General features: G+C 36.2%; 5 protein-coding genes and 1 non-coding gene across 16 annotated transcripts; 4 read left to right on the top strand and 2 right to left on the bottom strand.

Annotated features, from left to right (window-relative positions):
* Positions 1 to 10,086: 10,086 nt before the first annotated feature.
* On the bottom strand, positions 10,087 to 12,274 carry LOC144366051 (uncharacterized). The gene is made up of 3 exons (XM_078019234.1): positions 11,714 to 12,274; positions 11,163 to 11,263; positions 10,087 to 10,947 (listed from the first exon to the last, which is right to left on the bottom strand). The coding sequence occupies exons 1-3, from the start codon at positions 11,798 to 11,800 to the stop codon at positions 10,740 to 10,742; spliced, it is 396 nt and encodes a 131-aa protein (XP_077875360.1). The 5' UTR covers positions 11,801 to 12,274; the 3' UTR covers positions 10,087 to 10,739.
* Positions 12,275 to 12,392: 118 nt separating this feature from the next.
* Hey2 (hes related family bHLH transcription factor with YRPW motif 2) lies at positions 12,393 to 21,829 on the top strand. The gene is made up of 5 exons (XM_005335378.4): positions 12,393 to 12,641; positions 14,419 to 14,497; positions 14,627 to 14,710; positions 17,137 to 17,218; positions 21,008 to 21,829. Exons 1-5 carry the CDS (start codon positions 12,559 to 12,561, stop codon positions 21,691 to 21,693), a joined length of 1,014 nt encoding a protein of 337 aa, XP_005335435.1. The 5' UTR covers positions 12,393 to 12,558; the 3' UTR covers positions 21,694 to 21,829.
* Positions 21,830 to 38,482: 16,653 nt separating this feature from the next.
* Positions 38,483 to 38,554, bottom strand: Trnae-cuc (transfer RNA glutamic acid (anticodon CUC)). The gene has a single exon. It is a non-coding gene; the product is annotated as a tRNA-Glu (tRNA).
* Positions 38,555 to 48,619: 10,065 nt separating this feature from the next.
* Positions 48,620 to 187,815, top strand: Ncoa7 (nuclear receptor coactivator 7). Of its 5 annotated transcripts, none has more exons than XM_021733320.3 (16): positions 48,620 to 48,774; positions 71,408 to 71,519; positions 113,237 to 113,457; positions 130,201 to 130,280; positions 134,114 to 134,221; positions 138,334 to 138,447; positions 138,965 to 139,090; positions 140,520 to 140,704; positions 144,874 to 145,910; positions 146,572 to 146,740; positions 173,360 to 173,507; positions 179,415 to 179,540; positions 181,082 to 181,234; positions 184,587 to 184,682; positions 185,056 to 185,129; positions 185,515 to 187,815. In XM_021733320.3, the coding sequence occupies exons 2-16, from the start codon at positions 71,470 to 71,472 to the stop codon at positions 185,648 to 185,650; spliced, it is 2,823 nt and encodes a 940-aa protein (XP_021588995.2). In that variant the 5' UTR covers positions 48,620 to 48,774; positions 71,408 to 71,469; the 3' UTR covers positions 185,651 to 187,815. The 5 variants fall into 5 exon arrangements, with proteins under 5 accessions (XP_021588995.2, XP_077875359.1, XP_005335432.2 ...); XM_078019233.1 differs by lacking the exon at positions 48,620 to 48,774 and adding an exon at positions 48,878 to 49,451; XM_005335375.5 differs by lacking the exon at positions 48,620 to 48,774 and adding an exon at positions 48,878 to 49,455 and having other exon boundaries at positions 144,907 to 145,910.
* A 21,708-nt stretch (positions 187,816 to 209,523) lies between these two features.
* Hint3 (histidine triad nucleotide binding protein 3) lies at positions 209,524 to 226,891 on the top strand. 2 transcript variants are annotated; one of them, XM_078019231.1, is made up of 5 exons: positions 209,524 to 209,951; positions 214,381 to 214,498; positions 218,748 to 218,817; positions 220,621 to 220,747; positions 224,285 to 226,891. In XM_078019231.1, exons 1-5 carry the CDS (start codon positions 209,781 to 209,783, stop codon positions 224,315 to 224,317), a joined length of 519 nt encoding a protein of 172 aa, XP_077875357.1. In that variant the 5' UTR covers positions 209,524 to 209,780; the 3' UTR covers positions 224,318 to 226,891. The 2 variants fall into 2 exon arrangements, with proteins under 2 accessions (XP_077875357.1, XP_077875358.1); XM_078019232.1 differs by lacking the exon at positions 209,524 to 209,951 and adding an exon at positions 212,679 to 212,849.
* Positions 226,892 to 231,694: 4,803 nt separating this feature from the next.
* Positions 231,695 to 285,144, top strand: Trmt11 (tRNA methyltransferase 11). 6 transcript variants are annotated; one of them, XM_040283260.2, is made up of 14 exons: positions 231,713 to 231,849; positions 234,918 to 234,992; positions 240,579 to 240,644; positions 242,252 to 242,325; positions 244,640 to 244,721; positions 244,806 to 244,898; positions 245,137 to 245,271; positions 246,024 to 246,180; positions 255,605 to 255,685; positions 259,749 to 259,913; positions 261,192 to 261,264; positions 261,381 to 261,512; positions 266,214 to 266,334; positions 282,257 to 285,144. In XM_040283260.2, the coding sequence occupies exons 4-14, from the start codon at positions 242,303 to 242,305 to the stop codon at positions 282,386 to 282,388; spliced, it is 1,194 nt and encodes a 397-aa protein (XP_040139194.1). In that variant the 5' UTR covers positions 231,713 to 231,849; positions 234,918 to 234,992; positions 240,579 to 240,644; positions 242,252 to 242,302; the 3' UTR covers positions 282,389 to 285,144. The 6 variants fall into 6 exon arrangements, with proteins under 6 accessions (XP_005343148.3, XP_021588993.2, XP_021588994.2 ...); XM_078019230.1 differs by having other exon boundaries at positions 234,918 to 235,011; XM_005343091.5 differs by lacking the exon at positions 234,918 to 234,992 and having other exon boundaries at positions 231,695 to 231,849.
* The last annotated feature ends 3,214 nt before the right edge of the window (positions 285,145 to 288,358 follow it).

Below are 288,358 nucleotides of genomic sequence, written 5' to 3'. Positions count from 1 at the left end.
AACATGGCCTCTTCAACAAATGGTGCTAGGAAAACTGGAAATCCATATGCAACAAAATGAAATTAAACCCTTATCACTCACCATGCACAAAACCCAACTCAAAGTGGATCAAGGACCTAGGAATAAAACCAGAGACCCTGTGTCTAATAGAAGAAAAAGTAGGCTTTAATCTCCATCACATGGGATTAGGTTCCAACTTCCTTAATAAGACTCCTTTGGTGCAAGAATTAAAATCAAGAATCAATAAATGGGATGGACTCAAACTAAAAAGTTTCTTCTCAGAAAAAGAAACAACCTGTGAGGTGAATATAGAATCTACATCTTGGGAGCAAATCTTTACCCCTCACACATCAGATAGAGCACTAATCTCGAGGGTATATAAAGAACTCAAAAAGCTAAGCTCCAAAAAAAATCAAATAACCCAATCAATAAATGAGCCAATGACCTGAACAGACACTTCTCAGATGATATACAGTCAATCAATAAATATATCAAAAAATGTTAAGCATTTGGTTTTTCATAGGAAAAATCTATTTTAAAATAGTACCCGTTTACATCTACCCACTGCCAATCCCACACACACACCACCTCCCCTTTCCACCATCATTGGGGCCACTAATGTCATTATTACATTACCATAAAGAAATAAAACCAATGGATTTATGAATAAAACCATCGAAAACAGGAAAAACAAACAACAACAACAACAAAAAAAAACAGCAGAAATGCCTTATGACAGCTTGTATTGTTAACTAACACAAGAAGCTGGCCCTTAATTCAAAAATACATTGCCCCTGTGCAGACTAAAATATTCTGTAGAAGTCTAAAGTGCCTTAAAACATAAGTAATGAAATTCACTTTTACCTTACAATTCATTAAAATACATCATTTAAAAAATTTTAACAATTAAAATAGTGACATAATGACATAATATAGAGGTATTAACAAAAAAATGGAATCCAGTAAAAAGTCTATAAATAGACCAAATTATGCTCATAAATTTGGTATGTAATGAAGTAGGCATGGAAGTTAGTGAAAAAGTAATTTCTATTCATCAACAGTTTCTTCTGAGACCACTTAATGAAACCTGTGAAGGAGCAGCAGCTTTCTGAGGACAGGAATTCTCTATGAAAAAGCATGCTACCTAGTACATTGTAGGCATCTATTTAATGTTTTGTTAAATAAATAGACTAAAATTTATTTCTACACACAAAAGCGACCAAAAAAAAAATTCTAGATAAAGTTTTTTAAATGGAAAAAAATTTAAAACTGACAAATAAAAAATATTGCATATGCACATCAAAGAGTACATACATAAGATTTAAAAGAAAATGGCCAAATAAAACAAATATTTACATATATTTGTAATATAAGACAAACATTAAATGCTTTGACTTAAAATAAGCACTTTTAATTCAATAATAAAAATACAACTACTTCAAGGGAAAATTAAATATTTCAATAGTGCAAAAACTACAAATAACCAGTAAGACTTATTTTTTTCTCTAATAACGCAAGTAATTAAAATTAAAATAATGGATGCTATTTCATCTATAAGGTTGGCAATTATCATACTGTCTACCGTTCATGATGATTCAGAAGAATTCTATCATGCATTGCTGGAAGGGATATAAATTGATCTAATGAAAGGTAATTTGACAGGAAATATAAAAAGTGTTTAAACTGTGTATATCACTTGGTCACCAAATTCCACTTCTAAACATTTAGACTAAAAATAATTTAAAGCATGCACTTTTTTAATCTACAAGATTATTTTAGCATAAAAAATCAAATAAACATTTAAATGCCCAATAATAAGAAATAGTTAAGGAAATTTATAGTACAGTCATATCAAAAATTACCACTTCATCAGAAAAAAATGATGTTATAGAAGAACATATAATAAAATGGAGGGATATTCAGGTTGTATATTTAGGCTTAAAATCAAGTTAAAAAGAGTATTTGGTAAAATGATTTCATGGCTTATGAAAAGGAAAAAAACAAAACTAAACTAAAAGCCAGAAGGAAAATTGTCAAGTTATTAAAGGTGTTTATCTTTGTCAGGTTTAAATAAAAAGATAGATGTTCTTATTATTGCTAATGGAATTTAGGGTATTATTGTAGTAATATAAAAGTAATTTTAAAAGCTTTTAATTTTATTTTTAAAAAATCAAGGAACTTGGTTACCTACTTTTAGGAGCCAGGTTTGGTTAATCAGCTGTCTCTGTGACTTTCCATATTTCAAACTATATTAAACCTTTGACATACATCATTTGATCTGTTCTTTTACCTATTGTTAGCTATCAATAACTCCATTGGATGAGGTCCCACTTCAGAAAAAGTGGCATGCTCAAGTCATGCAGCTAGTGGCAGAACTGGGTATAACTGACCCTTTTGCTGTTTATTCCAAAGTTTATGTTCATAATCATAAATTTCCCTGGAGCCTGTTGTGAGAAGATGGGCTTTTTGAGAATAAATCCAAAAACCAAATTTCCAGATAACACATACTTTTTAAGAATATGTTTTGATTTTCCAAATAGCACACTTATAAATAGTCTTTGTGTATCACTTCTACCTGTTTGCCCTGTTTTTGTCTGTGCCACATATATTATTCCTGAAAGCTATGTCCAGCCTGGTAGGAGCAATGGCTCAGAACTAGATTCCTTGGATAGAATCTGACTTTGCTTCTTAAGACCCATAGAACTTTGGACACTTAAATTTCACTGGGTCTTATTCCCTACCAGTAAAATAAAAATATGACTATACCTACCTCAAGGAGTTCCGGGGAGGATTAAATAAACTAATCCACATAGTGTTTTTTTGGATTAAACAAATGCTAAACACATAACATTCATGGGTTTAATAGTACCTACTATTATCATTATTAACATATTCTCTGAATAGAAAATTCCCCAAGGGCAAGAATCACAGATTCCACTGCTTTTGAGTTTCCCAAAGAGCCCACTAAATGATTGATCAGTAGATTAGAGTCGGAAATACAGTAATTTCTAAGGAAAGATTTCAGTACTGCAAATTAATCTCTCTGATTTAACAAGAATCCTACCTTGTTAACCTTTACTGACTAATAGGAGCTTTGTCTTTATCTATCTGCTCTGCAATGGACTACTAGAACAAGTCACACCTTCAAGTCTGTCTTGCACTTCTCTAGTAAGCATTAATGCTGCTTATTTATTGAATATTCAACATTTAAATGCAAGTAACTTTCATTTCAACAAAGCCTTGGGGGAGGAATGTGACCTTATGTAGCTAAAAAAAGTTAAATGACACAGAAGTTCTAAAATCCTTGAATGTTTATTTATGACCTTTCAAAGAAAGGTAATTGTAATCTCTTTTGTCTATTTCAGCAAGAGAGTAGCAGGACAGCATCATGGCTCAATATTTCACTGAAGGTATTTACTCTGGATAAATCCAGAGATAGCTCCCAGAGTTCCTGTACTATATGTTACTTTGAAGTCAATGAGCTGAAAATATCACTTTAGAAAGTTCTCTTAATCATTGAGAGTATAAGTGTATTCTGATTTTAAAAACAACTTGACAATTTCACAAAAAATCCATAAATACTGATGTGCAAGTCCTGGCATCATTACATGAGTACTCCATTGAGCAGGAAGTGAACTTTTTTTTTTCATACAAATTGGGTCATATTAGGCAAACCCAAAGAATCTAATTAAAAGCAATGAGCTTCCCAAGGACTCAGTCCACAGTCCTACCTGACAATATTTCTGTGTTAGTCAGCTTTCCATCGCTATAAAAAATACCTGACATAACTTACAACGGGAAAAGGTTTATTTGGCTCACAATTTTAAAGGTTTTATTCCGTGGTCTCTGTTGTTTTGGGTCTGAGGCTACAGAGTATTATCATGGCAGAACCACATGGTGGAGTTTGTGTCATAGTAACCAGTAAGCAAAAGTTATAAAAAGGGTCTGGCTTCCAATATCCCCTTCAAGAGCATGCTCCCAATGATCTAATTTCTTTCCCCTAGGCCATACCTCTTATGGGTACCTCTACCTTCCAGTAACACCAAAGGCTAGGGACCAACCAAACCTTTAACACCAGGTCCTTGGGGGGACATACAATACCCAAAGTATAGCATCTTCTAATGACAAAATGTCTTGCATTGAGAAACAAAGAATATAAAAATCTCATTTCTCAAGACAAATTATCCTGAAATTTTTCTTCTGCTATAATGTTTTGATTTGAGTTATTGACATCCAGAACAAGAAAGAAACTTGACTAAAATAAATGAATGCATCTAATGAATTATGTTCTAAAGCCTCCTGTGAATCTCTTTTAATTTTTTTTAGTTGTAGATGGACACAATACCTCTATCTGTTTTATTCATTTTTATGTGGTGCTGAGGATGGAACCCACTGCGGCAAAAACATAGGCAAGTGCTCTACCAATGAGCCACAACCCCAGGTCCTCCAGTGAATCTTAACTTTTCTTTAGGTGATTACCCAGATCCTCCACAATTTGCCTGCAGCCTGACTCATTTCCCAAGGCAACTCTCTTCCCTCCACTCACTTTCCTTCCATTTCCCTGATTCCAACTAAGCACCACCCATCTTTGCCTAATGATCATTTGCACTCTTTAGTCTGTAAGTGCAAATGATGATCCCTATGTCTTTGCAAATGCTAATCATGCTCTAAAAAGGTCTATTTAAAGTTGTAGCTATTTTGTTCATCTTTCAAGGACTTGCTCAAATGCCACATTTCCTCTTTACCCCATGATAGCACTAAAGGATAAATAGATGTAGATGTTCACCTCCCATAATGTTTAAGAGCATAATAGATATAATATCTAAGTAAAAATAGTGTGCTTGTTACATAAATGGAGCTTGAAAACAGAAATCCATGGGCCACCCTCCTCCTTCCCACAAGATTACTATCTCTAACCCTACACAAACATTTTAGTGCTGCCACTGCTGAAATCTCCCCTTAAAAATGAATCCTTTCTTTCTTGGGGTCCATAACATGTACTTTTCTGCTTATTTTGGCCTTGAGTACATCCTATTTTATATACCAGTTGTTTGTTTAGACTCCAGTATTATTTTCCCTGCTATTTCCAGAGAGCAGGAATTGAATCCTGTTCATCATATCTCACCCACACTACTTAGCAGGAAACATTGCTCAAAGTAGGTGGTCAGTATCTTAATGGCCTGAAAATGAGAATGAAGAAATTAAGAGAAAAATCAAGCAATGACTAATGGAAGTTAGTCTTATTACTTTCAAGTATACACACTAACAGTTCTGTCAATGATCTCTGCTTATAACCTCTTTGGTTCATTTTTAGATCATTCCCACCCTGCCACATACTACAGAGTTATATCTATTTAGTCTCCACTATAATGTTCTCAAACTCCATTTTTAAATAAGAACAAAGTGTTTCATTGTTAAAGTTAAAGTATGGACATTCTTCTCCAAAGTCACACTCCAAAAAACATGAATATATGGTTAATATCTAAAATTTTTTTCAAATATTTTTATCTCATCTAGAATCTCTACACACAAGTATATAACTAATTATGCAATATGTCATGGTTTCATGCAAAGAGGACATGATTTTTCAAGTGTTCCATCTGAGCAGAAAGAATTACTCTTCCAACTCTCTGTCATAACAATTTTATTCCCATTATCCTAAAAGGTACAAAATACTAATGTGTGGCTTTAAGGGTATACTTTTTAAAACTTCTTAAAAAAACTTCTCTAAAATGTAGACAATAGAATAGACAAAAGATAAGGTATTATTTTATTTTACAGTTTTTTAAGTAAATTAAACTAAAATATAATGAATACAATTCTCAAAAATTAATACCCCCCAAATATTAAAATCAATAAATCCCTTTTGCAAATGGTTTTAACTCCAAAATGCAGCAATTTTCCTAAGTTAAGTTATAGGCCTGGCCTTTTATATACCAAAAACCAAGTCATGTCAATTATAAAACCTTTAATTATTTTGTGCTTTTTTAAAAAAACCTATAGTTACTTCTATTTGTAGACAGAGGTATACATACATGCCTACATCTGTAATTTCTTTGTACTCTATTTTATAATCACATTTTGTCTTTCAGATTTTCTTTAATGTTCCTGTTGAGACTGTTATTCTAGGAAAATCCTGATAGCTAGGCTTAACAACAACAACAACAAAATCCTCCAGCACTGTGAGTACTGATTCATAATTCAATAATCAGATTAAAAGTACTATGGAAACAAGCGTCTACTTTTTTTTACATATTCAAGGCATACTGCACTGACCTTCTTTCTCCATGCTGCAGCTGAGCTTAGTTGCTCTCTGTTAAGGAGCATTACAGTCTGTTTTCAAAGAGTGCATATTGAAATCCCTCAATCAACTGCTATTTTCTTTAGAGTATTTATTTCTTAGAAAAGACATAAGCTATTACTTTAGATCCAAATCTACCTTTAAAAAAATTTAGTTCAATATTCCCAACATATTATTATATTATTAAATCATTTTGAAAGCTAGCACAACAACAACAACAACAAACAGTTGTGCTTTTAACCTTTTAATCAATATATATTAAGAATTAGTTAAATTCTTACCTGGTAGAATAAATTTAGCCCTGTCAAGTGGGGGAGGGGAGCTTGTTATTTTTCTATGATTCTTGGACAGTATACATTTCAATAGGTTGACAAATCACAAAGGTCCAAAAATAGCCTGTATTTTTTTCCACATTAAATCTAAAATTAGCAAGTTCTTATTTCTAATCTATTCTGGTTTTCTTTTTTTTCCAGATAGTTGCCTAACAATTTTAAAATAAGAGGGTATAAAACTGCACATATCTAATAAAAATGTTCCAATAAATGTATTAAGAAAATATAGGGCTGGGATCGTGGCTTAGAGATAGAGCGCTCGCCTAGCACGTATGAGGCACTGGGTTTGATCCTCAGCATCACATAAAAATAAAATAAAGATATTGTGTCCACCTATGACCAAAAAATAAATGTTTTTTAAAAAAGAAAATATAGATGTTTATTTGCATTCTATGGGCAAATATGTTTAGTCTTAAGACTTTCCATAGTACTTGATATTTCAAAAATATCAAGAGTCTCTCTATAATGCCAAACAGATTGAGAAATCTCTCATTGAAATTTCTTTTTCTGTTTGAAACTGAAAGCAGACACTTTCTTACTGAGAATTCACATTTTTTTGGAACACTGTGAGACATTGGTCCTATTAATGTCGATTAATTAATTTTGACAGTTTAGTGGATGGTTTTTTCCAGCTATTAGGAGAAAAACTATTGTTTTCATTTATGCATCAAGTCAATTTTATTTTTCATGTTGTAATTAATAGAGATATTTTCAAGATAATTTTTGACAAAGAAAATAATTATCTTAAATAATTTTAAAAATCTGTGACCAAGACAATCATGAAGTTCTTTTAGTATTCAGTGACTAGATAAAGTTTTTCTTTTGTGAGAAACTATGTGCTTCTAATTATATGAATATAAAAATTGGAAAATTCACTCTTTCTTTTGATTTGGTTTTCAGTAAGCTCAGGGCTGAACTAAGGCCCCATTCTCAATATATACTTTCCTCTTCATATTTAAGTATATTCTCCTCATCTTTTCATGGCCCTTTAATTCATGGTTACTTATATTTTATATCAATAAATCTAAACTCTATAGTAAAAAGCAGAGGGTTCATTAATTTTAACAAAAATATTATTCCAAACCATTTATTATACCCACTATATGCCACTCATTATTCCAGAGGATGAGGATACCATTAGTTAAAAGATCATTTTCATGACAGAAGAGAATGTGTTTTTCTATATCCTTAAAAGAGGGGAAAAATCTGCCAATCAAACAATTTCAAGAATATGGACATTTAAGGCTTTCCTTAAAAGAAAACCCTGCCAACATAAATTTAATCCTCATGAAGAGTTCAGTTAATACAGTGTGTTGATATCTTCTGGCTGCTATTTACTGGAATATGGAAAAATTTACTTGCTACACAACCTCCTTTTCAGGGTCCTACAATAAAACAGTCTTCATCCTTGAACATGTGCTAAGCACTAATAATAGCACTAATAACACCATGAAATAAAAGCTTTTAAATAAATTTTCCCTTAATAGCAGAGATCAATTTAAACATTGTAACTTCCAGGAAAAGATTATTTGGGATCTTAGACATCCTTTCTCAGAATATTGGATATAACAAAAAAAATAGCTCCTAATGGGGAAGAAATAATGCAGGAGTGTAGCTGACTTAGACATGAATATTGTTAAAACAGGTAAATCAGCTCCTTAGAGATGACCAACCTTGAAAATTTGGTGTGCCAAAATTTATCCTTGGTTTTGAGCTTTGTTTTGCTTTACTGGCTTGCAAATTTGTGTCCCACAGTGACCCTAGACTAGCCTGCCTCCTGCCAGCATGATGTTAGGAAAGGTATTGAAATTCACAAGGATCTTACCCTTGGCTTCCACTTCCCTGGCTCAGCATTCTCACTCATTTTAAGGTGTTGCCAGCTCAGCATAGCCTTGTATTCAAGGAAGACCTCCCAGCCAGGCCGCCCACAGATACACTTGTGCTTATCACCTGTCCCAGCAATTGCAAATAGACTAGCACTTGTCAGAGGAACCTGTTTATCCTCCCTATGTGGGAGAGAGCCCTGTAAATTATTACATTTCAAAAGGTGTAAAATATTGGACTTCTCTGCTTGAACTATGTGCATTTAGGTTGTAGAAAGCTCTCTAAATAATAGAGCTGCCCTGACTTCACTTCTCTCAAAACTACCTTCAAACATTTTTAAAGTGATATGCCTTTGATGGCTTTCTGAGCCAAATGCTGGGATACATGACATTTTATAAATAATTTTAAATAGTCTCAAGGATTCAGAAAAGCCTCAAATAACAAAGTGTGAACACGGATCTTAAAAAAATCAGAGGGCTTTAAAGAAGAGAAAAGCAGACCAAAAATAATAAAAAGAGAACCCAATTCATTCCCAAAATGCCAGAAGAGAATTTTTAGAATTACAGTAAAGCAATCACTTCCTTAGTTTGTACAACAAAACACAAACTTTGTGGGACAAGATAAGACTTGGTCAAGATTGTCAAATGTATCAATATAGATGTGAAAACTAACTTCATAATAAATGAGTAGGGGTAAAGTCGTCCGAGAGGAATATCCAAACCATTGAATTGGATATCTTCCGATCAAATTCACTGGACATACCATTCTCAGGCCACTAAGACAGTTGAATCACATAAGCACAAAACACGGGCAAAGGACCAATTTCGCGAAGGCGACAGTCTCCCTTCCTACATTCACTTTAGATCTGTCGTCCTGGACTTTCATTCTCAAGAGCATTTTGTTTCTAGGACAGTCCTCCCCCCATCACTACCACCTTATCCATCAGTCTAATTATCTCGTTATTCAAATCTTTCAAAAAGAAAGAGAGTAACTGCAGGTTACTTTCTCTACTCGCGGGCATCTTTTTTTTTCTAATCTCAGTAAGCCTTCAACTAACTTTCCCTGAAAAGGATGTCACCGAAGGGCAATGAAGCTTAAAATCCCGCCATTCTCTCTATTTCTCTCTCTCTCTTCTTTCTGCCTACGCCACCCAAAACTCCTTACTCCGCCCCCCACCTCCAATCCGCGATTTTTTTTAAGCATGCTGGAGGCTGGGGTCTTTAAGAGAACTTCCTCTGTTTCTCCCTCTAACTCAAGACTAGAGGGACAGAAGAAGGACAAGGCACCTAAGGGGACAGGCAAATGAGTTATTTGAGGGGAATAAAAGATCTAATGGAAAAGTCGCCCTAATTCTGTGTTAAGTATTTTAAAAATAAATGAGTGTACCCTTTCCATAGAGTTCAAAATGTTGCCTTTTGCTCTAAGCATTCTTCTTTACCAGATACAATGCCTACTATATACTGTTCTAAACATTTTAAAAATATGACCTTCTTTGCTTTTATTTATACACACACACACACACACACACACACACACACACACACACTAAATTCGTGTGTGCTTTCGTCCCTGCTGTGTTTTTCTTTATGACACGGTACAGCGGGTAAGTCTTCAAAGACAAATATGGAAAAACTTTAACCAGTTGCTACTTTATTGCAAGCAAACCATTTCCTTCTGCAATTTTTCGCAATCATTATAATTAAATACACTAGTTGAGGGGGGGACTTAGGTTTTTTTTTCCCAATTATGATTTTAGGGTTTCCCTCAGGCGTTTGGAAGCGCCCGCTAATTTGCTCGCGTGGCAAACGTTAATTGCACTTGTAGGCATTCTGAAAAACGTGCAGCCCTCACCCAAAGTTGTGAAGGCTGAGCTCGCGAAGACCAGCCGCCAAATGTTCACCTGTGGCTGGGGCGCACTGACCACTCGCGTGCTCAGTCTGGGGAGCTGGGGCCGGGAACCTGTGTGCACTGGGCTCACCCTCAAAAGGACTGCGGGGACCTGGAGCGGGGGTGGCGTCGGGGTGCTGGCCTACTCTGTAGGGAGCAACCGCTCTCAAGCTGCCTGCGCTACCGCGGACAGAGGCCCGAAGTCCCACGCAGGCCGGGCGCACGCTTGAGGTTGGTAGCGGAGATGGAGAGTGACGGCCACCCGGGGACCCGGGGCCAGGCACTGACCCGGGTCTAGCCCTACCAGGCCCCACCCGCTCCACGCCGATTGTGTGATTAGCCGGGGTTACGTTTCAGAAGGCAGAATGGGACGTTTCGGATTTCTGTTCACACGGTTATTGAAGGCACCGCTGCAGGGACCGCACAAAAGAAACCGAGGCAAGTAGGGAAGGAGTTTTATGTTTTAATCGGAGTTTAACACCCACACTTCGGGTCCTCTGCGTTGATCCTGCTCCTTCCTGCACTCCCTGAGAGCAATTCTTGCCCGGGTTGAGTCTTTTCCTGTCCACATCTTTTCCTCTACTCCTTCCCGACCCTACAGGTCTTGTGTTAGGAGAGAATGGACTGTTAAAAAGATGCCCTAGGCGGAGCCCCCCAAAAATACAAATCCGTAAGTGGTGCAGGCACGTGGTGAGTGCAAAATGCCCTTTCTCAAACGCTTTTTTTTTTTTTTAAACCACCAAGCACAGAACTGTCCCGACGCTAAGCGTGGAGTCTTGGGCTGGACCCCAAACCACACGCCGCCCTCCACCTGGTACCTAAGCGCCACCGAGGGTGAGCGGACCCCGGTGTCCCAAGTTCGGTCCCTCACTTCCTGCCCTCGCGGAGATACTTCGGCGTAGCCGGTCCAAAAATTCCACTAAAGGCAGAAATAGTAGTTTAAAAACATAATTTGAAAGAAGAGGTGGAGTCCTAAACAACCCACGTTGCCCGTGCACCAAGAACTATTGGACATGAACCGGGAATTTAGAAAAGAAATTGAATTTCCAAGCACGAATCTTCACTTCTTGAATCTAATTAATTCGGCGGCTGCGATTGCACACGCCAGGGAGATTGAGGAAGAAGTTATGCACTTATTTGGATTACCCAAGCCCAAGAAACTCGAATTGGAAATCCTAAAGTGTGTCCTGAGATCCCCTCTTCATTACTCGAGTCCTTCCAACCATCTGAGTAGACAAAACTCCAGCCCACGGCTGGAGGTCTGCTAAACAGTCCTTGTGGCCGAAGACAACATGGAAATAACTGAGGGATAGCAAATGGGACCTCAGTCGGGCCCTCTCGAACCCTCCGACTGCCAGCGGTTAAGTACCTGCTCGGGGAAACTTGCGTCTTTATCTGTCCACAGCTCAGAGGCCGCGGAAGTTGCCTCAGGAGTTGTCAGAGAGAAAAGCAACATTGATTTAAGGTTTTCAAAAACCCCACAGGGCAAATGTGACCGCTGGGGTCAGCCAGTCAGCAGTTTTGGTCCAGACCAGGGACAGCCGAGCGGGGCGGTTCGGTTAAGTCACGGCGCCTCCCGACGTCACACACGCTTGTTCACACTCAGCCACGCGCTCGGGGTTATTCTTTAAACACAGAACTAAGACTCCCTGGGCGAGACCGCCGGGAGCTGAGGAGGGCCGAAACCCCAGATCCAGAGCCCGCCCCTCGCCGGCTCGCCTCCGCCTCCGCCGCGCTGGCGTCTGAGACCGCGCGCTCACTAGCTGGAATTAAGCAGCCCGCGCTTACGCTCTCCGCGGTCTCTCCCAGCCCGCGCGCAGCTCAGGGTCCCAGGTGCGCGGCGGCCGCATTCCCACGCCTTTGCCAGAGCATTGAGGCGGGCATTGGCGAACGCGGCCACGCCCTCCTACCCCAGCCAATAGCGGGCCACGCCGGCCCCCGAGGAGGCGGTGCCCGGCAGGCGGAGGGGTGGGCAAGCCTGGGGTGGGAGAGGTGACCCCGCCCGCGCGGGGGGGCGTGGCCGGCGCCGGCTCTTGCTGCGGAGAAGGGTTGCGGCGTGGGAAAGAGCCGCGAGGAGCCGACCGCGCCGCCGCTGAAGCCTCGCCTGCAGAAGTCCCGGGAGGGAGAGAGGGAGGAGGCAGGCGGGGAGGGTGTTGCACCCCGCTCAGCGTCGGTGATTCCGGCAGGGCTGCGCCCGGAACGATCTTTGCCGAGATGAAGCGCCCTTGCGAGGAGACGACCTCCGAGAGCGACATGGACGAGACCATCGACGTGGGGAGCGAGAACAATTACTCCGGGTGAGCGCGCGCTGGGCGCGAGCTGCCAGGGCCCAAGGGTGTCAGGGAGCTTTGGGCACGAGGGTTTCTTGGAAATCCCGAGGCTTCTGTCTGCAGCGTCCTGCTAGAGAGAATAAAGTTTTGCCGGAGAAACTTTAAGTGGTGGGCGCTCGTTTAGCTTAAGTTGGGTGGGGCGAGAGTTGTGGGTTTTCTCTCCAGGGGTGGGGCAGAGGACTGAGGACGCAACTGAACCGGAGAGTGCAGGCGTTGGCGAGGGAGGGTCCCAGGCTGTCAGCTTTGGGCGCGGGGATAGGCACGTCCGGCTACTGGAGATGCCCCCGCCGCCGCTGAAGCTGTATTTGGAGGCAGTTCCAAAATAGCTCAGGAGAAGAGAAGTAATTTAACTTTTTATTTTTGGAGAGATTTGGGTTTTGGAGCAATTAAAACAATCTACGATGTCAAGCCTAAGTAGCTTGAATTGTGCAGGTTAACCGTGAGTGATTTGTCTATCAGGCGAGTGAGTAACAGATGTAAGGTTCGAATCTGGCATTTTTTTGACTGATAGTTCTTAAGCCTGGAAAAGATCGGCATTCTGATCACAGAAGCCAGACCTCTACTTTCCTGTGACAGAGGGAGATTACCAAGGCATTTTAGAGCCAAGGCGGGTCAAATGATAATTGCTTCTAATTGGCATCCCCAGAAGCACCTTAATTATTTATCTGCAGCTGTCACTCAAAGAGTGAAATTATTCCTGCCTTTGGAAAACTTTTTTTTTTTCACATTCTTATTCTAAACGAATCAGAGTCAGGAATCAGCAAAAGCAACCATACTTACATGAAACGTTTACAAAGTGTCTTCTTATTAAAGTGTTATATCATCTTTAAAAATGAGGTCTGAAAAAACGGAAGATGTCACGTGAAAGGTGAAACCAGTAGAGGAGTGAGAATGAAGGGGTTAGTTAATTCAGAAATAAGATCCAGAAGTGAGAAGGTGAGGTAATAGGAACCTGGTGTGTGCAGTATTTCTGAAATGAAAGAGAACAAATAACAGGACCTGGGGAATTTGAGCCATAAGGAAGCATAGTATTCATGAATTATGAAGAGAAAGAGATACAAACTAGAAAGGAGTGTAAAAGTTATGAGACCAAATAATAATTTTAATTTTTAACATAAATATGCCTTTTCATTAGAAAAACTCAAGGTGGATTGCAGCTTCTGGAGATTTAAGCTTAGTTTGAAAGCTGAGTGACAGCTATGGTTTCGTTTTCAAAGTAAAGCCTTTACCTAGTACTAAGCCTAACTTTAATTTCGCTGTCATTACATATGTAATTTAGGTTATTCTTTGGGAATGTTAATGTGCAGAACATCAAATTTGTGGGTTTTTTCCCCCCTGTTTAAGATACTCCTAATTGAAGTTTTGAAATAGTAATAACTTCTCTACATTTTAAAGTTTGCATCTAGGGGCAACAGTTTGATGTGTGATGACTATTTGATAGTGCTGTTTCATATGATCCTTATTTTTGAAAGTGATATTACTTTGTTCAGTGTGTCTGACAGGAGGGAGGACCAATAGAATTGGCATCTGGATTACCAATTAAATATATTTCAAAGGCATAATTCCTGCCTGAAAAGACACAGAAGGGCCCAAAGCAAGGCTATTAGAAGGGAAGTAAAAACTAAGAATAAAATAACACAGGCATGAATTGTACACTTTGAATATTTAATGGGTGCCACAAAGTACCCAGTAGAAACCATTGTTATGTTAATGCAGCACCTGACATACTCTTCCTATTTCTTAGGCAAAGTACTAGTTCTGTGATTAGATCAAATTCTCCAACAACAACATCTCAAATTATGGCAAGAAAGAAAAGGAGAGGGGTATGTGATTTTTTTTCTTTTTATTTCATGTAATCCAGCCTAATATATAACAGTTGTGTTTTTCCATTATGAGTAATTTTATCATTTATGTATTCATAAACTTCTGTTGTTTTGCTTTCTTTGAGATAGATTATAGAGAAAAGGCGCCGGGATCGGATAAATAACAGTTTATCTGAGTTGAGACGACTGGTGCCAACTGCTTTTGAAAAACAAGTAAGCTACTCCCCTCACCCCCAAAACCCAAAGAATCTGATTCTCTCATCTGGGAATGTGAGTTTCTTGTTAAAGCTCATTAAAATAATGGTGTATGTGCCCTGATCTGGCACAGAGCAGCTATTTCAATAAAATGCTTTGTTGTGGCAAAACTATTAAAAACATAATCCATCATGAAGTTGAAAAACATTTCCATTCTTTAGCTTATTTTCCCCTTTAGGGTAACAGTGTTCATGCTTTCTTCTGTTCTTTCTATGAACACCACTAGTGGTTTTGTTTAAAACTGTGCTGTATGTAATATTCTTCAAAACATATATGTGAAATATCATTTTTTCTCAAACTACTAAAAAATCTTTTAAATTAAAAAAATAAATAAAGCCCAGGAAGTAACTTTCTAGTTCTACTTCCTAAATAATACTACTAATACAATTCATTTACCAAGCCTCTTGCTTTCATTTTTAATCGCTGGGTTAATAGAATGATGTTTGATTTGGGGCACATTTTGGAAAGTTGGCAAAAATCAAATTAGTCATAAATGCCTCTTTTCAGGGTTCAAATATTCTTTTACAAAAACCAATTTTACTCAGTTAGAAAAACAGAAAGCCAAATGTTTAAATCTTTCTTTGTGGTTTAGAAAAGTGACGTTTCTCTGGCTGTAGTGGCTAATGGCACGGATTTCTAAGAGCATCTTTCAAAGGATGTGGCATATGTCCTTGTTGAAAATATTTTCAATTGAATTCCAAGTAGGGTACCAGAAAGCAGTTGTTTGTTTATTCCATTTTTTGTTTGTTTGTTTACTTCATGAATCCACAAACATTCTAAAATAAGGCCAGCAAAGTCCTTGGAGATTTTCCAGAAACTACAGTTTTTAGCTATTGGTCACTTTCACAGAAACTCCTTGTACATCTTCATGGAAAAGTTGAACACTGACAGAAGTACAGGATATGATGTGCTATTGATTATGAATCTTTAAGAGAAAGACACCCAATTTATATGCTGAGACTGTTTTTGTTTTAAATACAAAAATTATATGTTTGATTAGTAGCATTTTCAATGACAAGAGCTGCAAATTAAAATGTCAATAGTAAATGTTTTTAAAATTTTGAATATTGAAATGTCTATGGTTATGAGAAACAGTTTGGTGTGCCCCTCCACTCCCTTGATTGGTTGGATTTTTTTTTTCTCCTTAAATGTTGACTTAAAACAAACCTTAAAACAAACCTCAGTTGTTTGGCAGCTAGTTACCATAAACATAAGCTTTCCCATTAGCAGGGTTTGGCTACCAACCCTAGAGAGCTGGCCCTGTCACAATATGATTAGAAGAGTGTTTAAACTTTAGAGTTAAATAATTCTAACACTCTTGCCATGTCCTGGGTGCTGATAATTTTCACAAAACAAATAAAGCATAGAAACCTGGAATAAACTTTAGAATGCTTTGAGAGAGAGAGAGAGAGAGAGAAAGAAAGAAAAAACCACATTGGTTTAATTATTTAGCTCTTCCAGAAAATTAGAAGCCACCCACAGACCCTGAGACAGTTTGAGGTGGTATATTTGTATTTCAATTGATTTCCAGGGGTTGCCTTATTTTAAAAACAGGAACATAAAAATACATTTGCAAGACAAATTTTATTAAGAACTGTTTTTAAAGGTTCAAAAATCCTTAAACATTTATTATGCTTCTTAAATAAGTTGTAAATATTCCTTTTTGTTTGTGATCATGAAATTCACAGTGACACCTGCTGGTAACTATTAAGGGATTAAAAAAAACTAATTTTTTTTCTTGGTTCTGCTTACTGGTGGTTTTTATGAATCGCCTTAAGGCTTTATCAGAATTTTCTGTTTTTTTAAAAAAAATTTTTGTAGTTGTAGATGGACAGAATGCCTTTATTTTATTTGTTTATTTTTACGTGGTACTAAGGATCGAATCTAGTGCCTCATGTATGCTGGGCAAACACTCTTCCACTGAGCTATTTTCTATTTTTGACTCATCTACTTTTAACAATAATTTGCTAAAATCCTGTCCCCTTATATTCCAGAGTTGGTATTCAACTGATCTATACTCCATCATTATATGAATATTGAATGCTTTCTAATAAAATGTAATATTAACCAAGGTAGAAATAAAACACAAAGTTTGACATTTTTGCAATTTTAATACATTTTTGGAGTGATCTTAGGAATATAATTATCATTAAAAATCATTTATTTGATGTCTTCTTTTGGTCTTTAAAAGTTAAAATGGTAAGTGCCTATTATTAGGTGTTTCCCTGTAAAGTTGGAAAGAATTCAGATTTCCCTATGAAGATAATAAATTTAGAATTTTCTAGTGAGAGGGAAAATTGAAACTATAAAACTAAATTCCATCTATAATGTTCCAAGTTAATTGCTGAAAGACTTAGGAGACTGTATTTTTTTTTTTAATGAAGGGATCTGCAAAGTTAGAAAAAGCTGAAATATTGCAAATGACAGTGGATCATTTGAAGATGCTTCAGGCAACAGGGGGTAAAGGTAAGTTGGTGGCTTTGTTTTTTATTCCCTTTCTACCTTTCTCTTTTCATCTTTCCCTCTAATATTGTAAGGAAGTCATAGTTGAACAGTTCTTTAACAAGCTGAGATAGGCGGCCCCAGATTAAAGCCATGGAAATCAATGCTAATGGCAGGATTGAACTCGTGGGAAAGAACTTCTGTAACAAAAGAAGCACTTGACCCTGGGCTTGTGTTTGCTTTCATAATACTGTGGGAGTAAAGCTTCATTCACAGCAGCCTGGTCAGAGATTTGTTTGGGATTTAAGAAGCGCAACCTGGAATCTGTACAGAAAGACAAAACAAACACACAAACATCCAAATATAAACAGGAGGTTAGAAGCAATCCTTCTTTCTTGTTCTTCTTCCTCTTCCTAATTCTTCCTTCTTCCTTTTTCTTTTTACTTCATTAAATCAAGGCTAGAACTCAAAATCGTGTAAGAATTGTAAAAGAAGTAACTAGAATTATTTTTATTATTGCTTTCAGAGTTTAGTTGGTCTTGGCTTTAAACTAAACAAAACATTTGAAGTGCAGTTAGGAAATGTCTATATTAGAAATTATGAACAAAGTCGACTCATTCTTGAGTAGACAGGAGTCTCCTCTGGGCCCAGTTCCCTAGAGACAGATTCTCTGTACTAGACAGTACCTTAGGAAGGAATTTTCAAGGGATCAGAGAAGGATCAGTAGTATCTCAGGCTAAAAATAGTAAAAGCTACAATATCATTCAGATTTCATTATCCCCTTCCCCAAATATCACTTGATGAATGACAGCTTTGATTTTGCTTGTTTGTAGCTTTTTCATTCTTTGGAAGCCTTTGTTATTCATCTCATCCAAGAGTGTTATTCAATATACTTAACCACTGAATAGAGAGAGGGTACTATAAGGAGTTAAGTGTTAAACTAAATACTGGAGGCCTCCTGTGCTCAGCATTAGCCTTCTACTAATAGCTATTATTTCTCAATCAGGACAGAGCAAGTCATTGGACGAAATGACATTTTACCAGTGGGAGAACTGGTAGATTATCTACCCTGCCTTTAACCATCTTTTACCTGTGTGAAGTACAGAGTGATTATTAAGTTCACACATTATAGCTTATCTAGGTTATACCTTCCCAAGAAGCCATCCCAAATGAATAAAGAGTAAGATTGGATACAAACATTTCTTGTAATATAAAGAAGAGAAGTGAGTTAAATCATAGAAAGCCTGTGATCCAGCCTAGCTTGGCCACTGCCTTGCCTTTGACTTCCACAGAAGTAATCTGCTGCTCTTTGAGGCTTCCGTTAGCAAGATGAGCTCCAAAGACCTCTCCAGCATCATGGATGTTTCCACACCTAAGGTCTCAGAACGTTGAGACTGATTGAGCTAGTGATGGTACAGAAGAAGTGTGATTGCTCTCCTTCCCTTGGCATTGAAATGTTATCAGGGTTTCAAATATTTGGCATGAGTTGTACTTCTAAAGAGTAATATTGTTCTTTGGCTTCATAATAAAAGCTGAGTTCCATCTTGGTTGCTATTCTTGGCTACCTGAACAGTCCTAAAATTCATCCCAGAATAGTTTATGAGCAGACATTTCCAAGTAGGCATCATGCAAGTCTCCTGACTGCTGGGTCATTAGAAAGGTTATAGAACAGGAGAATATGTGGGTCTTAAAGAAGGGGACTGGTAGTTTGGTCTTGCATAATTAAAGATTCCCAGCTATCTCAGAATGTCGGGGTAAAGAGCATGGACTCTAACTTGGTTGCCTCTTCCTGACTCCTGGCTTGACCATTTGTTAGCTCTGTGACCTGGGATAAATGACTAACCCTTGCTTAACCCCAGTTTCATCATCTGTAAAATGAAGATGGTTGTTGTGAGTAAATGCACTTCAAGACTTAAAGTCCATAGCATCATGCTGGCACATAGCATGGTTATGGACACGTGTGCTATGTTGGCCCGAGATCCATTCACAAGAGACAGCTACTCATCATTGTTTCTCTCTTGCATTCAACAACAGGATAGGAATTAAATAGTTTGTATTTTGTAGGATGCAACAAAAGACTCAGCCATGTACAGCAATTTAGCTGGCAAACCACAAACGTCACTTACTTCATGACCACAAATAAAATTTCTCAGAAGCTCCTGGAGTTTCAAATCTGTTAGTTTATTCCTTATAGTCCATCTTGATAATGTGGTAGTTCTAGAGAAGATTTGGTAGGGTCACTTAAATTTCTAAATCTTTTTGGGTTTCTAGATTCTAATCATTACCTTCCTCCTCCTCCTCATGGAAATCAAAAGATTGCAAAAGCCCTGCAGAGAACCCTCAGAACTGAAATTTGAAATCATTTCATGGAGACATTAGGAGCTTCTCCTACTAACCCCGGAGGCTTTGTTGATTAGCTGTGCCAAGGTCTTGGGATGATAGCTAGTTTTGCAGCCCATCTTCCACATTCCATGATATTCTCTTGTATCAGCATTGTGCTTTTGTTTCTGTTTTAATGGTGAATACATTTGCCCCAAACATCTTTTTTTAAGACTTCCAGGTTTCTATTGGAATTCTAGCTTTACAATTTTGACTCTATGTGACTACTCTTTTCCAAAATACTTAGGTTCTAACTTAAGTTAGTCTAATTTTTAGTAGATGATAAACAGGTAATACTTTGAGCTGAAAAGCATAAAAAGATAATATAGTAAATGCCTTAGATGAAATTAATCTTATTTGTCATTCATGTATACACACATCCAAAATGTGAGTACAGTAAACTTCTAATTTGAAAATTACTTAAAAAGAAATCGCAAATTAGAAAGAATCAGAAAAGGATATATTTGGACAGACTGGTGATCAAAGAAGGTACCATTCCCCCCCCCCCAAAAAAAATATCTATTATCATGCCCTTAATTGGCACTATAACAATTAGAAATCACTATTTCCTATAATGTATTATCTCTGGATAAAAAAAGACTTATAAAAGGCCCAACTTTAGCTATTTTAATGGTAATAACCTACAGATGTGGGGTGTTGGGGCATATACACAGATACAATTAATACACATTTTTCCTTTGGGAAGATGCCACATAAAAGTCAAATAACCAACAAAGGAGATACATATTTGAACTTCAGAAAAACAAAGATTATACAATAGTAATCTCATTTTACTAGAACACCCTTGCATTATATGACAGAAAAATCAGATCATCAAATTAGCAACCAATTAAAAAAAAACCCACATTTTGTTTTCATTCAATTCATACAAAATAATGACAAGATGTATTCACTTTGTTGATTAAAAAAAGTGAGTCAAAAAGTACTTATGAATTAGTGAAATTTTAGCACATATCTACAGAAAGTCCTCAAACTGCTAATTTGCATTTTACAGATGTTTCAGATAAGCCCTGTAATTTCTAACACTTGGGACAGAGGAGAGAAGCCTTTTCTATTTCCATGAAAAAGTTTGCTGGGGAATGTCAATATCTCACAATGCTAAAGAAGAGACACCTTTTTTCTTTTTTTTCCTGGAAAATTTGAAACAGGGACATTATTAATTCCCCCCCACTTCTGATATTTACTTGCATGAATAACTGTGACACATTACCAGTGCTATCACACATGCAAGTTTGAAAGCATACTTTCTTCTACAGAAATTAAAACTATAAATAACTGACAGTATTTTCAGAAAAGATTATCGTTCTACTTAAATATCCTAAGGGCACAGTAGGACTCACGTAATCTCATTTTGCTCCTCCTTATCTTTCCATCTCCCCACCCCCACCCCACTCTCCTCAAACCGGTTTTTAGGCTACTTTGACGCCCATGCCCTTGCCATGGACTTCATGAGTATTGGATTCCGAGAGTGCCTGACAGAAGTGGCCAGATACCTAAGCTCTGTAGAAGGCCTGGACTCCTCAGATCCACTGCGCGTGCGCCTCGTATCTCATCTCAGCACTTGCGCCTCCCAGCGGGAGGCAGCCGCAATGACATCCTCAATGGCCCATCACCATCACTCCCTTCATCCACATCACTGGGCAGCAGCCTTCCACCATCTTCCTGCGGCCTTGCTCCAACCCAACGGACTCCATGCCTCGGAGTCAACACCTTGTCGCCTCTCTACAACTTCAGAAGTGCCTCCTGCCCATGGCTCTGCCCTCCTCACGGCCACATTTGCCCATGCAGATTCTGCCCTTCGAATGCCATCAACCGGCAGCGTCGCCCCTTGTGTGCCACCTCTCTCCACCTCTCTCTTGTCCCTCTCAGCTACCGTCCATGCTGCGGCTGCAGCAGCCACTGCAGCTGCACACAGCTTCCCTCTGTCCTTCGCGGGAGCATTTCCCATGCTCCCCCCAAATGCAGCTGCAGCAGTGGCAGCAGCAACAGCAATCAGCCCACCCTTATCAGTGTCAGCCACGTCCAGTCCCCAGCAGACAAGCAGCGGAACAAACAGTAAACCTTACCGACCCTGGGGGACAGAAGTTGGAGCTTTTTAAGTTATGCTTGAACTTCTTGCAATTGTAATTGAATGTTCTTCATTTCAGAGTCGGCTTAAAACCTCTGCACCATGAAGGTAGCCATACAGATACCTACAGATCCACAAAGGAACAATAAAGCTATTTGAGACACAAACCTCACGAGTGGAAATGTGGTATTATCTTTTTTTTCTTTTTTTGTTTAAGGCAGCTTGGTAACCGAACCGACATCAGCAACTTTTGAAAACTCAACACTTGTTTCCATTAAAAGTTTTCTGAAAAATACATGGACTGTAACATTCAGTTACATGTGCATCTGCACAACCGAATTGGGGAAGAAAAATGTCATGACTGAATTCTCTGGAACCTAGATGGGGAAAAGAAATCCATCTTTCATAAGTGCCTGAGCTAAGGAAGGTTTTCTTCTGTACATGCAACATTGCACAAGAAGAGTCTAGGCATTAGGTTAAGAAAGGAAAGGAATAGAAGTCTTGCATTAGGCTGCAGACAATGCCAGAATATTCTGTTGAAACCAACAGTTTTTATTGGTCAAAAAGATTGCTGAAAATTATTTTCAAGTTGAAAGACCTAGTTTGATCTTAGTTTGCTTTCTTTGTACAGACTTGCCAAGCAGTAACATTTAGCAGTGAATTGGTAGAAACAATTATTCCATCAGAACAAGCATTTCTGCTCTGCCTACAAGCCCCCAGGCAATTTTTTTAGATGGTTCAAAATACGGTGCTTCTTTATATAAACCTTACATTTATATAGTGCATCTAGAAGCAATTGCCTACTGTGTGCCTACCAGAGGCCAATTCATGCCAACTTGGAAACCCTCCAGTTTGCAAGACTTTGGATTAATTTATTCAGTTTCATTTGGACTATTTTTATATATTTATCCTCTTCATTTTCTCCACATAACATGTAACATCTGATCTTGTCACCTTTTGGGGAGATATATTTCTGGAGGTGATGAGAAAAGGAGAGAACATTGGGAAGAGAAAAACCACAGTTTTAAAATATTCTTGCTCAAGTTAGTGATCACATTTGATCCCAAATCAAGATGAATGTATGCAATGGGATGTACATAAATTATTTTTGCCCATGCCTAGACTAGTACTACATAATGCTGTTTTGTTTTTTAGATTTTTGCTTAATGGCAAAATAATCTCTTAATACATTGAAATTGAGCACGTGAGATTTTTATATTTGAAAGATTAAAAACACAGCATGTATTATTATGCACTTCATTTCTCTGCTGTGTGGAGAAAGCAATAAACATGAAAATGTTAAACATTATGCAAAAATACTTTTAAATATTTGTTTTAAAATTACTGTACCTAGTCTTTTTCGCATTACTTTGTAACCTCTTTCTATGCAAAAGTCTACATTTCACTAATTAAATGAAGTTCTTTTTGACTATTTTTTATGTGGATGATTTGATTTTCAGATGGAAAGTTGATATGAATTTCAAGTGAGGCCTTCCTTTACATGGCTTTTCTATATATATTTCAAAATCATTTGGTATAATTCACAGCTCACTTGAAATAGCATTTATATGAGTTTATAAGTCAATTAAACATAGGCAGAGGAGACATTTGGAGGCAAGAAGTGTTTATTTTCCTTTGCCGTTTAGTATTAACCATAATTCTTGGTAAAGTGCAAATTCAATACTTCCAAATGTGAGAATACCTCATATGGATAATGATCTAGAATATGTAATGCATTTTGTAACTCAAAAATATTTGTAAAGTGTCTATAAACATCACCTAACTGCATAATAGGCATATGCATGCATCCAGAACATTTATTTTGTTGATATGGATCTGTTGTGGGTATTGTCCCCTCTGGTGAAGATATATAAAATAAGATCTTTATATCTAAAATAAGATATAAAGTTCCTGAAGCCATTGGACCAAAAAAGTGAAAAGAAATAAAAAATTCTTCTTATATATATCAATATGCTCAAAGTAAAAAGAGAGTTATTTTTCTGCCAATAAGTGGTTAAAAAGAAGTAGTTGCAAATCATCTTATTCCTCCTGTCTATAACCCTGTGGATCTGATGCCTTCAGATAGTTGTGATGGAAGTAGGTAATTTGGGGCTATTTTTTTTTTTTTTGATACCTAGGGCCTCATGCATGCTAGGCAAGCACTCTACCACTGAGCTACATTCCCAGCTCTGAAGTTTGTTTTTTAATGATTTATGAACAATAGTCATATTAAGTAATTTTTAAGATCTTAAAGTCAGTTCTGTGCTTGGTATAATGACAGCATTTAGAGAACAGTTTTTCCTTTTTTCAAATACAAACTGCTTTAAAGATCAAGAACTTTTTTAAAATTGGAAATAAATATTTTAAGATAATCCCCTTTCCTACTCCTTCCCTCATTTCTTCTGTTACATTGTTTCCTCCCCAGTTATAAAATATGGGTTATTATTTTTCAGTTTAATGGATTAAATGTTTGCAAACCTACTTGCCTCATAGTCGATAAGTCAGTGTTCCTTAAAATAATCTTTGTCAGTAATTTCAGTAGCTTCAAATTTATTGGTCCATGACAAGTGTTTCATGTCATTAGCTTTTAAATCACATTTCATTATTTATATTAACCAGATCATTGAGTTTACCATCTTTCATTCAAGTGTGCTGTGAAGAGGTGTACCACTTTTAAGTATGGTAATTTTCATGTATGTAACCAAAATTAAAAAGGGATTATGTCCTTTCAACTGGTTTCAGGGGAAAAGAAAGAACTTTTATGGTTTGATTTATTGGTGACCTTTATTTGTGTAAAAGTGGATCTCAAAATTAATTCATAGAGATTTTAGTTAGATAAAAAGAAAAGGCAGCAGTTTGGGGAATTTGAGTTATCCTTCTTTTAATAGCTTTATGTATGCCCAACTAGAACACAGTTCTCTATTTCACATCAGTAAGTTAGAAGGTATTTATTGAGTAACTGTTGTTTACCCAGCACTGCACTGTATGTGTCAGGTTTTGAGTAGTGTGTAGTCAGTGTTCCTTAAGATAATCTTTGAGCATATGAAAGTACAATCCTACATTTAACATTGACAGGTAGGTATGTTGCTGCCCTAGATATTTGCAGGGACACTGAAAAGAAGGAGGCACAGTTGAGAGGAAAAAAGGGGTTTCTGGGAATTGGTGGGGAAGGCTTTTTGTTCTTCTTGAGAACTTTTGCTAAAACAAATAAGATATTTCCTAGTATATTTGAAGAAACATAAGGGATTTAAAAAGTAATTTAACAACAAAAAATCCAAGTATTAGCTAAACCTATGGCTCTCATTTCCATGTGTGCAAAGGTATTAGCAATAATGAATGCTTTTGGATTATCTTGTGTATTTGACTTGTTCTTTTTGTTCATCATAAAGTTATAACAAAGTACAAGTAATCACAGAGCAATATGATGTTAGAATTCCATATTCTTGTATGTTTAAGACGTTATCAGTTGCAAGATATCCTACTGGCCTAAGATCAAGTTTTAAGGAAAAGAGCCACAACATAACTTTATACATTGATCATAATGTAAAAATGAAAAAAATGCACCTTAGATTTGCAGCAATATATTAATATACTGATGATGAATGCAATTTTAGAAATCCATGGCTAGAGGTATTCATGGATTAAAATTTGGCTTGTTTAGCTTACCTTTAAAATATATCATTAGGATAGGGTCCTGGTGAAGTTAAAGAATCTACATTGACTTTGTATGCTTAGTAATCTAAGGATAGTTTTGTTTGTTTGGTTTGTTTTAGTTTTTCAGGTTTCAGATGCCCAGTGGGACCACTTTTATTCTGAGTTTTACTGGAGTGGAGTTTGGCTTCCTCTTATAATTCTTTTAAGATCTAAGCAATGACTAGGGTGGTGAATGGTTTAGCAACTACAACAAAGCATTGCAGCAAACATGACCTCATAAACTGTGAATATAGCTGATATTCTTTGGAAAGATAAGTCTTTGAACTTCGATGGCAGATATTAAAAAAAAGAAAAGCCCCTGAGCTTACACAATCTGGTGCGAGGGGCCAGAGCATATGGGAAGTGATTGTGTAGGCACCAAGGTCCCCTCACTTCTTACTTCAAAGGAAAAGAAAATAATAAGGCTGGTCAGATCCTCTGCTGTAACTATAAGGAACCAGCACCCTCTGTAAGACATGGCTAAGACAGAAAATCAGCTGTGGTACTACTACCAATATTATTTGGTGGTTTTCTATGTTAAGCCTCATGCTGAGTGTTTGAAATCTATTTCCTCATTTAAACATGATTTTCCTATGAAGTAGGTAATAATATACTTATTTGTATATTAGGAATTGGAAAACACGATGTTGATTTCTCCATATCCTATCTAACAGGTGGAACTATGACTGAACTTAGGCCTGTTTGACACTTCAGCCCATACTTTTGGCCTGTAGGCTGTGGGTTTTGACCCAAGGTTTGGAACCCTAGGATTCCAACCTGTGTGCAATCCCTTTGGACTGATGGCAAGGGTGAATGTATCTGTAATATTAACATAAACGCCAGCATCTCACCTTTTCAGTATGTGAAAGGATGGAAAAGTAAGAAATTCCAGTTTATTCTATAATACAACACAACAGAAAGATTCTTTGGGCAGTTCTCTAGTTTAAACTCCAAGCAAGTTATACCTATCTTATCTTCATCAGTGAATTTACCAGAGCTCTGTAAAGTCTACCAGATAACATTCTACAGTCTCACTCAATGTGGTTGACAAAGGTGAGGCAAAATGTTGACGAACTAAGACAAAGCAGGAAGAAAAATGAGTTTTGGGGGGGGGGGATTAGTCCCTACTCTTCCACTGAATATAAAAGAGGTTTTTTTTTTGTTTTTGTTTTTAATGATGGATTATTCTGAATTTTAAACATTTCAGGTCTATCATGTCATCAAACAACATTCTTTGTTTGACCTATACTGAGCTGCCCAGTAACCTGCTCACTTTTAAGCAATTCTCAATATTAGGGTTTAAATTAACCTAAACTCTTTAGCCTATAATTAAAAATGTTTTCTATAGCCATTAAGAGTGAGTGTGTGTGAGTGTGTGTGTGTGTGTGTGTATGTGTATGTGTGTGTATTAATCTTAGTCTCAGAGACATTTTTACATGCTTCTCGGGTATCAGCCTTTTATAAACTAAATATTGAGTTTGCTTGACCTCTGTTGTCAGTCTGTCAGTTTGTGAGAGCAACGAGATTATTTCATATCAAATTATACTTGTGAGTAATAAAATGTATTATAAGCTTTTTTAAGGAATGTAAAGAGGTTGAATAAGTTGGGCAGGGGAACTCTTAAAATTTTTTCCATCGTGTTTGCACTGTAATCGTTTTGTGTTTTCCTTATTTTGAAAACAAATTCATTTTTTTCTCATGGGAAAGAAAATGTATTTTTGGAAAGATTGACTATTATTCTGAATGTTTCACTTGTATAAAGGTGATAAATTTATAATTACTCATACACTCCTATGAACAACCGAGTGTCTTGAGTTAACTCCTTTTTTCCTGATTATAAATTATCAAGCAGGATATTATTTACCATACAATAATCCTAGATCTTTCAGCACTTTTTTTTTAAAACTCTTTTCCCTAATTACAGAGAACCTTAAGAGGTTGGTTTGTTTCTTTCTTTTAAACCAAGCAATGTGTCTCATGGGGCCTTTCTGTAGACTTTGTCCGGACCAGGTTGTTAGAGAAGGCCCTTATCCTGGCCAGTCTGTCCTGGCCAGCTACTTTTTTTTTTTTAAGGTACTTATGGGATTAGAACCCAGGGCCTTGTGCATGCTCGGCAAGCGTTCTACCAACTGAGGTATATCCCCAGCCCCTGACCAGCTACTTTTAGTAGACTTCTTTGAGAATCTGGCAGATGGCAGAGATGTATTTACAGTCATTAGAGCAAAACATAGATGCATGCAGACCATGTTTTACTCGCACCAAAATGTGTTTCTCTGTCACAACCACAAACTACCCCTAAATGGGAACTAAGTCAATTAATACTTTTGTCTGACAAGCAACCACTATTAGATTTATTTTATGATGTTGACATCTTTCTGCCAGTCAAAATATAAAACGAATAGTTCAAATGGTCAGGTTTGGTAATATTATCAGAACCTCAGTGCAGCATGGTAATCAAGTTCATGATAGCCTACGGTGACACACATCCTTTACTGTTACTGAAAGAAGGCTTGATGGGCCACACAGCTCAGCAAAAGATATCGTGAGTCCATCAGTGCTGAATCATTGAACAGAATAAAGCCTGTGTGCTACCCCAAGAAAACAGACTTGAAACACAATGTGCCATCTCTCCATGACTGTCATGGGAACAATTCTCAGCACTAAAACCATGACTTATCTGGCCCATGTTGACCAGTTCTCACCCCAGAGCTACTCCTTTGATGTGGCTCTCAAAACCACAAATATTCCCAAGAGGAATCAAAACAACACAGCACCAAAAATTCAGTATAAATGCTTTTAGCCACTCTCAAATGCCAATATTCAGTAGGAAGCTTTATTGCTCTGGGTGTGGATAGTTTGAGAAGAAAGGAGGCGGAAAAAAAATCACAAATTGCCTTCAAGATATGACATGATGACACAAGTGGTGAAAGTTAATTTTTAACTGTTCTTTATAAATATATAGCTGTGGAGTCGAAATTCTGTACATGTAAGCTCTTCTGGTAAGACACATTATGGCAAAGATATGGTGAATTCATGGCCATATCGAGGGAAATGCATGTTTAGTTACTTAAATCAAGTCTATTGAGCAGTTTTGTTTAATATTGAGAGCTTATCAAAATTCTTGGCATTTGAATTCAACAGATTGACTTGAAAAAAATGTGAAATCCATATTATAATTCTAGTAAACTTGTCTCTATTCAGTATTTATGTCATTAAAAAACACTTCTCAAAGAGTGTAGTAACTAGTAAAAAAATTAAAAGATCCTGAAATCAGACAGATCTGAAAACATCTGTAGATACATTAACTGTGTGACTTTGAACAAATTACTGAATGTGTGCATGTAGGCTTTGTTTTACTTTTTAGTAAAATGTGTTTTTTAAATCATCTATCTCATAGGGATTTTCTGAGCATTAAGTGAGATAGGTTCATAAGACCTGGCACATAGTATACTACCAATAAGTAGGATTACAACTTACTCAAATTAAGTTTATTAAATGTCTTAAGATCCAAAGTAAGTCTCCTTAGGTCTTACATACAACCTCTACTTCCCCACTCACAAATATTTATTTAAATACATCCCAAGACAGTCCTCCAACATCTATTCTCTTGACATGAAATATACATATTTTCCATGAAAAAAAATTTGAGATTCACAGAACTCCAGAGTTAACATAAATTACTAGTGCTTCATCTTGCAGATTCAAAAAACTGAAGTCCCCCAAATAGATAATCTTTCCCACAGTCACATGAACCAGTTCTTCTAAATTCCAACTTACGGTTCTTTCTGAGACAGTGTGAGCATAAAATAAACATCTTCTTTCTTATCTTTTATAGTTTATGTTTCCTGTTTTCAAAAGTCATGGTTGTTAGTCTGATTCAAATAAATGCTACCAGGATCGTGTTTGTTCAAAAAAAATCTTTAATGAATATTGCTGATAGTGAAATTATACTGCTATTTTTAAATGATGTACTATCAAAAACTAATCACACACAGGTTAATGCAGTGGTGCTACTATCCATCACTTAGGGCAGAATTGATAGAAACTATTGGCTCCCCTGCCCTTCTGTGTAGCTTTGGGCTGCTCTGCATCCTTCTTTCTGTGGCTGCCCAAGTGCTCTTGGTATAAAGACAAAATTCTCAACCTCATATTACAAAGCCATGAGAAATGGGTTCCCTGCGTCTTCCTCTCTCTGCTATCTCTGACTTGCTATCTAGCCCTCTTTCTATGACATTCCTCATAGAAATAGAAAAAGCCATCATGAAATTCATCTGGAAAAATAAGAGACCCAGAATAGCTAAAGCAATCCTTAGAGAAAGAGTAAAGCAGGTGGCATCACTATACCAGACCTTAAACTATACTACAGAGCAATAGTAACAAAAACAGCATAGTATTGGCACCAAAACAGACTGGTAGACCAATGGTACAGATTAGAGGACATAGAGACTAACCCACAAAATTACAATTATATTAGACAAAAGTGCCAAAAACATGCATTGAAGAAAAGATGGCCTCTTCAACAAATGTTGCTGAGAAAACTGGAAATCCATATGCAACAAAATGAAATTAAACACCTATCTCTCACCATGCACAAACTCAACTCAAAATGGATCAAGGACCTAGGAATAAAACCAGTGACCCTGTGTCTAATAGAAGAAAAAGTAGGCTCTAATCTTCATCACATGGAATTAGGCCCAACTTCCTTAATAAGACTCCTTTGGCACAAGAAATAAAATCAAGAATCAATAAATGGGATGGACTCAAACTAAAAAGTTTCTTCTCAGCAAAAGAAACAATCTGTAAGTTGAATAGAGAGCCTACATCTTGGGAGCAAATCTTTACACCTCACACATCAGATAAAGCACTCTAAGGTATATAAAGAACTCAAAAAGTTAAACACCAATAAACAAATAACCTAATCAATAAATGGGCCAAGGACTTGAACAGACACTTCTCAGAAGATGATATACAATCAATCAACAAATATATGAAAAAATTTTCATCACTGCTAGCAATTAGAGAAACGCAAATCAAAACCACTTTAAGACTTCATCTCACTCCAGTCAGAATGGCAGCTATTATGAAGACAAACAACAATAAGTGTTGGTGAGGATGTGGTCGAAGAGGTACACTCATACACTGCTGGTGGGACTGCAAAATGGTGCAGCCATTGTGGAAAGCTGTATGGAGATTTCTTGGAAAATTGGGAATGGAATCACCATTTGACCCAGTTATCCCTCTCCTTGATCTATACAGAAAGGACTTAAAAACAGCATACTACAGGGACATAGCCACATCAATGTTTATAGCAGCACAATTCACAATAGCTAAACTCTGGGACCAACCTAGATGCCCTTCAGAATATGAATGGATTAAAAAATGTGGCATATATACATAATGGAATATTACTCAGCAATAAAAGAGAATAAAATCATGACATTTGCAAGTAAATGGCGTTGGAGAAGATAATGCTAAGCAAAATTAGCCAATCCCCAAAAAACAAATGCTGAATGTTTTCTTTGATATAAGGAGGCTGATTTATAGTGGAGTAGGGAGAGGGAGCATGGGAGGAATAGATGAACTCTAGTTAGGGCAGAGGAGTTGGAAGGGAAGAGAGGGGGCATGGGCTTAGAAATGATAGTGGAATGTGATAATCATTATTACCCAACATACATGTATGAAGACACGAATTGGTGTGAATGTACTTTGTATACAACCAGGGATATGAACAATTGTGCTCTATGTGTGTAATAAAAATTGTAATGCATTCTGCTGTCATATATAAATTTAAAAAAAGAAAGAATGAAAAAAATGTCAGTTGCAGCTTGAATTTGTGATTCTATGATGACTGTCTCTACCTCTACACTGAAAGCAAATGATAATGACAATGTTTTTGTTTACCATCGAGTCTCAGGACCTCTGTGCTCTTTGTCTGCTACAGGAAAGAAGCTCAACAAATATGTGTGAACATTGGCTAAATGAATAAATACATGAATGCATGACTTACTGAGAGAAAATTGAGGGAATGTCACATACTGGACTAACATACTCATTGCACTGAATTTATTTCAATGGCTTCCCCCAAACCTTAATTTGATAGCACAGTATATCCAAATAAAATAAAGCACAATTAATGAAATGAGAAGAAAAAAAAACCTAAAAGAAAAAAATCTGCTATTTCCTATGGACACAATAAACTCCAGATTGTAACCATAACCAACATATCCCAGGTTACTTAGATTAAGGAATCAGGACAAGACATATGAGAAGAGGTTGCCACCTTGTGGTTTACTTTCAAACTTGCCATTTTCAACCTCCTTGGAACTTTCTGCAGAAAAAGCCGCATTATAAACGATTGTTATATAGGGGAGTGGAACTTTGCTCAATTAAGTATTTCTTATATGATGTTATTCCAAAAAGTTAGCTCAAACATTATAATTTATTCCTTTTTATTTTTATCTTAATTAAATATCAGTTGTTCAGAAGATTAACATATATACAAGGTATAAATACTTAAATGAAAATGAACACATGTGCCTACCACCCAATTTAGCATTGCCAGTACTTTCAAATATCCCTCTGTGCTTTTTCTCAAACCTTTTCTCCATCTTCTCTATTCTTTAGGAATAACCACTGACCTGCTTCTATTTAGTGTATACCTATGTATATACCAATAAACAACATTTGCCATTTAGCATTCTAAAACTTCATATAAATGGGATCATATTTTATTTGACTTGCTTTTTAAATTAAATATTATTTCCCTGTGATTCAGGAGGAATCCATACATTATTTTCTACTTTGCTGTATTTCATTGTATGACGGTATGCAATATATTTAGCCACATTACTCTTGATGGACATTTAGATTGTTTCCATTTGGGACCCTTTATGGATGGAGCTGCTGTGAACAATCTTGACCACATATCCTGGTGCGCACATGTAGGGATTTCCTAAGAACTGAGCTGCAGGTATGGGAACATTTAACTTTATTAGATAATACCAAGTGTTCTCTAAATTTATTTTATTGCACCAATTTATACTCCCACCCTTAGTGTATATGATTTTTAATCATTCTACATTCTTGCCAACCCCTGATATTTTCAGATTTTTCCATTTTTGCCACTTGGAAGGGTATAAACAGAATCTCTTTTGTTATCTTCACCTGCATTTCCTTGGTCAGGAAAGATTGATCCTGTTTTCAAAGATTCTATCAATCACTCTTTTTTTTTTTTTCTGACAAGTTCAAGTTCAAGCTTTTTGCCTCATTCTCTCATTTATTTACTCAGGAGTCATTTGACTCACTCCCATATGCCAAGTACAAACGTAGCCTGAAGGACATAAAGATGAATACAACATAGACAGAGCTCTCTGCTGATGAGCTCTTGCCTTTTCTGTAGTTTTATCACTTTGGGGGAATCATAATAATTATCAAGACAAAAAAATGTGACCACCAATTGTAGGATTATCACTTTGCAACACATAAGTATAAATATGAACTCTAGCCTCAGGAAGCATACAAAAGCACAACTTATACAAAACAGAAGCAGATTATATAAATAGTATATAGTATACATATTATAAAAATTCAGAGAATATGATAATCAGGATAAAAGCTAATTGATCATTTAGGTCCATGGTTTAAATTAAAATTGGTTTCCTAATGTAGAAATATTCTTTCTTTCTTTCTTTCTTTCCTTCCTTCCTTCCTTCCTTCCTTCCTTCCTTCTTTCTTTCTTTCTTTCTTTCTTTCTTTCTGTACTGGGGATCGAACTCAAGGGCACTCCACGACTGAGCCACATCCCCAGCTCTATCTATTTTGTATTTTATTTGTAGATAGGGTCTCACTGAGTCACTTAGCACCTCACCAAATTGCTGAGGCTGGTTTTGAACTCGTGATCCTCCTGCCTCAGCCTCCCAACCCTCTAGGATTATAGGGGTACACCACTATGCCTGGCTAGAAATATTTTTCTATAGCCTTCTCATTATAGTAGGAAGACAAAAATAACGATTTCATTCAAAATAATAATTAACTAGAGATATGGAAATTATATTTTAAAACTAATTAAAAATATGCAAAAGGGATGGAAACATTTTTACAGATCATCATGTCTTCATCATGGATAAAGCACTTAATGGAATGTTCAGCAAATAAAGGAGTTCAATAAGTGTTAGACATCTTTCAGAATGACTAAGTTTAACTCTATTTCCACTTGCTCTTTTCTCGGTGAAAATACAGAGCTGTTATTCACATAAAATAGCATTATGTGGTACTCAAACTAAATATGATTGTTTTCAAGAACAGCCCTAACAATCTTATTTTTTTGGTTTCTTATTTCATTATTAAAAGTCCATGAAAATTACCCACCCCTCAGTATTCTCAGTCATCCTTCAAATTTTTAGTATTTCTCAGCTCAAATCATCATCTAGTTTAGTAAGCCAATTCTGGGTGAATGATGATTTTATATTTAAAATAAAGTAAATGGACAAGTCCAGGAAAGTACTTTTGCTATACAGCAAATTTTTTAGTGCATATTAAATAATTCCTGGGTTTGTTGTTGTTGTTGTTTGTTTGTTTGTTGCCTTTAAAGAACTTCTTCATACCTGGAATATTTCTGCAAACAGTTCTTCAGCATTTCCCCCTTATTTGTAAACACAAAATTGAATGTAATATTCTAGTTCTACAAAGTAGCAAGCTTTAGCTTTGTATAAATGACCTGATTGTACATTGTTGTGTCTAAATGACAACATCATTTAGGAAAAGTACAATTCTTAGACTAAAAATAACAACAGAATAGTAAAAAAAAAAAAAAAAAAACAATGAGAAAGATACTAACTAAAACCTAAAAACAAAAAATAAAAACAAACAACAACAAAAACCCTGGAAACCCCTAATTAAATATTTCCAAGGCAAGAAGCTTCTTTGACTGGATTTTCCTGACTTTCCTCCTTCAAAATCTTCTCCTTTGTCCTCCTTCAGCCAAAGTCAACCCTGCAAACCTTGGCTCTTCTTTTTGCTGCACTCTCTCTTGCCAAGTATTTTCATTCTTCAATCTCAAGTTCTCACCCCAGACCTAAATTGCCTCCAAATCCATCACCATTAATCACAAACATCATATGTACAGCTCAGTTTCACTTGAATGACCTCAGTCCAAATATAAATGCAACACGACTTCCTTCTTTGCCTCCCTCCCAGGCAGCTCTCTTTTGAAATAGGTAGATGATGATGAAAACCTTAATCATTTTCTCCTTTGATTCCCCTTCAACTGTAGTAAAGACAGACTTGTTCATTTTCGTATACCTGAGCCCACAGTAGTGTCCAGCACGGAGTAAGAATTCCTTAAGTGATTGCTAAATTGATAAATGAATGAAGAATGAATAAATAAAAATAACTGTGAAGTGTATACCTCCACTGTGCAGGCAAGAAGGGATCCAGAAGCTCAGAGAGGTTGGATCATTTACTCCAGGTAACTCAGCTAATATTGGCATAGTGAGGACTAATTCACAGTCTCTGACTTTTCAGCAAGAATGTTTTCATTGCCTTCATAAGACTTTTTTTCATCTCCATATTTACTCTTCTTTAACCTCTGGTTTGTGTATAAGTTTATTGTCTCTTTCTTACACTAGTCCAGACTCTTAGCTCTTTGAATTATGTATATAATTCAATGAACTTCTAGACAGATTCCCTTACTCTCATCTGGCTTCTACCAGTCTTCTCTGTATACATCAGCATTGTCTCACCACCTGTCTTTTCTCCTTCGCCTTCTCCTTGGCCTCCTTATAATAACTCATTCTGCCTCCTTCTAGAATCTCTCTTATCCTTTTATCATCTCTCTGAACTTCTGCTGCTTCCTTTGCTAGTTATTCTGCTTCTTGTCATTTTCCTATATCATACTGCCCTGGGTTTAATCCTTCTGTTTAATCTTCTGTTGTTTTTTTTTATAGATTCTCTTTAGGAGAGCTAGAATCTTCTTAAACTTCTAAGCTAATAGCTCAAAATCTATTTCTTCCACCTGAATTTAGAATCAAAGTTTACTCCTGTATTTCCAGCCACTTTGGCTATGCTGACTCTGTAAGGGATCAAACTGCATTTACATTCTCTTCCCATTGTTTCCCCACGTCAGCCTCTCTGTTACCATTTATGCCCCTTAACTTCACTAACCACACAGACCACAAACTATGGGTCATTAATGACTGTTCCCTATTCTTGACCCTGTAGGTCCTATAGTCACCAAATCCTCTTGGATTCCCTTTGTGACATTTTAGCTTGCCTTTGAGTCTCCATAATCTGGCTGCATCTGCCTATCTGACTCATCCTGCACTTTGTCCCAGCACAGATCCATTGCTATATATAGGCCACCTGGTATAGCTGCCTTTATTGCAGATGCCAGGACTTGGTCACAGTAATGGTTCATTTTAGTTATCCACTTGGTTAGATTAAGGATTGCCTGGAGAATTGTAAAGCATTATTTTCTGGTATGTCTGTGAGGGTATTTCCAGAGGAAATGGGTAGTGAGTGTGGATTTGATTGGGAAAATCTTCCCTCAGTGTGGACAGGCACCACCTCATTTCTCATTACTTCCCCTGCCCCACCTCATTACTCTCCTCCTGCTGCCCTTGGACATCAGAACTCTAGGATCTTGGATGTTGGTGAAGCCAGATTTAAAGTTAGGTAGTCAGTGTAGTTAGATTGGGTCTAATACCGAGTGAAATCTAAAATGGAGGCCATGCTGAGAATGATTCCAGGAAATGCAGGACAACTCATGGAATGTTAATGAAGTCCTGAAAAGGCCCTAGGCCAAAGTCCATCCCTAAGATGTGATAATGAAGTCCTTCCTTACCAGATTACTTCTTTGGCCCACCTGTGTGCCACCCCTCGGGCCTTCCAACCTACATTCCATCACCAAAACTATAAAAAGGGGAAACAACCGCACTTCCACGGATTCCACCTCTTGGGTCCCCTTCTTCCTCTGGGAGAAGTCTTTTCTGCTGTCCTTTAATAAACTTCTAATTTCTACTCTGACCTTGCCTCTGCGTGCTTCTTTGGTGTTATTCTTCAACATTGGGGAAACAAGAACTCGTCACCGGTCAACAGCGGTAACATTGGGACTCCAGGACTTATACCAGTGCCTCTGCACCCCATAGCCAACTGAGAATTCCACTATTGGCTTAACCTGGTTCTAGGACTTTCAGACTTGGACTGAGCCACACTACAGGCATCCCATGGTCTCCAGCTTACAGACAACCTGTTGTGGAACTTCTCAGTCTCCATAATCACATAAGTCAATTCCCATAGTAAATCCCTGATTGATTCTTTCTTTCTTTCCCCCTTCCTTCCTTCCTTCCTTCCTTCCTTCCTTCCTTCCTTCTTTCCTTCCTTCCTTCCTTCCTTCCTTCCTTCTTTCCTTCCTTTCTCTCTCCTATTGGTTCTATCTATCTCTCGGGATAATCCTAATATAGTCTTCCTGGATTCCCTAGATGAAATGCCCATTTTTTTTTCCTTCTCTTCCATTCTGCTAAGAGCCATAGCCAAGTATTAATGATGCATGGCATTTTTGGTTGAAAGGTGACGCCAGCAAGCCATTGAGATGATATGATTACCTTAAGATCTGCACTCAAATGGATATTAGACTCCTGCTGTCCACCTCAGCCTGCTACAGGACTCCTGGAGAGTTCCCATTGGTTGGGGAAGTGCAGTAGGAGGGAATTCCGGAAGAGGGATTTCCTGTTGGTGTGTGTGTCCAGGAGAACGCTGGGTATGTGGGTCGCCATATTTCCCGGGAGCATACAGGGCGTTGGCGGGAGTTTCAAAAATAAAGTTTGTTCCTATTTGAGTGGCTCGTGATTTTGTGCCCAGCCAGACTGCAGCACCATTCCAGATACTAATAGCCTTTATTTCCAACTTGGGAATGCGTTTTCAAGTTCTGTTTTCATCTAGCGCCCACTTATTTGTCTCTCCTCCCCCCCACCCTCTCTCTCTCTGCCTTTCCCTCTCCCTCTCTCCAACCGATTAAAGTACCTGACACATAGCATAGCAAATAGCAAAGAATCTATAGATGATGCCTATCACTTTTGTTAATGACAATGATACCAAGTACATTTTTACCTTTATTCCCCCCAGAGAAGTAAAAGTTCCTAAAGCACTAAGGTCACATCGTTTCTGGCTTTTATGCATTTCCTGGACTAATAACAAATACTCAGCTCGGGTAAAAGGAAAGCAAAACATAATCAAGCTCTCAGTCTATGTTTATGCCATTGTGAAATTTCAGATTTAAAAACAAAATGGAACCAAAACAAAACATATTCTCAAGAGCTCAAAAACAAAAGATTAGGATAATTTTGAAATTTTAGGATTAAAAAATTGCCTATATAGCACCATTTTTCCTTCTATAATACTCCAACATTTCCATATTTTCTTTTTGGGAACTCTGAGAGTTCCCCTTTGTCCTGAAAGTAAGAATTCCCAATCATAGATGCTATTTGGGGGGTCTGGGAGTTATATGATTTACATACTTGACATCTGCATGTAAGAAATCTACCATATTCATGTGAATTTCTTGTACAAAAATTAAAACTTAGATAAAATAAAAAAGTAAATGTATAATTAAAAGAAAAGAAGCCAGATTTTACCCAACCACATATCTCAAACAGATATTCTTGGATTTATAAAGGAGAACAATGTAGGAATTACTCCACTTTATACAAATAATACATAATATATACTAAAATAGAAATTAAATCTAAGCATGATGCAAAATAGGATATAATTCTTCCGACAGGTACTCAATCATACTCAAGATTAAATAAAAGATTAAATAACAGGGATTGAATATTCATTCAAATTATTTTTAAAGGCTGGAAACTGCAATTTTGGAATCTGTTGAACAAATTTATGAGTAATACATTCCAAATCTTTATGTTCAATCAATTCTAAATAATATCTATAATTTAGATATAGCGTCTTTAAAATTTTAGTGTAACATTTTTTAAGAAATTGAATTTTTAAAATTGTGTCTCCAAAAACACAACACTAAGTATTAAAAGTAAATAATCAGTAAATATCAAATCAAAAGCAGATAAACAGTCCCTTCTGGTTTTAAAGTTGAAGAGAAAGCAAAATGGTTGCACTTCCCTGACCGGGAATCGAACCCGGGCCGCGGCGGTGAGAGCGCCGAATCCTAACCACTAGACCACCAGGGAGCTGGCTTTGGAGCTTCTTTCACTTTATTTGTTTCCTATCACAACTGTGTTTGTGATTCTTACCAGTAGAGGGCAGATTGTGGGCCCTGGGCCATGCCTATTTGGTTTCTGCTGAGTCTCAGGCCTCAACACCGAGGCCAATTTTCAAAGCTAGGGCGGAGCTCTGACATCATTCTTCAGGAAAAATACTTGGACCCATAAATCCAATCTTCTTCTGATTACTATGTTGGAAAAGACGCCCTGAAACTCTCATTCTGATCACATCTAAATCTTTCTGTATGCCCAGATAAGTGTCAAGCTGCTGTGCAGATGTTGTAATTTGTTTTATTTCCTTTATCCAAATCCAACCTCCGCCTCTCACCGTGTCTCCTGCCTTTTTCTGTCGCAAGGCTCTTGAGTACTGAATCTGACCACAGACTGCAACTGACACTGCACACACACAGAAGCTCGAGCGCTGTAAATGCTGAGTGTCGAAGGGCCGAGTGTGTGTGTGTGTGTGTGTGTGTGTGTGTGTGTGTAATTACTTATAAACAAGAGCTATCACGTGATATATGTGATATATTGCTGAATAACTAGTGAAAACGTGGAATATATTACTAAATGAGTGGTGTGTCACAGACGTATCACGTGAGCGGTGGGTGGCCTGCCCCGCAGAACCAGTGTGTCCTCACGTTTTTCAGACAGTTAGGACCCGGGCAGTGGCTTCTCTTCACTCTAGACACCAGACTCGGCCGCGAACTGATGCAATGAGCAAAGGAGCTCAGGAAAGCCCAGCTTCAGGTCAAAAACCAGAAACGGGAGCGGAAGACCACAGGTTATGACTCAGGTTGGACAGCGCCAGCAGCTACAGTTGAGGAAATGTAGCCCTCGAGATCCCGCTGTGCTGCAAGATGGAAGGAGGCTTGAGTGAGACATCAATTTGTAATGAATTTGCTCACATCAACATCCGGCGCCACTGGCAGTCACAGCCGTCATCCATCACCACAGAATTAGGTGAGCTGCGCTGAAATGCTGTTTGCTGTTTTCGGCAACTCAGAGGTGGAGTTTAAACAACTGACATGATTTACCTAGATTTAGGAGATCTCTGAACTTCGTGACGTCTTAGGCGGCCACCCCTTTTTAGCACCAAGGAATTTCAGGAGCTCAAGACCAGCAGGTGGAGCTCTTCTCTGTCTGGGGTAACCAAACCTAAGCATTAGAGTATCTGGTTTTGAACAAAAACGAGAAAGCAGACACCACCTTCAGATTTGTAGCTTAAAATTTAATAGGTTTAATCACAATATTGTCACAAGGTACAAAAGGGTACAATGGTCCAGTGAAAACCACCCTCCTGCTCCTTTCCCCCCCATCACTCATTTTTGCTTCCCAGAGTAAACGCTGTTAGTAATTTCTTATGTATGCTCCCAGAAAGTCTATACATATACAAATATCTAGTTATTTCTTCCTCTTTCTATTTTGAGATATAGAAAATCTACAGAAAAACTGTAATGTAGGACAATGAGCATGCACCTCCCCTTTCTCTGGAAACATATGACTAGCAACATACGGCTATTGTGCATTGCAATGTGGCTAGTACTAATTTAGGTGTTCTTTTAGCATCGAATACATATTGGATTTTTAAGCCTTAGTAGGCAAATAAAGTGTGAGATACTCAAAACATTTTTGCATTGATTACATTTTAAAATGGTAATAATTGCATTTATTGGGTTACATAACATTAAAAATGATTCTACTTTCATTTTTTTAAAAAAATGTAGCTACTAGAATATGTTAATTATACATGTAACTTGCATTATATTTTTATTTCCAAGTACTGATCTAGAGTCACAATTGTTAATATTTTGCCATGCTTGCTTTCTCTCATTCTATATTTTTTCATGAGTCATTTGAGCTTAGTTGCAGATATTGTTTCACTTCTAAATACATTGCCATACATCTCCAACGAAGAAGCAATATAATTATCACACTCTGAAAGTTTTAGTTTAATATAATATTGTTATTTATTATATAGTCAGTAATCCAAATTTCCAATTATCCTAGTCACATCTTTTATAGTTCTTTTTTTCTTTTTATCCAGGATTCAATGAATGATTATATCTTGCATTTAGTTGTTAGGATGATAGTTTCCTTTCTGTAATCTGGAAGAGTTCCTCCCAATCGTCTTTCTTTTAAAACATTGACCCTTTTGAATGGTGGAGGGTAGTTGTTTCAGAACATCTCTCAACTTCGTTAAATATTTATTTTGGTAGAAAAACTGTCGTAGGTGATATAAGTACATCATATCAGAATACACATACATCATATCTCATTATCTGTAATGGTGTATAGTCAAATAATGCTCCCCCCACCCCCAAGAAATGTCCCCAGAACATGTCACCTAAAATGACAAAAGGAACTTTGCTGATGTAAATAATTCAGGAAACGTGAGATGGATGAAATTATCCTGGACTACTTGGATGGGACCAAAATCATCACAAGGGGCCTTGTAAGTGAAAGAGGCACAAGAGTCAGTTTCAAAGTGATGGGATATACAAAAGGTTCAACTAGCCATTGCTAACTTGGAAAGTGGAAGAAGGGGATCATTCAGGTAGTTTTGAGAAGCTGAAAAGATGGGAGACAGATACTCCTCTAGAGTCTCCAGAATGAAAACAGCCCTACCAAATCTCCACTGAGAACGGTAATATAATAAATTTGTTGCTGTCGGAACTATTTTATAGAAGTTTTGGTTTTTTTTTTTAATAGTGGGGATTGAACCCAGGGGTTCTTTACTACTAAGCCACATCTCTACTCCTTTTTATTTTTTGAGACAGGGGTCTCACTGAGTTGCTCAGGGGCTTATTGAATTACTGAGGCTGGCCTTGAGCTTTTGATCCTCCTGCCTCTGCCTCCTGGGTCACTGGAATTACAGCTTACCATCAGGCCTGGAATGTGGTAATTTTTATATCACTAGCAGGAAACTAATATGGTAAGTTAGATTATTTGGTTAAGGTATCTGCCATACATTAATTTCCAGAACATACGAAGATCTCAAACAAAAACAAACAACAACAACAACAACAAAACCCCCGAATAACCCAATCAATAATGGACAAAGAAACTAAACAGGCACTTTTCAAAAGAAAAAATACAGTCAACAAACATATTTTTAAAAATCTTCATCATCTCTAGCAATCAGAGAAATTCAAATTAAACCTACTCTGAGAATTTACCTCACTCCAACCAGAATGGCAATTATTAGGAATACAAATAATGATAAATGTTCGCAAGGATGTAGGGAAAGGGGCACACTCATATATTATTGGTGGGACTGCAAATGAGTACAACCACTCTGGAAAGCAATATGGAGACTCCTCTAGAAAGTAGGAGTAGAACCACCATTTGACCCTGTTGTCCCACTACTTGGTATATATCCAAAGGAGTTAAAATCAGCATGCTACAGTGATGCAGCGACATCAATGTTTATAGCAGCACAATTCACAATAGCTATGCTATGGAACCACTTAGATGCTCATCAATGAATAGATAAAGTAATTGTGATATATATATATATATATATATATATATACATATATATATATACACATACATATATATAATATTCCATTATATATAATGGAATATTATTCAGCCATAAAGAAGAACAACTTTATGACATTTGCCAGTAAATGGAAGGATCTGGAGACTATCATGGTAAGTAAAAGAAGCCAATTCCCCAAACTAAAGGTTGAATGTTCTGATATGTAGCTGCTAACCCACAACAAGGAAGGGGGATAAAAGTAGATTAGACAAAGGGGAATGAAGAAAAGGGAGGCAGGATAGAAATAGAAAAGACAGTGGAATGAATCTGACATAACTTTTGTATGTACATATATGAATACACCACAGTGAATCTCAACTTCATGTACATCTAAAAGACTGGGATCCTAATTAAAATAAGATATATTCCATGCTTGTATAAATATGTCAAAATAGATATCTACCATTATGTAAAACTAATAAGACTAAATTTAAGGGGCTGGGGTTGTAGTTCAGTGGTGGAGTGCTTATCTAGCATGTGTGAGGCCCTGGGTTCACATCTCAGCACCACATATAAATAAAAATAAAGTTCTATCAACAACTAAAAAAAAGTTTTACAATAATAAACTTTTAAGAATAAATTTTTAAAAATAAAATGTCTGCCATACTTCTCCACCATAAAGGTGCCTTTTACACTTGAAATTAACAATTATTGGAAAAGCAACTATCACTTCAAGTAACACTTTTGAGACTGTAGTATGGTTCTGTTCTTCAATTTTCACTTCCACTGATGATCATTGCCTGAATCAATGATTGCTGTAACATTTGCAAATGGTGATATTTTTAATTTTGTCATCTTCTGTAAAGAACTTTCCACTTTTTATTTACTTTTATGCATCTTTTTAAATCATACATTCTTTCTCTGTTTTATTAGTTATTTTTCAAGGTATAATAATCTATTGCTGGCATTATTCATTTAATGTTCAAATTGCCTCAAATTTTGCCAGAAGACAGTCCCTCCAAGCTAGTTCCTGTACTCTCCCTGTAAGTTTTTGAGCACCTCTTAACTTTCTGGCAAAATATGGTTCAGATATCCTCTGTATTTTATAACTTAGGGAGAATTAACATGTCCATGCAGATATCTATTCTTTTTAATTTCCATTTTATTTTACACAAGTAAAAGTATAATCTACCTACTCTAACTTTTTTTCACAATATCTTTTGAAAGATACCCATTATTATCATGGTATTTCCACATTATTTTTGATGGCTGCCTGGTATTCCGTGGTGTAGATTTTTAAGCAGATCCATATCATTGGGCGCATAGATTGTTTCCAATCTTTTGCTGTCACCAAATTACAACAACAAATAAACTTGGATCAACATAATTAAGCACTTAGTTTTTATTAATTTTCCCATAAGTGATTCACCTTTATAGAGTGCCAATTTCTGATTGAAAATGTTGTTATATACTAGAAGAAAACTGATATTTAGTTCAAATTCAGTTACAATTTATTACAAGTTTATTTTTCAATTTGATGTCCATCTGACTCAGCTATTCTTTTGCTCATTAATTTGTTCATCCATTCGACAATGTTTATTGATTCTAATAAATGCCAGGCAATGGGTAAGGGGCCCCAAATTCACCAAGGTGAACAAAACAGGATCCTGACTTTACAGTTTAATCCAGTGGGACTCAAGTCACCAAGCAATTACAGCATAGAAAAAAAAATACATCACTTACACTTTAGTAAACTTACTTAATAGGTTAAAATACGACTTTCAGCATGCATGAATACCAATAGAACTATGAAATGGTACAGCAAACCTAGAAAATAGTAGGAAAGTTTCTTATTAAAAAAAAAAAACATTCTCTTACCATATGATCCAGCAAATAAACTCTTGGGCTCTTGTCCCAGAGAAATGAAACTTACGTTTGCACAAAACCTGCACATGAATGTTCATAGCAATAGCTTTATTTATAATGCCCCAAACTGGAAACAACAGAAAGGTCCTTTAATGGGTGAATTATTAAACAAAGAACAGTACATCACACCATGGATGTTTACCAATAAAAGGAAGCAACTATTGATACACATAAAAATATGGATGGATATCAAAGGAATCATGTTGAGTTTAAAATAAAAAAGCCAATCCGTGTGGTTATGTACTGTGCGATTCCATTTATATAGCATTCTTGAAATCATAGAGACAGAAACAGATGGTTGCCAGGAATTAGGGATGTGATGAAGAGGAGGTTTGATATGACTGTAAAGGGGTGGTTCATGGGAGTCTTGCAGTGATAGAACAGTCCTGTATCTTATTGTGTTGGTGCAAGATTCAATATGCACAATAAAATTGCACATGATACAAACACACATGCACACGCGCACACACACACACACACACAGAATTTATGTAAAACTGGTGAAATCTAAACAAGCTCTGTGGATTGTACCATTGTCAAATTTCTAGTTTTGATACTGTAATGCAGTTATGTAAGATATTACCATGGGCAGGCTCAGGCAGGTTGGGGGGACCTCAGGTGAAATGTGCAACTTTGTGTGTGTGTGTGTGTGTTTGCTGTTGCTGTTTTCTGGTACTGGGGATGGAACCTTAAAGATACTTTACCACTGAGCTACTTCCCTATCACTTTTTTCCTTTTTATTTGTATTTATTTATTTAATTTTGAGACAGAATCTTCCTAATTTGCCATCCTTCTGCCCCAGGAGTCACTGGGATTACAGGCTTGTGCCAACACACCCAACCCTCCCCTACCTTTTCTGCATAATTTTGTGAATCTAGCATTATTTCCTTTAAAAATTTTACTTTTTAGAATATTCACCATAGATTCCTCTCAGTAAATTCAAATAACCATCATTTTTGTCATATTAAATTTAGAGGAAAAAAGAGAAAAAAAATAAATTTAGGGATTCATTTCAGAATTATAAACTATGTCTTAGCACCAATGACTTGGTGCCAGCTTATCTGAATGTTTTTAAGAGTGTAAAAAAAAAAAACATAAGATGAATTCTCAAGCTATCAAGCAGATTATTTTTAGCAGAAATAAGACAGTAGAAATCTGTTCAAAACCAGATATTTTAAACAATAGTTGTGAATAAAAGAAAAACTAAATTTACTAGGTTTATGGTAAAAAGTTAGCCCTAAGTTCAATGATAGCAATCCACTTGTATATGTATCAAATTTTTTTCTCAGTACAAAATTCTTTCTCGGATTCCTTTCAAGTGATAAAATGATTTCCATCTCCTCTTCAGACTTATAAGACATTGAGAAAAGTATTGAACAGTGGTCCATCCACAGAAGGATCCTTCTACATTCTTCTCAAAACCCAAGATGGTATTTTAATGAATCAATGAACCAGAGATCCCAGTTTGTGAAACTGAGCCACTGCCTTCAACACTATAACATCATGAACTCTTTTCTACCTCCTCAGAGGTGGGTGGCCACTCACATGCCCACACAGATGTCATCAGTGTTTGTGGCCTATTGTCTCAACCAGCCCCGGTCAAGCATATGAAAGGAGGTGTTTCTCTCTGTTCTAGAAAAAGCGGAGATGTCCAATAGCCTAAACTCTTTTCCCAATGCACAAATCTCCACTCCTTTGTAGGGAAAACTTAAGAAGTTTCAATACTTCCAGTGGTTGCAAGTTCACTACTTATCCAGGGAACCTTTTGTTTGGCAAATTGTCAGAGAGGTATTTGTCAATATTCTTGGAATTCCAGTTCTGTGAGAGGTTACCAGTGATGTGTTTGAAAACAACAAAGGAGCTGGGCATGGTGGTGCATGCCTGAAACCTCAGCAGCTCAGGAGGCTGAAGCAGGAAGATTACAGGTTTGAAGCCAGCTTCAGCATCTTACTGAGGCTGTAAGCTACCTAGTGAGACCCTGTTTCAAAATAAAAAATAAAAAAGACTGGGGATGTGGCTCAGTGGTTAAGTGCCCCTGTGTTCAATCCTGATACCAAAACAAACAAACAAATAAACAAACAAAGGTCAGGGCAGATGAAGTGACTTCTCTCATTTTTTTTTCCCCTTTAAGAACTAAAAATATCTCTGCTTCTCTGTATCTATCCTAAAGTCTCATCAAATAAGTGTTGTTTATCACAGAAAAAGTAAGATGACTGTTCAATCTAAATTGTCTTACAATGGTTTCTGTCTTTTATCAAATAAAGAAAGGTCAGTTTTAAATTTAAAAGAGGCCCTCTTATCCATGAAACTAACATAGCATTACATTTCTTTATTAGCTCAGCTTTTACCAAGCATATTTCATTAGCCAGGTATAGAGGTGCTAGAGATATACTTTTAAAAACCTTTATCATAATATCATATATTGTTATAGCAAAAACTAACTTTTATTGATACCACATTCTAGACTTTAGTCTAAGCACCTTTCATGAATTATCTTATTTAGTCCTTGTATATACCCTATGAATTCAGTATTCTTATATCTCCCCTTTAAGGAAAAGGCAACTGAGATTAAGTAATTCACCCAAGGTCAGCACTCCATGGAGGTGTAATCTGAAAACTTAAAGATTACTATGTTCTTAAGAAACAGATTGTCTAATGAGGTTCAGTTTGAAGTGAACTATTTAATGAACTATCATTTCCCATTATTTTATGCATATCTTATCTACCAACTAAAATTTGACCTTCTATTCTAAAATTTTCTGTAATAATGAAAATGTAACATTCTGTACTGTCCAAATGGGTAGTCATGAATTTTGTGTGGCTCTTTAGAACTTGAAATATGACTAATGGGCTGATGATTCAAAATTTAAATTGTATATAATTTAAATGTAAATGGCCCCTCATGTCTAATGGGTACAATATTGAATAACACAGATGTAGATGATATGGAAAAGTCATATCTTGTCTAATTTTTCTATAAAGACAAAGCTTAGATAAGTCAGCAAAGGCTCAGTTAATAGAATGAGTGAAGAATCCTTTAGGAGAAAGATTTCCCCCAAGCTGGGGAGCAGAAATTTTTTATTATATCAGGACTTTCACTGTAATAGAATGTTATAATTAGCATTGACACAGCATGTAATCATAGAGGAGCTCATGAAGATAGTGAAGATAGTAACATTACTTGTAGTGCTTTTGAAAGGTTGACAAATGTTTTATAAGTGACAATCACTACTTTTAAAATAGTTATATATCTTTGTTGGGTTAAGAACACACACACACACACACAAAAAAAAAGGATTACCGCTTGCTTCTTGACAAAACATGAGGTCCATAGAGAGAAAAAGAAGGGTGCTGCTCTTGGTGATGAAAGAATGGAAAACAGTAAAAAGAAATTGTAACTCAATGGACATTTTCTGCAGAGACATCTGGAACTTATAATTTTCTTTTTAAAAAAAGAGTAACTGCCAAATTTTTCTTCCAAGTGACTTCATTCTGTACTTATACATTGCTATATATGCATACATTCTTAATTAGGACACAATATCATGAGTATCATTTGACAATAATGCAGGGCTTTAGATCAGCCAAAGATTCTTAGGAAGTAGCCTAGTCATGGGCCAGTCTTTCCTGACCCAGCGCAGTGCAGCTCTCACACTGCTCCACACCCAACCTCCAATTTGCTTAAAAGAACTCAGCTAAAAACATATCAAAACTATTGTATCACAATTTGAACTTTATATGCAAAATGGTGGTGGCAGGGGTTGTTTGGTCCTATTTTAACTACACTTAGATTTCAAAATCATAGAAGTATTCATCAAAGAATTGTGGAAGCAGCTCCAACTTTCTGGATATATCATGCCATGCTTTTGTGTATTTAGTTATTTTCTGATACATTAAATCAGCTTTGATATTTAAGAAAACTAATTTTCCCTCCTTGTTAAACACTAAATGATTAAAAAAAAAAAACCCACAATGCCTTTACAAAGAGAGAGCAAAATTTCATTCTTCACACTTAGACCAGAAAGATGCAAACCCTATGTCCATATTTATACATGCTCACTGCAGAACTGGGTTATGATTCCATATTTGCAAGACGGTGTAACATCACCACCTGCCACTGAAATCCCAAAGCCCTCGACTGTTAAATGCTTTGCTCCGCCTTCCGGAGAGGCTATTACAGCCTAAGCAGCATCAACAAGGCAAGGAGGAGGCCCATATCTACTTTGTCTAGATGGCCTCTGACACACCAACTTATCAGACCAGCTACACGATCTTCGGGGAGGGTCCGCCCCCGCTTTCCCCAATGCCCAGGCCTAAGGGTGAACTTCACCGCCAGTTCCTCCTAGTCATTTTGCAGTGCTAGTCATGGGACTGTAGAGGGAACAGCATCTAATGCGGATGCAAAACCCCACGGGTATAGGCCCTGCTGCTGATGTAAACCTTTGCACAAAGATTCTCTCGGGTCTCTGCCAAGAGCTGGCTGGACAGCCCAATTGCTACATTCCTATTGCCGTAATGATTGCAATTTGGCAGCATCCAGGATGTTGTACTGGGGACGGGAGGGGGAGGAGATGGTGGGCCCCTTTGCTAAGCGCAAAGCCGGAAAAGACAGAAGGATGAATTTATTGTGGCCAGTCGTCCCTGAACTGGAAGGAAAAGTCAAGGGGCTTTAAGGCTCGAGGAGACGCTCTAACTCCAGCTTGCTCTCAAAGCTTTACATCCCACGAAGAGTGGGACCCAAGGCCGGCCAGCTGTAGAGGCTGCCGCCAGGGGCGAGGTAAGCAAACCCCCCCAGGTTCCGCGGTCAGCTGCCTGGCCAACAATGCGCTCTCGCTCAGGAGGCGTCACAAAAGGCCAAGGCCTGCCGGAGGCCGCGCGCGCAGTTCTCCGGGGCGGAGTCGCCAGGTCCGGGCTGTGGCAGCCAGGCTGCAGCAGCCGGGGGGTGACCCGGCTACCTAGCCTTCAGCTCGGAGGTCACGGTCGCAAGGAGGATGCTGCAGCTACAGCCTGACCCTCGGATCCTGGCCACCGAGCTCCCCGGCCCCCGCCGCAGCGGAGGGGCGCCGAGCGTGCCGCGGGCCGGGCGGAGCTAAAGGCTGGCGTCTGCACCGCGTTGCGCCACCCGCAGCTCCCCGCCTTCGGCCGGGCCCGCAAGCTTGTCGCGGCGGATGCCCTGACCGTGGGCGCAGCTGCAGGGGCGGCGAAGCGCCGCGCGTGGGCGAGGCCTCGCTGCTGCTCGCACCAGCTCCGAAATCCGAGCACCGCGGGCGCGCGCTCCGGGCGCTCCTTCCTTCGGCCTTTGCTCCTCCTCGGCTCCGGGTCCTCCCCTGACCCCTCCTTCCACCCTCCCCGGAGGATGCGCTCCCCCGCGCCCAGCCGCAGAGGCCACCGCTCCCAGAAATGCGTGCGCCCGAACCCCTTCTCCCGGACCCGAGGAGCCGGCGCCCCCGCCCTGTAGGTAGGTGGGTGAGGCGGGGCCCAGCTTTCGCGGCCACCCGCAGCTTATGCTGCTACCGGGGAGAAGCCAGGGCAGGGGCCAGGACCCGCCAAACTTGCCTCCCGCTAGAGCTCGGCGGAGCACTCGGAGGTGTGCTAATGGCGCTCGGCGCAGCCCCCTGTTAACCTGAAACACTCTTTTTCAGCTCGGGAGGCCGATTGGGGGCAAAGGAGAGCGTAACCCTTCCCGCCCACCCCCTGGGGACCGGTGGAGTGAGGGCTGGGCGGAGGTGGGGAGGACAGGTTGGCATGTGGTTTATCTGGGGAGAAGACCGTTGGATTTTCAGCAGCTCAGGTAGAAATATGTCACTGCATTTTTTTTTCAATTAGGTTGGCAGAAGCGTTTTTCTTGTCTTTTTTCGCCCAAACGTGCAGAAGAGCAAAGCGTTATTTTAGCGGCTTATGAGAGTGACTGTGGATTGTTGTGTATTTCACAGTTGGCCGGATGGCATATGAAATTGACGGCGCAAACCCTTATCGTCAACATTTTAGGGCCAGCCTAATTAGAGGTCTTTCTAAAAGTCAGATTATTCAGGAGATGGATGAGGCAGAGATATTCCGGTGTAGCCTCCTTAGATAAAGCCTCCTGCTTACAGGAAGGATGGGTTTAAGAGTAGCAAGTTTGATACAGGTGTCGGGAGTTGAGGTTCTGCTGGAAGGATGCACCAGCTCAGCCAGCAGAGGCAGCCTTGTGCGGAGCCCAACTTGTAACTATGTGTTATGGTTAGCATTTCTGAAAAACTGGCTATGAAGTCTTATTTCCTCGCTAGGTGTAGAGTTCATATAGTAGAATTTTTAGTAAGATTCTTTGTTCACAGGCTGTCGTTTTTTATTACATGTAAAACAACAAGGTTTAGAATTTAAGTGATCATTGTAAACTCAATTATATATTCACATTTTTAAATTTAGAGATTTACAAAACTTAATCATTATAAATAGAAAAAGGACAAAAATCTTCGTGTTTTTTTTCCAACCCTGCGTCTGATGAGTAGTAGATGCTCATTATTTGCTGAGTGTACTGTTTTGAACTTCATCAGAAACCCACAATGTATTTTTTTCCTGTGGTCAGGGAAATTTAACTGGATTTTGTACAAATAGGCAGAATTGGTTATTTCAACATTTATATTTGAATCCTGGCATTTTTAGGATCACGTGCTGTTGTTCTATGTTTTATTAACTGAGGCAATTCTCCCTCTTATTTCATGTCTGAGGCTGTAAACTTTCCAGCCTCATTAGTGATCAAACTTGTGATTTGGTTAATAAGTGACATATTAACTTCATTTTAGAGGTGGGGTGTGGTTTAAAGGTAAAAACCAAACATTTAGATGTGTCTGTGATTCCCAAGTGATTCAGAATATGTGATTTAGATACAATTTACCCCCACCCCCTAGTGCTTGGGGTTTGAACAAGTCCTCAGGCATGCTTCACAAGTGCTCTACCACTGAGCTACACTTCCAGCTCTAGATACAAATTTCTAAATTCTGAGGATTGCCAACCAGGGAATTGAGGAGTTTGAGAGATCCAATGCCTTCCTCCTTTCAAATGCTGTTATTTGGGGGCAAAAAGAAAAAAGAATCAAGGATTACTGCATTACATTTCATTTGCTTTACTCTTGCCCTATGATATTTTGTGTTATGATTTTTGTTTATATTTTCATGTTGCATAAATATATGAGTCAGTAGAAACTTCTTTTTGGTCTCCACTTAACAAAATTATCTGGGGGGGGGAATCTCATTTTCTTTTCTTCCTTTGTCATCTTAGTACATCATTACTCCTCTGGCTACATATTAAAATTTTTTAAAAAACTTATTTTCACCCAATATGGTAAACCATATTTTCTTATTATTATATCTCAAACCAACTTGAGATAGGTGAAGGGAAAATACTTTTAGGTAAAAGGTGGAAAGACTTGGGAAACAAAGTGGAAGGGAACTTATGAAAAAACCTAATTTGTTATCATTTTTAAAACAAAGTAGATGCCCCCATGCAATAAAGATAATTACATTTTACACAATTTATAATCAAGTGTTTTGAGTAGTTAATTTACATTGTTCCTCCTTGCTCACTTTATACATTTCAGAAGAGCCCTCCTCTATGGTTACAATATACTCTTTGTTACTTATAAACATTTGTTCATTTGACATCTGGAAACTGAGCACTTAATGTGGTATAACTCTGGGCCTTGGAATCATAAATAATTGCAGAATGGAAGAGGCATTTCTTTTCTTTGTGTGTGTCCTGCATCCAAATGCGCAATGTTTCTGGGATTGGGTGACTCACTTCTTGGGTCCTGTCTCTAGAGCCCCCTGTAGCCCTGACTCCACAAACACCCAAGGAATGCAATCCTAGAACCTGATTTATTGTCTTATATCTTTCTGAGTCTTCCTCAAAGTTTTATTTTAGAAAACCTCTTCTTTCCTTGCTAAATGTCATTTGCTGTCCTTTTAAAATCAGCCTATAATTCGCTTTTTGTGTAAATTAAACAGAATTCACTCAATTCACAAATATTAGAATGACACGGTTACAATTGCAGTAAAATATACAGGAATACATTTGTATAACTTTGAATTTCAAAGGAAGGAAATATAGATGGTTGAGGAATAATTCTTGTGTGCTTGTCTCCCCTCAACTGGAATAGAAAATGCCTTTGTTTCTGCACATGCCAGAGAATATGTATTGTCTATTTGTAAATTTGATCAGAAGCTTATTTAAGAAAAACGATGTTTACAGAGGTTCAGCTGAACAAAGTTCATAATATCCACCAATTCCCTTCTAATCTTAGTTGTTAGGCCAGGAGTCTAGTCAGATCTTCAGAAACTGTGAACTTGGTTACTGTGTTTTACATCCTTTAAACCTCTGCCCCCATCCTCTATCATGTCCACATTGAGGGATTTTTATCATAAAGACAAGTGAAAAGAGACCCACTGTTGTATCACTATATAAGTGGTTATGATCATGGTCCCTTCTACTGTTCCTGTATGAATACTCTTGCAAGAAATTCCATTTAGCTGTAGATGCCAAAGAAAACCTGTTCTTTCCTAAACAATTAATGTGTTGTCTTGGTTTTTACATTATGCAAAATGAGAATCATATAATTGATTGTTTTCATTTCTTACTTGGCAATTAGAAATAGTAAAATTTGGAACTCAATTGTAATAAAACCACCTGAAAACCTAGAACCTAGAAAAAATAGCAATGTTCTAACTTTCCCCTTTGATCTTGAGTATATCTGTTTTACCTTGTCTCTTTTGATTCTGATTTTTATCTAATTATATTTTCACAAATTATTGAATTATATTAAGCTGACTCACATCCTTTGTGAACAAGGTACAATATAAAACATAAAACCAAATAAATGAAAACATTTGAGTTGATCCCTGGATGCACTGTGTTTTTAATCAACAAGCTTAATCAATAAGTTACTTTAAATGTGTTTTCAATAAGTGTTATAAATTTAGTGTTTGAGTTATATATAGCCAAACAACATTACATGGTTTTGTAAAAATGAATTTCACTTATTTTTTTAGCTGTTAAGTTTATGTCCATTCAATTTAAGTCATCCCGTTTAAGTCAAATACATCTGAAACCACCTGCCTTATACGTTATATGAAACTGGGAGATTCTATATGATTTTTTAAAAGTCATTTTTAGCCAAAGGGCTGGCCCAGACTAGCTCAAAACTCACCAAACCAAATTGGAATCTGACCTTTACATTGGTGATTCATAGGCATTTTGATAAATCAGATATTCTTCTCCGAGTTTCTTTTATTTACCTTGAAATTTAAAAGATTGTGTTTCCTGGGCCAAGTGACCAGACTTTTTTTATCCTGTGTTTTTAAACAACTATTAGGCTGGTTGAATGTTTCTAGTTACCATTATGTGATTCCAGGTTAAGTTTGGTACATACATCAACAGGGAGGTTGCCTCTTATCAGGTGTAGTCTGAGTCATTGACATAAAAATAATCTGATTTCAGACGTGCAACTTCAAACATAGGAGGAAGTTTGAAGAGGGTTTTACATGAGACATCACATTCTGAAAACCTCCATATCTTTTTCTAAAATTTATTTTTTTAAAAAAATAGGTAATACCTTCATGTGGTTTGAAAGGTATAAATGAATATGTATCTGCTTCCCCTCTCCATGAGTAATGGTGATATCAGTTGAGAATATTGTAGTGACATTTTATGCATTTGTGGCAAATATAAATATAAAGCCTGCTAATTTGTCTCTTAACCATTTTTCTGATTGATTTCATTCCTATTACCCTTGTCCGGTGCCTCAGATGTTTTGACTGTGATTTGCATTCTTCTTTCCTTATGTATTTCAGCTACTGTTCTTTCTAAACTTCCCTGTTCAAGCCTTCTAAAGAATCCCTATCATACATCATAGTGTTTTGGGTCCTGAAGAATTATCTTCTGTCCCCTGCCATTCCTGGGATTGTCCTACAGATCATTCTTTGCTGAGATCCCTTCCTGTACTTCTGGAATACTTTAAAATGTCTGATGAAAGTTCAAGGTCACCATGCACCATTACAATACCATTTGCCTTGCTTATGTAAAAACCCCAAGATAATCATGTAGTATTGTAAGACCAATTGTCACTTCCTGCACATGCCTGGGGTCCCTCCATGCCAGTCCCTCTCCATGGAGCACTCTGTCTACCACTTACTGTTAGCAAACCACACTCAGTTCTGGGGTCACCTCCAGGGCCCTTTCTGAGTTGAGATTTCTTAGCTCATGGAAACTTCTACTGTAATTTAGTATGGCAAGTTGACTTCTCTACTGAGAATAAGGATTTCTCATAAGTAGCAAAAGTGCCTTTCTAGTAAAAATTAACTGATTTTGTTAGCATGTAAGATTAGTTTAAAAAGAAAAAAAAACTGAAGCTTTTATTTAACCATTCATTCCTCTTGTCTCCCTACCCTACCACCCCTACTTCAATCTAACACATACCCATATTATTTTTAGCAGCTCTGGCTTGCTTCACTACTTCTCTCTGAAATGTTGTGTTAATGTTCATTAAAGGAAGTTTTTGTATTCGTTAGGGCCCTCGTTTGGGAGAGTGTCTTTTAGGCCTCAGTTTTGAGGTTTCCTCTGTCGTTGGTACCTAAAGGGGCTGAAGGCTTCAAATGGGATGTCACTAAAGATTAAGGATCTAACAGAAAAAATTTTATGCCTGAGAGACTGAAAGTATTAGACATTAACCCTAACAAATGACCTGAACCATCCAGAGAGAATAGCCAATCCTAAAAAGTGACTCCTAAGTATGTAAGTGAAATTTCAAATTCTAATCAAAATAATTAGAAATATTCTAAGTGTTTGGTTTTATTGCAAAGTGCCTGGTTTTATTGCAAAGTGCCTGGTGTGAGGTAATTGCCACCCCCGCACGCATTAGGGACGGAACCCAAGAACAACTCTACCACTGAGCTATATCTATCCCCAGCCTTTTTTGTTTTGAGACAGAGTCTCCGACTGAGCTTCCAAGGATAGCCTGGAACACTCGTGATTCTCCTGCTTCAGCCTCCCAAGTAGCAGGGATCACAGGCGTGCCCACACCCCCATGGTAATTTGCTTTTGATGACTGATTAACAGAGCATTAGACAGCAAGAATAGATTAGAGGAAAAGGGACCAAGGGGAGGGAGGAGGGGAGAGAAAGGGGAAATACTGGGGAATGATATTGGCTAAATTATGTTGTCATAAATGTGTGTGAATATATAACATTATGTATAATTATAATGAACAATAAAATTATGGGGAAAAACAATGGTGAGAAATCAAAATATAGCTGAATCTATAAACAACTGAAAGAAAAAAACCCAAAAGTTTCAGAGAAGAATTGAAAAGCATTTGTTTAGCCCCATTCATGTGAAATTTTTGATTGATGATTATCACTAACCAGATATACCTTGATGAATAGGAATAATTCATGAGACCATTCTTTCGTTGTGAGATCCCTCTGAATCTTCCTGTATTCTTCTGTAATTTTGACCTCACAACATCAGGTTTACTTATTTCTTTTCCCAAACATGTTGATAAGAGTAATAAGAGTGGAAATATTTTAGAATTGGATAAGGATGGCATTTGCTGTATGATATAAGTCACAGTCCAGACTATTCATCCATCTGTTGGAGAGGGGCTGGTCAGTTCTGTGGTCTCAGGTACATATAGGTGATCCTTTTCACTAGCTTCTAGTGATTCCTCCAAGATAATACCTATCTGCTGAATTCCACTGAAACAAATATAGCAATGTTTTGATTTTGTTGCTGTTCTCTTTTGGTACTGGGGTTTGAACCCAGGGGTCTCTACCACTGAGTTATATCTGTAATTCTTTTTATTTTCTATTTTGAGACATGGGCTCATGAAATTGCTGAGGATATCTTGCTAAATTGCTGAGGCTAGCCTCAGACTTGTGATCCTCCTCCCTTGGCCTCCTGAGTTGCTAAGATTACAGTTGTGAGCCTCACTGTGCCTTCGCTGTCTTTGGTATTTTCAATCACAAAATATTTCCAGATAATTTCAGTTTAATATGCCATAGCTTTTATATATATATAAAATAAAAAAATAGAAACAGAAAATTCACGAAACAGGAATTAATGATAGAAGAGACATAAAAAATATTGTCTTCATTGCATCAAAGAAATGCAGATTATTATAATTAGATTTTAAAAGTCAGCCACGTGCTGGCAAGGGTGAGGTGGTTTTATATCTCACAGATGGTGAAAGGGTATGTTGTTATACCTTAGATGGAGGGCAGGTAGGCTCATAATATCACTTGGTCCACGTGATTGTATTCTGAGTATATTCTAAGAAAATAATCAGAGCTGATGTTGATGTTTATTGATGAGCTCATTATCTCTGCAAAGCAGGTGGTATGGTAGAGGGGTTATGAGCAGGGATGCTGGAGTCAGTTACCTAGCATGGAATCCCATTCCACCCTTAACCACCTATGTGCACTTAGGCAAGCTACTTTCTCCCATACCATGATTTTCCTCATCTGTCAGATGAAGATAATAATAGTATCTACCTCCTACATCATACAGGGAATTAGGTAAGTTGGAACTCTGCCTGGCACAGAGTAAGCAATTCTTTATTAATTATTATAAAGGGAATTATGAAAAATTTAAGAAAAATCTAACAATGGAGTAATTTTTAAGGAGATAGTGCTTACATATGATAAAATATTTAGACATTAAAATAATGGTTTTGGACAATATTTAACCACATGGGAGATGTTCCTAATAATTAAGTTAAACATCAAACTGTATGTATAGAAGAAAAGACAAAGTGACCAAATATTAAAGCTCTTTTCCCATTGACTCATCAATTATAGATGATTTATATATTTTTTCACATTGTTATATTACAATGATAATTGTTAAAATTATTACCAATAATGTTTCACATAAGTTTTATATTCCTATTCTTTACCAAATGCATATTCATTTTGACATAATCAAAATTTTACTTTCTCTTCCTCTTTTTGAAGCTGCTAATATTTCACTTCCTCAATCCCTTCACCCACACATCATCTGCTTGGTATTTTCTTACATTTAGCTTGCTTACTTTGTGTATAGATCAGCCCTAAATCCACCCCCTTCTCCCTCCCTCCCTCCCTCCCTCCCTCCCTCCCCCCCCCTCTCTTGCAGTACTGGAGAAATGAACCCAGAGCTTCACAAATGCTAGGCAAGCTCTCTACATCATTTTAACTAGCACCCAACCTTATATCATAGAAGAATAACTAGGCCAAGTGAAATGATTTATGAAATTGTGTTAGTGGTGGCTTTCTCTTGGGAAGTTAAGCCAGAGAATACTGCTTAGGTGATGATGACACCATATCCTTTCCACATTTTACACATTCAGCCATACCTCCCACTCCCACTGGATACTGGGATCTGGATACTCAGTAATTCCACGTGTACAGGAGAGAAATTCCAGCCTCCAAGCTACCTCCTGCCCTCCTTTTCTGAAGTTTCTTTCACATTTCTTTAAAGTCAGTCTTCCACACCAGACTGATATTTAATTTTATGAACACTGTCCAAGCTATCTATTTTAATATAATTTCAATTCTTTTGATAAATATGTTTTTTTTTTTTTTACCACAAATGAACTAACAATTGACTCACATAATTGCTAAGTTCTTCTTGCAGTAAGCTTACAGGAGTTGTGTTTTGCATTATTCTCTGTTCTTTGGTTTTCTAGCACAGCATTATCCACATACTTGTACAGGAAACACAGGAAGATTCGATGCTATTGTGTTGTTGACATTTATAGAAATGATTGATGAGGTTTTGGTTCTGTCTTCCCCTTTGCACACGGTTCTCTTTTCATATTTTCAAGATCAGCATGTTCTGTCATTTCTTTCATTTTTTTTGGTTGAAGATCTGATAAGAGATTTTTACTACAAAAATCTACAGAAATAAAGGGCTCAATTAACAGAGAACACTGCAGTTAGCAAATGCATTTATAATAGGGTCTAGTAGTATACAAATTAATCCTGGTTACAAGGACAACTCTATCATCAACTATAAAACATGGCTTGTTTCATCTCGACAATTTCATGAATCTGTCAGAGAATAGATTTAAAGTTCACAAATGTGAGAATATCATAGATCTTGCATTTCCTAGAAAAGACCAAATCCTGATGTTTTCACAAATCTACTCTGATAATCTAGACCAGTAGTCTAGACTCCATGAGGTGTAGAGAAGCAATTGTTAGGAGATCTATATCAACTTTTCTTTTGCTTCTATTTTTTTTAATATCTTACAATGCATATATGGGTGCAAAAGACATGTTTTTATAAGTAAAAATTTAGGATTTCATGCTCAGATACTTTCGTTGATGTGGAATAGGAATTTTAAGAGTGGAAACCACTAACCTAAGTAAAAGGCAAGAACTTATTGTTCCATAACCTGAAATAAGTTTCTGTTACTTAGCTATAACAAGTAAAACAATGAACTTAACCATGGATTCTGTGTTCAGCCTAAACAAGGAGTTGTGACGTATGTTCGTGAGCACACTTATGCTCTATGTCTTTATAGGGCTTTCAGTCTGGTTGGAAAGAATTAGAAAATGACACAAGGTAGCATAAATGTGCAGGAAGGAACCCAGCAACATGATTTTTGTTAGTGTAAAGTTGCTAAAGAAAGTGTGATATTAGTGGCATACAGGGTAATGCTGCTTTTTTAGAATATTTCAAAACCCATTTTATGTTAAAATATTTCTTTGATAATGAGATCAGTTCTTAGTCTGCCTACTCAGGTAAGTTGTGTTTGAATTATCTCTTGGATATTGATGTCAACTGGATGAGCTTCCTGCTCCAATACTTAAAATACCTTTATAAGAAGAAGTGGCAGAATAGATACAGTATGAAAGTAATCAAATTTTTTGAGTAGTATTCTTTTGGAACAGTGATAGTGTATAAAAGTAATTTAAGCTTCCTCTTCCTGTAAGCAACCTGAAGTGATCTGTGAAAATGGTCCACTACTCTCTTGACCTAAAAAAACACCACAAAATCATGCAGATAAAGAGGTTCAAATCTTCGTATTCACTTTTAAGAACACTCATGAAACTGCACGGGTCATCAAGGGTATGCCCATCTGAAAAGCCACCAAGGAATACAGCCACAAACCGAGGAATACCTGAAAATCAGAAAGATATAACTTTAAAGAAGCAATGTGTGTCATTCTGGCCTTACAGTGGTGGAGTTGGAAGGTGTGCCCAGGCCAAACAGTGGGGCTGGACTCAGGGCTAGTGGACCAAAAAGTGCTGCATTTTTGCTGCACATGCTTAAAAATGCAGGGAGGAATGCTGAACTTAAGGGTTTAGACATAGATTCTTTGGTCATTGAACACACCTGGGTGAACAAAGCACCCAAGATGCTCCACTGTACTGAAAGAGGTCATGGTTGGATTAACCCATACATGAGTTCCCCCTGTCACATTGAGGTGATCCTCACTGAAAAGCAATAAATTGCTTCTAAACCCGAAGAGGAGGTTGCACAGAAGAGGAAGATATCCCAGAAGAAACTAAAGAAACAAAAACTTATGGCACGGGAATAAATTCAGCATAAAGTAAATTCAAATAAAAGTAAAAGGATGTTAAAAATTTAAAATCAGTGTATTAGTTTCCTAGGGCTGCCATGACAGAGAACCACAGACTTGGTGACTTCAAACAGCAGGAATTTTTTTTATAGTTCTGGAAGCTATCTAAAGTTGTCAGCCCTCTATGAAACCTTTAGAGAAATCCCCCTATGCCTCTTTTAGCCTTTGGGTGGTTTTCTGGTATTCCTTGGTTTGTGGCTACATTACTCCAAGTTTGCCTGTCTTCAAGGAGCTGTTTCCCTGTGTGTGTATCATGGCCAATATAAGAGTGTCAGACATATTGGGTAAAGGGTCCATACTACTCCGGTATGACCTCATCTTAATTAATTATACCTGTAATAATCCAATTTCCAAATAAAGTCACATTATGGAGCACTGAGGACCATGACTTTAACTTACCTTTTTCAGTGTGACACAATTCAATCTATAACAATAATATGAGAGTTTCCAGAACAACACATTAGGACAGTGCATAAGGTGTCTAATGATGTTTTCTTAGCTAACACCTGAAAGCCATGCAGGTTGGATATGGGTTAAATGACAAATAGCCTCAGCTATTGGTGTCAGCTAGCTGCTTCTGACTCTGGGCTTTGGTATCTCAGGCCTTAAATAAAATTATTCATGTAGGTGGTGTTATATACTGTGTGGTTTTGATCTTCCTGGTAAAACTCCATAAAGTTGTTTGTGGATCAGGATGTTTACAAGGCTGTATTGGGCCTTTTGTTTTGATAATACTGCATAACAAACTGCAAACCTCAGTGGCTTTGATTCACAAATACTTATCTCACACTCATGGACCTGTAGGTTGACTGCAGTTTGGCTGCTCTTGGCAGGGCTGGACATGGGAGGGCTGAGCTGGACTTCAAAGCTGAGGCTGTTCAGACAGCTTCAGGTCTGTTTCTTATGACTTTTTCCTGGGACTGAAGTGGAAGAAGGAAAATCAGCTACCTGGTGCATACTCTTCTGATAGCAGAAACTTACTAGGTCTCTTCATGTCTTGTGTCTGAATAAATAGCACTGTTAATCCACATACTCTATTGATCCAAACAAGTCACATACCAAACTGAATGGTGATGTATACCTGCTTTCTGTACTAATTTAAAGCACCAAACGTTGCATAGCAAAGTGTATGGATATCTAATTCTAATTCTGTTACTGTGAGGGAAAGGAATACATTGAGAACAACAATCCAGACTATTGAAGAGCCATTTTTCTTTAGAATTCTGCAAGAACTTTTACATCAACTCAACCAACTTGTCAAAGAAAATGTACATAAACCATAGACTTGGTTTCTTAACCTAGTCTCCTGAAAAATTATATCTGAATATTATATGCTTAATTTTTTTTTCCAGGAAAAGTCCAGAGTACTTCACAAAACTGATTCACTTTCACATTGGTCACATTTCCTGCCCCACAGATACTTGTTAGCCTTCTTCCTGAGCCCACATTAGTGCATCTACCACATTCTGTATTGACCGAAGCACATTATTTGCCTTTCCATTGTCACCCCAAACAGATGAGACAGAATCTGGTAGAATTGCTGTCTTCTTGAGTATGCTCTGATAGAGAACATTTTCATTCAGGATAAAACTGTTTGCAATTCACGGAGGTGATAGTTGTATAGCATTACTGACATACAACCATGAATTATAGTTTTGGAGTATGTCCCACTCCTGAGACTTTCCCAAATAATGTTGGGTCCATGTTACCTGGCCCCTTCTTCATCTCCCATTGCACTTCCTCTGTGCATTGTACATTTAACATAAAAATTCCAGACCCTTTTTTTCTTGATTATTTTATGTAACTCATTGCCCTTGTCAAAAATAGGAGTTTTTTTTTTCTTTTTTTTTTTGCTGGGTGCAGTGGTACATGCCTGTAATCCTAGCAGCTTAGGAGGCTAAGGCAAGAGGATTGCAAGTTAAAGGCCAACCTCAGCAACTTAGCAAGGCCCCAAACAACTTAGCAAGATGCTGTCTTGAAATAAAAGATAAAAAGGGATGAGTATGTTGCTCAGTGGTAAAATCCCCAGAACCTTAAAAAAGGGGCAGGAGCTTCTTGAGAGCATATTGAGTTCTTTTTGTGTTCATAGGTTTTAGACCCTATTTATCTAAATACTAGTAGAGTGGCAGGTATAAAGTAGGTTTTTCAATGCTTTCTGTATTAAAACCACTCATAAATATTACACAGCACTACTAACTGAATATTGACACTTAAATCCTCCATGTGAATAAATATGCTGAAAGCAAATTACAAGGAGTGATCATTTTTAATTTTTTATTTTACATTTTTACATGTTTGAGCATATTGTCACTGTATTTTGCAAACATATCCAATCTCATATCTCAACCACAACTGAGACAGATGTGATCTTTTCCTAGGTGAAATGGCATTTCATCTGGTAAAGTAAACCCCTTGTCTCTTATGATAAAGTCTCAGAAGACACATTTAATCCTCAAAACTACTATTTACAGGCCATATGTGTTTTTTGGAAAGACATTTCCTTTATTTTAAAACACCTTTTAACCATTATTTCATTGATTTTGTTTTCATTAACTCTTTGAGATCCATCCACTAGACAACCCCACCAAACAAGGATAACAGCAGCCATAGTAATAGTTGCGGTGGCTGCAGTACTCACTTATTTCTCTCCTGGAAGGAGCTGAAGGAGTTGGGCATGGTGCAAGACCAGGACCCTGGCAGGGCTGGAGGCCTTTGCCGTGAGTACAGGTATAGGCACAGTGATTCACGTGGGGGCCTGTGCTCTGCAGGACTTTGGGGAATAAAACTGAGATCTGCAGCAATAGAGAAGAAAGAAGATTTTATTCCTTGATAAGGCTAAAAAAATGTCTGTGGAAAAGTACAACAAGCTAGAGAACCTATGATATAAGGAATGAGTCTGTCTGGTGATATTAAAATGAATTCCAGAAGTAATTGAAAACAAGACTTTTCTTCCCACATCACCTCTTTCTTTCTTGATGCTTGGAGCTCCTTATGTTTAGATTTATCTTAGAGTCACAATAGTAGAAGGTGCCTCCAAAAATCTGATACGGGCACCAGATTTTCCCCAACTTGTGAGGGGCAATCATATATAAGCAACAAGTACCCAGATTTTTGTTGTTGTTGTTGTTGTTGGGAGATGAGATCAACAGAATAGACTCTATTATGCTTTTGTTGCCTTCAATAACTTTTCATCTAATTTGATGCAGATGTCTTCCTTTAAAATACCTTTTTATGAAAGCAAAAAGCTGTTCAGAACTGACTTTTATATGTTACAAGTATTAATGAAAGAATGAGCTTTAATACATTCAATATCTTTGGTAGAATTTTTACAGAACCACAAGTTTTAGTTCTAGAAAGGAGCTACGATTCTAGTGTTTGCCCAAAAAACAACTTTTGTAATTTAAAATCAATAAAGAAATTAAAAAAAATTAGAATCCTAAATTCTGGTTCTCTGTATTTGTCAATTCTGTTTTCTGTAGGAGAAATAATTAGATTGGCAGAAGATTAACATTTTGAGATAACAGAAACAAAAAAGAATTACCAACTGCTAACAGAAATATTTCTGGCATATCAAACACACTTCTGAAAACTTAAGAGATAATTCACTTAATTCGGGGAATTGAGAGGATGTACTTAACTCTTTAAATTCCAATCAGCAGACAAATATTGATTGAAGGCACTGACAAGGTCATTGCCATACATTTACTAAGTATATCTAACCTGAACTCAAGTTGGTATTTACATCCTGAAGGACAAGTGGCTTGAAAGCTGGTGGTTAAATCCAGAAAGAACCATAAGTTGATGTGAAAATCCTATATGGTGATATTATTAGTGGTTCCTTTTTTGGTATTAGACAAGAACTGATCATTCTGGTAAAACTCTTATGGATTGGACTCAGGTTTGATCTTGAAAAAAATCTTTCTCAACATGAGACTCCTTTATCCGAAAAACATAAGAATATTAACTCCTTTATATAGCCATAAATATTAAATAACACTGGCATTTAACAAAAATTTGGTGTACCTTGTCAATGTTCAAAAAATGTTATTTTTTTAAAAAATGGGGATAAATTTGAATCCAGATTCACTGAAATGCATCAGTCAATAGCTATATTTTCCTGTTCCCTAGGGCATCAGACTTTAAAGACACATTTTAAAACACATTTAATCTCTATAACAGCTCTTTTATAGATAAGGGTTTGAGAAATTAGTTAACTTGTCCAAGCCTACATTTTTTTTTCTTTCTTTTTGTTCTGGGATTGAACACAGGGCACTTTTCCACTGAGCTACATCACAATTCTTTTTAACTGAGTCAGTGTCCAAGTTTCTGAGGTCGCCCTCAAACTTGTAATCCTCCTGCCTCAGCCTCCTAAGTTATTGGGATTATAGACAAGTGCCACTGTGTCCAGCTAAGCTACATATCTTATAGGTGGTAGAGTTTGGATTCTAATCAGGCTTGTGTCTCTCCCAATTTCCCTAGTACCCACCCCTCCCATCATGACTGCTTTTCATCTTCCTGTGCTTCTTGTATGTAGCAAAATAGTTTCTAATCATTCTTCTCCTGTCTCTAAACTTGTCCTACATAAGTTGCAAGCACCTGAGTAGTTCATTATGTCTTTTATGAACTCATGCTTGTGAATGTATTTCTTGAAATTCTTGCTATACATTTATTTTTTGGCATTACATGCATTTTTAAAACCTGAGAATTTATATATTGAAATAGCTGTTACCAGATACTTTCCTTTGGGCATCATACTGATTTCATAAAATCAAGTGTGTAAGTAGGTTATATTATCTGTGAATTTCATTTCAATATTAAAAAGGGCATATAATACAATATTTATCTCTTTATATGAGGGTGTTGGTTTTGATAAGGCTGAATATTGCATTTTATAGCAATCCATAAAGTGGCCACTCAGTTTGTGCTAAATCACTTTTGGTGATTAGGAAGCTATTCAATCTGCAGGCTGCTCTTGGCATCTGTTTGTAAGATAGTTCTTCCTTATGCTGAGCCATGATCTCCCTCCCTCCATAGCTAATGTTTCATCCTGAGTGTAACCCTTGAAGATCTATCAAGCCTAAATCCTATACTGAATAACAGTCTTTCCGATATTTAAAAACAGTTATTTAATCAAAGTTATTCTCTCTAGGCTAAACATGACCAACTCCCTTGACTAATATTTTTTAAAATTAATTTTATGCCATTTAACAATCCTGGTTGCTCTTATTACCCTGTTTTCTTCTGTAAGTGTGAGACTCAGAACTAAATCCAGTAATCCTGATATATTCTAATCCTCAAATATGTGGGACAGACTGACTAATCTTTTTATTTTGATTGCATTAGTGCCTTTGTGGGGGTACTAATGGGCATATGGATCTTACTGTCATCTAAAACCACAAATCACATTTGCTGGTGCTGACACTTAACCCTACCTCTCTCATCCCTTACCACTTCACCAATAGAACAAAAGACCCATATGGGGGTAAATTCTGCCTTATAATAACTGTCTCCCTTATATGAATAGCTGAGATATTTCTGAGTGCAGTTATCCAGGATATCCTTTATCCTTCCAAAAGGCTGATGAGGAGGCCGGCCGCTGTATTTTCGTTTTAGTCAGTGCTAAATTTACTGGCAAGGACAGGGCCTAAGAAAAAATATTACCTTTTGCTATTAACATCTCCTTTTCAGGTTGAAGGTTGAGGTCAGCTTCCAGACCTGAGTCAGTCAGCACATGCCTTGTGGCTCAGTTCTTCAGTGATTTTCTTGATCTGATCATGGGAAAATCCAATCACACATCCAATCCACATTTTTCCATCTTATCCATAAGCAGATCAAGAGAAATTGATCAAATGCCTTTTACACACAGTTCCACTGTGTTTGCTTCATTTCCCCCGATTTCCTGGAATAGTCGCTATATCAAAGAGGGAAATGAGGTCAGTGTATTTGACTAAGCCATCACCCCCTCAACCTCCTCTCCTCCACCAGCCCTGCGCTCCTGCCATACCTGACCAGTCAGAATTCCCTGAGCACCACAGGTTCCCTTCAGTGGTGTGCACATCCTCATTCTGATGCATTCAGTGGGACATTCCTGTGCCTCCTTCATAGCCCAAGACTGACATCACCTAGGAAGGTTTTCCTGACTCTCCTTCCCTTCCAGTTAAGTCAGTGCTTCCCCTCTGTGCTCTGTGCTTCTGTCTACCCACACCAGAGCAATCACTGCTTCTCATTTTACCAGCTGATGATGCCGCTGCCTGTTCTTCCTGAGTTTCATGTCTGAAGAAAGCTGCCTTCCTCTTTGAATCTGCATCAGAGTTCTTGGTTGATGGTGGAAGGTTTCAGTATGGGATCCACCTTGTTCTGCCAAATGGTTTCTTTCTGGGTAACCATTCTGGGTCTGAGAGGTCATGGGTTGCTATTTAATGATCAGTTCTCGAGCTCACCTGAGGATCAATGTGATGTCCCCCACTGTGTAGTTTGTACAGTCCCCTTTCTAACATTGTGTTGAAATTTAAAATGCGTTTTCCAGTTTTTAGGTTTGGAGCGTTTTTCACATCTTTGACAACTTCTGCTTTCTACATTGTAGAAATGTCTTTTGTATGTCCTCTTCTTAGAGGTTGTAGAATGATCGGTCTAGCCCAGAGATGGGTCTTCATTTAGAATAGCTAGGAGCTTTGATGGATTTTCTTCACTCAGCTAAGAAAGCACTGACAATCCCATTTACTTAATTCTTTTCAGGTAAAATTTAAGTTCTCTGGGCAGAGAAAAAATGGACCAAGGGTCGAGTTCTCCATTCATTTTGCCATCCAAAGAAAATTTATACCACTTTCCCAAGTGGCAGATTGGTAGCCCTCCCTCAATCATCACTTTGCTTAAGTCCTAACTTCTTGGCTCTTTCTCACCTTTACTTTGCTTTTTTGTTACTGCTTTGATTTTGTGATACACATTTTCTTATTTGGGGGCATTGCCTCTTGGTTGTTCCCCTGTGGGTTTGTGGCACACATTTGTACCTGGTTCTGTCTTCCTCAGTTTCTTGTTAAAGAAAGTATTCAAATTTCTGACCTTGGTTAACACTGAAATTTGAATATTCTCCTTTTGTTTAGGTGAGTATGTGGCTTTGAGAGAGACTGAATACCCATCATGTATGGGTATAAGTGTAAGTATTTTCTAAGGGGAAATGTCTGCTTGGAAAGTACATTTTGGTCTGTTCCTTCAGTGGAAAAACTCTGTGTGACCAGGCCAGCATGCATGTTCCTATTATTATTTCATTTGTGTATTAGGAAACATGTTGTTGGAAAAACAGTTGATGAGTATCATAGATTAGTTCTGCCTGGTTATGCCTGAGTGTTCAAAAAACTGCAGTGTGTTAGATGTGAATCCAAGAAGCCATGCTGTGCTTGCTGTGCTGTGCAGTTCACATAGATATAGTTACGGAAGTCTCTGTTCTAGAATTCTCTTTAAGCAGTGCCATGTTCTCAAATTGGACATACTTTACTAGTAATACAAAAAAATACTTTGTTTTTAACAAATTTCTTATGAGGTGAATATTTCTGTGTGCCATTGTTTTTGAGTAATGAACTGAATTTGGGTTGAAATGGGCTGTCCTGACTTAAGAGTGCAAAAAGAAAAATTTAGGCTGAAGATCCATCTGTGTTCTCTCGTAAAATTCTTTGTGATCTGCAATACACCATAAATGCAGGAGTCTCTTGTAAGTCAGTGTTTGGATGAGTCTAGAGTGTATTGATGTGTGGAAAAATCAACATTAAGTGAATGAAGGGCTTTTAAGAAGCCTATTATAACCACTTATAATGGAAAATGTAGTTCCCATTAGAGTTTGATTTAAGGAGCTTTGGTTCTTCACTGAAGCATGAAAGCTGCTGTGTGATGCTCTGTGCAAATCATTTTTATAGCATCTACTGCCTACCTCTTTCTGGTTAATCTGCTCCTGTGTTTAGAGTAGAAAGGACTGAATCTGCCTTGTTTAAGGAATTAATTCATAGAAACTTAAAAGAAACCATAGATTATCATATTTTTATTTATCTAATAGAATATTGAAAAATAAAATAAAAGCTTTACTTGGTCTAAGCAGACACAGCAGCACCAGTTGTTGATCCTAGGATCATGTAATCTGTTTCTCTTCTGCTTAGTTTTGTCAGTGTTTTTCTACTGGAATCAAATATTAGTTTCTGGCTCAGCTTGCAATATAAAAATGTACCAATTAGATTGTTATGACTTCATTTTTATTCATGAGGAGAAACTCAATAAACAGATCATTATGTGTTTTTGGCATGTAGGAGAAGAATTTCAAAATAAGCCACCTGGCCCCAGGCATGGTTGGGAGCCCTGGATTCTATTCCTTCAGGAATCTGAAAGAAGCTGGCATGAGTCTATATTCCCCATCCTCAAGTAATTATTAATTTGAGAGGAATTCTTCCATTTTCTTTAGATTTTTATGAACCTTTATTTTATTCATTTATTTATATGTGGTACTTAGAATTGAACCTACTGCCTCACAAATGCCAGGCAAGCACTCTGCCACTGAGTCACCACCCCAGCCCAAATCCTTCCATTTTTATCGATCTGCCATATAGTTGACCTTATCTCCAATTCTGAATTAATTTAGCTCTTATATGGATTTTCTATCTACTTTGGTGCCTGGTTTTTAGGGAAGTACAAGGAAACAGTGAGACTTGGTGGTGATGTTTGACTTCAAGCGAGCTATGGTTTGGAGCTGAGGAGGCTAGGTGAAGTGACCTTGTCACATAGTGTGTGACACGGTGTAAGACACAGTGTGTGTGCCTCATGGGAATTGACAAGTAACATGTGAAGTAACTTCCTGATGAAGAGAGGGAAGAGCACATCAGTGGAATTAGGCCTTCTGATAGATCTGGTTAGGAAAAGGAGGAGAACATGACTACCTCAAGCCTGCAGAAAGAGTAAGATGAAGGTTAAGAGTCAAGGAGGAGCCCAGTGGGTTCACCCCACAGTGAGAGACTCTTCTCCAGAGTCAGACACTCAGCCACCATCTTTCCTTTTTCTTCTTTCTTTCATCATCCAAATTCTTGGATGAGTTTTAATTACCTCAACTAATTGTAGCATGGCTACCACACCCACTGCCTCACAGATTGGAGGTCTTCAAGGACCCCCTCCCACAAAGGCCAGCTCCATTTGTTTTAACCTGCAGAGTCTGTGTTGAGGCACTAGATGTTATAGATTCCACATTACTTTTTCTAGTTCATCTACAGTTGCTTTCTGGCCCCAAAGTTTATTGAAAAACACTGAAATGTACACAAATTTAGATTAAAATCCCTGTTCCACTGAAGCTAGTGTTGTTGAATTAGGAAAATCAAGGCATCTCTCAGCTTTAGCTTAATGGAAATAAAGATATCTGAATCATCACGTGATTAGAAGAATTAATAGAAATAACATGGAGAGTATATTGAAATAAATGACATGGTAAACAGGCATCAGGGGCCCCCTTTCCCCGCCAGGTGACCACTCTGTCTTTCTTGCCTTTTGACTCCCATTCTGTTGATTCCATTCCCTCCTGCTGGAGCTGCTTCTCTCTCTTCTTTAACTATTGAAATATCCTAACCACCTTGAAAGGTTGATTTTTGTCGCCTTAATCAAATTGAGCTTTGCATGTTCTAGATTCCCAGTTTTATTCATTGGCAAGCTCCAGTTTACTACCCTACATTTTAGTTATTTGTCCATGTCTTTTTTTTTCCACTGAGTGATAAGCTCTTTGATGGCAGAGCCATGTCAGGGACATAACGATGGACAGTAAGAGCTGGCACTGTCTCCCATGGTTCCCTAAGGGTCTTGTGCACAACTGTCAAGCTCCCAGGATGATCTCATCTTTGTTTTTTTTTTTTTCCTTTTTTCCTAACTACAACCATATGCTGGTAAATTTTATTTTATTTTTCTCTTGCTCTCATTGCTCTCCTGTGCTTTTGACGTCATCAAATGTCTGGTGAATCATCTTGGGATGGCCATCCATAGGCACCTCAAAGGCAACATGCCAAAAATCGATTTCTCACCTTCTTCTGTCCCCTGATACCACACACAGTCTGCCCTCTTCTTGTGTATTGTATTTTTTCCTCTCCTCTCATAGTCCACCTGGTTCCTGAAGCAGAGAGGTAGAGGGCCTTCTGGAAGTCTTTCCTTTCCTACCTTGTCTGTATGGAATGGGTCACCAAATTCCAACTCATTTGTCCCCAAAGTATTTCATGAATCCATTTCCCCTCTTTCTGGATTAGATACTGCTGCCACATTCCCTCATGAAAACCCCATTGTATGTCATGAGCTGGCTCTGATCAGTTTGGTAATGGCTACTAGAAGTGCTGCTGTGGGGTTCAACATGATCTCTCAGTAAGAGCCGATGGGTGTAGTGAAGAGGCAGGTAGCACATGATATAGAGTTAGGGTTAAAGTCCTCTCTGACCTTGATCCTTCCGTGCCTTTACTTTCAGCTCCCACTGTTACTCCACTTCACAGTGGACCCTGGAGTAGCAGGGAATTATTGTGTTCTTATTCAAGACAGAGCTGGTTCCTCTGACCCTTACCTGGGAAGCCCACACTTACACCCTTAGTGTGTGTGTGACAAGGGCACAGAGTGGACCCTACATGAAGTTCAAGTATTCTTGTTTTAAATATTTGTGTTTTAAATTGTCAAAATGTGTATATTTATAATGTACCACATGATATTTTGAAATGTGTACCTTGTGGCTAAAATGGAGCTAATTGTTTGTCCTATAGCTCTTGCCTGCTTCGAAACCTCATTGTCTTGAAATCCTATGTCTCCCTCATCAGACTGTGATTTCTTTTAGAGGACATATCTTGACTCATTTACCCTTGAACACTGGGACTTACCATAGTACTTTTCATTGATATGTATTGTGGATTAAATGGTGTATTATATTGAAATGAATAAACAAATTTTAATTTTTAACTATAACTTTGCTTTTTTTATATTTGAATTTGATTAGTGAACATATTTTTGCTTCAAGGCAAAAGGAGACATTTTAGGAGTGTTAATGCTCTGCAGGAAATTTCATTTGGGGAAGCTGGTAGTAAGTAGACATTGGAAATTTTTGAGCAGGGGAATAGCATGATGAAAGTGGTATTTAAGGAAGATTGATCTGGAGACAACCTTTCATTATAGGTTTAAACCCTGCTGGCAAGCAGAGGTGAGGGTGTCAGGCAGCGGGGAGAGGCAGGCATAGAAAGCTATTCTGAAGAACAGCTTCTTACGTCTTTGAACTTTCATTTCCACATTTGTTCAAATGGGATGTACTTGCTGGCATGTTACTGAAACTAAAATAGAATGCTGAAGTTATTTTATTTTTAAAGAAAAACATTCTTGTAAACACCTAAGTGAGCCATTTTGCATAATTATCTATGAGACATATTCATTATTAATTACTTGGAAATAGTGATTATGAATTCAATATTAAAAAATAATTTGCATCTGCACCACTAGACTATAATCTTCTACATCAGTGAAGGTTTTCATTTTGGACATTTTGAAATAAATTGTTAACTACGAGAAAAATAGTTTGGTTTTCCATAAGCATTTTGCTATGTGGCTTAACATCGCTCTTCTAATTATACGTGTGTGTGTGTGTGTGTGTGTGTGTGTGTGCACGTTTCCCCCCAATGGGCCTTTTCATTTTACATTTGGCTCATGTGACTCTGTTCCTGGTTAAAGTTTATCCTTCATTTGTTTTGGCCATGTAGCTCTCCTGTGCTTTATTCTTCATATTGGCCATTATAAACTTTTAAATTTATAGTTGCTTTGTTATTTTTTATTACAGGGCTATGACTTATTGATTAAAGCGAAGGATTTTCCAAATATTTTGCACTTTCATTGTGTATTATGGATACCAAGGAAGAGAAGAAGGAACGGAAACAAAGTTACTTTGCTCGGTAAGCATTCTTTTGCAAAATTATATCAGTGCTTTAAAAACAAAATATTCGTGTTCTGAGACTGTTTATAAGCAGAGAAAGTAACTAGTGGAAATTAAAATGCTTACTTTGTCCTTTTTAAATTAATAGTAGAAGAATAACATTTGGTCCTTCTTTTTCTGTCTTCGGTAGTTCTTTCAGGCTAGTGGTGCTCAGGGACTGCAGCTAGCCTGCAGATTGCTCTGAACCCCGTGTTTAGAAACACACCTCGAATTTCAGTCCATCATATGCTCAGTTCTTGCTGTTCTGTAGCTTAATTGGTTGAGCTATAACTAAAAATTATGTCATATTGAAAGCTTACCACCTTGTGGGGAGGTCAGGACTAAAAAAGTATTTTTGTAGGTAAGTTGAATGGCTGAAATGATATCATTAGTGACCAGGTAATTTTTAAGGATTGAGCTTGTCCAGCATACAAACATTTCTTGTTATCCAAATAGTAGTTATCTAGTGTATGACAGGCTATGATTTATAGATTTAAACATCTATATGCAGCCACTCAATAATCAGAATAAAATGAACAAAATATTAAAACATTTAGAAATCATTTTAGTAGTGAGAATGCAAAAGTTTTTTGTTGATGTATTTATCTAGAAATTAAGCTGGATTTTAGATTGTTAATAGGAAAATGAGGAAAACAATTTAAGGATTTGCTATGTATAAGTGTTTTATTTATTATTTTATTTATACTCGAAATAAACCTATGACATAGATTACTTTATCTCCATTTTATCAGTGAGTTAACTAAGATTCAGAAAGTAAGCATTCTTCTATACATTTCATATAGCCTAAGAATCAGTATTCAAACGAGGGCTGTCTCCAATGGGTGTGCCCCAATGAAAAATAAGAAGTGTAGGAATCCAAAAGTCAAACTACTTATTATAGCAAAATGTTTTCCATTATCTGGACTATAGAAAGTAACAAGATTGGAGAAAGAAGAAATCAGGCATGTGATAGATGAGACATTAGGAGAATGGGATATTTAGAATAAAAAGAATTATATAACTTTTTATGTTGAGATAATTGTTCACATGTAATTGTAAGGATTATTAGAGAGATATCCTATATCCTTCATTCAGTTTCACCAGTGAAAAGATCTTGCAATATAATGTGATAATGTGATATAATATCACAACTATAAATTTGATATTAATACAGTCTACCAACTCTATTCAGATTTCACCAGGTTTATAGGCACTCATTGTGTGTCTTTGTACATATTTAGTTCTATGCAGTTTGTGGGGGGAGTGAGTGGTTATAGGGATTGAACTCATGGGTACTCGACCACTGAGCCACATCCCTAACCCTGTTTTGTATTTTATTTAGAGATAAGTCTCAGTGAGTTGCTTAGTGCTTCACTTTTCTAAGGCTGGCTTTGAACTTTCTATCCTCCTGCTTCAGCCTCCAGAGCTGCTGGGATTACAGGCATGCGCCACCATGCCCAGTTATGCATTTCTATCACATGTGTAGACTTGTGTTTTACCATAACAAGTCAAGACACAGAGCAGTTCCAAAAACAGTATCCCATGTACTACCCTTTTGTAGCCATATTCACCTCCCTCCCTCTACCTGACACCCCCTACGACTGCCAATTTGTTCTCAATCTCTTACTTGATAAATCAGGTTACATATTCCGTATTGCATGAATGGACTCATATCATAAATAACCTTTGGTATTAGGCTTTCTCAGTCTATAGTTTCCTTGAGATCCATCCAAGCTGCTGGATGTATCAAGAGTTTGTTCCTTTGTATTGCTAAGTAGTGTTCCATGGTAAGGATGTATTACAGCTTTTTCATCATTCTTCCATTGAAGAACACTGGGTCGTTTCCAGCTTTGTAACAAACAAAGCTGCTTAGGATGAGTGTGCAAGTTTTTGTGTGAATATAACATTTTCATTTCCCAGGAATAAATGCCCAAAGGTATAATTGCTGGATCAAATGATAAGTATATGTTTGATTTTGTAAGAAACTGTCATACTCTTTTCCAGAATAGTTGGACCATTTGATATTCCCTTCAGCAATGTATGAGTTATCTAGTTTCTCTGTTACCAGTATTTGGTAGTAAGACTATTTTAATTTCAGTCATTCTGATGACGTAGTCATATCTTATTATGGTTTTAGTTGTATTTCTGTAATGGCTAATAAAGTTAAATATATATTATCAAGTGTTTACTAGCCATCTGTGTATCTTCTTCAGTAGAAATTTCTTTTCAAGTCCTTTGTAGTTGAAGTTTTTACTGCTGAATTTTGAGAGTTCTTTATAATATTCTAGATATTAGCCCTTTGTCAGCTATGTGGTTTGTAAATATTTCTCCTGGTCTGAAGTTTGTTTTTTCATCTTATTAATTGAGTCTTTTGCAGAACAAAAAGTTTTAATTTGATATGGTTCAATTTATTAATTCCCCCATTTATGATTGTTTTTGGTGTCATATATATTTCTTTGCCTAGCTCCAGGTTCTAAAGATTTTCCCCTAAAAGTTTTTTTTAAATTTTTAAAAAATATTTATTTTTTAGTTGTACTTGGACACAATACCTTTATTTTATTGATTGATTTTTAACTGGTGCTGAGGATTAAACCCAAGACCTGACACATGCTAGGTGAGTGCTCTGCCGCTGAGCCACAACCCCAGCCCCCTAAAAGTTTTATAATATTTTGTTTTATGTCTAAGTTTATAATCCATCTTGAGATAATTTTGGGGTGAATTTAGGTCAAAGTTATTTTCTTCCTATTCTTCTCTCTCTCTCTCTCTTTTTTCCTATAGATGTCCTTCATAGTGATTTTTAAAAACTGTTGTGCTTTCCCAGTTTGAATTGAAAATAAGTTTAAAGCTTCCCATAGTAAGGGTTACTAGTGGTTCACTAATAACCTGCTCTATGTTAAGTTTTTCTTGTCCCTAAAATGTACAATAAGGGAAGAACCTAAATTGAGAATACAAACCAAAACTCTTCTGGAAAAACAGCAGAGTTTTTTTTTTTTTTTTCAGCTCAGGAAAGTCAAATTTATTTGTTGGACTTACTGTGACCTCTTTTGACAAGTATTCTAACAATAAAAAAAAAAAAAACATTTAAAAAATGCTTAAGTGTGACCTTGGGAGTATAGGAACATATCAACAAGGACAAAAATTAGTGCTGAGAGTCAACACAATTTCTCCCGATGAAATAAAAGAGTGAGAGCAAAGGAGAGAGAAAAGGAGAGAGACCAACAAACCCTGGGCTCAATCCCTCAGCAAAGAGGAGGAGCAGAGATGGATGGTTTAGCTGTGGAACGGAAGCCAGAAATGGTCAAACTAGTAAAAGCAAAAACAAACAAAGAAAAACATCATCAAAGAAGAAGCAAAGTTATAAATCTTTTCAAATGCCTTCTGATGAAACTGGAATTATCATAGAATCAATAAAGGAATTATCAATGGAATTTACTTGAGAGCCAGTTTCTTACAACATAAGGCATATTTTTCTAGAGCAGTGTACCTGAGGGCAGTCCAAGGAAGTTCCCTGGAGTGAAATGTTAAGTCAGGCCAAGGGTAATTGATGCAATCAGTTTTCTCTAGACTAAATTGCGCCACCTTACACAAATCTCTCCTGGTGTTCAGAGGAAATCCAAATGAAGATTTGTCCTCATGCTCTGCATGTTACCACAATTATGTATCTGAAATCCTAAAATTGCTTTTAAACTCTTTTCTTTCTTCCCCCTTCCCTATTTTCCTCCTGTTTTAGTCAGTTTTTCATCATTGTGATAAATACCTAAGAAAACTAACTTAGAGGAGGAAAAGTGTATTTTAACTTGTGATTTCAATGGTCTCAGTCCATGGTCAAAAGGCTGCATTGCTCTAGGGCCAAGATGAGGCAGACTATCCTGGAAGAAGGATAGCAGAGGAAAGATGCTCATGGTAACTGGGAAGCAGAAAGACAGACACAGGAAGGGGCCAGGGACAGATCACAGTCCCCAAAGCTATACCCCCAGTGACCTAGTCCTCCAGCCATATCCTACCTGCCTAGAGTTTTCACCACCTTCCAGTAGTCTATTCGGATCGTTAGTCCATCAAACAGATTAACCTACAGATGAGGTTAGAGCCTTCATGCTCCTATCACCCACCAAACCTCACATTGCTGCTTTGGGGACCAAGTCTTCGGTATCATCTTTGCGGGGACTTCCAGATCCAAACTATAACAACTCTGGAGTGGCTAAATAGTCAACATTTTCTTTGTGTGCTATCTTTTATGTGATTTCATCAACATTGTATGATTGTTATTTGATAAATAATTTCTTACCATACTGCCTTCATTGATGTTCCCTCCAATTCAATTTAATATTGAAGTGAGGTGAAGTTTTAAAAGACCTTATTTTGATAATTTCAGATTGGAATTAGTGATTCAAGAGTCTCCTAACCCTCCTTTCTTACAGCACATTTTGAAATATGCCTGTGTAATTCTATATAGAAAGACAAATTAATATTGTCAGTAGGTAGGTTTATTCTGGGTGAGTTCTGCTGAGTGTTCAGAAGTCCCTGACCTTGGCCCATCTAGTTTTTATCAGTTTCAGTGTAGTTTTTTAGTAGTTGTTCGTTCCAGATGAAAAAAATTCAAGTGATCTTTTTTCTATACTTTTTGCAAAGAATTTGTATGAGCAGTATATTATATATGTGGATTTTAATCCTTTGATCCCTGAAAAATCTTGAAAACCAAGTGAAAAACTAAATTATTAAAGTAAATTATACTTCAGAGGACTAATAATTACACTGTCCTCTGGGGTGATCCTTATTTCTTATGTCTCCTGCTTCCTCTTCTCTCCCCTGTGGTTAGAATGTAAGTATCTTCAAAAGTGCCAAACAGGGCTCCCTCATTCCACATTCATTTCTCATTATTTAACTTCTGTGATTTTCGTGTAGGTCCCTCTATGTTGAGGGTTTGAGCCCAGGGCCTCACACATGCTAGGCACACACACACAACTACCAAGCTACAACCCCAACCCTGTGTGTTTGAAATTTTTTTGAAAGTATATTTTTCAGGATCAGGGGTTAATTGAGGACATCAAAATTACATTTGTAGATAACCCAAAGCAGCATTTTGTGGGAGGTTTTACTTTTCCCTTTTGATAAGCTCCGGGAGAGCCTGTGTGTAGAGGTGGTGTGATAGACTCCTCAGCAAATCTTGTGCTGTTCATGTACGTCCCAGACTTGCTGGCTCCCCACCCATCTTGTCCCAGGATTATCAGGAAAAGCAGAACTGCCTCTCCTGCCTAGTCTCTTCTCTGACCTACCCGCTTCAGAGCCTGTGTAGTATGATCTGCCACTACCTTTGTCATCAGCCTCAGTGATCAAGGACGTGGAGTGTGGAACTCCTCTGAGTTCCCATCCCCACTCCTCTGATTCCTCCCACTCCCATACATAGCCTCTGCCCTGGCAATTCTGTAACCTGGACTCCCACCTACTAGCAGAACACTTAATATTTGGAAATCACTCCAGTGTATCCCCTTGGGCAAGTCTTTTAAACTTCCTTTACCCTACATTTTCTCAGTTGTCAAATATGACTAATAATAATCCACCCCTAAGGTGGCTTTGAGGAAGGAAGCATCCCAACCAGAACAGGGAAGACTCCCAAATGAGGCACAATAAGGAGAACCAGAGATGGACAGCTGGTTTTTTATCCCTTCTTCCAGGAGGAGCATCTGGAGACTGATACTTGAACTCACTTTTTATGAAGCATGCCTAGGAAACAATGTAGCTTTCTCATTCAAACCAAATGAAACTAAGATGGTGGTCAGTGTAGATATGATTCCCTAGCAAAGCAACTACTCAATCATTCCTTTAACAAAGTTCATCCTTGACCATACTTCTATGTCTACCTGTACTTTTATCTTCACCTAATCTACATCTTAACACCACACTCACTTCCTATGAGCTGCACCTGTTATTAAGATTAGGGAGGAAGGAGCAATTACAAGGATCCAAAATGGAATCATACAATTTTCCAAAGATACTTTGTTAAGGCAGAATTAGATTCTGGGATACTGTGGAGGGGAAATATATTGTCCAAAAGGGTTTGAGAAATCTAAGGTACCCATTTATTTAACCGTTGGACGGAAAGCCCATGAGGCAAAAATGTCAACAATGTGCTTACTTCATGCCAGGGCATTTTATACATACTAATTGAGCCTCGTCATGGTGTTGCTTGATACACTGTCATGTCTCAGGCATGCCAGAGATAGGGATCAGGTAGGCCCTTAGAGTAGTCCTGCAGAGACGGAGGTGTCCAGAGCTCTGGGATGGTTGCCTGTAGCTGTGATCAGCATCTTATTCCAGGATTCAAGATCAACATTATGTGTGCATGTCTTATTGTGTTAAAGACTTACAAAAACTGATCTAAATTATCTTCATACAAAACATTTGATAAATGAAAATTTCCATCCCCAAATATAATTTGACCATTGTGGAAGTTGAGACTCAAAGGGGTTGATGACTTTACTGAGATGACACAGCTGGTAGGCAGCAAAGCAGGATTTGAGCCAGCTCTATCCTTCCCCATCCAGAGTTGTTGGTCCACAATACTGCCAAAGGCCCTGTGGCATATTTGTGGCAGAACAAGTCCTGTAGAACACAGGTTGCCTGACCTGCTGCTGCTCATGGTATGGGGAGTCCTGACAGCTCAACAACTCATTTACACCACTGTGAAATTATTTGGAGACATGCATCCTGGGTTCCAAAGCTGTAACAAATAGGTAACCTTTTCAAAAATAACTTGTTTCTAATTGGAGTCATCCCATGCTACATGTCAACTTTATCTGCCACAATATTGTTACCATCGTAATATTAACCAACCAAGACAGTCAGAAACATTCAGTCTGGATATTGCACCCGTGTAAGTCCGGGTTTGCATTTCAGTCATGTACTTTTCTAAGATTGGGTCTTATTCTAAAAAGAGTGATAGAAACGAATGGAGATAGTAGATGGGAACACTCCATCTGCCTTCTTGGTGGAACATGGAACCCAAGATCCAGGGAAATGCATTCCTGGACGGGTCTTTCTGGCTGTACAGCAGCACTGGGTGAGACATCTGGGTGTGCTCTCTCCTCAGCCCCACAGAGGCAGTCTTTGAACCTTAGAGAAGAGCCATCTCTTTGTGGTGTGCCTGTGCCAAGAATGAATACAACACATGGTGGAACCATGTGAACTCTTGCCCTTTCTTTAGTTAACAATCTGTAGATTGTTTTTTTTTTTTTTTTTCTGTTGGCCAAGGGCCATTCAGGATCTGCCACCCTTAGTTGGTCTGAAATTTGAGGAGAAACTAATTACCAGTTGTTCAATTCAGATATTTAGCCATATCACAGGTTTTAATTGTGTCAATATATGAAAAGCAAACAGAACAATTTTAAGTACTTGGTTGATGTTAACTCTGTACCTTCTTAATATTTGCTCATTTTTTTTCTAACAGTTTCACCATGCTTACTGATTCCAATGAGAGGGGATCATGATAGCATTTGTTGGTATTTCACAAAGTGTTTTCACAAACTAACTCTTTCTTCATCCTCACAGTGATCTTATACTCATAAGGGTATATTCATCATGTGGGTGATGAATCTGTTTTTTTAGCAGGTTAAATAACTTGTCCTAAATCATTTAGCATTTAAATAGAGTTTGAGTCCTGCACCCTTTTCTGCTATGTCTATATCTCTGATTGGTTTATTTTTTTTGGGGGGGGGTCAGGGATTGAACCCAGGGTGCTTAACCACTAAGCCACATCCCCTGCCCTTTAAATTTGTTTATTTTTTATTTTGAGACAGGGTCTTGCTGAGTTGCAAGGGCCTTGCTAGCTTGCTGAAGCTGGCTTTGAATTTGTGATTCTTCCTCCTCAGCCTCCCAAGCTGCTGGGCTTACAGGGCACCATGCCCTTCCTGATAGTTTTTTCTTTACTTCATGTTGCCTCAGTTTACCTTGCTGTAGTATTATTAATTTTTACTTTGTCCAAAAGGTGGATTGGAACATACTATTAGCATCATAATGTACAAAATAGGAAAAATAGTTGTCTTTACAGAAAACTGTTTTTTCATCTCAGTTTCAAAGAACCTGTCTAGATACCTGTTGTGTAGTGTGCCTGTAGTGATCCACAGCCCTGATCTAGAATACTCTCTAGCATGGTCTCACAGCTCCTTTTTGTTTTTGTTTGTGATCATATTCAATCTCCTCTCAGTGGCCACCTGGCAGGTGGGGGACTGACTCTGTAATGCTTCAGTGCTTTTTCTGTGTGCCTGTTAAATCGTGGTTGGGGTATAACAACTGTCAAATATTTGGTGACCAAATGAAAGAGAATATTTACAACACTGTCGTCAATGTAGAATATAAAGATATTGTGAGTCTTACACTACAGAATTTTCAGTACTCAGTAATTTATTAATCTTATAATAAGTAAGGGTTTTTCAAATCATTTTCTGTGAAAAAGCAGCTAGTGCCTTGACATTATTGCTAATTTACAATTAAACTCTTGCATGAGCTTCAATGTTGTGTTAGACTTATGTTTCTTATTTTCTTGATTGAATTCAGATCAGAAGGCTCTTAAGGGAACATTTACATATGCTTATCATTCACTACTGGGAAAAACATTCATGGTCAATTTTGATCTGCTAATGTTTCCAGGAAATCATTAACTTTTTTCTAGAGATTAAAAGAAGGGCTTGTAAACACTTAGCCATTAATAGTTAGACTTTTTGCTTCCTTTTTAAGGAATAGGCTGAGTTACTTGATTTAATTCTATGTGAACTACTGCTTTTTAAGTTGTAAGTTACAACCCACTGGGTGATCATGAAATCAATATAGTAGATTGAACTAGCATTTTTAATTGATGATAATAATTGTATGTATTTATGGGCTACTTTGTGATAGTTCAATACATGTATATAATGTGCAATGATCAGATCAGGGTAATTGGTATATGCCATCACATCAAACATTTATTATTCATACAAAATCTTCTCTACTAGCTATTTTGAAATATGCAAGTCATTGTTGTGAACCATAGCTCTTCTACTGTGCTGTGGAACACTAGAAGTTACTCCTCCTGTCTAGTTGTAGCCCTGTACCTGTTAACCATCCCTTCTGTATCCCACATTTCTCAGCCTCTAGTACCCAGTATTGTACTTTCTTCTTTAACAGGATCAACTTTTTTAACTTGTACATAAAGTGAGAATATGTGGAATTTGTTTCTCTGTTCTCAACTTTTTTCACTTAACATAATAATTGTGCAGACTCATCCATTTTACTACAAATGACAAGATTTCATTATATTCATTTTTTTAGTTGTCAATGGACCTTTATTTATTTATCTATCTATCTATTTATTTAAATGCAGTGCTGAGAATCGAACTCAGTGTCTCACAGATGCTAAGCAAGCGCTCTATCACTGAGACACAACCTGAGTCCCCATTATTTTCATTTTTGTGTCCGTCAGTAGACACCTTGGCTGATTCTTTGCCTTAGCTATTGTGAATAGTTCTGCAATAAGCTTGAGAGTGGAGAGATCTCTAATATTTTTTTATGGATATATGTAAGTAGTGGGATAGCTGGATCATGTGAGGGTTCTCCACCTAGATTTTTGAGATCCCTCCATATTGTTTTCCACAGTGGCTATATTAATTCATATTTCCACCAATGGCATATGAGACTTCCCCTTTCTCTACATTCTCACTGGGACTTGATATTTTTTGTCTTTTTGATAATAGTAATTCAGACTGGGGTGAAATGATGTTTCATTGTGTTTTATAATAGGCATTTCTCAGATGACTAATGATGTTGGATGTTTTCATATACTTGTTGACCATTTGTACATCATCTTTTGAGAAATGTTTATTTATCATTTTCATGTTCTTAATCATATTAATGAAATGGGGCATATTTGTCTGATTTAGTGAGACAGAAGTAGAAAATATCAGTGTGTTCTATGCAGTCAGAATAAATAATGATTCTTGACAGTTTCATTGTAAATATTGATAAGTGTGCACACATTGGATTATATCTTTTAAATGATTTTTTTAAATGAGTACCATGATCAAAAACTGACTCATCATTTTACAAGACTCTTTGGTAGTTACTGTACCAGGAGTGAGGTTATTATTCATGATTGAAAACTGAATTTTCTTGAAAAATATTCATCTAATACCCAGCGACCAGTTATTCAAAAGGTGGGCATGCAAAAGAGTACTTATTCTATAAATATGCTTTCCCACTGCACAGTAGCATAGGTTCCTGTTAAACTAATTTAAAAGGATTAATGACTAGTATGTTTCTGTTTAACCTGAAATCCCAGACTGGATGTCCCAAATACTGGAACAAGACCAAATAAAGTGACCTAACAAACTACTTACAAGCTGCAGGTCTTGGGTACAGTTTTTTTTTTTCCTTTTTGTCTTTCTCTAAAATGGGCATAATAGTACTTACTTATAAGATAGCTTAGAGGTTTAAATGAACTAAAATTTGTAGTCTTCAGAAAAATGCGTTTAAAAATAAGTACTAATGAGCCTGGCAGTATACACCTGTATTTCCAGCTGCTCACAGAGACAGAAGGATTACAAGTTCAAGGCTGGCCTGGGCAACATAGTGAGACCTTATTTCTTATAAAAAGAGTAAATAAATAAGGGGTTCACAGGGTTTTTTAGTGATAAAGAGTATGTTCCAGGCCCTGGGTTTGATCCCCAGAACCACAAAACAAATTAAAAAAAAAAAAAAAAACATCCTAGTGAATTTTTAAATAAAACCATGTTTTCTAAGTGAGGAATATATAAATAAATATATAGATACACATTATGTGTGAATTTCAGGGAGTTTATATATCACCTGAAACTTATCCAGAGTCATGGTCTAGTTTAAGTCCCTTAGTGAAAGACAAAAGAACAAAAAGTTCTAGATTCCAAGTAAAGAAAAATGATTTCAGCTGCTTACCCCCAACATACTTCTTTTTAACTGCTTCTGAAAGTTGAGTAGGAATTCAGCTGAACCGCCCTTGAATTTGGAGTTAAATGTGGCACTGTAGGTTTGAGATAACTTTTGTCAGATTGCTGTGGACAGAGTGTTTTTGCCATCCACACACCCCCCCACTCCAATTCATGTATCAACACCTTAAATCTCCAGTATGAAGGTATTTGGAGGTAGAGTCTTTGAGAGGTAATTAGTCACAGGGATGAGCCCTCATGATAGGATTAGTGCCTTTATAAAGAGACAGAGAAATGATTTCTCTCACTCTGCTATGGCATGACACAGCAAGGAAGTATCCATCTGTAAACCAGGAAGAGGCCCTCTGCAAGAACCAAATTAGTCAGCACTTACACCCTGGACTTCCTAGCCTCTGGAACTGTGACAAATACTGTTTGTTGTTCAGGCCACCCAACCTGTGGAATTTTTGCTTTTAAGCAGCACAAACTGAACCAAGACATAAATGCACTTGACACCTTTCATTGTGCTGGTGGAATGACTCTCCAGCAACAGAAAACTGAGCTCTAGACTGGAAAATGCTTCCTGCTCCCATCTCCAAAGCTTCACAGCTCCCACTAGCAATTCAGCTGTTGATTTTAGTAGAAATTTTCCTCTTATTCCCCAAAACTTGCATCTGAAAATTCTACCAAGCAACCTTCACCTCCTCTATCCTAATTGCACATCCATCCCCACAATTCGCCAGGCTAGTTAGTATTCCTGGGCAAAGCTCAGATATATCATTTCTGTGCCTGCCCCAACTTCTTTTTTTTTTTTTTTTTCCTGACATTTGAGGTTTGGTACAATCTGACTCATTGCTACCCTTCTGTCTTTGTCTTACTTTGATTTTTCTCTGTCTCGTATCTTGTCCCCTCAAAGCTTTGCCTTTTACAAAGATCTTTTACAAAGATCTCTCCTTTCCATTCTCTCCTTATATACAATAATGTGAGCATCACTCTGTCAAACTTATCTGTATGGCACTGTAACTTGAGGCTTTTCCAGTTTCATTTATCCTCCATCCCATAACTAGATGTACCCTCCCCTGCCAACAAACATAGAGGACATTGCTGGTTTTTCTTATGTCTTCTCTTGGAACCCTGAACACAATCTGTCTTGGATTACACCCAGGAAAACACACATTTTCTGCCTTATTTGTTTGTCACTGTTGTTGGCTATTTTTTATTTTTATATTCCTTCTGGAGTCTAGCCTTATTCCCTGAACCTGCCCGTTACCAGTCATTTGCTATGAATGATAGTTAACATTTATTGAATATTTACAATGTAACAGAGACTGATTTGCATTCTCATGTAGTCTTCTAATTACTCCCATGAAGTAGTTCCTGTTATCATTGTAATTACTGATAAAGATGCCAGGCCTCATAGATGTTGTGTAACTTGTCCAAGGTCACATAACTATGTCGTGGCAGATCCAAGTCTCAACCCAGGTATAGCTCACCTCCCTGCTTACACTCTTAATCATAACCTGTATTCTTCATTAAGGTATGTTGAATTGAATTTTATAGAACCTTATGAGTTCTCAGTACAAGAATAAGTGGAAATTACTGATCTAAATAATAAAGTGATTATTGTAATAATTAAATGTATTGAAGTACTAAACTAGTAGCTTCTGTGTAAGTACAAAGGTATTCTGAGGAACTTTGGAACAAACTAGGGGATCTGTGGTCTACCCAGGAAACTTTATACATGCCTGTATACCAACTAAAAAAAGGTCAACAGTCTCCTGATCTTACATTTTTGAAATGTGACAAGAATTCCCCTAGTATTTATTTTGTCTCTAGATTCAGGGTCAAATGCTGAAATCCCCCAGCTTGGGCACTTCTGTTGTAAAAGTAGTGATCTGGTGCTTTAGCCACACAAGATTGGATCACACATTTTTACTTCTCTTTTCCTTTGTTTACCATTCCATATATTATCTGCATTAAAAAAAAAAAACAGGGTTCCATTTTCTTTCCTGTTCTTGTTTTGTGATATATTATATCAGGGAACATGCTGAAGCCTTCCCTACTTGTTTGAATTTTTTTGCTTCTCACACATAAATAAAAATAGTATTGAAATGGACAGTCGGGCCAGGTTTAAGGAGACCTACCAAGATCCAAGTTGGTCTATGGTTTGCAAACATCATTCAGCACCAAACAAAGCTAAGTCAGACTTCTCAACAAAGTAGAGTCTGCATCTGAGTGTTCTAGGAGCAAGAAGGGAGGGCAAGTGAGCTTGATTGAGTGATCTCTTGGGTCTCTTCCCAGAGTAAGATAGGATCTAGCAGCTTCAGAAGCAGAAGGTAGCAGAGAACAAGAAGAAGGTTCTAGGAGTAACTGTGCTCCTAGAACCATTCACCTCATTTCATTTGAGGAAAAAGTCAAAGATAGCATCAAGTGGGGATATCATGGACTGAAGTGGGAAATGTAAGCTTGATGGCTATGTAGGAGACAAGAATTGTTTAGGTGTGGAGAATGGTGAGCATGATATAAGTTTAAATGTAGAAGAAAAAGAAAATGAGAATATGGATTATGTCAATAAAACTAACAATGTTTTTAGTAGTGTATTTATGGAATATCTGATAAATGAGGCGGCCAAAATATGATCATTTGAACTTATAAAGTAGTTAAGTTAAAGGCCAATTACTCATGATTTAAATATTTTTTTCCCTAAGCCAAAGAATGAAAACAAGCTCTAACTGTATTTCTAAATCACTATATGGCTTTTGAAAATACCATTTGCACATACATTTTCAAGAACACATCTGTTACACAAAGCATAATAGAATCAAAATTGATTGTTCCCCTTTTGTAGGTGGGGCGATTTAAATTCAATCACGGTTGTGGCTGATTTGAGCTAAGTCATTAATCATTTCATTAATTTTTCCTATTTATGTGAGAATTTTATGTTGATTATAACAACCAGGGTGGGTGTACTTTACAATTTAGAGCTAGAAAGAGATTTGTTTTAGAAATTGTATAATGTATAACATAAGGCAGATGAATTTTTATATTTCAGACTAATTTTGTTAGCACAGCAGAGAGCTGAATGGTAATTTGGTTATTTCATTTTCAGAAGGTAATTGAAGCAGATGCTGGTGAGGTCATTGGAGTTGGAGCAATCTCTGTTTCCATTTTTTTTTTTCTTTTTAAGGGAAGGGTATTTACTTTTAAAATGCTAAATCAACTTTTTAATTAGCTAATGATAAAAACTTAAATTTTTAATCCAAAATTTCCAGCATATAGAATCGGGACATTTTTGTTTTTTAAGAGTAGAAATATTTTAAGTGTAAAAACGTGAGTTACACACACATATACATACATATATGCAAATATTAATATTGGTTTTCTTTTATAAGAATATTTAAGGATTTTTAAATATAAAAATTACTTGTAAACTCATACATATTATATTATGTTTAAGTGCAGTTCATAAGGAATGCCATTGTCTTAATGGATCACTGGAAATGTAAAATGATAAAATTGATTGGGCTATGAACCTATATATGCAATCTTTACCTTCCTCATCCTGTTATTTTTTTTTTAAGACACTGGAAATTTTTTCTCTAAGTTTGAATAAATGACTATTTTGGATACAACTGATTACTTAAAACTCTTCCCAATTCTTTGACTGAAACAAGTGAAAAAGTCTCATGAATAGAAAGGAGACCCAGAGAGTAGAGGAAGAGGATCAAGAAGGAGGGAGGAGGGAAGGGTATGGGGAAGTACCGGGGAATGAAATCTGTCAATTACTTTATGTCCGTGTATGAATAAACCACAAATGCATCCTGTTTATCTGTATAATTATAATGCATTAATTGAAATAATAATAGAGAGATCAAATAGAATAGAGCTAATGGATGGGGAAGAGAGAAGGGAAGGAAAAAGGAAGTTACTGAGGGAAGGAGATTGATCAGATTATGTGCAGTACAAATATGATAGAAATGAATCCTACTATTATGTATAATTATAATGCACCAATAAAAAAATTTTAAAGAGAGTTTATTGGAGTCATACAATATTTATCTTTGGATTTGAAAGATGGTGGTGTTTGTTTTATGGGAAGAAAGGTATGCATTGCTTGCATCTCAGAGAGACCTTGTGTGCCTGCACCTGTTATACCCAGGAGGTAGAGTGAACAAAACAAATGTGGTCCTTGCTGGAGAGTACATTTCACAGGGACATTAAACAAAGAAAAACAAATGCAGACCTATTCAAATTGCAGTGTTTGCTATGAGGGGAAAATAACAGGATGTTATAAATGCAAATTGCAAGAGCAGTAGCTACATCACAGGAGTGATGTTCAAGGCAGACCTCTGGAGAACAATGATATTTAAATGCCATACAATGCCCATACCCAGGTCATCAAATGTCATCTGAGGTCATTGATGTTATTTAATGACCCTGGGTATGAGCAGGAGTTCACTAGATAACCTAGGTGTTTAGAATTGCTGGGGAAAGGAAGCGGACTATTCTTAGTAGGGGAAACAGATGCAAAGACCTTAAGGTGAACAAAAGCTTAGCAGGTTCCTGGATCTGCAAGGCCACCAGTATGTCTTAAAAAGAACACTTCTAAGGGAGAAATGCACAAGAAGGGTGATGAGGCAGTCTAGGGTAGCTCATTCAGGACCTCGTTGGCCATGTTTTAGAATTAAGATTGACTTTTACCATTAACTGAATGGTAAAACTAGAAAAATAACAGTTTTGAGAGAGAATCTCAAGGATTAAAGTCTGGATGTATGTGGGGAGCCACTCTGAATGATTTGTGACTTCCATCCTGAAGCAAGAGACTGGACCGGTCACTACATTTCATAGTGACCTGGATGTTGCCTCCATCCAGGAAGTTGAGGGCATGTTTTCAGATGGAGGAGTGTCACCCATGGAACTGAGCTCTACTCACCTATTCTTTTGTAATGCTACCTCTTTGCTCTGTTTTGGATAGAACGTTTCATGGAAATGCCCTTTGTGTGTCCCCTTCTCTTGTTCTGCCTTTGGGTGTGGCCTTCCTAGATGTCAGTCAACCTAATGGCAGCAGACATCAGGAAGCTAGACTTAACCCCCTGAAACCTGACCCCTTGCCTCATTTGAATGGCTTCTCCTCAATTAAAGGATTCAAGCGCCTGCTCGCCGTCTCTCTTTCTATGGACCCTTAAGGTCAAAGAAGCCATCACAGGACCCCAAAGAAAAAGGTATCTCTGTCTCTTGTGTGATTATTTCGTGCAGCCCAGATCACATGGGTGTTTTTAGTTGTGAGGAACACGACAGATGTGTTAAATTTGAGAGCTTGCAGGACATGGCAGTGGAACCATAAATGTACAGTTGGGTATGTGAATCTGGAGTGAAAAACAGAGTGGGTCTAGGCTGAGATGGACATTTAAGAAACTGAACTCAACCACGGGAGATAATCTGATCTTTCAGGGAAAGAGTGTGCAGTGAAAAGAGACTAGAACTAAGGAATGAGGCACAGAGTTGGGAAACTACAGAATTCAGTGGTCTAGTACAGAAAGGGAAAATAAGATGAAATCCTCAAGAGGACATATCATAGCCGTCAAAGGAAAAGAGCATTTCAAGAAGGAAAGAACAGAGAATGTAGCTGACAACTAAGATGAGGACCGAGGGCTTCCTCATGTGCCTGAGGCCCTGGGCTTAATACTCAGAACCTTAAAAAAATAATAAAGAGGATGTGAAAATATTTGTTATGATTAAGATTAACCACTTGGAAGTTGGGTGTGGTGACATATACCTGTAATTTCAGTGACTCAGGAGGCTGAGGCAGGAAGATCACAAGTTCAAAGTTAGCCTCAGCAACTTAGAGAGGCCCTAAACAATTTGATGAGACCCTGACTCAAAATATAAAAAAAATAAAAAATGGCTGGGGATGTGACTCAGTGGTTAAGCATCCCTGTGTTCAACCTCCCAGTACCAAAAAAAAAAAAAAAAAAAAAAAAGATGGACCACTTGGAGGTCACTGAGGATTGATTGAATCAAAGCAATTTTAGTGAACTCATGGTAGAAGCTATTTTGATGTGAGTGAAATGGGAAATAAGGGAGTGGAGCCCAACCTTCTAGGCAATTCTCTTGGAACTTGGCTGGAGAGAGAAGCCAAAAATATAGGCTGTAGCAGGAGGGAGATGATGGTGGTCAAAGAAGGGCGTGTTTAAAGATGGAGGGGAAGAAGGAGATATTAGAGCATGCTTCTTGGTTAATGAGGATGATCATCAGAGAAGGATCCCTCAGGAGGTCCGCTGGAAGGCAGACTCCTATGTAATGTCACACGGACATCAGCAAAGCTGGGAAGCAGGAGAAGAGCCACACTGGATTGTTTACAGCCTGGTCATCTCGGGCCTATAACATTTTACAAAGTTTTACCTGTGTATACTAGTGGTACTATGGGTTTTCTTTTGCTGTTTGCTCATTCTGTGCCAGGAGCTTTATAAGCTGAGTCCTCAGAACAACCCCATGAGGTAGTTGAAATTACTTTCCTTGTTTCTACAGGCAAGGAAACAGACTTAGAGAGGTTTAGTTCCTCCCTACGTTACACAACTAGCTAGCAAGTAATGGAGCTGAGATTTCTTCCTGCTGTGTCCAACTCCAAAGCCTTTATTTTTAAATACTTCCATAGTCCCCTCCAAATATAATGGAACAATAATTATAATGTTTATATTTCATAATAAAACTTTCAATTATAGTATCTTAAATGAAAATGTTTTAGAAAATTTAGGATTTAAATTTATAATTCTCAATTTACAATTTCAATTCTAAAATTTTAACTTTTCGTCCATAAAAATTTTTATAGCAATTAATAAAATTATTAAATTATGACCTCTTTGTAATGTATGTCCAAAGGTATTTAGAGAATTCCTAAGTGTTTCAGTTTACTGAGTAGAACTTTCATCAGTCATTTTAAGGAACAGATGTATAATTAATGCTAGGAATTAGAGTGCCCTGATGATTAACATTTTTTCTTACTGATAGGAATTTTTAAAATACATTATGAGTGACTGGATTTTAACATATTAGTGTTTTATTATCATTATGCTGTTATAAGTGAGCATCAATCATTTGTGTCTGTTTTAAATGCAGGATGTTAATCTCAATGCTGTAGGCAGTGACATCTGTGTAAGAACATGACTTAGGATATGTTTGTGGAGAGCAGCTTGATGGATATGTTGTGACACCCTCTCCTGTGAACAGAAAGCAAGTCACCAGCAAGTATGTTCCTGTATCATCATGTAAACAACACGCAGTGAAGTGGTTAGGTCTGCATAGCTCTGATAACAACCTGTACATTTCTATTCATGCATACAGAATTCTGAGCATCCCACCATTTTCTTATAGTGCACTTCTTCACAATGGTTTAGTTTTGTAGGCACATTCTAAGAGGATCTTTAGTTTTATAGGTCCAGATTATAGAAGCACCAGGTAATGTGATAACTAGATAATGCTCTGGGGGACTGGAAGAAGTTATTGAGAGACTTGAAAGAAAAGACAGTATTTTTCAAGTGTCAGATTTATATTAATTTCATCTTATTTTTGTTTTTGTCTCAACACAGGCTCTATGCCTAACTTCAGAATCATAAAATCTTTTAGTTGATATACAGAAGTCATCTGAACTACCCTTCAGGAGCTGAAATTTCCACAGCACCTCACAAAAAGGCCTTTTCTAACCTGAACTTGAACTTTTCCAGCTCTAAGGATGAACCAAGTACTTCTGAAGCCTCTGATTTCTTGAAAAAATTATCAAGAGGAGAAAGTTGTTTTCAATTTTTTAGTTAAAAGTTATGGCTTTTCAACTTATTCTACCTATTCCTAGTTACTTGGAATCCACACATAAGGCAAATATCTCTTTCACATGTTACCATCACATTTGTTTAAGATGATGTCAGGATCTCCATGAACCTTCTCTCTCTCTCTCTCTCTCTCTCACTCTCTCTCTCTTTTAATATTTATTTTTTTAGTTTTAGGAGGACACAATATTTTATTTTTATGTGGTGCTGAAGATTGAACCCAGTACCTCTCTTGCATGCTAGGCTCTACCACTGAGCCACAACCCCAGCCCCTGAACCTTCTCTTTTACAGGCTGAATAGCTCAGGTTTTAGAATCTTTTCATCTAAGATAGAGTTTTAAGATTCTTCACCATCTTGGAATAACCTGATCCATGTGTTTATAGAAAGATTACTTATTACCCTTTATTTTGGTAATAAGTAATATTATATATATATATATTATATATATCAATAAAACTAAAATTTTTAATTATTTATTGACAACAGTTATGCCCACTCTGAGGGAAAAAGGAATTTTTAAGCCTGATTTTTAATATTGAAATATTTTCTGTCCTTCCTAGTTTGGTTGAAATATAAAACCTGAACACGCCTTCTCTGTTCTTATCCAAGCTGCTGGTAAAAGGCTGAATTAGAAGGCTTATGCTTCATGGCATATTAGTACCACTGATATAGTAAATGATTATATTTTAGTATTTCAACTTACTATAAATGAATTTGCTGTAAGTTCACTTAAACCAAATTCTCTAACCCAGCTGTTTCCATCTTATTCTCTTTTTAAAATTTATTTATTTATTTTTATTACTTTTTTTTATTGGTTGTTCAAAACATTACAAAGATTGCAGAATCACATCGGTTACACATCCACATTTTTACATAATGCCATATTAGTAACTGTTGTATTCTGCTACCTTTCCTATCCTCTATTATCCCCCCTCCCCTCCTCTCCCATCTTCTCTCTCTACCCCATCTACTGTAATTCATTTCTCTCCTTGTTTTTTTTCCCATTCCCCTCACAACCTCTTATATGTAATTTTGTATAACAATGAGGGTCTCCTTCCATTTCCATGCAATATTCCTTTTCTCTCCCTTTCCCTCCCACCTCATGTCTCTGTTTAATGTTAATCTTTTCCTCCTGCTCTTCCTCCCTGCTCTGTTCTTAGATGCTCTCATTATATCAAAGAAGACATTTGGCATTTGTTTTTTAGGGACTGGCTAGCTTCACTTAGCATAATCTGCTCTAATACCATCCATTTCCCTGCAAATTCCATGATTTTGTCATTTTTTAGTGCTTCGTAGTACTCCATTGTGTGTAAGTGCCACATTTTTTTTTTATCCATTCATCTATTGAAGGGCATCTGGGTTGGTTCCACAGTCTAGCTATTGTGAATTGTGCTGCTATGAACATCAATGTGGCAGTATCCCTGTAGTACGCTCTTTTAAGGTCTTCAGGGAATAGTCCTGGAAGGGCAATAGCTGGGTCAAATGGTGGTTCCATTCCCAGCTTTCCCAGGAATCTCCATACTGCTTTCCAAATTGGCCGCACCAATTTGCAGTCCCACCAGCAATGTACAAGAGTACTCTTTTCCCCACATCATTTGGGTCAGTTTACTATCTACTATATACTTCCAGACCTATCTTTTGAATTACAATCAAAATATTCTGCTAGAAGATAAGAGGAAAATATCATGGACGATCCACAATATTCAAACCCAGAACTTCAAAGACACTAGGGAATCATTCCCAGTTTCCTCTGCTGGGAATCCATATCAACCATGTGTCTGACACTTTCCTCTGTAATGATGGTTTTGACCATTCGCACTTTGCTATGTTAAACCTATCTAACCTCAGTCCTCACAACAACAAACAAACCTAACTTACCTTCCCAGGTCAAATTTAGATTGCTTTCATTCCCCCTGATAGGGAATCCCAAAATACATTTCTCTCTCTCTCTCTCTCTCTCTCTCTCTCTCTCTCTCGTTATTTTAGACATCCAGAGAACAAGCTCTGAATTTATTTATTCCTTGCAAGTAAGAGAACATAACACTGATTCCTTGGTTATGCTACTAAGGATTGAAGTTTGCAGCCTGGATGGGGAGAATGAGTCCGAAAGACCCACAGACCATTGGCTTTAACTAGTCCAGTTTGTTATTGGTCATTTAAGAGCCTTCAATTAGGGTCCATGAGGGCTTAGCTTACAAGGACACTTGAAGATCACAGTTTTAGTAGCTTTGACTGGTAGGCCACTTGGAAATTCCCTTCCAATTAGAGTGAAGCTCATCCCCAAGTTCACCTCTTGGGGAAACACTGCCACAGGTGGGAAGTTCTTTGACAGGACTCGTGATGGACAGCTAAAGTCTCTTCACCTCTCTGGTTTTAAACAGCCTCAGCTGGTCCACCTTTCAGGTCTGTGGGGCATCATCACTTTGTTGTATCACAGTATAACCTGGCCTCTAGGCCTTCTTTCTCCTCTGCCATGTATTTTGTCTACCAAAATTCTGTAACTGGTTTCAGTGTTTCTCTGGAACTTCAAATCACTTTCTTCCTTGTATCTTATGTAAATTATTTTCTCTAATTTCGAGGCATTGTGCCTAACAAAGGTATTATGTCCATCTACAACAACAACAAAAAAATTAAAATAATAACAGATCTTTTAAAAAGCGTTGTCATGCTAAGCTGTAAAGTTTTTTGCTGTTATTTAAAAAGTATAATAATGTGAGCATAAAAACTTGGTCTGAATATTAAAGAATGATTAAGAATCCTGAAAAGCAAAATGTTCTTTAATAGTAGAAGAAATGCAAGTGACTTAAAACACACACACACACACACACACACACACACACACACACACAAATATTTGGTTTTAACCATGAAAAATTCTCATGAAAGACTTATATGTGTGTCTGAAATCATCACATTGAAAACTAAAGTGACTTAAAAACATAAATAATGAGTAAGTACCTGTGGACATAACACAGTTTATCCTTTACAGTGTAAGGAAAGTCTAAGAGTCGGGACCATGGTTCAGTTGTAGGGTGCCTAGCATGTGCAAGGCCCTGGGTTTGAACCCCAAGGACTAAAAAAAAAAAGAAGAAGAAGAAAGAAAAACAACCTCAGAATTTTCATGAAGAATGACGGAAGATTTTCTGCGAACAATCAATTTCTACATGACTTATGTTTATTTATTTACTTGGTTGTTTATTTTTAATAGGCTTTTTTATTGTTGCTTGTATTTTTGACAATTGCCATTGCGACTGGAGTAAGATGAAATCCTACTTTTGATTTGCATTTTGGGGCAGGAGAGTGCCTTAGAAATTACCCAGGTTAACATCTTGGTGGAGTCCTGCAAGGTAGCTATTTAACCCAGATCACCACACTCAGCTGTTGCAAGTTACGGGCAAAGATTTTCTGTTAGCAGTGTGTATTTCCATCATGCTGTACTTTCCAGGGACAAGTACAGCCCAAGCGTCTCTGTCTCTTAGAAGACATAACTGGAACGCTAAAGGAAGTAGACAACTTACTCCAGAATTCTAAAAATCCCTCTAAGTCCCCAGTAATGTGGCCTTCATAAGCTCACAATTAAGTCTTTTTTAAAAAGGTTTTTATTTGTTCTGATTAATTATACATGACAGTAGAATGTATTTTGACACATCACACATAAATGGAGTATAACTTCTCATTCTTCTGGTTGTACATGATGTAGAATTACACTGGTCATGTAATGTTATATGCACATAGGGTCATAATGTCCAGTTCATTCTACTATCTGTCCTACCCCAAAACCACTTCCCCTGCCTTCACGCCCCTCTGTCTAATGCAAAGTTCCACTATTCTTCCCTAGCCCATTCCCCTCTCATTGTGAATTAACATCCACTATCAGAAAAAACATGCGGCCTTGGTTCTTCAGAAGTGGCTTATTTCAACTAGCATGATATTCTGTAGCTACATCCATTTACCAGCAAATGCCATAATTTCATTTTTCTTAAGGCTAAGTAATATTCCATTGCACATATATATATACCACATTTCTTTATCCATTCATCTATTGAGGACATCTAGGTTGATTCCATAGTTTAGCTATTGTGAATTGAACTGCTATAAACATTGATGTGGCTGCGTCACTGTAGAATGCTGATTTTAAGTCCTTTGGGTATAAACTGAAAGCAGGGATAGCTGGGTCAAACGGTGGTTCCATGCCAAGTTTTCTGAAGAATCCTCATTCTGTTTTCCATAGTGGTTGCACCAATTTTCAATCCTACCAGCAAAGTATGAGTGGACCTTTTCCTCCACATCCTTGCCAACATTTATTGTTGCTTGTATTTTTGATAATTGCCATTGTGACTGGAGTAAGATGAAATCCTATTTTGATTTGCATTTCTCTAATTGTTAGAGATGTTGAACATTTTTTTCATATATTTGTTGATTGATTGTATTTCTTCCTTTGTGAAGTGTCTGTTCAGTTCCTTTGCCTATTTATTGATTGGGTTATTTGTTTTTTGGTGTTGAGTTTTTTGAGTTCTTTATATATCCTGGAGATTAATGCTGAGGTATATGTGGTAAAGATTTTATCCTATTCTATAGACTCTCTCTTCACATTATTGACTGTTTCTTTTGCTGAGAAGAAGCTTTTTTAGTTTGAATTCATCCCATTTATTGATTCTTGATTTTACTTCTTGCACCTTAGGAGTCTTGTTAAGAAAGTAGTTCCTAAGCCAGTGTGGTAAAAATTTGGGCCTACTTTTTTTTTCTATTAGGTGCAATGTCTCTGTTCTATTGCCTAAGTCTTTGATCCACTTTGAGTCAAGTTTTGTGCAGGGTGAGAGATAAGGGTTTAATTTCATTTTGCTACATATGAATTTCCAGTTTTTCCAACATCACCAATGTGTGTTTTGGGTATTTCGTCTAGTATGAGATAACTTTGTTTATGTGGGTTTATCTCTGTGTCTTCTATTCTATACCATCAGTCTATATGTCTCTTTTGGTGCCAATACCATGCTGTTTTTGTTATTATGGCTCTGTAGGATAATATCAGATTTAGTATTATGGGGCCTCTTGTTTCACTCTTGCTAAAAATTACTTTGGCTATTCTAGGTCTCTTATTTTTCCAAATGAATTTCATGATTGCTTTTTCTAATTTTATGAAGATGTCATTGGGACTTTAATAGGAATTGTATTAACTCTGTATAGTGCTTTTGGTAGTATGACCATTTTGGTAATGTTAATTCTGTCTATCCAAGAGCATGGGAGATCTTTCCATCTTCTAAGTTCTTTATCAATTTCTTTCTTTAATGTTCTGTAGTGTTCATTATAGAGGTCTTTCACCTCTTTTGTTAGATTGAATCCCAAGTATTTTTATTCATTTATTTATTTATTTTTAAGGCTATTGTGAATGGGGTAGTTTTCCTAATTTCTCTTTCAGTGGATTCATCACAGATGTATGGTAATGCATTTGATTTACAAGTGTTGGCTTTATAACCTGCTACTTTGCTGCATTCATTTATGAGTTCTAGAAGCTTTCTGGTGGAATTTTTTGGCTCTTCTAAATATAGAATCATGTCATTGGTGAATAGTGATAGTTTGAGTTCATCTTTTCCTATTTCTATCCCTTAATTTCTTCTAATTGCTCTAGCTAGAGTTTCAAGGATGATGTTGAATAGAAGTGGTGAAAGAGGGCATCTTGGGCTAGGGTTGTGGCTCAGTGGTAGAGCACTCACCTAGCAGGTATAAGGCCCTGAGTTCTATCCTCAACACCACATAAAAATAAATAAAGATATTGTGTCCAAACACAACTAAAAAAATAAATATTAAAAAAGAGGGCATTCTTGTCTTCTGGAAGTTTTTAGAGGGAATACTTTCAAATTTCCTTCATTTAGAATGATCTTGACCTTGGGTTTAACATATATAGAAAAGTTCATCTAATTGAGCTCATTCGTTATAAGAACAGAAAGTCACCAAATGAATGACCTAACATTATATTTCAAAGCCCTAGAAAAAGAAGGACAAGTCAACACTAAAAGTAGTAGAAAACAAGAAATAATCAAAATCAGAGCTGAAATAATGAAAGTGAAACAAAAGAAACAATTCAAAAACTTGGACAAAACAAAAAGTTGGTTCTTTGAAAAAATTAAGTAGAATTGATAAATGCTTAGCCACACTAATGAAAAGAAAGAGAAAACTCAAATTATTAAAATTCATGATGAAAAAAAAATATCACGACAGACACTACTGAAATACAGAAGATAATCAGAAACTGTGTTGAAAACTTATACTCCAATAAAATAGAAAATCTTAATGTCATTTATGAATTTCTAGAGACATATGACCTACCCAAAATGAATCAGAAGGATTTACACAATGTAAACAGGTCCATTTCAAACAATGAAATAGAAGACATCATCAAAAGCCAACCAATCAAGAAAAACCCAGGATCAGACGGATTCTATAAGACATTTTCCTCAAATTATTCCATGTAAGACAATAAGAGGCAACTCTTCCAATCTCATTCTATAAGACTTAGTATCACCCTGATACCAAAACTAGACAAAGACACCTCAAGACAAGAAAACTTCAGACCAATATCCCTGATGAACATAAATGCAAAAATTCTGGCAAATTGCATACCAAAACATAAGCGTGGTTCATCCCAGGGATGCAAGGTTGGTTCAACATATGGAAATCAATAAACATAATTCATCACACCAGTAGACTTAGAGATAAGAATCTTATGATTATCTCAGTAGATGCAGAAAAAGCATTTGACGAAATATAGCACCCCTTTATGTTCAAAACACTGGGAAAACTAAGGATAGTAGGAACATACCTCAACATTGTAAAAGCTATCTATATATGCTAAACCCAAGGCCAAAAATCAAGTGTTAAGATACATCAGACATCTATTTTGTTGTCACCTGATAATGACCACCAACTTCCCAGCTACCAGCCATCCCCAACTCCTGGACCCACATTTGGGGGTCATTCATATGGAACAACTTACCTCTTATGTAAATTTCCTTAATAGGACCCTCTTCCCCCTTTCTAGGGAATAAAACAGTAGATAAAAGTAGCTTAAGAAGAAAGGAAGGCATTTGAGGATTACTGGTTCACATTAAGTTAAAAGTCTGGGGTTAGCCAGGCCAGTGGCACATACCCGAAATCCTAGAATTTGGAGGCTGAAATAGGAGGACTGCAAGTTCAAATCCAGCCTCAACAGTTTAGCAACTTAGTGAGAACCTGTCTTAAGGGTATGCTGTCCATCTACAACTACAAAAAAAAAAAAGGTTTGAGAATGTGGCTCATTGGTAAAAAGTGTCCCTGGGTTTAATCCCTGGTACAAAAAAAGAAAAAAAGTCTGAGATTAGATTTATCTTTTGGAGTGCTTAGATTAGGGGTCTCAAATAATGGCATCATGACTCAGCTTGTCAGTATCTAAGTCCTTTCATTCTTTTGGCTTATTTTCTCAGACTTTACTTGATAAATGCTACCAACTCAGAATCTTCTTGTGCAATAGCAGACAATAGAATTATGCTTGCCAGTAGGTCACACAAGTCCTGAGATGTGTTTTAATTGATCTGGCTTAGATCATGTGCCAGTTCTTGGAGTGAGCACAGCAGCTGGGGCTCCATGCTTTGATTGGACAGAAGTCTGTCAAGTTTTTAATTCCTGGGGCTAGGGTGGAACCCTATCGAGATCTGGTATTAGAGTGAAGTGTGTATTTATTGAAAAATTGGGCCATAGTGCCATAACAAGGAGAAATAGTTTGCAGGGAGGTCAGTGAAAATCTACTACCATTTCTTATAGTGTCTCAGGCAATGTACTAGGCACTGAAGTTAAAAAGTATATTGATACACATTAAGTCTTGCTGGATTTTTAGACACTGGAATTCTAAGGCACTTTCCATCTGTGATCCTATTATTTAGATAATGCTGCTCGGAAAATAGGTGGAAGAAATAATTTACTAGTTGAGGTAATTATTTTATCATTTAAAATCATTTAACTCTTTTAAAATTTTAAATATTATGACAGTTTTATGAACAATTTAGAAAACTTAATTCAGTGTTTACCACTCCAATCCTCCCTAAAACAATATCTAAATATAGACTTAATATATTTATACAAAGTACCTTTTGTATGTATAGTAGTTATACCAGGGGTATAATAATTGACAAATGCTGGATTTTGGCTTATGCCCATGTCATCATGAAATTGTAATGGATACATGAATTAAATATAGAGCCCTTCTTTTTAAGGGATCAGGATGATTGGAATTTTTTTTTTTTTGGAGGGTAGGGGTCTCATCTGAACAAACAGCAAAGAAATATTCCTTCATTTGACTTTTATTTGTAGGATATTTGATTTATTTCCTGCAAAGCGTTTTAGTAATAGTATAAGACAGCTAGGCATGATGGTGCATACCTATAATTCCAGCAACTCAGAAAGCTGAAGCAGAGGCTTGCAAGTTTGAGGCTAGTCTCAGCAATTTAGCCAGACTCTGTCTCAAAATAAAATGAAAAGGTCTGGAGATATAACTCAGTGGCAGGGGGGCTCTGGGTTCATCCAAAAACAATCAAACACAAACTTAAAAACATATTTCTATTTCCCCAGTTGATGGAATATTATCATTACATTTTTTGTTTTCTTTGGAAATCTTTAGTCTCACCCAAAATAAAGTCCAAAGGAGTGTTTTCGTGGCTTAATCCATGCAAAATTTAGAAATGCACTTGAAATCTGGATGACTGTTATTCCCATATTATAGATGTTTGAGATTTAGAATGTGTTATTAAAATTAAAAGGAATTTCCAAGAGCAAATCTATCAGAAATCCCCTTGCCTTTTATCAACAGCTATCAAAGAAGACTAAAAAGACTGCCACAGGTGTTATCAATGGTACAGCATTTGTGTTGTAGTTCAATTCCAGGTACCAGCCCCCCAATAAATAAATAAAGCAAAGTAAAATCCAAATTCTCTAGTAAAGACTGCTGCTGAAGAGGGTGGTTGATTCATGGTATGTAATGAAGTTGGTTTCACTTGTGTGCACAATGTGACATGTTATATATAATGTAGACTTCATAATAGGAAATACCAATTCTTTTTATTTGGGGGAAATAAAACAAGTGTTCAGGTGTAGAATATCGTTCATTCCCAGGGTAGTGTTCTGTCCCCCTCAAAAGCACCTTGTATTCATTCTTTATGTTAAATGATCTGATATCAGGTGGATTCTGTTCCTCTCGTGGTAAGGTTGTAGGGCAACTTCACTTGAGATGTCAGTTCCTTTTAATCTAAGTGGCAAAGGTTCTATCAACTCATGGAATTTGACATAAATAACATAATTAGCACGCTTTATCTTTCTGGTGCTGAAGGTTATTTATTTTCTCATTCATTTATTGATTCGTTCATGCCCCACCTTTAAGATACCCTAGAAAAATAGCACATATACAACCCACGTGATGCACAACTAGCTTTGTCTTGTTCCGGTTCCAGCATCATCACATGCAAAGAAGTAAGTATAATAGAGAAAATAATTCAAATATTTAATTCCCCTCCCAGATAACATCCAAGCCCAAGCATAGGAATAAATGCATTATAGTCAATAAGACATTTAAAAGTCCTCTTTTCCCATGTCTCTGACCTTTTACATGGTTCTCAACTGCTTCCCCAAACTCTCTCCTTCTTAAAATGTACCCAACAACAACTCTCCCCAAATCCAGTCACTACATCTCATGTCCCCTTTTCTCCCTTTGGGTCTTCTTCTATTTCTTCTGCCCTTCTATGTCCTTTTGCATTTCTGTCCTCCTCCTAATTCATTTCTCACATCCACACAGAAGCCCAGAACCAGGAAAAGGGGAAAAAAAACCTAAGCCACAGTTATCCTTAAGAGCAGCACAGGGAATGGGGCCAAGGTCATCCCTATTATTATTTCCTCTTTGTTCCCCTTAAAAATAATTTTATAAAATACTATTTAAAAATTGAAGGTCCAGACCAGAGAACATAGACAATGGCATGGAAAAACAGGATACCACATTGCATGCTATCTGCTGTCTGGCTGACTCCAGACAACTTCATGATTCCCGTTACAAAGGGATTCCTTTCATATTTCTCTCTATTCCTCAGTGGAACACGCAGCAGCCCCTCCAATGACAAAACCTTTCCTACCCCTGGACTCTAAAATTATATAGGACTTCACATGGCAACATAGAAAAATGTCGTGGTCTTGAGCAACACCCATAGAAGCAATTTATTGAAGCGATTTATTGCAGCAATGCCACGTGAAATGAGAGGGCACGAAGCCAGCGTATGACTCAGTGAAAACTCTGCTGCAGCGGGTCAGTACCATATGTCTGAGACTGCAGCCTTCTCGTGATCTGAATTGATCCGAGAATAGAAGTTCATGCTGCATGGAGCAGAGACTATAAACAGTACCATAGGGCCCAGAGCAAGGAGGCACGAGTGGATGAAAGGAAAGGAAGAAACTGGATGTGACAAGGTGGCACACATGTTTTTGAAGGAGAAAAACTGCTGCCACCTCCTGTTTTACAGGTTGGGACTGTAGGTCAGTGCTATTCCATCTTCTAATTCCTCAAGGTGAACCTGACATTGAGATTTTTATGTAGAATGTTTCCACTTTCATGATCATCATTCCGTCATTTGGATCTTTAAATGATCATTTGCTCCTGGGCTAAGGGAACATGCCTGCACGTATTCAGTCACATATCTCTGATCAGAGAAAAGAGTTGACTCGATGTTTTTCTGGATCAGTCTCAATTTCCATCTTCTCTTCTGTGTTCCAGATTGGTTCTTTGACAAAATTTACCGTTGAATGTTTTCTGATTCTCAGACACCAGCTGTGTGTCCAACAATTCAGTTCAATTTTAAGAGCACAATCCTACAAGATGGCCTTTTTTTTCTCTTCAGATGCCAGTCAAAAGCCCCCAATCCCCAGTCTACAGGTACTTTTGTTCATCTCATCTCCAAATTTGGGGGTTAATTCTCATGATCCCTAACTGAGATTCTACCTTTCCTAGAAGGATTTGTAGTACTCAGGAAAATAACTTACACTGAACCAGTTTGTTATAAAAGACACAACTCAGGGACAGCCCACTAGAAGAGATTCTTAGTCTAAGGTATGGGTCATGCACCAAGGTATGGGAGGTGCATCAAGCTTCCATGCCTTTTCAGGTATACCACCCTTCTAGCACCATAATATGTTCATCACCTCAGAAGCTCTGGAACTGGAGCCTGTAAGAGTTTTAAGGGAGGTTGCATTATGTAGGCATCATCAACTAAATCATTGATGATTGATGGTTTGATTCAATCTTCATCCCCTCTCTTCTCCAGAGGGGGTGGTGTGCGGGGTGGGTGCTAAAAATTCCAACACTGGTCTTTCTGGTGACCACTCTCCATCCTAAAGGTCTCCAGGCACCTTCCCCTCACAGCCTTGAGTCATCCATTAGAATACAAAGATACTTATCACTTAGGATTCCAGGTGTTTTCAGAGACCATGTGCCTGATAGAAGAAAAAGTAGGCCCAAATCTCCATCATGTCGGATTAGGCCTGGCTTCCTTCAAAAAACTCCTATAGCATGAGAATTAAAATCAAGAATCAATAAATGGGATGGATTCAAACTAAAAAGCTTCTTCTCAGCAAAAGAAACAATCCGTGAAGTAAATAGAGAGCCTACTGAGTGGCTTGGGGCCTCCCTAAGCTGCTGAGGCTGGCTTTGAAATTGCAATCCTTCTATCTTAGCTGCCCAGAGCCACTGTGCCTGGCCAGAAAGTTTCTCAGAGTAGGTTTTACTAGTCACTCACTCCATGAATCCTGCTTCTGATCAGTATCACTTCCCATGGTAACAACTAGTGTGTGTGTGTGTGTGTGTGTGTGTGTGTGTACATATACATACAATTTTTTCCAGTTGATATATATATATATAAAAATTGGAAAAAAACACCTCCAAGACATTAAATGGACATTTTGGATACAAACCAACTAAATGTAGGGTATCTGCCAAACTGAGTTTAAAAATTTTATACCTGATATTAGATTATTCTTTCTGAAAGTATCTAAAAGTCAGGATGAGTTATGAGGCCATTTCTAGTTTATAACTTTGAAAGCATATTATTATAAAAAGATAAGCATACACATCTAAGGTTGTGAAAAAATAAATTAATGGGATATATTTTTAAAAGTCGGGGGAAGGCAAGAAGTTGAGCTAGAGCACATTCTAATTTTATGCCACTCCCAGTAGTTTTCTGTCAGCAGGTCATATCTACTGATCATAAACTTTATGATTAGTACTTTAGCATAGTACTAATTTGTATACTAAAGTGATTGTTTTTCAGATTGTATCTTTTTGGTCTCTATTTGCCTCCATGTTTTCACAGTTTAAGCAGTTAATAGGAAGGTAGGCTAAAATTAGAGACCAGAATCCCTGACATCATTGTATTTCTGCATGAGAATTTTCAAGGGAGCTATGCTTTAATTGCATGGATTGACTAAAGAGAATATAGGAAAATAAACTTTCTCTGAAAGAATTATGTCACCAAAACACATTGCTGTTGAAACGGACCATACATCTTTCTCCATACCTTTGCTGTGGGGGACAGATTTTATCATCAGATAGAGCACTAATCTCTAGGGGATATAAAGAACTCAAAAAGCTAAGCACCAAAAAACCAAATAACCCAATCAATAAATGGGCCAAGAAACTGAACAGATACTTCTCAGAAGGTAATACACAATCAATCAACAAATATATGAAAAAATGTTCAACATCTCTAGCAATGCAAATCAAAACTACTATAAGATTTCATCTCACTCCAGTCAGAATGGCAGCTATTATGAAGACAAACAACAATAAGTGTTGGCAAGGATATGGGGGAAAAGGCACACTTATACATTGCTAGTGGGACTGCAAAATGGTGCAGCCAATATGGAAAGCAGTATGGAGATTCCTTGGAAAACTGGGAATGAAACCACCTTTTGACCCAGCTATCCCACTCTTTGTTCTATGCCCAAAGGACTTTAAAACAGCATACTACAGGGACACAGCCACATCAATGTTTATTTCAGCACAATTCACAATAGCTAAACTGTGGAACCAACCTGGATGCCCTTCAGTAGATGAATGGATAAAGAAAATGTGGTATATATACACAATGGAATATTTCTCAGGAAAAAAAGGGAATAAAATTATAGCATTTGCAGGTAAATGGATAGAGTTGGAGAATATATGCTAAGTGAACTTAGCCAATCCCCCAAACCAAATACTGAATGTCTTCTCAGATATAAGGAGGTTGATTCATGGTGGGGTTGGGAAGGGGAGCATGGGAAGGTTCAACAAACTCTAGATAGGGCAGAGGGGTGGGAGGGGAAGCGAGGGGGGCAAGGAGGTAAAAAAGGTGGTAGAATGAGATGGACATCATTACCCTAAGTACATATGTGAAGACACAAATTGGTGTGAATACACTTTGTACACAACCAGAGATATGAAAAATTGTGCTCTATATGTGCAAGATGAATTGTAATGCATTCTGCTGTCATATATAACAAATTAGAACAACAACAACAAAAACATTGCTGCAGGTGGAAAGGGGCCTGGAGAAAAACCTGGGCATCAGCAAAGTCTCTTCTTTGGATGGTGAAAATGATCACAGAGGCCATTCCTGAGCTGAAAACTTCCATCAAGAAAGGAGAAGACTTTGTCAGGAACATGAAATGAAGCATTGATCCATGGGCAGTTTCCTTATTTCCTTAAATAAGTTTCCTCCTTATTTCCTTATCAAGGCATTAAGTCACTGAAAGCCATTTCAGATCCATCTGTATTTTCTCTCGGTTTGAAGATGGTATTATATCAACACTATCATTCCTTCCAAATGGTGGCTGTGCTATAGGGGCAATAATAAAAGCAGAAGGAAACAAGGAAGGAAGAAAAAAATTGCCGTTTTATATAATGTGTGTTATTGAAATACATCCTCTCTTTTGTATAAAACTTGTTAAATTGTCAGAGCAAGAGATTCTAAGTTAAAAAAAATTTTTTTCTATAAAATGACACCCTCCCCCACACAAATAGAATTTTTTTTTTAGGGGGGGATACCAGGGATTGAATCCAGGGGTGCCAAATCCCCAACCTTTTTAATGTTTTATTTAGAGACAGGGTCTCTCTAAGTTGCTAAGTCTGGTGTTGAACTCTTGTTCCTTCTGCCCCAACCTCCGAAGTCACTGGGATCACAGGCCTGTGCTACCATGCCCAACTTTTATTTCTTTACATGCTAAGGAACTCTCATAGAAGAAAAAAAATTGGAATTGTTTTTTGGCTCTGTTAGTAATCATAACAGTGAATAACTGATTTCAGTGCACATTAAAGTGATTAGATGTGGAAATGAGATGGAACCCTTTAAAACACTGGTAAATTTTTCTGCTACCATCCCCACCTTCAAAAGGCTATTTGGAGACACTCAACATAAAATGAAAGCAAGCAGTGAACTCCTTAAAGGAGTGTGCACAACATGTTGCACAGATGTGGTAATGATTTGGGTATGGAAACTGGGACAGGGATAGGATACTCATTTTATAGTTGTTTATAACTCAAATGTTCAGTTATCCAGTATGTTAGGCTGAGTAATAACCACTGAAGATGCTTCGGTCCTAATCCTCAGGACCTGAGAATGTTCCTGTTTTGGACAAAAAAAAAAAAAAAAAAGAACTTTTAGATGTAACTAAGTTATGGATCCTGAGACAGGGAGATTATCTTGGACCACCTGGGTGGGTCTTTACCCAATCATAAGTGTCCAAGTAAGAGGGAGGTAGAGGGAGTTTTGACTACCAGGAAGTGAGGGTGTCATTGAGGACAGAGGCTGTGCTGCTGACTGAAGATTTAAGAGAGAGCTACAGGAAATGCAGCTCTAGAAGAAAGGCAAGGGAAAATACTCCAGAGGAAATAAGCCCTGCCTTGACTTCAGCCAGGTGTAGATGATTTCAGACCTCTGACTTCCAAGACATTAAAAGAGTAAAAATGTGTTATTTTAAGTCATCAGTTACATCAGCCATAGGGAATTAATACAGCCAGTTAGTTTAAGTTAAATATGCCATATGCGTAATGCCATTATAAAGCAAAAAAGAAATCAGCTACTTCTCTTGGCATTTCTACTTGCAGATTTTTATTAACTTCTGCATTACTGGATTTGTCACCTTATTCTTGGTTGATAAACAGCAAAATTCCTAATATTTAAGTATTATATTTATAGGACTTTGCTCATTACTCTAACACAATTATTTTACTACCTTGACTAAATTCCCTGATCTGGTTCCCATCCTCAGTTTATAGCTGAGATAAATAAAACTTGTAGTGATTCGACTTAATGATTTTTCAACTTCAAGATGGTTTTATTGCAGAATTAAATCTAGTTTGACTTAAATATTTTTGACTTTTGGTAAGTTTTTCAGGATATAACTCTGTCTTAGGTCAAGGAGTTACCATTGTCTGTATAAACATTGTCTATACTAGTGATTTCCTTAGAATGTTTTCAGGTCCCTGACCCAGGCTGACTTAGAAGAGAGAACTGTGCGCTCACATGGGGTAACCTATATATGCAACAAAAGCATGTCTTGTTTCGTAAATACAAGGCAAACATTCTGCACAGTGTGCACCATTCTGTAGCATTGTCATTGTAATCCTGGTACTGGGGAGTACTTGTCAGGTTTCTGAATGTTCCATATCCCAGCCCAACACTTCTTGGAATGAGAATTTGCCACTGCTTCTTGGTCAGGTTACTGAAGACCCCTAAGATCTGCTGAGGCCTGCTGTTTTAGTAGCATAAAGAAGTCCTAGGAAAGAGAAATTGGATTTTTGTGGCTTGCCTTTGATTGGCATTGCATTCATTGCTTTTTGTTAGAATGTGGTTTGTTTCTTGAGGCCCAGCATACATTTAGGTGTATGTGCACTACATAAGAATATATCAATAGTTATTGAACTCAAAAGCAAAAGGATCTCTTTTCTAACTGTAGTGGTTCTTTGAAACCAGAATTATTTTCATTTCAATTGGTGAATTTCATTGGGAGAAGGCGGGACATCTCATCATAATTAGACATAATGAAAAAAAAGGGACACATCTCAAAGTGGATGTGTACTTTTCACTAGGATCAGGTACATCTGTGGATTTTTTTTTTTTTTTTTTTGGTACTAGGGATTGAACCCAGGGTGCTTAATCACTGAGTCACATCCCCAGCCCTTTTTGTATGTTTTATTTAGAGACAAGGTTTCACTAAGTTGCTTAGGGCCTCACTATGCTGCTGAGGCTAGCTTTGAATTCCTGATCCTCCTGTCTCAGCTTCCAGAGCTGCTACCACGCCCAGCAAATCTATGGATTTTTCCAGTGATTCTTAAATTTTAAAATTTTCTTTGATCATAAGTCCATGAGAATTTCTGTCAAGTGAGGTTTTTCTCTTTTTTTCTTCTTTTTTTTTAAAACTATTTTTCTTCCTCTACCTTTAAGTTTGATTTTCTTTAGCATATATCACAATTAAGAATTTGCAGTTGAAATTAAAAACTAGTCCTCCATTTTTGAAGTCACATGGTGAAATGAAATATAAGGAATAAAATTTTTCGGAATTAATAAATAACTTTGTACTGGTGACTAAGTTCATAGTGGAGTGAAATAAATTATTTATGTATAGTTAGGAAAAGAATGTGAACATATATGAACATTTGGGATTTGTCAAATGGCTTCTTTGTTGATATGTGTGTGTGTATACATATATATATATATATATATGTATGTATGTATATATATGAAATTTTTATGTGTTCTCTCTTTTACTTGGATCCACAGAATCCCCAAGTAAGAATAATGCCACTCACAACAAATAAGCAATTTGTGGAGCTTTTATTGTGACCCTAATAGAAGTTGTAAAGTAAACCCTTTGTATACAGTTTGTTTTAATCAGCAAAAAAAAAAAAATTTTTGAGGCTATTATTTTTATTTCAAGATGAGGGAACGTGAGGCTTAAATTTGATAACTTGCCTAGGATGTGCACCCAAGGAATAAGAGAAGATTAAAACACAATGTGGGGCTGGGGTTGTGACTCAGCAGTAGATCGCTCACCTAGCATGTGTGAGGTCCTGGGTTCAATCCTCAGCACCACATAAAAATAAATAAATAAAATAAAGGTATTTTGTCCAACCACATCTAAAAAATATTTTAAAAAAGAAAAAAACACAAACATGTCTACCCGGATGCTGAATTCATTCCATTGTAGCACTGTTTCCCCAATCTCTGAAAGTAGTAAATTCCGGGTTGGACAACCAGGAAAAAACAACCTAGATCCTGAAGGTCAGAACAGTATAGTGACAGGGTTACAGCCAGAATAGCCAAGAGCAAGAACCAGGGGAAGGGCACAGAGGGAGTTCAATCAGCTCTGTCTGATTAAAAACAGGGAACAGGGTGGTGCTGCCATACAGAAATTGAGTGCAATAGCTTGACTCAGGGGAAAGAATAAATCACCAACTGAGATTTTAACAAAACATTGCCATAGCTGCTGACATTTATTTCTTTTTCTTTGTTGGCCTTATAATTACAAAAGTAAAATATGCTTGCTGTGTCAAAACATTCAGTAACACCAAATTATATAAATGTAAAGTTTCTCTTTCTTTACCCATTGACCAAAAATTTTCCTGTGCACCTACCCAACCTATAAAAATATATATACCTCCACAACTATATAGTTATTGGTTTGAGGACATTTTGCTATATTTTTAATTTTTTACCCTCCCCCAAATAAAGTGATATTATAATAGCATTCTGCAACTCTTTTCGTGCAGTGATGGTATATCTGCATCTTTTATGTTAGTACTCTATTTCCCTATAGTAGCAATTTTATAAGAAGACATTATGTGTTAAAGAGGTCTATAAGGTCTTCATGGTTGATCAATTTTTACACGTTCTACTTTCTATAGCTATCAGACCCAAATTGTAGGGCAGTGTGTTTTTTGTTGGGTTGGCTTTTTAGGTGGTTAGCATTGTTTTTGTTTTTTGATAACCCTTATGTGTGGATGGTGTTTTATCTTGACCTCTGTACTTTCCCAGGTCGGGGGCTCTCTAGTGGAAGGAAAATGCAATCAGATATGAGATACAGAGGAGAACAGGGATGTGCATGACTCCTGGAAAGGTTTAGCTTGGATTTTTAAAAATATTTTTTAAAACGTCAAAACAACTTTTGCATGTTTCCTAATCTTCTCAGCCAAATATAAACTTCTAGAGCCAGGCTGGACCTTGAAAAATCATTTCATCCTCTTGCTTTTGTTTACTTAGAAGCCCCAGAGAGCTAATCATATTTCCAAAGAAGGTCACAAAGCTGATTTCTAAGAGGGCCAAGGCCAAAACCCAAATCTGGGTTTCAGACTTCCTGGAAGTATGCTTTCTGTTGAAGTCCACAAGATTGTTAGGCCATTCTGCCCCACGTGGTTCATAGAATTTTCAAGGTCCAGTGGATTTTATTTTAAAGTCAAAATAGACATGTATGCCATAAACAGTTCTAAAAGAGGTAGTCCCCGGGGGCTCCTTGGCAGCTGGTTCTGACTTCTTCTGCCCTGTGACCTTGGGAAATGGCCCTAGTTTCTCTCAGCCTTCCTTTTCTTATCAGTGGAACAGAGATAAAACTTGCCTACCTCAAAGGATTTTTGTGAGACGGTGAACATTTATAACTGCATGCCAGGGTTCCTGTTTCCTTAGTCAGCTATAGTTGTTGTTAGAAGAAAGCTTTCAAGCTTTTTATAATTATCTTTTTGAAAATGTTAACTCAGTTTTTTGACAAAAGTGTTAAATTAGTTTTACATTAAAAAAAAAAAATTCTTTAGCTGATGCGGTGGCACATTTCAGTAATCCCAGCAGCTCAGGAAGTTGAGGCAAGAGAATTGTGAGTACAAAGCCAGCCTTAGCAACGACGAGACCCTAAGCAACTCAGTGAGACCCTGTCTCAAAATTTAATAAAACGATAAAACACGAGTTGGGAGAAAATGAGGTCTGGTTGTATCCTCTAGTGCCTTCACTATTTTAATGTAAAAAATGCTGGCAGATTCAAGAATAATGATAATAAAAAAAGCTCTTCAATATTCCATTATGGGAAGGCACATATAGAAAGTTCAGAATCATGGCTTCATTCTTCTGTACTGGGGGAAGGTCTGAGTGGTACTATTTCCCTTCTCTTCTGGCTTTCATTTATCTCCCTCAAACCATGATTGCTTCTTAGATTCTGCACTGCACTTAAGTTTTATCCACTGTATTTTCCTATATTTTGAAAAAATTCTAGTGGGAACAAGTGTTATTTTTGTAATGACGAGTAATAAATAATATTGTAAAAAGGAGACAGGCAGGGAGAGAATGAAAGACTGACATGATCGGTGGCAGCAGAGATCAAGAAGAGAAGAATAAATTTGATGAGGAGTGATTTAGGAGCTAGAACTGACAGGGCTTGGGTACAATAGTGGGAGGGGGTTGAATTTAAAACACTTGTTTTATGTAATTGTGATTTTATTTTAAAGAAAGACAAGTGCAAGGTTTGGGGCGTTCTGTTTTTTTTTTGTTTGTTTTTTTTTTTAGTTTTTTAACATGTGCTCACCACAATCAAATCTTAAATGTCCATTAAATAGTTTTTTCAGTCACTAATCTGTAAGATGATTTGCCAAGTAGTGTTTTTAGTTCACAATATAAATAAATGTATATCTGATGTCATTTTAAAAGCTTACATGAAACATGAAATAAGTGGAGTTTATTTTTCTGCAAGACCATTTTTCCTCCAGTTTACCATAGTGATGACCAATTAGTGATTTACCCATTTAGTGATACAAATCCATATTGTGAGGATTAATTACCACAGTAGATATTGGCTTGAAAAAACAAAAGAGAAGGGCTAGAGAACAAGCACTCTAAAGACGAATGTTTGAAGATCATCAGCCATACCACATTTCTAGGTTGGCAGTTATTTATCCTTAGAAAAGTTGTCAAAAATACATTTCTACGCTGAGAATGAGGGTTTTTACAGGTTTCCATAAATCCATCTGATTTCTAGTTGAGTTGCAAGATCAGAATTTTCTAGTTATATTGACAGCCTCCATAAAAATAAATTCTCCCGCAGTACTCCAGATAATAGACGTAGATGATAATAGAATTTCTCAGATATTAAATCATGCTCTCTTTTCTGTTAAACAAGTTTGGAATTGCTGTTTTTCTGGTCTTTTTTTTTTTTTTCCTGAAGAAACAACTCTGTTTGGCTATATGTGTTGACAATAATGTTCCATGTGGAAAAGGGAGAAAAATGAATAAAACAATGTATCCCATTTTGTTATTTCTCTGTGTGAAAATCAGTCTCTAATGAGATGTCCCCAAACAGTGCTCTGTTCATCGAAACACATGCCCTAGATCTGAGTGACTCTAATTATCATGAAGGCAGTGAAATGAGGACAATTCAATGAACCTAAAGTGGAAAAACTCAGAAGATTAAAAGGCAGCATATCTCAGGCTGCATAAAACTAATTTTCAACATCTATTTTCTCTCCTGGAAAAATCATTTTAGAATGGTGAAAAAAGGTTCATTTCAAGCATTTTTTTTTTCAGCGAATGCATTGGAAAATAATATCAGCCCATCCGTAGCGATGATTTTGGAGAGAGACCAGCTCTCTGCAGAGACAAACCTCTCTGTATAAAAAAATTATGTCTGTATATTAACTAGGCTCATGTGCTTCAATTGAGTCTCATATAGTAATCCTGATCAGGAGAAAAATTGTTTTTTTAGAGGCATTATCAGACCAAACTTTTATGAAGATCTACCTACTCTTTATCCAGAAAAAGAGTTTAAAATCAGATGATACAAAATGAAACCATATTTACTGAAACGGTCCCTCTTTATGAGTCTCCAATTTGTTTGGTTTGTGATTTTATTTAACAAGCAAACATAAAGAGATAGCTAATAACAAGCAAACATAAAAAATGTATTTATCTGTGACTTTTTTCCAACTGTCTTATCTCTTGAGCCATGTACTGATTTATTAGTCGGTGAAAAATATAAGAACTGCTTCTCAGTGTTCGTGTGTAACAGCCTACTTGAAATATCTTATTGGAATCGGGGGCCTTTGTCCCCAAAGCACCTTACCATGCTTCATTTTCATGTTAACATGTGATTGAGTTAGGGGATATTTTACTACTTTGGGTCTTATTTGTTTTCCATCATATATTGAGATATATTTTCTCAGCTAATCGTAAAAAACTCAGAGTTTTAAAAAACTCTGCTGATACATAAGGAAATAATTGTTGTTTCTTTTAAAATATTTTTTTAGTTGTTGATGGACCTTTATTTTATTCATTTATTTATATGTGGTGCTGAGTATTGAACCCAGTGCCTCACACATGTGAGGCAAGTGCTCTGCCACTGAGCCCCAGCCCCAGCCCAATTGTCACTTTTAATATGAGAAGACTGAGGCTAGAGGAGTTTGGTTTCTAGACTGAGTGTAGAGCTCTCTAATGGGCCCAGGCCTTAAGGAGAGACCTTTCTTGACTGTTGGAGGTATTTGTCTAGTGTCACAGAGCAAAGCAGCAGAAGACCAAATATTACCTCTGTATTATCCTTCAGTTATGTCAGTTTTCTACCCATACTTTCCTCGTCCATTGTCCAGATGCATAAAAAGACAAAGGATTGAAATAAGAGAAAGCAAATTGTGCCTAGATAATTTCTATCTACATGAAGAAATGTCCTCATTTTTTTTAAAAAGAAAAGTTGCGTGTAAGCAGAGTGCCACAGGTATGAGAGTCCAAGGCCCTTGTTCTAGAACAAAGAGTTTACACTTTGCTAAAGCATAGACGTTCTCAAAAAGGACCAGAAGCATAGAAGTGACACATGAAATAATTACAGACTAATGCACCAACTGGAAATTATTTTTGAGTTATTGGATTTCAGTGAATTGTGACAAACTTTCTCTCATCTGTCTTGGACTCAGAGGTAAAAAATTGAAAGCATCAAATATGTTTACTAAGGTATCAGCTATCAGTAGTAATTATCAGCTATTATTAGTAATCACAATGATAATTATATATTGTTATTATGGCATTTTCTATCTCAGGAAATTCTGTTCTCTCTTTAATACTCCTGTAATAACATGTGTAAAGGAAAAGAATTATTTAATTCTGAACCATTTCACATCTTGCCAAAACTTAATAGTGAACACGTGAGCCAATTATAAAGGACTTGTTTTACTTATGTGCTTGCCCAATAGTCCAAAGTATCATGGAACACCAGAAGTGCTTTTTAAAACACATAACACACCAAATATGGCATTATAGTAAGGGTACTATATATCTTGTTTAAAAAAAGATTACTCAACATTTAGTAGCCTATAGAGAATCTCATTTTCCCTAAGGCCTAGGACGTTATTGATACTCTTTTTAAAAATATCTTTATTAGTTGTTGATGGAGCTTTTTATTTTATTTGTGTATTTACATGTGATGTTGAGAATCAAACCCAGTGCCTCACACATGCTAGGTATATGCTCTGCTACTAAGCTACAACCCCAGCCCTGACACTTTTATCATATTTTGTGGATATAATTGAGGAAAGTCTATAGGCCTCCACATAAGACGAATAAATGATGAGAAAATTTTAAAACCAAGAAAATGCAATTAAGAATATTACAGGCTGGGGATGTGGCTCAAGCGGTAATACGCTCGCCTGGCATCACGGGGCGCTAGGTTCTATCCTCAGCACCATATAAAAAAATAAAGATGTTGTATCCACCGAAAACTAAAAAAATAAATATTAAAAAATTCTCTCTTTAAAAAAAAGAATATTATAAGGAATGTGTTTTCTGCATCAGTTAATTAGTTTTCAAAGCTTGACAATATGAAATTAATAGGATTCCTTCTAGCAAATCATGTCTCCATTGTTTTCCCCTTATTTCCCCCTTATTCTTAGATTGAAAAAGAAAAAGCAAGCCAAACAAAATGCGGAGACAGCCTCAGCTGTAGCCACAAGGACACATCCTGGGAAAGAAGATGCTAATGCAGTCATTTTGGAACCAGACAAGTGCAACATTGCTGTAGAAGAAGAATATGTTACTGATGAGAAGAAAAAAAGAAAAAATAACCAGTTAAAGGAAATCAGACGTACAGAACTGAAGAGATATTATAGTATTGGTAAGTATTGGTAGCTCTATGGCAGTATTTTCATTTTAAAAATCTGTAATTATTTTTAGAAGACTAATTTATAAGTGAATCATCATAACAATAATATCCATTTATGAGCAGCTACCACATGCCTCAAGCTCTTCTTTATATATGTAACATCTTATATAAATGAATAATAATGAAATAATGTCATGTTTCATTCAACTTTGCATTCCTAGCTTCTAGCATAGTGCGTAATACATATCGTATGCTAATAAACATTTATCTAATGAGTGGTTTTTCTCCCTGTAGAAGAAATGTTTATTATTTTTCTTAATGTGTATAGGCATATCCATGAAAGAAGCACCTGCAATTTTTGACATCAGTTAAACAAGAGAATAGGGAGGAGATATGACTTAATATTTGTCAATTGAAAAAAATGCTTGGGCATTTTAGTTAAAGGGAAGCTTAGAAAAAGTCCACAGTGTTATATAGTTTCTCAGAATAGCTGTTACATTTGAAACTGCATAAGCAATGATGGCATATTTATCTTTACTCAAATCATTCAGCTTCCTCTATTGTTTTGTCATATGTAAGCATGGAATAGTTTCCAAAGAGAATGCAAAGAAAGAGTACCCAGAGTCAGAACTTGTTATGGCATACAGGTTACAGCATGCTCAAATTACTAGGTAAAGGGGAAAAAAACTGAAGGAGGCATCTGGGAACACATTACAAATGCAGCATATAAGACATGTCTTATAGAAGAGTAAGGGAGCTTATTCCAGAGGGCCGTCCACTTGGTCCCCATTAATACCAGAATAACAGTCTCTATGCTTCATGTGACTTTATTACTGTGCTCCTCAAAGATAAAATGTACTGCTATCAAGGTAGTAATAAGTGCTGCATTGCTGGCTTTGTTCTGATAGGGATAGATGAAAAATTTGCAGCTAAGAGCATGTGGTTTGCAGCATTACAGTAGGCCAGGATGATTATGTGAAACAAAACTCAGCTAAATGGGTGCTTTTAATCTCAACCTGTGAGTATACTATATAAACTGTCAACATATTGAAGGAGACTCCTATAGAATTAATAAACTTCCTCTTAAAATTAAAAGTGTTGATATTATCCCTTATATCCAACAAGAGGAAAAGAATGAATAAAAATTGCCTTCTACATCTTGTTTTGCCCATGATTTCTTGCTGTGATAGAATAGTTTTTTAATGTGGTATACTGTTATAGTATCACTGAGACTTAAACAATACCTTTGTCTTTGCCTGACTAACTCTACCTGACTGACAGAATCATGGCTCAGTCACCTGTTCATCTGGGAAGCCCTCTCTGTCCCTGTCCAGCTTAGATTTCCACTTTTTCCCCATGGATTTGTCTGATTCTGTGTTTGCAGGCTAGAGTGACTCTTTAAATGTGCATTGAATAGAAGAATAAATTCATAGAAGAGCAATACCTGTTTCTATTTGTTTATGTTTCATGAACATTCTGAAAGATATAGGTAACAATGTAGTCATCAGTCAAAGTGGTGTGATTTTATTTGGCAGCAATAAATAAGGAGATGCCATTAGAGCATGTCCTCTTCTCTATAAATTGCAGGTGTTAGGTGAGTTCATATCTGTAAATAAAGTGCTCCATGGAACACACAGAGAGTCAAAACAAGAAGTTCATGGACAGCAAATGATAATGTGTATACTTAAAAAGAGTAGGATATATAACAAAACATTGATAGCAGTTTTCTCTGAGTACAGAAGTTCCAAGGGGGTTTGTTTTCTTTTTGCATATTAAATATTGTATAATTATTTTAAATGTTAATAATCATAAAATACAGAAACTGAATAATATAATAGAGTAAAAGCAAGGACTTTGCAAAAAAGAACATTAGAGAAAGTTCTGTCAGTGAGATATAAGAGGGTGATTATGTTTTGTAGGTATCCAGTCTACCTCTATGGTATTACCTGCCTGATCTAAAGAAGTCTGTCTTGACAAAAGCTATGTTTTAACTTGTTGAATTAGATTTATCTGTGCCTCACTTAAGCCTCAGGCCATAACTCATTGCTTTCTCTTGACACTAGAACACAGCAGTTAAGATACTGATAAAGAATGGTGTGGAAAGATTGAGTCACTGGAATCGCCTCATTATAACAACATGATGCTGATGCCATAAATGCTTTGTTTCAGTTTTGAGAGCGGACTAGGGAAAGGGAAGTGAAGTAATTACACTGAGGCAGATGGCATCAGATCAATCTAGATCCAGCACCTTTCATAGTGCTTGACACACAGTAGGCATCAAAAAAAAAGCTTGTGGAACAAGTGAACTCAGCACTTCCATGCTTTCATTTGTATTTGTTCATGTATAGGACTCCTTTTTTCATTTATTCAACAATTCTTAAGGAATAAGAATTGTTCAGTAACAACTTATCATAATAAATTTTTCAAAAGTAGCTATTAAGTTGAATGTGATACAAGTATATTGGAATATTCCTAAATGTATCAAAAGATAACTCAACTCTTACAACAACAGAACATATGGAAGTAGCATGAAAATAATATGTCAAGAAACTTTTATATTCAACAAATGCTTATTCCTGAATCTTAGAATAGTATACTTCTGTGCTTCTAAGAACATGGAGATAAGAATAGAATATTACAAATGCATATGATATTTCATTGTATGGAAGTTCTTCATCTGAAACATAGTTATAAAGGTGTAAGATTGGAAAGAGATGGAGGAATTTTATAAATGAGGGAAGCAAGCTCTATTGGAATAAAATATATTATGATTATGTAATATTTTAATATAAAAAGTGTAATGCCAAGAATCCTGGAGAGTATAGTAGGAATTTTAGGAGAATTGTACTTGGGAAGTCATTATATCCAACACAAAGGACTTAGATTATTGCCAGTTTTGTGATTAACACGGTCAAATATTTGTTTAAGGAGAAGTTTGCAGGATGCACAATGAATTTAGCTTGTTGATAACTAATCTGTATTGTCTGTATTAATCATCTCAAGTCTGCTTTTCTTCCTGAATTCAAAAGAACCTTGACAAGAAAAACAAAGACAGTAAAAAACAAATGGAATCTTCTATTTTCCCTCTATAGATTTTTTGGTGTCCATGACAAAATGAACGCAAACAACTACTAAGTTATCTTCCACAGTGGCAACCTTGACACATTTCCATACACAAACTACCTTTTTCTAGGGATTTTAAAAATCCATACATGTGAAAATTTTACATCCATCCTTTGCCTTTTGTTTCACATATCAAGTTAAGAAAGCCAAGATTATGTTATTTGGATAAATTAATTTCTAAACACAAATAGGTCAAGCCATAAATGTAGAATGATATTGCTCTTCTATTCAGAAGTAATGATTATTCTGGGACTTCAGAACTCAAAGAATCAAAGAATGCAGGATTAAAAAGAACTATCATGTGAAAAGAACCTAACGAGGAGGCCGAGTGTGGCTCCGTGGTAGAATTGTGCTTGCCATCCGGAGGTCCTGGGTTCAGTCTCCAGGACCAAAACCAAAAATAAAACAAAAACACCAATCCTAACTAAATATTTTTCTATTCAAGCAAGATGGGTTTAAGGGATTTGGGTTTAAAATAAGTTGAAATTATTTGGATGGAAATAATCAGCCCTGTGCTTCGTGGGGCCATCAAGGAAATCATATTAAAGTTTTGGTGACATATTAATTAAAGTTTTGTGTGAGACAAGGAGAATGCTTTCAGGAGCTGCAATTTATGCCTGAGTATAGGAATTAAAAGAGCTCACCATATTTAGGGTAGAATTAAAACTCAGTGCTTGGATACACAGTAGCAAATATTTATAGATCATAGGTAAGTAGTAAAAAATAAATAAAAATAAGTCTTGAAAAAGTTACTTATAGAGGAGTAAAGGAGGAGTTAGGCAGAGAACACAAGGGTCATCACATCTAGTTCAAAGCTGTAAGTGAAAGTTGTTTTTCAGGCTTAAAGAGAAGACGTTCTTAGATAAATGAAACCCCAGGAAATGTACCTATTGTGTCATAGATTTCCCGAAACAGATTTACTGGGAGAGAGAGATATTATCTATGACATGTCAAAACCTAGGCATTAAGAATGAAAAAGTCATGAATTAGTGATTAGCTTTGCATTTAATTAAATGTATAATTAAAAATACATGAATAAAATTAAATACATAAAATTTAACATACATAACCATTGTAATATGCTTATGTGCATGAATGTAAAAAGGCATCATAATTCTTAAAACCCAAGATCTAACACCTCCCATTTATGTGGCAGCTTACTTTACTTTTTTTTTATAATTCTCAGATTGATAATTAGAAAATTTTAAGAAATAAGAGTGGAAATAAAGCAAAAAGTAAGAATCTTGAATACGAGGAAATTGGGTTTTCCATATCCCATTACCACATGGCATACTCACCTGCTCCACAGTCTTTATAAATATGTTGTAACCAATTTCTTCATTCCATATTCCAAGCAGTTAATGAGCAGACCCAGGGAGAAAAGTAAAGTTTCTATTCCATGATATGTATACGCTACTAAAGTCTTCAGCAGGGGATTCTGGACCTCTCCTGGGCTTCAGTGGTCTATTGTTGCTTTTTCTTCTTGCAAGTACTGTTTTCAACATCATCACTCTTGGTGTTTCCATCTATCTGTTTTCAAAAACTGCCCTATGTTAAAAAGTTCAAAATATCATGCTGGGTCTGGGGCTCAGTGGCAGAGCACTTGCCTAGCATGTTTGAGGCAGTGGGTTCGTTCGATCCTTAGCACCACATAAAAAGCTAAAGAAATAAAGGCATACTGTCCATCTACAACTATAAAAAAAATAAATTTAAAAAAAAGCTCAAAATATCAACAGTGTGTGGTAATCTTTGTTCTACAGAAAAATTGTTCTGAAGGGAAAAAGGGATTTAGAGGCTAAAGTCACATTTTTATACAAACAAGGAGGTATAGATGCCTACAAGGAGGTAGCTGTGAAAAAGGCATCCCTGAGCAAACCTAGCTGTGATCATGCTGACTTTGGCTCAAGGAAACTCCTTCGCAGTCCCTACCCCTGTGGTTTCACAGTCCCAGGACTCCCATTAACACAGTATATTGTAACCTGTTCTTGTCATTGTTGGAACAGGAGTGTGATGACTGAATGTCTTAAAAGCCCTGCTCCACTCTGAATGGTCTTAAGCTGGGATTAGTCCCATTATAAGCAAAATGGTCTGCATCATGCAAGTGTCATTCCCTGATAATGTATTGTGCTTACCATAACTTGTATTATGGAAAATTTCACTGCAACCCCAAAATGTTGGGCAACAGCTTATGACCAGTGATTTTTAAGTGTTGTAAAACCAAATTAGAAATGAACTGAGCAGAGTCCATGGAAAAATAAAATACCCTGACTCTGTCTTAGTCTGTTTGGGCAAAATATCAAAGACTGGGTGGCTTATAAACCCCAGATAGATCTCATTCTGGAGGCTAGAAATTTCAAGATCAGGGTACTGGCAAATTCAGAGCCTGGTGTGGGCCCATTTCCTCATAGTCTGCCATTTTAGTCTTATTGTCACCTCACATGGGGAAGTGGCAAGAGGTCTGTCTCTCTTGGGGTTCTCTGATAAGGACACTAATCTCATTCATGAGAGTTCTGTCACCCACAAACTTTCCATCTCCTATCACCATGTCCTTGACCAGGAAGATTTGAACATGTGAATTTGAGGAACATAAATATTCAAACTACAAAGATATTGACAATGGGAGAATAATGTGGTTGAATCTTTTTGGAGGGCAGTTTGGTCATTTTTATCAAGAGTGGTACTTTTTGCATATGCTTTGACCCTACAATTTTGCCTGCACAAGTTCACCCTAAGGAAACAATTTTTTGTTTCCTTATTGTTGAGCATATTAGAAGATTTAACTACAATGATGGACATTACATTAAAAAAAAGTAGCAGGATTATAAAAATAACAAATGACAGAGAAGATTACAATGTGTCATCTTAAAATGATGTAGGAAAATACTTAATGCACAAAACATTATTGTAGTAGAAAAGTAGGTTGGCCATATTTATAGATCATAATTACAATTTTATTTTAAAAACTTACCTACCTACATTTACAATGGAGTCTGGAGAGCTGCTGGAAGTATATTTACCAGAAAATAAACACTGGTTCTCTGAATGGAGGTATTTTTTTCTTTTTGTTCATCTGTATTTAAAAATGATTGCTATGGTCTGAATTTGTATACCACCCCCAATTCATCTACTGAAATCATCATCCCCAAGGTAATGATATTAGGTGGTGAGGTTTTTGGGGAGGTCATTATATCCTGAAAGTGAAACCCTTATGAATAAGACCCCATTGCCCCTTCCACCATGCGAGGACACAGTGAGCATGTGCTGTCTCTGAACCAGGAGAGGACTTTTACCAGACTCTAAATTTGTCAGCACCTTAATCTTGGACTTCCCAGTCTCCAAAACTAGAGGAAATAAATATGTGTTGTTTCTGATATTTTATGATTTTTTTTTTACCAGTTTCTGATATGCTTATAGCAGCCCAAATGAACTAAGACCGTGATTCTGCATAGTTTTGATTTAGGTAGAATTGGCTTTTTATATTTCCTATATTTTCTTCTAAAGTATAAATTTACAAATTAAGCCCTTGTTTCATTTATAAAAAAGAAATGAGCTTTTAAAAGGTGGAAAAGAGTAGGAAAGTGGAGAGAAGCAACCTTATGGGGAAGAGCAGAAAGAACCTATTTTGGAGGAGTATTCCCTATGGACCAGATGCCCTATTTCATTATTTAACTTACGACTCACCGTGGTCTACTACAGGAAGTAGTAGCCTGTTTTTACAAGTGCTGAGAAGCTCAGTTGTTTGCCAAAGTCCACGATGGGTCAGCATGGAGCAGGGATTCGTAGCTACTCTCTTGTGCATGAAAATCCCAGATCAACTCTGGGAGTAAAATAAAGTCAAAGTTAAATAAAACTTTAGTGTCTCCTCAATTTTCCCAGGAACACTGTTATTTCTTAATACAGAAGAACAAAGTAATTATAGAGTTTCCTTTACCCCTGAGCTATAATTTGAATGAATAGACTGAAACTTCCGGGGATTAACGACCACCCTTACTACTGCTGGGATTGATTATTAGACCTGGGCACATATGTAGTTATACTCCAAATGCCCACTGATTTTTATGGCGGATATAAACTGAATGCTGACCAAACAATCGAAAGTCACCTGTGTCTTCCTTTACTCAGTTGACAGTCACCTGGATTAGTCATTCACTGCACATGTACGTGAGGCCTACTCCGTGCAGGTCCTATTAAATTCTGAGGTGAAGCATTTCCTGAAGTAGACAACTTCCCTGCCCTTGAGGCACATGCATTATAGAGTTTTGGTTATGACATACTCATGTTAGTAAAATATTAACAATATTAAATAACATCAAATACTACTAACAATTTTAAAAAAACATATTTCTTGTGACATGCTTGGAGGAAGGGAAGCGTCACATACTCCCTGACATCTGTCAGAGGATAAAATAAAGAATTATTTCTTCCTTGACACATTTTTTTTCCCCACTGTAACAGTTTGTGACTTAGATTTTCCAGAAGGTACTCTTAAGATGCTAAACAACAGCTTTGAACATTTTAATTGTGCTTTTTACATTCAAGCCAGTAATTAAGAAGTGTGTGTCACCAATAAAGACCAAATTATTTCTTTAAGCAAGTAAGTTTTCTTCAAAGTTATTTGTAACTTTTTATTTTTAAATCTTTTAAAGGAAACAGAATCTCATTCTGTTGCCCAGGCTGACCCCAATCTCCTAGGCTCAAGTGATCCTCCTGCCTCAGTAGAGTAGCTGGGACTACAGGCTGTGTGCCACCATTCTCAACTTTATTAAATCCTGAATCTATCTGCATAGATTCAAGAGTGATAGAAATTTTCTCAAATCTCAGCCAATGTTCACCCAACCCTATTTAATAATAATCTTTAATGTTCTTTGAATCCTTGCTTTTCTCAGTACAAATTCCTTTTCCTGAATTGGCTCATCTATTTCTTATGGTAACTCGGTGGGAGTCCAATACCATCCCCATTTTACACATTAGGAAATTGTCTTCAGTGAAGTAAAGTCACTTACACAAATTTGCATGGTAATTAAGGGGCAGGCTTCAACTCATTTGCTATTTGCCCAATAACCAGCCAGCCCACTAACCTGAAGTTGCAGGATATTTATGGGAAAAGCCAACTTTTTCTCACTGATTTATAATGGTTCTTTTGTTTTACCCTTAATTCCTGTTTTTTAGTCATGTTGCTGCAATGTTTTTCTTGTTGTGGCTTTTACATCAGTAGAATGTTCCTACCATCATTTCTCGTTTAAACATAATTTTGGAGAGTCTTAATGTATATATGCTTCTAGATAAACCTGGTTGTCAATTTGGCAAGTGTACCTTCTCCAAAACAATTTTATTTTTTAAATGATATTTAATTTAAACGTTGATTTGAAGAGAAAATGAAATTTTGTAAGTGTGAGATTTCCTGTATAAGAGCATTATGTCTCTGCCTTTAACCACTATATACCTCAATATACCTCAATAAAGCTGTTTATTTTTATTTTTGGTACTGGGATTGAACCAGGGGAGCTCAACTACTAAAGCACATCCCCAGCCCAATATTTTTGTTGTTGTTGTTTTGAGACAGGGTCTCACCAAATTGCATAGGGCCTAGCAAGTTTCTGAGATTGGCTTTGAACTTGCAATCCTCCTGTCTCAGCCTCTGGTGCTGCTGGGATTACAGGTATGCACCACTGTAACCAGCTGGCTTTTTAATTTTATACATATACATGATGTGTGTGTGTGTGTGTATATAGAGAGAAAGTTAATTGTATTTATTCCTTGATATCTTATAGATATCAATACCTACTATGCATGAGACTTCCATCACATTAAAAAGAATTATATCTGACCCCTTTAATGAGCAAATTTTATGAATTTTTGACATTTTTACAATGATATTGGTTCTTCTGGTAGACAATTCATCTACTAATAATCAAATTTTTATTTCTTTCTTTTCAGTATTTAAAACTCTTTTATATGTTGCTTTAGCTGGATATTTCAGGGCAAAGCCAAGTATAAACTATGAAAGTACAAATTCTTGATACTGGTTAGTGTTTTACTTTTTTTTTTTTTTTTTTTTTGCAGTGCTAGGGATAGAACTCAGGGCCATGAGCATGCTAGGCTGGCATTCTCCTACTGAGTCACACCCATGGCTTGTTATTTTATTATTATTATTTTTTAAATATTTGTTTTTGGTTTTTGATATAAGAACTTTAGGAGGGCTTCATTTCTTAAGAGACCATTTACAAACACTCAGGTCCCTGAAATGTTTTTCTCCAAATTGTAGCCCATGTTCACCAAACCTCATTTAATAATTAGTAATTTCATAATCAACGGTTCCAGTTGTCGCCTGACAATGTTGTGAAAAGTGCCCTTCCTATGAGGGGCGGGGATTGCCTCTTTCTCTTTGGGGTTTCCAAGCTGTTTCCATGGTGTTTAAATGTCTCTGAATTGATCTCCATTACGGATTTTGCTTTATGACTTTAAATACTTCTGACTTGACCTCACATGATGTTGGGCTAGCCTCTATATTGAATTTGGTGGGATTTTAGATATCATGTCCGGAAGCCTTAAGAGCTTCACAGGAATCGCTCTTAGGCCTTTGTCTTCCACAGCACAACCCAAGAGCAAAAGGAGTGAGGTGGAGCTTACCAGTGCTGGTGGAGAGCTCTCCCCCTGCACCCGTGGAATCTCTTCTATAGAGCTGGAGGGCAGGGACCTCACAGAGATTTCGTTTAGGCAGAATTTGGTAATCAGACAGCTACTGAAGACCTGGAGGTGTTGTCATAGAGTCATTCAGCTTTCATTCCTGTGAAGAAATTGCTTTTTTTTTTTTTTTGTATTGAAGATTGAACTTGGGTTCTCGACCACTGAGCCACATCCTCAGACCTATTTTGTATTTTATTTAGAGACAGGGTCTCACTGAGTTGTTTAATGCCTCACCTTTGTTGAGGCTGGTTTTGAACTCACCATCCTCCTGCCTCAGCCTCCCAAGCCACTGGGATTACAGGCACCGGCCACTGTGCCCAGCTAGGAAATTGCTTTTGATATCCTTTCTTTAGGGTTTCATTGCTTTCTGAGAAGGATATTTCTAATGAATATCAAGGAATAACTAAAAATTCATCATTGTGTTAAAGAAGTTCATTCTATTTTTCGTTTTCTAGTACTTGGAGTTTTTTTATTGTTGTTCATTCTGCTCATTTAAAAATATGATGTAGTGGTTTAATTTTATCAAATGCTTTTTTGGCATGTATGATCAGATAAGGTTTTTCTCCTTTAAGAAAATTACAATAATCTATATCAATAGTCTATTACTGCTGCATTTCTGGAATAAAACCTTTTTGCTGATATGTCATAATTCTTTCAATACACAAGTGTTCAAGTAGATATTTACAATGAGGGAATTGTTATTAATGATAATAATGTTTATGAAGCACTTACTCTCCACCAGGCTCTGAGATTTTCACTGTGTTCATCTTCTAATTTTCTCAACAGTATAAGATAGTTCTGCATTTTACAATGAGGAAACTGAGGCACAAAGATTCCAAATAACTTGCTTAATATCACACAACTACAGAAATACCTAGATTCACACATTGAACTCAGCTCATTTGGACCCCTAAGCCAAAGAATAATCAGAAAGATGTTTGGTGGCATAAAGGAGATGGCAGATGAGCTGATTTTCCGGTTAATGCCACCAAACTATCTTAGCTGAAAGCATCAATTTCCAGTATAGGTAGAGGCCTGTCATTGGAAACAGATTCTCCTGTTCATAAATGAAAAGGACAGGAAAAGACAATTTTGCCTAACTTTTCCTTATTTGGATGTCATGGAAACCATCTTCCCTCTGTAGACAATGAGGTGTGGAGGGTCCTGTGCTGTGAGCCTCCTGAACCCTGGTCAGATGGTTCTGTGATAGAGAAAGATGGTAGGGAGAGATGGATTATGAAAAGAGAAAAGGTTCACACAAATACACACACACACACTAAGTAAGTATAAGATCAGTGCAGAACGATTCCTAATAAATTGGAAGACCTAACAATTTTCCAAAGTTCTTTTTTTGATTGTTCAAATAACTGATTAAAAACAGAAAAAAAAATTAAAAAGCTACATACTTTTTGTCTACCCTTTCTTCCTATGTCTCTGTAGAAATTATGGAATCGAGAACCAAGAAAGAAATTCACAGCTATCTCTCTTGCTTGTTTTCAAATACAATAATAAGTAATGTCCACTGTCCTGACTTCACCTGGTCCCAGTGGCGGTGATACAGATGCTTAGGTTGGATGTACGTTGTATTGACTCATTGCCTGTTTTTCTCAAAACCAGAACCTCTACCCAGTACCACATCCTTTAATGCTCCCACCTTTCCCTCTAGTGTATGCATTGGCCACATCTGAAAAACTATGAATCCTCAAAAATCCCCTTTATGAAGTTCAACTTCCTTTCTTGTGTTTTTCCATAATCTGTTCTCCATCTGTGGTAGGCAGAAAAACAGCCCTTAAGATATCTATATCCTGTTACCCAAAATCTGTTAGATTATATGACAATGGTAAATTAAGGTTATAGGTGGAATTAAGGTTAATCAACTGGTCTTAAGTAGATCTGCCTGGATTAATGAAGTTGCCTTGGAGTCATCACAAGTGATCTTAATACTGATAGGAGGAGGCAGAGGAGAGTTAACTAGAGAAATGGCAGCATAAGTATAACTCAGCCAGTGCTGCCGGCTTTGCAGATGGAGAAAAGGACCTTGATTAAAATAGTAATAATAATTTTTTTAAAAATCACTTACAGAAGTTAGAGAACATAAGAAAGCTCATCCTCCCCTAGAAACTCCAGAAGGAAAACAGTGAGACCCATGTCAAATGTCTAACCTGTGAAACTGTAAGACAGTACCTTTGATTTTATTTTTAATTTTGAACCACTAAATTTGTGGTATTTTGTTACAGCAGCAATAGGAAACTCATTCATCTTGCCGTTCTCCTAACTCCTCCAGCCTCCCACTAACCCTCCCCTGCCACTGGTTGAGTCTCAGCTGCCCTCCTCTTTGCATCCATCAAAAACTCTACTGGTGACCATTTCAGCAGTTTATCTACTTACCTCTCACATGGCCTGTCACCTGATGAGACCCCACCCTGGGGGGAACCCTTATTGTTGTATTCCTTCTCCATATTCACGTGATCACAACCTTATCCTTGCCATAATAGCTCTCCCAACTTCCACTTCCTTTTGCTCCCCAATCCTGTCTTTACCCCATTACATTTTAGCAGATGACCTTACCCCTGCTGTTGTCCCTCTCAGGGGTTTTCTCCACTTTCAGCAGCTCTGTGTGACCTCCAGTTATTTGTTCCCAGATTTCCACCTCTCGGCCTCTGTGCAACATTTGACAGTGTAGAGAACACCTCCCTTCCCTCCCTCTCTTCACCCATGGCCTATGTGATACTGTACTCACTCTCCCATCCCCAAAATTGCTTTTCTCTTTTATTAGTCTCACTTTTTAAATATATATATATATATATATATATATATATATATATATTTTACTTTAGTTGTAGATGGACACAATAACTTTCTTTTATTTATGTTTAAGTGGTGCTAGGATCGAACCCAGTTCCTCACATGTACTAGGCCAGTGCTCTACTGCTGAGCCACAGTCCAGCCCCAGTTTTACTTCTTTTTATTCACCAAATCTAAGCTTTCTTTAGATGCTATTCTCAAGCCTCAGAGCTTCTCCAAAAAAAATGCATTCTCTTTGTAGTCATAGTATCATCCGAGACTCCACAGGTCACGACTACAAATGATCTCTCCTGAACCTGTCTCTGTGCCCCTGCCCCAGATGTGCCAATGGATCTCCTTCCTTTCTTTAGCCCCACTGCCCAGAGAGAAAGAGTTTCCTTTCAGTAAACTTTTATCTGACATCTTCTCAAATGCAGGAGCCAACAGCCTCATGTTCTGGACATTCCGGGCTCTCTTACAGGGTGGGAAGGGAAGTGGCAGGACACCAAGGCCCACATGGTTTGTGGTCAAGGCAGAGAGCCTGTTCCTACTCCCCACTCCAGATCCCACCTCTAGGATGTATGCAGAAAAAGACGGACTAGGCTGAAGATCCTGTGTTTTGTTCCTCGAGGGTTTTCGTCAATTTTGTCACAAGTACTTCCTTATTAGAAATACTGAGGGCAAAACCAGCTTTGAGGACTTCGTTTCACAGGTGTGGCAGGTGAGAGGTTTAGTTGCTTTACTTAGAATAATCCCTAAGGAGCACCTGGCCAACTTTCCCCTCAGGCAGTAGATACTTTGACATCATTTGACTCAGAATTCCTGAAAGCAAGGGAAAGTGTCAGAATTTAGTAAGTATAAAGGGCTATGAGGAAGCCTGGGGCTAGAAGTGCAGGTGTCAGGGTCACTGAGGGACATTGTGTCTTCGGTCCTCACTTAACTAAAACACTGGAGTTGAAGCCCCATCTTGAAGCACAGCAAAGCCGTCGTTCCTGTGACGGTTCATGCCTCGTCCTTGGTAAGACACACAGGGTTGCCTTCATCGAGACACCTAGTTGGATATCTTTATAACTCACTGCAAAAAAAAAAAAAAAAAAAAAGCAATATAAATCTTACCTTGTGTTATAATAACATGTAGATAATTAAATTTAATCTTTAGATTTGCCAATTACTCCTGTTTTTTTTTCTTTTGAGCCAACTGTAAAACATAGTGTTTGGTTTATGGCTTTGACAGGTGCATATGATTTGTCCAGTGTGACATTATTTCAGTGACAAGTATTAACCTGCAATCAAACATGTCAGGCTCATTGACTGTATTGAAAAGTTCATTTAACCATGTATGTCAAGGCTCAAGACATTCAAAAATGGGTGTATCACAGTCTATACACCTCAAGGATTTCAGAATCTTAGACTCAATAGGGACGTTTGTTTGTTTTGTTATTTGTAATGTTGTATTTTTGAAATTTTTCTCTTCCTATCCACCTGTGCCAGTGGAAGGTAATTAATTTTTGTACTAATTCAAGTGTACATATTTAAGTTCATCCTGAAAAGTTCAACTAGCATGCATTTTTAAAAAATATTCTTTAGTTGTCAATTGGCCTATATTTCATTTATTTTTATGTGGTGCTGAGAATCAAAACCAGTGCCTCACACATGCTAGGCAAGGGCTCTACCACTGAGCCAAACCTCAGCCCCCTAGCACACATTTTTATTTTGCAGCTGGGCATAGGTAAATGCTCCTGAATTGGTAGCTTCTGAGAGTGCTCCCCACTGGGACCAAAGATAGCTATATGCAGCTTATGGAAAGGCATGGACCAGGAGCTGCCGCAGATAAGAAGGAAGCCTAGCTTGGGATCTAGAAATAGGAAGCACCTACCAAAGAATATAAAAAGCTTGTTCTGATGGCAGGAGGACGTCAGGTGACAGCTGATTATGATGTTGTGAGAAGGACAGAGTGTGCCACAGAGAAAATGGGGATATGATGTGAAAAGGAATGAATTGGTGAACTGCCAAAGGAAGCTTTGGAAGAATTCATCTTGGAATCTTAGCCTGGGGTATCCACCTTCTGATTCTGTAGAAGGAGATAAAGGAAGAATGTTGTTAACATTATATTGTTTACCTTCCAGGAACAAGGCAACCCAGTTTTTTACATTTTCATAAAATTTATAAAATATTGTAATTGGGTTTTTTGAAGTGAAGCTGTGTAGAATCTTCTTATCTAGAGATATAGAAGCCACAATCCTGAGTCCCATCTTCCTGAAGCAATTTAGATATGGCCACTTAAAAGAAGGGAGTTTTTTTTTTTTTTTTTAATTAGTCTAGAGGAATTTTCAGGGTCTCTGGTTCTCTGAATGGGTCTGATTTGAATGTATAAATGACTGGAACAGGATTCTTATGGCAGCATCTTTATTTTTTTCTCTTGGCTTTTAATTTTAAACAGTATAAAGGAGATAGTTAAAAGCCAGGTAAATCCTATGTGAATGAACTGTTCTCCAAATTCTTTGTTACCTTCAGTTCTCACCCAGTAGCCCTATATTTATTATATAGATGAAATGGTATTGTTGATTGATTGTGTGTGTGTGTGTGTGTGTGTGTGTGTGTTTTTGTGGAACCTCAGATGTAGTGGCTGAGTTAATTCCACTTCTCATCATGGCTCAGAGCTGGGCTCCTTCTTACTTCTTTATTCATTTCCCCTTTATCCTCATTTCCCCTCCCTACTCCATGTCATTCTGTTATGATCAGTGTGACAGGCTTTTATTTTTACACATCCTTGAAAAATGTTTGTGGTTGTTTTACATCCATCTGTTTTAGATGTACATAAATAATACTGTTTTATACCCACCATTCTGTTTCTCTTGATGTAAACTTGCTGCTATGTGTACGCCTGGCTTGTTGTTTCTAATTATTGACTGGAATCCCAGATCATAGCTATAAATTTTACTTATACTGCCCCCATCCCTGCAGTTTCCCACTGCCTCAGAGGACATTGGGATGAAACAGATCATTATGGCACGTATAAAATGAATTGCTCGTGGAAAGGATGTGTATCTGTTGGGATAGGCTACTCGCAGGCAGACTGTGTATGCTTAATTTGCTGGAATGACTGAAACAATTTACATTCTTCGTAGCAGTTCATGTTTCTGCCAGCATAAGAATATCCAGCTTTCTGATTTTTTTCAGCCTAATAAGTAGAAAATGATACCTGGTTTTAATTTGCATTCTGCTCATAGGCAAGTTGGTTAATTCAGTTTTACCTTCTTGCTGTCCTTAAATTTTTTATCCATGGCAATATCTGTATGTTTTATGATATCTGGATTAATGTACTGAGATGTATTTAACCGTAACAATTAATTTAAGTCATATGCAGTTGCTAGTGGTTAAACATTTTTAAAAACAGCAAAATCTATTATCCAACTTAATGTTGTTAGATGTGTAGGTCTTTCTAAATTTTTATCTTTATAAATATTTTTTAATAACCTATACTTGACATACACTGTGCTTTTTCTTTTGACTCTGTCTTTAGGATGATTTTTAAAAATTATTTATTTGTTTGTTGTTCTGGGAATTGAACCACCCAAGGCACTTTGCCACTGATCTACATTCCCAGCCCTTTTTATGTTTCATTCTGAGACAGGATCTTGCTGAGTTACTGAGGCTGGCCTCAAACTTACAACTTTACTCAGTCTCACAAGTTATTGAGACTGTAGGCATGTGTCACAGCGCCCAGCCGTTGGGATATATTAAGGAAGGATTATGGGTTGAGAGAAGGAACGTTTTTATAACTGTGGCTACATATTGCCAAATCACTTTCTAAAAGGACTGAACTGATTTATGCACTATTTATATAGTGATTATATTGGTTTTGCTCTAAGTTCGACATTGTTATTCATTACTATTTAGACTATTAATATTGTAAAGCATGACCTTATTGTTTATATTTGTATTATTTAAACATATTTAACATTAATCATTTATTCAGGAGTTCCAGTGATGAATAATATGTTTTTGGAGTGTGGTCTTTTTTGCCCTTAGTCCATTTTTCTATTAGTATCATTTTTGGGGTTTTATTCAATTTAATAGTAGATTTTCATATAATGTAGATTTAGTCCATCTTCAATCCTGACAATGAAATTATTCATTTACATATAATTTGTTCTTTAGATGACAATCAAAATAAAACACATGATAAAAAAGAGAAGAAGATGGTGGTTCAGAAGCCCCACGGCACCATGGAATACACTGTAAGTATAAACAGGGGAATATGAATGTTTCTTTTTTTTAAATTCTAATTTGTTGTATATGACAGCAGAATGCATTATAATTCATATTACACATATGGAGCACAATTTTTCGTATCTCTGGTTGTATGGAAAATGTATTCACACCATTCATATCTTCATACATGTACTTAGAGTAATGATGCCCATCTCATTCAATAACCTTTCCTACCCTCTTGCCTCCTCCCTTCCTCTCCCACCCCTTTGCTCTATCTAGAGTTCATCTAACTTTCCCATGCTCCCCCTCCTAACCCCACTATGAATCAGCCTCCTTATATCAAAGAAAACATTTGGCATTTGGTTTTTTGGAATTAACTAACTTCTCTTAGCATTATTTTCTCTAACTCTATTCATTTATCTGCAAATGCCATGATTTGATTCTCTTTTATTGCTGAGTAATATTTCATTGTGTATATATACTACATTTTTTTATCCATTCATCTACTGAAGGGCATCTAGGTTAGTTCCACAGTTTAGCTATTGTGAATTGTGCTGCAATATACATTGATGTGACTGTGACCCTGTAGTATGGTATTTTTAAGTCCTTTGCCTATAATCCAAGAAGTGAGATAGCTGGGTCAAAAAGTGGTTCCATTCCCAGTTTTCCAAGGAGTATCCATACTGCTTTCCATATTGGCTGCACCATTTTGCAGTCCTACCAGCAATGTATGAGTATACCTTTTTCCCCACATCCTCGCCAACACTTAGTTATTTGTCTTTATAACAGTTACCATTCTGACTGGAGTGAGATGAAACCTTAGAGTAGTTTTGATTTGCATTTCTCTCATTGTTAGAGAGGTTGAACATTTTTTTCATATATTTGTTGATTGATTGTATATCACCTTCTGAGAAGTGTCTATGAACGTTTCTTAATACTACTAGATTTACATGTTTCTCTCTGAAGATTTCTATTTTGCCCCTTAGCTATATTCTTCTTGTATACCCGTAAAATAATGAAGCTTCTTAGGACCTATTTTCGTTCAATTCTTTTCCCTCCATATTTTCTCCTTGAGCAAATTTATGTAAACCAATGATTTGAGGGTACATAATGGCCAGTAGTGCTTAGGCTGAACTGGCTGCTAGTCAGGTGTCCCCTTCCCTCCCCATTCCAAGTTACCTACCTGAAAGTGGGTTAATAAAGACAACATTTCCCAATAGAAGAAGACTACTTTAAGTTAAAGGCATAATTGTAGCTGTGTCCTCTGCTAGAACCACCAAACTGATGACTTGAATTATCTGTAAATATGACAATGCCTACCAAGTGTAGGTCTCTATTCTAGGCACCCTTTCTGAGAGCCAAAGCCATATATGCAGTTGCCTACTCAAGATACTCACTTATTCTTCCATGCTTGATCCTTTTTCCAGAAGCAATGGCTCCATTGTGCATATATTTGTACAAGCCAGACCCTTATCCTTGATATTTTGTTCCCCTAACTCTATATTTATTCCTCCCTCCTGTGGCCATCCAGCAATCTAGGCCAGATCCCTTCATTTAATTCTCTCATAGAATCACATTCTTTACATAAATTATGCCACTTTAACATTGTTCCTAACTGTGATTGTTATTTTAATACCTATTTCATGCCTTAATTTTTATATCCATGAAGTGAGACTAGACCCCTTTTTGTATGGTATTCTTTGGCACCTTGCAGGGTGTAGGCTCCCATATTGTTGAATCAATAGGTGAATGATGTTAGGCATGTATCCATTACCACAGCCCCACACTATGTGTGACGTACTCATCTCTCACTGCACCATGAGCTCCTGGAAACCAGGAGCTGAATCTTATTAATCCAAGGCTTGGTGTAAAGGGGTTACTCAGTAATAGGTCTATTTTAATTCATTATGAACTAGCACTGTTGAACATTATTACATTATTTGTCATTGAGAACATTAATTCTAAAGCCATAGTTTTTAAGACCTGTGTGTATCCAACAATATGATTCACAAGCCTATCCAAAGAACTAAGAAGTACTATTTATTAGGAGTTGCTCTATGTAGTGCATACTAAACAATAAAATAAAAGTAAAAGTCAACCTCCAAATTAGTTAACAAATATAAAGAAATGATCAAATTAGTAATGCAGATATGCATTATGTATGTTATGGAGATTAATTTTTAGCAAGTTATTTTTATCTTTGTCATTGGAAATAAAAGATGACTTTATGCTAGCATTTACTGAATTGTTTATATTGATACCGAGAAATGGATGTTCAAGCATTTTGGTTTAGTTTTAAGCATCCCTATCAGTGTCTTTGTGGTCTAATTCTATATGCACATTTAATCTTTATGTGATAGTTGCAGATAATTAAAGATTTTCTCTTTCCTTGAACCCTCTGCATACAGGATCTTTTACAGGTTTTACTCATAAAAATATGAAACAATTGTATTGATCACTTATCATGAAGCTGGTGCTATAAAGCAGATATTATGATTATCTCTATTTGATGGATTGAGAAGCAGACACAGAGTGGTCCAAAAGTTGTACAACCAGCAAATTACTGATCTAAAACTCAAATCCAGCCATCTGATTCTAGAGTCAGCATTTGCAATCTGTATCTTCTACCTGCTCTAAGCCTTGAAAACCTCTGTGCTGAGTATATTAGATCAATATCCAGTATTGGGAAAATATTTTTAAAACTACTTTAGTTTTAGTAGAGATTATTATGCCCAGGGTTGATGTAGGGCATGTTGCTTAGATTTTCAGTTTTTCACACCAAAAATTAAAAACTTATTAAAAAGATTTGACACAATTTTCAGTGTGATTTATAACTATAACCTTTTATTAGTCTGAGACGGTCCGTTGTGTTGGTCCTTTTGATTCTGAGGGCAATGGAGTTTAATTTGAATTTTGCATCTTTACCTTCTTGCCAGTCCATACTCTCCTTAGACACCTCAAATTCACCCATAATTTATAACCCACCCGATAGATTCAATGTTGCTTATAGAGTTGCCACCCATCTTAACCCTGGGCTATCAATGGGAACTATTCAGTGACAGTCATAAAATTCACCTCCCACAAATTCGTCTAGTGTCTCTGGATGGGGAGGCCATTCCTGGAGACTGGCATAACTGCAGAAAACCAACTTTTTTTTGAGTGGTGCATTTTTACTATGTTGTTTCTTGTCTTTTCACTACTCTCTATTACTATCCCTCCTCTGTTATGAAAGGCATGAAAAGTATCCACCTGGAACATAGGTCACAAGTTTCATAGACTGAAAGACTAACACTAATTTCATTGACCATGGAAAATTGTCCTTTTAATGACAGTGAAAAACTCTTGGTAGCTTTTCATTATTTCTTGCCATCTTTAGTACTCATTTGTCAGTAGAGTGCCGTCTGTGTGTCTCAGGTACTGTGCTGAACATGGGGCCAACAGCCACTAGCAGGTCACTAGTAGTACAATGGAGAGACAAGTAAATGGACAGAAAACCACAAGAGAAAGTAGCCCCACTTCCCCTGTGGGTGGGTACTACATATGTGTTTTTTTTTTCTTTTCTCCTTACATAAGTTAAGTTTCCTACATATTAGATCTCATTATGCCAATGTAAAATTAGAAGTCTATTAGTAGACAGTGAAATCTGGAGGAAAGAGAGCTCAGAAATGAATTGTACTTAAGATTGCTTTTGCATGGTTTTAGTAAGAATTGAGAATATCGTCACTGTTTACCTAGTACCTCTGGATAGAACTTTTGCTTGTTTATTTACTCATATCATGAACAGATGTAATACTGTTTATCACAGGATTTTTTTTTTTTTTGGTTTATATATTGAATCTTGTTTGTTTGGTTATTCTAGGCTGGAAGCCAGGACACCTTAAACTCCATAGCACTGAAGTTTAACATCACTCCCAATAAATTAGTGGAACTGAATAAACTTTTCACACATACTATTGTTCCAGGCCAGGTAATTACTTTCCTGTTGAGTATCACTTCAGAAATTTTGCATTTATCTTTTATTGCAATATTTAATGCTTTACTATTAGTGTCAGTCTATTATCATCAATGATAATGTTCATTTCAATCTTTCATCTTCCTTAGATCCAAGAATTCTGAAAGCATCCTAATACTTATGAACTGTTCAGAGGCTAATACTTTGAAAATGACCAGCACACTTATCACTATCATTAATTAAGTTCATCAGGAGAAGTTCTAAATTCATATAACTTTTTTTCCTCTTAAATATTAGATAGCTATCCTTAATTCAGAATTTCAATTTAGTGAATTTCAATTTATTCTCCTTCTTTGAGGTACATTGTACATCAAAGAAAAAATGTAATGTTTGAGGTACATGAGCTGTTGTTTTATTTTCAGTAAGACAACATTTTTGTCATCTTTTTCTCAATTTGATACCATAACAAGAATGGTCAATGCGACTAAAGACAAAGACTTAGGCAGAACCATCAAAAATAAATCACCCCAACTTTTCCCCCAAGTTTTAGTATTTTATTCATTAAATTGATGGAAATTGATAAATGCATGATCTTGTCACTTTAGGTTAATGTAGTAAATTTTTTATGGTGCCTTCTACATGATAAGATATCCTGGTATTTGTACTCTAAAACTACAGTCAGCCAATAGATTCAATTGACTTAGTCATTGAAAGCACTTAACTAAGGTCAAGTATCCAGTCTCATTCATAGTAGAGCTCAATTGCCATAAACACATTTGGGTTCCATTGCTGACTTTTTAGAGCATCTTGTGTATCTTTATATCATAGTGCATTTAATTCTTTCAAGGTAAATAACATTATTTATAAGTAAAACATCATTCAGGCAATGTTCTTCAAGGTAGCACATGAAACTAGCAGACTACAATTTGGCTAGTTAGTGTTTAAGGTATTTATATTCTTATGAATAGGAGAAATTAGTATACTGCCAGTACCAGTAATTGGAGGATGGGAGATCTGCATTAAAACTTTTCAGAAATTAATAAATTTTCATCTCTAGGAAAATAGATACTAGTTTCTTCATTGTTGGGTTTATTTTATAATCTGTGGTATGCTACATAATATATAGCTAACCCATAGCAGAGAATCTAGACATGTATTTACCAGTCCAAGGCCAAAGATTATAGCTCCTAGAACTTAGTAAAGTAATTTAGGGTGATTCTTTATGCAATGTCCATAAACAAAATAATCAATTCATATTAAATGAAGTTCCAGTAGCAAAATAATTGATTGGTACTAAATGAAGCTCCAGTAGCCAATAGAAATTCAAGGACTGTTTTAATATGCCTATAACTGGTAAAAATATCAGAAATGGGATCCCCAAAGCTTTGTTTCCATTTGGCCTTATATTGGCAATTGAACCTAGGCAAGTCACTTCCCTTTTTGGATCTCAGTCTCGTAATCTCTGAAGTTAGGTATTGGACCACTAATCTCGGATACCATTTTTTAAAATTATTTATTTATTATTTTTAGTTGTAGTTGGACACAATACCTCTAATTAGTTTTTATTTTTATGTTGTGCTGAGGATCAAACCCAGTGCCTCATACATAGTAGGTGAGCACTCTACCACTGAGCCACAACCCAAGCCCTTCGAAGCCCTTTTTAGTCTTTACTATAGTGGCCAGTCCTTATAGAACTAAACAGTTATGTGCTATTAGTTGTCCTGAGTCTTATCTCATAATTTTTTTTCCTGACAAAGATAAGGAATTGAGGAAAAGTTAGAAAGATTGAGGAACTTTAACACTTTTGCTTTCAAGGATTTTAAAATATTCTATCTTGGTGCCTGGAGGGATAGGCATCTCTCACCTCAGTAGATCTTATAAATCAAAACCAGTTTGATCTGTTCTGGTTACAGAAAATTTGAGACTTTTCCTTCTAAACACTATGATCACCTTGAGGTAGGAAGAAACTAGTCTAACTAGGTCAGTGACCATGACCTCAAAGGAGGTTACCTGGAACTAAAATCTTACTCTAGAATTTTTGTGGCTTTCATGATAAAAAAACAGATGAGACAAACTTAAGAACAAAATCTGAGACATAAAATATTTTTCAAAATATTCTTAAGTTTATTCTGATACTTATATCAAATTTGAGGACATGTATAAAGAATGTACTTTACCAAGTAGTTTATCTTGAGAACACTCAAAATTTACCTTATGGATATGTATTTTAAGATGTTTTAACATTCACAGGACACCTTGGCTGCACACACATAAAAATTTTTCCAAGTTAAAATGGCAGCTTTACTTTATGGTAATGGACTTTAGGACCTCGAGTCCCCATAGGCCTATGTGTTGGAGCAAACAGTTATTTTCTGGAGGCAGTAGGAAAACGTCACCTCTGTCTGTCATCCAGGCCCATTTTCATGTTGAGATAGCATGTGCTCTGGGTAAGCTTCCCAACTTTCACAGGACACCTCTATATACAGTGTTGTTAGCTGTTCAGGCTAGGCCTTATCCCATTGAGAATGTGTCAGACAACAGAATCTCAATATATGTTACCTGATACTTTTCAAGCATTCAGGTGCAAAATAATAAACATTTTAGTATTAATAGAGAATTGCTTAAGAAAAATCCCATCCATTCATCCTCTACTTTTGCTATGAAAGATAAATAAGAAATTGTATACTAAGATCACATATGTTTAGTCCTTTGTCAACCACTTTCAAGAACTCTGAACTTTGTCATTTGACATTGACCTATATATGGAAGGTGTTATAAAAAACAGCCCTCTGGTATTAGTCATTGTGTTTCTTGTTAGTGGATGAGTAGATTATTGAGTACAAATAGTTCAATGTAGAATATTCTTTTATTAATGAGACTGAATGGGAGAATACTTGTACTTCTAAAAAACTGTTTTTTGGGATTTTTTTATCTTATGGAAATTGAATTCTGCTAATTCCTGATGCCTTCCTCTGCATTGATTGTATAGAAATTCACAAGCTGGTTTTATGGCCCACATATCAATGAATGTTCAGTAATTTTGAAGCATACAGTTTTCATAGTAATCAATCTTCATCTTACATCACCTTGATTTAAATATTCTGATCTTTATATTGATGTGTTTTTTGTTTTGGCCTCAAGTTATTCTGGATTGAAGTGAGATTTGAATAACTAAAGTGATTGGAAGAATGGGAGTCACTAAATAACAGTATTGATCTGAGATCAATTGTTACAAGATTAGCTCTGAACTCTGTTTTATAACATTGAAGGTCACCATTTTAAGATTATATTTGATATATGCAGAAAAGATGAATCATAATAGCATTTCATAAAACAAACTATTTTACAGGAGGTGGGTATTTCATACTACTTGTTGTGGGATTTTAATTTTTACAAAACCCAGACACCAATGGAAGAGAAAGTGTTGAGATTATCTATAGATTACTTTGTACAGTTTATCATATAAGGACCTCACCGCTTTGCCACTCAGTCCTGCTTGGAGTCATCTAGCCTGGACTTGTTTCATTTCTACCTGTCACGGATGTTCTTTTTAGAAACATGCCATGCTTCTCTCTCCTCTATTCCCTTATACTATAGGTTGAACAGCCCTAATCCAAATACCAAAATCCAGAATGCTTCAAAGTCAGAAACTGTTTGAGTACATTTGAAACATTTTGGATTTCAGATTAGGGATTCCTAACAGGTAAAGTCTATACAAATATTCCAAAATCTGGGGGGAAAAAAACAACCTGAATCAGAAACACTTGTGACCCCAGGCATTTCTGTGTTAGTTCCCTTTCTGGAAGGCTTTCCCCTCCCTTCCATCTAATCCCTGATTGTTCGAGACCTCACTTGCTTCACATGGCTTGCTTGGAAAACCTTACTCCACCTTTTTTTTTAATCTCCTGCAGTACCTACTATATGCCTTTGGCACCGTGCACATTCTTATTGCTAAGTATCACATATGGATCTGTCTAGAAGACCCCATGATATTTATGAGTTCCATGAAAGCTACCCAGGTATTCGACACGTACTAAGCACACTCCTATGAAGAGTGATGTCTCTAAATACTAGCTAGGGATTTACAAGTTGTTGGTGTTTACTCAGTTCTTTTTTCTCATTCTCAGGTCCTTTTTGTGCCAGATGCCAACTTCCCGTCTAGTACTTTAAGGCTATCATCATCTAGTCCTGGTGCTACTGTCTCTCCTTCATCATCAGATGCAGAATATGATAAACTGCCTGTATGTATGTTCTATCTGTCACACATTGAAGTTCATTTTTATCAGAAAGAATTTTTTTGTGAGTCGTAGAATCCAATGTTATTTTTCACAAGATTACATTAGCTCAGAGAATGCATCTTCTCCAAGACAGACCAGTTCACATATAAGGTCTCAAAGGTAAAATTGCATGCCTTGTGTGAAAGTATAAAGTTAAACTCCCAACAAGGTGGACAGATTATTTATACTCCTCCTTTTTCTAGGGAATTTAAATCAGGAATCTATAAATTCTTCCATTCAGGTTATTTTGTAAGACACTTAATGAGCCAGTTTAGGGGTTCATATATTTTTAAAAATCTTCATTTGATTCAGATACCTATTGTTATATTTGTGATATTTTTGAAAGACAATGAACATTTGCCTTTTTATGTTCAAGTTAAACAGAAACAGTTTATTTATAGGGAAACTTATGTGCTGTTTTATACATGTAATTTGTTTTAAAATACTTTTATTTGATTTTGAAAATTTTTGCATTCATGAGGATGCTGACTTAGCAAGAAAGGCCTTAAAACCCATTGAAAGAGTCTTATCGTCTACTTCTGAAGAAGATGAGCCAGGTGTGGTGAAATTTCTAAAAATGAATTGTCGATACTTCACTGATGGAAAGGTATATGGCAATGTTATTTATTTATTTTTCTTGGAATCTATGGAAAATCAAACAAGGTTACAAATTACTGGAAAGAAGGGGATATTAAAATATTTTATGCAAAGTTTAAGGTTAAGATTTGACAAACATATGTTTTCCTCTGTTGGGTGCCTAGCATTTTATTGAGAGAAATATGATCATTGAGTTAAAATGTGATTCCATATGACCTTGAACTGATTTATCTTTCAGTTCTTGACCTATAAATTGCCAGGAAGATAGTATACTATATGTTTAACAGCAAACAGGGGCATCAGACTCACTGAATTTGAATTTCACTCCCACAATCCAGTAGCTCTGAGACCACAGGCAAGGTATTTAAAATTCCTAAGCTCCCATTTTTCTTATCTATAAAAAGGAACAATAATAAAATTTAACCAACAGAATGTTGCACAATTAAAAGAGATAATCCCTGTACAGAACTTATTACCTAATCTCAAAAATGAGAAACTTTCAGTTTGTGTTTCTGCTGGAAATGCTAATGTTAAAAATACTGTCTGCTATGTCATGCTTTTGGTTTTTGGTTGTTGGTCTTTAACTAGCCTCTGAAGAAGGGGCTATGTTAATACCCTGTGCTCATAGGACAGAACTTATATCAGGTTTCAAATAGTCAGAAAATATGTCATTAGTGTGCATTTCTAACTTTTACAAGTAAGAATTAATAATGTCCAAAGTGTAAAAATTTTCACAAAGATGATTACTAGATACATTAAGAATATCAAAAAATTATTTACCTACAGGGAGTTACTTGTATCCCCTATTCCTAGCAAATACTGTCTCACTAGCCAGTATGGTCTATTATAATGATATCTGGCCAAGTGTCAGACTTTTAGGATTCACCAAGCTGTTGCTTTTGGCTTTTAATTTCCATAACGCAGTTATTTTAATATTCCTATTTAAGTTGAATCTTGCTGGATGTGGGCTTTCTAAACATTTTAGAGAAAAATATTGGTATTGTTTTTTGGCACCATGATCCTGATTCTCCTGCTGTAACACTGGACATACAGTAAAGACTTGCTGAGTGGATTGTAAAACTCCATGTTCATGATCAAGAAAGCTCTTGGGACAACCCCTCTCATTTTTCAGACATGGAACTCTGGAATCTGAGACATGCATGTCTGAACGAGAATCACACCACATTTGTTCTGTTGCAGCTATTCTAAAACCAGGCCTTGGTTCATTGCCACAGTGAGGCAAGTCTGTTTTCTCTGCCTCCCCACCCAGCACCCAACATTGCATTTCTTTAGCCTGTTTGTCTAGAGGGGATGTGATTGTCACATGGGAAACTGTGGTCCACAGAGTTAATGGAGTGGCAGGGTAAGTTAATTAAAGTGTCTAGAATGGTTGTGGGAAACATTTCTGCCCAAAGTAATTCTGTCTTTTTCTCCTACAGGGTGTGGTTGGAGGTGTCATGATTGTAACTCCTAACAACATCATGTTTGACCCTCATAAGTCTGATCCCCTGGTCATTGAAAATGGGTGTGAGGAATACGGCCTCATCTGCCCCATGGAAGAGGTGGTTTCTATTGCCCTCTATAATGACATTTCCCACATGAAGATCAAAGATGCCTTGCCATCGTAAGAGCCATTTCTTTCCTTTCCAGAAAAAAAAAAAAAGGAAGTGTTGAAAGAATTATGTACAATTCTGAAGGGAGGGCATTTGCAGAAGTGAGAGGGTTCATAGAAGCAAGGGGTTGTGCCAAGGTGAATTGAAAGGTAGAAAATGTGTACACTACATAGAATAAAGAGAACTGGAAGGGATTAAGCTAATTATATAAGAAAAAATGAACATAGAAGGGCTACAGGAGAAAAGCAAAAAGTCAGCAATTGCTAATGCCAGTAAAAATTATATTTGTTTGGCTTTTTCTGAAAAGCAATGCATGTTCTTAATAAATTTATTGAAGAAATGAAATTTCTCTGAATGAATTTTAGTTTGATTACCAGTAAGACAACAATGTTTTCTTCTGGGTTGGATTGCTAAGAGGTATGTCCATCATCAGTTAAGTTCTCAGACAGCTAGTCTTCCTAGCTCTTTTCTGCTCTGGATCCTGCACGAAGAAGGGTTTGAGTGGACAGGTTGGAGCCACCTGCACTGTGGCTAGACTGTCTTAGGTGGTGTGAAGAAACAGGGATACTCTTGCTTTTTCTATGAAATGTAGATGAATATTATTTTAGTCCTGATTACTTTTGCCTTATAACACTGAGTTTATTATTTTTAAAAAATTAGAAAGAGGGGAAGCTCCCCAGGAAGAAAGAAGATGAGTTAAGAAAGCCCTAAGAATTGATTACAGTAATAATGTGATTTCAACAGTCCTGTCTCCAATGAGTCTGTTTCTCTATAAATGTCACCATAAAAGTCTTTAGAAACCCTCTGTGATAAGAAGGTAGAGGCCCTCAGCAGCAGGTCCTAACAGTACAAAGGGAATTAGTCCTTGAGATTCATAGGCAAAGAAGGGAGGTAACTAGGGAACGAACCTAGACATAAGGTCCCTAGGGGTTTAGACCAGCTGTTTCCCTGGGACTCCTACAGTTCTTATCATCTGACCTTTTCAGCCCCATTTAAGCCTAAACCACTGAAGACTCTCTAAGAATGTGAGCACTGAGGGAGTTTCTAAATTCTCTGGCCAGAAATGTTCATTGAGGAGTTTAGGAGGTATAGCAGATAAGGCAAACTGCATGATAAGTAAGCCTAGGACCACATTGGATTCCCCTGGCTCAGCCACTTATGGCTCTTCCACGTGCTCACATGAATCAGTCTCATGCCTCAGTTTCCTCATCTGTAAATCAAAGTGAATAGTATTCTTCAGCTTATAGAACTAAATGCATTGAAATACCCAAACTCTTAGTAAATTACCTTGATAAGTGTGGAGTGTTATTACTGGAACTCGTAGTTTATATCTGAAGTTCTGCTTATTCTTCCATGGGGATCTTGTTATCTATCCATAAGTATTGAGGCTTTCAATGTGCCTTATTGTGTCAGTCTTTTGTGCCAAGGATATGAAGACAAGTGTGTCAGGGCCCTAGAGGGGCCTGCATTCTACTGGTGTCACAGACACATGGACAAGAATTAATGGTTAAATGGCACTACAAACAACTGTGCATGCAGCATTCCACAAGAAACCATGTGAGTGAATGTCCAGCTGCCTTGGAATCTTAGATGAGGAGGAAAGGAAGTGAAGGAGCTGGTTCTGGAAAGAAGGAGTATATACTGGGCTCTCGGCAATAAGAGGAGATAAGAAATAGGTAAAAATATAGTTTAGTTTGGAAGTTGATGGCCATCAAAAGAAACATTTCTTGCCAGATGAGAGCTCCTAATAGAGTAATACTATTGTTCTTCAGCCAAGGATATTAAATTCTGCTTAATAATACAAAGGAAAGGTATATTTTTACAGAAAGATTTTCTCACTGTGAGATAATGCTTAATGATCTAGAATATAGAGATAATGCTGAGAGTGGGGGAAGAAAGGAAAGTCAGGAATTGGCTCCTAATTTGTTAAAGGTATGTCAGGGTTGTCCATTAATTTCTGCCACAGATGTAGGTATATACAGAAGGTGTTTAGTCTAATGAGCAACATCTGCACAAATGAAGAAAACAGAATGTGTGCGTGCAATCAATATGAAATGAGCTTTTTATTATCTTCAGAATTGCATCAATTATTTAAAAATTTAAAATATCATTATTCCTACAAGTTTAACTGTAAAATGAGTACAAACTGTCTAGCTGCAGCATGTGATTTTTAAGAGGGAGTGTGTAAAGTCTTCCTAGTCTTACTTTCAGGTTTTGTATTAATATTTTTGAGGTGTGGGGGACATTTTGTAACTCCAGCTGCCACAGAGACGAGGAAGAGAACAACTGAAGGGATCGTCGATCATCATTAGATGCCTGGCTGAGTCTAGAAAAACATTAATTAACAACTGAGCCAGTTGACACCATTGTACACTGTGCCCCAGCAGTGCCTGGCAGCTGCAGTGCAGAAAAAGCAGATGGTTAAATTAATCCCAAGTAGGGAATTGGCAGTTTGGATTAGGTAGAAGAACAAGCAGAGGGGGTGGACAAGGTAATTTAGGAGGCTAATCAAAGTGCATTTGAATGTGCTGTCATGTTCCATAGGGAAGGAAGAGGTGGGAAAGGGGCTTGAATGTTTGTGGAAGAAAAATTTGCTTATTAGTCAAGTCTGTGAAGAGCTGGGTTTCTTTCTTGTAGGACTTCTTACAATCTTTAATATGCCAAATTAAATTTTGAGTTCCAACCTGGAGATCATGCTATGCACTAACTTATTTGATTCTAGAACTGAAGCGTCTTTAATATCTCCTGGGATGGTAGTGTTGATCAGAACATTTTGAGTCACTTCCTGTAGCACAGAGACTCTGTTGCAATCATATTTTAGAATGTGACACTTAGGGGTTCAATGAATGCTTATTGAGTTAAAACAAATAATGAAATAAGGATACTTTCTAAGGCATTTATCGTAGCTTAACAAATACATAGACCTTTATTTTGTATTAGAAAAAGCCTGGACATTCCCTGCCAGCGATTTATAAAATAACTTTGGGGAAACAATCTTCATGTAATTTGAGAACTGCCTGGTACTTTGTTGTTTTATTGTCATGATTCTTTACCTCAGAGCCAGAATAATAAAGTGTTACTTGAAAATGATCTGGCCTTTTAGGAAAATAAAATGATTTCTGAAATTGAGAACATTACTTTTATAAAGGGTTTTTATATCTCTCTTTGAACCCAGCAGCAGCACTACTGATAGTGGTAAGTTGAAATGTGGGGCTACTCAAGACATTTTTAGTCATAATTTTAAAAGTGTATGTTTCCTGCCACTTATTTTGAACTTAGGAGAACACATTTAAAAAATTTTTATGTGTAATTCAAATCTAGGTTGTAAAGCATCTGTTATTAAGGAAATTAATAGCATCAGCCAGGCATCTAATGATAATAAGATCCCAGGACTATACGTTACAGCTGATCAATCAGTTACCCCATCACCATAACGTAAACTGTTATTATTATAAAAGAGATGTTTAAGAAACTTAAAGTGTTATAAATAAGAGCTTTTATGAAACTTACTTTTTGTAATATTCTTAAACTATAAAATGGATCTACTGCCATATTCACAGTTATACTATATATTATTTTTCACAGTAACAACGGAAGTTTCTTTTTGTGTCTCCTTTGGGAGTAATAGGTTGGGGTTTTTTGTTTCTTATTGGAAGCATCTGGTTATGAAACCTAAAGTTGTAGTTGAAGGTCAGTCACTTAAATAAGCAGCTTTCAGAAATAAATAGGCACCTTTCAGAATTCATGTAGTTGTTGTCTACATTATTGTATAAAAAGGCTAAGCTTTGAATGTTTAAGGAATTATCATTCTTGGTACCAAAATATTTCCTCTCCTTCATCTTTTCCTTCATGAAAACCAGAAATGTTATTGTTTCATGTTTTAAAATCATATGCATAACATCTACATGTTCACATATAACTTCCAAAACCATTCATGTGCTTCTAGTACAGTATGCAAATCACTTGATTCATTCTTTTGTCATTTTCTTTAGTTGACTTACATTTCATTTTGAAATCAGTCTCTCGATTTCCTTTTCCTATTCTGAAATCATTTTAATGTAAGTTTAATTTATGGTATGTTTGTGTTTTTATTTTTTGTTGAATTTTTTCCTTTCCTCCATTTTGTTTTTCGGTTTTATTTTTAACATTCCATGTGCACCCGCCATTTTTCCCCCAACAGTGACCTACCTCAGGATCTTTGTCCTCTGTACAGGCCTGGAGAATGGGAAGACCTGGCTTCAGAAAAGGATATCAACCCCTTCAGTAAGTTCAAGTCCGTCAATAGGGAAAAAAGACAGCAAAATGGAGAAAGAACGATGACTTCGGATTTCAAATCAACAGGACCTCTGGAGAAGTCAACAGAACTCACACATACAAAGCCCTCAGGTAGCTCAGTGTCAGGGAAATTAAAGAAACTGGAACCCACTAAGGAGACAACCCTGAGTCAATCTCCCGTAGTCACTAAGCTCAGCAAGGAACCTTCTGACATGCGCACTGCATTTGAATCTACAGCCAAAGAAAATTCCCTTTTAGGGGAAGATGATGACTTTGTTGACTTGGAAGAACTTTCATCTCAAACGGAGAGTGGAATGGACAAAAGAGACCCGTCGAAGGAATGCCTTTCGATTGACCCCGAGAAACGAAAGAAGGCTAAGTCACAAATAATCACTTCTGCTATGGACACTCAGGGGCAGTCAGCCCTCAACTTTTCAAAAGTAGAGAGTGATGCTGAGCTAAAGGGAGCCCTAGACTTAGAAGCCTGTGAGAAACAAGATGTAATGCCAGAAATGGACAAGCAGTCGGGTTCCCCAGAAAGCCAGGTGGAACACACACTGAACATTCATGAAGATCTAGATAAAGTTAAACTCATTGAGTACTACCTAAATAAGAATAAAGAAGGGTCACAGTTATCTGAAAATTTGCAGAAGAAGGAATTAAGTGACCACAAAAATACTGAGCCAGTGGGAATAGACATCACCCTTAGTAGTTCTCTTCCCCAGACTGGTGACCCCACAACTGAGAGCAATAAAGAGCCAGATAAAACATGGGTAAAGGAGAAAGAGCCCCTTCCACTGAAACTAGACACCAATACTGAAGAAAATATGGTAAAAGAATCCTTGGACTCTACTCTGGACAATATCTGTCAAGGTGCACAAATGGATAATAAATCTGAAATTCAATTATGGCTTTTAAAGAGAATTCAGGTACCTATTGAAGGTGAGCTGTTTTCCCTAATATTTTTATGCTCTGTTGTATAACTTGCCTTTCTAAAACTTGCCCCTGTAATAGCAAATGTATACAATTATTTGAGAGTAGTGTTTTTTTTCAATCGAGTACTTCCTTACTATTAGCATCAATGATTAGGGAAAAATCACAAAATATGGTATGTTTTGGAACTTGAACTATAATATATTTCTATTTCAAAAGCAGTTTATTTTGTAAAATATATTTCAAGTTGTTTTCCTTTTTATGTTAGATTTGTGAATCTAAAAGGGTTTAAAATGATTTTGAAGAGATTTCAATTCTAAACTGAATTGCACAGTGGCAAAATTGGGTCCTGATATCATTTATTAATACATACAATTGTGGATTGTCACAATTCTACATTATTTGCTGTTGTGCTGGTTTTTATGCTTATTTCTGGTATGTAGCACCTATTTGTTATATACCAATTTGAAACATTTCAAGTTTTTTTCCTCTGTGCTTAAGCAGGTCTGGAAAATTTATTAGTTCTAATATGAAGTAGCCAAATGGTGTTCATGCCATATGCTATGACTTTCCATCACTAAGAGAATTGTATGCTATTCTTTGAATGATGAAGTTTACTGTCACCAATTTTGTCAGTATTGAGGGAGGTTTTTTTTCATCTATGATTCAGATATTCTTCCTTCAAAAGAAGAAAAGAGCAAGACCCCACCCATGTTTCTGTGTATCAAAGTGGGAAAACCAATGAGAAAATCCTTTGCCACTCACACTGCCGCCATGGTCCAGCAGTACGGCAAACGAAGAAAGCAGCCAGAGTACTGGTTTGCTGTTCCGCGGGAAAGGTGAGTATGAGTGAGACGAGAAAATTTGCTGGTTAGATTCCAATTGCATTTGGATATTCCTTATTCTTACTTTTTATTCTTCAATAAGAACCTTGTCTTAAGGATTGTGGAGTTTCTAGAAGGGTATTGGGTGGCTTTCTGCTAAAGGGTGGTTTGACATAGCTAACATGAGGTCATCATAGGTGCTGTGCACATTAACTTCCCATGCAGTTGATTTTTAAATGAAGGAAGATATAGATCGTCTCCAGTGCCAGGGTTTGGAAGTGCTCTTCTGTGAGAATAAAAGACACCATGGAGCAGATCCAAACCTGTCTAAGTGCAGTAAAGAGGCAGGATTTATTCTAATTTTTCAAGTGCTTTAATGGTAGGGAAGTAAATAAATATTCTTTGGCCTTATGGAGGGTGCATCTGTGACTCAGCACTTGAAACTCAGTACATGAAACGTGGCACCTACGTAGATCAAGGGGCTATACCTTCAGAGGGATTGGTATTTTTTATTTTTTAACATTTATTTGTTGTGGGTTTGTTTAAGGGATAGAGCTGGTATTTCTGTGCAAGTTTATAAAATGTGATGATCAAGTCAGATAATCAGCATGTCCATCACCTCAAACATTTATCATTTCTTGGGATTGGGAACATACAAATTCCTCTCTTCTAGCAGCATATGTCTGTGAACTGTCATCACTCTACTCTGCTATAGGACACTAGAACTTATTGCTCCTACCTAACTATAATTTTGTTCCCATTTGCAAACCTTTCCCTATCCCCCCCCACCCCACTCACACCCTGCCCAGCCTCCAGCAACCACAGTTCTACTCTTCTAGAATCTACCATTTTAGCTTCCACATATATGAGAACATTTGATACTTACCTTTTTGTGCCTGACTTATCACTTAACATAATGCCCTCCAGGCTCATTTGCACTGCTGCAAATGACAAGATTTAATTCTCTTTATAGCTAAGTAATATTGCATGGTGTGTGTGTGTGTGTGTGTGTGTGTGTGTGTGTGTGTGTAACACAATTTCTTTACACTGATTCATTGATGGGCATTCAGGTTGACTCTGCATCTTGGTCACTATGAATAGTGCTCCAGTGAACAAGGAGTGCTGAGTGATTTATATTTTTAAATTACCAAAGATACTTTCTTGATTTTGTGACACCCTAAGATAGCAGAAATGGTGTCCTAGAAATTCTTCCACAGTATATCACTGAGGATATGCTTATGATTAAAAAAAAAAAAGAAAGAAAGAAACTCTTTTCTTCAGAAAAACATGTTTTCCTTTTGTTATGTGTTAGAGTAAAACTGTCTTTACAAAGGACATGCAGTCACTTTTGACTGTGAATCCCACATATCTTTGCTTTTCTTGACTAGTCATCAGACATCTTCATCTGGGCGGATCTTTCAACTAACACATCTGCCAAGAAAAAAAAATCACTCAGCCAGCTCCCTTAGCATGAATTTCCATAAAGCAAAATTAATTCCAAGTGAGGGCACGTCTTCTGGATGATTATTACCCAGGATGATAATTCTTATCAGGGGAGTTGGCTCATTTTGAATAAATTATAGTTCAATGCAAAAAAAAAAAAGGATTTTTATTAATGAATTTTCAAATAAGTTTTTTTCTTAGACATAAAAGCACATTAATATGGACATTAAGCATAATTTATTTTGCATTAATGTAATATAGTCTTCTACTTGTGTCTGCAGCCTCCGCTGTACCTTGTTTTAGCTTTTAAACTAGTAATACTACTGAAAACTGTTTCAACACAAACAATGTGAATTTCTCAAGCCCTCTTAACATTGGAGTACTAAATTTAGAATTTCAAAATTAAACAGTATCTTTGAGATTTAGGCCAATTTTTGATTTTATAGGTGAGAAAAACATCATCAAAACTTTCAGCTACCTTGTGGTTTGTGGGGACTTTCATTCTTTATCAGAAAAATCATCTCTACATAATATTTTTCTCTGGGAAAATGCATTGTTCATAGTATTAGAAAATGTTTTCCGTTGTATTTTCTTTAACAGGACTGTGTGTACCAAGAACTCTTGTAGAATAATTATAGCAATCCTACCCATGTGATTGTTGGGCTGTCACTTTTTAACCCAGAAGAAATTCTAAGTACTCAGAAGTGCTTCTCTTTGACCTCCTATACAAGTGACTTCTGTGAGTTTTTTAAAGTAGGTCACTTGCTGCATTCTGTTATACTGTAATTTATAGTTTCTGTGACTTACTTTTCTTTTGAATTTGATTTTATACTTAAAAGAATAGTTTTCTTTCTTGAGTGAATTATTAATTAACAAAACTTTTTTTGGGAATTTTTATGCTGCCTCCATTATATTTTTAAATGATAATAGGTTTTTTGTGGGGTTTTGGGGGTTGTCTTTGTTTTTTTTTTTTGTTTTGTTTCCATGTAGATATTAGGAAATTTTGTTGTAATTGTCTCCTTTTGTATTTCCTTATCTTTTTGCTTTAAAGAAACCCACGTTTTAGGTTAAAAGGGTACAGATGGAGCAGTCCTATAGTAAATTCCCACTTACACTTCCAAATGCACAGTAGGAAATAAGTTCATTTTTTATTCCAATTTCTTAAAATTCTTCAGAATTTAAACCTCAACAGAAGTCCTTAAGGAGGAGCTAGAAAGAGGCATGCAATATTTTTCTCAAACAGATGGTAATTTCTGGATTTCTTTTCTACATCAAACTGAATATTTCATCTTGCTTTCTATTTAATGCACTGATGCATCTGTTGGAATTTCAGCAGCAGAGTGAATTCACCCTAACAGTAGCTCCCTTCCTAGGGTACAGTGTCTTCTCACAGACCTTATAGATGTGGCAACTTATTCTCAAGAGGCTGGTCTTTTTAGCTCATACAATACACTAAAGCTCCCTGTCACAGGAAAATAATATTCTGATGTTGACAAAACTCAAAAAATCTTTGTTTTACTCTTCTTTTCTGTTGTTCCTGATACCTTTGTAAAAATGTTTGCTTTTTTTCTTGGTTATTTTTACTAAAAAATTAACTCTACCTAATCTTGCCTTCCTTTACAATGTACAGAATCAGGGTACTTCTCTTGAATCAGCTGAGGATAATAGTAGTGTGCTTGTGATGTTTATAAAATTTTCAGAATTTGACATATATACCTGGATGATCCTGGATTTTTCTGTTTTCTCTCTCATTTAACCCTGAGGGTAGTAGATAATTCCTTTCTATTTTAATTGTCTACTTTTCAGATTCAGAAGCCTTTTTATGAAATGTTCAAAATTAGAAGTATTTCAGATTTTAGTTTTTTAAAATTTTGGAATATTTGCATAGGTTTTACCAGATAAGAATCCCTATTCCAAAAATCTGAAATCTACACATTTGAAATCTGGAACTTTCAAATGCCAACATAAATGGCATTCAAAAATTTTCAGATTCTAATTTTTGGATTAGAGATGCTTAGCCTATACGCTTGTATAGGATTTTTCAACCTCGGTGCTATTGATATTTTCAGCTGCATGATTCTTAGTTGTTGTAGTGTTAGTGGGGTTGGAGGTAGCTTATGAATTATAGGATAATTAGCAACATCCATTGCCTTTACCCACTAGTTACCAGTAGCTTCTGGCAGTTGTGACAAGCAAAAATGTCTCCAGACTTTGCCAAATATCCTCTGGATGACAAAATTGCTTTACACTGAATAGCTCCATAATATAGGAATTTGATTTTGTACTTAAAACTTTATTATACTTGATTATACTCATAGAATTTGCTCATCCACATATACTATTTCCTTTAGTAATTCCTAATATTTTAAAACACTTTTTGCAAGGAATTTTATTAAAAATTTTGGTTTATTTATTGATGTATAGCTTTTTATCTATAAAAATGAAACATTCCTTTGGGAGCAGTGGTGTTATTTGGAAGTAATCCTCAATGGATAGAGTACTGTAAGCAGTAAGGTTGTTGGTATTAACAAGAATTTATTTTTGCACTTTCACTTTGTGTAAGCCTCTGCTAGAAACTATCTAAGATATAAGAAGACAATATCCTCTGGTCTGAAAAAGTTATGGAGTCATGGGCTGCCCCATTACCTAATGGTCCCCAGAATCAGGCAGACATGAATGAGAATCACTAGGAAATGAATGAAATGCTTTATCCCTGCAAAACATAATTTCTTACTTTGAAAAATTGGTCATTTTGAGGACTAAGCAATTAGGTCGTATTTGAACAAACAATTGTTGAGTGCAGACTTCCTGACAAGCATTGGGCTAGTTCTAGATAAATAAGCCTGAGACCTTACCTGAATACCTTATAAAAAGCTATTGAAAATTGTTCCAGGAGATTCAAGATGTCAGATTAGAGAGCACTTGCAGGAGTACTTTTTTCTCAGCAAAGTGAGTGAAAGAGGGAATTCACTGAAATTCAGTATCAGACAGTCTCTTTAGAGACTCAGAAATGCAGGTGCATTGAGCAAAGAACAAGAAGCCTAGTCAACAGCATACCCCATGGGTTCACCACAAAGGGGAATGATAATACAAACAGAGAGAAACACAACAGACAAATGTGGCACAGAAGAACCCTTTAGATCTGAAAAGCAGCCTGAACTTAGTAGATTCAAAGACTGTTCTTTGAAAAGTGCTATTTCTCTACTGGCAAACAGAGAACTGAGATGAGAGCTGCTGCAGGAGCCAAGATATTATAGCAAATATTGCCATACTTTCTCAGAAAGTGCCTGCCCTGTGGCCTAGGGTGTACCTAGCAGACCTCAGGTGGAGCTAAAGAGGGTCAGGAAACTAACAGGTGAGTATGAATACACTCAGGGACAAAGCCTGGGAAGGCAGTGTGCTTGGTCAGCAGAGTATGTAAGACTTGTGAAAGGTTGGTTCTTCTGCTCTGTAAGGAGAACTCTTGGGAAGTTCCTGAGATCTAGACTCCTAGCAGAGATCAGCATCTGCCTGGTCATAGGAGTATATTGATCTAATCTCTCCAGAGCAGACACTAGCCAACAAAGTCACTAACGCTTGATTCTACTCAAGCCCCAGCCACCAGAACTCCCCTCATAGAATTCTGCAGCAGCTCCATCCTGGGAGTGCGTCCATCTTTATAAAACACACACACACACACACACACACACACACACACACACACAAATTGGTTTGTGGCTCTTTCTCTCTCTCTCTGTTTTTTTTCTCATTTTTATGTTGGTTATTTTTCCTGGTCTTTTGAATGTTAGGGGGTTTTGTTTATTTTTAGGTTTTGTGTTTGTTTGCTTATTTCTCATTTCTCTTTCTCTTCCCACTAACATCCACATTTTCATGTTCTCTCTTTCTTCCTTTACTTGTCTTTTTTTAATTCTAATTTTCCTCCTCCTCCTTTATAGGCACCACTTGCTACATCTCTTCTGCAATTTCTCTGTTCACATTTTCAACATTCTAAACTTTCTTTTACTTCTCTGTCACATTTCCTTTTCCATTAAGGAACTGTCTAACTCCACGTCATGTACAACCACAAGAGTGGGATTCCAATTAGTATAAGTTATACTCCAAGTATGTATAATATGCCAAAATACACTCTACTGACATGTATACCTAAAAAAAATTAAAAAGAAAATAACTATCAACCAAGATTGTTACATCCCGCAAAGCTATGCTTCAGAATGGAAGTAAATTAAAACCTTCCAAGATAGGCAGAAACTAAAAGATTTCATAACTATTAAGCCAGCCCTACAGAAAGTACATAAAGAAATACTTCATACAGAAAAAAAAAAAAACCACAAAGCTCACAATTGGACAGTTCTCATTTGAAGAGTAACTAAGCAAATAAGAAATAGGACAGAATTAAACATTATAAATTAATTAAAATGGCAGGAAATAACAAACATCTCTATATAATAAAATTGAATATAAATGGTCTCAAATAGAGTTAATAGACATCTATAAAATGTTTCTTCCAACAACAGCCAGACACACTTCCTTTTTAGCTGCTCTTGAAAACTTCTGCAAAAAATATAATTTAGGTCACAAAGCAATTCTTAGAAAATACAAAAAAATAAAAAATAAAAAAGGAAAGAAAGAAAGAAAAAGAAAAAAATAATTCCTTGCATCTTAGCTGATCATAATTGAATGAAATTAGAAGTCAACACTAAAAAACCCTACAGAAGTTATATGAACACCCGGATATTGAATAGTTCACTTCTGAAAGAGGTATGAAATCAGGGTAGAATGTAAAAAAAAAAAAAATTAGAATCAAGAATAGTGATAAAACCAGCCAGAAACTCTGGGATACAACGAAGGCTGTTTTAAGAGGGAAAAATCTATAGCTATGAGTGCCTACATAAGAAAATCAGAAAAATACCAAAAAATGGCCTAATGATGTATCTCAAAGCCTTTGAAAAACATGAACCAACTTCAAAACCGATAGAAGAAAGGAAAAATTAAGATCAGAGACAAATCAAATTATCACTGTTTGTACATGATACGATCCTATACTCTAGCCAAGGATGTGAAAAATATCTAACAATGAAAATTATAGAACTAAAGAAAGAAATTGAAGAAAACCCAAGAAGATGAAAAGAACTCCCGTGTTAATGGATAGGCAGAATTAATACTACTAAATAATCATATTACCAAAAGCAATATGGAGATTCAGTGCAATCCTCATCAAAATACCAATGGCATTCTTTTTTTAATATTTATTTTTTAGTTATAGTTGGACACAATATCTTTATTTATTTATTTATTTTATGTGGTGTTGGGAATTGAACCCAGGGCCTCGCCAGTGCTAGGCTAGCGCTCTACCACTGAGCCACAACCCCAGCCAACCAATGGCATTCTTAACAGAGCTAGAAAAAGAAGTTCTAAAATTCACTTAGAATAATAAAAACCTAGAATAGCCAAACCAATTCTAAGCCAAAAAGCCATGCAGGAGATAACACAATGTCTGACTTCAAATTACATTACAGAACTACGGCAACAAAACCAAATGATTGCTGGTATAAACACAGACATTTAGACAATTGGTACGGAATAGAAGACATGAACCAGGGTCTAGTTTCATTCTTCTACATATGGCTAACCAGTTTCCCTATATAGCAAAATGTATACAAAATGTACACATTTTGTGTAAATATATAACCAATAATAAATTCTAGAGAGGATGTGGAGAGAATGTTTTATACTGTTGGTGGGATTGTAAATCAGTACAACCACTATAGAATTTAGTGTGGAGGTTTTTTAAAAGACTAGGAATGGAACCATGATATGACCCAGCTATACCACTCTTTGGTATTTATCCTAAAGAATTAAAGTCATTGTACTACAGTGACACATACATACCCATGTTTAGAGTAATACAATTCATAATAGCCAAACTATGAAATAAGCCTAGGTGTCTGTCAACAGAAAATGTATATATATATATATATATATATATATATATATATATATATATATATATATATATATATATGCTATGGAGTTTTATTCTGCCATAATGGGGAAGGATTTGTCATTTGCAGGAAAATGGAAGGAACTTGAAACATTATGTTAAGCAAACATTGTAAGTTTTCTCTCATATGTGGAAGCTAAAGAGGAAAAAGGTATATGGGGAGAAATCTTATGAAAAGTGAGGGGAGATCAATAGAATACAGAAAAGGTATCGGGGGAGGGAAGAGGAGAGGGAAAGGGGAAAAACTGGGGAATGATATTGGCCAAATTATATTATTATGTTGTGTGCATGTACAAGTATATAACAACAACCCCGCCATGTACAACAATAATTCACCAATAAAAATAAAGAAAAGAAAAAAGTAGTTTCTAACACTTTCTGGATACTTAATATCTGATTGTATTTCTTAGGTTTGGATTCTGTTTTACATTTAAAAAATAATGTGATTATCTCCTTTTCTCTTTTCTTTCTTAATACTAAGAGGTTATTTCCTTTGTAGAAAGGACCAATGATTCCTGTTCAAATTAAAACTATTCTCCTTTTTATCCAATTATTTATGGCTTCTTAATCTCCAAAATGCTTTATAATAACTTGATTTTTTATAAATCAGCTTTTAAAATAAGTAAGATGGAAGCAGTATTAAACACCAGGAATTAGATAGAATTGCCAAGTGATGCATAAATGTTTAATCCAAACTGAATTAGTTAAGTGTGATTTGTATAATAAGTAAAATAATAAAAGAGAAAGAGGAGAAGAAATAGGGAGAGCCATGAACATATTTTTTCCACTTAATAATTGTGCTAAATGATTTTGGCAACACTTGAATATATAGGTAAGCTGAATGTAGATGGGTAGAGAACCTGTTTTACATTCAGTTATTTTTCTATATAGTATGTTGTGTGCATTTTATTCATCATATATAATTATGTATATGTAAACAGTATAATTAACACCATCTTTGTAATTTATGATTGATTTAATCATTTATCTACTTTAGATGTTAGGATGATTTGAATTTTTTGTCATTAAAAACAGTGTTACAAAAAAAAGTGGTACATTAAACATCTTAGTAATATCCTTCAGGTAGTCCTACCAAGTCAAAGAACACGTTACATGCTTACAATGTATTTAACACGTGAAAGTAGTAGCAATTTATACCACAATGAAGTGTCCTCCCCATGAGTTGAAAAACCTAAGTATTATGATCCTTTATCAACACCAGTTTGGTGATTTAAAAAAGAAAATATGTAGCTTTAAAATCTTAAAGTCGATTTGGAACTTTTTTGTAACTTTTGTTTAATGTAAGGTAACACATTGAACTGAGAGTTTTTGTCTTCTGTGACTCCTTTAATATTAGAAAATGTACTTTACCTTGATATGCAAGTTTATAATACATTTATTAAAAATATTCTGACATGCTGTTTCTCTATTTAACATCTAATATCAAAAAACCCTTGAATTTATACAAGATATATAGTTATGCTTTATGCCTGTACACGCATTTAATAAACTCACCATGTATGAGTTGATTCTGTTTTAAAAAGCATGATATTTTCTTACATAATGTTGAACATAATGGAAATTCCCAACTATAGTTGGGATTTTTAGACTCTCAAAATAAAAATGCGTGATGTACGCAGGAGTGCACAGGTATGTAATTCTAAATGGTGCTATCCATGTTGTATGTATACATTTCAGATTTCAATTTTTGACCAATAGTAGTACTACTTCTTGTAGAATATGTCATCTCTCCAGAATTCCCTATGGTTGCCTAGCTCAAAGAATAGAACAGTCAAAGCCTTATTTTTAGGAAAAAGTTATATATATATATATATATATATATATATATATATATAAACTTTATTTATTCATTTTTATGTGGTGCTGTTGAGGATCAAACCCAGTGCCTCACATGTGCTATGCAAATGCTCTACCACTGAGCAACAGCCCCAGCCCAAAGTGCCTATTCTTTAGGTCAGCACTTTCCTAAAGATTTTCAATGGAAAGCTTGTCCCAAGGACAATTTATAGGTGTTTATAATGAAGTATGTTCCATTGTTTAGTTTTTAGCTCTATCTAGAGTAGAGCTTTATGCTCATAATAGCCACTACTTGTGCCTCTTGTTTTATCCATGGTAAATGGTATCATGAGCCATTCATTCCCTGAAGCCAGAATGAAGACATAATCCTACTTCTCAGTCACCTCCCCACAAGGGTCAGTCACCACCATATCCAGCTTATTCTATTCACTTAACATCTCTTGGATCTATTGCTTCTACTTGGATCTCTTGCTTCTATTTTGATCCTTCTGTGGACAGATGGCCATGTTTCTACTTTGAGAAATGTAAATTTGAATTCTTGGATTGCATTCTTGAGATGTCTCCCTTCCTGCCCCATCCCACCTCACCTAAATTCATATATTAGTTTAAACTTGTCCTCTATGAAACTTGCCCTGTGTGATTTAGGTGCCCTTCACTATCTTCTCACCTCTATCCCAGCACTTACTAAACTCTTCTACAAATATGGATTCTCTGTGGCTTTTTCCTATTAGACTGTAAGCTTCCTGAGGGCAAGGATCAAGTGTTTGACATTGTGTCTTAGAAAAAGCATAGCGTCTAGTATGTTGTAAATATTTCTTAATGTTAATTGGATGGGTACATGGATAAATGGGTCTATAGTTTAATAGATTCAAAGTTACTAGTTATTCCTTATAATTAAAAGATATATACTTTTATAATATTTTGGAAAAACAAAAAAGAAAAATTTTGTTCCACAAAGTGAAATCCAATTCATTTTAATTGTGTAACTTTTTGGTCTTTTTTCTATGTATTGATTAATGTAATAATGTTATATGACGATATATATACAGTATTATGTAAACTGCTTTTACTTAAGGGTGTCTTTATTTCCTATTAAATATTCCAGGTGCATGCCTTTAGTAAGCATGTATAACTTTTATAATGAAAAGCAAAAATCAAAACAAAAAGAAATTTGATTTTTGTATTAAGTTCATTTTAAAATAGGAAGATGTCCAAATCCTAAGAATCCCATTGGAAACTGAGAAATATGCCTTTAACAGCACTATTCTTAGAGAACAAAGTATGAATTAAAGGAATTACTAGCTGACCTAGTTTTCTAGCATGAAATCTTTTAACTATAGTTAATGTGGAATTTTCTGATCAAAAGTCACCTTACTTTTAGTGGGATCAGGGCTAAACTGGAATCTTTAATCACTGTCTGTTCTAAGACGACCTCAGGTTTGAACATTCTTTAATGTACTTTCTGGAACAACTTAGATTATACTCAGCCAAACCAGGTATATTTCAGAGTATGAATACAAATCCTGTGATTTTTAAGTACCACATATCATTCTGTCATACTGTAATCTATCTCCATCTCTTTCCTTCTCCTTCTCCTTCTCCTTCTCCTTCTCCTTCTCCTTCTCCTTCTCCTCCCTGGTGATTGAACCCAGGCTCCATACATTCCACATTGAGCTATACTCCCAGCCTAGACTGTAATCCTTTTTTCTTTTCTCTGCATTTTTTTTTAATTGGGGCATTATAGTTGTACATAAGAATGGAATTTGTTGTTCTATACTAGTACCATGCACACAATATAACAATATTATTTGGCCATTATCCCTCCCCAGTACTCCCCTCACCAACTCTCTGGTTCCTTTCATCTATTCTACTGATCTCCCTTTGCTTTTCATGCAGTCACACATCCACACCACCAACAACTTTCTTTTCTCTTTTACACTCTAGCTTGCACATATGAGAGAAAACATAATGGCCCTTGACCTTCTCAGTTTGGCTTATTTCCCTTAACATGTTTTTGAGTTCCATCCATTTCCCTGCAGATAACCTAATTTCATTCTTCACTATGGCTGAATAAAACTCTATTGTGTATATATACCACATTTTCTTTATATCTACTCACCTGCTGATGGACATCTATACGGGTTCCATAGTTTGACTATTGTGAATTGTGCTGCTATAAACATGGGTATGCACATATCACGATAGTATGCTGATCTTAATTCTTTAGGATAAATACTGAAGAGTGGTATAGCTGGGTCATATCATGGTTCCATTCCTAGTCTTTTGAAAAACCTCCACACTGAATTCTATAGTGGTTGCACTAAGTTACAGTCCCACTAACAGTATAAAAATTTTCTTTATTTTTCCATGTCCTCTCCAGCATTTATTATTGTTTCTATTCTCAATGACTGCCATTCTGACTGGTATGCAATGAAGTCTCAATGTAGTTTTAATTTGTATTTCCCTAATTGCTAATGATGTTGAACATTTTTTCATATATTTGCTGGCCATTTGTATTTATTCTTTTGAAAAATGTCTAATTCATTTGCCTGTTTATTAATTGGGTTATTTTTTTGGTGTAAAATTTTATGAGTTTTTTACATATTCTGGATATTAAACCTCTTCACTTTCCTAATTGTTTCCTTTGTTGTGCAGAAGCATTTTAATTTGATGCCATGATGGCATGTTTTTCTGAGCTTTAGGGATCCTATGAAGAGAGTTATCACCTAGACCCACGTGTTGGAGTGTTGACTTTATGTTTATCAATTTCTTTTTTCAATGTTCTGTAGTTTTCATTATAGAGGGCTTTCACATCCTTGGTTAGATTTATTCCAGTTTTTTTAAATGTTATTATGAATGGAATTGTTTTCTAATTTCTTTCTCAGCAGATTCATTGTTGGTATTTAGAAAAGCTATTGATATCTGTATGTTGATTTTGTAACCTACTACTTTGCTAAATTTATTTATTAGCTCTAGCAGTATTTTGGTGGAGTTTTTAAAAATATTCTGAGTATAAGATCATATCACCTGTAAACAGTGATAAGTTGACTTCTTTCTTTCCTATTTTTAATCCTCTATATACGGGTAATTTTACTGTGATGTTTTAAGCTGAGAATGTTGCTAATAAAAAGAAATTCCTGCAGGGCATGGTGGCATGTGAGTGACTGTAATCCCAGCAGCTCAGCAGGCCTAGGCAAGTGGATAGTGAGTTCAGACAATCTCAGCAATTTAAGGATGCCCTAGGCAATTTAGCAAGACCCTATCATTAAATAAAATATTTTTTAAAGTGTTGGAGTATAGCTCAGGGGTTAAGAACCCCTGGGTTCAATCTCTGGTACCAAAAAAAGAAAGAAAGGAAGAAAAATTACCAAATTATTTCCAAATCAATCTGACATGAATTGTCCTTCTTCTCCCCCATTTAATAGCAATTTTGGAAACCTATTGAAGATGTCACCCGATTTTTAATCACTGACATGAATACTTTCTCTTCTGTTTTGAAAAATACCTTAAAGGTTTTGAAGTGATTGCTTACTCTTTAGTCCTTTCCCCAATATTGTACCTTTTATTTCACCAACTCAGAGTTCTAGAAATTTATTACCTTCCAGAAATATCTTATCAAGCAGCTGCCTTTCAGTAGCTTCAGAAACCAGCCTTGGCCAATGTCTTGAGTTAATTATTGGCTCTACATCAGACTTGTGGTCCTGGAATCATAACCTCCTTTCTAAGGAAGCTCTTCACAGTGGTGGTTGTGCTTTTTGGTGGAGGAGCGAGTGCCAGCACTCTGAGGAGTAATTTTAGTCCTCTTTTCACTGCACGCTAATTATTCTCTGCCTGTCAGTGCTGCACACAGTATTTCGGAGTAAGTATGCAGAAACAGGAATTGCAGCAATCCCCTTATCCACGGGTTTTGCTTTCCATGAGTTCAGTTATCTGTAACTACAATCTTAAAATACACAGTAGTGCAATAGATATTTTGAGAGAGACCACATTCACACAACTTTTATTCTAGTATATAAGTATTACATTTTACTTATTTTTGTCTAATTTATGAATTAAACTATATCATAGATATGTGTGTATGGAAAAAAAAGGTTTATGTAGTTTGGGTACTATTTGGGGTTTAAGACATCTGTTGGGGTCTTGCAGCTAAGTGGGAGGAGGGTTTCTCTATTGCAAATCTAAATGCCTGCAGGGAATGGAGGTGAGGGAGGCTGGGGAACAGGGTCATTTGCAGAGCCCTATGCTAGGAACACCTGCTGTGAACCTCTGCAGCTGTGTGGGCATATGGTCCTGGTGGTGTTTGCCCTCTGTATCTTTTTCCAATAAGATAAAAAGTGGATTGTGTGTGTAAGGTCTCCCAATTTTTGAGTATTGACTATTGTTTAATTTTTTAAAAAGTAAGAAGATCAAAATGAATGCTATCACTGCTGAGTCTAAGCTATGGGATGCCATCCGAAGACCTCCAGCATTGATGTTAACATAAACTTTTAGTTTTTACTTATTTTTAAGTGATTGTTTTTGGGGGGTTTTTTTGTGTGTGTTTTGTTTGTTGGAAAACCAGAAAAAAAGAAGGTTTTTTTTTTCCAGCTTTATTGAGGTAGATTGACAAAAACTATACATCTTTAAGGGCTATAACATGGTGATTTCATATTTATGGACATTGTGGAATATATATGACAATCAATAACATGTCTGTCACCTGACATGGTAACTATTTTTTTTCATTCTTTTTTTTTTAATGTTGTCTATTCTGATAAGAACACCTTTTAACAAATTTCAAGTACAATAGTCCCCCCTTTATCTGCATTTTTACTTTTTAAGGTTTGTTACATGTGATGAACTGTGGTTCTAAGATATTAAATGGAAAATTCCAAAAATAAACAATTCATACATTTTAAATTGCACACAGTTCTGAATAATGTGATGAAATCTACTGCTACTTTGTGCCATCCTGTAGAGGGATGTGAACCGTACCTTTGTCCACTGTATCCATACACTACCCCGCTATGGTCACATAGTAGTTACCTGGGATATCAGATTGCCTATTGCAGTATCTCAGTGCTTGCATTCAAGAAAACCTTATGTAGTAGTTTACCACAAAGTCACAATGCCTATGTCATCACATCATCTTATGATGTAGGCATGATTTCATCTCACATCAGCCCAAGAATAAAGGTGAGTACAATAACTATGTTGAGACAGGAAGAGAGGAAGAGAAAGAGAACATTTCACACAATATTTATTACAACATATTGTTATAATTATTTTATTATTATTGTGGTTCATCATTTACTATGCTTATCATAGTTAATTTGCAAAGGGGGAAATGTAGTATATATAAGGTATGGTACTCTCCAGTTTTAGTCGTCTCCTGGGGTCTTAGAACATAACCACTGGGGATAAGAGGACACTACTGTATACAATACAATATCATCAACTGCAGTCACATTGTGAAATAGACATGAAAAATTGATAGGTTGTAAATAAAATGCCAAAACATTTGATGCTGTAAATAAAATTTTCTTTTGATAGATACCCTGAGACCCTTTAAAAACGAACACAATACCAGGGCATTACTAAGCACTGGTTTAATTTGGAGTTGTAGAATATTGACACTGGAAGAGACCTTGAAAGTATCATTTCATGGAAAGTCCTTCAACCAGGCCACTGAGACTGGATTTTGAAAGGTGGTGCTTTTCCAGCTCTGACTTCTATTCATTTCTGAGGCTCTATTGGGTTTCTGAGGCTGTATTCAGAAATGGAACCTCCGGAGGTTTTAGACTAAAGTATATCTGAATAATTTATAATCAACAAAGCAGGTGGCCTCTGGGGCTACATGCATATGTACTTCAGTCCTTTCTAGGCCACATTCTTTATTTCAGTTTTTCCCATTCTCTGGGTTACATCACAGTCTGAAGTATGTTTTTAATGTAATAGCAATTAAGTTATTTAACGGTTCCTGCTTATCGTGTGTGTGTGTGTGTGTGTGTGTGTGTGTGTGTGTGTACACTTGTGTGTGGTGTTGGGGGTTGAGTCCTGGGTCTTGTGCATTCTGAGCACTTGCTTTGTCATTGAGCTATACTCTCAGCACATCTGTTTATAATATTTGAGTCAAGTGTCTAGTTTCTAGGTTATATTTTGTTGTATGCAGTCCTATTTTCCCACAAGTCAAGTAGCCTTTGATAGGAAAATAATGTTCCAATGACCTCTGGATCATTTTGGTCATTTCTTGATTTATATGGTAGCATTTCAGTTCACCACATAGAAGGGAGTTTCTAAAAATATGTCTGAAAGTAGAACAAACTTCCTTGCACCCTTAGTGCTCTTGTTACCACTAGAAGAGAAGCTTTCTTATTTTCCTTTTAAGAAGCTGAGAGATTAACAAACCCTCCCAAAGCCTCCAGCTCATGACAGGTGGAACCAGTTTGGGAACTCAGGCCTTTTTCTTTACTCACAGCTATTTTTTTTTTTTAAAGTGGGAAAACTGGGCATGGTGGCACACGCCTGTTTTCCCAGCTACTTGTAAGATTGAATTAGAAGGATCACTTGATCCCAGGACCTGGAAAAAAATGAGACTCCATCTAAAAATAATAATAATAGTAATAATAATAAGAGTGTGAAGGGAAGCAATAGGGAATCCTACCATAACTACTAATGAATCTTGTTCAATGAAATAAGATGGTAATCATACCTAAAGTCCACACACCTAAGGTATGAATGGTAGTAGAATAATGTTTCACCCCAAGTGTCAACTCTTAGTTCCCCATCAGGTTTTCTGTCTCCCAGCCGTGCAACTGTGTCAGGGACAGGTGCTCATAAAGTGGTAAAAGTAGGGCAGTCAGGCTGATCATCAAGGAAATGGCAAAGCATACTGCTGAAGACCATAAACCACCCTGAGGTTTATCATTTATTGTCCAGCCCTGTTGTGCTGTGTGACCTTGGGCCAGTTAGTCTGTGTATAACAATCTGTCTCTTTATTCACTAAATAGGAATAATAGTCATGGTGGCTACCTCCTGGGGTCACAGTGAGAATAAATGAGCTCATCCAAACACAAAAGGAAATTTTGTTGCTGCGGCTGCTATTACTTCTCCTTCAGTCTGCAATGCTTTGTTGCCTCTGAGGTCAAGCACTGCTTTCCAAGAGCTTGTATCATTCACCCTCTTTTAATCTCTTCTTCAGAGAGGACAACATTATCTGCTAAATAGGGATTTGTATCATAAATGTGGTGTCTCCTTTGGGGTGAATAAAGCCCTGAAAGAGCCTTGTTGAAGGTGAAGACTTTCCCCCCTTTTTATTCTTTTTTCTTATTAGTTCCTTATATATATATATATAAAATAGGGTTCATTTTGACATAATTATACAAGCATAGAATATAATTTGCTCTAATTCACTCCCCAACACTTTCCCTTTCCCTTCCCTCCTCCCTTCCCCTGTTCCCTTCTCTATTCTACTGATCTTTCTGTAATTCATTTATAGTTTTGTTTTTGTTTTTAAGTTAGTGCCTTGTAGATTGCATGCAGTTGAGATTCACTGTGATCCATTCATATACGTACATAGGAATGTTAGGGTCAGATTCATTCCATTACTCTTCCTTTGTCCTGTCCTTTCTCTCGCCCCCTTCAATCCCCTTCCTCTACTTGAAGAGGAAGACGTTTTTAAAGTTTATGAAGAAATGTGATTAAGCCCAAGTCTGAGATTAAACAGAAAGCCTAAACAATGCCTGAGTGCCAGAGTGAATACCATTGCTAGATGGGCTCATTTGGTGCCCAGAGTGTACATGGTGGGTGTCTTTCTAAGCTTACCACCACACTTGAAGTCTAGCTCTGAGCATCTCTTTACCTGGATCACTGTTGTGACCACAGCACGAAGTCTTTGTTTCTGGTCAGTCCTGTCTCCTCCTGGCCTTCCCTTCTTGATACCCTACAGTCCTAGAAAACTCCAGATCTGGTCATGCATCTTCCCTGCTACCTGTGTGCAGGTATGGCCCATGGAGACATCTAGGCTTCAGCTGCTGACACAAATTCTTCCCTTTGCAAAGGTCCCTGTATCCCCACGCTGTCTTTACTTAATAGTTGTCTTTAAATTACTTAAATCAAATCATCACATATTTTAAAAATGTTTTTACTTAACCTCTTCTTGAGCAGTCATATCTGCTTATTGTGTTTATTATAAATGGCCTTTATAGAAGCTCATAACTATTAAAATGTGTTCTTCTGTGTACCTTCTGAAGAGACTGGGGCCCCCCGTGCCACACTTTGGAAGGTAGTGGCCTCAGGATATGGTCCATGCATTTTATCTTATGCCTAAGACTCAATGACCCACCAGCTCCATCTTCTATCTTATCTCCTGCCATTCCATAAAGGGTGAGTCTCGCACCTTCCTTCTTTCCTCAGTGATTCCACCCCTGCCAGTTGAGTTTTTACTCCCCACAAATGCCTCAGCTGGGACACTGGCTGGCTTGCCTCATTGTCTTGACCCTATATTAGGGTAGTTTGTTTCCCTCCCACCACCAGGCCGTCCAATGTAGAACCTAGATCTCTTGCCTCTCAACAGTCCTGACTCCATTATGGAGGCCTCTGTTAGACCTGACTGCACTGTCCTTTCTCTCTGCCTTGTATAATTTGTCTTTATTACAGGGACCCTGCTCCTTAAAAGACACATCTTTGTACATGTCCTTCCAGAGGTTGCCATCTCCCCTTCCTCCAGCAATAGACTTTTCAGCCTCTCCCAACACCTAGTTCTTCCCTGGTCTCCCCAACCTGAGATGCTACTCCAGATGGCTAACTTTTTTCATTGCTCTAAGAAAGAAAAAGAGAGAGAGTGAGATGGAGAGAGGGGACGGAAAGAGAAAGGAAGAACAGCATGAGCACAGAGCCAGAGTAGATGCTAGAGCAAAGATGCTGGAGCATGTGGCTGGGGCAGAGTGCATTTTGGAGAATGGCATGGAACAAAGCTTCCAGGAAACCCCCGTGGAGTTTGAATTCATCCTAAAATCCATGGAGAGACAATAAGCTCACTTCCACCTCTTTGTTCTTTCTTGGCCTCCTTCCAGAACAACTTCAGCTTCCTCTTTTCCTAGGACCCAGTCCTTGACCTAGTTTTCTGCCTATAGGTTTTACACCCACCGTTTCAGGACCAGTTAGCAGCCAGAGCAGCTGTAATTAGTGATGATGGTGTTAGGTCAGCCAGAGGCCCTGGACAGTGTCCTGGGGCAGCTGATTCATGGGAAACCACAGAGTGAGTCACTGAGGGAGTATCAAAAAAGCCATCAATAGCCATTTTCTGAGGTCAAGAAGATGATGACTGAGATAGTGTTGATTTGCATAGTTGGTGACTTGGAAAAAATCAGTTTCACTGGTGGTGAGAAAAGGAACAAGATTTTTAAAACTGTCTCGTTCCAGAAAGTTTGGCCCATAAAAACAGAGCCAAACTGTTTGAACCAGGTTTAATTTAACAAGGGCATATGCTAAAAGGTTAATAAAATCAAAGTAGGGAAATTCAGAAATGAAAAGGAGTTGGAAAATATGCTAACCCACTTTTTTTCTGAAGGGAGAGTGAAGCATAGGAAGGGGCTTTAGGAAGAAAGAAACTTCCAGAAACATTTTTTTAAGGACGGGGAATACAAGTAAGCTTCTGGATCAAGATGAAGGAAATAGAGGGATCGAAAGGATGGGAGGGCAGGGATGGAAATGATGGAGGAAATGCCCACTCTGTTGTGCGACCAGCACGCTAGCTTCATACTAGAGGTTCTAAACATAGAAGTTAACTAGAGATATCAAATTAAAGACACTCAATTTACCTTTTTTTCTTGCCCAGCTAAGAGACGGCTTCTCCGGCTCCTGCCTCTAGCCACCTGGCGGTAGCGAGGTTTACACAAGAGACCAGCAGGAGAGAAAGAGGCACGCCAGAGAGTGGGCTTTTATTGGGGAACAAAAAATTCAGGGGAAAATTCCATCCAATGAAGGTCAAGGAGGACAGCATTCCAAGGTCAGGGTCAGTGATTGGTTTCCAGGTCAGTGGTCAGTCACACCCCCACACGGACAAGCCCTGGCACCTGGGAAGGGTGGGGAAGAAGCTCCGACACAGCTGGTCTGAGCACCTCACACCCAGCCAGGGAGGTAGCTTAATCACGTGCGAGAACGGCTTCCCACACTCCACAAGTGGGACTATCAGAAAAGTCAGAGAAGAGGCTTCTGGGCTGGAGATGCAGTGTGCTTGCCTGACAGGTGCAAGGTCCTGGGTTCAATCCCCAGCACCCAGAAAACAAAGAAACGGAAGTACTTCTTCTGAAGAAATAGATCACTATGGGAGATGGTGGGGGACACATTCTAATAGTTCAGTAGACCATCCTCTGCTCAGAAAGGAGGCAGGGAGGAGAAGAAGAGAGGGCATGAGCGGGTTAAGAGGAGTAGCAACTGGATGGTGTAGACAAGGAAGAGAACCACAGTGAGTGTGGGGATTCACTTAGGGAGGGCTTTTCCTCACCGAGGTTGGGTGCCTCTGATTAGTACTGGATCCATTGCACATGAAGGAGCCAAACCAGCAGTGTTCATCAACCCAAAGAGGATTTAGATCAGTGAGTGTGGCTGTTTCTATAGGAGGTGGCTTGGAAGGGCAGGCACAGAGGAAGTAGGTTATCAGGGGCACTAGTGAGAGCAAGGGGAAAAGATTGGGCTGGAAGTATAAATCCAGGAGGACCTAAATGGGAAGTGGAGGAGGAGGAGAGGGCAAAGGGAGAGCAAGGCAAGTACTGTCAGCAGGAAGGCATGGGCAAGGCAGAAGGCAAAGGGACAAGGAGGGGAATTTTGGGACTTGAGGTCTGTAGACAGACCTCTGTAAAAAGGGGTCAAGGTTTAGTTTGGAAACTATTAGGAAACTCCCGTTAGTCAAAAAGAACCATTCCAAGAATTAGACTAAGTAAACTTAAGGTAACTGTAATCCAGTTTAAAAAACTAAATAAAGATGAAGTCATATCCTGTCCTTCCCCAATTAAATAGTGTAAATAGCATAAACAAAGGACATTAAGCAGAAGTAGAGCTAGAATTAGGGATATTTTTTTCCTTCCATTTGGTCTCCAAGGGCAGTTGAACTTAAGTAAGCAAATTGATTCTAAATGGATTTGAATTTTCTCTTGTGGAGCAGATGACTTCAATTCTTCATTCCTTCTCCTTTTCCCTCATGGGCATAATAGCATGAGGGCCCTTTTTGTACAAGACAATGAGGGCCTATTATGCCGAGAACTAACACTGAATGAAATTTGGGTGCACTAGTGCCCAGAATGTCTGAGGGAAAAGACTGAAGGTTTCCCATCAGGGTGCCCCACCAAAGAATGAGCATTTGAGGTTTCCTGTCTCTTTTTACCTGAGACTTCCCACGCAAGAAGCAACTATTGGCTGCAGAGACAGAGCCCATTGCCTGGACAGAGGAAGGAGGCCATTCAGTGGCTGCTGACCCACTTCCCCAAGAAAGGAGCTAAGTACTGACTGGTGGTCCTTGGGCCTGAAAGCTAGTCCTGTGATCTTACTGGTAAAAGGGGCAGGGGCAGGAATGGGGCCTGGGAAGCATGTGCCCTTAGAACCACCCAGAATCTACTTTGGCTTCACTGATAAAACCAAAAGCCAAAGAAGAAACTGACCAATGACTCCTGGCTATAGACAGATTTAAAAAATGCACCTTACTTCCTTGGAGTTCAGCATTTATTAAATAGGCAGCCATCTTAGACTGACTGGAACGTATCTAGGGATGAGGTATTTGGACGCTTTGTCAATCACACAATCTTAGTTTCCTTATCTTTATGTCATACACAGTAATTCTTGCCTCATAGAGTTACTGGGCAATGTAAGGTCCTTGAGGCAGAGAATCACAGCTTTTCTTTATAGGTAGCATTATATTCATCAGCTCTGGCTGCACCATAAGATTGTTTCTCTATTTTATTACTAACATTTTTATGACTGAGTCTTTATTGTATGGTATTTTGAGAATATTCTTTTACCATCTCTAGAGACCTTCCTCCTGTGGAAATTGCAAGAAGCCCAGTGATCAACCAATGTAAAGGCCTGCCCCTGGCTGCTCTTGAACTTGACCCACCATTGGCTGCTTCAGAATAGACCACTCTGGGAAAAAACAAAACAGAGTTTTGATTTATCATTCATTGAAAAGCCAGCATTCCTGAAAGAAAAGGCTTGGGATGAGCCCCCTCCCCTGGTTCCCATAGATTGTTGTCCCAGGCTGTGCTATTTTTTCTAGGAAGAATGACACTAGCAGGCAAGAATGCTATATGCCAGAATTGACCACATCACCCACCCCTACTTGCTACACACATATATACCTATGCAGCCTTTCCTTTCATAGCATGCCCAAGTGGCAGGGGCTTGGTCTAAACTTCAGAATTAGAAGTACACTATGCCCAAATCTGTCTGCTCCCAAAGTAATCCTAGCAAGAATGGAGTACCTCCTTCCCTCTTGGAGAGTTTCCCCTTAAGAATGTTTGGGTAGAGAAGGGAGTGTTATCCTTAGCTATGGGCTTACCTCTGTTAGCCCACCTTAATTCATCTGAGAAACTCAAATAATATTGAATTTTAAAAGAGAAAACATTGGGCATTATGCTTTTCCTTGTGAAATCCTTTGAGCCTCATACAAATCTTCCCTCTCTCTGAGCTTCCCAATGGTTTATGGGAATGAGATGTATTGATCAAGCAGGGAATGTCCCATTGTATCCTAACCCTGGAGTAGTAAATTCTACATATCTTGTTTTGGTATAAATAAATGGAACAGTTGAAATATTCACCCTGAGCAATTTAATGTCTTTGTCACCTGAAATGGAACTGACTGGCAATTGCTGACATAGATTCTCTCCTTAAAATCTTTATAGACTTGCACTTTTCACAACATTTTCTTCTTACATCTAGGAAGGAATACTATCTTAACTGCAAATCTGTGACTCATCTCTCATTCACTTGTTCTCTTGCACAAGAATACATGACAGCACAAGCTCTAAGGCTTTTCAGAATGTTTGCTTCTTCACTCGGTGTTCAACGATAACATCACAATGAGGATTCAGTGTTAGTGGATGAATATGCAAATCTTCATGTAAAGTGGGTCCAGGAAGTAATAAAAATGTCTTGTGTCATAACTAGGAAATGAACTGGGAAGTGGTTCAGAAGTCAATGTGGAATAAGTAGAGGCTCCATAATGTGGTAGAAAGAACCCTGATTGCCACCTCAAGAGGTTTAGGCCTGGTTGTGATACTGATGGTTGACTTTAGGCCCTCATTCCTTATGTCTAAGGGAAGATAGTTGAATTAAGTGACAACCAATAACCCCACAGGCTCTAATATTTAAAAAAAAATAATAAGCTTCACCAAGACAAAGACACTGACAGTTGGGTGTGCAGAAAATGTCAGGAATTGATGTGGTCCATCCAGAGTCATCCAGGAACACACCGGTGGTTTAACAAGTCAGGTTCATTCTGTGTGATAAAATACATCGTAGGGAAGTATGGGTCACCCAGTAAAAACGTGTTAGAGGGCTGAGGGTATGATTCAGTGGTAGAGTGCTTGCCTAGCATGTGTGGGGTCCTGGGTTTCATCCTCAGCACTGTAAAAATAAAAGGGTAGTGCTAGAAAGGATTTACAGAATTTGGGATTGAATTAGGTGATTTGAAGGGAGGATTTAAGGAAGCAGGGATAATTCCATGATTGGGTATCTTTTATCTTTAAATGAGAAAGACTATTACTGGCAGCCAAGCCAAGGGAACCTGTCTGGATCCCAGCTGGCCGGATTTGGCCACCTGCCTGCAATAAGAAATTAGCAAATTATGGAGAAAAGGAATCTTACTCAGTTTGATTAAACCATGAAGAAGCAGCTAGATTGCTTCTCCACAGGTCCTTCAGAAACCATCACAATTTATAGAAACAAAAGCTTTGTGTTGTGATGTACATATATAGATTTAGCCAGGCTGTGCTAGTCAGAGAACCTGTCACCCCAACATGGGCCAGTGGTAAGTTTTTTTGGGGGTTGTTTTTTTTTAGTTTTTTTTTCATTCTCATCAGAAGGAAGTTTGGGAGTTTCAAGACTAGCAAGACTAATGCTGTAATTGGTAAAGAAGCATAGTCATTTATAGTACTCAGATTAAGGGGTGTTTGTTCTGTGGCTGCATAGTGTCTTGTTTTTCTCTGTATTCAGAAATGATTACAGAGCGGTCTTGTTTTTATCTCGATTCGTCACTGTCATAGGGTGTCCTCACCTGATACTAAAGTTCTATGAAGTGGTTTATGCCCAACAGGAAGACACCAGAGCCTCACTTCCAGCAACCTGAAGACCTAGCAGATAGTAATAGTAATGGGCTAGATCCCAGGTGGGAAAGGCAGCTTTTGTCTTTCTCACAAGTAAGTTAGCAACAGTCGTAAGTTGTGTTTTTTATATTTGAATATTTTGTCATGTGAACAGATACAAAATAAATGTCTCCTTTTCCAAAAGTTAGAGTGAAGTATACTTAATTCTCAGCTCTACTCCAGAATATATTTAAGATGGACTCAACTTGTTAAGGATTGAGAAAACTAGAAGAATTAGAATTTCACATTCTCAAGCCTTTCTGCAGTAGTGATTCATTTCATGTTTTCTTAGTTAATTTCTCATCTGAAAACTATTAATAAGGTGATCCCTATAAAGGACAACATGGTATTATAAAATTACATGATTTATATGATTACATAATTAAAATTGACTCAGATTGTTTGTTTGACAAAGCAAACCTATTTCTGGGAAGATATCTAATAGCTTTATCTGTACTTGTATGAAATGAGGTACGTTCAAAGTTAATTCATCATAGCATATTTATTGTAGCACAATCTTGGAAACAACCCAATTATTCAAGTATAGAGAAAGGCTACATAAAGTACATTAAATTCATGTGGCAAAATACTATATAAAAGACAGAATGAGGAAGCTGTCAGTATATTGATGTGGAGAGATAACTAGCATATGATGTCAACTGAAAAAAATAAGAAAATACTAAAAACAAAGTGAAGACAAAAATGTATTCATATCTACATATATGACACTACAAAGACACAAAATAAGTGAATAAAGTAGTCACTTTTTTTGTGATGTAGACAGGAATGTGAGAAGGAAGCTTCTCATTGGATGCCTTGTTAAATATATATTAAAATTGAATCATATATACTGCCTATTGCAAAAATTAAAATAATTTAAAGATATATATGATAGAGAATATGTCTTTTTCCTACCACATTCCAATTTCTAGCAGTTAACATTTTAAGTAATTGGTTCATGTAACTGTGGGGTTGACAAGGTGCCCTCAAAATCTCCACCTTGTCAACCTCACAGTTACATGAACCAATTACTTAAAATGTTAACTGCTAGAAATTGGAATGTGGTAGGAAAAAGACATATTCTCTATCATATATTCCCCTGGGAATAGTTGATGCTACAGTCTCATGTCTAAAGAAAATCTAGAGGAAGAATTCTAGTATCTGCTTTATTATAGTCTAGTGATTAAATGTTAATTACATCTCTAAATTTATCTTCATAGCAACATGGAGGCTAGTATTTGACCAAAAATTGGATACCATGATCTAGCCAAAGTGAATCATAACAATCATATGCCTGCTCAATCATAACATGTATCAATATCCATATTTATTTTTATTAGAAATGTGAGCATAACACTGATAACACATCTAGTCTTGGGTAATAACTTTCCATGTTTAGATGGAGAACTCAGAAAGGAAATACTCCTTTAAAATATGTGAAAATTTGTAATTCCATACCATGGGAAAAAAGACATAATTCCTCTAAAAACAGAAGCAACTGCTTAGGAAACACTTTGGGTAGTGGTTAATGTTTACTTTACATAAAGCTTCCATAAATTGAAAAGAAAAATTGACACCACAAATCACAAGGAGTCAATTCACAAAAGAATGACTCCAATTAGGAAGAAAACACTAAGAATTGTTTAATCTCAAAAGAAATCCAAAGTGAGTTGATCAAACTTAAATAAGTGAACTTCTTTAAATGAAAAGGTCCAGCAAGGTTTTTATGAAACTTAGATACAAGCTACCGCTCTCATGTTGAATAAACAAGTCAGCCTTTCAAAATTGATTTGGCAATATCAGTAGTGAGCTATAAAATCATGCCCTTTGGCCAACATTAATCCCTTTTCTGGGAACTAATCTTGAGGAAATGATTCAAAAGATGGTAAAAGGTATAGCCTGCAGATATTCATTGAAACACATTCATTCAATCAAATAAATCTACAAGCTAAATATCCTAACAGAAATGCAGGCTAAATGTGGTTTATTGATTTCATGAAATGTAGCTGTTAAAGAGGAAGACAGCAATGAGGTAAAATGAATATGATATAATGTTACATATAACAGTTACACCTTGTCTCTGGTTACAATGAGAATTGTGTGTTAGCTGTATTTACTTGTGGACAAGAGCACCGAGGAACATGGAAACCTAAAACCAGTTTTATCTCTTGGGATATCAGATTTGGGGGTGACACTTGTTTTTACTTTAGTCCTATTAGTAGTATGATAATACTTTGACGTGATTATAAGTTCCTTAAAATTAATCCTAAAGTAGCATTATCCCAAACAATACCCTCAAGTTGGAATTATTTTGTAGTCACAGACTTGAAGAATTCTGTGATGCTGTTGTCCTCTCCCATGCTGTGATAGACATAGGTACCCAGGCACTGATACCAAAAACCCCCAGCCTCTGCTCAAAAACAGCCATCTGTCTGTTGATTAAGCCTGGAGAGATGCTTTAGAACTCCATATTCTAAACATGTAAGAGACCAGAGAAAGCAGAAGCAAAGTACATTTCTATGCTAATATAACTGGGTCTCTAATTCTAAAATGATATCTAATGTCATTCCCAACACTTTCTAGTTATCAGAGATGTTTTATTAAAATTATAATAGTACATGAAGACCCACAGGAATATTGTTTATCTTTGTTCCCAATTTAGGTTTTAGATCAATATTTTTTTCTCAGTGAATACAAGTATCCAATGAAATGAAAAATCAATGAGGAAGAAATATTTGGTGTAAATATCAAGTTCTTCTTTTTTTCAGTTTTATATCCCATCTATCTTGATCTTTCCCATAGATTAAAAGACAGATTTAATAGTTCTCAGTGCTTGTGGACTTTTGCTTTCATTTCTTGGTTCTTATTTTCCGAGCTTAGAAGCCACTTGTAGAGATAATCTTAACAGCAGGAAATTTCCCAATTAGCAAAACAGAATTGCCTAGCAGATAAATGATGGTTTTATGTACCCAAGTCCCTACTAGTACCTGCTAGAAAAGAGGACTTGGTGTTAACCTATATCACAAACATGTTTTACAGGGTGGATCATTTGTACACATTCTTTGTTCAGTGGTCTCCTGATGTCTATGGGAAAGATGCCAAAGAGCAAGGCTTTGTGGTGGTGGAAAAGGAGGAACTGAATATGATCGACAACTTCTTCAGTGAGCCAACAACCAAGAGCTGGGAGGTGAGCACGTGGGAAGGGACTAGGCTATCGTCGTCCCTAAAATGCAGGACACAGTCAAAATGGCCTTCCATTGGGATTCTAATTACTGGCTAGCAAGAAGGTAGAGCTCTTGCAATCTGGAGAAGTAAGCAATAGTTAGGCCTTTTCCAAGGTCCCATCACCCTCACCAATGCTTGTGACAGTGGAAAAGAAAAGATAGCTAGAAAGAAGGAACCAGATTAGTCCAGCTACTTATCTCTACTTTCTTTCCACGTGGAAGACAAAAGTCCAAAATTACTATGAGGAAAATAATACTGGCCAGGATTCCCCTGCCCAATGCAGATTCAAGTTCTACCCACTGGCATTACCTGGAACCAATCCATTGTTACAGTCTTCTTCCACCTTTATGGGTGGAGAAGGAGAATCCTGGCTTCCCTAGAAGCTAACAGGTATTGATTCTCAGCACGTCCAAAGTAAAAGTCATTCTTCTCTAAAACTTGTTTCCTCTCATGTATTTCCATTTTACTTAGCAATGCCAGAGTCTGAAGTCTAAGTATACCACATTATCTCCTTCATGTCGGACCTAGTCTAGTCACCTCTAGTTGGAATCTTGTTGATTCTTACCTTAAGTGGTGTGGGACTTCTGTTCCCCTCCATCACCACTCCCTAGGCAGGTTCCCCTGACTCTAGTCTGGATTTCTGCACCTTCCCTTGAACTTGGAACAGCCCTGCAGTCCCAATCTGCCCATCAGTCCATCCCCCGATACTCAAGATCTCAAAACAAGCTTTATCTCTCCATTCTATAAAGCAAGGCCTGCTTGTTGGAGGAAGATTAGAACTTTTGGAAAATATACTGTAGAAAAATTTAAAATAATATCTAACAACACTAGGCACTTTTATATGTTTCCTTTGACTTTTTTTTTTTCCTATTTTGCTTTCGCCTTTTTTCTAGATGTGGCAGGGAATGAGTCATGTTTTGTTGTTGTTGTTGTTGTTGTTTGTTTTTGCAAGATGAATTGTGCTTTATATACTATTAAGTGTCTGGATTTTCTCACCTGACATTGTAAGAATTGTAGTAGTAAAGACTTTTAAGAGCTTCAATTTTAAGGGTTACATAGTATTTTGGAACTCTGTTATAGTTTATTTAACAATTCCCCACTTGAAAACTTATGTTGGTTCAAACTTCATAAGGATACGATGATCTGCAAATGTTTTTATTCCTTAGTTGCCTAGAATTAGAAGGTATAAAGGCACTAATTTTTTAACACTCCTGATTTTTAATATAATACTAGCTTAACTTGCCAACAAAGTAAGAGATAAACTCCTCACTGTGCTTTTGCTATTATTGCTATTATTCTTTCTGAAAATTTTTGCTACTTTGGAAATGATATAATTTAATATTTATTTTCTTGATTACTAAGGATAGAATGAATTTGAATGTATATTAGCCATTTTTTTTTCCTTGTGATGTCCTCTTATTCTCCCTTTTTCCTAAAGGAGTCTTAACAGTGCCATTACACTGTTTGAACTCTTTATGATTAAGAATTTAAATTCGAGCTGGGACTATAACTCAGTGGCAAAGTATCTGAAGGACTGCAATAGAAAGCAAAACCCCTTTAGGATGTTATTATACTTGTTATCAAGCATGAATGTTTATCCTTATTGTGATATGAAATAATAATAACTAATATTTTATTTATTTATTATTATTTCATATCACTATATATATGTGTATATATATAATTTAAAAATTAACTGTAGATTGAGGTGAAGAGTTTAAATGTATGGTAAATGATATTCTTTTTTTAAAAATGATATTCTTAATAGCCATTTTCCCAGCAGTTGTTTTCTTCATCATATTAAAAGATCTTTTTTTGTTCTGAAAGGTCTTTTATATATATATATATATATATATATATATATATATATATACGTGTGTGTGTGTGTGTGTGTGTGTGTGTATGCACATTTTTATATGCCTGCTACCTATTTAACTTCTTATTTAAATACAAAGCACGGCCAGGCACAGTGATACATGCCTGTAATCCCAGTGGCTTGGGAGGCCGAGGCAGGAGGATAACAAGTTCAATGCCAGACTCAGCAATTTAGCAAGGCCCTAAGCAATTTAGGGAGACCCTGTCTCAAAATAAAAAGGGCTGGGTGGGGCTGGGACTGTGGCTCAGTGGCAGAGTACCTGCCTAGCATGTGTCTGGCACTGGGTTTGATTCTCAGCATCATATAAAAATGAACAAATAAAATAAAGGCATGCTGTCTATCTACACCTACCAAAGATAATAAAATAAAAAGGGTTGGTGATGTGGCTCAGTGATTTAGCACCTCTGTGTTCAATCCCTAGTACCCAAAAAATAAATAAATACACAAGCATGCTCATATATTGCCATGCTTAAAGCTTTCAGTAATTAATTCCCCATTGCATAGAGCAATTGTTACCCACCTGGCAGATCATTAGAATAACACCTGGGAATTTTTTTTTTTTTTAATTAAATCCTAGACCCTTCCTAGATGGTTTCGAAGAATAGCTTAGTTTTAGAAATGCTAACCTATAGGATCAGTGCTAGGCCCTTCAAGGCTTAAAGGTTCTTCATTTTTTCTGCTCTTGCTCTTTCACCAGACCTCATCCACCTCCTTTATCTCTGCTTCCCTTGCTCTCTAGTCTCCAGCCACAGTGAACCTAGAAGCCATCTCCGTATTCTCGCTGTACCCTCCACCCGGCATATTTCCCCGTCTACTCACAAACCAAAGTACCATCTCCTTTGTGAACTAAGGCATCTCAGAACACCCAAGTGACCCCCACTTCCTTTGAGGCTCTATAGCTTTTAGCATACGTATCATGTGGATTTATTTATTCATTAATTTACAGTTGTCTCTCAACTATCTCTTCATTCACCAGAGCCTGTGGACTGCACTGTGTCCCTATGCCTGGCAAAGCACCTTTTATGGTGAATGTCACACAGAAAGCACTTCACAAATGTCAGCTGTCATAAAGTGCCAGGGACTGAAGAAAGTGCTGTCATGTTAACAACGAATCTGAGGGATTCTGCCCCAGTTTGTGTTTAGACTCCTACCTCGAGGGTCAGTTCTGGCTGACCTGGGACTGGGTATTGACCTGCCAGACTCCATTTTATAACCGGCCCCGGGATGGCTGTGCAATGGCACCCTGATCCCCATAGTAGGTCCACAAGAGTGAAAGGCCACTGAGATCTGGCAGGGTTGATAGCACCAGTTATCAGTGACCAGTTCTGCTCCCTCACCTGTTGAAGTTTGAACATTAGAGAAGCACTACGAAGAAAGCATATAAAGCAGGATTTATTTTTAAAAGGGTGACATAGACTTCTGGGAGGAGGAGGGGGCTATAGCTTGTATCCTGGTATCCCAAGAAGTGAGATGTTCTGCCTTTTAATACTTTAGGCTTCCTTTGTTCTCCTGCCCTCTTCCCCTTATCTTTCTCCTTCCTGCATGTGTGACTAGGCCCAGGAAATGCTTAGTGGGATGGCCAAAAGGTGGGAACCAGGTGGACTGAAGGGGAAAGGGCAGGATGGAGCAGGCCAGGACACATTAGTTAACAACTTTATAGCTCTCTGTAGGGGGGGACAATTCCTGGGACAGGTTACCTTGCAACAGGTTGGAGCAGGAGCAGTTATCTTGATAGGGTAGAGGAAGGAAGGGTTCTGAAGGCATTTCAATCCCTCAGGGGGCAGTTTCCAACTTCCGGGACTCCCCCAAATTGGCCTCCTCTGACCTGATTTGATTTACCTATACTGACTGTCTATTTAATTCTGGCTTCAGTGTCACTGAAAATTGAACCAGGGGTGATCTACATTTCTTTCCAAGTCCTTGCTATCTGATCTTTAGAGGAGGACTCATTATGGTTTTTGTTCATGAAGACTAATTCTTAAATATAGAAAGGTAAATATTACTTTGCCAGTAGTTTTGTAAATCTGAATTTAATTTGACCTCTTTCACAGCCTCATATAAACCAGATGTTCTCCCATTCTTTTAAATCCCTCATACCCCATGAACATGACTTGAGATTAAAATTGTTCTAACTGTAATAAACCGACCTCAATTGAAGGCTCCCTTTTGGCCCTCCTTTGAGATTAAAACTGATGCCCGGGAACAGATGTACCATTTAAAATCAGAGGTTGAACCTAAAAGAAGGGGCAGAAAGAGAACTCTGAAAAAAGTCAGGGTGAGAAAAGCAAAGTTAGCCAGAGGACAATTAAGCAAAAAAGGACAAGATGAAGGAAGGAAAAAAAAAAAAACACCCTCAAACAATAGGGTTTTATTGCACTGTTAGGAAACCACCATTTCAAAGGTGAAAGTGTCATTTTACAGTCTCACGCTCTGCCTGGCAGGAAGTCTGTTTTCTGTAAATCCTAATTTGGGCGTGTTCCTGTAGAAATGTTGAACCTCCTCCTAAGGGAAACAGAAACTTAATCAGGAAGCTAGATACTGAAAAACAGTTGTAGCTCAGCGTGCCTGCCAGTGTCTGGTGTGGAAGCAGAGAGCAAAAACCTGTTCCTCGTTAGACGGGCTACACTTCTCCACGGTCACAATGAGAGACCCACGATTGCCCTTGGACATTCAGATTTTCTATTGTGCCAAACCTGACCAGGAGCCTTTTGTGAAGGTAGGTTGGAGTGTGTCCTTGAGGGATAATGAGGTGCTGAATTCTCACTGATCTGCCACTCCAGTATGTTTTCACATTCATTCTAAGGAGAGAGGATTATGCTAGCATTTCAACCAGAGCTGGTGAATTTATTTGTTGTGAATATGGATATACTGTGGTTGCCTCTTTCACTGTGAATCAGAAATCCATATTTGGGGTTTTTTTTTTTTCATTCCACAGCCTTATTTTGTAGCTATGATATATAAGTTTCACCAAAAACATGCTGCTTTATTTAATACATTTAAAATGCTGGTTGTGCTTCTTTGGAAGTGTTCTCTCTACATAAATTCTCTTCCAGAAGATGGTAAAATTTATAAGCTAATTTCCCTACCAGAAATCTGGCCCAGATGGCCGTATATGTCACTGTGTGGTTTGGAAATTGAGTAATGCATTATCTAACAACTTTCACTAGATGACATTTAAATGCTTTTTCTCTATAATACAAAAGTCATTAATACTTGTAATTAGGCATTTGGATGAATTAGCTGTCTGATATAATTTAATTTTAAAAGAATTTAGTGTTTTATCCAGAATTTAAAAGGGACCAAAAAAAATGTATTTTAAAGCAAGAAGGACTATAGTAGTTTATAAAGATGACTATAATTATACAATAAGTGTTGTATACAATATAATGTTTTTCAGTTTAGAAGGGAAAAATACTTTGGCCATTTCTGAACTGTATGTAATATTTGTAACCTGATTGTAATTTAGAGCAAAGCTTCATGCTTCTCCTGTTGCTGTTCCTGGTAGCTGTTATTTCTATCTGGCTTAGTTGCTATGTGCACAACCTTGAGAGAAAACACCAAGAACCTTGATTAAAAACTGTCCTTATTGTTCCAAACTCCCTATTTATAGAAGACTTACTCACTGAGTGATTTCTGATTATTTCCTTGACAATTTAAATTTAGATGCAGGCTAAAGAAGAATAATTTTGACCATTTTCAAGGGTATAAATTGCTCGTGGAGTTATAAACAGCTCTCACGCAAGGAATGAGCAATCAGCAGCAATAGCAAAACTGGAAAATGGGTGATTTTAATTCATACATATGAAGTGCCTCAGCTGAACTAAGTTATGCATTTGATCTGGAATCAAAAAATTAACCACTTCCCCAAATGCCTGTTTAACTTATGTCCTACCACCAAAACTCTCCCTTTTCAGTCAGTCAGGTATCCAAGATAGCTTTGTTCTCAGTTGAGGAAAAGTCATCTTTGTCTTGGGTTGTTTTTCTTTGCCTTAGATCATTACCGTTGAGGAGGCAAAGCGCAGGAAGAGCACGTGCAGCTACTATGAGGACGAAGAGGAGGAGGGGCTCCCAATCCTGCAGCCCCAAAGTGCGCTGCTGGAGAACATGCACATAGAGCAGGTGGGTCCTCCCTGGGAACTTGGGATGAGGGTCTGCTAGGCCTTCAGAGATACTCCCCATCTCTAACTGCATTCGCTCTTTTCACTTCGGCTGAGGGATGAGCCAGGGCTGAAGGGAGGAATGTGAAGTCCTAACCAAGGCCAGCCTGAGCTTCTCTGCTTCTGAAAAATTGTAACAGTCTTTTCCACTGCCTTTATGGGAGTATAAGCAACTGATCAGACATGAATACCCTTCTCTCATATCTAAAGGAAAAGTTACTTCTTATCTTACAAAGAAACATAAGTGTCCTACCAAGGTTCTAATGCATTTTAAAAGGATCCAAATTTATCCCAGTGATTATTGCAGAGTTCTAATGGCTATTATTTATAGTGCTCAATAAAATTAATATAGCAAGTATACTTTCTTGCTTTTATGAAAACACCTGACTCTAGAAAGAATTTTTCTTTTTCTGTCATTTTCTTTGCAATTTTGTTTTCTGAAAAATCTGGTAATTGTATTTTATGAGATGTTATTATGTGCTTATATCTGAACTTTGGTAGGAAATCACTTGTACTTCTTTTATCAGTTAGCTTAGAAACCTGAATTTCACAGAACTTAAAGAGTCATCAAGTTCAATTCCTCAGTTTACAAATGAGCCAGTGAAGGCCCAGGAAAATCAAGACAATTTACCAAGGAGCTAAATATAGGTAGGGTTCATGCTGACAGTGTCTGGAACTGATTTGAAACATTCTGAAGACAGCACGTCATCACTTCCTTTCATGATATTTTCGAAGACATATACATCATTGGTATTTATGGCAGCTAAGTTTAAGCTAAATATTGATGTGGGTGAAAGGTGCAGGTACAAGGTGGACAGATAACCTCTGACATCTAACATAAGGCACCTGTGTTTTGTTGCTATCAGATCTGTGGGAAGCCATAATTGTCACGAGCTGTTCTGAATCTGTGAAAGTTTAGAAAGAACCATTGGAAAAGTATGAACTATTTGTTAAAAGTCACATTGTGATATTAAAAAAAAAAGAGTATGTGTCTAGTTCATACTTCCTTACCTGCCTTGATCAGTGTCTTCGAAAGTTTGTCACATACCACATGACAAAGTTTCAGTCAATGACGAATTGCAGGTGTGACGTGGTACCCTAAGATTATATCACCTAGTGAATGGCAGGCATCTTAGTTTGTGTAAGTACACTTGATGATACTCACATCACCACAAAATTTCCTAACAACACATTTCTCAGAACATATACCTATTATTAAACAGCATACCTCAGTAGTATAGGAACCCACAGTCAGGCCCCGAGGGGAGAAGCATCCTCTGAACAGCCTCCCTGCCAAAGTAAATGCTTTAAAGCAATGATTTTTTTTTTCCATTCTCTCTCTTGGTTTATGGTGGCAAATATTTACCACCATAAACCAAGCAATGCATAAGTAAATATAAAACTTTGAGTTTGAACCACAGGCATATATTTTATGCCTCAGGTTTGCAAGTCATTTGCTGATTTGTGGTTGAATTGTGTGTTTGCATCTTCTTGTACTGGCAGCTGGCCCGACGCCTTCCAGCAAGGGTGCAAGGGTATCCATGGAGACTTGCCTACAGTACCATAGAGCATGGAACCAGCTTGAAAACTCTCTATCGGAAATCAGCATCACTAGATAGTCCAGTCTTATTGGTCATCAAAGATATGGATAATCAGGTGAGTCCTGCTTCTCTCAGAGAGAACACTTTTTAGTGTCAATTTTCAAATCTACCCAACAGAAGAGAGATGAGTACAACGAGTTCTCCTCACCCACATTTCACAGTTAGCCTGATTTTGCCATGTGTGCTGCTTCTCTTTCTTTTATCTTTGTTTTTTCTTTCCCGAGGTATTTTGACGTAAATTCCAATCATGATGTCATTGCACCCCTATGTACTTCAGAATCATTTCTAAAAAGAATATGGAACATAATCTCTAAGTATAGTCACATTCTAAGGAATTTTTTTTTCCTATGCTGACCATAGAGTAGGAAAATATAATGGTATTCAATAACCTAAAGTTGAAAAGTTGAGAAAAGTCAGATCTGGATTTGGGGACAATTTCAGAAATAAGTTCCAGTGTCACACCAGAGTTTTTTCCAAGTGACTGAAGTAGCACCCACAAAACTTGCCTGCTGTGGCTGTGATGGGAGCTTGTCAAAGCCTCAGTGTGTCATGCCCAGGGGCCCAACTGTTAAAGAAGCATCAGGGAATCCTCTGTGCCATTCCTAACTGCATGGTCACCAGTTACAGCTGACCTTTCTAGGAGGCACTGGTTAAATCTAAGTATTACCACCCCCATCCACTCTTCAGTGTGCTCTTCCCTCAAATCAACTTGGAGTATGTGGCTTCCTTCATTTACTACCCGGTCAGTCTCTTATGTCTCAAAAGAAAGACAAGTCGAGCCTGATCTTCATTTATTTCAGTTTGATCTGTGTGGTATTCAGGTGTTTTGCCACTTGTGACACAGCCTACTTCCTGCCCCCATAATCCCCAGTGCAGATTGTTGGAAGCTTACTCTAGGCACACATGGCCAAAAAAAGACAGGACTCCCTCTTCTCCCAGCCGTGGTGTATCCCCTCTAAGTGTAGGTTCCCAGCACTTCTTATTCCCTACCTGAGATCTGTGTATCGGACACTTAAATCCAGGCAAGTGTGGCCTAAAGGCAGGGAGAAGGCTCTCTTCCTCCATCCAGCCGCTGCTCACAGGGCTGTTGGATGGCATGGCAGGCTGAATTTAGAGATTTCCGGTCCTGTTGTTTCAGATCATGGGGCAGAAGTTGCACCATAGGCGAGGCAAGCCAAGACCACAGCCTACTGCCTCTGCCCAGCGCCTTGCTCATAAAGCAGGATTATTCCTCTGAGAAAAGCAGGCTATTGTCTAGTCTGAGCTCCAGAGCAGTCACTTGGAGATTTTTCACAGGGGAAGAGTCAGGCTATAAAACAGAGCTCTGAAGTTATCTCCAAGAAACTTATTTAAATAAGTATAGGGAAGTTCAAGTCCCACTCTAGAAAACAATGAAAAATTTGGTGGTAAACAATGAAAAGGAAGCTGGTAGTCCTGTGAGGGCAACATCCTGAACTAGACAGTCTGGTTTACTAGAGAGAACCTGGAAAAAAGACAGCTAAGGAGAATCTTCTTAGAATCAGGATAAACTCCATAGACTGGCCGAAGAAACTGCCCCTGCAAAGGCACCTAAATGTAACTGAATTGGACTGTGGAGTAATTTATAGCACAAATCACTGTTGAAAACAAGAAAACAATCGTCAGACAAGTAACATGGCACCTAATTTTTACTAATCTAATTTTATTGAGGTGTAGAAATGTTACTCCTTTAGTTCTCTGTTACACCTCTCCACTTACTGTAGTGCTGTTTGTTAGACATTGATATAGTAGATCCAAACCCAAAAATAAATTGCTGATTACTAATTTACATTTTATAGTTGAGGAAAAAAGAATAAATATACGTTTATAGGTTTTGTTATATTAACCTTCATTTTAGCATTTTTGATTGTCTTCATATATTTCTGTAGATGAGTTTATTCTATTATTGCTAAAAATGTTACATTTTTATATGATGTAGATCCATACCATTATTTACTTGTTTGATGGAGTTTCTTCCTAAATAAATGAACAGGAAAAAAGACAATAGACATTTCCTATATAGCCACAGTGCTATAGATATTACAAAAAAAAATCACAGTGATTTCCTAGTATTATCCAATGGATAATAATATCCAAGTCCTTAAATGAATTTGCATGTTGGCTAAAAAAAATTATAGTTAAGAAAGAATATAATTATTTAGAATCCTGCAGAGGTCAGAGAGTAAGGATATCTTTTAATGTTGATTTGTTTGAAAGGAACCCATTTTCTACTTATGGCTATTGCCCATCTTATCATATTTTAGCACCATGTCTTTAAAAAGAGATACCTCATGTTATTTTTTTAGTACTATTACTGAAAGATCTCTGAAGAAAGTGAAATAGAATTTTAATGTTTTTTTTCTTTGTTCTTAGAAAAATTTGGTAATAGGAAGTATGAATAACATTGGTTAGAAAGTTTCTAGACTTTTGTTCTACCCAATATTTAGTATTTCAAGTGTAATTGGTAAAGAAGAGAGCATACTATGGTTATGATCACATTAAAAAAAATTTTTTTAGATTTTTTAGAAATTTTTCAGATAACCTTCATTAAAGCAATGTTTCTACACAGGGATTTGAAACAGAAGGTATACATGAATCACCTAGAGACATTTTTAAAATAGATATGCTCTCCACTGCCAGCCCACATCCCTGCAAGTACTGAGGCTGTGGCCATACATTTTCTGAAAATACTGTTCCTCATGTAACTTACCTATCCTTCCAGCCTCCCAGTATGAAAAAGCAGAAGAATCATTGATTTAAACACATCTAGTTTCACCTTTAAAGCCCATAGGATTATGAAGTTACTTTTTCATTAAAAGTTATCTCAAATTAAGATATATTGATCATCATGTTTAGGTGGTAGTTTTATTAAGCATATCAATAAGCATATTAATTACTTGTTTTTACAAATCAAGGGGAAGGAAATTTATTTCTGCTGGGGAATGTCTGGCCATAATTCCACTTATAAAACACATGAGAGATGTGAACATTTTCTCCCAAGCAGGCATTTCTGTGTGCAAGACACATCATCATCTTGTTCAATGTTCCCAATATGTTGTAAAGGAAATTTGTCTCTGTAGTAGACTTTGGCAGTCTTTTAAGATTGAAGCAACTTGTGGTCCTTGAACAAACAAGTTCTCTGACTTCTCTGATGGCTCTCCCATACACCAGGAAGCCTGGCCACTTGGGTTCCAATCAAAAATGGGGACATTTGGTGGATTCTTTTGTTTGGTTGTCTTTTTTACTCAAGAGCTCCAATTTAGTAAAATCTTTGCTGGAAGAGGTACAATTACATCTTAAAACAAGATTTTAAAAAAATATATATATTTCAGAAAGCCTTTCTAAGGGAGGCTTAGGTATGAAAGTACCCATTTGTTTTCTTTTGACAGATTTTTGGAGCATATGCAACTCATCCCTTCAAGTTCAGTGACCACTATTATGGCACAGGCGAAACTTTTCTCTACACATTTAGCCCTAATTTCAAGGTACCTGATGGGGGAAATGTTTGATTCCTCAGTAGTGGGAGTGGCAAGGACTGTCCTATGAACTTATGAACTCACTTCAGCCTGGGTCAGCACTTCATGACTGTAGCACACAAACTGCTCAGGGTCCCTGGCCTTGGGAGTTTGGGAACCAGGGAGGGGATGCAGATTATACCAGCATGTAACTGAAAGGTCCTTCCTACTTTGTTTCACTTTGGAGATCTCCTTCTGTATGGGCCAGGTCTGATAATCAGGAGCCTTCTCCATCAAAGGGAGGTGGGTGGCTCCCTTCCACATAATAGTTCTATTTAAGATTCTGTCTTTGCTATTTCTCCCGATTAAAATGTCTGTTCTTTGTTTTGTTTTCTACCCCAAGGTCTTTAAGTGGAGTGGAGAAAACTCATATTTTATCAATGGAGACATAAGTTCTTTAGAACTTGGTGGTGGAGGGTAAGGTTTTTCTTTTTCATTGTTTTACCACTTGACCTCTGAGAGTCTGTTTTGAACCAGTTAACCAAAACCTCGGTGTCGGCAGATTTTTTTGCTAGTTCATGTGCTTTAATTAATTAGGATAGTGGACTAACACATGACACTATCCTAATTAATCAAAGATAAAAATCATTTGTTCATGTACCTAGTTGAGAAATGACTACCCATGTCTTTTAGGAAAGACAGGTCATTTAAACAAAATAAAGGAATGAGGGCCTTTATTTTGCAAGCAACTTAGAGTTTTTACTGTCTGTGGCATAAAGGAAAGAAGAGGCAAGGGAGAACAGAAAATATGCCATGTAAGATCTAAGTGTATTTCCCTTTTTTTCCTTTAACTTGTTTTCAGGGGAAGATTTGGTTTATGGCTAGATGCTGATTTATACCATGGACGAAGCAACTCATGCAGCACCTTCAATAATGACATTCTTTCCAAAAAGGAAGACTTCATTGTGCAGGACCTAGAAGTATGGACATTTGAGTGAAATTTGGACTGCCTTAAAATATAACATTAAAAAGACTGGGTTGGATCAGCCCTCCTAAAGCTGGCTGGAAAATGAAGCCCCAGCCCAGGCTGCCTCATCCCACAATGCTTTCTTTCTGCCATCATCTCAGAGCATGGTCACTTTGCAAAAAGATCCTGAAAGGTACGTGTGGAGGGCAGACACTGAAGAAAGAAATTTGAAGTCCAGATTGTTCAAAGACTTTGTTCTTCCACTTCTTTCAAATCCATACAGTGAGGAATTGGAGTGTTTATATGAGTTGAATGCAATTTTTATTTTTGGTAACTGTGAAAAAAAAGATACTGTGGAAATATATCCATGCCTTGTGTATTTATCAGCATAAATTTTCATTGCAAAATGTACAGCTATTGTTTGCCATGGAAAAGGTTAGTTTCATTTAGAAAAATTAAAAGGACACAGCACTTAAAGGGAATATATGATTTTTTAAAAAAAACAGTTCTATTTATTATTTCTAGTGTATTGTCTAAAATATGTTGGCAGTTTTTTTTTCTTTTAATATGTCAAATCTTGAAATAAATAAATGTATACATATTGTGCTATGTTTTGGGAACAAGTCTGTTTGATTTATATAATTTTATATTGATTTTTTTTTGCCCTGATTGTTTAGGGTGATAGGTCTTAAGCAGTATATATGTTTCTAAATTTTTAAAAGCCCATTACCAATGTTTATTATTTGACTATAGAAATAGTCAGGTTTTTTTGTTTTGTTTTGTTTGTTTTTTTTGTTTTGTTTTGTTTTGTTTGTTTGTTTTTGGTACCAGGGATTGAACTCAGGGGCACTTAACCACTGAGCCACATCCCCAACCCTTTTTTTTTGTTTTTTATTTCGAGACAGGGTCTTGCCAAGTTGCTTAGGGCCTCGCTAAGTTGCTGAGGTTGGCTTTGAACTAGCTATCCCCATGCCTCAGCCTCATGAGTCACCGGGATTACCGGCATGTGCCACCCTAGGCCAGCTTTCTATTTGATGATTACAAAGGTACATTTTAAATTACCCAAACATATTCATGTAAAGCAGAATATACCATCTCTTGACATTTATAGAAATGGAAACCTTTATGAACCCAGACTTAAAACAAAACTTGCTTCTGAAAAAAAAATTATGTTTCTTATAAAACCATATGTGTTGATAACAAAAACTTTATTTTCATAGTGTTCTTTTGCACAATTTCTCCCCCAAACGTTTACATTAATGAGCAGGCCTCTATTTTAAAAGGGAGTGTTTTAATTTCTGCTTTTTTAAAAATCAGATGAAAAAATGTCAAATTGGACCAATTGTATTGGGTTTTAGACTCTTATTTGAGAAAAAAATGCAAAGAAATGCATTTATACCAAAATTGGAATAAAAAGGAAAACCTATTTTTTAATGTGAACTCATTTTCACATCAAAGAACCTCTTTTATTAAAAATAATAATAAAGCCTTATAAAAAAACTTAATATTATTAATTGCTAGACTTTTATGAAAACCAAAGACTACTAATGGAAAAAAATTAAATAATAGCCAAAGCTGAGAAGAGGTATGTCACAAATTATTTCCACAGTGATGTTTGAAAGAAAAAATTTATAACAAGCAGTATTTACATATTTGCATTTAAAAAAAAAAGCAGTTCTTAGAATATTTCTCTTATTTTAGTTCCCCATTTTAGGCTATTTGTAAGAGAACAAACTGTCCAATGGCCTCTTATCAGATCAACAATTATTGTGCTATGTTCTCATTCCATGCAAATTTAAAGGAATACTATAAAATTTTAAATCCATAGCCCAGGCATACTTTTTATCCAGTTTTCATACTGAGAACTCTTGATAAACATTGGCGGTTTAATCTTAATCTGCTTATTAAAAATAAGTTGGTGTGAGATATCAGGAATGTCTCATGATGATCATGTTTACCATGTATGCCATTTGCAACCATATGCTATTAATAAACAAAATGCTCATTTTGCATATAGTTCACTCTTACCTAGTTTAGTCCATGATACTATACTTGTGAGAGCATATCCAAATGTTGTGTTCTCTATTTAAAACAGTATTGTCCAATCAGAAATGTGTGGCCCTTCATTTATGGATATTGACTATATGTAATGCAGTGCTATCCCAATATTTTCAATAAAGGAATTTATGCATTCAGTGTGATTTTCTTTCCTGAACTTTCATTTACCAAGTATTTATTGGGCAAAGTCCTACCTCCAAGATATTGCAAGTACGCTTCCAGACCAGTGTAGTAAGGCAAGTCACAAGAATTTTTTGATTTCCCAGTGTATGTAAGATTTATGTTTGCAGAATTGGGTAGACTTTTAAGTGTGCGGTAGCAATATGTTTAAAATAATGTATATACTTAATTAAAAGTTCTTTATTGCTGAAAATACCAATGATTAACTGAGCTGTCCGGAAAATGGCACTAACAGACTTTGCTTGATGGAGGGTTGCCACAAACCTTCAATTTGTAAAAAGTGCAGTATCTACAAAGTTGATGCATTGTACACAACTTGATGAAGCATGACTGTACTCGAGTTTTTCATATTGTGAGAGGTGATGAAATATCCAAGACTAAACAAAGTTCAGAGCTTATGTTTTCATTGCTGCCCTGGAAATTCCCTCTTAATTTCTGGTAGCCACCCTCTCCTTGTTCTCCCATCAGTTCATGGAAACTGCTCTTATTATAGGTACTAAAAACAACTCTGGGCTTCCTCTATCAAGTTTCTTCTCTGTTCTTAATCCTTTCAGCTATTCTGTGAATAATGACCTTCTTTTAACATCTGACTCAGCCTGATTCCTAATTTCTACAAGAGTCACCTTACCCTCTGAAAAATTTTCTGCCATCTAGCTCCTAGAGATGAAGACCCCCAAGCAATCTTGTTCATGAATCCATATCTAAGAACTGGGGTGGGAGGAGGCAACCAAAGGTTTCTTTAGAATCTGTTGGAAATTATTTAAATGCATCCTGATCTACACACCACCAGGGACACCTGAACTTGTGACAACCACCCTTGATTTAAGTTCCCTTTCCTTGGTTCCTTTTAAAGTTTTAGAGACAAATGAAACAAGACTAACGAGAACTACACTCCTTCTGAAGAAGGCATTAGAATTTCTTAAAGTAAAAAAAGGGTGCTAAGATTTTGATGTTCTTCTTAGGATGTCTAATCTATTTTTTTTACTGATTTAATCAAGCAGAGAAAGGTAAAGAGGTCAGAAGTCAAAGGAAGTTCCAGAAGCTTTAAAATAAGGGCAACCACACTTGCCCCTCTGGAAGTTGAAGAAGTGTCTCTGACCACTTCTGTCTGCCCAATCATGACAAGTTCTGCCTCATTCAGGGGAAACCTTAACCTCGGGGCATCACATCTCTGCTCTCACCTCCTTGCCTATACACTTTATCCAAAGTGACCCACTAACAGAAGGTGTGTTAGCTTAGAAAATCAGGCTTCACCAGTCACTCCAAACTCGAAGGTGCTTATTCTCTTCTATCTCAAAATTTCTAGTAGTATTTAGGGACTTCACAATCTGGTCCATCAATACATCCAAAATGGGGTTTCTTGATAGAATATCTTTGGGACTTTTGTTTTTCTTTTGTATTAGCACTACCCAGTAGAACATCCAATGACAGAAATGATCCACAGATTTTCACTGTCCTTTATTACAGACACTAGGTACCATACTTAGGTTGAACACTTGAAATGTGCCTTGTGTGGCTGAAGGGCTGAGTTTTCTAAATTTTTTTTAAATTTTAATTTATTTAAATTTAAATAGATGCCTATGTATTGAACAACACAGCCTTTTTTTTTTCTGTTGATCAAACCCAGGGCTTAGTGCATGTTAGGCAAGTACTCTACTATTGAGCCCCAACTCTTAGCACAGCTCTAGATCAGCTGTTAACGGAGTTCTTATTTCACAAGACAACAAATCCCTCACCAAAAGAGAACTTTAGTTCCAAACACTTGGATTTAGTTCCATTACAGATCTTCATGTAGCTTGGTCCCACCTAAGGTATTAATATGTGTCTCTTACTATTTAGGAGCTCCATTTGTAAAGAAATCAGGGATCTGTGTACTTTGGGAGTCTTTCCATATTGCAAGATTGAATCTCCATAGGACTATTGGTCCCCATCTCTAATCTCTAGAAAATTTCTCCTAGTGCCTAGACCTTGTTTCATGTAAAGTCTTCCTGGTGTGGCCATCACACATGTTCTGTGCCTGTATAGGACATTCCACTGCTCAAGGCACTCACCACAATGCATGCATGATGGAGCACAAGAAAGAAAGACAGTGCTTACAGTATTTTTCAGTTGGTCTCAAAGTGATGGAACTACTGAGAATGCCTCTCACAGGGCCATTCAGTGACCAATTGTCCTTACCAAGTGTGCCAGCTGGTATGCCCACTGGCCACATGTACACTTAGAGAACTTAAGTGTACATGTAGAAAGGTTTTATATCAACCTGTTAGAATGAAGGGTAATCAAGAACCATAGAAGAGAGACTATTAGATAGCCTCAGTTGTGTCTTATTTACCCATTGACCAGGGCCCACGTTTGATCGAGCCCTTCACTTCTAGGGTTACAAAAGGTAACCCTGCTCTAGTTTAACCTAACCGAGAGGAAAACAAGAAACACATTCACTTTCAACAAGCTTTGATGATATAATTGTCGGCTTCCCATTTTCCAACAAATACCTGTGATAACCAACTTAAAAAAAAATTTATTTTGGCTCACAGTTTTGGAGGTTTCCACTCATGATTAAGTGACCCTGTAGCTTTGGCAACTATGGTGAGGCAGTATACCAGAGAAGAGAATGTGTAGCACAGGAATCCCACTCACCTCAAGGCCCAAAACAAAAGAGAAAGAGGAAGAGTCCATAGTTTCAAAGTCCCCTACAAGGGCCTACATTCAATGATCTACAACTTTCTGTTAGGGCCCACCTCTTAATGTTTCTACCACCTCTCAGTAACACCAAGTTGAGAACTAAGCCTTTAATACTTGGGCCTTCGGGGGGCCTTTCTAGATTCAAACTATAGCTGATGATATGGCAGATCTAATTGTGTCTTTTCAGCAAAAAAAAAAAAAAAAAATCACCGTAAATATTTATTTAAGTACCAGGGGGTGATCCCAGGGGTGCTGGACTAGTAAGCCACAATCCAGCCATTTTTAATTTTATATTGAGTCAGGGTTTAAGTTGCTTAGGGCCTGACTAAATTGATGAGGCTAGCTTTGAACATGTAATCCTCCTGCCTCACCCTCCTGATTTGCTGGGATTATAGGCATGCACTACTATGCCTGGTTCATTCTGTAGATATTGGAATTCACCTAATCAGTTTGAGCTTCAATTTACATGGTAGTGCTGGGCACCTAACTCCTCCATGCCTGATGGATCGTAACTGAAATAAGCCCTTTCATCTTTGAAAACTAAATTTAAAAAAATAATTACATTTCTACAAAGATATGTTGTATTGACCTTGAGAGCTATTAAAAGGTCTCATTATTACTCCATACCTAACAAGGCCCAGTATTATTCCTTATAGCATCTTGTTTCTTTATTAGATTCTATAAAGGATTAGAAAAGTAAATAGGTTTGACCTGGAAGTATGCCAGAGAATTGTGGATATATGACATGGGTCTCTTTTGGCAGATCCTATAGTTAGGTCACACAGGTAAAGTTAAAAAAAATTCTGAAGACTTCAAGAGGCAGCAAAGCAGTTAAGGTATGGATTCTCTATATAGCCAGATGTCCTAGGTTTGAATGTGAGCTCTAGATCTTCCTAGCTAGTAGCTAGCTTACTAACCTCCTGTTAACCTTACTTAACCTCCCTGTGCTTCATTTTCCTTATCTGTAATATAATAATAATAAGCACTCCATGATTGTATGATGATCAAAGCACTTAAAATAGTATAATGTCACCAATACTAGGTTTTAAATTTACAAATTATTCAATTACTCCTTCTAAAGCAGGGATCACCTAATGATATGACAATTATAAAGGAGACTTCATCTTCTAAGATAACAACTTATTTAATGCTGAAAACTATTTTCAGATATATTGCAATGGCTCTCATTTGCTCTTTAGATATTTTAACTAAGGCTTTGTCTCATCTTTTTTCTTATAAAAATAACACATGTTCATGGAAATATTTTCAAATAGCATAGAAGAGAATTCAGTAAAAGGCAAATGTTTCCCTCCCTATGTTCTCAGAGGTAATAATCACAGAAGTTCTTTATGTTTCTTTCTAGAGAATTTCTGTGCATAATAAGCTGATATATATATTCTTCATATAAACAGAAGCATACTACACACACTGTTCTCCAGTTTGCCTTTTTAATTTAATAAAACACTGTCAACATTTTTTATCAGTATATGTAGACTTCATTCTTCATTGCACTAGTCTATCCTGGTTTAAATAGTCCTTCATTAATGGACTTTTTTGTTGTTATTGGCTATTACATTATTTCTTAGTGAATATCCTCGTCCAGAGCTTTGTCCATTAATATGCTATATATTTGTAGGATAATTGTGATCACTGAGTCAAAGAATGTATGCACTTTTTATTTTAAAAGATATTGTCAATTGTTCCTCCTCAAAAAAATTATAGCCCAGAGCTATGAGCAAGGTAAGCAGTTGTCTCACTGTATGAGTAAGGTAAGCAGTTATCTCACAGCCTCAACAATACTGATTATGTCAATCTCTTTATTCTTTGCTCAAATGGTAACTTGTTTTAATTTTCATTCTTTAGTCATGAATTAGGTTGAACCTATTCCCGTTCGTACTACATATGATTATGCCTTTTTAAAAAATTGACTATCAATGTCCTTAATCCAATTTTCTACTGAGCTGTTCATCATCATTTTACTGATTTATAACTGTTCTTATAGTCACAGGTAGCCCTTTGTCATCTATATTGCAAAGATTTTTCTCAACTTATATTTTTAAAATACATGTTTTTTTCACAAATGAAGAGGTTTTTTAAAATATATATTATTATTACCATTTATTCACAGTCAGATTTATCAAACACTTCCTTTATAACTTCTGGGCAAAAATTTTTTAGATCAAGTTAAATTTATTCAGCATTATTTTTATTTCTCACTTAAATACCTTCCAAATTAATAATGCATTAATAGCATCTCCCACCTTATCTAAACAGTGTTTTCTCTTGCTAAAATTATGCTGAATTACTTTCCCCTCATACTTCAGAATATCTCAAAATAGCCTCCTCAAAATCAGTTTCACTTTGCATGGGTCTCTAGTCATCCCTTCAAGATACGTCAACATCTTCAAGAAATGTCTTAAGGCAAGAACTGAATGTTTAAATTTACCCTAAGTTAACATCCTCTTATAGCAAGCTAGGGGTAGGCAAAGCAGATGGGTAGAACCCTGCCTGGTCTTGAGACCCTGTCATAATGCCTTGCTGAGGAACAATTTACATATTAATAATGAAGATGAAGAGGAGCAGGAGAAGGACAGGCAACATTTACTTAGCATTAACTTTGCTTCTTCCCTTTTTTATGCATTATCCTGTTAGATCCTCAGAAGGAAAATGGGAAAATTGTGATCTCTGTTCAGAGAAGAAGAAACTGAATCTTCAGGAGTTAGGAAACTTGCCTGAAAACACAGAACTAGGAGGGTTTGAGCCCAGTTATCTTTAGTTATGACTAACCCCAGAGCTGCCCTCTTAACCACAATAGTGTGCTAGCATTACCCACTCTTTACAACATCTCCTCTGCCTCATTCCCACAGTCTGCTTCAATGCTACCTCAGGCATCATGATCCCCAATCCTCCACTCTAGAAAAAAGGCACCAGAGTGGTCAGGAGCTCCTCTGTGGTTAACCATGTCTTACTCATCCTCATATCCCCAAAGCCTGGCTGGGTGTATAGCCTCTAAGAGGCATTCGATAAATGCTTATCATGTTGAACAGAACTGATGTGCATTACTGAAGGGAATGAGTCCCAGAGCAATTAAAGGATGCGTCCAATGTTCCAAGCTAAGTGGAGAGCTGGGATAAAATACAGGTTAGGTATTCCCAGATCTCTTCTCCTGGCCCCTACACAATGCTATAGCATAGGTTCATAAGCATCAGTCTTGAATTATCTGATTCAAGAAGGAATTATCTTCTCTCTAGATTCTGGAATTCTTCTCTTTGAATTTTAGGGAGTATGGTCAAAGAACTCTGGGAAAGGCATTTCTGGGGAATGACTGCCCATGGGAGAAGAATTCCTTCATTTTCAAGTCTCTTAGTTGTTAGAATTCTAAAAAATGTAGACTGAGAAATAGTTCTAGGGCCTCGGGGTTTTAGGGCATTGGCAATGAATCACATTATGAGTTTCTAAAAGTGATTCCTGCAAGAAAAGTGTTCAACCCAGAAGACTGCTTGAACAAAGATCAAACTATCAACTGATTTTGCACTTTGGTGATGGGGTTCCGAGAAGAGTGCAAGAATATGTGATTAACTGGATTCTCCAGGTCTAACACATTGGTGATGTAGAGCAGAAGATTTATTTAGGGGGAAAAGTCAAGAATATTTTATAAATAACTTTATTTATGAAACAGGTAATGGAGGCAAAGTAGTACAGTGTATGGTACTGTGCAAGCATAGAATAATCGTTATCTAGATTCTGACACCTCCACTTATTATTAGCACAAGTTCCTTAAACTCTCTAACTCAGTTTCTTTAACTATAAAAGAAAAGCAATAATACTTACCTCATATAGATGTTATGAAAATTAAATGGATTAATACATATAAAGGCATGTACCACATAACAACATTTCAGTTAATGATTGACCACATATATGATGACTGTCCTATAAGATTATATCTCCTAGTGTTGTAGTAGTCATCTTGGTTTGTGTAAGTGCATGCTATAATATTCTTACAACCCAAATTGCCTAACTGCCTATTTCAGAAAGTATATCTGGTATTAAGCAACCCATATCTGTACTGCATACATTTCTCCTTTTTTCCCATACCATATCTAAGATTAATTCATGCAGTTATTGAAGATATATTTCACTTACGTGTGAATATGTGAACTACTGCTCTGTTTAGCCATTCTCCTATCTGTAGACGGAGGTGCTTGCAGTTTTATTTTTTTGGAGTATGTGAATGTTTGACTTTATAAAAGAACACCACAATATTTTGCAAAGTGATTGCACCATTTGCATGCCTATCAGAGTTTAACATCCAAATTTTGATACTGTTAGACTTAGTTTCTATCAATCTCAAGGGTGTGTGATGTTATTTCACTGGTTTTAATTTTAATTCCTCTGATTATTAATGAAGGTGAGCATTATTTAATGTTTCTTAGCCATCCTTGATTTCTCTTTGGTGAGATGTCTCTTCGTGTTTACTACATATTTTTTAAAGCCTGTCTTCTTGAAACAGGCCACATGACATCCTTGCTATTTCTGCTTTAAGGATAAAAGATATTAGTCTGTTAACTTTATTTTATTCTGATAATGAGAACAGATAGTTAATATGATACTATCATGGAGTCTCAGGCCCTATAAGGTTATTTTTCTCTAATCTCCAACTGATAATATGTAGGGAAAGGAATGAAAAGGAGAATATTTTTTAAAATTTTTTTTATACTTGTAGATGGGAAAAATGTCTTTGTTTAGTTTTTTATCCAGTACTAAGGATCGAACCCAGGGCCTAACACATGCTAGGCAAGTGCTCTAGCACTGAGCTACATCTCAGCCCCAAAGTGGGGATTTTTGTCAGTGTATTTTGATTTTTAGATTTGGGCATGTATTTGTACAGTTAATTAGGTTACATGATTTTTTTATGAAGCAGCATCAAGCACTTTAATTGGAATTAGAGTAAATATGTATTGAGCACTTATAGGCTAGATACTTGTCTAAGAAAATAACATATATTATTTCAATAATTATAATAACTTGTGATGATTATAAGATAGGCACCAATAATATTTTCCAAATGAGGAAATAGAAGCCCTGAAAAACTAAATTACTTGTTTAAAGATGAAATCACTGTTAAGTGTTAGAAATGGGCTTCGAGTTGAGGAAGTCTGCCTCCCCAGTCCATGCTGTTAACTTAACCCATCAGCATAATCACAGGAAATAGCAAGTCACATGGGAGCATTGCAATAAGATAGAGTTAATGATGGACCACACATATGATGACTGTCCTATAAGATTATATCTTATAGGTAGGTGCCCAGAAACAATTTAGGGACTGGATATGCCTTTGGGGTATGCTGGGTAGGGAAGGAAGTGAATATGGGAGGGGAGCTGAAAGAGTTGAACGAAAGATTAAGAAGTGAAATTGCTAACAGATGCTGGCAGAGGTGTGAGGATCACTGAAGTTCAAGTTTTTGGAGAAACTAGGTGAATATTACATTAGGTTTGCCATGGGAGTTGTGTCAGACAGGATTGGAAGCAAAGGGCATTGGAACCCAGGAGTTTGAGGGTTTGAAGCTGTGTCATGGGCGCAGAAGTTATCTCAACTTATGGTAGGCAGGGTATATGCAGCATTCATGAGCCAGGGGCTGAAGTTCTATATGAATCTGTAGGAGAGATTTAGAAGCTGGTAGATGTGGTGATCGTGCTTCCCATTGTATCATGAAACTTAAAAAGAGGGCAGTATGTTGGGGGTTATACAGGTAGGAATGGAATCTCCTGGAACTGGCAGATGCTAGGAGAATTCCAACCCTGCTTCCAAATCTCTCAGCCTATTGGGAGGTGGGGAAATCCAGCAGCTTTTTGCTTGTCAAACATCAAGGGACATGATGTCTTAGAGGAAAAGCAGCTTTCAGCTAAGGCAAGAAGTTGAAGATATGACTCTATGAGGAAGTTGAGGATGTATAGGAGAGTATTTAAAATGAAACTGTGGTTTTTACAATGGAAATGTTTTAGTTCTTGTACCAGTTCAGCTTTGTTTTGTTTTTGTTTTTGTTATTGTTTTTCTGCTCAATTTGAGATAGAAATCACGAAGCAACAAGCAATTCCATCCAAACGAGGCTATATTGGAGCTTATACTCCAGCAAAGGGAGAGAGTGCATGGGTAAGAATTCCTGGCTCCTAGAGGAAGAAAGAGATAAAGCTTGTATAGTTAGACAAGCAGCTCACACAGGGGTACTGGTGGCAATTGTGCACCACCCAGGATTTCTGCATACATCTCATCTGATGTTTGCACTGGAGACCAGAGTTTGTGTTCAGGTCAGAAATCTGACATGCACATTGAGTCCATTTGAGCTCCGCTTGTGGAGGTACTCACTAACACCACCCTGGCCATGCTGCACATGCAGAGGCTGCAATAAAAGTCCCTTTAAAGGGCTAACCTGCCAAAATCTGCTTCTTGTTAAAATTGGAAAACATGGTTGATAAATCTGACTTTTCTTATTCTAAGAAAAAGTTTCAAAAGAGGTCAGTAGCAGAAAGCAGGCGAAAAGAAGCATAGGACAATTTGGATATGGATAAAGATATTATGTTTACTTTGAGGGTAACCTGTGAGAACCAGGATGAGTCAGGCAGATGATTGTATTGGCTTTGAGATTTTGAGGAAATACATACAGGTATGAGATTGACAAGAAATTTGACATTAACTTCAAGATGTTGGAAGTGGGCTGATTCACATAATAGCCATTTCCTGTTGCTCTTGGATGGAAAGTGCCTTCAGTGCTACTAAAAAGGGCTTTAAGACCCCTCTAACATCAACCAAGTGAATTATCCTGATTGGCTGATTTCTAAAACAGGGGTAACAATATCCTCCAAATAGTTATGAGAATCAAATTAATTTCGGTGTATGAAAGTGCCTAGGAAAATTATAAAATGTCAAAGGTGAATTACAATTATTAATGATATTAATTACATCAAATTTTGTTTATGCTGAATTTGTTTTTTATCAGGAACACCAAGTTCAAGTATAACCTTGTTCTTGATTTTTTTTTAAAGGAATTACTTTTAATGTTTTCTTCAAGGACATGCCTTTTTATAAAGCATTGTGCAAAAAAAAAACAAACCAGAAGTATCTGCATTATATTCTGGAGACAAGTAAACAAAACAATTTATCAGGGAAATAGCAGGGATGGGGAAATTGTTATAAGGAGAAGGGATGTTTTCTTTTGTTGTTCTCTCCATTACAACTGATTTATTCAGCTTTCACTTATGAACAACAGACCAGGACTTCCTTAATGTCCTTTCACAAAGCTCAAGAGCCACAAGTTGGAACTTTGGACCACCTGCTAATATTTATTCAAAGAGAGCTCTAAGTAAGGCAATTTAATAATCAAAAACTATAAATTGCTCTCTCTCCTCCACCCCCCAGAATCTTTGCTTCCCTTTCTTTGCTGAAATATTTCACACTAATTCTGACAAATGCGACCAATATACATATCAGACAACAGCATAGCCTGAGTATTTTCCTTTTTTATTGTATTTCTTAAGCAGGGAGCAACATGTTCATGCTTGTTTTTCTTTATCTTTGGAAAAATTCAAATATTCTTGAGACACTGGTGAAATAACATAAAATTATCCCTCTTTATTAAATAAAATCCAGGAAGGTTTTAGTATTCATGTTCAGGTAATTTCTATCTGGAGTATGGAAAAGAGAATGCCTATTGTTGAGATTATATTTTATCAGATTAAGACAAACCCACCAACACACTTTCTATATTCTCAGTGTAAAATAGACATAAACACAAAACTATGTCACACATATGGTTGTAGTAGCTCAATGGTCTATATCTGCCAAATACCAAGAGATTTGCTTGAAAAGGCCTTTTATCTTTCAACATTAGGGTTGAGCAGTTCAAAGGTTTCTGGAATGAGATTATTTATAAAGCAAAGCATTATTAAAGGAAATGAAGTTTATAATGGAATTCTGAATTTAAAAAATCTATTAGGATGCTTTCCTTATGACAAAAGTAATATATTTTCAGTGATGAAGATATAAAATATAAAATATATAAAACATGGGCCATAATTTATCTGTTCAGAGATCACAGTGCTAATATATCCTTTCAGGTATTTTCTTACAAATCCTTATGTATATTTAGCAAATGTGGAATCACACTAAATATGCTACCTTGTAAGCTGTTTAACATAAGCATGTATCTTAGCTCAGTGATTAAGAACCAAGGCTTCTGTAAGACTGCTTGGGTTTGAGTTCCAGTTGTGAATGACTAATGGGAATGACATCAGGTAAGTTACATAAATCACTCTGCTGTTGGGAATGGAAACTTGGAACAGGGAGTGACAGGATTCTAGAGCTGCAATGATTGAGTTGTGGAGATTAGGTTGCCATCAGCCAAGGTTGGATCTTTGTGAATAGGAGATTTATAGTAAGGATCAGCAGTTCCATCTATTGGACATCTAAATGGAAATACTTAGTATGCAGTTAGATGCTTTTTGATGTAGAGAAAGATATGAGTAGAGCCCCGAAGTGTAGAAGTCACGGGCATACAGATATTTGGAGATTTGAGACTGGAGAAAATCAAGGAAGTAAATGTAGACAGAAAAGATCAAGGAAAAAGCCCTAAGGCTCTCCAACACTGAGAGCTTAGAGGGGAAGTGCAAAGAAAAGGGAAAACAAGCTTAAGGGGAAGGAAAAAAAAAACACACACACACACAAGAGAATTCAGTGAGCTCAAATTTAAGAAGGTACATTAAGGAGAGAGGGGGGAATAAAATATGTGAAAACCTGCTGACAAGTCAGGAAAGGACTGAAAATTGACCACTGAATTTGGTAACATGGTCATTTACCATCTCCATGAGTAGTTTGGATGGAATAAAAGTTTGAAAGAAGATTGGATTGAAGAGAGAACTGGAGGAAAAAAATTGGAGAAGTAGCACACTGAGTAATCCCAGCAATTAGGGAGACTGAAGCAGGAGGATTGCAAGTTCAAAGCCAGCTTCAGCATATTAGCAAGGCCCTAAGCAACTTAGTGAGACCCTGTTTCAAAATAAAAAATAAAAAGGGCTGTGGAGGTGGCTCGGTGTTTAAACACCCCTGAGTTCAATTTCCTGTAACAACAACAACAACAAACACAAGAGGGGCTGGGGTTGTGGCTCAGCAGTAGAGCATTCACCTAGCATGTGCAAGGTGCTGGGTTCAATCCTCAGCACCACATAAAAATAAATAAATGAAATAAAGGTATTGTGTTGAACTACAAATTATATATATAATATATTTAAATAAATAAATAAATTATGTATATATATATATTATATTTAAAACAACAACAACAAAAAAAACAGAAGAAGTTTGAAAGAGGTAGCAGGGACACTTTCAAGATTTTCTGCAAAGCACTAAGAAACGACAAAATCATAGAATTTGCAGGGAAATGGATGGCATTAGAGCAGATTATGCTAAGTGAAGCTAGCCAAGCCCTAAAAAACAAATGTCAAATGTTTTCTTTGATATAAAGAGAGCCACTAAGAACAGAACAGGAGGGAAGAGCATGAGGAAAAGACTACCAGTAAACTAAGACGAATGGGGGGAGAGAAAGGAAGAGAGAAGGGAAAACATATGGAAATGGTAGGAGACCTTCAGTGATACACAAAATTATAAGAGGTTATGAGGGGCAAGGGGGTGGGGGGGGGAAAAGGGGAGAGAATTGAACAACAGCAGAGGAGGTAGAGAGGGAAGATGGGAGGGGAGGGGAGGGGAGGGGGGATAGTAGGGGATAGGAAAGGTAGCAGAATACAACAGTCACTAATATGCCATTATGTAAAAATGTGAGTATGTAACAGAAGTGAGTCTGCATTATGTATTTGGGGAGTTCAAAACCCAATTGAGTCGAATGTATGAAAGATGATATGTCTTGAGCTCTGTAATGTTTTGAACAATCAATAAAAAAAAAAAAAAGATTTTCTGCAAAGAGCAACAAATACTTGAGATAGGTGCTGGTGGGGAAAGTAAGCTCAAAAATAAAAATAAAAAACTTTCATTTTTTTTAAAGGTGGGGGAAATGACATCAGATTTACAGGTGAATGGTAATGATCCAGTAAGGAGAACAAAATTGATGGCATAGGACTTATCAAGGGAATTTCAGAAGTTGTACTATTGAGTGGGCAGGAGGAGACAGGACTTAGCGTGTGAGTGGAAGATTTAGTTTAATGTCAGCACAGGCTGTTTATGTTTGGTAATAGTCAGGGAGGCCAAGTATATGAGTCATCATTTTGGAGGGAGTCTGTTCTCTTTTGATTGCTTCAGTTTTCTCATTATGTCCCTTATCCTTGTTCGTGTCAGCTACATAGGAAGCATCCGAGTCCCAGGATGCTCCTCATTTCCAGCTCATAAAGCTCTGTACTTCCCCAAAACCTATCTTCTCCCATCCTCACTCCTGAAATTCCTCATGACATCATCAGGAATGTACAATGCATCATTTCAGTTGTGTATGTGAGTTTATTTACTTATGCCATGACAATAAAGATGTTGTTATGTAAAGGAATTTCTGCCAGTTTGAGAGTGAAGAAAAATGGCATTTTATTGTTATTTAAGTTGGACATCTTTGGTTTGTAATGATTGAATGCATTTTCCATATGTTTATTGACTATACTTTTAATGAATTACTTTCATATCAGCTTCTTATTTCCTTTTCTGGTGTTTTCAACTCATTCTAATTGTTTTGTGAAAAACTCTTCCTACATTAGAATATCAATCCTATTTTTCATGAGTGCTGCAAATATTTTTATATGTTTATGGACCTTTATTTTATTCATTTATTTATATGTGGTGCTGAGAATTGAACCCAGTGCCTCACATGCTAGGCAAATGCTCTACCACTGAGCCGCAACCCCAGCCCAACTGCAAATATTTTTACCCAAACTGTCATTTGTCTTCCAATGAAGTTTTTGGCATTTATAAGTACTTTTACAAAATGTTATTTTATACCAATCAGTAATTTATTTTATGGAATAAATTTTTAGCAATTAGCTCTTTCTTTCCTCCCCCAAGACAAAATTAATACTACCCACATTTCTTTAAAAATCCATCACATGAGGCAGGAGAGTCACAAGTTCTAGGTGAACATCAGCAACTTGGCATGATACTTAGCAATTTAATGAGACCCTGTCTCAAAATCAAAAATAAAAAAAAAACTGGATGTAGCTCAGTGGTAAAATGTCCCTGGGTTCACTCCCCAATGTAAAAAAAAAATCCTTAACAGTTTCTCATTTAAATACTTAATGTTATTAGAAATGCATTTGGATGTCTGGTATAAAGGAGAGATCTAATTTTTTTTTTTTTTGCCTGTAATGGTAGCCAGATATTACAACTCTTTTTTTTTCTTTTTAATAGTAATAAATCCCTTTTACTAGAGGGGTCCACTGTCCCCTTCTTAGGGTATCACAACCAGTAGCTTCTTTCTGATAGAAGAGCTCTTGAGAAAAGATTTGGTTGTCAGTTGGGTCAGGCCCCCAATCCTCTTCAGTTCATGGCAGTTTCCAGCAATGGCGTTACCTCAGAAGACTGACATTAGTTCATATCGGAAGCAGCAATAACTAAATTTTTTTAAAAAAAAAAAAGAGAGAGAGAACTATTCATTTGGTGTCCAACAGGAGAAATGAGAATCCAGAAAAAGAAAAGTTTAGCTTAAAAGAACAATAACAGCAGCTATTTAGCTATGTTATCAGTGATGCCATTGAGAAAATTTTCATTTCCTAAATGTGTGAAATCCATCCACCCATTCATTCATGCCTACTGTGTACCAGATGCTGGACTGGATGTTACAATAAAGAAGGCCATGTCCCACCTGCAGTGAATTTGCATTCTAATGGAAATAAGTACAGGGAACATTTAGGAAGCATCTGTCCCTGGTATAAGATGTAAATAGAATGTAACAATGAAATAACTTAAGAGTGCATGAATGGATGATTGAAGGCATTGGAATATAAAGATTGGAAACTGAAGCAAGTGTGTAAGAATCTAAAATGTGATAAAGATGGAATCAGAAAATTGGTGGGAAAAGGTTGGTGAGTTACTTTACATTCCTCAGGGTACAAGGGATAGAGACATCTGAGTAAGTGAATTTGAATAACAAGTATTTGAGTTGGCAACAGTCATTCTACTCAGCTGTCAACATCTCTGCCTCTCCTGCTCCTTACTATTATAGCTCATGGTCTCTGATATCTTTGTGGACCTTCTCCCTCCTTCCCCCGCCCCTTTCTCTCTTGCTTTCCTGTGAATAATCTGTTCATACTTGCTGCCTCAAATTTCTTATCCAAAGAAGAAAACTAGGAACCTGGTTGCTGCCTGCTCAAGACTATGACTCTTGCTGTGTTTTCTTTCTTTCCTTCTTTGGGTTTGTGGTCTGGGAACTGAATACAATGCCTCACAGTTGCTAGGTAAGCATACTACTGCTGAATTACAATCCCTTAAATTTCTTTACTACCATTCTCTCTTAAGCTGATTGACTCAGGCTTTCTCTCTAAGCCCAACCCTAAAACTACTTTTTATCATCCTTCCCAAAGTCCTCCACTCTTCCCAACCTTACTCTCTCTTAGCCTATTAACAATCTTTGATATACTTGATCACTCCCTCCTACTTGAAACTTTTCTTGCTTTGCCTCCAGGATACCATTTTCTCTTGATCCTCCTATTTCATGAGACACTTTTTCTTGTTCACATTTGACCATTTCTTATTTCTTTGATTTCAAATGCTTGAGTGCTCCCAGTTAGTTGTTGGAATTTTCCTCTTTTCTACTTCCATTTATTCCATTGATGATCTCTTCTAATTTCATGAATGTAAATACTATATGCTGAAGATTCTAAAATTTATATCTCCAGTCTGGACTTATTTCTTGAACTTCACGCTCCCACACCTAACCACTAATGACCTTGCTGCTTAGATGTCATAGGTATCTGAAGGACTCAATTATTGCTCAAAATATTTGTTTCCTTTTTTCAGTACTGGAATTCTATTTACCTTATTCTGTTGATGGTGGGGATGGTCATGCAACTTGTAGTAGTCTGCAAGTAAACATAATCTGAGCCATTTCTGAGAATTGTACTATTCCATTTTCTGTTACCACAGCAAAATACATGAGGATGGATATTTTATAAAGAAAAGAAGTTTTTTTATTTAGCTCACAATTTCGGAGGTCCAGGAACATGACACTAGCATCTGCTCAGCTCTGGGGAGCAGATGCTAGTGTCATGTGATGCTAATAGACAGCATCACAATGATGGAAACATGTGTGAAAGGGATCACATGGGGAGACAGGAAGTGAAAGAGATTTAGGGACTCGGCTTGCTTTTTGTAGAACAACCCATTCTCAGGAACTAACAGCAGCCCTTTGAGAACTACATTAATCTCTTCCATTTTTGATGCCTTACAATGACCTACTGCTAGGTTTCACCTCTCAAAGATCCCACCACTTCTCAATGTTATTAACACTGATGAATAAGGCTCCTTCAAAATGAATCTGTGGTAGATACCCTCAAACTGGATCCAAAGTAGAGCAAAACTTTAATTATCAACAAGTGACTCTATTGTGCTCTTTCTTCACTCTGTCCCAACACCAGGACTTTCCAGAAAGAGGCTGCTTCTTCAGCCTGGATTATGAGAGGAAGACTGCAAAGCCACAGCTGACCTGCAATGGACACAAATGTGAGCAAGAAATAGACCTTCTTGCTTGAAGGCAGTAAGACTTTTAGAGTTATTTGCTGCAACCAACTTAGCCTAAATATAGCAGCTCAACTGATACAGGATCTCAAATTAATACACCCAGAACTGAATGCCAAATCTCCAACCCACCCTGCAAACCTGCTAGACGAAGATTCCCCAATTCTGATGAAAGGCAGTTTCAGATTTTTGATTTTCAGAATAAGAACTTGGGACTTTCTCTTGATTATTCTCTGAATCTCATACTCCACATAAAGGAAATGGGGATAGATCAACGAACAAAATAGACCCCAAAGATAATACCTGTTGTAGAGATTACATTCAATGGGAATAAAGCAGATATTAATGACTATGAAATGAATATGCATGCTAAGTTAAATAGGTAGTATTCCAATACATATAATACATATTACTATATAATATTAAGTATTTATATATAAATATGTAGACAGTAATACATGCAATAGAAAAAATAGAACAAGGTAAAAAGGAAGCAAGTACTGGGGGTGAATGAGAGGGGGTAACTTACACTGAGAGTTGAATTTATTGAACAAGTACCATTTCTGAAGAGATCTGAACTGCAGAACTCTTTGTATAGAATGACCCTGTCCAAGTATGTATACTAAGAAACAACCAAACTCTAATATGGCAGCATAGAGACATGTCCCTACATGAACCCAGAACCTGCATCTCCCACCTCCAAATGTCTGCCTGCTTTAGAATTCCCAGGACTTCCAAGAGAATTTATTGTTTGTTTCTGCCAACCATTGTTGATAGGCTTTTGACCTTCATTTCCTAGAGCATTTACTTTTTAAAAAGTAATTCCAATTATGAATCTGTATCTCCTATAACTTCAAGTTATTTTTCCTAAGAATCTGAAAATCATTCCTTCAAAATGTAATCATCAGGAGGATACAACTTTGTCTCCAAGTCTCAGTGTGAGGATGGAGCCTAACTTTGATAATTGCTAGCTAGTGAAAACAGCTAGCCTCATCACATTTATGGTGAACAATGTAATGATTCACTTCTCTGACTCTACTTGAGCCATATCTCTTGGTGTCCAACCCATTCTTCCTATAAGAGACAGTCACTTCTGCACAAATCAGAACAGAACTATCTGTATGGAATAAAAATCTGTTTGTATAACTTTCACTAGTTTCCAGGTGTGTTTATCTTTGGCAGATTTGAAAAAAGAAGAACAATCCACATGACTAGTAGAACAATCCTACATGTCCCAAGTAGAGGGACAGCCAGGAAGGGGTGAAAATACAAGAGCATTTAGCCTGTACGAGTAAAAAGGAGTCCAGTGTGGCAAGAGCAGAGGAAGTAATAAAAATATGGTGTGGTAGCTAATGTCAGAGGGTAAATGGAAAGGCAGATGGAATAGCATGTAGGCATTTATAAACTACTTGAAGGTAAGTATTTTCGCTTTTACGCTCACTGGAATGGGGGGACCACTAGAGGATAGAATAGAATATAGGAACTTATAAACTACTTAAAAGTAAGTACTTTAGCTTTTACTCTCACTGGGGTGGGGAAACCAGTGGAGGATGCGGAGTAGAGGAGGGACATGATTTTGCTTGCATTTTGCAAGGATTGTTCTGCTATGTTGAGACCAGATGTACTGGTATTGGAAGACAGGGTTTGAAGTAGAAAGTTCAATTAAGAGGTTACTGAAATGAATCATGTGAGATATGATGGTGGCTCAGTCAAGGATGACAGCAGTGATAACATCAGATTCTGGATATACTTTAGTTCCTGATGGATTAGATAAGAGAAGTTAAAGGAAGTGTCAGGTATGATTTCAAAGTTTTTGTCTGGATTAGCTGACAGAACAGAGTGTCTTTCAACTGAGATGTTAGCAGGCTTTGGAGGGGGCAGTGGAGAGGAGAGCTTCATAGGAGTTCAGTTTCAGACATGTTTATAACATCTGTTAGATATTTATGGGGTGACTGAGTAAGCAGTTGGGTATTCAAGTCTGGAGTTCCGGGAAGCATCTATAACACAGATTCAAATCTGGGATTCATTGGGAAATATATTATGTTGAAAGCCATAGAATGCACGAGGAGACCAAGGAAGTGAGTGCAGCTAAAAAGAAGAGAACCTAGAATCAAAGCCCACCAATGATGGTAGAAGTTTGGAAGAAGAGGAAGCAGCAAAAGAGAATAAGAAGGAAGTGCCAACCAGGTAGGTGGAAAGCCAAGAAAGTTTAGTAACCTGGAAACCCAGAGAAGAAAGGTTTATCAAGGAAGAGCAAATGACCAACTGTTGCTGCAAAATTAGGACTGAGAAGTGACCATCAGATGTGAAGGTTATTGGTTATCTTTGACAGTAGTAGTCTGAACGTAGTGGGGGTAGTGAAAGCCTAAGAGGAAGCAGCGTGAGAAAGAATAAGAGGCAGGAATTGGGAAGAGTATGGACAATTTTTTTAGGAGTTTCCTTGCAAAGAGAAGCAGACAAATGTATCAGTCAGCAGTGAAAAAAATGAAGTTCAGAGTTGGCTCTTAACAGGTGTGTATTACTGACAACAGTAATGATACTTGCATTCACATCCTAAATTACTTTCAAACAAGGTATTTTGATGGGCCTTTCTACATGCAAAACAGTCATACAATCATCATTGTTGTCCTCAATTGATAGATGAAGAAACAAAAAGCGTGAACAGAGAAAGGTAAGTAACTTTCACACTTCAGTCCAGAAAGAGAAATGACCTATTTCCACAAATAAAAGTGTACATTATAAAATAGCACTATCTCTCAAGTAGAGTTAAAGTTAGTACATTGTCCAACAACCTGAATGGCTATATCCAAGGGAATTATTGAGAACCCAGCCATGACTGTGTACAACACAAGTGCCTACATTTCCCACACCAAGATACATCATCTACATAATTTTCAAATATGTTGTGTTGTTCTCCCAGTTTCATGGTAAGTAACTTTATCAGTTAAAATATAGGGAACTGGAAGAAAGCTTTTTAAAGGGCTAGGAAAGTGAGAGAAGCAATCTCAGGTGTCACTAGGAGTGCAGTCAGAACAGAAGCAACTGGGGCAGGGGTGTGTGTCAGTATGCAGGCGAGTGGTCTAAGTTGCATGTGTGGCCATATGTAATCAATATAGGTTTGTAGGAGGATTTTCTTCACTGCTTTAGAACTTGACTAGGGTGCTTGGAATCTCCAGGTTGGTCTATGATTTTATAAAATATAGATGGATGATATGAATTAGCATACTTTATACACTGCAAAATCTGGACACTCTCATGCACTGATCTTGCTCATAATCATTTTGTTCATCAACTATTAAGCAAAATATTGTATTATGTACTATGGGATTTTCAAAGACAACTGTTCCTGTTGTCAAAAAACCTAATTTCTACTAGGGAAAAATATATATACATAAATAGCTATAGGATACAAAGTTCTACAAGAGAAGTATTAAAATTCTACTAGATTAATTCACAAGAGGAAGTGCTTATTTTGCTTTGGTTAATCAAAGAAAATTTCATGAAAAAGACATTTGAGGAGTGGCTTGGAATTTGTGTGAAATTTGAATGTGAAGAGACAGAAACAAGGTTATTTCAGTGGGAACAGTGCAAATAAAAGTGATGTGAAAGTGTAGTAGATATGGAAAATGTAAATCCTTAAATTTGGCAAAGTATGATGCTCTGATTCCGAACTCTGCCTTGACTGCTGAGGGGCTGTGAAAGGGCCATTCAACTGGCCCCTGAAAGAGAAATAAAAAATATCTTGAATGCTTACAACTACTTTATATACATTTGTTTTTTTGATGACAACATGAATTCAACTAAAAAACATTACTGAATTATTCATTTATTATATATTTCTTTTTTAAAATACATTTTTTAGTTGTGATCGGACACAATACCTTTATTTAATTATTTATATATGGTTGGGTGGTGCTGAGGATCAAACCCAGCGCTTCACATGTGCTAGGCAAGTGCTCTACCGCTGAGCCACAACCCCAGCCCCTATTATGTATTGGAGTTGTGTGTTCAAAAAGGCTGATGGGTTCTGGAGTGAAGACAAACTGTAAGGGACTCCCCCTGAAATTAATGGCAATTTCCTGATGGCTTGTTTTTCTCTAGGACTTGAAACAGTTCCTTTTCAAATTAAAGTTTTAAATCTCTGAACTTCCTCATAATGAGAATAACAACTTTCTCCTGCTGAGGACTGACATCACGGAAATTCTGGCAAAGTACAGCCTAGCTAAAATCTACATGTGTGCATAACCTGGCTTTTGTGTCTATCAATTGCAACTGCTTCAGTGGGAAAGACAAAGAAGCAAGCAAACTAGGTGCTTCTCCCCATTTTAATCAAACTACATCACAATTCATTTTTCCTTTTTACCATCATTCGCCTATATTTTTATGTGGGTGCCTGGGATCCAAGCAGGGTCCTGGGGTAGGCTAGCTGAGAATAACAAAACCTTTACGTGAACTCAATTGTGTGTGTTGTGCTGTAGAAGTCTTGAGTTTGTTTCCTTATCCCTGGAGTGTGGACTATAAAAACCAACCATGTTTTGACGATTAGGAAAACAACTGGCACATTTTAGGTGCACAGCAAATGAGAAGCATAAAAAGAAAAGATGAGGCGAAATTATAATCCACCTTGAATACCGAATTAAAGAACTAGTGCTTTTACTTTAGGCATGGTTGATACTGAAAGGTTGTTTGAACGGCAAGTAGTCAAGAAGTCACACAAGGTATTGCAGCGGCGTTGGCAGTGCTCTCAACGTGGCATAACGAGGCATTAGCAGTGAAATTCTGGAGTATTTTGGGGTATCAAACAACAGGACTTCGCCTTTATTGTATAAGGACTGTAAAGTAACAAAGACCGATATTTCGATCTAGGGTGCTGTTAACAACAAAAAGTAAACAGAGACATTAAGTTCACTTTGAGCTTAAATCCTGAAATTATTGTCAACTGAACAAGGAAGGGTACAAAAACCGCTGAACATGATTTGTGCTAAAACAAGGATCCAGAAAATTTGCCTATTCTCCTAAAACCTACGAATTCTTAAAATCAAGCCTTTAGACCTTTCTTTTTTTAATTAAAAAAGAAAATACAAGAAAAACAAAACAAACACCACCACAAAAACCCGGCGGCGTAATCCGTTATTAGGACACCATACAACAGGCTGCTATCAAGGACGCGACACACTCCTTCTGGCCCAAAGATTCCGCGCCCGGTGATGTCACCACGACGCGCGGCGCGCTCCTGCGTCTCGGCAGACGTGGTACGTCATTACCAACGAGGGGCAGCAGGCGGGGCGACCCTCTAACGTCCTCGCTCGCTCCCTCGTGGCAACTGGTTTCGAGGCCCAATACTGATCGCTTAGTCCTCATTCTTCCGTCAGTCTGGATCAGCGCATGCGTCCCACTTCTCGCCTGACCCAAAGCCGGTCGAAGGGCGACGCCTTGAGATTAAACCGAGGAGGTGCGGGAGGCGGACCGCGCCGGCGCAGTATTCTTGGAGAAGGCGGGGTTCTTGGCGGCCGAAACAGGTACCATGGCGGAGGGGCAGGTGATCGGCGACTTGTCTTCGGCCTCTGACTGTAAATCAGATAAAACCTCCAAGGTCGCCGCAGAGTCCCTAGACTCCGGGGACTACGACAGCAACTGCTTGTTCTGTCGGATTGCGAGGCAGCAGGAGACCAGCACCGAACTCCTGCCCTGCGAGGTGGGTGGACGTCCGACCGCCCCTCGGAGCTCCGGGAGGGAGGCCTAGCCAGTGTGGACCGGGTGGGGAGGATCCGGATCGCCGTGCAAAGCTCGGGAGGCAGAGCGGCTGTGTGGACCGGCTGGGGAAGGCCGGGTACTGTGTGAAGGACCCTGACTTCTCTCGGGAGACCCCCGGAGTGTCTCCAACGAGACACAGTTCCCCGGGGAGAAAAAGTCATGATAGAGCTGCAGGTAGCGAGATTCTTGGCATAAAAGAGCATTTGGGGGCCTTTTATTCCAGGAATAATTCCTTTTACTACAGAAATTCTTTTTTCCTCCTTTCTAATTAGAGATCTTAAATTCTGAGCACTCTTCATAACCAACACCGACGAGAAATCTAGTAGAAAATACATAATGCCAAAATGTTAGATTAGCTGAAAATCGGCTGGGGTTGAGGGCAGTGGGTCTGAAGTCCAACTTAATACTTAATAGCCTCTGATTTCTACTGAAGTGATATCAGTTGGGATATGTGGCAATTTTCAGACTGACTTTGCTCAGATATTTTCTGAGATATGTGATACACACCGTATTCAACCTGTTCTACTTGTTAAAAAAAAATCTTTTTGAGGAATATAAGCTCCCAAGATTGTGTAGTAATCATTCTTTAATTCGCTGCACTGAGAGGTGGTTTTGGAGTCAGTGGTGGACAAGATAAAAGGACAGTCTGCCTGTAGGTTTTATAATTTAAAGGGTGGAATGCATACAGAGGTGGCAGCCAATTAGAGTGCCCTGTGGCGTGGTCAGGTGGTTTTACAGTATTTTGTAAGCTTGTGGGAGGGGCATCTAACCCAGGTTTGAGAGCTAAGGGAGGAATTTCCAGAGAAATTGAGACATAGGTAGGAGAGCAACTGAAGTGCAGTGGTGAGTCAGAAGACAGTTTCATTTGATTGAGAAGAATCTGAGGGGAGTGTGAATATCAAATATAGTCAGCTTTCACAGAAATTTGGCAAACAGGAGGAGTTGGGGCTTAGGAGAAAGGCCCTGATTTCACTTCCCAGTGCCCTGTCCCAACCCACAAAGGAACTAATAATCTAGTATTTAATTTGTATGTTTTTCATTATATGTGTATAATATATTTACAGTGTATTCATGTTATATTCATTATAAACATCTAGAAGTTATTGGGTTCATATGAAGTGGGGTATACTAATAATTTATATATACAGAGATCACTTGATTTGTTGGTAAGTTACCAACATCATGTACACTTTAGTCTGGGAAACTATTCAGCAGAAGCTAAAGAAGATTCCTTACCACATAGACTTCTGTACGATGTTTTCTTACCATGTTCTGCAAAATTGGACTAATCAAAGGTTAAATCATGCATTCTCATCAGGGAGTTTATCTATTCCCAAGGGGGTAAAAATTGTTTTTTGTTGTGGTGGGGGAAATATGTTACTCTTCTTATATAGGAAAATCCTATGCACAGAATCTATGCACAGATTTGCATAGAATGCATAAACAGATAAATAACATATCTATGGTATTAAAATCCTATGAATGTCTTAAAAGGATCCTAGAGTGGCAATAATGGGAAAATGGCTAAACAGTACTGGATTAGATTTCATCATGTTTGAGCTCATACTGAGGAAATTTTAGTATTAATATAACTCCTCCATCTTTGATAATCAAAGTTGTTCTAAAACCTTAGATGACATGATATTCAAATGTTCTTCCAAATGTTATTACTTTTTATTTGTTTTAGGTATCAGGGCATAGTTTGTGGAAAGAAAAGCTATTCTAGCTATTTTAAACAGAAATCGACTTAATGTATGGAATTACTGCTAGAAAAAAATCATTGGAAGGTCTAGAGGAGTGGATTCTAGTAGAATAGTGTCCAAAAATAACATCCAGAACATCACTGCAGAATCTTTCACAAGATAATTTACCTATGCTTCTTGCTAGTTTTATTTTTGTTATTTGTTCTTTTTAGTTTTAGATGACAATAGAATATATTTTCACATGTCATACATTCATGGTATATAATTTCCCATTCCCGTGGTTGCACATGATGTGGAGTTTACTCCAGTTGTGTATTCATATGTTAACATAGGAAATTTATGTCGATTCATTATACTGTTTTTCTCATCCCCACCCCCCTCCCTTCCTCTCACTACCCCCCTGTCTAGTCCAGTAAACAACCCCGCCTTATTGTGAGTTGCACCAATTTGCAAATTTGCAGTCCCACCAGCAGTGTATGAGTGTACCTTTCCCCCCACATCCTCGCCAACATTTATTGTTACTTGTATTCTTGAAAATTGCCATTCTGACTGGGGTGAGATGAAATCTCAGTGTAGTTTTTTTAAGAGAGAGAGAGAGAGAGAATTTTTTAATATTATTTTTTAGTTTTTGGCGGACACAACATCTTTGTTTGTATGTGGTGCTGAGGATCGAACCTGGGCGGCATGTATGCCAGGCAAGCGCACTACCGCTTGAGCCATATCCCCAACCCCTCAATGTAGTTTTAATTTGCATTTCTCTAATTGCTAAAGATGTTGAACCTTTTTTCATCTACTTATTGACCATTCAAATTTCTTCACTTCTTCTGTGAAGTGTCTCTTCAGTTCCTTTGCCTGTTTATTGATTTGTTATTTGGTTTTTGGTATTAATTTTTTTTAATTCTTTATATATCCTGGCGATCAATGCTGTATCTGAGGTGTAGGTGGCAAAGATTTTCTTTCATTCTGTAGGCTCTCTCTTCATGTTCTTGATTGTTACCTTTGCTAGGAAGAAGCTTTTTAGTTTGATACAATCCCAGTTATTTATTCTTGATTTTACTTTTTGTGCTTTCAGAATCTTGTTGAGGAATTTGGTTCCTGAGCCAAATGATGGAGATTTGGGCCTGCATTTTCTTCTAGTAGGTGTAGGGGTCTCTGGTCTAATGCAAATGGCAAAAATTTTCTCCGGTCCTTGCTAGTTTTAAAATATTAGGAATATATCATAGAAATAGTTGCATGAGTATATAGAGATTATTATTGTTCCTTTTTATAACCAAATAATACTTCATTATATGGATTTATCACAATTTATTCAGCCACTGTTCTAGTTGAATTATGGATCTTCGTGTTATTTTCATTCTCTCATCATAAATCTCACTGCAAAGAATAATTTTTTACTTATATAATTTCATATTTTTGGCAGCATATCTTTGGAATAGAAGTATAGTCTTAAAATAGAGATCCAAATAATGGCTCGACCAATAGTAGCAATGAGAGTGAGTATGACATCAGAGAGCCAATTTCAATATGTTTGAAATTTTGGTGGAAATCTAATTTAATCACTAATGTCATTAAGTTTCTTTGCTTTTGATAGGACTTTTTTCTATTCCTGGTGCTGATCACAGATATGTTGATGGTAGTAGTTGTTTTTTTAAAATTAGAATTAGGAAAACAAATTATACGTAATAATACATAACATATTTCAAAATAGAGGTTTGGGAGATAGACAAAGAACTGAGTATTCTGGTCATATAGCATAGTCATGGAGTGTGAAACAGCAGGTATATATAGGAATGTGTTTTTCTGCTGATATCCTTTAGATTGACATTTTCTAGTTTTATTAATCCAGAAAATGTTACTCCTGCTTTGAGGCAGAATTCATTTTTATCATCTCAAACTAATTCTAATCAGGATGTATTCTGAACCAGAAGGAATTGCCTCTGAATTTTTAAAAATCAATATCATAATTGAGGGGAAATAAAAATATGAAATTGTGTTATCAACTATGATCAACTAATCTGGGCTATGTTGGTATAGCAATTTTGTGTTGCAAGATTTGATGGCCAGTACTACTTGTTTCTTAGCTGAAAGAAAAAATGGAAAACTTTAAACAAGAACATTGTGATCCTTTACCTTATCCCTTTATAAAATAATCCATGTATATCAATATTTAAATTTATCACTAGATAGCAAAACCATAATAAAAAAATAGATAAACTGGTATAATTATAGTGTTTGCCATATAATAATGAGATTACTGACATGAATTTGAGGCCCTCATTCAAATTGAATTTTTTCAATGAATTTGTGCTTTTGGAATGGAGAATAATGAGCAACTGTGCATTTGGGAAATTTTACTGAGGAAACTCTGCTTATTGATACTGATTTTTTTTAAATCTAAGATTGATTAAAGTTCTGTAAGAAAGGTTTTTCTCTTGTAAAAGCTGAAATTTTAAGGCTTTTTATTTGGAATAAATGATCATCTCATGTCAGAAGTTATGCTTGTTTTTATATACTTAGTACATAATCATAAAACTGCTCAGTATGGCTTTTTTTTGTAGCATGCATACCATTTTCCTTCCAGAGGTTTATGATGTTTAAGTTATGCCACAATAGTGTTAGGAAATTATTTTCTAAATTTCACTAACAAGTACTTTTTTTTCACTTTAGAATGAAGACCTTGTTTGCTTCAAAGATATAAAACCAGCAGCACCTCATCATTATCTTGTAGTGCCAAAGAAGCATATTAGAAATTGCAATGATCTAAAGAGAGAACAAATAGAATTGGGTAAGATGATGGCACTGTTATTCATAGGTTTATCATCTTGAATTGGTATCAGCAATGGTAGTGACCATTAAAATATCTAACTAGGATGAAAAGGGTCCATTATGACTGGAACTTTTTATTATAAAAAATTTCAAATGTATATAAAAATAGAGAGAACTGTATAATTCCCATGTATTCATCACTTAGCTTCAGTATTTATTAACTTGTGGTCATTTTTTCAAGTATTAACATCCCAGAGGTGACTTGAAGCAAACACCAGACATCATGTTATTTAATATTTAAATTTTTTCAAAGATAATGTTTCTCTTTGAATTTTTAAAAATGTTGGCATTTCTTGACTCTGCAAATGGAAAGTGCTATGAAAAAATTTAAACAAGTTACAATATGGCATATTGTTTCATAGTAAGATCATGTTTATACTCCATTAAGATCAATCACTAATGTAGATGAATTAGCAATAATTTAATTATGAGATTTGAGTGATGAACTTAGTTTCTGAAAAGGAGATTCTGAATTTTGCTTCTTACAGAATTATTCTGTATTTTCCAACTTGTACCTTCTGTGACTCATCAGCTATCATTTCCTAAAACATTCCTAAGTTCACTTCAAAATGTAATTTGTAGATTTTGTCATCAGGGTTTGGGATTAGTTTGGTTAATACTGTAAGGTACCCTACAAGATAGATAAATAAATGGAAATTTTGATGTGGATATAGTTAATTTAGGCTAGACTTGCCAGTTTTTAAATTGTTGTTTCTGGATACTACAAAGATTTTTAGTATTTGAAGTTCTTTTAGTACTTTTGAGAAACATATAGGTTTATACCAGAAGATAGCAATTGAGCTTATAAAGATCAGATTTAACTTCATTTATTTATTTATTTGGTACTGGGAATTGAACCCAGGGGTGCTTGGTGCTTTGCTACTGAGCTGAGCTACATCCCCAGTCCCCTGCCTGTTTTTTTTTTTTTTGTTTTGTTTTTTTGGTACTGGGGATTGAATTTGGGGCACTTAACCACTGATCCACATCCCCAGCCCTTTTTTATTTTTTTGTTTTTTGAGACAGGGTCTTTTGTTAAATTACTCAAGGCCTCACTAAGTTGTTGAGACTGGCTTTGAATTTGAGATCCTCTTGCCTCAGCCTCCCTAGCTGCTGGGATTACACTTGTGTGCCACTGTGCCTGCCAGTCCTTTTTTATTTTATTTTTTTAGAATTTGAGACAAGGTCTCTGTAATTTGTACTTGTGATCCTTCTCCCTCACCGTCACAAGTCGCTGGGATTAGAGGCATGTGCCTTTGTACCCTGCAGATTTAACCTAAATTTACCTGAAATTGAAACATTCTCGTATTTTCCATTTCATTCTTGTGATAGTTTCTTAGACATTATATTTTCTTTAGAATTTTTGGAACTTTTCTATTTATTTTTAAGGTAGAGGTAGGTTTGGGAAAATAGAAGCTGCTGTTGTAACTAGTTTTATAACTATTGCATATCAAATGTTACCAATTTTTAAGCAGCTGGGGGGTATTTGGGATTTCACTATGTTTTTCTCTCTACTTTTATATATATTTGAATATTTCCATATTGAAATCTTAACAGTAGTGATTATTTTTTTATATAATCTGTAAAGGTAGAGAAGTATTAAGCATATGGAGGAGCTCAGTAATACTATCAAGTCTAGTGACCATTACTGACATTTATAGAATACCACTTAGCTGCAGAATACACATTTCTTGAAGAGCACATATTCACATTCACCAAAGTACAGTATATTCTAATCAGTAAAATATTTTCATATTGCAAATGCTTGAAGTTTAATAAAATGTCATCTGAAGATAATAAAATAAAATAAAATTAAATTGTAGAAATAACAAAACCTGGACTAAATATTTATAAATTAAAGAACATATTTCTAAATATTTCATATATATATATATATATATATATACACACACACTTATATTGCACACTTCTAAGTAATTCCTAAATAGGTCAAAGAAGAAAATAATTTTGAGTGGACTGGTCATAAAAATACAACATGTTAGAATTTGTGGGGTGCTAGTAAAGTGGTACCTAGGAGAAAATTTATGCTTTAAATGCTCATATTAGAAAAGGAAGTTTAAAACCAATGACTTCAGTTACCACTTTCAGATGTTAGAAAGAGGCAAGCAAATCAACCCAAAATAAGTATAAAAAATGAAATAATAAAGAGTATATAGCAATGAAATACAGATAGCAGATTTTATTTCATGTATTTTGGAGAATTTGATTTTATGTAAATATATGATTAGGATTGTCATATCTTCTCAATAAGTTGATTATTTAAATTATAAAATATCTCTTTATGGAAATATTCTTTGAGTCTATTTTGTGTGATAATTTAGCTGTTTCTACTTTATTATTTACTATTTGCATTGCATATTATTTTCTACTTTCAACCAAATGCATATTTATATTTAAATACTTGAAAACAAATATGGTTGAATCTTGTATTTTGTTAAAATATAAAATCTCTTAATTGGAATGTTTAGCCCATTGACTTTTAGTGTAACCATTATATCATTGGGTTTAGGCCTACTATTGTGCCATTTTTCTCATTTGTTATATGTTGCTTTATATCTTATTTTTCACTTTTGTTTTTTCATATTTCTCTTTAATTTATCTGTTGTCATATTCACTGCTTTTTAAAAAATATTCATTTTTTAGATGTTGATGGACTTTTATTTTATTCTTTTATTTATATGTGGTGCTGAGAATTAAACCCAGTTCCTTACACATGCTAGGCAAGTGCTCTACTACTGAGCCATAACCCCAGTCGCCCCCCCCCCCAATATTTACTACTTTTTATATTTCTTTATTTAGTGGTTGCTTTAGAGAGGTTATAATACTCATCCTTTAATTACCAGGCCTTGCTTAATACAGGCATTATATCAATTCTTTAAAATGTAAGAAACTGGTAGTCTCCCAGTGCAAGCCTAATTTAGAGAAGTAAATATTAGCAGTTTAGTAAGCCTCAATATAACAGCTGTCCTTTGTTGAATCTCTTACTTCTTCCCCTTTTAGATGCATGGTTATAGTATGTATAGGCTTAAGGTTTCCCATTATACTTTGAAGACCCAGGCTACCAACATTTTTCTAATAGGGAGACTTCTTTTTCCCACTTTAGGCCATTAAAAAAAAAAAAAAAAAACAAAGATGAAAAATGATATGACATAGAAATTGGAAGTCAAAATCATTATATAAATGTTTAACTAGTAAAGACTAGGATCACTTGAAGGGATATCTTATTTCTAATTTGGGCTTAAAGACAAATTTGGTTTTTCTGTCTTTTAAAAAATTTGTTTTTGAATTGACAAAAATGTACATGTTTATTTTATATAAGATGATGTCTTGAAATATGTATACATTATGAAATGAGTAAATTGAGCTAATTAACATATACATTAACTCATATGCCTTTTTTGGTGATGAGAAAACTTAAAATCTACTATCATTTTTAAGGATAACAGTACATTCTCATCATGTTGTATGAACTTACTCCTTTTAATTGAGGTTTTGTGTTGTTTGACCAACATCTCCCAACTCTACCCCGCCTCCAGCCCCTGCTAACCGCCATTCTACTCTGTTTCTATGAGTTTAGCTTTTTTAGGTTTGATATTTAAGTGAGATCATACACTATTCAGCTTTCTGTACCTTGCTTATTTTACTGAGCATGATGTCCTCTAAGCTCATCCATGTTGTCACACGCCAGAATTTCTTTCTTTTTAAAGCTCAATATCATTTTATTGTGTGTGTATATATACATATGTACGTATATGTGATATTTTCTTTATCCATTCATCTGATGGTAGACACTTAGGTTAATTCTATATTTTGCATATTGTGGATAATGCTGTGGTGAACATGCTATCTTTTTTCTTAATTCAATTTCTGTATAATTACCTATTCTCTTTATTAAAATAGGCATCACTATAATGTTCTAAATAGCCACTTGATAATGTCTCTCAACTGCTTTCCAAAGCCAACTTATGTGTGTAATATTTTGTGATAATGATAATGCACTAGAGCTCAATTTGAATATTCATTTCAGTTGTCGATGAACAGATTTCTTGGTGACTTAAAGCTATTGAATGTGTCCCTAAATGTTTCCCCATTTGACGTGACTTTTGACCAGAACCCCAAAACTTAAGATTAATAACAATTTAGTGAACTTAACATCTCCTATAGTCTAATGTTTCTTTCCTATTTTATAGTGGAAAACATGGTAACTGTTGGAAAGACCATTCTTAAAAATAACAATTTCACTGACTTTTCAAATATGAGGTATGTATACATCAGATAGAAACTAACATTTTGCATTATTGATTTTTCTGACATGTTATTTTTCATGAAAAAGGGAATAGCAGTTACAGAATTTTGGTTTAAATACATTTTTTCCTGAAAGTGAGAATATAGTTCATATGATAAAAATTTGATAAAACTTCTTCCTCTCATTTCTTAATATCTTCCAAAAATATCCACTTAATAGTTTAGACAGACAAATATATATAAACAATGGGTAGTTAAAATAGTTATGAGTCCTTTTTTTCTTTATTCTGTTTGGGATTTCTATAAAATTGTGTATAAAATGAATTTTATTAGACCAATCTTTATTTTTTGTGATTTAAAAAGACATTATTAACTCTGCACAACCAGAGATATGAAAAATTGTACTCTATATGTGTAATATGAATTGTAATGCATTCTATTATCATATATAACAAATTAAAATAAAAAAATGATAAGGAATACATTGTTAGACTTCTGGCATGAAATTAAATTGGATTTATTGCCTGCTAATTTGAACTCTGGCATTTGCCAATCTGAGTAAAAACACATAATGTTCAATTAACTGTTTTAATTAATTTAAATGATAGTATTCTTTTTAAAAAGATTTCTGACTTTGTCCTGTGTGATGTAGGCAGTACCAAGGCAAGTTATAGTAAAGATACTTTTCTAACACTTCTGAACCAGAATTCAGAATTCTAATACTATCCATATCATTTGTGTACTGTACTTGTACTAGCTGTGTCATTTTAGACAAGTCATTTTAGTTATCCACAATAATACTGCTCTACCTACTTGTATACTAATGAGATTGTGTGTATGAAGATCCTCTGAAAACTGTTAAGCATTATCCTAATGTGGTAATGACAAGTAACATATGGTATTTAAGATCTTCTGGCCTGAAGAAACATGTTCCTTTCTCAGTTTTGGAGCTGCTTATTAGAAAAAAGAATACTGGATAAGGAGTCAAGATCCCTGAAATTTACTCCTAGCTCCACCATATTTTAATTTTGTGGCCTTGGGAAGAGTCTTTTTTTTTTTTTTTTTTTGAGAAAGAGTCTGGCTGTGTTGCCCAGGCTGGTCTCAAACTCCTGGGATGACGTGATCCTTCTTCCTCTGCCTCTCAACTAGCTGGGGCTACAGGCATGAACCATTGTGCTCAGCTCTTAAACTTTTAATCTTTGCTTACCCATCTTTAAAGTGAAATTGAAAATGGATTTTTAAGAGGTTAAATCATACTTATGAATAATTATCATCTGACTTATTTTTAGTATTAAATTTAGGTGATCAAAGGTTTTTTTTTTTAACAAGATGATATGATTGATATCACTTTTGAAATATTGGTTCGCAAAGAAATGCCTGAGTACTTTATTACAGGAGAAAGCATGCCATCTACTGGTTATACCTTGAAATAAAGTAACACTACTACTTGTGTGCCCCAAAACTTTATTAGATTCATTACAGGAACATATCTTAGAATTCAAACTTAATGTTATAAGAACTGAACTGATAAGGAGTAATATCAGCTCAGAATTTATAAAGGTTATTCTGAGATATAATGTGCTATTAAGCCCTTCCTTGTTAAAGAGTTTATTACTATGAACTTGAACATGAAAAGAAGAGGAACTGTGTGAATACTATGAAGTGTGTAAAGAAATATACTAAAAGAGATATGTGAGTGGTATTCTTTCTACTTTAGGTAACATATTTTGTATATCTTTTATATGTCATTTAACCTATAAATTGTTTTTAACTATTGTAGAGCTGATTTGTCAATCATTTCTTTCTTCTCTGTTTTAGGATGGGTTTCCATGTGCCACCATTCTGTTCCATTTCCCACTTGCACCTTCATGTTCTGGCACCAGTCAGTCAGTTGGGCTTCTTATCCAAGTTGGTTTATAGAATAAATTCCTATTGGTTTATCACAGTAAGTGTTATTGTATCAAGAAAATGCAAGCATATTTAAAATATTTGTCCTTTTGTTGAAGCTTCTTTTCTTGCAAGATTAGGCACTTATAGCTTGCAGTAGCTTGAACACCTATTTTAACAAACTTCTTTGTATATATTCAAAGTAGCTTTGGGGGATTTTGTAGTCATCAGGTCTATAGGGAGAGAAGCTATGGCCAATCTCTCCATTGCAATTGGGGTATATGATATAGAAAAGCAAGACATTAAGAATTTAGACTTTGGAGTCAGATTTGAATACAAATTCTGGCTCCATTGCTTACTTGAGGAATCAGGTACAGATTACTTTTTTTTTTTTTTTTTTTTTTGCTGATGTTGAACCTAGGGCCTGGTGCACGCTATATAAGTATTATATCACTGAGTAACGTCCGCAGCCCAGGTTTAAGTTCTGTATTACCTGTCCTTAGGGTTAATAAAAGAGATGATGAGATGATTTCTGTATAAAGCACTTAAATCAGTACTTTGTAAGGCTGAGAGTAAGGTCATTGGTAGAATGTTTGCCTAGCATTTGTTAGGCTCTGGATTCAATTGCTAGTATTGCCAATAAATAAATAGTACCTTGCAGATATTACTCAGTAACTAAGTTAGGTACTGTTTCTACTATAATCAACATCAATATAGAAACTGATTTTTTTGTAGTTTTGTGTGCTATTGGATGTGGTTACTGGAGATCAAACCCAGGGCTTTGTGCATGCTAGGCAAGCAGTGTTTCACTGAGTTATGTCCCCAGCCCTTTTTATTTTTTTATTTTGAGACAAGGTCTTGTTAAGTTGCCTAGGCTGATCTTGAATTTGGAATTTTCCTATCTCAGGTTCCCAAGTAGCTTGAATGAAAAGCATGTGCCACCACCATGCTGGGCAAGTTTTTATAATATTTGTAAAGATTTTTTAACTTTATTTTATTCATTTATTTTATTATTTTTAGAAGTACCGTGTGCTAACTGATTGCGCCATTGGAGCTCCTATTTTATTATTTTTAAAACAGGTCAAAGATTATACATATTTAATAGTAATGTCTACTTTACAATTACAAAATCATGTCCATTGTAGAAATTTTTTTATTATTAATTTTTTAAATTTATAAATGACAGTGGAATGCATTACAATACATATTACACATATAGAGCACAAATTTTTCATTATCTCTGGTTGTATACAAAGTATATTCACACCAATTCCTGTCTTGTACATGTACTTTAGATTATGTCCATCACATTCCAACATCATTTCTAACCCTATGTCCCCTCCCTTTCCCTTCCACCCCTTTGCCCTATCTAAAATTTGTCTATTCCTCCCATGCTCCCCACTCCCTACCCTACTATGAATCCTTATATCAGAGAATCTTTATATCAGAAAACATTTGGCATTTGTTGATTGATTGTATATCATCTTCTGTGATTGGATATCATCTTCTGTAAGGTAACTGTTTTTTTTATGTGGTGCTAAGGATTGAACCTAGTGCCTCGCACTTGCTAGGCAACTGTTTTACCACTGAGCTACAACACCAGCCCCAGTTTTTGTAATTTTTGATTTTCAGTTTAAACTCCATAGAAAACTACTAAGAAAAGGACTTTAGTACTAGTGTTAACTACCTGATCTGTGGTTGAAGCTTGCAGCCTAAAATATTTGCAGAATCATGTTTGCTGAGTCAATAAGTAAAAGTTTTTTTAAAAATTCAGTTATTTATAGGCTGGTGGTCTGACAGTTTCCTTAGACTCTGGTCTCTCTGGGATACTTGACCAGTAGACTCTGATCTCTCTGGGATATTTGACCAGTAATTTACCAGGCTCTTGTTTTTTGTGTCCATTATCATAACTGACAGTTACTGTATCTGAATAATCAAATAGTATTTATTTGCCATTAGTCAGTGAATGATAGTATTCTAATAATGCAGAAGAAATTAAAAAGCCTCAGATTTCTAGAAACTTCAAATTTCAAACATCTCCCTCTTCAACATATCCAGATGATTTTATTTAGTATATATAAGATTGTGTGTGTGTGTGTGTGTGTGTGTGTGTGTGTATACTTGAAATAAAGTTGGGTGTTCAACAGGGCAGCACTTGTGGTCTCTAAAAATCATATAGCTTTTAAAAAATTTTACAAATGGATTCCCTCCTTCCCTCTCTTCTTTCCTCCCTTCCTCCTTCCCCCTTCCTTCCTTCCTTCCTTCCTTCCTTCCTTCCTTCCTTCCTTCCTATCTCTGTTTCTACTTGTCTATAAGATTTTGATTTGTGGTAAAAATTTAATTAAACCACATTTTGGGAGTGGGGAATATAGCTTAATAATAGAATGCCAACTAAAAACTTTCATGAAAGAAAATACAAACATGAATAAACAAAATTTTAAGATCTGTTAATGGTTTATCCTGGAAATCTAAATTCTTTAATCTATATTCTCAGTAGTATATTATGAGACTTAAAAAAAGATAAATATATTAAAGTTTATTCTAAAATATCTTATATAAAGTGTACCAGATTTTGAAGGAAGATTGAGAAAGGCTCTCTGAAATGATGTAACTTTAGTTTACTTTCAAAAATAGACTTTATTTTTTAGAGCAGATTTAGGTTGTCAGTAAAATTGAATGCAAAATACAGAGTTCCCATATACCCTGTGCTTGCACATATGCGCAATTTTCCCCATTATCACATTCCCATCACAGTGGTTCATTTATTATAATGAGTGAACCAACATGACCTATCATTATTACTCAAAGTTTACTTTAGGGTTCACTCTTGATGTTCTACATTCTGTGGGTTTTGACAAATGTATGACATATTCTCACTAATGTAATATCATTCAGAATTTTCTATTCTCTGCCTATTCATCCCCTTGATTCACTGACAACCATTGATTTTTTTTAATATTACCATAGTTTTGCCTTTTCATAAGGTCTTATAGTTGGAATCATACAGTACATAGCCTTTTCAGATTGACTTCTTTCTCTTAGTAATAACATTTAAATTTCTTTCATATCCACATTATTTATTAAAACTTTATTTTCCATTTCTTATTGATGCTTTTTAATGAATATATAATATAGTTTATAAAATCTGCCTATTTGTATATAATGAAGAATATCTTTACTATAGTTTATAACATTATTATTATTATTTTTTTTGAGAGACATTTTTAGAAAGAGACTATATAGTACCTTGCTTTTCTGGTATGGCTTTTTTTTTTTTTTTTTTTTTTGATACCAGGGATTGAACCAGTGGCACTTAACCATATCACTAGCCGTTTAATATGTTTTATTTAGAGACAAGGTCTTGCTGAATTGCTCAGGGCCTTACTAAGTTGCTGAGGCTGGCATTGAACTGTTGATCCTCCTACCTCAGCCTCCTGAGCCATTGGGATTACAAGTGTTTCTGGGTGGTATGGCTTATTATAATAGGATTGTCAAGAAAATTATCTGATAGATAATTATCTGATAATTATCAAAATTATCTAATATGATATCTGGAATAAAAACATGTTTATGTGTTTTTTTTTTTCAATTACAGACTGATTATTTGATTGAAAAACTAAGAATATGAAAATACCAACAATGGAAGACTTTCCTAATCTTGGCTCAGTATGAACTAATATTTTGATTTCTAATTGCAATTTTAAGGTTTGTTGGGTTTTACCAGAGGCTGTTGCTGAGTAGCCTTAAAATCTTTTCTGAATGTCTGTTTTCTAAGGTCTATGATATAGTTATGTGAATACTTTTGTCACTGACTTTTTCTGTTGTAATGGTTGTCTAAGGATTTTGTGCATCAAATACTATAGATAAAATTCGTTTAAAATCAAATTATTAATCAAGGGCTCTGTATTTTTTAAAAAGCTCAAGTAATTTCATTTCTCAGTAGTCTTAATAGTGATTTATTTATGAAGATTAAACTGATATAGAAAGTAATTTATTGGAACGTTTATTAGTATGAGGGAGAAAAAGAAATTAGCTATTTCTTAATCATTCTGCGTAAATTTTCAAAATAAAGAATACCATACTACACAGTAATCTCTGCTTGAGGAGGAAACACTTATGTATATGTTACTTTTTACTCAAATTTTAAATAATATGTTCCAAAACCCTCACTGGGTACCTGAAACCCAAGGTAGAACCAAACCATATATATATTGTTATTATTTTCCTATACATACATATCTGTGATAAAGTGTAAATTATTAAGCAAATTAAGAGTTAACATAATAATAAAATAGAATAATTGTAACAATATGTTTTAATATAATCACAGAATCACTATTGTTATTAAGTAAAATAAAGATTACTTGAATTCTGTAAAACTAGGAGAGTCTGATAACTGAGATTGTTATTAAGTGACTAACAGTGACTAATCATCCATGCATTGTGTACTGTATGGATGATTTGCATCCCAGGTTGGATGGAGCAGGACAGTATGAGATTTTATTATGCTACTCAAAATGTCTGACAATTTAAAATGTATGAGGTATGTATTTCTGGAATTTTTATTTAAAAACTTCAGACTACTGTTGGCAGTGGGTGACTGAAACTGTGGGAAGTAAAACCTCAGATGGGGGGGCTAATATAATGTGATTTCTAACAGGGATTTACAATAATAATTAATTTGGTTATATAACAATCCACTATAGTAGAATACCTATAAGAACATAAAAGAGGAAGAAGCATAAAATATTGTATTAAAACTGGCAGAAACTGTTGCTTTTTATGTCATGCTTTTTGTACCAAAGGAGAATTAGAACAAAAAGTGGTTAGACCTACTTGTATTATAAAAAGGACCTGATTTGAAAACAGACAGAGAAAGGCTTATATGAGAAATTTTATTTGAATAATGATGTTAATATTATTGTGTATCATTTCACAAAGCATGTTTCCTTAGGAATGGTCTTTGGTGCTAATCTATGGTCACATTAGTGAATGTGAATGAAAAAATGAAATAGGCACTGAAAGATAATCCCTAGTGGCTATTGATACCATGCACATGAAAATAAATGAATATAAAGATTAATGTATTGCTGGATTACTAGTTTTCACTCCTTGTTTTGGCATATTAAACATAGTTTTAAGTAATAAAATACCTATTACAATGCTTAGTTATAACATCTGGAGTCAATTTTGTTAAGTTTGTTCATTAATTTATTTAGCAAACATTTATTGGGCATTTTCCATGTATCAGACACTGCCAGGATCAGGGAATAAAGAAACGAGAAAGGACAGTCTGCCTTTAATTGCTTATATAGGAGCCTGACAAAAATCAGTCAATAGAATTTAGTGTGTCGGGTGTCATGAGGTTTAGAGAAGAGGCTGTGGAGGGGCATCCACTTCTGAGAACAGGTAGTAGTAAAAATGAGTATTCAAGACTCATTCTTTGGGAGGTAGACAGTGGATTTTAGACTGAGAAAACCACATTGTTTTTCATGACGTTTACATTCACTATTAATTTACAATTGGCATGAATGTTCTAATTTCAGCTTATTTGCTGAAGGTGGAAAGTGGGATTTGCAGGGATTATGGGTTCCCAAAATTGTATGTTTGTCAGTATTGTTTTGTGAAATAGCTGAGCATTAGTATTTATAATAATAGTTACAAGCTTCTATAAATCAGCTATAAAATATGATTAGCTTCAGGGAAGAAATTTTAACATGTGCAGGCTTTGAATGTTTTATTATGTGAACTGGCAATGATATATATGAGATTATTATGACAATGACATGACAGATATTTAAGGAATTCTAAAATGCTTTATGGATCTCCAGAAATGTGAATAGCCAAGTGACTCCATTTATATAGCTTTACAACCTTGCATAAATTTTCTTTGTTGGAAAACCTTTGGAAATTCTCTTTACTTGGTAAAATTAATAATCAAATCACTACAAATAAAATTAACTTAGCCTTTTTTGAGGGGGAGAGGGTAGTCTGAGCATTTAACTCCTTACTTGTCTATAAACATGAATTCAAAGCAACGTTAAGTCAGAACCTGTCTTAAAAATGTTTAGTATAGAGAATATGTATATGCATGTTGTGATGTTATTCATACAGTTATGGAATAATAAAATTATAATGAACTACTTCAAACTGTGCTTACTTACAAGAAAATGAAATAAAAAATAGAAAAATACTGTGTCAAGTTTTGCCTCTGTAGACTCTTTTTTAAAATATATTTTCTTTAGTTATAGGTGGACACAATTTTTATTTTACTTTATGTGGTGCTGAGGATCAAACCCGTGCTAGGTGGCGCTCTACTTTTCAGCCACAACCCCAGTCCCTCTGTGGACTCTTAATAATACTAAAAACATGTTCAAATGGTGTTTGATAAATTGGCTGATAACAGTGCACAAAAGGTTCACTCTTGTTTCATACAAAGAATTGAAGGTCAGAGCACAATCTTTGTTATTGCAACACTCAAATATTTCTAGGTTTTGATGTCAAAAAGTCTCTACAAAACACAAGTTTCATTAAATTTTCAGTATGTACTAGGTACAGGTACTCCCAAGTTACCAAAATGAAGCTGGTACCTGTTTATTCTACTAAAATAAATGCAATAACCATATCTCTAATTCAACTTAAGTTAATTTAATGAAAATGTCTTATCCACTTCTAATTAAGGAGAATCAGATGTATGATTAGTTATTTAAAATCTCATAGGGAGAGATGGAACACAACCAACAATCATGCACTGATTAAACTGAATATGACTCAACTAAGTTGGTATTAAAATATGTACCTCAAGCTTCAAATTTCCCCCACCCCCAACACATTCATCTGTTCTATCTTTATCAATGGCAACTCCAGTCTTTTGAGTTGCTGAAGTCAAAATCTTGGATCCATATTTTACTTGTCTTTCACATTCATATCTAACATTAGCAAATCTATTGGCAATATCTTCAAATTATATTCATAATTTTACCACTTCTTACCACTTGTACTATTTTCATCTTGGCCAAGTTATCCTTTCTTTAGATTCAGCAGAAACTTCTTTATTATGATCTCCCTACTTTTATCCTTGCCCAACTCTGCAGTCTATTCTTAATTCATTGCTCTACTAAATAGAACACACATGCCATGTTTCCTCAGGCTCTTAAACACTTTACCTTGAGATTTATACCAAAAGTTTTAGAACCAGGGTGTAACCTTGAAGAAGTCCTAAAGCAAAAATCATTTCAATCCTCTTAATGCCCAGTGTCTGTCTTCAGATATTCATACTTTCTTGTCTTTACTATTGCTAGAATTTCCTGACTGGGCTCCCTGCCTCTAGTCACTGTCTGCCTAACAGAGTTCTTTCTAAATTACCGCCTAAATTACTAAACTGGGGCTGGGGGATATAGCTCATTGGTACTGCACTTGCCTAATATGCATGAGGCCCTAGGTTCAATCACAAGCACCAAGTAAAAAATTTTAAATCACTAAATTACACTCATCATCTACCCTCAAGATAATGTTTCAGCTTTTTTATCTGTATTTCTCACACTTGTATCCTAGTGTACCATCCATTTTTAGTGACAACAGTTGTTATAACAACCAACAGTTTTAACATTTTTAGTTGTAACAGTATATTACTAAACTGATCACATCTTTGTAAATATGTTCATCTGGCTCACATATTACTTTCTCTGTGAAGTCTTCTCTGGTGTCTCCCATCCCCAACTGTAGCAATATTGTTTCTTCTGCTTCAACCCTAGCTTGGACATTTTATGCAATCTAGTCAAGATAGAATGGGCTGTCTCTTATCACTGGATTTTGAGCTCTTGGAGTTGGGGGCTTATTTTATTTTTTAACCTTATCTTTGTAACTGCATTGCCTTATTCTAGTGAATGATTGATGTGACTTGTCAGTAAATGTAATTTAATCTCTGAATGCCTTCACATATTACCATAACAAACCAAAGTGACTGAAGACCATAATTTTAGGCAAATTTCAATCCAGAAGATTATAATCTAGATGTCAGCTGATCTTTCTGGACTGATATCTTTAAGGGCAGTATCATTATCAATATAACTTAAGTGTGAAATTTCTTTTGAGTTTCCAAAGAATTAATTCATATCAGAGATTTTATTTAAAGAGTTTAATATTGAAACTTACAGGGCTATGGGAAAGTATCATATAGTTCTTGACATTATTAGATTTGTTCTTTCTCTAAGGGCTTAGGTTCTATACAACATTCCTGGCCCACAGGAAATCACCTATTAAGTGATTATTCTAGATATTTTCATAGCTAAGGAGATTCAAGACTAATTCTCAATTTAGTTGGCCAAAGAGGAATACTTCCTTCTTGATACATTTTCCTCTGAGAAAAATATTTGTGATGGTGACAATTTTGCAAATTTATCATATGAATTGTCTCCCCAGAGGTGGATAAGGAAACAACAAAACATTAGTCTTTGATGCCTGGGCCTCTAGAGACTCAAAGCCCATCCATTCATCTCCTCCCCCAAGAAGTTATCCTTAAACCTTAGCATTATTCAGCACCTTTTGGTGGATTTTTTAAAAAACAAACTGCTAGGTCCCACCTCCAAAATTTCCGATTCATTTTTTTGGGGAGTGGGACAGCATTTCTAAATGGTTTCCAGGTGATACTGATGCTGCCTGTCCTAGAACCACACTTTGAGAACTACTGCTGTAAGTGATTTTCCAATTTGATTGCACATTAAAATCAACTCAGGAACTTTAAAACTTTATTTCCAGACTGCACTCTAATCAAATTAAATTTGAATCTTGAGTTAGATTCCAGGCCTCAGTATTTAAAAAAACTCTTTAGGTAATCACAATATGCAGCCAATTTTGAGAACCTGTGCTCTATAGGATTGAGTAAAACACTACTTGACTCTGCTGTTATATAGTAGACTGTCCAAGAAAATCCCTAAAAGGGATTAGGGATGATCTACAGACTACTATAGGATAAAAGGAAAGGCTTCATGAAGAGTTACTGAAAGGGACTGACAGTGGGTGCTTAATAGAAAAATTGATGCAGATTGGTTTAATCATAACTTTTAAGTGACAAGAGCCTTAAGAATGAAGACTCAAAGATCCATAGAGCCCTTGGGTTCTATGAAGAGAAAGCAGCCATGGAGTAATAGGATTAGACAAGAAAGGTGTGATTTAATAGAGACAGTGGGGGAACACAGGAAGGCCTATTTAACTGTCCTGGCCCCTGTGCAGCACTCCTTCCACCCTGATGGGGCGGGCAAGACCCCTTCTGAAATGGAAGTCTTATGATCTGTCAGACAAGGTAGGCCGAAGAATTTCTTTATGGTCCACTCAAAGACAGGTGGGGGAAGATTAGTATTTTTTGGCTTTATGGGCTTGCTTTGGAGTGAAAGAGTTCTAGTTTCTATTATTCCCCATAGGGAAGAGGAATTCTAGTTTTTATGGCTTGTCTTGTAGGGAAAAAGAGGAGCAGAAGATAGAGTAAGAAATTTTGTTCCGAGGCCTTCATTTTGGTGTATTCTCATCTGAGTCCAACACTATATAATTTTTCTACTCCTGGGAAGCAGTTAGGATTAAAAGATGGAGAGTACTGGGAATTATGCTTAAAACAATATGTGCTTAAAAAGCATCTAGAAGGTGAGCTGCATACCTACCTTAAGCAAGAATGTAATGTTTGCGAATTACTTGCCAAAAGGCCTTTTAATTCAGAAATCAAACTTGGTTGTATTTTAGGAAGGAAGGAAAGGGGAAGGAAGAAGAGAGAATGGGGAAATGAAAGACCTGGCTCATATGAGGCAAATGCGCTGTGATGTTGTACTACTACTGGTTTACAAGTTATGCCCAAAGGAAATAACAAATGGGGTCCATTTCAAAGATTAAATCTATTAATCTATTTAAAATCATGAAAAGTCCACCTAAGCTGCAAAGCTGAAGCTTCTTGAGCAGTGGAGTTAATAATCATTGTCTTGCTTTGCCCTTTGTTTGGAGAGGAGTAAAAAAAGAGTGAAAACTTAAAATAATTAAACAAAGGAGTGGCCCAGAGAGGAAATTCCAGTAGGCCTTGGGTTAGGCTTCTTTGGGGAGAACTTGGTATTTCAGTCACCTAATAAGATATGGAGAGAGTTGTCTTCCAGCTTAGTTCAATTAGGCAGCTATCATATTTATGAATGTATAGCCCTTGATGACCGTGTTTGAATTGTGACAGCATTAGGGTTTATGATGACCAGGAAAGAAGGCTGAATCCCCAGTTTTCCTTCACACATTTTTCTATGCGCATAATCTGCTTCCTAGCAAATTAGAGGACATAGTTTGCAAACTAGGGCTTCATGTTTTTTCTGGGGAGTCTTTAGACCATAGAACAGGATTTACTTTTGTCCACCTCTGGAGATTTTGCTTGTTGGAAATTTGACTTCCAGGAGTTGAGTCATTCTTAAATCAAAAAACTCCATTCCTGGGAAGCTCCCAGGTGCATCAGAAAAAAAAAAAAAAAAAAAAAAAAAAAAAAAAAAACTCCAGTTGCTCAAGTCTGAATTGGTGCCTCAGAATTTCAACTTGCATTCTTGTTTCTACGGAGCAACCACTGTTATTTCTCTCCTTTCATGAACCATATTCATTAACGAATGATACCAGAGACCCCTCTGGCACATCAAGAAATTTGACATTCCCATAATTCCTATATAAGTTGGTACAAAATACTTTTATTTTTTTCTAATTGCAAAAATCTTAACAGATTAACTTTTCTCCTTCCCATTGGATCTCTGATACCCAATCCCTTTTCAAGTGTTAGATGCTCAGCCTGGCAGAGATGCATGGATGTTTTGGACTTATGACCTCGGCCTCGATTTATCAGAATCTGTTCCAGGAAACAACGCTTCTCCTTGCACCAGCTACTTGTACTTGGGCCCCCACCCAGACTTAAGGCGCTCCAACAGTGGAGAGTGCGGACGCCAGGCGTGAAAACTGTCAGCACAGCGCGCGCCCTGTTGAACTTCCGCTTCCGGCCGCCCAGGCTCCGCCTAGGGGAAACGCTCTATGAGGGGTAGGGGGCGGGGCCAAGCGGGCCGCGCAGGCGCATGGAGAGCAGCCGCAATGGCGCTGCGGTGCACCCTGAACAGGTATCTGCTGCTTATGGCTCAGGAGCACCTGGAATTCCGCCTCCCGGTGAGCCCGCAGCGCCCTTCACAATTCCCGACGGGAGAGGACTGAGCGGTGGGGTCTCGTTGTGGGTGGAGGCTCCCCGCACCTTCGACGCACGCACCGATTCAGGGGACTGCTGGTCCCCAATCCTTGGGTCCCTGGGCTGGGGGCTGAGCTTTGCGAAGGGTGAAAGAAGTTCTGTTAGTCCTTGGAGGAGGGTACGTGAGAGAGAAGTCCTCTCGGTGTTGCTGAGCCTTTTCATTCATTCTGCACGTGCTCCAGGTACCAGAATTAGGCAGGCGAAAATGATGGGGCCTCTTCCTCCGGGAGCTTATTTGAGTAGCGGAGGATAGAGATATCCAAGAGGAGTGCTCGGTGTGTGTTTTACGTACAGAATATGAGGTTCAAGCGTGGTGAAGGGGTTAGTAGTTGCTGTTAGATGATGGAGAAGTTGGGGAGTTTTTTTTTTTTTTTTAATGTATTCAAGAAACCTTTTTGGAATGGCTGCTATCCAGTATGCTGGACACTGAGGATATCATTGCCACAGGAAAGCAGAGAGCTGAAACTCCAAACCTCCGTCCTTGTGTTTGGAAGAAAGAAAATTTAAAACCAGACACCAAAAGTCATGCAGGAGAACTTATTATTATAAGTGAAAGTGAGGTCAAAGTAAAGTAAAAGTAAAATGAGGTTCAGGTAAAGAACCCTCTCAAGAGAGCGAGTGTTCCGACTCTGAGCAGAGAATGACAGAGACAATGCTCTCCCTAAATTTATTGCTGTTTTGTGGTTACTTGAAAAGTGGGGTCCTCCTTCAGCAACCTTCGCCAATCAGATGTTCGATTCCTTCCACTTGGGTGGTGGAGTTTTTAACCTTAGTTGGTCCTCACCAGAATTGTCATGTGGCTGTCATATTTAGGGGGCCTTCAATCTATAAGTCAATTCTTTGTTAATGTGGGCACTGGGATCAATAGCTGGTCAGAAGTTGCCTTAGTGCACTTGCGTTGCTAAAGGAATCTTCCTTCCCAGACAATTGGACGCTTGTAGCCATAATGCCTAACTTCACATCAACCTAGGTGAACCCTGTAAAGGGTCCTATTAATCCTTTCTCTTGACATGTTTTACAAATAGTTCTCTTGTTTTTGTTTGTTTTCTACAGATTAACTGTCACCATTTGATTTCTTAAGATAGTTTAAAGAAGGACCCTAAAGTAAAAAGAACACTTTATGACCTCACCATTGCAATTTCACTGTTCATTGCTAGCTACTTCCTACCTAATATCTTGATAACAGCCTCTGCTCTCAAGGGGCTTACTTTTTAGGCTAAGGGCTGAGCAGACACATAAGCATAGAATTAGGTTAGCAGGTGCAGTGAGAGGGATGCACAGGGAAATATGAGAGAATATAGAAGGGGAATCTCATCTACCTGAGGGATGGGGGTCGGGGAGATCTTGGCTTTTAAGAGGACGTCCATGGGAATAACACTTGATCTATAGGGCTACTAGTAGTTAGCTGGACCAGGGAAAGAAATAAATACATTAGTATTACAAACTGTTAGCTACTACTAGATCACCAAATATTTGGCAGAGAGTGATAAGTGACCAGAAGAGGTAGAGAGGGATCAGAAAATACAAAGCCTTGAATATGTTGGGGGTTGGAAGAATAGTTTATTGAAGGGCAGAATTAGTTTTTTAAAAAATAACTTTGACAGCAAAATGGAGAATGGATTTGAGGGAAGTAAGGGAATCAGAGATTAGTTAAGAGTTACTTGGAGTAGTCTTGTAAATCAAGAAGGCCTGGGGCTGGGGTTGTGGCTCAATGGTAGAGTGTTTGCCTCAAATGTGTGAGGCACTGGGTTCAATTCTCAGCACCACATATAGATAAAAAAATAAAGGTCCATCAATAACTAAAATGAATAAAATAAGTAAAATTAAAAAAAAAAGAAAGTCTGACCTAGTAAGAGTGTTAAGAAGATGGGATAGACTGGTAAAGCATTTAGGTGATAAGATCATCAGAGCTAGATTGTTAGGGGGAGGAGGGAAAGTTGAGGATGACTCCTGGGATGGATGTAGGCATGTCTCCATTTAAAGTAAGTACACAGACAGATGGTAAGATTTAAGTTTCAGTTACACTGAATTTGCTTCACTAGTATACAGTAGGTTGGTCAGTAGGTAGTGGATATGAGTATGCATAGAGCATAATAGGGATCTCCAGACTGATGATAAATATTTGAGAGTCTTCTGCATATGTGAACTAGAAGAGAGGATAAAATTACTACAAGCATAGGGTCAAAAGAGTGGTGAGCCAAGTACAGATTCTTGGACCCATTGCTATTGAGATGTATTGCAAATGTCAGATAAGAAGGGTGTGAGACCACAGACATCTAGAGGGTAAAGTTTTAGAAAGCAGGAATAAATTTAATAGTGTCAATGAATGTGTTTTTTGATTAGAAAGTAATGAAAAATGTTCAGTTACACTCTCAGAAGGTTAGAGGTGAATATTCTAAAGCTGTTTAGATTTTTAGTGGGAAAAGCCAATTGCTTGATTTAGAAATCACTGGAAAATAAGAAAGGAAAATAGGCTGGACTGCTCTTAAGTAGAGCGTAAGAAAGGAAAGTTAAGAGATTGGTTGACTCTGGTCAAAGGAAGACTCCCTTTAAAGAGAGATTGAGTTTGAGCATAATTATAGGCTGAAGGGAAGGGGAGAATGGATATAAGGACACAGTGGGAGAAAAATTCACCTTTCAGTAGAAAGGGAGGTTGAGCAAAGGAGAGTTGGGGTGGAAATTGCCTGGAGGTCTGTTTTCTAGGAAGTGAATAAATCTGAGTTATTTTCTCAAGACATAAGGCATCATCAGTTGAATGGGAAAAATGAAAAATAGTGAAATTGTAAATAGTCTTTGAGGGAGGTAACAAGGACAAAGTTTAGTAGAGAAGATCACAGGTGTTGCAGCAAGGCTGAAAAATCAGCAAGCCACTGAAGGTGTAGATGGTGTATTTTTGTTTTCTATCATTTTCTTTTCTGGTCCTGGGGATTGAACCCAGAAGTTTTCTACCTGAACTAAATCTTCAACCCTTTTGTTGTTGTTTTTGAGACAGGGTCTTCTTAAGTTGCTGAGGCTGGCCTGGAACTTGATACTTCTGCCTCAGCTTCCCAAGTAGCTAGGATAACAGGTGTGTGCCACCATGCCTGGTAAGATTGTGTGTTTTCAATTGTGCCAAGATTCTTTGATTTTCTCAATTAGTGTTCAACTTATTGTCCTTGGGAATTATGCAGGAAGATTATAGCACTGATTCAGTATTAGGAAATACTGAATTCCTTTAGGAAACTTGAAAATGCACATTTATATTTAAAAGGAAGGTCTTAAATTATAAAGGAGATACTGTGTTAGTGAAGAGGATTGGAAAGCCCATTTCCCTGAAAAAGAGAAGCACATGCAAGGTATAGAAACGTAGTTGGTTATTGGAGAGAGGATGAAGGTAGGGGGCATTGAAGCTAGAGAGGTGGGGTAGCGTCCAGATTTTGGAGTGTTTGAAACTATTCCAGGGTGTTTGAATTTTTATTTTAGATTGAGGGGGACATTGACTTTTTTTTTCTTTTTGAGAGGATATGACAAGATCATTTTTGTTTTATTAGAGATAATTCTGTAATACCAGACAAAAATACCATTTAGAGGATACTAGAGAGGAACTAGAATAAGTACCTAAAGTAAGGCAGTGTGGTGGGAATGGAGGGGTCAGGCTGTGGTGTTAAGAATAGCATCCCTAGTACTTGCTGAATTTACTTGTTTCTTCCCTTTATCTTCTTATTAGTAACTGTCTTACCCTGGTGCCAGTTTAACGTTTCATAAGCTCAGTTCTGTTTTATGCCCCCTTTTTCTTAAGGTTAAAGTTCCAATGGTCTGACAGGCCTAGCTTTCTTGTTGGCTTTCTCACATTGTTCCCAGTCCTTAATCCCACCCAAACTGACTCCCTGTCATTCCCTGAAGGATATCCTCCATTTTCCTGCTTTGGTTTTTGCTCTCTGTGTTCCTTCTGTCTGGTTTGGGTCTTTCCTCTCCTATAATTTAATCTCTGGATTTTATATAATCAGTACTCATTTAGATTTACCTGCATATTTACTTATTTTAGGTTTATATTTTTTACTTGATTATTAACATCTACAACATCCTCTGCCAGGGGATGACTCTTCTCTGCCAGGGGATGACTCTTCTTTATCCCCTTCAATATAGAATGCCGAGTAGTTAAAGTATGTGACTCATAAAGGGGCACTGTGGGTCTGTTTCTATTGTTTATAAAGTTTCTGTTTCTTCTTCAGATATATGTGCTAGATTATTTTTTAAATATGTGCCAGATGCTATCCTTGAAAATTTATTCAAAGAAATACTTTGAGAACTAGGATGATAATACAGTCTCTCTCTTTCTTTTTAAAATATTTTTTAGTTGTAGATGGATACAATACCTTTATTTTATACATATAAGAGGAAAGGAGGGGTAAGACAAGATAATACAAGTGGAAGAAATGATTTACAGTAGAGGGGGTAGAGAGAGAAAAGGGAAGGGGAGGGGAGGGGAGGGGAGGGGGGATAGTAGAGAATAGGACAGACAGCAGAATACATCAGACACTAGAATGGCAATATGTAAATCAATGGAAGGGTAACTGATGTGATATAGCAATCTGTATACGGGGTAAAACTGGGAGTTCATAACCCACTTGAATCAAACTGTGAAATATGATATATTAAGAACTATGTAATGTTTTGAACGACCAACAATAAAAAAAAAATACCTTTATTTTAATTTATTTATTTTTATGTGGTGCTGAGGATCGAACCCAGGGCCTCCCATATGCTAGATAAGTGCTCTACCACTGAGCCACAACCCAGTCCATAGTACATTCTCTTAAAAAAGGATGGAACACATAGAAAAAAGCATTAGGAGTCCAGAGTCACTTTAACTAATTTTCAGATATTGTTTTAGTGAGCTTTGTGTCACTGTGACCAAAATACATGACAGGAACAACTTAGGGGAGGAAAAGTTTATTTTGGCTCATGGTTTCAGAAGTCTCAATCCACAGATGACCTACTGTGTAGCTGGACCCCTACTGAGGCAGAACACAAAGGCAGAAAGGCATGGGAGAGGAAAACAGCTCAGGGCATGAGAACCAATAAGCAGAGAGAGCTCTGTTTACCAGGGAAAAAATATAAACCCCAAAGTCACGGCCCCCAGTGACTTATTCCCCATCCACACCCTACCTGCCTACAGTTACTGCCTAGATAATCCATGTCAGTGGATTAAACCACTAATTAGATTACAACTTTCATAATCTAATTTCATCTCTGAACATTCTTGCATTGTCTCACATGAACTTTTAGGTAGGAGGATGACCATATCTAAACCATAATAGATATTAAGCTCTCTTTATATTCTGCTTCATTCATGCTCCTAGAGTATGGGATCCTAGTAAAAATCGGGTGGTTTGTTTGTCAAATCTCCTTTCTTCCCCATGGGCAGCCCTGTACTCCTTTTTTCCTTCTAGCTCCATTAGGTTATCAGAGGGATTTTTGCCTTGACAGTTGTTTTTGAAGTTGGTAAATGTTTTAGGGAAAAGTGGTTCTTCCTTGAAATCCCTGTCTTTGTTCTTTCTTGAAATTTCTCTTCAGTCTTGGTTTGGTGATTCTGGTTCGCTCTCTGGGCCTTCAGTAGATATTCAGCTTTTTCAGTTTTTCATATCAAGAGACTTAATCTGAATTATCTAGTTTACCTTTCCTGGAAGAGGTTGTCCTCTGCCATTGATTTAGCCTTGCTTTTGCTGAGGCTGGCTTTGAACTGTTGATGCTCCTGCATCAGCTTCCTGAGCCACTGAGATTATAAGTGCGCACCACCACACACGGCCTTGCTTTTACTTCTTTAAGAACACTTCACACTTCAATTGTGGGGTTAAATGTTTCATTAATTCCATTAAATCCTAAACTCCTTTAGGATAAATAGATATTTATCTTACCTAGTGCCTTACACATACAATTTGCTCTATAATGTTGAATTAAATGAAATAAGGTACCTTCTAGGGAAGGTAATAAAGGGACATTCTACACTTGTGGACCTCATTCTACACTTGTGGACCTATCTACTTCATTAGAATTGCTAAACAAGAAGCTACAAGAAGTAGCTGCCTTTATGAATTAAAATGAGAAATTAGGAATCTAAGTGTAGTCCAGTTTTACATCTCATATAGAGTTAGGGCCAATTGTAATTTTTTTGCTGCCTTATATACTAAAAGTTAAGTTCAAGCGACTTGGATTTTATTGCTGGTTCTGAAACAAACCTGAATGGATGAAAAAGTAAGCAACTTAAATAAATGATCTGGTTTGAGTGGAAAAAGGGATGGGGATGTGGCTTAGTGGTAAATTGACTCTGGATTCAATCCCTAGTACCCAAAAAAAAAAAAAAAAAAAAAAAAAAAAAAGAGAGAGAGAGAGAACTTCAAGATTTGATTGGAAAACAAACACAGACCATCAGGTTGCCAGTATTTGGCATGCTGGTATCATACCATTAAGGAAAAAACAGGATTTGAGATGAGACCTTATCCTTATCTATATTCTCATCCAAAGGAAAATAATACAGAAAAAAAATACAATGAGAGTTATATTTGGAAACAATGAGACAGAAGGTATAAATAAAAGAACTTAGTTCCATAAAATTAAGGATTCTGAAAAGGTATAGGCCTGAGAATTAAAAAATACCACAACACAGATGGCTCTGTTCACAGTTCATAGGACATAGATTGTAAATATTGTATTAGAATCATATTTGCAATGGCAGAAGTAGGAAGCATAAAACTGATGTGTCATGCTACAATATAAGGAGCATGTAAACAAAATCCATTAGATGTCCCTTCAGAAGAAAGAATCGTACCTGAAGCTAATCATGTGAATCTCACCTGTCTTGATCATGCCAAATTCAGTTTTAAGTGGTTATTTAAGTTTTGGGTATTAGAGCTAATGCTATGCTATAAAACTTCTGATAATTCTTCACTTTCTTTTTTGCATCTCTCGTTCTATCTCTCTTTTTTTGGTACTGGGAATTGAATCCAGAGTCAATTTACCACTGAGCCACATCCCCATCCCTTTTTTAAAGTTTTTTATTCTGAGACAGTATCTCACTAAGTTGCTCATGACCTTGTTAAGTTGCTGAGACTAGCCTTGAATTTGTGATCCTCCTGTCTCAGCCTCAAGTTAGTGGGATTACAGGTGTGTGCCACTGCATCCATTTTGTTTCCAACTCTTAAGACCTTTATATTTTAGCCTATCACTGTTTTTTAGCAATGATTCTAGGAGCAGCAAATTTTGACTTGGTTGTATTTAGATGTTTTAATTGTAAAGCTGATTCCCAAAATACTTTAATACAGAAGGAACAACAATCATGTAAGACCAAGTAACCTAATGTATAAGTTCATTTTTTTTCTTCTGATTGTTATAATTCTGTTAGACTTGCTTAACTTCCTGAGCTGCTGAATTTCAGTAATAGTGTTGAGGTCATCATTATCTAGAGTCCCTTAATATACCCTAAGAGTCTGTGCTTCTCTCTATATAGATCTTCTAACTTCATGAGATAACTCTGATTCCTATTTTTACACCCAAGGGAACTGGATGTAAAAGAAGTTTAATTTCATATATAAAACCACATAGCTAGTATGTGGAAGATCTGAAATCAGATTGTAGTCTGTCTTAGTCCTGAGTCTCATAATGTCTACTATTCCAATTTGTGTTACTCATGTTGCTAAATAACCTTTGGGCTTCCTTTACTGATTTACTGGTAGTTTGTTTTAGGTTGTGCTCTATCCATATTTTTGTACTGAATTCACCTCCTTCTAATATAAGAAATTATTTGATGCAGAGACAAAAGAAAAATACAAATGGCATTAGTTGCTTAAACCTCCCATTCTTTTGGATCTTGGAATGAGGAACTTGGTGATGTGGGTATGCATTCCCTGGTGATGGCTGACGCTCACTGAAGGCTTGGTGTTAAAGGTTCTTTCTTCTGGTTGGGAGGAAAGGGGATTGTCAGCAACCAGTAGTGGGGACGTTTCTCCTTCTTTAGGTTACCTGCTCCATAGGACCTATACAAGATTTTACCTGCTTTCAGTAAGTAGAATTTGTAGATAGTAGTTGTTAGTGGTACAGGTCATAAAATTTGTATAGTCGTCGTTTATCAATATAAAGTGTATGCTTCACAGAATTCACAAACTATTGGAAGTGATTTCAACTTTGTACGCATGATGCTTTTAACATGCCTATTATGTTAGTTCTCTTTCTAGTGCTATAATTTAATCCAGGTAGAAGAGGTTAATTTAATGTGCTTAATGAATCCATGTTGATGCTCTGTAGTTATTTTCCAAATATCCTCAAATCATGTTTTTAATTATTCATTTTATTTTTATGAGGTATTTTATTTTATGAGGTATTGTTAAATTTACCAATCTATAGTGTCTGTAATTTGTTTTTGCCTCCCCACCCCCTTTTAAAATCGGGACATTCTCTGGCAATTCTGTTGTCTAAAATTCTCTGAAATTACTTAACCATGGTTGTGACTATAAAATTTCAGAACCCTGAGTTGGAATTGTCTGATATTGAAACTTAAATGCCTTGGGTAGATATCACTCCATTCTTTTTCTTTTTAAATCATATTAGGTTTGTTTCTCTTAGAAGACTTTGAGTTTCCTGTTTGAAATATATTCTCTCTATAATATTTTCAATGCAGGAAATAAAATCTTTGCTTTCACTTTTTGGAGGTCAGTTCATCAGCAGTCAAGAAACTTATGGGAAGGTAAGGTGAATTTTCATTAGACCATATGTAATGTATATATAAATAGAATCTTGGGTTTGAAGAGAACTACAAAGCTTAAATTTATATTTTTGTGGTTATTTGTATCTGTTCCTAGAGAAAATGAAATAAAAAGGATATTTAGGGGAAGATTATGGCTTTGGAAAGTAACAGATGTACTTACAGTTTTAAATTTTTATTTTTTATTTTCATTTTTTGGTGCTGGGGATTGAACCCAGCGTATCATACATGTTAGGCAAGTCATCTACCACTGAACTACATTCCCAGTGCCAAATTTAATTTTAATTCAACACTTGCACCATAATGTATATCTGTTCTTTCATTTAAGAAAGGACTATATTCTGTTGATGAAATGTATTCAGAATTACAATTTAAATGAACTGTAGGTTTATATTGGGCATAATTTTAAAATTTGAAATTTTATACTATATATGATTGTGAATTTATAAGCTTTTATTTTGTATTTATAGTTTATCAGTGTTTTAAAGAGGTTTGGAAAAACAAAAAAAGAAAAGAAAAATCATTTACAGTTCTTTCACTTTGTCATGACTTATAATTGGGGATAGGATATGACCTTCCAGTCTTTTTCATATCCTTTATCCTTCTCAGTTGTAATATTGCTTACCATGAACTTCTATAACCTGTTTTTTTTATTTGACAATATTAATATAGGTATGTGTTGTTCTTAGCCTTTATCACCAATGTAATTGCACTATACCATAATTTATATAACCATTTAATTTAACTTAGATTGCTTTAAAAATTTTTTAATAGAATTAATACTAATGATCTGTTTTTCTATTTGGATTATTTTGAATTTTTCTGTAGGATAGTGTAAATACTGGAAGAAGATAGACTGCTAATGTCAGGGAGGATTTCTTGCAAAAGATGAGAGAACTTAAATTAAAAGTTCCATAGTATTAGAGTTATATTCCTTATTTACTTTCAGTTATTGAGACAAAGTGAAAGGAGAGTGATGAATGAGGTCAGGACACTGCTGTGTTTGGCAGTATTCTGGCAAGGGACTGTTTGAGAAGATATTTCCTGTAATCTTGGGTATTGAGATAGGGGATTGAGAAACTCCTGATTGACTCGGACCTTTTTTTTTTTCCTCCTAGACAATATAATAAAACAGTACAACTTAATGGTAATAATAATGTTCCCCATGATTATCTATCATAGTTGTTTCACAGGGCTCTCATCTACCTCTCAGATAACCATAGCTACTTAGAAAAAGAGATCATTTAGTATTAAGAAATACATTACTTATAAGTTAAAAATAAAATAGCTGTACTATAAGAAATGATAAGCAAAGATAAAAATTTCCAAGACTGTATTCTGTAGTATAATGTGCATTGTTTCTTTTAGTCAAGCTACATTAAGGCAAACACAAAATTAATCTTAAAGTTAAATAAGTTTAAATTTAATTTGATATTTTCATTCATTGGATCATTTTTTCTATAGAGTCAGATCAGGTATTCTTAAGTGAAAGCAGCAAATAGAAATTTCTCCTGTTGACTTCTTGAATAAAAGCGAACCAGGTGTTGGTAGCTACTTAGAAATAACTTGCGTATTATTATTTATTTCAGTCACCATTTTGGATTCTTAGTCTTCCCTCTGAAGATATTGCAAGAAACTTAATGAAACGGACAGTGTGTGCCAAGTAAGAAAAACTTACCATGTTATCCTGCATGAGTGTACCCTATACTTAACTGCCCTCTTCTATTTTGGTAGAAAGTAGGACTGGTTGTGGCAGGAGCTTGGTTTATCTTGTAGTTAACATGCATTTACCACTGGGTGGCGGTGTGGGAACAGAATTACCTGCTGAAATTAAAAGTTGGAAGATTCTCAATGGAGAAAAGTAGAAACTCTTGCTTAGAACCATTTTTCTTTAAAGTGCTGTATTAACTGGGAGTATAGTATGGGGTATAAATGCTACATTCTTATGTAGGATAGATGCCACATTTAAGTATAACCAGAGTATTAAAATTTCAGAAAGTGATTTTTTTTTTTCTCCCCTGTATTTGGAGATTGAACCCAGAGGTCTCTATCACTCAGCTACATCTACATCCTTGATCCTCCTGCCTCAACCTCTCCAAATAGCTGGGATTATAGGCATGCACCAACACTCCTGGCCAAAAAATGCTTTTCATACAGGTGATTTTTAGTTGGATTGAGCAGACTGGTAAAGTGTAATGTAACAAAATGTGGGGACTGCCCTGAAACATGTTTTACTGTTTTCTTTGTTAAAGAAAAAGCAGTTTAATGATCATATATTGATATAAATTAATGAAGTATATTGGTATAAATTAATAAATTATCCTGAGTTTCTATATTTTATCATTGACATCTACTCTTTCCTTTTCTTGCTTTTTTTCTTTAAAAGTATTTTTTTATTTAACACTTTTTAGTTTTTCTCAGTTTTTTTTTCTTGAATATTTTGACAGGTTGTTGAAAACCTTTCTCTTAGAAATTATGTTTATTAATGTAATACAATTAAGATTATTCATATATCATTTTATTAACATCGTTAGCAATGCTTCATAGTGTGATATGTAATTTCTGTTGTCATTGAATTGGCTATAACCCCTTATTTAGTGAACTTCCTCCTGTTGAGAACTACCTGCAGCCCTAAAAGTCTAATCCCTTAAGTTGAAATTTGTTAGTGAGTCTTATTTATTAAATAAAAATGACTCAAAAATGAGAACATAACTAAAAAATACTCTTTGAATAACTTATTATTTTACCTGATGATCTCAAAATTTTTGGCTGAAGTGTTTGAATTCCAAATATGAAGCTTATTCAATTTAAAACAAATACCTGGGTACTAAGAATTTGTGCACTTCTTTTAAAACTGATATCATCTGATGCTTATATTTGATGATTGGTAAAATTAATAATTGTAATATTAAATAATATTACTTAATACTTTTTCAGTTTATTTCTTCTACAATTTGCATGGCTGAAATTAAAGAGATTATTAAGTAAGAGTAGTAAGAATAGAGTTTTTTTTCTGTATAAATTCAATAGAATGAAAAGGAGGAATTCATTTGTAAAGGATAGTATTTACAATCTCATAGCAGAATGAAAATAGACTTACAAGCATAAATTGAAAACTAACTTAAGCCAGGTGCAGTGGTGCATGCCTGTAATCCAGCGGTTCTTAGGAGGATTGGGAGTTCAAAGCCAGCCTCAGCAAAAGCAAGGCACTAAGCAATTCGGTGAGACCTTGTCTTTAAATAAAATACAAAACAGGACTGAGGGTGTGGTTCATTGTTGAGTGCCCCTGAGTTCAATCCCCGGTACCAAAAAACTCAAAAAACTAAATTAAATTCAGAATTTTCTGTAGTAGAAAAGTGATTGGAAATGGGTTTTAATTATTTATTTTTAGCTTAGACTATATTGATCACACAAAATAAGATAAAAACTGTAGCAAACCTACATTGTTAAATCTTAACATTTTGAGTAGCTTTGTTAATAGATATTACCAAATCATAGCCAAATGCTAATAGCAACATTTGTATATAGTCCTTTTTGTTTTATGGAGAAGACATTGGGAAAACTTGGATTTTCTGCAACTTCTCATCCATTTGACCAAAATATCTTAAATGATTTTACTGCATCATTTGATCTAGAATAAAAATAAAATGATGGGGTGTCAGGGATGTAGTTCAGTTGGTAGAGTCAATGCTAACATGCGCAAAGCCCTGGGTTCAATCCTAGCATATAAAAAGATGAAAACTTGGACAAATCCTAAATTATATTAAACTTCCACCCAACTCTATTAGGTTCAACTTTTTTGTGTGATTTGGACTTATGCTATATTTGTTTCCAGAACATGTATTTGTTGTTTGTAGCTTAGAACACACAGACAATAATTGTTAAAGAGTGAGTGTAAAGAACTAGTAAAATAGCTTAAATATTACTGTGTGAACTAAATTCTTTACTGAGGTTAGTACCAATCATTTATTCCCTAGGTCTATATTTGAACTATGGGGTCATGGAAGATCTCCTGAGGAGCTGTATAATTCTCTTAAAAATTACCCTTTGGAGAAGATGGTGAGTAGTGAAATGTGATTTTTATATAAGCATATATATACATTTTGTATTACTAATGTCTTAAAAATTATCTGCTTATTTTAGGTTCCATTTCTGCATTCAGACTCTACGTATAAAATAAAGATTCACACATTTAATAAAACATTGACACAAGAAGAAAAAGTCAAACGAATAGATGTAAGTGAATTTAGCAAAATAAAACCCCTAGAGTATTAACCTAATCTAGTCATTGTTGATATATAGGAACAGCTAATGTCAAGTGTTTTGTTTGTTTTGTACCACAATTTTGCTAAGGATTTTCACATTTTATCTTATTTAATTGCTGACATCAGACTTACATGGTAGATATTATTAGTTAAGTACTATTTTCCCTTGGAAAATTTTATAGAACATTACAGTTGCTTATATTTTTTAGGCACTTGAATTTCTGCCCTTTGAAGGAAAAGTGAACTTAAAGAAACCACAACATATATTCTCTATTTTGGAGGATTATGGTTTGGACCCTAATTGCATCCCTGAGAATCCATATAATATTTATTTTGGTAGATGGGTAAGCAAGTATTCTTTCTGCCTATCTTATTTTGTTTCTTTTAAAAGCTGAATATGGGATGGGGTTATAGGTCAGTGGCAGAGTGACTTGTTTAGCATGCATAAGGACTTGAATTTGATCTCCAGCTCCACCAAAAAAAAAAAAAAAAAAAAAAAAGGTAATGCCTTTATACAAAAAATGCAATGCATTTCTCCAGAGATTTCTGAGGTTCAATAGGCTTATTAGATATGTGACCTAGGATGACAGTGGTGTACCTAGTGACATTAAAACAAAATTTACCAGAAAATTTGGACAACTGCTTTTTTACTAATATAGAAGGAAGGCAGAGTACTGTAATAGTTGTGGATCTCATTTATGGAACTCTTAAATCCAGGCCTTAATTCTTAAGAGAAATGGATTACTTAGAACACTTCAGCTCACTTCCCTGGGGCTGTACGTGGGTAAGTGGAAGCTGAGACTCATGTTATATAGATTATTGTTATTTAGGAGAAAAAGAAATCGGGAAAGCTTATCAGCACCAATTCTTGGAATAATTAGGTTCAAATTCAATTCATATTTAGTTTGAAAAGACATAGTAAAGGGAAAGATATTTGTCCAGAACTACCTCAAAAACATTATTTTAAAAGAATGAATTTAGAGCAGTAGTTAAGTGGAAAGTTCTCATCAACAGGATGCTGTGGTTTTTGTGATTATCTTAAATCTTAAATCTCTTCTCTATAGTTTTACTAATTTGAAAAATATCTCTGATTTAGATTGCAGATGGACAGAGAGAGCTAATTGAGTCATATAGTGTCAAAAAGAGACACTTTATTGGAAATACAAGCATGGATGCTGGTTTATCATTCATCATGGCAAACCATGGAAAAGTGAAAGAAAATGATATTGTCTTTGATCCATTTGTTGGAACAGGTATTTTTATTTAACTGTTAAGCTAATGTAGAGATACTGCTTATTTGTAGTAGTAAAGGTCATAGTAGTATTTTTGATGAGAGATTAAATGGACAGAATAACACTTTTTCATTGGGTAGTAGCTAAAAGACAACTTTATATTTGTAATAGTATTTAATACCTTTGCTACTTCAGAGTTGGTGCTGATAGAATTTTATGGGTTTTATTCCAAGTAAGCCACTAGAGGGGAGCATTATCTAATTTTTTTACAGCAGAAAATTTGTACTACTTTATGTTGTACAAAGACAGTCTTTTTCTTTTTTTCCTTTAAAAACAGGAAAGCTCTTGGAGGAAAAAGACTTGAATGACACAATTAAAAAAAAAAAAGTTCATGTTCTAAAAGAGAACCATATATTTGTTTTTTTTGTTTTGTTTTTTGTTTTGGGTACCAGAGATTTGTGCCCAGCCCTATTTTGTATTTGATTTAGAGATTCGGTCTCACTGAGTTGCTTAGTGTCTTGCTTTTGCTGAGGCTGTCTTTAAACATGATCCTCCTGCCTCAGCCTTCCAAGCTGCTGGGATTACAGGTGTGCGCCACCGTGCCTGGTGAGAACCATATATTTGGTTGGAGAAAAATAGTTAATGAATTTTGTCTTTAATTTGGTTTTGAAGAATTTATAAATGTGAATAAAAAAGTGATTAAATATCAGCAGACTAGAGACTGGCTGCTATGCCGATGACCTGGGTTCTGCCTGTACTTGATTAGGGTACCTCTAATTAATTTTGTGTGGAAGTTCTAAAACTAAGTGTGTACTTCATCTGACTCAGAAGGGTTTTTCTTGCTTCAGATTGTTTTTGATTAATGTTGCCTATACCCAGGGAGTACTCGTATTTAATTTTGTCTGGCTTACCCCATTGTGGTTCAGTTTGTAGTTGGAGTCTCTCCACGTAGCCAGTTTTTCATATGAGTGGTAATGATGCAAAGTTAACATTGTTGAATAGTATATGTGTCGGGTATGTATGATACCCTGCACTCTAATGTTAATGTTTTACTTCTTACAAAAACATGGAGACACTTTAAAAGTCTTTTTCAGGAATTTATGGCACAGATAGATTAAATGACTTGGCCAAGGTTATACAGTGTGTAAGTTTGACAGGATTCAAACTCAAGCACTCCGATTCTAGAACTCATTCTCTGAACCACTACCATAGACTTGCCTCTTTGTGCATTAGGTTCCCAGTCAGTTCTTATTATATACCAACTTAAGGAGTGTGACCATATGTGTTAGAAATAGTATCTGGTCAAGATATTCTATCTGATGGGAAGATTTTTGAGGTGTGCTGGTGCATACCTGTAATCCCAGTGACTCAGGAGGTTGAGTCAGGGGGATTGTAAGTTCAAGGCCAGTCTTGGCAACCTAGCAAAACTCTGTCTCAATAAAAATAAAAAAGACTGGGGATGTAGCTTAGTGGCAAAGCTCCTGTGGGTTTAGTCCGCACTACCAAAATAAACAAAAAGATTTTTAATGTTTTTTGTTGTTGCTGAATTAATTTGCTAGTGAATTCTCTTCTAGTCTGCCATTGTCTCCCTGTATTCTACCCTCAACATTACAATATACATATATATATATATATATATATATATATATATATATATATATATATATATATATTAGAAAGGTCACAAGAATAAGAATGGAACAAAGAATCCTCACATATTCTAACCCAGCTTAAGTCATTGTTAACATTCAACCTCTTTTGCTTTATCACTTGTTCTGTTTATGTATATATACAGAATATTTTTTCTGCATCATTTCAAAATTGCGTATGACACATTCTTCCTCACCACATACTTTAAGTTGTATTTCTTAAGAATAAAGAATATATTTACTTACATAACCACCATTGTTTTTGATATTATTAAATATAGTATTAATACAATAACATTCATTTTCCACTTTTGTCAGTTGATCTAACAATGTTTCTTAGGGCATCCTTTTTCCCTTTCCAGTCTAGAATCAGGTATTGTATTTTATTATCAATATTTCTTTTATCTCTTTGATTTGGAACATAGCTAGACTTTTTTTTTTTTTTTTTTTTTGTGGTGTGGGAATGGATCCACGGCCTTGTACATGCTAGACAAATGTTTTAACACTGAGCTATGTCCTCAATCCTCCAAGCCTTTCTTTTTGTATTATTATAAATTCACACCTTTGAAGAATGGTATTCCTCCTCCCTTGGTTATTTTCCTCTAGAACATTCCTCATTTTGAGTTGATTGATGCTTCTTCATGATTAGATTCAGGTTATACATTCCCAGTGGGATTACTACATCAGTGGTTTGTGTCCTCCTCAGGGTATATACATGATGGCTTTCTGTCTCTCATTAGTAATGTTAATTTTGATCAGTATGGTGTTTGTTTTTTCCACTGCATGATGATTATGTTTTTTTTTTCCCCTTGAAGCTAATAAGCAATCTGTAGGGAGACACATTAAGACCCTGTAACTGTTCTCCTTATGAAAATGTCCTCTCACATCTATAAGGTTGTCAGGTTTGGTGTCTGTTGATATGATTCTTGTCAAAACAGTCTGTGCTCTGATGGTTGCAAAGGGATGAACCAGCACTCCTTCAGCTCCACCAATCCTTCGATAGCCACTAGTCAACTCTTATTATTCTGCTGTAAGCAGCAACCCTTTCTTCTTTTCTTTCTATTTACTTACCTATTAATAATGTGAACGAATAGGTCCCCCACACCTTTTTTTGTTTGTTTGTTTGCCTCTGGTGGTCTATAATACATGGCAGTCCTTAATTATTTTGTTGTTGTTGTTCAAATTGTCCCATATTTGCCTAGCCTTTTCACATTGAATGCTTGTAACATGTTCATATGTTTCTAATTTTTTTCCTCCTCCTTTGAAGCCCTTTATTAATTTTTGGCTTATATTATGGCCATTCTGACCTTCTTTGAGTGAGGAGATGGTATTAGAGACCAAGATCTGAGTTCTAGACCTATTCAGAGGACAAATTAGGAAACATATTATGCATTTAAGTGCATATGCAAAAAGACACACATATACTTCCCCATAGTGTGTGCACATATGTACACCTACACACAGATATGTCTTAGAAATTGTGATTTATACTTGTGTTTATACTATCATATTCCAGTTGATCCTCACGGGTTTCTCTTTTCCTACCCCATTTCATTTTTTTATGTGTACCTTCTTCCACATTGAGAAACTTTATTTTTATCAAGATCAACACATTTGCTCTTTTGCTCATTTCTGTAATTAAAATAGTTTTGAAATTGCTTCATTCAGGTCACTAAAAAAAAAAAAAAAAAAGGAAAGAAAGAAAAAGAAAGAAAGGGAATCTTACTTAAAGGACTTCAAGATATGTTTTCAGTTCTCCACCTTGTCTGTTGAACAATAAACTCAAATACTATGCTTGCTTAATTTTCTCCTTCATTTAAAATTCACTTGCATTCATTTGTTCTAGTTTGCCTTCAGTTTTAGATTTTTATCCCCACCCTCTACTTCCTTAAAGTCAGAACTACACAATAAAATATACCCAGAAAAGTGTCAAATCTCTTTCATATCCATTCCTTCCATCCTGCTCCCTGAATCCCGCATTAGTAACCAACTTAATTTGTACCACATTTGGTATAGGAGACTAAACCACTGAGCTACATATATCAGTTCCCAGAATATTTCTGTTTTGAGCAGGTTCTCACCAAGTTGCTGAGGCTGACCTCACACTTGAAATTCTCCTGCCTCAGCTTTGTAAATAGCTGGGATCATAGGCATGTGCCATCATGTTCCAACTTCATTGTTTCCTAGTTCATTCTTTCTGTTTTTTCTTTTTCTAGTGCTAACTTGATATATGGACATTTTCTCATTCTGCTTTCTTCCACAAAAGGTAGCATACTGTATATGTTGTTTCTAACTTTGCTTTCGTCACTAACAGTATTTCCTGGAAATTACTTCCTGTCAGTTCATAGAGATTGTCTTCATTCTTTTTTATAGTTGTATTCCATAGATGTATGTACTATGATAATTTCTTATTCTTGGATGTTGGTATTTTTTAGTGTTTTGTTTAAAACTAATGTTTTCAATGAATAACCTTTGCAATGTTGACCTAATGGAGCTAGGACAAATTCCTAGACATAAGATTGCTGGGTTGAAGAGTGGAAGCCTAGGTAGTTTTGTTAGACGTTGCTAAATTCCTCTCCATTATACAGTCTGGATTCCTGTCAACAACATAAGAGAGTCCTTGTTCTCCCACAGTCTCACCAGTTGAATATATTGTCAAACTTGAAGGTTTGCCAGCTGGTTAGGTAAAAATGGTATCTTAGTGTAGCATTAATTTATTTCTTTTATTAGAGAGAAATCTAACAACTTTTCCATTTACAGAGCCATTTGCATTACTTTTTTGGGAATTGGCTTCATGTCTTTTGCCTCTTTTTGTACAGAATTTTGGGTTGTTTTTGCCATTCTTCTTTTTTTGGTACTGGGAATTGAACCCGGAGTACATAACCACTGAGCCATATCCCCAGCCCGTTTTTTGTATTTTATTAGAGACAGGGTCTCACTGAGGTGCTTAGGGCCTTGCTAAGTTGCTGAAGTTGGCTTTGAACTCACCATCCTTCTGCCTTAGCCTCCGCTACTGGAATTACAGGCATGCACTTCCATGCCTGACCTTGCCCTTTATTTTTAAAGGTCCTTTGTTAGACATTAGTGCAACACACACCCAGCCCCCACCCCATTATCCATGGTATATGTTGCAAATGTTTTCTCCCAACTTCTAATTTACTTGTGAGTTTGCTTGTAAATGCTATTTACCATGAAAACACTTTCCCCATGTTCATATTTCAGGGACATTTCTCTGTTTTCCTCTAGTACTTTTGTAGTTTTATTTTTTTTCTTTTATATCTTTGGTTCTTTAGAGTTTATTCCCTTGTATGATCTGAGGAATTGATCTGCTTTATCTTTTTTTTTCCAAATATTAAACTCTTTATTAACCCTTAATCTTGGACTTTAAAAATGTTTGTGAAGAATTTTTTGAAATTTCCTTCTCTTGATATAGGTGAAGCTGGGTATATTATAGTGTGCTAATATCACTGTGGTCAAGATTTTGACTGCCTTTAGTGTAGTGAGGAGCAAGGACATGTGCTGTGTTTGCTTTAGAGCAGCTCCTTACAGTGAATAGTGTATCTATATCCCTAGTATATCCTCTGACTATTCATCTAGAAGAATTAATATAAAATGAAAAGAGGTGCTTTACAAAGATGCTGCTAAAATATAATTTCATAGCTTGTGTTTGTAGTTTGAATATAGTTTTAGGAAATAAGTCAGTTTTGGTACTTTTGTTTTGAAATTGATCATAACCAAAAATTGTGACCAGAGAGTTCTTAAGCACATTTTGTCCTCTCTCTTGGGCCTTTTGCCTCATTGATGGGTAGTACCTTCTGAAGGATTAGAATAATAAATACCTCTGTGCCCTCCTCTGTAGCCTTAGCTTTCATAAAATATTTGATGATGTTTCTACCTTTGGTTTTCTTTAACTTTTTTTTATACAGTTAAGTTTACTTAATCTGTTTTCTATTTTAAAGGAACATAATTGAAATTTATATAGTTTCCCAAATGGATTTTTCAAAAACTGCTCCTAACTTGTGATTTTCTTAAGATTATAGAGTAAAGTAAAAATCTTTTTCCTGCCTAAATGCCTTTTTCTTTTAGACAGTTTGCTACTGTTGTTTAGAATTGCATTAAAAGCTGCAGAAATATACTTTCCTTTCTATTTTAGCAAACACGTCAATTCTTGTTTTAGTAATTTTTCTTACATTGTGTAAGAATTGTCCAAATGAAGACACATGCCACTGGGTTAGTTCTCAGTAGTTAGGATATAATCTGATATGAATGAGTATAGCTAACAGAGTGATTAGCAAAGCCCTGCCTGTGATATGCTACAAGGCTTATAAATGGTATGCAATTTTTACTGAGTATGCAGATTTTCTTATGTAATTTAATTTGTTTAGTGATAAATTTTGCTTTTGTTTTAACTGGTAAGTGTGTTAGTAAGCTTTTATCACTGAAATAAACTACCTGAGATAATTAACTTATGAAGAAAAAAGATTTATTTTGGCTCATAGTTTTAGAGATTTCATTCCATGATTGAACAAACCCATTGCTATTAGACTTCTGGTGGAAGTATTGGATGGTAATGGCAGGGAGCACATGGCAGAGCAAACTGCTCTTCTCACAGCCTGGAGCAGAAGAGGAAGGGGCCTAGGTTCTAGCCCCAGAGACTTTAAATCACTAAGACTTTAAGGACTTTAAATCACTAAGCTTCACCTCCTAAAAGTTACACTACTTCTCAGTAGCACTATCCTTGGGACCAAGACTTTAACATATGGGCCTTTAGGGGTGTTTCACATGCAAATGATAGCAATAAGTTAATGTAATATAAACCAATATATACTTACTCTAATTGGTGTTGACCTCAAAGGAGGTAGTATGGTATATATATATATATATATATATATATATATATATATATTTTATATATATATATATATAATATTTATATATATATTATATATATATATATATTTTTTTTTAAAGAGCATGTAAAGTGAGCTTTAATATATTTACCAATTACTGGATGACTTTGAGCAAGAATCTTGTCTGAGTTGCAGCTCATTATTTGTATAAATTGATAATAGTAATATATTGTGATGATTAAGTATATACAATATTCTTAGGTTGTTGACCTGACACATGGTAGACATTGAGTGAATTGTAATGTTTATCATTGTTATTTTGTTAAGAACTTAGATGCCTTTTTGGTGAAAGATGTTACATATAGCTAATAGTAAATGGTGATGATGAGTAACTTGACCATGAATTCACTTTCTCTTTGACTAATTTTCAAAATATTTATAGTTTACAATGATTGCAGCGAGCTAAGGAATTGGGGTTTAAAAATAATAAATGTTAATTCTTTATTCATAATTATAATAGTTGGAGCAAGTGTCTGCTGATTGCTGAAGGTACCATAGAGCTCTGAATCCATAACTATGATTCTTTCTCATCCTCTCTTCTCAAATGAGTCAGTTCTTCTAGTTATGATTGAGCATCCTTGGCCTTGTCTACTCTTCAGATGACTGCTAGGTGTAAGGATAGCTCTGTTAGAAATTTTGTCACTGGAAAAGAAAGGCGTGGGTTCTAGGTGTTAGGAAACTGACTCTTTCAGTCCTGGGAGGAGACTATGGGGAGGAAAAGAGAAGTTTGGAGAGTGAGAGAATGGATCTTCATACATCTTTGTAATATTCTCTATTTCCCATTTTCCCATAATTCTTGTAGTCCCCTTTTTCTGAGTCTTATAGATTTTTGTCTAGTAGAATTTCTGTTTTTAGCAGTATTCTTTTGCAAGTATATTTAAGTAGTTTTTTTTTTTTTAAGGTAAAATAGATGCAGTATTACCAGCTTTTCTCTTTTTCTCTTAGCAAAAGCAAAGCCCAGCAAAGCTTTCCATTTAGCTCTCTAAAAATGCCAATCTTGAATTAGTTTCTTTATCATGGAATAAATTCTACTTATTTTATTTTTTTACTTGTAAGATATTACCCTAACCTTAAAGGGGCTACTGTTTTGAGAAATTGAAATTACAGTGGTTATTGTAATGAGAAATTAAAACACCAAGTTGCTATTCTAGACTAATTATGCAGTAATTTTATTTCAAATAGCATAAAAAGAAGTTGGTGAGTCATGTTACCTATATTCTCAACACTTCACCCTCCTTTTTAAGTGCCTCTTTTTCCACCAAAAAGCCTCCAAGAAAATTCCAACCAAGGTATAACTAAATGCAAAAATGCTTCAAGTTAAGGAAAGAACCACTAGAACTAGATGATTAGCAGTGAATGAAGAGTAACAATTCAGAGAAACCATTTTATTATGATTTTATTTTTAAAAACTAAAAGCTTAAAAGGCACAGAGTTAACTAACAGATGTAGTCTAACAGATTATTCATCTCCTTTCAGCAGTGTACTGTAAATTGAGTCTTCTCAAAACTCATTCTAACCAAATGGATAAGGTTCTGTTAAGGAAGCACAGGAAAGCTTTTCTGTTCCCCTTGACAACTAGTTCTTCTAGGTGAGTATCTGCCTTAATTGGCAGAATTGTAGTAATTCCTCATGATTTGGGTGAAGTGACTTTGTGAGTATTCCAGGTCATCACATACAGTACCTTTCTAAGTATGGCCTGCTCCATTTCTAGACTAAGAATTATGAGCTCCTTTTTGCCTTACCTCTTACACAAATGCTTTCAGCAGTTAGTGTGAGAAGCCATAGGTTTTGCCGTACTTTTAATCCCTTCCACTTCTCTTCTTCAAAGGCTCCAATAGGGATTAGTCAGGTATAATATTTTCCTGAGCAGAATATTTTTAAGTAATGTTATCAGACTGTGTTTTAAATGGATATGGGAGGAACACTATTACTTTGTAGATCTTGACCCTCTGGAGGCACTACCCATCTTAATTTTAAAGATTGATTTCAAAAGGATATAAGAACCCTAGCTTTTTTCTCTGCCACGTCTGTGCATATTTTTTAGTCTAAGAATATATTTCTGATTTCAGCTTGACTGACAGAACTTTCTATATTATAGCTAATTAGGACTTGAATAAGAACTAAAAGCATTTTAATTTGAATAAAAATGTGAAGCTTAATGAAAATATAATTATAAATATTTAATTTTTTTTTCAAGGATTCCAAAATACTATCATTCTCTCTTTTTTTAAAGTTTCACTTGAAAAAAAATCATTATTAGGATTTTTCTTTTTTGAGCTGATAACATCTGTCAAAATGTAGTCTTTCAAATTGTATTAGGGCATTTGTTCTTACTTTGGTCATAACTTTAACTAAACAGAAAAATAATTGTATTAATTGTTTTATGTTTGATTATAGTTACCTAGAAATTAATAGTTTAAACCAAGAGCTAATTACTTGATTAGTTGCAGGTGTAACAATATTTTAAAATAGGATATAGATTACATTTTGTAGGAATGAATGTCTCACATATGCATTATGTTTCCTTTAGTTGTTTGAAACTCTGACTTTAGTGAGATTAAAATCCAATTATCAGAATTTATGTATTTTTAACTCTTTGGTAAGCAGCTATACATACTCATTTTAAATAAAGAAGCAAGTCATTTCTGTATAAACCTCTTAAAATAAGATAAAAAATGTCTAAATATTCGTTATTTTGACCAAAAAAGATATTGTCTCCACCACCTGCACCCCAGTTCTGTGTCTTGCTAAATAGGACAGGATCAGTATCATTACAGGGTACTCTGCCTGTGGCTAATTTGTAAAATTCTGGATCACATTAAGTAGGGAGAGAAAGCATAGTCTGGGACTTCCTGCTTAACAGATCATAATTGTGTGATTTTTCAGGTGGCCTCCTGATAGCATCTGCTCATTTTGGTGCATATGTATATGGGACAGACATAGACTATAATACAGTTCATGGCTTGGGTGAGTAGAACTTACAGACAGTGTCATAGTCTTTGTTGTTGAACCAAATGTGCCTTTCAAATAATAATAAAATAGACCTATATGACTTTTTATGTTTAAAATACAAAATTGCAATATAATTATACTTTTCACAAGTAAAACTTCATCAAATATCTATTTTTTACAAAGTGATAACAGTATGTGCATAATGATTTGGAGGAACACAGAGATGAATAAGAAAAATACCTCTCCCCAGAGGTATTTGTAGTCTTAATAAAAGAGGTTAAAAAAAGTAGGCAAACTATAGATTCATGAGCTTGAAGTTTAAGAGAGAAAAAGAGGAAGTAGCGATTTTGTAATCCATAAATACATATTATGAAAATATATATAGTTTATATTATTTAAGATTGTAACTATCCATTTATTCAGTAATCATATATTGAGTATATACTGGATTAGTATTTAATACCTAATTTTTGAAGTATCATGTAAATTTTAATTTTCATAACTGACCAACACATCTTTGAAACACTTAGGGGACAGTAACTTTAAAGATTCTACCGTTAAGTGAGAGTAACTTGAGATAAGAATCTGCTTTACTTTTGGGGCAGTTTTGGAAATTTTTTTTTTGGTACCAGGGATTGAACCCAAGGGCACTTAACCACTAAGCCATGTCCTCAGCACCCCTCTTGCCTTTTTTTTGAGACAGGGTTTCACTACGTTGTTTAGGGCCTCACTAAGTTGCAGAGGCTGGCTTTGAACTTTCGATCCAACTGCTTCAGCCTCCTGAGTCACTAGAATTACAGGTGTGTGCCACCACATCCAACAGTTTTGGATAATGCATTAAGTTTTAAAAGCTTCACTGATGATGTGTATTTTGATGGAATTGAATCAAATTGAAAAAGTGTTTCCTTATAGCTAAATAGTATTACAAATGTTAAATTTTATTCATAATTTTGAAAGTATTGATCTTTATGTTTGTATTTCACTATGGTAAAACTTAAATCAGCTCTTAAAACACTTCTTCCTTTTGGTTATTCCTATTTGCTATAAGTCGTTGTATAGGTGAGACTTTATTATGCTTTCTTTTCTTTTACTGAAGCAATTGATGTATTGTACTAATGTCCTGTCTTTTTTCCTACCTTGACTCTTAAGAAATTTAGTAATATTTATGAGGAAGAAAAATGTGTTTTATTTTTAAATGGTTTACATAAAGGGACTAACCAGAAAAGTATATTCTTTGTCTGCATTATATTAGAATAGACAAAATGCTAAAAAATATCCAGTTTCCTTTTAGTAGAATCATTGTGCCTGCTTTAAGGATATTGTCTTATATAATTTATTTGAATTTTTATTTTTTAAGATTTAAAAATTTCTGTGATAGTCATTCTACTGGGAATATTGTTTCCTCAGATCTTATCAAAGGCACTACTATTGTATATCCTCTGAACTTTATGCTTCTCATCTTAGACTGTATTCTAAAATATTCCCAAGTTTCTCCTACTTTAAAAGTGCAAAACCTTTTCTATCAGTCCTGTTGGGGTTTTTGCCAAAATCTGCTGAAATACTAGTATTTGCTTGCTGTCTCCTTTTCCTCATTTCTTATTCTTCTTATTCTTTCTTTAGCACTTGTTTTTCAGCTTCGATATCCATAAATCTGCTGAAAATGCTTAGTGAGGTCACAAAACTAACAGTGTTTGGCAGTGTTGACCCTCACAAACCTTCCTTGGTTTCCTAGATAGTGGTCTCACTCTGTGGTTTGACTTTTTTTTTTTTGACTGTTTTATCTCAGTCTCCTTAAGACCTTGCAATTTTCTTTGATCTCTGTTTACATATTGCCCCTCGCCAGGCATCAATCTTTGACCCCTGCTCATATTACACTGCATGTTGTTCTGAGTTATGTCATTCTCTTTTTTATTTTTATGTTTTGTTTTTATTGTGAATTTTAGATTACATAGAACCACGTATAAATATTTAAGAGTAATTTTAGAGCAAACTTCAATGTGACTGGCACCTAGGCCAACAAAAAAAAGTCATTCATTCTCATGAATGCAACATGTTTATGTCCGGATATCTCCCAAATGTATGTGTTCTGACCTTCAGCTGCCTGCTGATTATCTCTTTTAGCAGAATATCTCTTTCTGAAGGTTCTGTAAGTACCTCAGGTATATCATGATTATGTATCTCAAACTTTCCACTTAAGCTTGTTTTACTTTCTGGTTTCTCTGATCTTAATCACTGGGATCACCATACACTTAGGTCTCCTAAACTAGAAACTTTTGAACTTTTTTGGCCCTCCCTCAACTCCCACTTTGACTTTTCATCAGCTATGTCTGCATTTAGCCTCCATGGCCACAGTTGCTGCATTTCCCAAGTTCGCTTTCTTCATTTCTGTTTCATTTGTCTGTTCAGCACTATCTCTATGTGGCACTATTTACTGCTGGAGGAAATGGCCATGTTCTAGTCAACTCTGTTTTTACCAGTAAATACTTCATAATTGGCAAGTGTTTAATGAGTGTGTTAAGGCAGTTTTACTTGGAGTTCTGTTAGATATCAGTGTGTTTTATTGTTCAAAATATATTTTTAATAACAAATTCAAATAAAGATAATAGTTTACTTGCATACGTAAAATGAAGATTTTACAAAAGTCAATATATGGGATGATTTTAAACTAAAAAGCTTCTTTACCGCAAAGGGAACAATCAAAAATGTGAGATAGAATCTGCAGAATAGAAGAAAATCTTTGCCACTTGCACCTTGGATAGAGCATTAATCTCCAAGATATACAAAGAAGTCAAAAAATTTGGCACCAAAAAAACCCCACAAATAACCCAATCAATAAACCAGCAAAGAAACTAAACAGGCATTTCACAGAAGAAGAAATATGACTAGTCAATAAATATATGAAAAAAAGTTCAACATCTCTCGAAATTAGAGAAATGCAAATTAAAACCACACTGAGATTCTTACACCAATCAGAATGGCAAGTATCAAGAATAGAAGGAATGGGACTGAGGTTGTGGCTCAGCAGTAGAGCACTTGCCAAGCACGTGTGGGGCCCTGGGTTCAATTCTCAGCACCACATAAAAATAAATAAGCAAAATAACTAAAAAAAAAAAAAGAATACAAGAAACAATAAATATTGGCAAGATGTGGGGCAAAGGTTCACTCATATATTGCTGGTGGGACTACACATTGGTGTAACCATTCTGGAAAGCAGTATGGAGATTCCTCAGAAAACTTGCAATGGAACCACCATTTGACCAAGTTATCCCACTCTGCGATATATATCCCAAGGACTTAAAATGAGCATACTGCAGTGACATAGCACATCAATGTTTATAGCAGCTCAGTCCACGCTAGCTAAGCTATGGAGCCAACCTAAGTACCCTTTAACAGATGTATGGATTAAAAAAAAGTGCAGTACATATATACAATGGAATATTACTCAACCGTAAAGAAGATGAAATTATGGCATTTGCTGGTAAATGGATAGAACTGGAGACTATTGTGGCTAGTGAAATAAGCCAATCCCTCAATACTAAAGGCCACATGTTCTCTCTAATATGCGGATGCTAACACACAATAAGGGTGGGTGTATTGTGGGGGCGAGAAGTTCATTGGATTAGGCAAATGGGAATGAAGGGAAGAGGGAGAAACGAGAATAGGAAAGACAGTAGAATGAATTGGATGTAACTTTCCTGTGTTCATATATGAATATACAACTAGTGAAACTCTGTATCATGTACAACCACAAGAATGGGATCCTAAGTTATAGTCCTTGTATTTATAATATGTTAAAGTATACTCTATTGTCATGAGTATCTAAAAAGAACAAATAAAAAATAAATTAAAAAATAAAATTCCTCATAACTCATAGCAGTTAAGCTAGTATGAATATGTGGTTGCTTGACTGGAAAAAAAGAAATGAAGGTTTTAAATCAAAGCAAATTTTATGTAAGTTAAGTGTGGGTTTAGATGAGTTAAAACGTGACTTTTAGCTAAACAACAGGAAATAAAAATGTTCTGTTTTATCTAATACTTTCTACCTTTCTTTTCTTTCTTTCTTTTTTTTTTCTTTAAGGAAAGGCTAGTCGGAAAAACCAGAAATGGAGAGGACCTGATGAAAATATCAGAGCCAATCTTCGTCAGTATGGTCTAGAGAAGTATTACCTTGATGTACTGGTTTCAGATGCATCTAAACCTTCCTGGAGGAAGGGCACATATTTTGATGCCATTATCACTGACCGTAAGTTTATTTTTATACAAAAGTAGTAGTGGGATTAGTTGTCTAGTCATTTGCCTGTAAAGTACAAAATGTGTCATCATAGACACAGAATGCCAATTTGTACAAGTAGTACTCCTCCCAATTTGTTCACATAGGAAAGGAGAAAATTATTAATGTAAGGTCGATTATAATTGAACTAAATAACTATGGGTTTTCTGTTTTGTTTTTTTAAACAAATATAATAACTTACCACCTGTTTTTTCCCTTCAGCATATTGTTTTTTTGAGACATTTGTTTTTATATTGACTAATTAATTAATTGATTGTTAGCATACTAAAATGTTGTTTGGAGTTGTTATAGCAAATCTCAGAGAAGAGTTTCAGGTGTCACATATTGCAAGCCTCTCAAGTTTTGTCTTGTCCTTTTCACTGGTATCTCCTTTCTAGACTTAGAATAAATTTGGGGTTCTGTGAAATAAGTTTCAGAAATATGAATGAGAACTTATTTTCTATGCCTTGTGAAATCTTAGGATTTTTAGGTTGTCTATCTAAGATTAGATCTGCCTTTTTAATAGTATTTGGCAGTAATCTATAAATAGTGGAAAAATCAAGAACTATCTCAGCCCTGTTTAGTTTTTTAATAACTTAGATGGCTTCAATTCTAATAAAAGAAAAACTATCAAGGCATTACAGTGTTGGCGTAATACTCTACTGTCATGTATAACTAAAAAGAACAAAGGAAAAAACAATGTCAGTGTTAATATATTTTATGAAAATTTGGGCTTTTTATTAACAATTTATTTGCTTCACCACTATGTATGTATATTAATTTTTTTTAATGAACTTGAGAATAAGTTGTGTACATTGTGGTCCTTTACCTCTGTGCATTAGTGTATATTTCCTAAGAATTAGGAGTGTCTTAGAAAGCTAAAGAGTTCTCAGTTTCAATATACTGATACAATACTTTAATCTACAGATTGTCATCCAATTTTCTTAGTTGATTCATTAATATCCTTTATAGCATATTTTTTCTCTTGAGTATAAGAACCACTCCAGAATCAGTTATTGGATTTAGTAATGATATCTTTGTGGTTTCCTTTATTTCTGATACTTTCATGGCCTTACTATGTCTTTTATGACATAGACATTTTTGAAAATACAGTCAATTTTTTATGATAGTTATTCTCAGTTGGAATAGTGCGTAGGCGAAATTGTATCCTCTGGTGTCACATTTGGAGGCACATTGTATCTATTTGCCCTTCATTGGTGATTTGTTCACTATTACTTATTTTCTCTCTAGCTCCATATGGTATCAGAGAATCTACAAGAAGAACAGGTTCACAGAAAGAAATACCAAGGGGGATAGAGAAGTGGTAAGTGAAATTTAAATATGAGGAGTTATTACTTTGAGAAGCATGTTTCTTCTCTTTAGTTAATTTCAGTAGTCTTAAAATTTTCACTGATTTGAAATTTTGTTTTCTTTGTATAGTCCAGAAAGCCATGTTCCTGTTTCCTTGAGTTATCACTTGAGTGATATGTTTTTTGACCTGTTGAACTTTGCAGCTGAGACCCTCGTATTAGGTGGAAGACTAGTCTATTGGTTACCAGTGTATACACCAGAGTATGTAATTTTAATTTTGTTTTTCTTAAAATGTTTGCATATCTAACTTAATTTTCCCTTCACCTCTAATTTTATTCAAGGTATCTTTTATTTAATATGTATTGATAGTCTTTGTTTACCTACATAAGTATGAAAAATAATCCCTTTCCTATTATTGATTGGATTGTTTTGACCTTTTTATATTTGGGGTGGGCAGACCTTAGCCTATGGGCCAGATATGGTTCTCGGTCTGTTTTGGTAAGGTTCTTAAGCTGAGACTGGTCTTTTCACTTAAAAAGGATTGTTAAACGTGCACAGAAATGAATATGTGACAAAATATATGTAGTCCACAAAACTGAAATGATTTATTTTCTGGCCCTTCACAGGAAAAAGTTGCCAATGCCTGTTTTACACCATAGTTACCTCAGTATCTAGTGTATCATAGCCATACGGTAGCTATTTTAGCAGTCTACACATAGTAATTTTCAGCAATTTAGCTGAGATATTCATGTGTTAAAGAATGCTAACTTTCATAAATATTGTCTCTTATGATTACCTTAAATGTAGTAAATATTTTTTAAAGCAAAGGTCTCAAAAAAGTTATGCATATATTTAAAGCCTTGTTTATGTTTAACATAAACAACAACAACAAATACACCTTTTCTGTCGATATTATAGGGGTCCTCTAGCTACCGCTTTTGTTTTCCTCTTCATTTTGCCAAAATGCTGCTTGAAATATTTGTTTTCTGTCTCCTTTTCCACAGCTCTTCCTCTTGAGACCATAGCAGAAGCAAGTCACCTGCTTTTTATTTTAAGTTGCAGAGCTAAAATTTAAAAAAAAATTATTTTGAAGTAACCTCAAACTTACAAAAAAGTATCAAATATAAATATAAAACTCCCACTCTCTACCTTCATTCAGATTTTCAAAATATTAGCTATTGTTTTGCACATACCCATATCATTAGTCTCTTTTGACACATTTGTAAAACTGCAGGCATAATGCCTTATCACCTGTACTTACTCCATTGTATTTTTTAGAAACTAGTATTTTTGGCTACCACTGTCAGCTATAGAAGTTTGAAAATCTGCATTGAAAACAGTTGCTTGTCATGTTCATGGATTCACATTTTACCAATTTCAATCCATACAGGAAAATATGCTACATTTTTCTACATTATCTTTTCAGTCTCTTCCAGTCTGGAATATTTTTCAATTTTTCTTTGTTTTTTGTGTTTTCAGCAGTTTAATTATAGAGTATGTGATTCATATTCTGAGGGTTGACCCTCAAGCAGGGTACATGTTTCCTCTATGAAAAGACTGAGGTAATGCTTTCGTACTAGGAATAATACAGAAAATGTTCTTTGTGCAGCACATCATGGGGCATATAGTCTGCCTTGTGATGTTACTTTGACCATCTGGTCATGTTGTTGTCTATTAGGTCTCAATTCAAAGTGGTCGTTTTCTTTGGTTAGAATTTCCAAAGATTACAAAAATATCTTGTATTTTATCAGACCCTGCTCAGTTGACAAACCCATTTTTTATACTCACAAATATGGTGGTTGTCAAATGATGACTTGCATTCCATCATTTTTTCTGCATTTGTTCATTTGCATTCTATAAAGGAGAGTTGTCCCTTCCCTTCTCTCTCATTTGTTTATGATTTTATTTGAAGTAGCATAGAGTCATGTATTCCTGTATTATTCATTGAATTATCACTTATTATTATTTATTTTGTTGCTCCAGTTGTCCCAGATTTAACTAGTGGGAATCTCTGTGGGCTGGCTCTTCTGTACTTTAAAAATTTCCTCATTTGTTTTTGTACACATCCTTATATTCTAGCATACCTGATTGTCCATTCTTTGTAGTTTTTTATTTAAATATAATTGAAATTTTATGTGATTAAGAATTTCTTTTGAAGTTCTTTTATTCCTTTAGAAAAGTTAAATTTGTAGGTACTTTAAATGTTATTTCTAAAGACCAGTTTGACACTAGATATTTTTTTAGTGACTTTTCTAAAATTTTAACAATTTTGCACAAAAGGATATGTTCAAATACATATAAGCAAAGGAATGTTTTAGAAATAAACATAGGAGATATATTTTAATTGATTCTTTTTTTGCCTTAGATTTTATGTTGAGGGATAGATAGACTTTTTCCAGGTGTGTGGCTAGCACACATGGGAAGACCATGTGGCATTTATTTCTTTTATTTGAATCTGAAGCATTATTTCTATATCCTCTAAAGTTCAGTACTAGACCTCTATTGTTTCTTCTCCCCTTAAGTCTTAAAGGATCTTTTCAACAAATTATTTTTATTAATTGCTAGCTTACAGTGAACTTAGTTTATCTTGAGTTTATGCTAGAAAAATGAACCATTTTTACTTTTGTAGTATATATAATCCAAAAATCTTCACTTTTTCTTTTTTTGTAAAATAACACAGTAGCAAGGATTTAAGGCCAAAGTCATCTATAGGTTTTAAATAATATTCTTGCCTCTAAATTAAACAGTTTAGAATTAGTCTATTTATCTTCTATTGAAAATATAGTTTTTTATTAGACTAAGTACAAAAATTTTAACTTAGCATAGATTGGTTTTAAGAGTTTTTTGTTTCTAGTATGGTGAATGTAGACTTTTAGTCCTGCTGTAGAATTAACTTACTTAATCAAATCCTGTTATATGACTCAAGTTCAAAATTAAGAAGTACATATTATAATTAAGTTAAGGTATTATTGAAACGGGGCATTTTGAAAATTCAGTTAGACATAATAAAAACAAAATACTACCTAAAAGCTCAGTTGCATTTGAAAAGTTGTCAGAACTAATTATAAAGAATTTTTTCATTGTTTGATGATTTTAATTCTAGTAAAGAAATTAAAACTTGCAAACTTTGCTACTTTTCCTCTTGTTTAGACTCTCTCTAATCCAGTATATAAGATATTTTACCATTGTCACAATATCTTTATATTTTCATCTTAGCTTATTCTGTTATGGCCTTTCTTTCCTCTGCTAGTAAAATTCTAGTCATCTTCCAAGATGAGGCTTTATTGTCACCCCTTCTTTGACACTTTTCTATTGCTTCTCAGCTGAAATAATCTATCCGTCCTCTGTACTCTGTGGTCGATACTTACCATTCAAAGAGACTTTACTATATGATATCACTATAATCTATTGGTGTTTTGGGGTTTATTAAGAATTTTGACTACTTTCAAATGATCCTGAACATCTGTGTTCTGTTCATTTAAGACAGGGCATAAGGTTGGCTCATGTGTGTTGGAAGTGATAATAGGAGTCACTAAGCTACTGAGTGATACTGTGGCTGTTTGCCCAAGTTCAATTAAAAATTAAAAATGATGACTAAGAAGCCTAATAAAATTCCCTCATCAGATTTGGCAAGACATTTTTAATTGTAGTTATATGATTTCATACTAAATGATCCCACAACAGCAGGCCTTACAGAGAGATGTACTTCTATAAGAAGTACTTCTATAAGAAGTACATTTCTGACTATATAGAGAATATTAAAGAATTTTTACATGAAGTGAAACTGAAATGGTTATAACTTCTTGTAAAGCTCTAAGGAAAGAGTCAGAGAATGACTTCAAGAGAATTGCTCCTACTGATAATAAAGTGAAGTTGCAGTATGAATGTTACTTGGTAAGTGGGTGGTGAAGGTTCTGAGCATGTGGTTGAAGTAATAAGGGAGAGCTTGTTGAAGGTCAGAGATCTGGCAAAGTCAGAAAGAGTGATGGTGAAGGTGGTGTTGACACATTAGAATAGTTAGCTAAGATCTTGTTTTTTAGTCAGTACCTTTCTCATTTTGGATCAGAGCATTAAGGTTACCTGTATAATAAATGTGTGTAGAGACTATCCAGAAAGGCGTAAAGATTTGCAAAGGAAAAAAAAAAATCTGTTAATCAGTGTTCTAAAGATGCTCATACCTGGTGAGTTTCTTCCCTGCTTTTATTCTACATTCTGCTTCAGAACTTTGTTCCATATTTGTCACCTGTTTCCTCTGCCAAGATTGGTACCAACAACCTTAGAGATACCAGGTCACAAACTATTGCATCTTTCATGTGGTACATGTATTGAAGAGCACAGTCTCCACCACCCATTGTCATGGCTTCAGTATTATTTCCTAGTTAATGTGACCAGATGACTGATATAATCTACGTGCTTAGTTTATTTGAATAGTTGTATAAATAACTTTAGTCTAGTATTTACAAATTTAACATAGATCTCGAGATGTCATTGTAATTTTGCAGGTGCATTTCATTTTATAGGGGAAAGTATATGCCATAGTGCACTTTATATTTTGGTAATTTATAAACGTCTCCAAACCAGTCAGTATGTCATGAATGTCTGGGGACTGTAGGATGTACATCTCTCTGTAAGACCTGCTGTTGTGGGATCATTTAGTATGAAATGATATTTGTGATTTAAATGTTTGATGCTCTTTAAAAAACTTACTTATATCCTTTCTCATTTTCTTTTCAAGGGGTAAAAAAATAAACTGCATTTTTTTGATGTGGTAATATTTAAATACTTTGCTGTTGAAATACAGGTAGGCTATTTATGGATTCTGTGGACAATTAGCATATGTGGAATAAAATGGTACCTCATGTAGAGGAAAGACCTCCCTCACCACACTGGTTATACCCCCATGATGATCCTGTGTGGATTGCACATGTGAATGTTCATACTAGTTAGCTATTCTTTCTTCAGGTACACTGAAGAGATGGTACCCTGGCACCCTTGCCTGAAACTCATCAGCAACTGTGAGCAGAAGCTTTCTAGTCACACATCAAGGCGCTTGATCACAATGGAAAAGGTGAAGAAATTCGAGGTAAATTGCTGGAGTATTTTTAAAATAAATTTTGGAGGAATCAAAACTAGAATTTTTAAAGTTGCTTTTCCGTAGTAGAATTTGTAAATGTTAGTCCTTGAGTTTCCCTGATGAGTTCAGGAAAAGATTATAGAGATTAAGTTCAGGAAGAGTTAAAGAGATTTGTGTCAGGGCTGGGGATGTGGCTCAAGTGATAACGTGCTTGCCTGGCATGCGCAGGGCGCTAGGTTCGATCCTTAGCACCACATAAAAATAAAATAAAGATGTTGTGTCCACCGAAAAACTGAAAAATAAATATTAAAAAATTCTCTCTCTCTCTCTCTCTCTCTCTCTCTCTCTCTCTCTCTCTCTCTCTCTCTCTCTTAAAAAAAAAAAGAGAGAGAGAGAGAGAGATTTCTGTCATTTGGTTTGGGTTAGAGAGTAGGAGTAGGATATAGAAATTGAATAGAAGAGTATTAGAAGTTGACCCTAAATTCTCAAGCTTTATTTGACATCCTTGTTGCAAAAGTGGAACCTATTTAATTGCAGACTATAATAAAGAGAAGATATTTGTTTATATGAGGAAGAAAGTAAGGCCTAATTTGTTAAGGCTCAGTGTTTATATTCATTCCCTCTCTCTCCTCCTCCCTTCTTTCCTCCTCCCTTCTTCCTCTTCATCCTCTTCCTCCTCCTCTTCCTCCTCCTCCTCTTCTCTCTTTCTATCTCTCATACACACAACTCATGTAAGCTTGAGAAGGAACAAAACATGTTATTTCCTATCCAGATCAGAATTGATATGAGTAATGCCTCATAATGGAGCTTAGTTTAGATCTATAGATGCTTTTGGGGCTTCACTTCTCTGGATTGACAACAGTCTAGATGAATGAACCCACCTTTGCTTTGTGTTGGCAGAGTCAGCAGAAGTGCAGGATGGTGGTGTCTGAATATTTGTCATACCCATCTCTATCTTTATTTTCATCTAATTTACATCTTAAGGACCTTTTATAGTAGTGAAAACTATTATTTGTAAAGTGTTGTTAGTGTATGTTATTTTAAGTCTTTCTTATTTCTGTCCTTATTTCCACTTACTGTCCTTACACTTAGTTCTATACACTTGGTTTATGCTGACCAACTCCTCCCAAATGATCTTTGTCCTTCACACCTCATTCTTATCTGTTAAATAAATTTTCTGAAAATGCTGCATTTATTATGTCACTTTTGGATGCAAAATATTTCAGAGATTTTTTTGTATGCAAAATATTTTGTTTTATGTTCACAATTTCCAGTATGACATAATTATCCTCAGTAATTAGGCTTCAATATCAAGGCTTTTCAGAAAAATAAGATATACATATATGGAAATGGTTGATATGTGTGTCTGTGAGTACATACATTCACATACATATCTACATGCGTAGACATATAGATATATGTAATGTGATCAAAATGAGTGTGTCTGATAGTAGTTTTTAAAGTAAAAATACTAGAAGTTTGTATTCAAATGACATACTTGAGATGGTGTCTTTGTACTCATTTTATTAATGTCATAATTATTTAGCTTGTTCTTAAAATTTATCTTTTTTGTTTACCTTTAAAGAAATACATTCATATTAAAGAGTTATTTTGCTTTATACTAGTGCTTTGCATTTTTAAAAATTTGGACTTTGCTGCTGAAATTTTATATCAGACAGTTTACTTAATTATTAAGTATTTTTGAAAATTAAATCATGTTCCAAGGATAATGATTTACCATTAAACCTTTAGAACATTGTATGTCAGAAATTCGAGAAGTAGTTTCCATATTGTTTGTCACAGTGACAGTCTTTCAAAATGACAGTTTTAAGTACCAGCATTTATTTGGCTGGACATTAGAGCCTCTTTTCTTACTACACATTTTAAACTCAGTTGATTGACCACTACTGCTCTAAAACCCATTGCCTGATGTCCTGTAAGGTGTTGAATGCTTTGAGCTGGTGAGCTTCAACTCTACAGTATCCATATGCTTTTGTTCTTACTAGCTGAATGGTCTGTTTACAAAGAGCCAGTTGTGTTCCCAGAGCTGTTAATACCAAATAGATTTGTTATAGTAATTACATAATTTAGTGAAATACTGTTAGACTAGTGAAATAGGAGTATAAAAATAAAATTGTAATTTTTATAAAAACTAAATTGAGTGCTTTAGAAGACAGGATAAAGTTAGTTGCTAAAAAAAACACGAATTGGGAAAGTGTTGGAAAATAGTGATCACTGGACCCAGATTGCTTTGAAAGAATCTTTAGGTTCCAGTATCATCTTATAGAAATCAAATTGGAAATCTTTATAGGCCTACTTTATATCAAAAAGATTTAAAAATCAATATACACTTTTTTAAGTTAAATTAAGATGTTTATATATTTACAAAGCAAATGTGTGTGCCTTAAATTACAGATTTATTTTTTCATAGTTCTGGAAGCTGGAAGTTCAAGATCAGTGTGTTGGCAGTTTGTTTTCTGATGAGACATCTCTTCCTGGCTTGCAGATGTCCTCCCTTTTGCTGTGCCCTCACATGGCCTATCTTCTGGGCAGTCCTCCCTCTTGCCTTTCTTCTTACAAAGAAACCAATTCTATTGGATAAAGCCATATCCTTCTGTACTCTATTAGCCATAATTACCTCCTTAAAGACCCCCAACTCTAAATGTAGTCACATTGAGGATTAGGGCTTCAACATGTGAATTTTAAGGGGGATATAAGTTATGCCATTATCAGTGTTAATCACACTGAATAAGAGGCTTCTGTTGTATGTTAGAGTATGCTTTTTTCTCTTTTTCCAGTCGGCTACTTTATACTTGATTCTGATATTTAGAAGAAAGTGAGGCATTTGATAATTCAAATAGTAATATTATAGCTGTTAGAAATCATAGCATTCAATGTAAATCATTTGAGTTAGTAATAACAGTAAATAACATTTATGTGCAAGGTACATGAGCAGTACTCAGACAAAGCAGAATAATTACCTTTAGATTCTATAGTGGCATATACGTACAGTGTTCCAAAGAATAAGACAGATATGGAGGAGATTCTTTAATAATTAATAAAGGCAATAGTAAATCAGACATTTCTATGCTAATGAAAATTTAAAAATTAAGATTCACTGTGGGCTAATTTTATATTTGCTTTCTCCTGACTGAGTTTAATTTTTTTAAGTCTAGTATTTTCCCCCAGATTGATAATATTTCCTCAAGCAAATGTATCTCAAACTCAAGTATTTTAGGCCTTTGAGATTTTTTTGTTCTATATTAAAATGATAAATAAGGTCATTCCCCTTTAGTATTTTTAAACCTATAAAGGCAGCATTAGTTTTGTTTGGTTTCCTTTTATCATTTTACTTTTCTCATTTTGAAATTGCATTTTAAAAATAAGGAAAAGCCTAATACTCAATGTTTTAAAATGATCTTCATATTATGACATCAAATTTAGTCAGTGAATTTTAACTATGTAGTTTATTATAAGTGAAAATACTTTGTCATATGAAATTAATCATGTTTGATTTTTTAATTACTTCATTTCTACCTTCTGTTTGTATAGAGAGGAGTGTATATAATTGCAGCAAGATCCCAATTCTTTGTAATGCAAGTGATGACATGAAATTGTCAAACAGTTCTCACATGTATCTAACAAATTATTCTCAGACTTTCTCAACATTGTTGATTTTGGCAATGTAAGACTATTAATTGTAGACTTTTATACTTTTGTGTATTGTGTCTCTTCATTTTTAATTTGTCACTTGTTAATTTTAACTTCAGTATAACTTTTGGCCCACTTAATATGTTGTTATAGAGTATTATCCCTTTCTCTCATTTAAAATGTAGACATAAATTATAAAAAGTTACTTAAAGAATATGGGTATTGTATACAACTTAATTATTGGCAGTAGTTTTCTTGCTTATTTTATATAAGCAGTGAAGGAAGAAATTATTTTTTGTTATTAAAAATTGCTGTTATCAGTATTATTATTATTATTAGTTCTTTTTGGTTACATGACAGTAGAGTATATTTTGAAACATTTACACAGACATGGAGTACATCTTATTCTAATTTGGATCCCAGTCTTGTGATTATACATGATATCACTGTGGTGTATTTATATATGTACATAAGTGAAGAAGAAAATTCTTGAGAATCGTTGTTAAAATTATGAAGATGCCTGATAAGATCTTGTTTGTTATCATTATTCTTAACTGATATATCCTAGAAGCTAAATGAATGAAACGTGACACTTTTATAGTGTCACTTTGAGCTTATTATTTTCCCCATTTCAGAGAAGATGAAGTAGCCTAAGCCTATCCCAGACATTTAAATAGTTAAGTGCAAAATTAAGACCCCAAATACTCTGTGTACTTGAAATTTGATATCCTTTTTTTTTCTACATTATGTTGCTTTTCTACCAAAACATATTCTTCTCTTTAGAATATACCAAGATTAAAAGATAAATATTTTAGAATCTGGAGATATAGCTCCTGGTTAATGCTGGTAGATTTAATCCCCATCCACAAAAATAGACAAAAGACAAATATTTGTGAACATCATGTTGCTGATTTCTTTTAAAGAGAGTCTTTTTTCCCCCTTAAGCTCGTGTTTCTCATGGGGACATGACAGAATGTTTTATTGGAATTTATTTCCCCTCTTGCATGTACTGAATGCTGCTATATATGGTGGTGGTCACAGTGGTTATGCTGTAAAATTTTTTTTTCATATAGAATTCATCAGATAAAAGTACTGATCTCCAAAGTTGTCTAGAAAAGCTTAGGATATAAGTATGATAGTTATGTCTTCAGTGAAAGTCTCCTAAAAAAACAATATTCTCTCAACCCTTCTGCCAGAATCTACTTGGGCAGATGAAATAGTACCCAGAGTAGCCCTTTTCAAGACTTTTTTGAGGTCTTTTTAAAAAATTTATGCAACTTTTATAGTCTTCTCTATAATAGATATTTGTTAAAGTACAATTACTTTTAATTGCCATTGAATTAAATGGGCCATTATGAGCCTCCTGTCTTTTTTTATGACTTGTTTTCTTTACATGCTACCTTATTCTTGTAGTCATTTGAGAAATACTGAAGTCAAGGTAAATTTAATTCTATATATTATATAGATATTAATTTAGATTAAAATTATTATGTTGTATAAGTCAGTGTTCATTGTTTTTTATAGCCACCAAGTATAGTGTAATTTAAAATACGAAACATTGGAAGGTCATAGTGGCAGGTGATAAAAATTCATGTAATTTTTTATTTTGGGTTGAATTAAAGGGTCCAGTAACATGAAGCTGCTGCATGTATTAATGAGTGGAGGGTGTACAAAATTTAGGTTTCTGAATAAGCACTGAAAGTTTTTGGAACTGCAAAGGGAAAAAGAACCAATAGCATAATAATATTTTTTAAATGAGGAAAGGTGAGAATAGACATTGAGAAAATGACTTTGCATGACTCAAAGTGGAAGAAATGAGTATGTGAATTAGGCTAGGTATTAAAATAATATTAGTGTTGTACATCGTAAACTGTGGTGTTTTACTAACATAATGCTTGTGCCTGTTTTTGTTATACATTATCCTAACTTAGGTTGAATGTCATTAGTTTGGGTTTTCTTTGGCAACTATTTGAACTGAAGATAGTTTCATCTAATTGACTTTTGCTTCTGAGATATTTTGTGATTTTTGCCTATCTCTTGCCAGCACTGTGCATATTTTCCTTTTGAGTAGAACTATGAAAGATTAAAGATTAGGTAGAAGTATTTAAATTATATAATACATTTACTAAGATGTAGATGATACTTATTGATGAGAAAAATAAGTCAAGATGACACCAAGAACATTAGTAATGTAATTAGTAATTGAATGTAAACCCAGTCTGGGTCTTCATACAGTCTCTAATTTTTACCATCAAATCATGATGTGTGTGAGAGAGAGAGAGAACCTTTTTAAAAAGTATTTTGCATAGGAAGTCAGAAGGAAACAGATTTAATTTTAATTTTAATATTAAATTTATAGATAATATTTAATTTATGATAATATTAAATTGTGGTTTTTTAATATTTATTTTTTAGTTGTAGTTAGACACAATACCTTTTATTTTACTTATTTTCATGTGGTGTTGAGGATCGAACCCAGGGCCTCGCACATGCTAGGCAAGCACTCTACTGCCAAGCCACAACTCCAGCCTTAAATTGTGTTTTAACTTGAAGTATTTGGAAGTGTCATGGAAGCAGGGTAGGAGCTTGGTGATGCTGCATATCAGCCTGCTTGAATTCAGCTTTCAGGTTTCTGTGGTCTGCTTTAGCCCAAATGAATTTCCTTTTGCTGCTAATGATACTTTTTCTTGAGTTTAAATCTTGAAGGATCTATCATTTTTTCTTTCATACCTCTGGAACTAAATGATTTTGCCAAACAGACTGGACTTCATGGCCATAATAACAGTTTTAAATTACTGTTTCTGGTAAATCAAGAAAAAGCAAAAGCCTTTTCCTAACCAACATAGGGAAGGGCAATCAGTTAAGATAATTAGTTCCTGCTACCTATGATGTTATTTAGATATGATTACTTGCAGGAACAAGCAATTCACTGAAGGTGGAGAAAGCCTATGACTGTATCTCTAACACTTGTCTTTTTAGGCAATCATAGTTAAAATTTGCTTTTAAAATATAACATAGGGGCTGAGGATGTAGCTCAGTGGTAGAGCACTTGCCTAGCATGCATGAGACTCTGGGTTTAATCCTTAGCATTGCCAAATAAATAAAATACAGTTTAAAAGAATCTTGAGCATAGATTATTTGCAAAATATACATATAGTTCAGAGACTCCAAGGTATGAATGGTTGAGGGAAATGAGAAATTTCAGTGTGGAGTCATTTCTAATCTGCTGAGGCTTTTATAAGTTTTACATGAGTGACAGGTTTTCCACTTTGTATTTTTTTCTTTTTTTTTTTTTAATGATTCTTTAATTAGAATTATTTTTCTAGTTTTTTTTTTTTTTACATTTAAACATGAACTTGTATCCTGTTCCCACTCCATGACCCTCCAAAAAGGTGCAATATTTCTATATATGCTAATGTATCATCATGATAAGCATTAATATGCACAATGTTTTTTTTATAATTAGAAATTATGTGCTGAGTGCTAGATGTCAAAGTGCAATAGTTAATTGCTACTCTTTTCCAGAACTCTTGTGATGATTTTAATATGTATTAACATATTTTCATAGACTCTAGATAACTTAATATATTTCAGAATAGTAGATTTTTTTAAGAGTAAAATAAATGTAAGTACCTAATATAGAGTCAAAGATTTCTAACCTCACCTCGTTCTCATTAATAAGGCTAGAGATTTCTCTTAATAGTATCGGATGCCAGACTTTTGACCTGCTTGTCCTTGGTTTGGAAATGGCCCAGTGCTGTTTATAGTTGTGTAACTTTTAGCACAGTGGTTTCTATAGCTACTGTCCAATACCAGATGTAGAACAGTGGAAAGCTTTGATAAGGAGAGCAGAATTTTTAAACAAAAGCCGGACATGGGTAATTACCCTGAAGTTGAACTGAGGTCCATTATATTCAGCACTATCATTTACATTTCATTTTACTCTCTGGTGATTACAAGAAAGAAAATCAACCTGCTGTTTTTCTCTTCCATCTCTTTGCCTTCTTCCTTGCACTTTATTGAAGACTGCGTATTACAGCTCAAATCTGTTTCATGAACCCTAAAGTCTTGCTGACAAAAGGAGATGAATACCACCAGTTTGGTGGCTTTCACTTTGGTGACAGCCTCATTGGTTTTCACTTAACATGGAATATGTTTCATAAGCCATTTGTATTCAAGTGTTTGCAGTGAAACTGCTGTTTTGTATAAACTGTTGTCACTTTGTGAATATAAATGACTTAAGGTTAATTCAAGCGAAGTAGAAGAAATCGTTATCTCATTATCAGTAATTGTCAGTGAGTAAAAGGACAACTAAAGCCTGACCTATTAATAAAAAGAGAAGCCATTTGGTTTTCTGCTGAGTGACTTTAGAATCTTGCACCTTCATCTCCTAGAAAGAGGAGATTCATTGTTTACATACAACAGTAATTTTATAAACTGATGATCATCCTTGGTATTTTCATTGAAACTTTGGGGTTTCTAAAATTCACTCTAAGCAATAAAGGGACACCATAAGGTAGAATTTTGGCCTTAGTCAGAATATAGTAGGGATTGATGAGAGATGAGGCTTGAGAGTTGAACCAAGTAGGAGGCAGTTTATAGTAGAGGATAAATGTGGGAGTGTGGAGAAAGTTCAGGAAATTCATACCTGATGACTAAGTTTTTGATGACTGTGAGTAAACATTGTAAGCCATTTGAGGACAGGTGAAATTTTGGAAAGTGGTTCTGTGAGAAATGGGAAAGAAAGCTATGTTGTTTTAACAATTTTTGCATTTATATACCATTTTATCCTTGACTTGACTATATGTTCCCTTAGGGGAAAGCCATGGCTAAGACCACTTCTCATGTGTTCATGGGACCATTTGAGTCAGGTGTTGAGACTAAATACACTAAGCTTAGTCCTTATCCTTAGAGTACATCAGCAGGAATGGTCACTCTGCCGGGTCCAACCCATTGTGCTGAGTCTTATAGTTACCTGTGAGAACAGAAAAAAGTGCTCACTTGAAGAGTTGGGACTTGAGGCAAGAGAGGTGAGTAATTCGGTGGGAAAGCCATATTTTAAGAAAGGTAGAGTCACAAGAAGGGTTGAGGTGTGAGTAGTAAACCTTAGATACTTCCTCCAGACTAGAATACTGAGTGTTTGAAAGAGAATCAGCTAGAGATGACCTGGAAAGCTACAAGGATGCCCAGTTAAGGACCGTGCTTACTAGTTTCAGGTTTATACGACCAGGGATGGCAAGCCCACGAGGAATATTAAAGTAACAGAAAGTCATGTTTTATAAGGGTTACCCTAGCTTGAATGTGTAGGTAGATTTGAATTGTGGAAGGATACCTGTAATACTAGTGAGGAAGTGCCTGGCATGGTTATTAAAGATGAAGAAGTTGTAATCCAAGAAAGGTGAAATTGGTGATTGTAAAGGACATAATGGAATTGGGAGTATTGGAGAGAGGTAGTTGTGGCAGAAATTGGTGACTGATTGGACAATAATTAGGGTGAAAGAGGTAGCAGTTGAGAACGACTTTTCAGAATTCAGGAATAGTTAAATGGATGGTAGATTTCTTGTATGTATTTTCCCCCAAGAACAATGATATAGTGCCACTTTCCTCAGCTCTATAATAGCCTCCCACCTGATTTCACTGCTTCTGCAGATTCTCCCTCTACTTTATTTTCTGCACAGTGGACAGAGTATATTTCAGAATGTAAGTAGATAATGAAATTCCTCTGCTTAAATCTTATCAATGACTTTCTGTGAAGTTTAGAATATAATTTCAGATTCTTCATCTAATCTCCAGGCTACTCTGTTCTGTCTCCAATTTCATTTTTGTACCACCTTCCTTTTTGAGCATTGAGCCTAAACCACATGAGCCACCTTTCAGTGCCCAGAATGGACTCATCTCTTTCTAGTCTCAGAGTATTTTAGATTGTGATTCATCTCCCTGAATATTTTCTCTTTCTGTAAGTAAGTTTAATTTATCATTTAGGTCTCAGATAAATGTCACTTTTTTTAGGAAGCGTTTTCTGTTCCTTCCTGGCCACTCCTCCCAAATAATACCCTTTTCATCCCAGTGTTTAATCAGTTTGTGAATGCATGTTTGGATGTTTGTTGCTTAATGTCTGTCTTTCCCATCAGTGTATACGCTCTGTAAACTTACAAACCTTGACACTTTAGTGTACCTCTAAATAAATATTTATGGAATGAATAGTAACTGTTCAGTGATTATTTTGCATTCTTGTCTAGAATAAAAACAATCTTATTCAGCAGTATTTAAATCATCTATTTGAAGAAAGACTAGGAACAGGTAGTTATGATTATCCAGACATTTCCTGTTTGAAATGCAGTGAATTTTATCATTACCCTGACATTATTCTTCAAAAATCAGTGGGGCAGAACCATTTTAATCCTGTGGTCTACCCAGGCTTCATTTCTCACCCGAGGCAAACCACAATCGCAGCTGAATTGACAGTTGGAAAACCTAATACCTTTCCTTTATTCATTTATTTGAGGAGAAGGTGATACAAGAGAATGGCAAGTTTCTGAGAGGAGGTTGTAACTAGAAAGATAGTTCTACTTCACTGGAGTTCTTCATGAAGAATCTACTTTCTTTACAGTCTGAGCAGTTAATGATACTCAGTTTGAGAAATGCATAGAAAAATATTATTGTCATATAATCCAAAGTGTTTTTAGTTCCACCTAAAGTGTCAGTTTCGAAGGTACTACAGAACATACTTTTGTTTCTTTTAGATTAAAATTTGTATATTATAAGTGACTAAAGTACCGTCTTTTTGGTGTCTTTTAAATTCTTTTTAATGTTATGTTTTTGACGTAGAGTTAGTTGTAAAAACAAAGGATTAACCTAAATACAGACTAGTTCGTGCATTTTTTTTCATTCATGTTCTGGGGAATGACTGTAATTCTAGGTTGAATACAGATGAGTGGTATGCTATAGAATCACTGAGTTAAATATGTATTTGTATGTTTCTGCATCATTCTTTAAACATGAAATGTTATAAATAAATGCTATGGGAATAGGCCACACTGCTCATGTGGGGGCTGTGACTCTGGTTGTTTATAGCAGTCAAAATTTGCAAAGAGTGAAATAAGTTTATAGCAGTCAAGATAAGCAAACAGTGCTTCTGTTAGATGTATGGTCTACTCTGCTGTAAACTTATTTTAGTCCACATTAGAAAAATCTTACAAAGAAGAATTTATCTACTTCAGCCAGCAGAGGGTGGTATACACATAAAAGTGAGCAAGTGTTTTGTGAGGCTTCCTTTGGTTTCTTTGGCAAGTGTGTTAGGATTCCTAGAGTGGTTTATGTTTAGAATTAGTCGTACTGATAGGACAGGAAATTGGTTGGGTGGGACAGTGGTTAAAGGGGTTCTGTCTAAAAGTTTAGATCTGAAAGATGTGCTACCATAATGTTGCTGTTCATTGAGGAATGTCTTCTAAATGTCAAACTTCATTTTGAACAACCCACTAATCTAGCATGTGGGAAATTAACTCTTTAGCCATCGTTTTGATGTAGTTTCTGCTAAAAAAGAAAAGAAAAGAAAAATGTAATGAAAAAAAGCATGAGCTTTTAAAGTCTGATTTAGGCCACACTTCTAGCAATGCTGCTTACTAGCTATGTGACCTGTGGCAGAGTCTCAATCTCCATTTCCCTATCCACAAAATGTAGAAGATAAAATGTTATGAAGAGATACAGAAAATTAATAATCAATGTATATAAAATACGTAGCTGTAGCAAATATATATATATATAATATATATATATATATATATATATATATTCATTCCTTGAATCAGAACTTGTATATTTCTTACAATATTTGCAATTGCTGGTTGTCTTACAAGGATAAATGAGAGGTCTGAGAGCTGCATATTCCCATTGTGTAGCCATTTGTGGGTAGTACAGATTTTCCTGTAAAAACTATTGATTTCAGGTTAAAGGATGATAAACAATAATATAAACAACAATATTAATATTTTTATTCACTTATCCTTGATTACTATCAATAGTTAAGAAATTTGGGGAAGATGATCTTTAATCTTTCATCACATAGTTTCCTCTTGTGGCATTTCCTAATTCCATGTGTGTTTTTATTTTACATCAAACATATCTTGTTTACTAAAAATGGGTAGAACTCAGGCTCTATGGTACATAGATGATACTATGATTGATAATAGTGATAGACAAGTTTGGAAATGTTAGAGAAAGTCAAATACTGGGACCAACTTGAATGAATGAAGGACATCAAAGATTACATTGTTTGAGGATGCTCTCATTTTAAGTAAATACTTTTGCCTTGGAGATACTGAATTGAACAATAACAACAACAAAAATGCAGATATTCCTAGTGGAGATGGGCAGGGAATGTGAATAGAGAAAAGTCTTGAAAAGGTGAGGACAAATATGTGGAGTTGAATATCATCATCTTAAGTGTGAGCCTTGGTCAAAGGGCTAAAGATAGGATGAAAGACAGGAAGAGAAACAAGAGAACAAATCGAGTTTGCTGTTCCCTCCAGCACTGAGGTAGCAATGCACATTCAGAATATACCCAGGCCGTATGAAATATAGTATACTATATGCATCATCGAATATATATTTCATATGGCCTGGGTATATTTGAATGTGTGTTGATAATAGGTATATGATATTTATGTGTGCAATAGTATGTATGTGATGATACATGTGAAACCAAATATACACTAAACATTTCATAAGGAACATTTTATGAACCATAGCTTTTCTTCCCAGATGGCAAATACTCCAAAGTCCCTGGCGTATTTGGCTTATTGGGAAACAGGACTTATGCTTCTAGATAATAGACTGGTTCCTGGCAGATCCTTGGCTGAACAAGGGATTTGGAGCCTTTGGATTGTACAGGAGTTTCTTTATGAATGTCCTGCTTCACACTCGGGGCAGTGGGTCTTGTAGAAAATGACATTCCAGCACAGGACCCAGATATTCATGCTGATACTCTGTACTACCTGAGAGAGAAAGGGAGAGAGAGCAAGTAAGATTTCCTCCCAGAAGTTCTAAGGTTAATGGTCTGCCCTGTCTTTTCTAGTAGCACGTGTGTCTTTGCCACTATGTCTCTGGGGCACTGAACAAAACACATAGTCTATTAAGGTGTTATTTTGCTTTTGCTGTATTCTAAGTTAATCTTAGGGTCTAAATTATATATATATATATATATATATTATATATATATATATATATATATATGAATATGTTTCCTTGATAAATCATTAGCATAGGCTTTGTTATTTGGGGATTTTTCAGGCTTCTATTTGTTCATTTCCTGGCTCTGATTCTGATCTTTTATATTCCATGTTCTTTATTGTTGTTTGCCCTATTTCTCTCCTTCATGTCAAAGATAAGCAATTTTACCAAGTTCTCTCTTTAGTCCACGAAGGAAGCCTGTCTTCAGTTGTGCTTTGGCTTTTGTCCCCTTCCTTCCTTCTGGGGAGGTGCATACCAGCAGCCTAAGTCAGTACCTGAGCTGTATCATTCCCCCAGAGCCTCATGATTCTGTCCTACCTCATCTTCACTCCAGTAGCTCTAGGATATTCTATGGAATCAATCATCTACAGTGTATTTTGAGCAGGAGGTGATCTTGCATGGCCTATTGAAGCCTTGGGGGAGAACAGAGAACTGGAGGACACAGCTGGGAGGGACTTGGTTGCCTGGCTGTTCTAGTTCCTCTTGTACAGGAAAGACCATTGAGTGAGATGTCATTCAGCAAACTGATGTGTAATTGAATCTAACAGCCAAATGTTAGGGGAAAGCCTGAGTGTTGGGGAAAATGTGAACTAAGTTTGGATTTTCACCAACGGGTAGCATATTATATTTGTGCTTTAATAAATTGGGTTTGATCTCAGTGTGGCAAACAGACTGAAGAAGGAGCCACTGAAGGAAGGATAACTGGCCAATTAGAGAAAAAAGAGGAGAGATGAGGAGGCCTAAACTAGAGTACAGGGATTCTGGGTGGAGACAAGTAGATTGGAGATATGGATATAGAAGCTAAGGTTTTAGGACGGACCAAAATTGGGGTAAAGAGAAAGAGGAATTTGATCCAGGTTTCTGATTGTGATGAAGCAGAGAACTGTGAGAAGATGGAGATAGTGGCATCTGAGCATGAACTCAAATATATAACCAAGGAAAAACTTTTCTGCTGGATTAAGCAGATGTAGCTCACAGAGTGGCCAAGTTTTCCAGTGATCTTATTTGACATAAGAACAGAATTTAGAATACCTGGTGGAGCAGTTGATGGCATATCACTTCCTTTCCTTCAGTCAGACTTTGATAAAACGAGCAAATTGATAGATGCTGGAACATTGTTTTCTACTACTGTTGTCCTGAATACAGTCATGAGATGTGGACCTGCAAAGTCAGCTGTACTCCTAGGGTTATAATATCCGTGAGCATTCCTGTGGCTCCTTGTATCTCCTTGAAATATGTTCTGTTAGTTAATGGAATGAAGTTAATAATACTTCAGATTTAATTCTGTTATTCTGTTCTTTTTTTTTATTCTGATTTGTTACATATGGCAGCGGAATGCATTACAATTCACATTACACATGTAGAGCACAATTTTTCATATCTCTGGTTGTACACAAAGTATATTCACACCATTCATGTCTTTATACATGTACTTAAGGTAGTGATGTCCATCTCATTCCACTGTCTTTCCTACCCCCATACCCCCTTCCTTCTCCTCCCACCCTTTGCCCTATCTGGAGTTCACCTAATCCTCCCATGCTTTTCTTGGTAGACAGTTAAGTTACTTCATCACCTGTTTATTCCTCATTAAATTGTAGTTAAGCATATAATCTCTGTAATCAAACAGAACTGTTCTCAAAGCTGAGCTCTGCCACTTATCAGCTATATTATCTTGGGCCTTGACTCTTAAATAATTCCTCATCAGTAAAATGGTGATGATTGTGTATATATCATCTAGAGCTGACAAATTTGGTCAGATAGTGCATAAAAAGCATTTAGTATAGTTTTGGGTCCATAATAAATAATTAGTAAAGTGTACTTTCATTTGGTATTCTTTAGTTATATGCCTACAGGTTGACTACAAAAAATTTATTGATTTATTTTGTATAGACTGAAGTTAGTAACCAGTGGCATGTTTTCATGTGCTTGTAGCAGTTGTTGTTATAACATACTTAGTGCCTTAAAATTTAAATAGCCACCTGTTTATTTTTGATGAACCAAGACATCTGGGAATGTTTAATAATTTTCTTTGTGATTTAAAAAAATATGTGTTGTAAAAATAGTTTCTGAACAAATGAGTCAATATTGTTTTGGCTCAACATTGGTTTTTTTTTTAAATTTAGATATGAAGGGAAGGATGAAATTATTCATTTCACAGAGGAATGTGCAAAAATTCAAAAACATTTTGAGGACTCATATTTCAGATGTTATTTTTAGCTACTTGGTTGATACTGAAATTAGGATAGAAAATTAGGCATCATGTTTTATCATTGAGTCCTCACATCTTTTTTCAAAATTACATTAATATATGCATATTCAATATGAATTTTCAGAAGTACATGAGAAATAATATTTTATTTCTAATTAGATTCCCCCCCCACAGGATTGTAATGGTTTGTGAAATTGTGTGAGATTCAACGTTTCATGCCAGTCTTCTTGTCCCCGTTTTCTCTGCCAAAATATGTTTGATATTCTAAAACCTAGATTGATATTTCCAGTGATCATTAGCCTTTACTTATATGTGAAGTCTAAAAGTGCAGAAATTTCTTGTTTAGCCTGAACCTTCATCTGCTGTGGTAGGGATCCTTTATTTCATACTGAATATGAGCATAGCCCTCGAGAGTTTTATATGACATCATACACATTCAGTAATCTTCTGGTACATACCTTTCTCTTGAGTAGAAGCTTCTTGGTTTGTTCATTCTTATCCATACCTACAGATAATTTCAGTGTATGCTGAACTAAGAATCAGAAGAAAGTTGTAGTTCTGACTGTGAAAACTGGAATAAGTCTCTTTGTCCTCTCTGGGTAATTAAAGAGTTTGTCCTCTGTGCAGAGTATTGTGAAGATTAGATGAAGTAAGTGAAAACACTTTGAATAACCAAGCATAATCCAGATAAAAAAATGATTGCATATTTCTCATTCAGTTAATAAAGAAATTTGAATATATGTCAGAGTAAGATTTTGCTTAGAGTAAATGACTGCATTGGTTGCAGACAAACTAAAGAAATAACTTGCGCATCTTTATATTTTGGATTTTTTTACCAACCAGAACCGGGACCAGTATTCACATCTGCTAAGTGATCATTTTCTGCCATATCAAGGTCATAATTCCTTCCGTGAGAAATATTTCAGTGGAGTAACAAAAAGAATTATTAAGGAAGAAAAATCCAACCAGGAATGAAAATTAAGATTCTGACAATGAAGAAAGATTAAATATTTGACAGAAAAGACGTCTGGAAGTGAACTTTCGTGTACAATCCAGAAAACATGAACTGTTTTAAGGTGGTTATTATTATTTTGTATAAAAATGCTTTGAAGTAAATCAAGCAGTTTAAAAATTGTCTTTGTATTTTAGACTATTCTGTTTTATGAGGTCTTTTGAACCTTATTTGACTTGTATTTGTACTTTCAAGTACTAATGGAGATTGACTCAACAGTTAGTTTTTTACAGTTAATTTACAAAGAAAATTAATATTGTTGAATTTTTTAAACATATTTGCCAGATATGTTATAGACAATTAATAGTGCTTAAGATTTATTCATTTGGAAAATCTGTTTAGTTTGGTTTTTAATTGTAATTGATTTATATTGCTACCAATAAACTGTATTGATAATTTCTAAAATCAAAAAGTGTTCAGTGCTTTTTAGGAGGGAAATGAATTTTTACTGACAAAATCCACAAGAACAGCTAGACCTAATAACCTAACAAGGTTCCAAAGCATTAAGGTCTTGAACATCTGAAGCTCGTCTGTACCTTGGATTTGCTCTTGCATTCCTAAATCTTGACTGTCGGTCAAGTTAACTACCCTCAATTTTTGGTTTAGAAAGTAACTGATGGTTAAAAGCAGTAACAACAACACAAATCCTTGATGGTTCCCTAATGGTATTAAGCCTAATCAGTGCTCTTTGAAATAGAAGCTGTATTTTTCTTGAAGGAGAAACTTTGCTGAGTCCACATTGTGTCCATCATGGAAATATCTTGTTTGAAAACCACTATACCCATTAATTCAGGATGCTAATAGCTTTCCTGCCTTTGGTGGTCAAATGTACCTCAGCAGGGCAGCAGTAAACGGATCCCCTCTCTCTAACCAGAGCCTATTTTTATTTATGTTATTATTATTATTTTAGTGTTACTGCTGACTTTTATGAACTCACAATATTCACTTACATGGCTTAGGAGCTAAAAAAACCAGTGCTGTCCAAGCAGAGAGCGAGGGTAGGCTATCTTCTTCATACTACTTTTCTCGTCTCACAGCTCTGGATTTCAGCTGCAGATCTCAAACATTTCAGTGATTGTTTTGTTTGGGTTTCTGGATGTGATTTGTGGCCAATGGGGAAAATCTAAAACTATTTGAGGATGATTTATTTTCAGAATTTCTGTTATAAACCATCTTATTTAAAATTTTTTGAGGTTATATGGGGGGTAAGTATGAAATTTTGTAGCTGACTCAATTGGAATATGAGATTTTAGCTTAGCCCTTTTTTTGGATTGTCAAAAAGTTAGTCCAACTAGTTCTGGAAATTTGCAACATTAATTTTAGTCACTTTGTTCTTAAAAATTATCTGTGTTATAACACATTTTAAAAAGTAAAAAATAAATTATACTAATTGAGGTCTTCAATTAGTAATTGAAGTAAACTTCTTCCTATTGTGAGGCTTAGTTTCATATCAGTAAGTTCAGTTTCACTTAACTGAAATGTTAATAGACTCAGTAAAAATTTGTGGAATTATTTTTAAAGTTGATATTTAGAAATGAAAAAAAAAACACCATGATCACTTTCAACCAATTCTGATTTTATTGTATAGATCTCAAGCTCTCTTATTCTAAAAAGAGAGACTTTCTTTTCTGGCATCAGGATCTTAATACTTTTGACATAATTTACAGGAGTTCATTCCCAGGATTGCTTTAGTTTTATGTGTGACCACTGTATTCCTCCTCATGCACTTAATAGCAGGAATATCACCTCGCAAGATGCCTGCATTTCAGATAGCCCTGCATTGTGAATTTACAGTATAATCTGGGAAAAAAGCCTAGGTGGTCTGTAAACTGGCCTATTTAATGTTTATAATAAGACAAAATGTATAATTTTGTTTCTGGAATATATTAAATGGCCATAAAATCCAGACAGTTACCTTGGTGGTGTTTCATCAGAAGGGCCTCCTTCCTGTCCATTCTGGTGAGTACTTTTCTTGCTGTGAGAGCTGGGAGGGAATAGTAGAGTAGGTGGTCTTGGGTATGTTTAGCCAAAGTGGCCAACTAATTTTAAATAAGTTTAAAATCTGCTAAAATTTTCTCAGCCACTTCCTGCCCAGGGTGACCCAGCTTTGAGTTAATTCACTACCACCAACTCTCTTATGACTAACTCTTTAAGCATTGAGCAGTGTCGAACAGTTTAAGCTCTGGGAGATTAGTTGATGTTGCCACTATTTCAATTTTGAGAATATTCATTCATATATTGAGATCCCCTATCTTATTTGGAAAAATGGTAATTAATACTAAAAAGACTTGCTTCAGGTTTGGTAGAGGAAATAGATTATGAGTTAACATCACTATATGGATTATACTGTGTGTGTTTATTTGGGTAGAAAATGTGCTGTGAAAGTTTGGCATGTGAAAATAGCTTTTAAGGTGTTTTATATTCACTGTAGATTAAAGAAGCAAGTGTTTGTCCTTTTTAACATCAGGAAATGAGATGTTAAAGTGTGTTACCTTGATGCCAGTATAAGCAACTCTGTCTCTTGGGTAAAAGGCCATAGTCCTTTGGTGTTAGAACTACTGAATCTTATTCTGGAAATACTATAAGCAACTCTGTCTCTTGGGTAAAAGGCCATAGTCCTTTGGTGTTAGAACTACTGAATCTTATTCTGGAAATACTATGAAGCATTTTTTTAAACCCAGAGTTATGGAATAAAGCACAATATTTCATTATTGAAAAATGAAGTTTTTGTTTGTTTGTTGAAAATGATCTTTCTATCCCTTTTAAATAAATCTCCCTTGAAAAAGCACAGTGGAACTAACCTGATGTTAATAGTTCTAGGGAAAAAAGAAAAAAAGAAGTCCTTTGTAGATAAAGCAGGACATAAATGAATAAATTCATTCATGTAGCACAGGGGTGGGAATGGCAGTGGGTGCTGCCAAGGAAATTGAGGACCTTATTGTTGATCTCTTTGACCCAAAGAGAATAAATTATACCAAAATAAGAATCTTGGCTCTTTTTTTTTTGCAAAAATATGATTTTGTTTTGTTATAAACTATTTAGAAAACCAAACACTTGCAGGGGTCTTTTTTCTTAGAAGGATTGGAATGATAGAATAAGTGAAGCTTACTTTCATTTCCAACTCACCCATTCCCATTTTTCTCAGATATTTATCAAGTAATGTGGTTTGTAATCTAAACAAAAAAAGTGCCTTAATCCAGGACATACACATGGACACAATAACACTAGACTGATGGTGTTTGTACTTTACTAAAACATTTGAGATCTTCTCTAAAACAGAGTGGTTTGAGAACATACAGTCTAAGGGTGTAAGGAATTATAATGGAATGATAAACATATCTGTGATTCTATCTTACCATAGAATCAGAAAGACAGCACATTCCTGTTTATCCTTTGAGGTGAAAAAACTTTCTAGGGAACCTGACCCTGTTCCTTTAAAAGAGGTCTGCTTCAGGATGTTCATATGTCTCACTGTGTGGGAAAACACGTTGACATTTAGACATAATTGAGGCCAACCTGGAATTTGGCTCTTATCCCTTTCTTCGTAGGCCATTGTAGACAGGCTCTTAGGAGGATGGAGGTTTAATTGTCATGGCAGTCTGTTAAGAAGCCTGGGTCATGGAACAAAATGGGGCTTAATAGATGAATGTTAAGATAAGCCAGCTTCCCTTACATAACTGCAGTCCTATTTCTTGGGTTATTAAGATGCGCTTAGTATATTTTTGTTCTAGAATTTGAAAGTTCTTACTAATATAATCATGTTGTTGTCATGCCAAACTGAATTGCCTCAGAAGAAATCTACTTTGACATTTTAATCTATGACTTTAAAATCTCCCCTTTAATCAAGCCTTCCTGACTCTCCTGAGGGTTTATCAGAAGAACTCTGTTTTGGCTAACATCCAGCAGTGAAGATTAGCTGGACTTATGTGTGAAGTTAGTCGAATTTAAAAAAAGAAAGAAGAGCAGACTTTGAGTAATTTTATCTAATGAAGTTGGCGAAGTGGGTTGAGATGGTTAAACTTGGTATTTGGTAAGCTCTAAAAATCTATAAGATTTCTGTAATATTTTCATGTAAGTCGTAAATTTAAGTATTTCACCATAAGTCTGAGAGCTTTCAGTACAAACAGCAAAATTTTGTTGTTTTTGTTTGCATTTTCTACAGTGTAAACCTGTGGAGAAGCAAGTCTCTGTAGATCTCTTGCATTTCTATATGTCTTTTTAAGTGAGAAACTGTTGTCCCTGTGTCTTAGACTGTCCTACTCAGGATGTTTTGTTTTTGTTTTTTTGGGGGTCCTGAATTTTGAACTCAGGGGCACTAACCACTAACCCACATCCCCAGGCCTATTTTGTATTTTATTTAGAGGCAGGGTCTCACTCAGTTGCTTAGTGTCTAGCTGTTGCTGAGGCTGGCTTTGAACTCGAGATCCTCCTGTCTCAGCCTCTGGGATTACAGGAGTGTGCCACCGCCTGGCCCCAGGATGTTTTTATAGTGAGCAAGCTGTCTTGGAAGAGAGTATCTTCCTTTCTCCCACCCCGCCTCCCCCAGCAGAGGTTGTGTGCATACAATCTCCAGAGTAAAAGGTGTGCTTACTGGTCATTGATAAAAGAGATTTGAGTTCTCTAAGCTCAAGGTTTCTCCCTTGTATGAAACCTGTCACATGTGTGGGTATCCATCTGAGCCTATCTAGGGCACTCCTCTGGGTGTTGGGTGTTAGGAAGAACTGGTGAAATTATGCTGATAATCATGCTGCTTGATGTGTCATTAGTGCTATAATGCTTTGTATGTGACCCAGGAGTCTCATGTCTTCTATGGATGCCCATGAAACTGGCAGATCAATTTGTTAGCTTGTATTAGAGCAAAATCTCAAACACTTCTCTCTTGGCAGTTTTGGTAATTAGGAGAGGATGCTGACTGAGATAGGACTCTCTGGGAGTAGATGAAGACTCTGGACCATTAACAGCATTTAAAGAAAGATCATAGGAATTGCTCGCAAACATGTTGACCAAATTTCAGAGTCCTCAACCTTATTGCCTGCTAATAAATAATTGGGGCCATGATTACATTCCAAATATCAGAAAGAAGGTTTTAGAGACCCAAGTGGCCTCTGGGTGTTGCTGTTTTTTCTGATTGGGATGGGTTGGGGATGGGAATTTCCTTTCTAATCTGCTGGTTAACTCCAGGTCCATCCATAGGAACAGTTAGTACTGAGATATATCTTGAGTAAGCAGAAAGTTCTGCCTTATTTTATATAATAGTAACAGGGACACAAACTTACAGTAAGACCAGAAGAAGGAAATTCACAACCCCTGTAGGCAGAAACTTAGTGAATGGTAGAGCTTAGGCCATCTTGCTAGGGAGGTAAAGAGGCAAGGTATATAATACTTGTTCAGTATTTTATATATATGCTGGCCCTGTAGGGTTCAGCCCCTCCTAGCTGTGTATCATGCGAACCCTAGATTCATTTAGATATGTTAGAAACTACCCTCTAAAACTGGGTCCTTGCTATGATTAGGGAACCACAGCCTTTTGGGGAGATATCCCTGAAACTCCTGTAGAAAGAAATAGGCAAGGCATTGACTAGTATTTGGTCTTTTACTACTCTAAGTTGAGTTTACAGTGCTGATAAAGGAGGCCTAGTGGAGAATGCCCCCCAAAATTCTAGATAAATTATTTCAGTCAGTCTCACTACCTTAGAAAACTGCTGTACCTTTTCTGTTAAAACCAGATAAGAATTTAGGTGATATTTCTTGGTAATTGGGAAGATGCTACTGATTAAGATGAACTTAAAAAAAAAAAAAAAGGAAAAGGAGTTACCAAAGCTAAAATAGATATTGTCAGATGATCTTGCTTTGGTTGGACCAAAATTATTGGAATTATTATTTTTTGTTGTTAATTTGTTTTTTTCTTCTCTTTTCCCTTCCCCTCCCTTTAC

The sequence above is a fragment of the Ictidomys tridecemlineatus genome, chromosome 8, assembly GCF_052094955.1.
Source record: "Ictidomys tridecemlineatus isolate mIctTri1 chromosome 8, mIctTri1.hap1, whole genome shotgun sequence".
In the NCBI taxonomy this organism is placed as follows: Eukaryota; Metazoa; Chordata; class Mammalia; order Rodentia; family Sciuridae; genus Ictidomys; species Ictidomys tridecemlineatus.
Note: the sequence above shows the minus strand (reverse complement) of the source record. Positions and strands in the feature narration are given on the sequence as shown.

Coding starts and splice junctions, on each gene's coding strand:
- LOC144366051 (XM_078019234.1), bottom strand. CDS start 11,800: ATGTTGCTTTTCTCTCTGACAACTCCTGAGGCAACTTCCGCGGCCTCT. Junction 11,264..11,713: donor ACGCAAGTTTCCCCGAGCAG/GTACTTAACCGC, acceptor TTCTGCCTTTAG/TGGAATTTTTGGACCGGCTA. Junction 10,948..11,162: donor TCACCCTCGGTGGCGCTTAG/GTACCAGGTGGA, acceptor TCCTAACACAAG/ACCTGTAGGGTCGGGAAGGA.
- Hey2 (XM_005335378.4), top strand. CDS start 12,559: ATGAAGCGCCCTTGCGAGGAGACGACCTCCGAGAGCGACATGGACGAG. Junction 14,498..14,626: donor CAAGAAAGAAAAGGAGAGGG/GTATGTGATTTT, acceptor TCTTTGAGATAG/ATTATAGAGAAAAGGCGCCG. Junction 14,711..17,136: donor CAACTGCTTTTGAAAAACAA/GTAAGCTACTCC, acceptor TTTTTAATGAAG/GGATCTGCAAAGTTAGAAAA.
- Ncoa7 (XM_021733320.3), top strand. CDS start 71,470: ATGGATACCAAGGAAGAGAAGAAGGAACGGAAACAAAGTTACTTTGCT. Junction 134,222..138,333: donor ATACTATTGTTCCAGGCCAG/GTAATTACTTTC, acceptor TCTCATTCTCAG/GTCCTTTTTGTGCCAGATGC. Junction 139,091..140,519: donor GATACTTCACTGATGGAAAG/GTATATGGCAAT, acceptor TTTCTCCTACAG/GGTGTGGTTGGAGGTGTCAT.
- Hint3 (XM_078019231.1), top strand. CDS start 209,781: ATGGCGGAGGGGCAGGTGATCGGCGACTTGTCTTCGGCCTCTGACTGT. Junction 214,499..218,747: donor GAGAGAACAAATAGAATTGG/GTAAGATGATGG, acceptor CCTATTTTATAG/TGGAAAACATGGTAACTGTT. Junction 220,748..224,284: donor ATTCCTATTGGTTTATCACA/GTAAGTGTTATT, acceptor TTTCAATTACAG/ACTGATTATTTGATTGAAAA.
- Trmt11 (XM_005343091.5), top strand. CDS start 231,721: ATGAGGGGTAGGGGGCGGGGCCAAGCGGGCCGCGCAGGCGCATGGAGA. Junction 240,645..242,251: donor GTCAAGAAACTTATGGGAAG/GTAAGGTGAATT, acceptor TATTTATTTCAG/TCACCATTTTGGATTCTTAG. Junction 245,272..246,023: donor ATATTTATTTTGGTAGATGG/GTAAGCAAGTAT, acceptor TCTCTGATTTAG/ATTGCAGATGGACAGAGAGA.